Here is a 244,550-nt window from a genome sequence, read left to right on the forward strand (position 1 = left end):
GAAGGTTGTGGGTTCGATTCCCAGGCTCCTGGTGCCACATGTCGAAGTATCCTTGAGCAAGATACTGAACCCTGAATTGCTCCCGATGCTGTGCATCGGTGTGTGAATGTGTATGAATGTTAGTTTTTGTTCGATGGACTTTGCCATCACTGAGTGACTGTGTGTGAAAGGGTGAATGTGAATGTGGTACGTAGTGTAAAAGCGCTTTGAGTGGTCGGAAGACTAGAAAAAAATAAGTCCATTTATCAAATTTTTATGTAATCCAATGGATTAAGTTATTAATTATCATGATTGCCATGTAATTGTATTGTATTAAGTAGCTGAGCAACCCAGACCACGATGGGAGGCAGAAGATGGATCCAACCTTCATTCAGGTGTATCTGAGGTAGAGCAGCTCTCACACAGAACTCATCAAACTGATCAAACTAATCAGGCTCTTTATTATAAACACGAGTTATTTCAGTATTATTTGAGTCTGCAATCCCTCATGATGAAGTCTAACTTCTATTATACATCCTATTCAATAGTTTTCATTGATTGTTTTTATGTCCTTGCTGCCACCTCGTTGCCTGAGACACTGCAGGAGAGTTTATCTTGTGTTATCTTGTTTTATCCGATCTGTTGGCCCACAGTTTCGCCCTCAGTGACTCACAGTGAGCACAACAAGACAGTAAACTTCCAGATCAGACGCTGCCGGCAGGACGCAGGTCACAGCTCAGCGGTGCAGACTTTACAGAACAAACAGTGAAAGAAAATCCTGCTGTTCGAAGCTCTGAAGATGTGCTGCACGTAAATGCATTTTAATGTATTTTAATGAGTTCTCTTCTCTGCATTCACTCAGCAAGCATTCACTGACCGGCTGGAAAATGTCATGACCTTGTTCACTGCTGAGCCGCTCTTTAGCCTGAATGAAGGACAGCTTGTACCTGTGGAGAGGCAGTCAGTGTTTGTGGGAGAATAATTTTTAGCACCGAAGACACAAAGAGAGAGCTCACTGGATGTTTGCAGGTTTTTTATTTAAATGTTCACCTTTAATCAGGTAAGACAATTGAAAACCAATTTTCATTTAAAATGACGACCTTTCAGCCTGTTTCTCCATCTGACACCAGGACCAGTAATATACAACCGTTTGTGAGCATGTGCTGTCCTTTATTGTCAGGAAAAAACAGAAGTGAGAACCTGAAGTGAGAGGACCACAAAATCATCCTCATTGCGTGACGACTCCGTCTTGTATTGTGAATTTTACACAAATGGAATAAAACTCATCAGACTTTTAATTTAACGGAATAAACAGGATGCAAATGATTAACCACAATCACCAATGTAAATCTGAACATTAAGAACAGACTGGATGAGTGTAGATGTGACCGTCTGCAAAGACTTGACACCTAAAGTTCACTGCAGGTGGTGTAAACAGTTCTGGACCAACATGGGAGCAGAAATGAAGAAGGAGCTTTTTTCTGTTCTGCTTTGTGTCCATTAAAACTGCTGTGAAACGTCACAGCAGCAGTTTATCCAACAGTTGAGCTTCAAACCAAATACACACCATGGTTTACGAGTGAGGGGTTAAAATAAATAATAATTAAAGTTACAAAAATTGTTAATTTCAACGATTTATGGTCATTTTAATCAATATCCAGGTGTTTCCATGACTGGAAAACTAGTTTCCAGGTTTAGCTGATTTTTGAGGACGTGTGAGAATCCTGATATTTTTAATAAAAACTGAAGGAATTTGCTTGGAATTTGTTTGGTTGTATATGATCACAGATTCAATATTTTTTGCACTTTTGTCAAATAAAACAAGATGTTAGATGATGTTTTGTAGGTCAAACGACTTTAAAAAGTAGCTTTAAAACTATAACTTTAAAAGTAGTAGAAATACAACTGGGATGTAAATATTGGAACCACGTTCAATAAGGAAAATCTGAAAATCACTTTTAACTTGAGATAACGTAGATAAAAACTCTTATGGGATAAAAAGTTGATGGACTTGATCTGATAATTTTGACTTATTTTATTGTCAAGCCTAAGTGTTCATGTTTTTTTGTCTTTGTGTATCTGTATATTGTCATTGTTAGCATTCTTGCTCTGTGTCCATCAAATAAACAAATAAAATAAAGAAATAAATTAATAGTATCTTCAAATGAGCTTTGATCTTTTATTTCTGAACCTGCTTTAAAGGCCTTATTGACATCTTCTTGAACTCATTCAACTCCTTTAATTGTAGTTTTTGTTGCCTTCCTGAAGCTCTTCGATAAAACAGTAACTAGGTTTTATTGATCACATGATTATACAACAAACAAAACTCTCAGAAAAGCTTCAGCGACATTTCGTTCATAACAACCTGCTGAGCACGGCTCATTAAACACATTTATTGTTAATAATGAATCCGAGCTGCTGCGGCTGCTTCACTGACCTCACAATATCACAGATTCATTAAAATCACATTTATTCACCTCGACGCCTCCTTTAATGCTACAGGAAATATACGGACACAGACTGCAGTGATGATGATGATGATGATTTTATGTTGCTATCGGAGACCACAGCGCTGCTTTTGGCTCGTCGTAACAAACTGAGATAATTTTAATAGAATAATTTGTAGAAAATGGCTGACGACGCTCAGGATTTAGAAAAAGCCACAAAAGCTGTTTTATAAAAACGCGGTCAGAGGTATTAATGACGGGAGGATGTTCGTCTTTCTGCCTTATCTGACAGGAGCGCCAGCATTTCCCAGAATTCTGTCTTTCCCCTGTTCCATGCAGGAGAAAAGCAGGTGGAAACAATGAAGGACAAAATCAATTATTATTCCTGGAGAGAGGAAAGAGAAAACTTTATATATTTCCTACATATGCTACTGTTTAATAGTATTTTAATTTTTTTAAACTGTTGTTTTGCACTTACTGAACTTTGTTTATTTTTCTTCTGTCCCAAAATGATTTCAGAGCTAAGGAAGCCCATTTCTGCCATTAAATTAAAAATAAAATGAAAACTTAACCTTCATAACAAAAAAAATTCCACAGTAAGATTATCAAGGCTCAGTTTTATCTTGTTTTTTTATTTTACTGGCAGAAATGGGCTTCCATACCGACGTCTCAATCACTGCCCACACTGTATGGAAGATTAAAAATGATACAGACTAAAACTTTAAATCCTAAAAACAACGAAACACTTGTCAACCAAAGTGTTTTCTGTAGGAATATTTTGTTCATCCAGCAGGTAAAAAGTGATTATGGTAGCTAACACTGCTAGCTACTAAATGCTAAGTGAATAAACAAAAACCTTTAATTCTTTCTATCGACCTCCGTAAATTACATTTCTTTCTTGTACAATTACACGTGGAGGTCAAAGTTCACGTGAGGTCAGCCTGCTTTTATTTCCACAGTTATAAAATATGAGCAACGAGGACGCGGCGGTCCAGAAAGGTTGAATGAGACGACTTCCTCTTCGCCTGCTCGAGGCGAGAACACAGCGGAGCAGAGCTGCTCTCTTCATTAAGCTCGAGGGCTCGAAAACACATTCAGATATTCCAGGAAACATCCCACACAGGAACGCTTTTAACATGTATGCCTCCCACACACACACCTGGATGAACATGAGCTCAGTTACAACGCTTTAATCGCCTCAGGTAGAACTAACTCTACTCTTCAACACAGGAAACAGGGTGCAGATTTTGATTATGTCCTGAAATGATTCAAGATATATGGAAGCTCATTACTGCCAGTAAAATAAAACAATAAGATGAAAACGTAAAAAATATCCCCATGATAAGAAAAAAAAGTTAAAAATTATGATAAAAAATCTAAATTATGGGGCTCCTGGATAGTTCACCTGGTGGAGCTGGCGCCCCAGGTGTTAGCAGATAAAAAGTAAAAAATATGAGATAAAAAACAAAACTGTGTAAAACTGTAAAACAAGCTTAATTATTATTATTTATGGGGGTCTTATATGCCAAACTGTTTCTTGGGCTGAGTCACATTGATCGTACTGTGAACAATGTACACGCACACGCACACACACACACACAGCAGAGTAATGAGGTAAAGAATAACTTCATCTCACCTTTGAGAACGATGGATGTTGGATAAAATACAACGAAGGATCAAAGGTATGGGCCATTCCTGTCTCCATAACACCACCTCATCATCATCATCCTCATCTCCATCGACGCCGTCAGTCAGTTCGACCTTCATCAAGACGGAGCGACGTCTCAGCTGACCATCAGTGCCGCTGTGTTCAGGGTGTCAGTGGACAAATGGGAACATTCCTCAGCGTTATCCAGCCGCCAGGCTCAGATATTAAAGTCTGAGGATGTCTGCGAGGACGAGGACGCACGCTGAGGTCGGGATGAAGAGTCGGCTGTCAGGAGATGTCCAGAGTCTAGACTGAAGCGCAGATGGGGGAGGTCAAAGGTCGCACCCCAGCGGCAGAGCAGAGGAGGACTTGAGGATGACTCAGCTTCTACGCCAAGAAAATAGTTTAGAACAGAAGCTTGAGCTGGTTAGATTAGCATAAAGTGTGGAAACAGAGGGACACAGCGAGCCTGGCTTCGTCCAACGGTAATAAAATCTACACGTTACATCTCGTTGGTTTGATCTCTGCCAAAACTGTGTGACAATTTCTGTTGTTACACTATTTTTCTATCTATCTATGAGTCTATGGAGCCAATTACTGCCAGTAAATTAAAAAAATAAGAAAAAAAATTAGTGAAAACATCCCCATGCTTGGTTAGTGTGTAACAACAGTTTTCGGCTTTGTGGGTTCTTATGTGTCAAACTGTTTCTTGGTCAGAGTCATGTGATCCATACGGTGAACTGTCATTCTTATACTTTATGTTTTGTAATAAAAAAGGAGGAAAAAAAACTTCCCACATACTGTAAACTACATTTATCTGGTGTATTAGTATCTAAAAAACTGTTAAAGTTAAATGGTGGTACGTCATAATTATGTGATAAAAAGTAAATTTTGAGAAAAAAAGTCAAAATTACAAGATAAAAAGTTACTGGATGAGTCTGTGAATAATCTATAATATTCATAATCTGTAAAAAAAAAAAAAAAAAAAAAAAAAAAGTTTCTCATTTATGCTTGGAAGAGGAGGGTGGGAGCGAGGGAGTTGAGATCTGCAACTACACCATTGGGTGGCGCTAAATCCTCCATGCTGGATTTTTAATGAAGGTGGGGGAACATCAACTTTTTTACAATTTGCAGATAAAATATTTGTAAAATGAACGATTTGATTGTCATGTGATGGCGTCAAACTTCAAGGAACAATATTAATTATTGTTTGTTTTTTAAAAGGTTCTTTGAACCTCTGCAGTCGAGACGAGATTTTTTTTAGATTTTTAGCTTTTAGCAAACAGACGTATGATTGCCATTGACACCAGGTAACCATGGTTATATTTCTAATATTAAATAACTTTAATAACAATAATTTCGACCGTCAGACGCATAAATCCAAAGAAATTAAGGTAAAAAAAACAAACAAACTTTTGTTGTGGATTATTTTTATTTTAGCATTCGTCTTTTCAGCAGCATCAGAGACGTCTCAGCCAATGACAGAAGAGGACAGTAAATATCAACCAATAAGCAACAGAGGGGCTCTATCAGCCAATCGCAGCAGGGAGTCAACAAACAGCGTCATCAAAGCTCGGTCACACAAAACAGGATGTGATGTCACAGGCCTGACGCAGGTAAACAGGAAGTATGATGATATGATATTCTTAAAGAGACGGAGCGGGTATCTGTAACCCGAGGGATTGTGGGTAAAGAGAAGCAGAACGTGTGCGAGAACGCCGCATTTACGTCACGTGGGAACATTTTCAAGGTGAGTTTATTGGACATGAATGCAGCATAAATGCAAAGTGATGGTTATATGACCCAAAACACACAAAAAAACACAACTAAAACTCAGAATTTGAGATGTTTTTGTGTTTAAGAGTCGAGCTGGACGAGCCCCCAAATCGTCTGGTTTCATTTAAAGTGCATTTTTAGACTGAGACGCTTTACAAGCTTACAATTCAGTGTTAATAATAATAACAATAATAATTACAGTGAGTAAGACTTTGTACAGTTTATCACATAAATAAGAGTTAGGGCGGCGGCGAGGTAAAACACTGCAGTTATTGCACACAAATTAAATTCAACAAAATCGGGAGGAAATGGCAGGATGTCTGTCAACATAAAATACCTGTCCTTCAAGTTTTCAAAATAAAAGTATTTCCCCAGACAACACACAGAGTGTACAGTACAGGAACGCAGCAGAGTGGATACACTGTAGAGACATTATTGTGATTATTCAAGGTTGTTCAGATACAACAGGAGATATTAAACGTCCATTTAAATATGCGTAAATACAGAGATTGAAATATTATCGACAACAAAGCAGCTTATTGTGGAAAACCTGCAAAACATCAAACTGTGCATTCTCAAATTGTTTATTTACCTCAAGTTTTGAATATCTTTTATCAAATTGTAGTGTTTTAATTTAAGTAATAACATACATTTCCACAGCTAATTAAGGGTTTCTGCTCTGTTCTCCAAATGATCACACAGAATAATATTTAAAGCCTTTTTCACTCATACTGGTCCAATAATGACGGAGAACCAGGAGGGACAAAAAGGTCTACAATTATTATTAAATACACAAATACATTTATTGATGTTTATCTTTTTGTATACATTTTTGTTCACTAATTATTCCAAAGTCTCTTCTACTTTCCTCGTTGTTAAGCTACTGTCAGTGGGTCTCAACACTTCCTGCACTTCCACATTAAAAGTATTCTGACAGCTTAAAGAGATGATTTCTCCTCGCCTCGGCTTTTAATGTGAAATATCTCCAAAAAAAGGAGACGTGTTTTGGGATTAATTTCATTTTTTTGTTAAAAGAGAAACTTATGTTCAGTGGAAATGTATATTACTATGAATTTAACCCAAAGCAGCGACTCCAGTATTTGTTTGCTGAATATTTGAGGTTTGATCAAAACAAATGAGAATTTACAATATTTGATCTTTTTCTGAGCAAAACTGAAACTTATTAAAGGCCATTTCAGTGACATTTATGACTCCTAAACATGGTGAAACCTGATGATTGGATTAGACAGAAAAACACACACAGGGTTGTCAGTAATGGACACAACAATCAACAGAAACAGCAGCAGCGCGCCAACGTGTCTGCAGCTCAACTTTACTGCAGATTCCAACAAATTACTTTTTATTTAATGTTTCATCGTTTGTGACGTTCAGTTCAAATATGAATTCTTCCGTTGTTTCCAGTGTGTGTGACAGTTCATGTGGATGTGACTGAACAACAACAACTACAACAACAATTCATCCGGTTCTGTTACAGAGGTTTGATTTGTTCATCTAGGATGAAGTTATCTGAATAACTGTGCTCTTATTTTGAAATACAGGCGAAATTAAAGTAAAAAGCAGCTCTTTAATGATTGGTTTGCATGTGGTATCGTTGTTTTAATGCTGATAAATTAACTTAAACATGCTCTGAACATTAAATAAAACTTCTCATGAAGCAGATTAAAGTACAATCTGAGTTCAGTAATCAGTCCTGTAAATTATAAAAATGATTATTTTAATCCAACTGGGGACTTATGTTTACCTTTTAGTGTCTAAATGAAATTTCCGTCAATTTCTTTTTCTTTAAATCTTTTTTTTATTATTGATTAATCTGCCAATTACCTGCTGGAATAATTGTTTAGTTAAAATGTTAAAATAGTGAAATATGCCTGTTATTATTTCCCAGAACTGAAGGGGACGGAAAAAAAACCAGCAAATATTCACATTTGCTCCATAAAATGTCAGAAAATTATGAAAAGTGTTGATCATCGTTTTTCAAGGTGATGTTCTCAAATGTTTTGTTTTGTCCAAAACTCAAAGACACAGTTTATTGGCGGAGAGGTTGAAAGAAACCAGAAAATATTCACATCTGAGAAGCTGAAATCAGAGTTTGGACCCATTAACGAGTTGTTTTCTATCATTTACAACCTTTTTACGGTTTAGAAACACCCCACAGAAACATGAAGGTCGGAGTGAAACCTTGAGACCGAACTGATAATGGGTTTTATTTTGTGCCTGTGTGAGTCTTTCTGTGAAATGATGGAAATGAAATGATTTAACTGTGTTTGCAGCTGAGCAACAACTTGCTAGAATGTATTAAAGGGGGTAGGGAAGGAAACCAGGAGACATAATGAGGAGGTAGGGAAGGTAACCAGGAGACATAACGAGGAGGTAGGGAAGAAGAATTTGTGTTTCCTCTTTTTTACGTTTGTGTTAAATTGTTGCAGCTATAAACCGTCTACAGTGTGTGTGTGAGACGCAGTGATTTTCGGATCTGAAGACACCCCGCTGGGTTTTTTGACACTTGCATGAATTAACAGAGCTCCGATTGCCTCAGCTGGAGGCCAAAGAGCAGGTCAGTAGTAGAAGAACGGCGCCGTGACTCAACATGAAGAGAAAATATCATAACAGCTGTCTGATATGTGATTGATCGATTTCAATGGGACATTCGAGAGCTAATGTACATAGTGTAACTGACACACAATGTTACAAAATATGGTAATTTACTAGCTAATCATCATTTTCTCAAATCTAAACTTGAAATTTTACCCAGATGTGTTTGCAGAAATCGGTGCCCTCTGGGGGACAACGTCAGTAACAATCACTTTATTAGGTACACCTAAATAGCAATAAATAACGTGTCTTTGCTGACTGAACTCATCCTGAGTTTGAAACCGACAACTTTCCCTGCTATGGATGTAAGCGGCTGCTTCCAGCTGTTCTGTCAGAGGAGGATTTTAATTGGCCGGCGGGCTGCTGGGAGGCAGATTAACTGTTATTTCTCTTTAAGATGAAGTGACCTTCAGGTTTAAGCATCGGCCTGTCTTCAGAGTCTGTTCTGGGGTGAGAACGTTCAGCAGGTAAATCCAGTTTAAGCTCCAGTTGAGAAACTGTTAATCTGCTCTTGTTTCACCCCCAAATCCTCCCAGTTCGCTCCCAGTCGGAGGCCGCTGATAACACACAGCTCTGATTAACAGCACGGAAAACTGACGGTGGAGGAGGCTAGGAAAGAAGTGAGAGGGGGAAGTATGAAGGACAGTAAGATAAGGAGATAAAAGACGAGAAGGGTAAAGAAAGGAGGCTGTTGAGAATCCATGGAGAGGGTAGGAAAGGAAAGAAGGAAGTGAAGGAAGGTGAAGGAAGGTAAAAGAGGTGGTGTGAATAGAAGAGGGAAATTAAGGGAATAAGAACATAGGAAAAGTAAAGTAAAGTTATTAGTTTATATGTCTGTGAAAGCTAATTAAGAATAATTAATAAAGCTGCTAATTTCACTTTAAAATCTTTAAAAAGTGTTCATCCAATCAGGTGCTGACGCCTGATTGGAGGAATCATCTCGCAGAACCTTGATCATTTTCATTATCGATGTCGGATTATTTTATGGATCATTTAAGTAACTAAACCCCAAACCACCTTTTTCTGCTGAAACTCTCTGCATGACCGCTGTATCAGGGTGTTTACGAGTGTTGTTGGTTGATTCAGATACAAATCTGGACATTTTAGTGCAAAGTATTTAAATTGTACATCTTCTGACCTAAAAATGCACAGCGACCTCTACTGGTTGAAACCAGCTACTGCAATTTAATTTTGCTATTGGATGATCTAGAGGCAGGTGACATCACCAACCAACCCCTGCTGATATAAAACCAACCACTCTAGCCTGACACCGGAGAGTTAGCCTCTCTGAGCTGCTAGCTTAGCTAACGTTACAACACAGGTAGCTCACAGAAACTTTTACAAACAACATGAATGTGTTTCTAGTGACTGTAAAAGCTCCAGCGAACTCTCTGTGTTTCCAGCGTGTAGTCTGGCAGCTGCTGCTCGTGGCTGGTTAGCTTTTTCCACCTGATTTTCGGGGTTTAGTTACACTTGCTGTTGCTGCTGTTGTTGTTGTTGTTGTTGTTGTTGGTGCTGTTGTTGTTTTAGATTTCATCAGTAATATTTCAAGCGTCCCGAGGTTGCAGCGATCTCTGTGTGTTCCTCGTTACCAGCATGTGTCATTTCTGTCAGATGACCAAGAACATTTCTAGGATTGTCTGTAGGACCACAAACCATCTGCGGCTGCAGGAAAAACTTAGCTAAGTTTGCATATATTTTCATCGCCACCCTCCACTGTTGCTCGAGGGCACGGGGGTGGGACAGAGTGTCAGCTATTGGGGTTAAACCTACAGTATGATGTTGCATATTTTATTGCATATACTGTTAATATCAAAGCAAGCAGTGTTGGATGAAGAGCACTGCAGAGTCACTGATGTAAATGAGATAATATTGTACTCGTTGTGTAGGTAGAGAGTAAATGTCAACGGGCTCCTTTTACCGTCTCACCAGGTGTTTTCTCTGACAAAATGTTAATGTGAGGACGGACCCTGCATATTTCAGTCTAAAATGTGATGTAAGATGTTATAAACTGACAGAAGAGAGTTTTCAGTCTTTAGAAAACTGCTCCTTGTCTGTTGAATGTTGAGACTGAAATAAATGTTCTTCCAGTTGTCACCACAGTTAGTTTAAGGCCTCAGTATGGTTCAAACCAACAGTCCAATGTGCATCCCTCATCTCTCTCCAACAAGTCTCTGGACAGTAGTTTCCAACCTTTTTCCAGTCCATTGGGTTGCAATGTATCAATATCTGTACTTGTAAATAAACTTTTTATTAAGAAAACTAGTTATCTTACTCTTCAAAAACAGTCATCAAAAACCTTGCTCTCAAGCTCAATTCTGAGTCTGTTCCCTTCGTAGTTTTCTAATAAATATAGCAGATGCTTAAAGGTCCAGTGTGTAACATTGAGGAGGATCTATTTTCAGAAATAAAATATAATACTCATTGGTATGTTTTCTTTAGTGTATAATCACCTGAAAAAAAGAACTGTTGTGTTTTCTTACCTTAGAATAAGACGTTTTTAATCAACACACGCCATGTTTCTACAGTAGTTCTATTTAGGGACCGTAGTTTCTCCTTAATGCTTGGAACAGGAGATTGAAGTGAGGGGGTTGTAAACTGCAGCTGCACCACTAGATGCCACTAATTCCTACACACTGGTCCCTCAAGTATCTCAAAACTGTACTTGCAGACAAGCGCTATGTTTGAAGCATACTGAGACCTTTAACCTCCTGCAGTCTTTAGCCAACCTTGAGGGCTTCTGTGAGACTGGTTAAAAACCTTGCTCCTCCAACATGTTGACTCTTCAGATAACAAGAAAAAACACCTTGTTTTTACAACTCAAGTTCTCTCTCAACAAGAACAAGGACGGTCAAGTTTTCTCATCTCACGCAGGAGCAAAGGAATCATTTGTCTTTCTAGGTGGACTCAAAAAGGAATCATCGTTCTCTGGACTCACAAGGATACGACTACAAGTAAAGACAAGAAAGAACAAACAGGTGTGGACAGTTAGAGGATGAAAACTACAACAGAGGTTTCTGACCTTGGAGACGTGTTGTTTTGCAGAGCAGCAGGTTCTTAAATGAACAGACGAACAGACGGACAGATGGATGGGTCGGGGGTCATTGGGATACAAGTCATTGTGTTTGGGCGCCTCCCCAGCGAGGAAGACTTGGTTTCTTTGTTCGCAGAGGTTCTGGTGAAAGGGTGGGGGAGCAGCTAGGTTCGACGAGTTTCTTCCAGTCCGAAGTCAGACAGGAAGTCAGTCAGTCAGGCACACAAACAGTAAAACTGCCTCCTAACACGCGTGGAGTAAGAGCTGGAATATTTAGATGTGATCTGCTGAGGAACAGAGGAACCAACAAGCTTCCAGTATTGTCTTTTAAATTTGTTCTGCACTTCAGTTTTTATGTCTTTTATTGGTTTTCTCCAGGAAATAAATAAACACGTAATGTATAAGAATCATTTTAAAGGTTTCTGGCAGCGCTTTATTTTACCGGTCCCAAAGTTTCTCTAAAAAAATATCGTCTATAGAGAAAATAGAGTTATTTTAGTTTAGTTGGTAGATAATTTAACTTGAAGTAATTGCTCCAGTTAAAGTACTTTATGTAATAATAATAATTTATTATTGAAAACTTTATTTTTCATATGGACAAATTTGAGTTTTTAGCAGCTGACCTGCTGTGCACTCGCTAACAGACTCTTAATTAACTGGAATTAATTATTGGGAAGTGACAGACAGGCGTCATGGAGAAAGCAACAACAGAAGACTCATTTGTGCTCTCGCTTTTATATATATATATATATATATGTATATATATTTACCTCTATTGTGGAACATTCACTCAGCTGGAAGTTTGAATAAGAGTTTTTATGAACTATATGACATCTGCAGTATCAGAGTTTTAAAAAGTTATATTACTAAGGTCATCCCAATATCGCTGCCCAAGATTAAGTAAATCTGATCAAACTGTCAAACTAGAAAAATGCTAAATATCAATGAAGATATTACTTGATTTACCGTTTAGCTGTAATATGTAAAAGCAGCAGACTGAAAACCAAGCACCGCCGACTCGCAGTTTCGTAGACTGTATGCAAACATTTACGACGGCATTACTGACATTTGCCTAAGAACTAAATCGAGTTAATGAGCTATCGTGTCTCTGAAGCCAAGACACAAACCGAACTGTAGACTTTGTGTATCATTACACCTCTACCAAGAACATTCCTGTGGATTTAATGTTATATATTGGGGTCTTTAAAGGAAATCATTAGGAGACTATAGGACCTGTAAAATAAAGTGTCACCAAGTTTTGAAACCTTTATCAGTCAGACTGCTCAAAATATTAACAATAAATAAGTTAACTGTATATATATTTCATCTCATTTACAACTTAAATAATTTAGTGATGCTTTCAGCGTCTCGATCACATCGTCCGCGGACTATAATAATCAGAAATTAGGAATACAGGAAGTCTAGTTTTCTAGCAGCAGCCACAGGTTGGCATTCAGGATCAATCATTACTGATAAACACAAGCAGAATGACTCGTCAGGGCCGTCGGTGGTCTGTTGGCTCACATCATTGCGTGTTAAGGAGGTGGTTTAAGAGGCAGACACCTCAGTGGCTCTTCGGCTTGGGGAGGCGGGAGGAGCTGGAGGTGAAGGCCGCCATTTTGATCTTAACCCCAGGAGTGCTCTCTGGGTCATGAGGCGGCTGCCTGACCGCCCCCATCCTCGGCGGCATGGTGGCGGCAGAGCCGGAGCTGGGGGTCTGAGACAGGAAAAGGCGGAGTTTGGAGGGCTGTGGGAGCTGCAGGGATCTGGTGTAGGTTCTTCTCCTCTCTTTCGTCTCTCCTTTATCCTCCTGTTTCCTGGTTTGTTTCAAATAATCCGTTTCTCCCTCGGTTAGGGGGTCGTCGGTGGCGTTGTCAGCAGGGATGTTGGGTCTGGTGGAACAGGGGTCAGCTGGAGGCAGAGCTTGGGTTGGCGGTGGAGCTGGGCGTTGGTCCGTTAGTGGTTCCTGGTCTTCCTGGCTGGAGGGGTGAAGTATCTGTGACTGAAAACAAAAGAGAAAAGTCAGAAAACAGCAACAAGGATTCAAATTTTATAGATGTTAGACTGCTGATGTATGACAGGGCTGTAAGGAAATATCGTATTGCGATATTTTGTTTCGTCATTGTATAAATTCTTAAAAACATGATGTTGGCAATTACAACAACTGTAATAAATATAAATTCAAAGACAGATTCTTGCCAGTATACAGCCCTAATGTTTGAACACATACACAACACAGATCAGGAATCTTTGAACACATATGCGATTTTGTATAATTTGTCACATTGTGATATGTAACTTTAAACTTATCAACAGATATCTGTGCTGCGTTGAAGGCTGTTTAAAGAAAAACAGACGGACAAAGAAACAGAGAGACACGAAATCTCCTTTGTTAAATTATGTATCACTTGTTGGAAGTGGGAAGAAAGAAAGGGATTGAGAGAGAATACGAGAAAGAAATTCTTTCAGATGACTGGTCATTTTAGACATCAGTGCTTTGATCTGTTTGTACTGCTTTGATGTAGGTGTGTTCATGAGTGTGTGCTCTCCGAATCAGTAAAAAAAAACATTGTACATTATGCGTTTATTACAAAAAAAGGTCCAATTTTAATATCCATGCTGTAACTTTGGTGATGAAAGTGTTGAAACGCTGGACGAACAGAAACAAACAGCTCAAAATAAACCTGTTTTCTCACATTCTGAAAAGGTTTCAACATGATAACATTTCTTTTTTGTTTGTTTTTATCTCTCTCCACAGAACATGTTTTATTTATCTATTTTTATTCATTACAGCTGATTTCCAGTGTGTGTTATCATGTAAATAAAAGTTAAAGGTTTCATAAGCAGTCAAAAGGTTGGCAGTGAGTCATCGCCAGAGGCAAACCCGGACGTTAGAATCGCTCTGGTTCTTTCAACAAAAAGATGACAGGATTTTTCAATCTGATTTTGGATTATTGCAGAAATCTGTGGCAAACAAAGGTTTATGATACAGATTTTGTTCAGTAAGATCAAGCTGTAAAGTTCGAATGTCTTGACTTTCCAAAAGGTCCTCACTTTTAAAAGACGTTCTCACTTCAGACAAACAACAATCACACTCTTGAACATCTTCAATTTCCAAAAGTGTCCTCACATTGCTACTTTTAAAAAAACATTCCCAAGACTCTTCTCTGTCCAAAATGTGTTGACCTTTTTGACTTTTCAAAGAGGTCTTCACTTTCCAAAAAACGAATTCCTTTCAAAGAATATCCCCGATTGCAAAAAGTCCCCCAACTTTCCCGAGTCTCTTCTCTTTCCAAATATGCCATCATCTTACAGAGAAGTCCTGACTTTTTAAGAACATCCAAATTTTTCCACAACAAACAATTTCAAAAATTAAAGTAAAAAAGAAAACTGAGCAGTGAAATCCATCATGTGTTACAATCTCAGCTTATTGATCCTGGAAAACTCTTGTAAAGTAACAACTAATCTGCTGCTACCACTCTGCCAATATTCACTTATTTTACAGTCTTCACTCATATCGTTCTAATTTATTTATGCCTGTTATAGTCAGGCAATCCTAAATAAATGAACATGCTGTGATTTAACATATATTAATAATACGATGGTGCTTTGGGGGATACCTCACAGTTCTTTCAGACCTGAACTTATACCAGGTTTTGGATTTGGAGGCCAAACAGCGCTTGAGTTAGGGAGAGTTTTATTATATATTATTATTCTGTCAATTATTTTTAAACTTGCAGACCTGCAGACTCTTCGAGGAGATATATTGACATAGATACACATAAATAAAAAAACTTTGGACAAATACAAAACAAAGATTGGTCAACACTCTTATTTACTTATTATTATTTACTCGAGACAGACGACCACCCACCCAGAGCCGGAGGATCTGTCCTAGGTTTCTGCCTTTTAACAGGCAGTTTTTCCTTGCCCTTGTCGCCAAGTGCTTGCTCATGGTGGTACTGTTGGGTCTCTGTAATTAATGTTTTAAAGAGTTCGGTCTAGACCTGCTCTATTTGAAAAGTGTCCTGAGATAACTTCTGTTATGAATTGGCGCTATACAAATAAAATTTAATTGAATTGAATTGAATTTAACCAAAATAATAAAATAATGCAAAATGATACTGTTAAAAATAAAGCAAACTGTAGAAACATTATGGCTACCACACTGAAATTCTCATACACAATATCGTATCTTAAACAGTCATCATGAAGCAATCGATTCTTTCTTTCATTCAACTTTTAACGGCTCAGAAAATATATTACCACCGATGTGACCAATGTTGAAATACAGCAGCGAAGGTCAACCCTGTTCAGAAAGGCAGGTTTATTCCTAATAAAAGATTATTGACTGATTGAATCCTGAACAAAACCAGTTCAAGAACCAGAGCTAATTTGGTGATAGTTCCCATTTGGAGCCACAGTTACAGTGTTTTTGAACCATTCATCTGACCTCCGCCCGGTAACTTATGACCACAGTTTAGCTCCATGCCAATCATGGATGTATGAGTGCGCTGATACTGACACTAAATATTACATTTCAGCACACTTATAGTATAATTTTGTAGTATTTTGATAGTATTATATTTACAACTTATACTTGTACCAAAGTTTGAGAACCTTGAATTTGTTGATCAAGTGTTTATTATTAATATAAAAGGTCTGATTTTAAAGTTTTTAGGGTAAACAACTGGGTGACAGTATGAGGACATTACAATCAACAGTGCTCGTTACATTCTCCCTCCCAATCCCACCAATACTCAGCAGGTAAACACAAACACTGTAAAAACTGTAAAAAAAAAAGAACAACACGACATTCACAGAAAAACAAACTACAAGTAGCAGCTAAATGACAGGTTTTGGATTGAAATCAGGGAAACACTGTTGGCCTTCGTTCTCTGAGCGTTCAACCTGAGCAGACTGAGGACGTCTAACAGGAGTTCAGTCCGTCCATATTGATCTTCTGTTAAAACTCTGACTGCTGCTGTGTTTGTTGTGTGCTGCTCACAGTCATGTAACACAAAATCACAGCTGCCAGTCAAAAGCCTGTTACTCTAAAGACAAAACACAGGAATCTGTGTATCATTCAGTGATTGAACTCTGTATTTTTTGAGTAATTTCATATTGACACCATGGCCGCACTGGAACCATATGCTGATTTAATTAAAGACTTATTTCATGTCGTCTTCCTTGACAGTCACCCGTTTAGTTCCTCTGAAGAAGATGAAACTCTCCATGATTGATCCTCAGTTTTGAAGGCTAACGTTAGTTAAACTGAAGAAGTGAATCAAGCTAACGAGACAATAACTTCCGGTTCACACAAAGCGAAAAAATAAAATATCAAAATCAAAATCGATCCGTGGCCCATTATTTCACTTCCTATTTTTGATCTGAGCAATAAATCGAAAGTACAAAAAATTAACCGTTATTTGTTTTTTGGTATCAGATTCATAAACGAATAAGGAAATAACAAACCGTTTTTTCATTTTCCGATTTTGGAACCTCAATTGAATATGAAAAGAACGAATGATACACGGATTCACAGGGACTGATGCCGTTTCCTTCTGTTTAACTCACTGCCTTTATAACGTGACAGTGTGTCTAGATTTCTATTGACCTCGGCACACAACAGACTCTACAGTGAAGAGTCTCCACGGCTACTTCCCGTCTGCAGGTTTAAAATTATAAACAGCCCGTTTTCATATTGCTGAATTACCTATTATTATTATTATTATTATTATTATTATTATTTACAATAACTGTTAGTTGCAGTTTTAAGCACTGTTTACTGTTTTTATACAGTAAGATTTTAGTTCACGCTTAATTTGACCCTACCAAGGGTCGCCAAAGCATCATAAGGGGGGGTTGCAAGAACTTCTTGATTTAGAAAACTTTTTTTTAAAAATACACACAGTAGGCCTATATCTCAGCATCTAATTCACTTCTGTGACAAAAAGTAAAGGTAAATCAAACTGTATAATGGAACAATGACCAAACATCAGGGACATACAAATCACTTAAATACGTTACTTAACTCTGTATGATTGTTAAAAATGATAAAAAATACATAATAGAGACAGAGAATTGTATAAAAAGTTCCCTAAACAGGAAATTATCTGCTCAAAAATTAATCAGAATCTCTTGTTTTACACAAACTTCCTGCAGTTTTTAATATAATATTAAATATCCATAAAATATTTAGGATTACAGCCGCTCAAGTTGCAAAAAAAGACATTATAAGAGATGGAAATAATAATAAGAACATGGAAATATGTGCATTATATTACAGTATATAACAGTGGTATGGGTCCTACTGCAGACACAGTTTGTTTGGGGACTATTTCCAGCGGCAGATTAATCCACATTTGGTGCTGTAGTAAGTGTTTAGGCCGGGTCCTGTGTAACGAAGTAACACTGCTGAGTCTGTAAAGATACAGACTTTAACACACACAGTAAATGTTAGAAGATCAATTTACTGCTGGTTGGAGTCTGAACGTGAGATCTGTCGACAGGAAGAAAACACTTTAAGTGTTTGTGATGCTCCTTTCAAAGAGGAAGCAGGAATATCTGCTGGTGAACAGTGACACCTGGTGGTGGACGGTGGTACTGCAGCCTGCCCACCTCCTGCAGGGGACCCCTTTCCAATGTCTGAGAGTGTGTCCATCCCTCATTAATAATGCATGACAGGATGGAGGGATTAAAGAGACAGAGAGGACGAAATAAAGAAAAGAGAGGACGTGATGCAGAAACAAAGGAGAGTAAGGGAGGAGGAGGAGGAGGACACAGTAAAGAAGAGTGTCCTCGACCACATGCAGGTGTCCTCAAGGAGGATTCACTCTGTGTGAGAGTTGGACAGAAGAAATCAGTCCACTGCCAAATATTCTGCTTCCCTGATTTATAGGACGTCCCCACAGTCTCACACACACATACACACACACACGCACACACTTTTTGGCGTACAAAGTGCTGATCCTCCCTCCCTCCCTACCTCCCCCTCAACCTCCCCCCCTCCCCCTCAACCTCCCCCTACTCTCTCTGCCGTCCTCTCATTGGCCCCCGGAGGCTCATTAGATGAATAATATCACTTCACACTGAATCATGAATTAGCTCAATTATTAAACTTAGAACTACGATGCATAAACATGAGGGAGAGTACTCGGTTACTCTGAGTGGTAATTAGCACAACGGTGGAATATTAAGAGACTTAATCTGGTCCAGTGGTTCCAAAATGGGGACCAAGAAACATCAGACAGTAACGACGTTAAAGAGCTAAGACTTCTCTGATTATTTATTTATTTTTTGGCCTTTTATTGCCTTTATTGATAGCGACAGCCGAAGATAAACAGGAAAGGGGGGCAGAGAGAGAGGGGATGACACGCAGCAAAGGTCGGATTCGAACCTGTGCCGCTGCAGCAACTCTGTACATGGGTCGCCAGCTCTACCGACTGAGCTAACCAGGCGCCCTCTCTGGTGATTTATATTCTCTTTCCTACTCAAATACTGGATATTTTTATCTCTTCGTTCAGTTCTGACTCTTTGGTTCTCACGCTGAGGTCGTAACCCGCCACGAAGTAACTGTTGGACGATATGTTAAAATATTCCAACTGTCAGTCCAACAAGCAGCGATAAATTTGTGTGCTCCTGTAGCTTTAACAAAATAAACTCACAAAATGTCAAACAGGAAACACTAAAAACACATAAAACACTGATTTTAGTGATTAAACCTGCAAAATATGTAATTTCTGCCACTAGGGGGAGATAACAGGTCCCAGGTTATGATATCACGCTAACAGACTGAGGCTATAGCTAACAGACTGATGAAGTAACTGAGTTCCTGCTCAGGTGTTTTCTCATCTGGAGCCTCGAGATCCAAAAGTTCAACAACATCAGCACGTTAACCACTAATCAAAACTCCCACAATCCTTGGCTCTGTGCGGACCTGATTTCCCCAGAGACGTTGCGTTGCCATGTTGAGGAAGAGGAGGGTCATCCTGAGCGGTCTAATTTCCAGTGGATGACTGCTTCAAGCGACTGAACAAGCTGAAGTGAAGTGCACCTCATCTAATACAACATTTAAGAGCCATTTAGAAAGATAATTTTAGCTCTGTTCTGCCTCCTTACGAGCCTCTGGACTGGGCTTTACTGGAATCATTTCAGTGTGAAGGAGAAGGTGTGACCTGTCCTCCAGGGAGCAATGAATCACGGGTAAAACAGTCTAGAGAGCCGGTCTGGGGCACAAGGAGTTAGTTATCAGTTTTACTTATGAGCACTTTAATTTGCATGTCAGCAAGTTCTATTCATCTGGTTCATCTACCTGACTACCAGACCAGCAGACAGCAGGTCCAACTTTCAAACACAGTCAATACTTCATCATTAGGAATGTAATGATATATCACGACACAAATATGTGGAGATTCAAATCGGTAAAACGTAGGTCAGCTCCCGACGGCCTTCCTACTGGACTGCAATCTTTCTAACAGCCAGCAGGGGGCGGCTGCAAAATGAGAGAGATGTCGATTTATGAGCTCTGTAAACAGTTTCCTGATGGGTTTATGGTCTCAGTCTGTAGTTACAGTCTACTTCCATACAGCATGATGTTCATTTAGTAACTGATGGTCCCATTTAGAGTAAAACAGACCATAAAGCAGGATATGCTTTAGGGCAGGGCTACCTTGTGATTGACAGCTCATTTACAGAGTCCATCCAGCTCAACGCAATGAAAAATACATGGAAAATACATTACAAAATCTAATATATTATATATACTATACATGAAGATGAAAAATGCACAAGAGACACGTGAAAACCGCACACAAAACACACAAAAAATACACAAAAATTGTACAAAAATATACTAAAAACACATGAAAATGCAGTGTTGGACAGTGCTGATCAGATATGTATCAATATTCTGTTACTGTGTTTACTATTTATCTCTTCATAATCTGTTCACAAACATATTTTACTGTTTATCTGGAATCCCAGATTGTGTGTGACCAGGCGAGCCGCCATTGTTTCCAAACCAAGAGCAGCCAGTGAGAGCAGATCAACTTGCAGTACGTCACCCCTGTCATGGCGACGACCATAACGCCAAACTGGAGGCTTCAGAGCGGTTCTCCACCAACCGATGGGTGACGTAACACGAGAGGTTACTAACAGAGAGTTTAGCAAACAGATCGGACATTCTGGGACTTTACTGGTGCAACAACAGAGGCGGTGATATGGTGAAGACTCCAAAAACCAACTGAAACAACTTTAACGGTGGACAAGATGATGGACAGACGACACAAACTATCTTATGGGATGGGGAAGGGAGGGAGGAGGAGGAGGAGATGACGGAAGATAATAAAGATGCTACCGTACCACGCTGTGTCACTGAAGTAAAGCACTAGTGTTTCCACTCCTGGGCGAGGGCAGAGAGGAGAGACACACAGAGGACAGAGGGAGGACAGTTAGAGGACCAAATACACTCAGAAACAGTTTCAGGCAGACACACTGAAGGTCTGTCCAGACAGACAGCGGGAGGAAGGATGGAGGATGAAAGAGCTGAAAACTAATCAGGAGAGTTTAGTTAAAGTTTGGAACACGTTGATTTATTATTAAAGTTGGAGTGAAGTGACCAGCAGATTAAACTTGTGTCTGAACTGATTTTCCCTCTGAAGTCGCAGCTCTAATGTTCAATCATGAATAAGTTAAAATAACCTTCAATGTCGCACAGAAACTTTTAATTTGGAGCATTTGATTCAGTGCAGCTGAGTCTTGGATGAGCAGGATTTCGACTATAATATTTATTTTGTGCTGGAAGTCAATCTGACCTTTGACCCTTCACCTGCTAACTTCTGACTACATATGAATGGGCAAACTTGGGTCATTGGTGGCCATTTTGTATTCTGTATTTGCAATGGAAACTAGATTAATCCAATCAATTTTTAAGACCTATCAAAATCATTTTTTAGACACTTTTAAGATCTAAAATTGAGAATATTGAGTTTAAGACCCTGCAGACACCATGTATGCATATGCTCCAGCTCTGTTTGGTCAGTCTGGGTTTCCACAAGGCTCAGCTTTATGATGAGGGGATAAAAAAAACAGATTATTTCCATGATATTTGGTCATTTGAATTAACGTGTGTGGTCCGATATGCTGATGACTCTCTGTTCTATCACAGCGATAGTCTACAAAGACAGAACTACTGTGCAGTCTGATTTCAGCACAATGCAGAGGTGGTGCTGCAGAAATTATCAGTAATCCAACATAAAGTTAAAAAAATTACTATTTCTGTTCACAGTTTTAAAGATTGTTAAATTAAAAGATTCTTTTATTTAAAGCAGCAATAAGGAACCTTGATTTTGTGTTAATCCTGGCGCCCCCTGTGGACAAAAGCAGTAGTGTTTCTATCCCCTACCACATTGCTTTTAAGTGGAGTCCGACCCGGTGGCAGACATTAATAATAACTACAACCCTATTTCCAATGAAGTTGGGACATTGTGTAAAACGTAAATAAAAACAGAATACAATCCTTTTCAACCTATATTCAATTGAATACACTACAAAGACAAGATATTTAATGTTCAAACTGATGAACTTTGTTGTTTTTTTGCAAATATTCACTCATTTTGAATTTGATGCCTGCAACATGTTCCAAAAAAGCTGGGACGGGGGCAACAAAAGACTGGGAAAGCTGAGGAATGCTCAAAAAACACCTGTTTGGAACATTCCACAGGTGAACAGGTTAATTGGAAACAGGTGAGTGTCATGATTGGGTATAAAAAGGAGCATCCCCGAAAGGCTCAGTCATTCACAAGCAAGGATGGGGCGAGGTTCACCACTTTGTGAACAACTGCGTGAGCAAATAGCCCAACAGTTTAAGAACAACGTTTCTCAACGTACAATTGCAAGGAATCTAGGGATTTCATCATCTACGGTCCATAATATCATCAAAAGATTCAGAGAATCTGGAGAAATCTCTGCACATAAGTGGCAAGGCCGAAAACCAACATTGAATGCCCGTGACCTTTGATCCCTCAGGCGGCACTGCATTAAAAACCGACATCAATGTGTAAAGGATATTACCACATGGGCTCAGGAACATTTCAGAAAACCATTGTCAGTTGACACAGTCCGTCGCTACATCTACAAGTGCAAGTTAAAACTCTACCATGCAAAGTGAAAGCCATATATCAACAACACCCAGAAACGCCGCCGGCTTCTCTGGGCCCGAGCTCATCTGAGATGGACTGACGCGAAGTGGAAAAGTGTGCTGTGGTCTGACGAGTCCACATTTCAGATTGTTTTTGGAATTTATGGACGTCGTATCCTCCGGGCCAAAGAGGAAAAGGACCATCCTGATTGTTATCAGCGCAAAGTTCAAAAGCCAGCATCTGTGATGGTATGGGGGTGCGTTAGTGCCCATGGCATGGGTAACTTGCACATCTGTGAAGGCACCATTAATGCTGAAAGGTACATACAGGTTTTCGAGCAACATATGCTGCCATCCAAGCAACGTCATTTTCAGGGACGTCCCTGCTTATTTCAGCAAGACAATGCCATGCCACATTCTGCACGTGTTACAACAGCGTGGCTTCGTAGTAAAAGAGTGCGGGTACTAGACTGGCCTGCCTGCAGTCCAGACCTGTCTCCCATTGAAAATGTGTGGCGCAATATGAAGCACAAAATACGACAACGGAGACCCCGGACTGTTGAGCAACTGAAGTTGTACATCAAGCAAGAATGGGAAGGAATTCCACCTACAAAGCTTCAACAATTAGTGTCCTCAGTTCCCAAACGCTTATTGAGTGTTGTTAAAAGGAAAGGTGATGTAACACAGTGGTAAACATGCCCCTGTCCCAGCTTTTTTGGAACATGTTGCCGGCATCAAATTCAAAGTGAGTGAATATTTGCAAAAAAACAATAAAGTATATCAGTTTGAACATTAAATATCTTGTCTTTGTAGTGTATTCAATTGAATATAGGTTGAAAAGGATTTGCAAATCATTGTATTCTGTTTTTATTTACGTTTTACACAACGTCCCAACTTCATTGGAATTGGGGTTGTATATAGAAATATCTTCTCTGATGGTCTGATTGTTCATGTAGCTTATATGGAGGCAGCAGTGTAACTGAGACTGTTTCATAACCAGTTAAAACTTCCTTGCAGTACATTCAGCGACTGACAACCAACAATTAACGTCATTTGTGTCCTTTTGTCAGATTTCAGTGTTCATTTTTAAGTCCTTATGAAATGAAAAACAGAGTGCTGTTAAATGTTTCCTGTAAAAACAAATGAACCTGGATCAAACACAATCTCAGACACCGAGAGTAAATCCAACAAAATTCTTGCCTGGTTTGGCTCCTGGCGTCTCAGGGCTGAGTTAGGTTAGCTAACAACAGTTAGCGGTTGGCTACTGATCTGAATCTGTCAATCAGAAACTCTGTAAATGACCTCGGTACTGTAACGTTATTCCCTGTCGGTCTCGGAGGCGGTGTTCGATCCCGGTCCAGCTGCTGAGCCCGGTTCAGTCGCCCGCTAACAGCAGACACAGTAAGCAGCAGCTAATTAGCAGACACATTCTACTTTTTACTGTAAATTCTTTTAATTAAGTAATTTTAATTGAACACAATCTGGTGAAACTGCAGCCGATATATTCAGATTTTCATTTCATGAATTAATCATTTGGTTAATTTTTTCCTTTTTTATTCATATTTGAAATTCATGAAGAAAAGTTAGTTTAATATTTTAAATAATGTTAATAATTTTCAGTCCTAAAGGCAGGATCTACCAGGGACAGATGATCATGATGATGAGGTGGAGGAAGATAAGGAAGGGTCAGCAGTGTGGACTGGGTAATGGGAGTTCTGGTTCTGGTTAGGGGGTTATAAGACTCACTTTTTCTAGCGAGGTGGGAGGGGATGCAGGGCTTCGGCCTCCCCCTGTAAGGCCTGGAGCGCTGATACTGCCAGGGCGGAGAGAGGAAAGGAACAGGAGGTAAAGCCTGAGGAGAGACAGAGTGGAGGGAGACAGAGAGGAGGACAGGAAGCTGAGTCATAACATCACGAGGAAAAAGAAGAGGAGGAGGAGGAAGACAGGATGAAAGGAAGGGAGTAATAATGATATTTACAGCACCAGAAACCTCCTCAGGTACAAGCATCTCAGAACAGCGAGAGACAACTGTTTGTATTTCAAGGACTACATTACCCACAAACCCTTGCAGGTGACTTCAGTAAAGCAACCTGTCTTTGAGCAAACACGGCTTGTTGGTAGTTTTCTGATAAATATTGTTCTGTTTTGTGAAGCATTCTGGGCTGCACCTCTGCACGAAACCTGATAAATAATCAATAAATCAAACATTGTGTGTGTGTGTGTGTGTGTGTGTGTGTGTGTGCGTGCGTGTGTGTGTGTGTGTGTGTGCGTGCGCTCACAGCGTGCTCTCTCCAGGGTGTCTGCGAGGCCACACTCTCTCTCTCCGTCGCACTTGTCTGCGTGTGGCGGTCCACCCTTCCCGTCATCTCCTGGCAGCGACACCTGGTGGTCGTCACGGGAACAGTCTGCTAAAGAGCACACGAGGACGCTCGTTAGCACTTAGCATGTGGAGAGTAAACATGCTAAAGAGAGAGAGAGAGAGAGAGGGGGCAGAGAGACATTGACACAGACCAGCTGCAGGGTGAGTTGTGCGATGGTTCGGTCTCGGCTCCTCAGCTCCTCTCTGAGCTGCTGCACCTCCTGCAGGAGAACCTGCACCTGAACACACATATTGGATTAATATTGGAAGGAGCAGGTGAGGCTGGTTGCAGGAAAGAAGTTTGAGTAACGTTTGAAACATGCTGACCTGTGAGTCGGAGCCGTGGGAGGAGTCGTTGGCTTCAGGACTCAGAGTGTCTGTGGTCAGAGTATCATCGTCTACCTCCTCCTCCTGAACGACATTTCATTAAAGATTATTAGAGAACGAACAGAACATCGTTTCTGTTTGGAAACTGTCCTGTAGAACAACATTAGAACCTTTAATGCAGCATCATCTTAAGGTAAATCAAACTAGGAGTCGAGGCAAAGATGCAAATTGTCCTGGACGTCCTAACCCAAAATGCAAAAAGCTGCATTTATGTTCAAATGTATGACCCTGACTTCATAAACAGCCGAAAAAGAGGGATAGAAAGCCAAACTGACGCCTAGAACAACACAGAGTCCAAAGATCAGGCTTGTGTAATATATTGTCTTATTGTGGTTTTAGTTGGCTAACGTTAGCCTGCTTCGATTTAGCTTGCTAATGTGGAACATTGCTAGCCAGACTCCTGAGGCTGATTTGGTTGGCTTTCCGTTTGTAGTTACTTTGCAGGCTAATGTTAGTTTGCTTGCACAGAAACATTGTCGTTAGAAAATTGCTATCTGAGTGGATATGTTGGTTGGGTAACATTACCTTGCTTGCTATCTCAGTGGCTACTCACCTGAAGCAGCAACCTCTGCAGGTACTCCAGCTGTGATCTGACAGCAGAACAGTCTTCAGCCAGTTCCTCCACATCCAGACCCAAACCAGGACTACCAGGAGACAGGAAGGGAGACCTGAGGGGGGGGCAGAGCTCACATTACTCCACTGAATCAACTCAATAAAGGTAACAGAGATTAATATTAGACTGTCAGACAGCTACCAGGAAATAATGACTATTAATGTGGTGAACTGGGAGCTCTGGTTGCACTGGTGATACTGGAGAAGGTTTGAGTCACCTCGGAGGACAGAGGTCCAGAATGAGGTCGCTGTCGGTCCTCTTGTTCCCAGGATCCTCAGTTAGCTTGTAGCACTGGAAGTCACTAAAGGGGCGACAGCATGATGCATTATGGTCATTTTCTACCACAGCTACCAGTGTTTGTCTCAGTTTAGTTGTTATTGGGTTTTTAAAATTATAAAATGTGTACTGATACGGGTAAAAAAAGAATATATTCGTTTACAGGTTTTTCCTGTTTATTTTAGAGATAATTATTATTTTCAGGGATTTTATTTTACTTTTTTAATTTCACAATATTGTTTCTGTTAGCTTAGTTTATTTGGAAAGTCTAGTTTATATTTCCCTTTCAGTTTTATTTCAGCTCACAATAACAACCTCAGCTCTGACCCAGTACAGTGAACTCTGAGCGGTCAATAAATAAAGCCAAAAGGTTCATAAGGTCACATTTAACACTTTATAGAGTTGGTTTTATAAAGTCCCCGAATTATCAGGATTGAAAGAGGAGCAGTAAAGATGTTCAGCTCAGAGCTGTTTTAATAAAAAGCTATTTCTTATTAAGATTTAGCTCAAAGCTACGATTGATTATTCCCTCCTCTACAGGGCAGAGGTCACAACTTCTCCTCATTCACTTGTTTGTCTGTGACCAGAATATCTCACAAAACATCTACACGCTGACAATCAAAACATATTGATTTCAGTGACCCTGCGACCTTCACATAGCCCACACACACACACACACACACACAATATTTCTCTAATAAGCTGACTTTATAATAACACAGAAATGCACAGTCATACTCCCAATAAAGAGGAAGAAACTTGTTCATGTGGTGCATTTATGACCCTAAAACCACCATCAGGACAAACTTTTCAACTTTGAAATTACCCTCTCTGACCTCCCCTCTCACCACTGCGAGGTTAAACTTTGGCAGCGTTGCAACGGTATAATTGGGAGGACGGGAAGGTCTCCATGTGAAGTGTTTTCTGGTAATCAGTCTGAATATTTCTACAGACATTCACACTTTGTAAACTTGCAATCTCTGCAAACTTTTGCAAGTTTTCCTCAATAAGCTAATATTATACCTGAATCAGCTGTTTTAGATGCTAAACTGAACTGTTAGCTAACTTGAATCAACTGATTAGCTGCAACGGTATAATTGGGAGGACGGGAAGGTCTCCATGTTAAGTGTTTTCTACTCATCAGTCTGAACATTTCTACAGACATTCACACTTTGTAAACATTTCCTCACAGAAAGCCCCGACGTGAATGTGACCACCAGCCTGCAGGTTAATCCAGGACACATTAACAGTATCTTCCCTCACCTTTCATTGTCATTGTGGACGTCCTGCGTCCCCCAGCAGAGCTGTCTCATCCTCCACTGAGCCATGTGGGAGATCCCGTCTCCATCTGCAGGGTTCAGACCAGCAGCACAGGGGTGAAAAGGGGTTATTACGAATGAAAATGAGTTTATCTGGAGTATAAAAAGCTAATTAAGACTGGATTTGTAATCACTAAATCATCCAGACATCTTAAAGTTGTCTGTATTAAAGTCTTGATAGAGGTGGGCAGGTATACGTTAAACAGCACAGAGGTCCGAGACTGCATTCAATTCCTAACAATAATGAGTTTTCTACTGGGAAGGAACTTTTCAAAGATTAAACCAAGAGCTAGACAGTTTTAGCTCCTAACCCTGAAGCATTAGCTAACCTGCAACTGTTTTAGCTCCTAAAGATAAAGAAAGAACAATTAGCTGACTTGAACAAAGGTATTTCAGCTGCTTAACTGAACCCTTAGCTAACAGGCATCAATGGTTTAAGATGCTAAAATGAACTGCTAGCTAACTTAACAGGGGAGTTAAAGCTAAAGATTAGACTTTGTAGCACCCTACATCGTATCAAACATTCAGCCGTTTAAATCGGCTCGCTTTCAGGTTCTACATCACTTTTGGATGAATTTAGTAACTATTGTGTGTTCTGAATCTGCTGCTAGCGTGGATCATTTAGCCTAATAAACCTTTACAGGAAAATGAGTCAGATCGTGTCACACATCACAGGTCTTATGTGACCTCGGTGGGATCCATCATTTCACATAACGAGTTTATACAAACGCACCGCTGTGCAGTGAGGCATCTTCAAGGACGTCTGCGTCCAGCATGAGGTCATCATCATCCAGATCGCAGTCCAGGTTGTTCAAGATGTCCTGAAAGACACAGAAAGAAAGTCTGACACCATCTTGGACACCACCACTGGTTTTTATACTGGGTTTTTTTACATTGAGGTTTGTTCCACATTCTCAGGTAATTACAAGTTTATGACTTTTTCAATGTTGAAAGGCATTCTGGGAGACGCAGGAACACCATCATTACAAAATATCAAACATCACAGATCAATGACAAAACTACTATTGTAAAATTGGACGGTTAGCTAATCAACCAGTTTTATCAGATAAGCTGAACTGTTAGCTAACCTGAACAAAGTTATTTGACTTTATAACTGTTTCAGCTGCTAAAGTAGACTGTTGGCTAACCTGCAACTGTTTTAGCTGATAAAAACTATGGACAGCTGATAAAACTACAACGGGAGAGAGCAGATGATGGTTTGTACTAGCCTGTGGGTACATGAAGGACAGTGCAATCATTACATATGTCAGAGGACAATAAAGTAGGAAATATAGTACATTAAAATAATTCTCTTTTTGATTTCCAATTTTCTGCAAGGTGAGACAGACACAGAGCTTTTCTATCCCGCACAACATAAAATCCCAGAGCGGACACACAAAAGAACAAAAATCAAAATCCAATCTATTTCCTTCACTGGTGAAATTGCAGCTACAGTACGAAGGACGGCGTAAACTTCAACCAGAGGCTGATAAAAGACTAAAAGACCTTCTGTCATTGTGAGGAGAAGGTTTTTTGAGCCTGTTGATCAATGGCAGCTGAGGGAGTTTCTGCACAATGTAGAAGAGAGGACTCGATTCAGACGTATTTTAAAACTTTAAGAGCATTAAAAACAAAACTTTCCACTTTAGCATCATTATTGTGATCTGTGGTCCTTATCATAATCATTATCTCAGCTTTAAATGAGATTACAGGCTTTTTAAAATTGCCTACCCACATTTATCTTCACAGTTTTCTTTATCTAAAATGTCTGGTTCAAAATGCAAAAAAACACCTGACAGTGAAGAAGATGCTGGTTTTATATGAAAGCTAGCTAGTCAGGAAGGGGGCTAAATATTGCTTCAGACTTGATGGAAAAACTGCTTTATTTGGCTTGCTCGCTAATGTTATCGCTAACAAAATACTGACTATAGTTGGCTAACGTTAACGTTAACTTGCCAAATTACTTCCCCAGCTAATGCGATCCATGATAGTAACTCACGTATTCTGACAAACTGTGTTGTATTTAGCCAACAATAAATTATAACTGTACAAAGCAAATGAGTATAGCTAACGACTTTGCCACATTAGCTAGTTAGCACTCTGTCCACGTTAGCACACAAGCTAACATTAGCCACCTAAAACCACAATATCACAATATATTTCACTTTGACTGTATCGGTTGTTTGTAGATGTTAGCAAACTCCATTGTAACAGCAAGACAAGTTTCTTCTTTATTCTCTCGTTTACTCTCGACTTTGTTCACGTTGTTTTTCTGCCACCACTATTAACCCCTACCCTAACCCCTACCCTAACCCCTACCCTAACCCTAACCCCTACCCTATAAACAGCATCAAAACAGGAAGGAAGCGGTGAAATAGTAAAGCCGAACTCTTGGTGACATTGTGTGACATTCACGAGTGGCTGCGCTAAAAAATGTGAAGTACTTTAACTTTTAAGTGCATCGACAAACCCCTACAAAACAGGCAGGCGAAGTATAAACCAGTACAAACTCTACACATTAACTGGTTTCTCACAGACTCACAAATCAAAATGCAAACTTGCAGAAACAAAGAGAAGTTTTGGGAACAGACAGAAGAAGAATTTGTTTCCTGCCTGGAGAAGCTTAGTCACAGCACAGTAACCTGAGAGCAAACGTTCACCCTGAATAACTGCTGCAACCTGCAGCCTGTCCCTGCAGGCTGAGACCACTCATCCACAGCAACACATTACCTCCTAATCTCCTCCTCCTGGCTTATCTCTTCTCCTTCTTTCTGTCATATTCTCTCCTTTCATCCTCTCATTTCTCAGCCTTTTCTCCTCCTCTTATCTTCTCTTTTCCTTTGCTTTCCTGTTAAATCCTTTCTCCTTCATCTTCGATCTTTTCCTCCTCCCCTCCCTCATCCCTTCTCCTCTTTATATCTCCTAACCTCTCCTCCTTTCTTCCTTTCTCCTTATTCTCTCCTCCATCCCTGATTTTGATTTAGTTTTACTGCCTCATTTTGAGCCAGAAAATCTCTTTTTATTTAGTTCTAGTCTTGTTTTCGTCTCAGTTTTCATTGACAACATTAACACGGTCTCCTGAGTCCTCTCTTCCTCCTCCTCTTCGCTCTGACCTCTGGAGTTATCGATGATTTAGTCTTGTACACAAACACAGACTTCCTCCACTTGATCAGGCAGCGCTGCACTGACAAACAAACCACAAAAAGCAGCTTTTTTCTGTGCTGAAAAAATTAGAAACATCATCTTTCTGCTGATTTCAGGTTGTTTGACCTTCCGGCACAGAACACAGCCCATCCTTAGACCAACACTGACCTCTGCTGCTCATTTCAAACATTATTAAATAACTATTTGTGTCAACGCCAGCACAATAAAGACAAAAACCAGTCCGGTATAGATATGTAAAAAACAAAAAACAAAAGGGAACTCGTTAACGTTCTGAGATCATTAAGCCCCAGAGCTCATTAGGGTCAATCGCTCTTTAAGCTCGTTAACACACGGGGCACATTGAGAGAGAGAGAGAGCTCATTAACACCCACTCAACATTATTCAGGAAGTATATTAACTGCAGTGAACACAAGGTTGGAGACGATTGATTGACTGACCCACCTGACGATCCTCTCTTCAATTAACTATATCGCTGGTCCACAACCTTTTTCTTTAAAGGAGCTCTATTCTATTATTGAATAAACTGACTATATTTTATGAGTATTTCATTATATTTCATAAATAACATTAACAGCAGAGGACATCTGATAAACTGCACAACGAACCCAAACAGTAAACTCAATAACTGCAGGAAGTTTGTGTAAAACCAGAGATTTGGGTGCATTTTGAGAAGATTTTTTCCTGTAATTATTGATCAGAGATGAGTTTTCCTACAATTCTCAGTCTGTTTAACAATCATACAACAATAGGCTTCTCTTTTGACAAATTATTTTTATGATAATACAATTTATACATTTAAAATTAACTTGAGACACACCTGTGAAATCTAAAAAATGTTTTAGTTTAAATCACTTGAAGTGTTAAAATATTATGAATAATCTCAGTCAGCTGCCTCACCTTCAACATGTGAAATGAAATAAAATTTAATATTAATAATATCATTATTGTTATTATATTATTCAAATATACATTACTGACCTCTGACCTGTATCTACAGCACTGAACTATGCCCTACAACAACACACAGCAGTGAAAGTGTCACTGGTTGGCAGCCGCAGCTGTACTTCATTCAGCGGACACAAGAGGGAGGCAGAGGATCTCATTCAGACTTCAGTCCTCATGAGGAGACCTGAAGATCAAGAAGTTTTCTCCTTAAGTATGACACTTGAGGGTTAATTTATCCTTAAAAGGTTTCCTTACTAAAGGTAAAGTATGGATTATGTAAAGATAATATGTAATATGTAAAGATTTTTACAGCAGTAAAACTACAGTTTCCATGGAGACTGTTTGTTTGCACACTCGCTTATTATATCTGGTGAAAAGGTAAAAAAATACAACACCTAAAAACAAGTAAAGGAATGTAAATATATATCACAAGGCTGTTAAATCGTGATACATATGTTAAAATAATAATGATACTCATTTTAAAACAGCAGACGGGGCTATCTTCTTACAAAGAAAAGGAAATATGTTTATACCATAACTAGACATTAAAAAATGTATTCTTTAATTAATTTAATTTGATAAATCAAATAGGGAAAAGACATTTTGTCTGAGAATAAAGAACAAAAATATTTTTCGTTATATTTGTTAAAAGAATCATGAGTTGAGTGTATCGTTGAATCCCGACAAAGGAGTCCAACACAACTGGTTAAAATAAAGTCTTAAACACTTAAGTGCTGTACTCAGGTGTCATTATACTGCAGAGTTAGTTATTGAAGCAGCAACTCTGAGATTTACAGCTTTAAGTTCAGACCTCGAGTTCAGACTCGCTCCAAAAATGTGCAACAAGTGCCAACGGCAAAGAGCAGCACCATTCTGACATTTAACTTCATCTGTTTCTGCCTGTCTGATGTTTGGTTTGTTCTCAGGCGACGCAGGATGACCTTGTTTTAACTGCTGGTTTCTGAAGCCAAGAACTGGCCCCAAGTGGGACAGAGAGGCAGGACGGAGCCGACACTGTTGGAATATTAAACAGCTCCTCACTTTGTCTCTTTTCTATTTAATCAGCTGCTCACACTGTGGCATTAGCAACAGTTAATTTAATAATTTTCAGACAAATAATCACAGGATGAGTTTAGTAAAGTCAAATGATGTCTTTTTTTTGACGAAAGACAGGTTAAATCACATTTTACTGCACTGGTTAGAACGCAAAATTCTCTTTTAAGGTATTAGAAAAGATTTAATTATTAATTCCTTATAATAAAGCCTTCTGTGAAGTGGATCAAATTGCACACATTTTACAGTATAGAGATCTTTGTCTTTAAGTTGAAGACAAACTTTGATGTGTGAGTGTGTTAATTAAAAAACACTGACACTCTCTTGACATAATAGGAAAATAACAAATCTATCCTTGTTTGACTTCCTAGACAAGCAGACCTCTGACCTGTATCTATAGCACTATTACTCAACTATTATCTGTGTTTCTGTGGAAATATTTTTATACACATTTTGAATTATCGGATTAGAAGGATGATCAAAACAGCAAAATTCTAAAAAATGTTCTCAAACAAAACCTACTCAAAGATAAACAGCTCCATAGTGCTACTAAAGAAAACCTTTAACTGTCTTCAGCTTCAACTACAGATTTGTACATTAATCTATAATTTGTTTCCTGCACTCATCTGTACATAAAACTAATTAAACTTATTATAAATATCTGCAGTAAACTGGTGTTTATCTACTTTAACTGGTTAATCAGTGTCAGTTCAGGCCTTACGATGCTGTTGAGGTCGGAGTCGAAGCTCCCGATGTGATGGGTGGTGTTGCTGTTGGTGTTGATTGAGACGGTCGTGGCGGCACCCCCTAGTGGCTCCAGGCCCTCCTCGTCCCACATGTAGGTTCCCCCTGAGCCACAGCTGTCCGACGGGGACAGGTCCAGGGACGAACCGCCCTACGAAACGACAGAGAAAGATGTGAAGTGAATTGCATTTTTATTAGACTGAACATGCTTTTCGGATCGTGAGTCCAATCTAAAGACCATCACGATGAAAAGCACATGATGAATTTTGACATTTCGCCATGAAACACATCAACATGCCAGTATTCAGTCTCAGGGCCACCTACTGGAAGCAAGAACTAAGTCTTGTATTACAATCATCATCTGATTAACATGAAATTTCCACAGTGTGGTCTTCACACAAATGACAATCATCACTGCTTGCATCTTTAATCTAATTTTATCAATTTTCACCTTTCATTTAAATTCTTTTTAATTAATTTTTTCGTCTTTCATATCTCCAAGCGACCGCAGCATGTATACGTTTGGACTGCGAGGGTCCGTTCATCGCTGCTTGCAGCTTTAATTTAGATTATTTTTCATAATACTAGCAGTAGTATTTCTGCTGCTGTCAGAGCAGGAATCTTTCCTTCTGACTGTCTGCTGTCTTTTTCTTCCTATTTTCAAACAGAACAAGGCTCCTTTGACTCCTAACAGAGCCGAGAGGTTGCTCTGATCAGCATCTCAGCAGCAACTGATAAAATATGTCTGTCTGAAGCAGCTTCTTTTAATGGACTCACAGCAGAAACCACAACCGGTGCTTCACTCCAGCTTCTGTTTGGTGCTGCTGAATAATTGAGAAGCTGGTTGGGTGACGCAGCAGCTGACAGGAGGTTAGAAACTGCTTTTACACCCTGTGAACAATAAGGCTGATGTGTCACACTATTCGGTCTGAAGGTCTACTGCACCTATAAACTGTGAGTCAAGTATCATGACACTACATGTATTGACACACAATATTTTATTATATTATATGAAGCCAGACAGAGGCCATGTTCAGACCAGATCAGGCGGTTTTGACGTTTTTAAAGAGTAATGTTACAGTATTCTTTCCACCGCTACCTGGTCATGGTACTCCGGCTGACTGGACCTTCTCCGATGGGGGAGTCGGGTCAGCCGATGCTCCCCTTGCTCACCTGGAGAGAAAGAGATTTTTTGATAAGATTTGTTCAACTAATGTTTCCCAATCTTTACGTCCATCCCATTAAACTCACCACTGAGCCTCATGCCGGTCCAGTCTATACCGTCATCCAGAAAACACAGTCCTGCCGCCTTGCCGTTGACTGCCACCTTGTTTTCATCAAACCTGGCACATGACTGGTCAAGCCCTGAGTCGTCTTCGTCGTCTTTAGAGGGAAGAAGCAGAATGCCCACCCCTCCGTTTCCTGCAAACACAACATAAGATGCTGCTGGTTTCCACGTGTACAGACCCTCAGTACAAATCTCAAAATGTAGAATCCTTTCTTACCGAGGTTGTCAAAGTCGTCCATGTACTCCTGACTGGTGTCATTTCTATCCAGAGACGAGTTAGAGGACAGGGACATGTCCTCAAGCGTCTCCCCCACAATCGACACCTCTGCCAGGGATGCCGGCTCTGTCATCAGCCCCTCTGTCTCTGGAGCCTCTGGGGTACTTTCTGATGGTGAGGACATCGAACGAAAAGTGGAAGCAAAAACAATGAAAATATGACATTTGATGAGATATGAAGTGAGAAGAAAAGAAGATGAGAGCTATCACTGATTAAAAAGAATGGAAATGAAAAGATATGATGGATGAAATATGAGATTTTATGAAATATGAGATGATAAAATGAGACATGATGATATTGTGATCAGAAAGTCAAACCTGGGCTGTTCTCTGTAGTCGAGAGCGTTTCTACGGAGTTCCTCCGTGCTGTCGGTCCTTCAGGGTCTCCTTCCGCCTCATTGGCTGGGGTCACTCGCAGGGGGCGGGACTGCTTGTTGAGTGACGGGCGTGACAGCTTATAGCTGATGCCACTGGGCTTAGAGGCGGAGCCAATGCTGGGTAGGAGGGGCTTCTTTAAGGCAGAGGGGAGCAGGAGGGATGGGATGCTGGCACCTGATCTTCCTGAACTTTGAACTTTGACCCCTCCACCTTTGCCCCCTCCCTCAGGAGTCTGACTAACAGGAGATTTTGCCATTTTGGGCGTAGCCTGAGCAGAGGAAGCTCGCCCACCGGCCCTGTTGATGCCATAGGAGCGGGAGGTGGCAGGGTTGCGAGAGAGGGAGGAGGAGGAGGCTGAAGAAGGGGAGAGGTTGGGGGAGGGCTGCCCTCTCACCTGGGTGAGGCTGCGTGACCGAAAACGATCACTTTCAGTCAGCGGGACAGACGGAGCGGACCCGAGGCTGTCGGTGGAGTGGGAGCGGCTGGCTTGCGTTTTCTTTTGTAGAGGGGAACCAGATCGAGAACCAGGACCAGAACCGGGCCTGGAAGAAACAAAGCTCTGAGGCGGTCTCAGAGAACCACTGATTCGTGGTTTAGATCCAGAAAGACCATTCAGGGCCAGTTTTGCTCCGTTGATTAACCCGGATGCAGTTTGGCTCGAGCCTTGAGATCCACTCTTAGAGACAGGAAGTGCTCTGGGGCTGGACTGTGGCGACGGCGATGATGACGATGTCACAGGATGGCCAAAACCACGCCCCTTTCCTGCAGAAGTAGGTGCTGGCTTCTTGGTGTCGCGCTGTGATGGCACTGGTGATGCCTGCTGCCGTTGGGAATTATACTGACTGTTACCAGAGCAATTCCCGCCCTTCCCGTCCTCCAACGTCTCACTTTCTTTCCTCCATTTCATGGAAAACGAAGTTGGCACTCTGATGAATCCGTTCTGCTTGACAGCAGTTGGAGATGCGGTTAAAGTACCATTGACCCCTGCGGGGCCGGGGTGGTGGTAGAACCCGTTGGTGAGGCGGGTGCTGGTGGCGGCGGCGGTGCTGGTGAAGGCGGCGGTGCTTGGGGTGGCAGCCGGTCCCGTCTGAGCTCCATTGGAATTTGCGGCGGATTTAGGCCGCGAGCCGAACTTGGGCAGCCTAGAAACCATGGTGGGCATGGTGGGAAGGTTGTAAAGAGGAGGGGCTGACATCAGACCCCGCCCACTTCACCATGGAGACACTGAGCAAGAGGAGCTGGAGAGGAAGGAGACAACAGAGACTGATGTTAGAACCATCTTGTTTTTGTCTTTTTTAGGGAATATCTGGTTCGTTACTGCAGCTACAAAATTATTAACTTCAGCCACAGCTTGGCTGGTTGTTTACTATGGATGTCAGGATATTTTAAACATTACTGGCTAACAGAAAAGTCCCCAGTAGGCCTCCAAAATGAAGAGATTTCTAACACACCTACAAAAGCGTCTGTAGAAAATAATTTACAGTGCTGAGTCAGCGGAAAAACCCTCCGACACAAACTGTGATTACACCTGGACTGAAATGCAGCTTCAACACTGCAGGGTGAGTTCAGACATGTGTGTGTGTGTGTGTAACCATCTCACACACACACACACACACACACACACACACACACACCACGCCCCTATTAAAAACAATCAGCTGTCTCTGCACTGCCAACAGAAAACCACAGATAACGATCACACTAATGTTACAGGACACACCCGTCACATCCTGCAACACACACACACACACACACACACACACGCAGGTGAGACAGAAATAAAAACAAGGCAAGCCTGTTTTAGGTCTACAGTGTCTTTTAGCATGATGAGGTTGATGATAAACATCAAACTGCTGCATGTAACCAATGATTATTTTCATCACTGATCAATCTCCTGATCAATGGTTTTGTCTTTCTGAGTGGCAATTGGTGACTCAGCCTTTGGATCACTGATTAAAGTACTGCAATACTCTTATATATAATATATTATATATATAAGAAATAATAAGACTAGGACTCTACAGGCTGTACGGCGGTGAGCTAAATGCTAATGTCAGCATGCTAACATGCAATTGTATATGCGGCACAATAACAGTTTCAACATTGTTTGAAACATGTTTAGCAAGTTTAATATTTACTATGTTCCCCAATCTCATCTTTAGCATGTTAGCATGCTAACATACAGCTGATAATAATAATGAATGAGATTTTAAGCCTCTTTCACGTAGCCTCAGGACACTTTAAATACAGAAAACAACAACAACAACAACAACAATCCCTGTCTTAACTCACAGTGCTGGAAACAACATCAGCCTCCTCAGTCATTTGTCCGCCCAAGGCCACCGTATTCTGAGCTGAACTGAGCGTCACAAGCTCTTCTTGGCACTGAAATTAAAACAGCTGATGTGTTTATCTCAAACACGAGAAAGCGCGACGGCACAGCTGAAAAACTTGTGATTTCAATGTGAGAGAAACTGAAAGGTCAAAGCGTCACCGCTGGATATTATAAAACCATCATCTGTGCGTGCCGAAGGGCTTCACACATTACATATATTACATGAAACCTCCAGAACTGAACGCAGATGATCCCGAGGTTCAGATTATTACAGAAGCATTAACCTTTAACATTCATCATGTACTGACTTTAAAGAGGAAGATAAAGTAATAAAAGGATGCTGCATTGAGCTGACTCACAACTTCCCCACTGCTGTGTCACCATCTCAGGCCGAAAGCAGCCAGTGACTACAGACACAACTCACAGTAAGACCTCGTCTGTAGACCACCAGACCCGACTGTTAGGAAGGGATGTTACAAGAACCGATACTTCAGGACTAAAATTCAGAAAATGTGACAGTTCTCTTTTTCTACAGTACTGGAGATACCCAGAATGCAATTCTTCCGGGACCTGACGGGGCATCATACACGCCTACAAAAACTCCAGTCTGCCGTTAAATTCCACAAGAAGAGGAAGAGCATGTAGAGGACGGCGAATAACAACCACAAACTGCAAATAAGAGTAATTTAATCATGAAATCGGCGCAAAAGAAATACAGACGAGGAAAAGTTAACATTAAACTGAATTCAGGTAACTCAGGTAAAAGAGTTTGTACTTTATTAGTTATTTAGTGTTAAATATATATAACAGGTGATATTAATATGAATATATTATGTATAAAAACATTCAGGAACAGCTTGGTTGCAGAGAACACAGAGATATTAACCTTCACTGGGACATTTTTATAGTGATATCGAACTGGTATAGAGAACTGTGGAGTTTCACTGGTATTGGTCATGACATCCCTACTGTTAAGTTACAGTTAACTAACCTGTCCTCTCCAGGGTGTTGTCGTTACCTGACAATTAAAGTACAATTAGCTGTTAACAGTTAACTGACAGTAACTGACAGACCTGCTTTTTGTAAATGTTGCATCAATAAATCTACAGTCACGATGCCGTCGACTGTGTGTGCAGCTGTACTGCAGCAGAATCACTGCTGTGATATCAAGGACACACAGGAGGAACGAAGACTGATGAACGAGGTCACCACAGACTCATAATGAGACTCTCTGTCTGTCTCTACCTGTCTCTCTCTCAGCCTGTCTCTCTCTGACCCTGTCTCCTGTGTTTTCTGGATCACCAAAATAAACCACACCCAGTGATCTCTGAGAGGTTTAAACTCTGGGATTTTTACTTATTGTGATGTTATGTCTTAGATTATCTTCTAATTCTTCAGATCAGTGAAAACAAATATTATTTTATATTACATTATATATTAGGGTTGGGCGATTGGACAGATATGTCAGGTATCAGCTGGCTAATTTAATGGTCTTCCTCTGAGGAATGAGAACGAGTGAGAAGGAAAACAGATGTAGAGAGTATCTCCACATCTAACTGCAGTGAATTAAGACTTCATTTGAATAGTTTCACTCTCAGAGGCTCCAACCCAGACTCTGACTGCAGGGAAGGCCTGTATGTGGTTAGAAAACTAGATAATAAATAATTATGAACGATGTTCAGATGTTCTGTTTGTTCTTAAACAAAAACATAAACTACAGAACAGCCAGAAACGTCTGAGCAAGAACACGTTAGATAAGTGTTTGAGGGGAAAGGTCACTGGGCAAACGCGGCGTTTATTGAACCTGTGAGCTGGAGGATGCGGGGTTAAAGTGTCACCACTGAGAGAGCATTCAAACAAGGTACAAAAACTGTAGTCATTTCCTTCCAACTGCAGGGGAACTGTTTGTTTCATTACTACATCGTACTGAGGTGTATTTTCATTGAATGTTTCTGCCTCGTTTCCAGATTTCCCCCACAGGGATCTTCTTTTACTGCCAGGTAGAAAACACAGTCAGCTGAATCTGAATGTGGGTCACTTCCTGTCTCACCAGGAACACCAACACACCAACAGAGTCCATTAAATTGAATGACTGACAACCAGGTGTAAACTCTGTCTGTGTAATGGAAAAGCAAAATGCTGTGCTGTGATTACTGTCTGTGACCAATAAACCAGACTGTATCTAACAACTATTGTGTGTATGAAAGCCTGATGTTCTTCCTCTGCCACTGCTTTTAAAAACACATCAATCACCAATAAAATGCATTGATTTAAAATGCGATGCTTTGCCTGTCTGTCTGTAGTATCGCTCAATTCGAAACAGGTCATTACACTAACCATGTTTGAACAAACTTTCAAATTTGAATCAAGAAGTGACAGCCCTAATCAGTAGCAGGAAACAGTAAAATCTGTTTGTGAACAGATCTGAGGAGAGAAATAGTCAACGCAGTAACAGAATCTGGATCCATATCTGATCAGCACTGCCTAGTTTGACAGTTTGATTCGGACTCACTGAGAATGAGCTGTCAATCACAAGGTACCTAGTTATTAGCTAGTAGGTAGTTATTATTAGAGCACTTTCAAGTTATATAAAATCATTTTCAACTAGAAAAAACAAGAAAAACATTTAAGAAATAAAAGAAACAAACTCAGAAACTGAGAAATGTCTTTAAATCAACAGTCTGGCTCTTGATACGTACAAGTACAGAAGCTCCAGTGTTCTCGACCTTGACAGCCGAGTTATTGACTGAACCGTATCAATAAAAGGAATCCGTGATGAGCTCAGACTGACTGTATCGTGCTTACAAGTCACTTCCACTAATGGACAGAGCTGCACAGTCACAGTCGCTCAGTCTGCAGCAGTCGATCAACACCAAAGTTTCAGCTGCTGGTTTTATTCTCCAACCAGTCAGACTATTAAAAAAAATCTGTGTAAGCAATCGAAGAACATTTAGAGTTATTTATCAGCTGTGGTTGATTGATTGATGACCGGCAGCTCTAGAGGGAGACATAGAAGCATGTTTGGCTGCCTGCCAGCAGCTTTATTTAACTCTGTAACTTCAGCAGAGAGACAGAACTGGACTTGATCCAAACTTTACAGGAAACTACTGTAAAACATGTAAACACACCATGAGTCTGATATAAAAATAATCAGACCTCCTAACTCTGGTTATAGGTTAAAGATTATAATCAATAGTCTATAACCAGAGTTAGAAGGTGCTTCACAAAAAACAACACAATATGTGCAAAGATAGCACATCAAACACAAAATGACCAATAAAATAAAATACAAATTTAATTAAACAATCAAATGTAGAGATAAAATATAATAGAACAATAAAAAAACAATCAAATACGACCAACTAATTCATATTTTACTCATTCTTTAATCTGTACTTTGTCCTTTCTGCCTGCAGACAGTATTCAGTGAACATTAGCAGCTGCTGTCACGTTCACTGGTTGAACTGACAAACATTACTGGTTCAGGGTTTTCCCCAGGAAACTGTTCATCTGCAGTCGTCTGCACTCATATCCGGATTCATCTGGTGATAAAGACCTAAACAGCCAAACTCAGAGGAATCTGTAATCTGTGCGTTTCACTGTATACATTCATATCCCCTCTGTGGCTGCGTCAGCGCTGTGGTTGTCTGCCAGAAGCTGTCACACATCGACTGTTTACCATCCACTCTTTAGATCTTGGTGCTTTTTAACTCTAGATTTGAACCGGATGAAGGATTTTAGTCATCGGACGTCTGGATCTTAAGTTATCAGAGAAACAAGCTGAGCTAACGTTAGCATCATATCATAACCTGAGACCTGTTAGCTTTAGCCTTTGTCTGTTAGCTGTTATCCAGTCACCACTAATGACGGTGGTGAAGACAAGAACTCCCATGATCCCACGCTGCTCATCAAACTTCCTCTTTTGTTGTTTTAATGTGAGAGCAGCAGAAATGATGTACTGTACATTTGGTTGTTCAATTGATAATGAAAATAATTGTTAGTTTTCCTGTTTCAGAGTTTGAGGAATAAAACTTCTATGAATGTTTCTGACTGATAGAAACTGGATCAGATCATATGTTAAATGTTGAATCAGAAATGTTCACAGGACTGAAGAACAGAAGGAGATGAACCTTACTGGATGTTTTTCTGTGAGAGCAGCCAGCTGATCAGGTTACTATTGATTCATTTATCATTGAGCGATAATGGAAGGTGATCCTGCTGCAGAACTTTGGCCTGTGAGCGTTTTTAAGAGCTCATCTTACACACGAGGACCAGGACAGTGTGTGTGTGTGAGTGACCTCAGTTTGGGGAAAGATTTATGGTGTCCAGTGTGAGGCTCACAGTGGGCTCAGTCCAGACCATCTGTCGTGTCTCTGGTCCATCTGTGAGCTCTGGAAGGTTTTTGGGCCTTTTTTCTCAGTCTGAGAGTGTGAATGAAACTCCACAGACTCCCCTGAGAGCCTGAAGCATCTGCCAGGTGACAATGAGACTGTCAACACTCAACATAAACCTGGAGTCTCACTGTGATGTTGTCCTCATTACGTGGACAAAATCATCTGCTGCAGTGGTGTTTAACAACTACTGCACGCCAGAATAAAGTCTAAAGAGTCAAAATGTAAAAAGTTTTAACTAAATGCACGTTATAATGATATTGTCACATTATTAAAACATACAGCTTCATTTATCACCTGATAAAGAGAAACTTGTTACAACAATATACAGTTTATCTACAGCAAGGTAACACTGTTATAAAGACACATTTAACAATATTAGGGGTGTAAGAAAGTATTGAAATATATTGTATTGTAATATTTTGTATTCTGTCTTTGTGTTAAATAACAGATCCAACTTTTTGCATTAAAAAGTAAAACTTTTTACTCAGATTTCATGCATGTGGTGGTGTGTTCATTTGTGTTTGCCCAATTTTTACCAATACACAGCCCTAGACAATATAAGTCACGTTATAACTACATAAATAATACTTTTGTGTTCTAACAATGTAAGTTAACATGTTATAACATAAAACTGATCATGTTCTAACAAGATAAATACTTTAGTTTATTATAAAGTGCCAAGAACGTCGTAATAACATGAAAACATCTAGTTATAACATTACTGATGGTTTTTATCTTCTTATGGCAGCAATATGCTTCCATAAATAAGAAATCTGGTAACAATAATACATTCACAAAGCTGTTTATATCATTTTACATGTTATATAATTAAATCCTCCCTTTACACCTGTATTGACTCATGTAAAGTGTTCTTTAACGTCACTGAAAGGATGAAATGTAATTTAAAAAGTACACATTATGCAAGTGTGCATTAATGCGATGTAAGTATTTAAGGAAATAAAATGACATGTGAAAAGTGAAATACGAGGACTCAGATGGATGCAGTTGACCTCGATTCCTCTCAGCTCAGTGAGCGGAGAACTAGAGCATGAGGACATCGATAACCCGGTGTTTGACCGCAGGGATGTACAGTGGAGGAGGAAGAGGAGGAGGAGGAGGAAGATGTAGGAATAATAACAGGCTAATGGACAGAAGAGGAGGAGGAGGGGGTTGGGAGGAAGAAGACTGGGGGTCAGACGGAGGAGGAGGAGGTCAGGGATGGAAAGGATATGTTCAGGGTTACAGAGGGTTGTGGTTTCAATCTGAATAAAAGTTCTGTCTCCGTGGTGATTGTTTGACATTTATTTTTATTTATACATTTTTGTTGCTGTTGTTTTACATTTTATTGTTTTTCTTGTATTCATTTTTAAGCCTGGCCCAACTTTATTAATGGTTGTTCGCCCTGTTTATCCGTGCTGTCAGTTTGCTGTGTGAAGCGCTTTGTCTGATAAAGTTGAGTTGAACCTCTCCGTCTCGCTGTCTGTTATGTAAGACGCGGTGACGTTCTCTCACAGATAAAGTCAACTCTGCTGCTGTGGACAGTTTAAAGGCCAGATGTGATGTAACGTCTGCGTTATCAGGCATACGGCGCGTTTATCTGAACGGATGGCGACAAATATCGGCAGCAGGAAACCCTGAAAGAGACTCTTCAAAGGCGACCTGCCCCAGACAGCGAGGGATTATGGGTAGGAGGAGATGAACTCGTCTGCTGTTAGCTGCTCCTGTCCCTCCTCTTCCTCCATCCGTCTCTCCATCACATCCTTGTTTGCCTCCTCTGAGCCTTTTGTGGTTTCAGTCTCTCTACATGCTGATCTCCAGAGGACAGAGATATTCCTGGCAGAGGGCAGAGTAACATAACCTGCTCCTCTCCTTTCTCATTCCCTCACTCCCTCCGCCACCAGGGTTGGGCGATATGTTAAAACTGCTGATATATCCACACGTAATCTCTCTCAGCTTTAATAAACAGAATCAACTCAAAGAAAGGAAATATTCTAACACTGATTGTCCTCATTAAACAGAGAAATGCAACCACACACCTGCTGAATTCAACCTTTTACCAAACTAATACCACCTTAACTAAACTAAACTAACAATATCCAGTTATATATTCTTGCTCTATACGCTAGCACTGCACCATTAATCCAATATTAATCCAAATTTTGGCTTCCCACAATTCAATGAACGTAATCGATCCTCGATATCGACGTTCATCTGGTGCCCCGGTCATTCGGTATCACGTTGGTTTTGATCGTTTTGATTGTCATCGAGTCTCTTCCACACGAGGATCACCTCAATTTATGTTTAGTTTAATTAATAAAAAGTCAAAGCAAACTGCTCCAGTAAGAATAAACTCTCTAGTAGTTGAACTTCCTGAAGACGATCATCAGACAGTCGAGGACACGGCCTGTTCTCTGACTCACATTCAGCCGTGTGTGTTTTTATTATTCGCAGCAGCTGGTTGGATGCTGACGCTGTTTTCGGGCGTCTGGCAGACTGAGAGCGCCATCGGGCCGCGGAGGATATTTGATCTGTGGAGCGTGAGCGAGAGGTTTTCCTCTGGCCTGAAATCCAGACACTCACAGTTAACCTACATAAGCAGTCAGACAGAGAAGGAAACAGCCAGGAGACAGTGAGACCGTCACTTTAACACCGTTAGCCGCATTATTTATAACACTAATAACTAAATATAGAGATATATGGTATAAACCAAATGTCCCATAAAGAACAGAGGTTAGTTCCTTATGTGAATCCCTTTGTGTTCAGTTGTGTTCAGCCAATGAGAGCAGCTCAACTCTCAGTGCGTCACCTTCGCGGGCTCCGACCAACCGTCATGGCGACAACTATAACTGGAAGCTTCAAAGTGGTTCGAACCGACGGGTGGGAATACTGTCGTTTTTGTGCCGAACTCGAGATAAAAGGAAGAATATTATAATACCAATAATATATAATCTGTCAATTTGTAATGAAATGAAATGTTTGATCGCTGCAGGTGTAGTTCTGATAGTCGGACACACTTAATCAATCAATCAATCAATCAATCAATCAATCAATCAATCAATCGATCATATGTCCTCTATTGTCTAACTCTGGTTGTGGATTTGACACACGCAGCATGAATGTTGAGTCTTGCTGGGCTTTAAACCAACAAACACACACCCTATGTGTACCCTACGAGCCTCGCCCACAGACAGGCAGACACAGACAGGCAGACAGACGGGCTGAGGAGTCGCTGTCTCACCTCCAGCACAAACTGCTGATGGTTTGGTACTTTGCATTTTCTGTGGGCCTGTTGCGCTCCCACAGATAAACTGGTCCAACTGGTTGAAAGTGTTTGAAGTGTTGTTTAATGTGAGTGGATCTTTAAACCGCTCAGTGGACATACGGAAGCGTCTGCATTCAATGTTTCTGCCCTTCAACATGTTGAATAAAGTTCACTGTGAACTCGACCACATGAGCTCAGGAGTTTCAGTTGAAGGCACCACGTGTCGCCCTGGAGCCTTTCAGAGCCCTTCAGTGCTGGTCCCCTCCCCCCGTCTACCCCTCTGGTTTCATAGCAACTTGGCATGGACAACATCCCTGTTGTGCTGGGAGCTGTAGGACCTCCACTCGCTCCCCCACCATCATCATTAATCTGCCACAAAGCAGCTCTTTCTCTCTCTGCTGCCCTGCACTCAGACTCCTGATAATCCAAACCCGGCCGGGAAGCCTGCGTCTGGGAATCCAGCAGCTAATCGGCGTCGTGTTTGACCGCCTGACGGCCAACGAGGATTTTTTAGAACAGAATTAAACATGAAGGCTGGTTCGATACGGCCGAGGAAACACTACGTATTCCCCCACCGTTGTGCCCATGAGCAGGAACTGAACCTCAGTGCTTCTTGATTAATATCTGTGCCACTGACTTTCAATCACTTTATTAATATTATTATTATTACTAACATTATTTGATTAAATATCTCCTGATTTGAAGCGGTTCTGCCTGTTATTCCCGTATATTTTATACTTTATATTCAAGGTAGAGCTGGGTACTGTTATTAAAGTTCCTTTGGACAGTTAATTGTATTTTATAATAGGTTTCTTAATTGTCCAGGTCTTTGAACAGCAGAGTGGAGTATGATACAGCGATCTGTAATCTCATTTTCTTTGTTCAAATTCATTTTATGAAAGTATCATTGAGGAACCTGAGTCAGCGTCAAGGTGTAGCTAGAATAATTCTCCTTGTTCATGAAAGTGGTCAGAAAATGCCACAATATTAAACAGTACATTAAAGTCTCGTGGCGGTCTTCCTGGAAGCCGCTCTCACCACTAAGTGACCCGACAACAACAACAACAACAACAACAACAACAACACGAGCAGCTCTGATGATCTGATCAGAGAGAGGAAACGCTGCGGACGGCAACCGCCCAGTCCGAGATTCACAGATTCACCAAACATTTCCCGACACACATCAGAGCATCAATTATCTATCAGAGATCGAACAAACCCACAGAGAGAGGAAGAGACTGAACCAGAGAAACTAAAGAAGAGAGGAAGACGAGAGGGAAAGAAAGAACAACGAACAACTTAAGACGTTCATTCATTTTACGACATTCTGGACATTTCCTCTCTTTATTGACAGCAAATAAATGAAGCTCCATCAGTGTAACAGAGAGAGAGAGACATAAAGAGGAGGAGGAGGGAGAGACAGTGAATCAGCAACAAAGAGAGAGAGAGAGAGAGAGAGCTGCTGTCATTAAAGCAAAGAGTCAGCAGCAGAACAGCAGAGATTGTTAGCCAGGAAGCTAACTGATGATGAGGCTCATTAAGAGCTTCTGGCTAATGAACCACAGACAATAACGTCTGAGTCCGGTTCAAAGAACGCTGCTCACATGATCTGGACTTCATCAATATGTTTACATCCTGATTCACTCAGATAATGTAGAATAGATATTATGGGTTAGCATCAAGCTAATGGAGTAAGTGCTAGTTATTTCTATATATAAAACAAAAGAAGCAATTCTACAGGTTCTGGATCTACGCACTGAAGATCAGAAAACCATCTTACTGCCTGAGCTGGTTCTGTGTCGTAGAACAGATTCTTCCTCCCAGCAGGAACCCGAGCAGCCAGACTGTAACTGACACAGTGTCAGCGGGTTCCCTCTGGACTGACACCAGATCTGTTCTTCTACTGTCAGAGAACACACTGCAGGAGGAACCACAGAGGACAGAACCTGCAGAACCAACCAACCAGAGGACAGAACCTGCAGAACTACAGGACTGAAACAGTACCTTTTTAAGAATTAAAGAGGAGGATGAATGGACCCAAATGGATCTAAAGGGTTCTCCAGAGGACAGAACCTGCACTGACTGTTGGAGCTTTATAAAGAACCAGTAGAACCGAATGGAACTGAAGAATGTGAATAATGAGGTTAAATATGTTCAGTCTGGAGAACTCTGTTACAAACATCTGTTAACACCTTATCAATGATCGGCTGATCAATCAGGGTTCCCGCTCTCTGTAAGTCCGTTTCCAGTAGGGCAGATTAATCAATTCATTAAAAGATAAACAGTCACATCATCCTGATTATATTTGTTTGTTTTCAGTGAAAATTTAAGATTTCCAGGTCATTGCAGGACTGGAGATGGTTTTCCAGGTTTTCCAGGTTTTCCAGGGCACCTTGTTAACGTCACATTCATATTATTATATATCATTCCAATAATTAGATATATAATAACAATAACGTTGGTTGGGCTTTATGTTAATAAATAAACATTTAAAGAGTCTGAACTGTTTGTTTGTTTGTTTGTTTGTTGTGAGAAACTGAATCCGAAATTTAAATAATACTCACAATACGAGTTCAATTCAATCAAAAAACTGTAATTAATTACAATTACAGAAAACCCTGTAATCAGATTACATTTTAATAGTAACCGCTCCAACTACATGAACTATAACTGAATATTCTGCACACAATATTCAATTTGAATATTACAAATGCAAAAAATTCAGATTAATTTGTGTTGATGCTAAAATAACTTTTACTTTTCACATGTTTTTAATATGTGATTATTAAGTAATTACTAACTGTGTATATGTGGTTTGTACAATACAGTAATTAATTAGTATAATTGTTAATGATTCCTCTGTTTTATAGTATAAAATCAGGATTTTATGAGTATTTCCATATTTATCAACATAGCAGGTGAAGTATATAATATTATAATAGATTTATAAGATACCACAGAATATTATAAAGGCCTTATTACTGATTATCAGGAACATATAACACATCTTCCTTAATTTTACTACTCACGGGTGAATTTTCATTTTGTTTTTGGAGGAATCATAAAGGGAACTTATATCTAAATGTCATTCTACAACGTTGTTTCAATGACTAATAAATGTGTACTGTGGTCTCCTGGTACAGAACTCCATTAACAAAACGCTCAATTTTCATTCACTTGCTGTTAGCCGGCTGTTATGTGTGTTTGTCAGTGTTTTACCGGTTGTATAAGTGCAGGATAACGTATGTAATGTTGAATGTGAGCTATAACTCAGAGTGGATGTGTTACAGACGCATTTAATGGAGGTAGTTTGCGGCTTATGTCCGGAGGGAGGCTGAAACTCACCTGCCGGGTAGACGGAGCATCAGACGTCAAAAAATGCGGAAATGTCGAAGTTGAGACGGTTGAATGAAAGCAGCTGGGTGTCAGAGAGGATGAGTCCGGATTAAATCCAACCGGAGAGAGTCCAAGAAAACACAACAGGCGATACAAGTCCCGGTAAATACAAATAAACGGATAAAATCCACAGGGAGACGTGAGAAGGACAAAAACAGCCGTTTTTCTCTGCGGACTTCGGCTGCTGCTCTCCGGCCTGCTCCGACTACACAACACTACGGGGTCTCCCACACATACACATCACCTGCACGGGTTCGCCGTCTGTCAGATGTCAAAATAAAAGTCCGTTTTTGTTTTTCCGTTGGAATCCGCACGTGTGCTGCAGAGGTCGAGTCGCTGCGACTGACTGCTGCTGCACGAGCTGCTGAATCATCCACACACACACACACACACACGTGCGTGCACGCGGACAGCGCTTGCGTGAGGCACAGCTGACACTGACGTCATCTGTAAACATAACCCTTTCGTCACCAGACTCCATTCTATAAACAGCGATTTCTACCGAAAACACGCCATCGTGAACATTTAAAAGGTTTTTAATGAGAATTTAATTTATTAGGGAATTATTTTTAGTAAGTAGATAAAAACGTCTCTTTCTAAAGTATCAAAAACACCATAATTCTTATTTTCAGGTGATTAAACACTAATTAAAACATACCTGTAAATATTATATTACATTTCTGACAATAGATCCTCCTTAATGTTAAACACTAGAACCTTAATAGAGATATAGTTTGTTTATTTGTATGAAGCATAAACAAATCTCACACACCACAACATTTATAGCCTGAGCTAATTTGCAATGCCCCTCCCTAGATGGGCATTTAGAATATAAAAGTCATTAATGACACATTAATGTGCTGCAGTTGGTAATACAGAGATACTTTAACTACTTTATATTGTTTCTCAAGGCTCTGAGAAATTAACATTTTCCTCCTTTTGGAAAAATACACCCAGAATTGGAAAATAACAGACGTAGAGAAACTATTTACTCGGGGAAACCAGTGGAACCTGAACACAACTCACAACTATTGCTGTTATTATCTTTATATAAATGGTAAATCTGTAAATAATTGATCATATTTTGCTATTACAAGATAGTTATATGGGAATTTGATGCTACATGTTTTGTTTTAACGCTATAATTTCTTTATGCTTTGGCAACATTATCTTTGTTACACTCATGAAGCAAACTGAACTGACCTGAAATTGAATTACTGTTTGTTAGCTGGTGAATTTTATCTTTACCTCTAACAATTCAATATTATACATTTTATTATTTATTTATTTATGTGAATGTACAATATGTCATTTCTGCCACTGGGGGGTGTCTCACATCACAGCAAAGACAAAGAGAAGAAGAAATATATTTATAATATTTATTGTTTAGCAATAATATTACAGTGTTATTTATTCATACTATAAAATTATTGATCTATTCTGTAATATTAATCAAATAACAGTTTTACTGTGTAGAACTTACAGTGTCAGTCAGGATGCAAATGATCCTGTTACGTACCAACAACCACTCGTTTCTGTTGACAAACACTGTTTGTTGTGATGCAGCTGATAGTTCGGGGACAGTTGCAACGTTGCCCCGAGTTATCAGCCACTACAAAGCGCTGCAGGCCGCCTCGGGGCAGGAGACCCAGTGTTAGGGGCTTTTGGGTCAGAGGCTCAATGGACCCACTGGATGCTGGAGGCAGTTTTTATGGGATTTGGACCTGAAGGTTTTAACAGGACAAATGTTGTTTCTACAGACTTTAAAATCCCAAAGTGATCCTGTGATAACTGAAACCTGCTGCTGTTGGTGTGTTGTTACTGTTCGTCCACTAGAGGGCAGAATTCACTTTTCTTTCAGTCTGCAGCTCTGAACACATTGTCAATAATAACTGAGTAATCTGTCAATAATGTGTTATTAATGTGTTATTATGACCAGATGGAAAAAGAAAACCTTTATCAGATATTACACATTGTTAACATTAAACTGTACCTTCACTGTGTCAGTCTCTGTATCCTCATATTTATAGACTATATTTCCTTTAAATTACACTTATTCCGTATTGTTTTTGTCCTGTGAAACTATATTATGGATCAATTAAAATAAATATGATTATTTTTAATATAATATAATGATCTGTGTAATGTTCCATCAAACATAAAAGATTTTATGTTGGAAAACTGCCAAAACAGTAAAAGACAGTAAACTATGAATAGGTTTAAAACAGTTAACAGTAAAACACTGTGATATCTTATGTAAACCTTTATTTATACGGCATATAATGTAATGTTTTTAAATATTACAGCCTGTAAATTCCACAGAAAACCACTGTCATATCAATTATGTGGTATTTTTATGTTCTTTTGATGGTAAAAACTTGTATTTATCCAATAAAACATGGAATAAAACTGTGCAATCAACAGTTCTAATATCCTTTAACGTAATAGTTCTGCTGTATTTATTAGGAGCCAACCACAGCTGACAGTGTTTTACAGTGTGGAAAGTTTCTCTGAGCTCATTGAAAATCAGGTTTTTAAGGGGCGGGGCCTACGAGCATGATTTGTGACATCACAAATAGTTCAGAGGTCAGTCCTGGTCCAGCAGCTTGTACAGAGATCCCAGACACTGAGGCTGAAGGAGGAGACAACCTGTGCCAGAAAACATTTACATATTCATAGATTCTGATTTATAATGCGGTTTAGAAGGAGGAGAAGAGTTTTTAAGGATTTTAAAGTGCAAATTCTACTTTTATTTAGCAGAAAAAACATTGTTGTTCCAAGCATATTTGTTTTTATATCTTTATATTCTCCTTCTTCCTCTCCATTCATTTAATCAGCACTTGCAGCTTTATTTATAGACATTAAAATGTATTTTAAAGCTGATTGTGTTGCATTTTCCAACTATCTGGATTGTTAATCTGCGGATCTGAGGGGAACAATGAAGGAACAGAGTCAGTGCGGCTGTGAGATCGATATGTTGTAGCGTGAGGATGAATATGTTAAGGCTGGAGAGGGTAAACGCAGCCTCAGTCACTCAGCAGCCGCCGGTTGGTTCCTGTCGCACAGAGTTTGGAGAGGACGGATTCACGGGGACAGACGGACATGGCACCCTAACATCCATGGAGAGATTTCACAATGAGAGCCACAACCACGACCAGGATCCCCGCGTGGTCACGGCGGGAGCGGACAGCCCCGCGCCGGGTGGAGGTGTCAGTCTCCGCGCGCTGACCGGCTGCGTCCTGTGCGTCCTGATCGTCTCCACCCTGCTGGGGAACACCCTGGTGTGCGCCGCCGTCATCAAGTTCCGCCACCTGCGCTCCAAAGTCACCAACGCGTTCGTGATCTCTCTGGCGGTGTCCGACCTGTTCGTGGCCGTGCTGGTGATGCCCTGGAGGGCGGTGTCCGAGGTGGCCGGGATCTGGCTCTTCGGCCGCTTCTGCGACACCTGGGTGGCCTTCGACATCATGTGCTCCACCGCGTCCATCCTCAACCTGTGCATCATCAGCATGGACCGCTACTGGGCCATCTCCAGCCCCTTCAAGTACGAGCGCAAGATGACGCGCAGGTTCGCCTTCCTGATGATCGCCGTGGCGTGGACCCTCTCCATCCTCATCTCCTTCATCCCCGTGCAGCTCAACTGGCACCGCGCGCACAACTCCACGGCGGGCAACCCGGACGACTGCAACGCGAGCCTGAACCGGACCTACGCCATCTCCTCGTCCCTCATAAGCTTCTACATCCCCGTGGTGATCATGGTGGGCACGTACACGCGCATTTTCCGCATCGCGCAGACACAAATCCGACGCATCTCGTCTTTGGAGAGGGCGGCGGGGCCCCGTGCGCAAAACCACCGCCACCGCGCGTCGACGCACGACGAAAGCTCGCTGAAGACCTCGTTCAAGAGGGAGACTAAAGTTTTAAAGACTCTGTCCATCATCATGGGGGTGTTTGTGTTCTGCTGGCTGCCGTTCTTCGTCCTGAACTGCGTGGTTCCGTTCTGCGACCTGGACCAACTCGGAGCGCCGCCGTGCGTCAGCGACACCACCTTCAGCATCTTCGTGTGGTTCGGCTGGGCCAACTCGTCCCTGAACCCGGTCATCTACGCCTTCAACGCCGACTTCAGGAAGGCCTTCTCCACCATCCTGGGCTGTAATAAGTACTGCTCCACGTCCGCGGTGGAGGCGGTGGACTTCAGCAACGAGCTGGTGTCCTACCACCACGACACCACCCTGCAGAAGGAGGCCTGCGCCGTGCCGGGTCCCGGGGCGGCGCAGAGGCTCCCGCCGCAGACCGGAGGGAACCTGGAGCAGAACTTCGACAAAGTTTCAGTGATTTCGGATGATTCCCGCCCCCGCAGCAACCTGCTGCTTCCCGCCATCCTGCAGTACGAGTGCGAGGCGGAGATCTCTTTGGACATGATGCCCTTCAGCTCCTCCGGACCCGCCGACTGTTACGTGATTCCGGGTCAAATCCAGGACCTGTGAGCAGCCCTGCGTCAGTTTAAGTGGGTGACCTTTGACCCCCTGCTGACGATGACGCCATAAAGGTGTTTGAGTTAATTCAACAAACTGCTTTTCTATCAGAGAGTAAACTGATCAATGAACCTGTGAATATTGATCAGAGTTTTTATGATATTTTTATAAAAATAATGTGTAATATAATATTAATATTCTTTTCTGTCAGATTCCCTGTTTTCTTCTCCCTGATACTGGATGTCATTGTTCTCATACAGTTTGTGTTCAACTCATCAGAGTTTAGATATTAAATAATAAACTGTTAATAATAAATCAGTTATTTTAAATCAGAAAATTTAAAGCATTGCTTGAGTTAAATGTATTTATTTGGTGTAATATAAACTTTAAAAATAACGGTTTGATTTTGTTTTCTTGATAAAAGGTTGAGATATAAACCGACTGTGTGTTGTGTTAAGTTTTATTTTACCCCCGTGACTCCCTGTGAAGGTTTGGCGACCGCTGGTGGGGGCCCCGACCCCGAGGTTGGGAACCAGTGACTTAAACCGATTAAATTTATTAACTCCAACAATTTAAGCTCACTCCAAAAAGTAATTCAGTTGACCCACTTAAATAAATGGTTGCAAGATAAAACGTATCATTTATAACGTAGATGGTTTTAAAGTTGAAACCATTATTTTGATGAGTTGGAACAAGTTAATTTTTCTGAGAAACGAAATCAACTTAAAAACTTGTGTTTATGCTACTAATTATTAAATAAGTGGTGATTAAAAATACATTTAATTGAAGAGAAGCTAATTCACCCGAACTCAATGTACATTATAAAACTACATAAGTTAATTTAATTAAAACTTAAACATTATTTGGTAGTTTTAAGTGACAATGACTTCAGTTTGTGACATGTTTGATGTATTTATATCACATTACAGTTTGGTACATTTGTTAAAGATAATTTCATGAAGTTGTCATAAATCAAAAAGATTGATGCAGAATGTGTGTTAATGTTAATATTTGTTGTTAAGCTTAAACATTTGTGTTTATGAATTATTATATATATTCATTATACACTGTGTTCCAAATTATTATGCAAATATGATTTCAATTAAAAAAACATGAGATTTTTTGTTTTTCAATGAAAGTTTTCAATTGTGCTGCTTCCCATGTCTGTTTAGATCACTGACATCAATCTCAGACAGGTCTGTCTTTATGACAGGTGAGCCTAATTAATGGGAAACTACTTAAGGATGTTGTTCACAGTCACAGGTTTCATGCAATATGGGGGAAAAAAAATATCTTTCTGCAGATGAAAAGCGTGAAATAGTGCAGTATCTTTCAATATTTCAACCACTGGATATCTTATGAAATATTACGAGAGATCATCGTCCAATGAAAAGATTTGTGTCTGATTCAGGGCACAGACGGGTTCGTTCAGATAAAGGCGTGTTAAGTAAAGTTTCTGTAAGGCTAATTCATCGTATTCAGAGAGCAGCTGTGAAAAAGCCACTGATGAGTATCAAACAGGTATTTGAAGCTGGTGGTGTCTCTGGAGTCCCAAGAACCTCTCGATGCAGGATCCTCCAGAGGCTTGCTGATGTGCATAAAGCTGTATTTCAGCCGCCCTTAAACAATGCCCACAAGGAGACATGATTGCAGTGGGCTCAGAAATACATGAAGACTAATTGTCTAACAGTTTTATTCACTGATGTATGCCGTGCTACACTGGATGGTCCAGATGGATGGAGTTCTACACTGGATGGTCCAGATGGATGGAGTTCTGGATGGCCACCATGTCCCAACAAGGCTGCGATGTCAGCAAGGAGGTGGTGGAGGATGTTTTGGGCTGGAATCATGGGAAGTGAGTTGGTAGGCCCCTTTAAGGTGCCTGAAGGTGTCAAAATGACCTCTGCAAAATATGTGGAGTTCCTAACTGCCCATTTCCTGCCATGGTATAAAAAGAAGAACCGTGCCCTCCGGAGTAAAATCATTTTCATGTAAGACAACACACCATCCCATGCTGCAACAAATACCATTGAGGCCTAGGCTGCTATGGGCATTAAGGGAGAAAGAATCACAGTGTGGCCACCATCATCTTCTGACCTCAACCCTACTGAGAACCTGTGGAGCATCCTTAAAAGGAAGCTCTATGAGGGTGGGTGGCAGTTTACCTCAAAACAGCATCTCTGGGAGGAAACTCTGGTATCCTCAAAGGAAATCCAGGCAGAAACTGTACATGGAGAAACAAGTTCAATGGTTGAGAGCGTTGTTAATGTGATATCAAAGAAGGACTCCTATGTTAATATGTAACTCGATCTTTAAAGATGTTTTTGATTTAAATAGCTTTGATTTGAGAAAAATTATCCTCTAATGCAAAAAATACAACAGATTTCGGTTTTCAATCTTTTAGAAACTATTGAGTGTTTTGAAACTCTGTTTTACATAATAATTTGGAAAACTGCATTTCTAGTTATTTTGCGAATAATGCCATTATCATCATTGGTAATTGTGTTTAATAAAATCCAGATTACGTTAAGGAATTTTTTATTGTTAAGGAATAAAAAATCCTATTGACTGCAAATGATATCGACTATTTAGTAAGAAAAAGAACAAAAACAGTATATGCATAATAATTTGGAACACAGTGTATATCATGAAGTACAAACAACAGATTTATTGTAAAAGATAAATTAAGATAATCGTGCTTAAAACTAGTAATTAACACTCATGTGCAGCATTTCTCCAAACTAATGTCTGAACATTTATAAAATTTTTAATTTATCTCAATGACTTAAATGCTTTTTTATATGTCTGTTGTATATGTCTTTAATGTAACCATTTATTTTCTTTAAGTTGACTTTGTATATTATTTAAAAAATCCCCAAAATTAATTAGCTGCCATTTTGATTAATTGTAAATTGTTTTTATCATTCGTCAGCTGGTTTGACAGGTAAGAAAACTGAGTAAATTCAACTTAAGTGGTTAAATTTGTATAAAGAAGATGCAGTTAAGTGACTTTATTATAGATAAATATAATAGATAAATTCTGTGAACACATTTTGGAGTTTGGAGAAATGCTGCATAAGACTGTAATTTACTTATTAGATTTTAGTTCAATTTACTGAATTAAATTGGCAAAACTACGTTAATTTACCTGAGTTAATTTACCTGAGTTATATATATATATATATATATATATATATATATATATATATATATATATATATATACACACTTTTTGAAAGTAATTTTTTTGGCCTTTTATTGCTTTTATTTGATAGATACAGCTGAAGATAGACAGGAAAGGGGAGTAGAGAGAGGGGATGACAGCAGCAAAGGGCTGCAGGTTGGATTCGAACCCTGGGCCGCTGCACCAAGGACACAGCCTCGGTACGTGGGTCGCCAGCTCCAACAATAAATACTTGAGTTACTTGAACTCAAATAAAATATTTCTTCATGCTGAAACTGTTTTTGTTAATGAACAGTTGAACTAACTCATCAAGTTTTAAAGTAAAGGTCCAAACCACAAATCTGCTGTTACATTTATTTTGCTCTTGTATTGCGATTATTTGACACATATATTAATGGGAAATATCATTTTTGCATCACAAACAAACTATTTGTGCAGTTTTTAAAATTTGCAGTAAAATCAGATGTTTTTGGTCCCAATAATTCCCCCAAAAAACGTCTGTAAAATCCTGGAGGGATTACCAAGCTGCCGCCGCAGTTTTGTGTCAAATTTAACTAATTAATTACACTTAAATTTAAACAATAATATGTGAAAAACAAACTAATTTATTGACATTAGACTCAGTGATGATCAGTTTATGTTCAATGAAAAAATACATGAAAAATGAATTTGGAAATATAAATTATTTTGGAAATGTTCTTTAGATATTTCTTTTCAATGCTTTACTGATGTGCCACAATAACCTGTTTAAGTTCATTTGAACTTTTCTAAGCAAATATTACATGTCTGGAAACAACGCTCCAAAGTTAGGCTAACTTTTGGTGATTCAAAAACTTGGACTTCTAACCTCGAGATACCTGAGTGAAAGTTGATTCTATAACCTACTGTTCTATGTCAACATGGCTGCTGTAACAAATGTCTCTAAAGCCTCAGTTGCTCAGAAAAACCACCAACCTCAGTGAGGATAATTTGCCTTAAATTGAACCTTTTTTTAATGGAGATTGGTTTGATGTCGGTTTGTTGGAGGTTCGTTCTTTCCCTCGAGTGTGAGACCAACAATCGCACAGTTGCAAAAAACATATCTAAAAACATTGCGACATGCATCACATGAAACACTGCTGTGAAATCAGGTATTTTAGGGCTGCAACAATCCCCAAAAAAGACTGACAGATCATTAAAGGTCCAATGTGTAAATAATGCTCCAAACTGAAGCTTACTTTGGTGATAGAAAAACTGGCGATCTGATGAGTCTCCCCTTTACAGACACTTTATGCTAACCCTGTGCAGTTTTTTGCATGTGGTATAAATGTATTATTTAAATACTTGGGGTCCATGAACTGTGTTAGAATTACATAAATTTAGAAACTAAAGCAGAAACAGGAAGATGGACAAGTTTGAGGGCAAGCTTTCCGAGCAAGTGCGCCGCTACAGGCATCTGTACGATCCTTCAATGAAGGAACACAGAGATGCTCAGAGGTGCCAGAATTCATGGCGAGAAATGTTGGAAAAGAGGAAGCCATATGCCGGAAAATTAAATAGTTAGTAATAAATAGTTACAGCGCTACCGTGACGTCACATTATCGCGCTACAGGTCGGGAATGGCAAGTATATAAGAGCCTTAAGACACCAGACTCCATTGACAAAAACAGTCATTTTACCTTGCATATGCTCAGTCAGTCTTTCCACCAATCATCAATGCTGGTTTGGTCAGAATAAACCCTTAATTCAATAAAAGTAAAAGTGAATGAAAAATACAAAACTCTGCTAATGACTTTAAATCCAGTTGTTTTAATTGATGCAGCGAGTGACATTTTAAACCAACGTTGTTTGATGTGAGTGCTCACTCGCTCGCTAAAACCTGCCTTTGATATGTTAAAGAAGGCTAATACGAAGAGCAGGGATAATTAATATCAATTACATCATTAGTTTCAGGGTTTAATTGCCCCTTCAGGTAATTGCAGGTTTCTGTCAGAGGTCCTGCTCCTGTTGAGATGAGGCATTCGAGTGTTTGTGTCCTTTCACACTGAATTGTGTTGTAAAGGTCCAACATGTTTAAACTGAAGGTTGAATTATTTTAGACGGCCTTTCTCAGGGGCTCTCGGCTAGCGGCGCTCAATAAATGCCAAACTGGTTGAAGCTTCAGCTGTTGCTTGGAAACCGCTGGGGACGGGCGGCCATGTTGGAGGTCCACTAATTAAACGTTATCAGATGGATTTGGTTCCAGTACCATTTCGACTGAACACTGGTCTCTTTAATGACTCATCCAGCTTGTTTGTTTGCTAAAACCACAATTTTAAAATCTTCAGTTCACTAAAAGATAGAATTTATAGCCACTTTGGCTTCATGGAAAAACTGAAATATCTCAATAGCTATTGGACAGATTAGTTTGTGCAGATTATCATAGTTCTGACGATGAAGCCTACCGACTTTGATGAAAATAAGGGTTAGGGTTATATTGAAGGTGCAAGCAGCTTTAATCAGGTCCTTGCACCGTGAACATTTCACCTAAATAAGAAGCGATTAAGTTCATAAAAAGACAAATTGCTAAAAGGACCACTAAATTCACAATCGCTGACTTCATGTTGGGTTTGGGGTATTGGAGGCTTTTTTCTTTGTCTGGTCAGTGCCTCTGAGGTGCTTTCAAGCCATTTAGCTACACTCATGTATGAGACCCATATAATCTGTACACCACTGTTGAATTTTGTGCTGCGTCTCATGAGTTTGAGCACGTAAATTATAAGCTTATACTGCAAACAAAAATATACTGATTGTTGGTGATACTTACTTTACATTACTTCAGGATGATGTTTCTAGCCTATCCAAACAATCTCAAACTGTCTTGGGGACACAGCTGGTATCTCAGAAGGGCCACTTCAAATGCAAGAAAGTGCAATATTCTGAAAATATAACAATTTTGAGTGTGTTTTAGCACTTTTACTGTAGTTTAGAAGCTGAGTTTTCAAAGCCAGTTTGAAGGGTTGCAGCGAGGCATCTGATCTTTCAGGCCAAGGACACTTTGTGAACAGGTGGAGTGCAGTGATTTTGACTCTATTCCAGATGGAGAGGTTGGAGCCGATTAACATTCAGCTTCCTGCCAGACAAAGGATGAAGGATAAATGATGTCTTTGCATGAGAAGTGTTGGTTCGGCACTGATCTGTGTGTTCCCAAAGGGGAGTTCTGCAATCTGACAGCAGTTTGTGTAAGATGAATGAGGGAACAGCTGAATGTTAGCAGCAGCTTTCCAGAGATTCTATCCATAATATTTTAATTTGTAGGCTCAAATCATGGAATTTGTGTAAGATTTAGTGGCATCTAGTGATTCACCCTCCAGTTCAAAACATTTAGGAACAATGATCTGCGAAACATCCCAATTCAGAGCCACCGTTTGGTTTGTTTGAAAAGAGTCCAGTTTCACAAAAGGACCATTTAGGCCATAAGGTGAACTCTGTTATGGTGTCATCCCGCTCCGCAGTCTGGCATCTACACAATCTTTAGTTCATAAAAAAGAACGAGTCATGCTAAGCTACCAAAAAAAAGTTTGTCGCTGAAATTCCAGTCGATTCTGGATGCGTCTATGTTTTATACAGAACTTCAGAGCGTAATACAATTTTGGTCAATGAGGCAAATATACGATAATGTTATGTTTATGTTAAGTCATTTAGATCAAGTTAGATCAAGTTTGAAATACCTGGGAGTACACCTTACTGACGATCTAACATGGACTGTTCACACCCAGCACACACTGAAGAAATCAAAGCAAAGACTGTACTTCCTACGTCAGCTGAGGAAGTTCAAAGTATCAGCACCCATCTTGAAGGCCTTTTACTCCTCAGCTGTGGAGAGTGTCCTGACAGCATCATCACTTAGTATGGGAACCGTACAGCCTGTGACTGCAGCGCCTTACAGAGAGTGGTGCGATCTGCCAAACGCACCATCAGAGCACCTCTCCCTACTCTGCAGGAGACCTACAAGAGAAGACTATGTACCAGGGCCCAAAGTATTGTAAAGGACTCCTCACATCCTGACCATGGATTTTTCAAAACACTGAGGTCAGGCAAACGTCTCTGCTGCTACAAGACAAACAGAGACTGAGGAGGAGCTTCTTTCCTGAAGCATTCCCTATCCTGAACACACACAATGACTATATAAACTGCAATTACACTTTTTTTACACACTTGCACATGGACTGTACACACACTGCACTTTATACTCTCTTGCTATTTATTAAAAATATTTCTTGCTCTCTTTCTTCACACGATAGTTATCGGGCCGATAACAGGAAATGATTACGTCATTTGGATAAGTCCGATATCATGACGAACAGCCCGATAACATATCATTTTGTCAGCAGGGCAGTGCCCCACTCTCACTATGAGACCTGAATGGCCTGCAGTGAATGCTGCGTTCAAGTGACGTTGGCATAATCAGAAAAACTCTTTCTGACTGGGAAAATTCAAGAATACCCCCTCATGTCTGAAAAACACTCGTTAACCCGGTCATAATTTTGGTAGTTGCTTACTTGAATTGATATCCACAGTATTTTTCCACGTTACACATAAACAACAGAAACATGAACTTAAAAAGGCCAAAAGAACGACTAGCAAATGTAGGGACAGGGAATTTCCGTCACACCATGAATACAGCACAGCGTGCTTACGTTTGATAACATGGCGTCGATTGTATCGGACTTTTTCAAAGTTTCTGAAGAAGACAGGTCGCTTGTTATTTGTAACAAATGTTCCAAGCAAGTTCCACAAGGAGGTAAAATTAGCACGAGCTTCAATACATCCAACCTAAGTCACCTGAAACATAGCCATCGCTTCGCCCAGTCTCTCTCTCTCTCAATTCAAATCAGCTTTATTGGCATGAATGTAAAACAATATTGCCAAAGCTACAAATAAATTACATAAGAACAATTTCATACATTTCATTAAATAAGTAAATAAAACTGTCTCTAAGACAACTGAACCTTGTTTACTTTAGTGAAAAGGTATTCATTTGAATGGAACCATAAGCCAAAATCATTCAAACTTAAGTTGTTACTATGGATACACTTTTTCAGTCTAAATTGTGTCAGTGCATTATGCACATTTTATTTATTGTTATTGAGGAATGCACTGTCAGATTGTGTTTACATAGAAATGTTTGAATCTAACTTGTGTCAGTGCAATTTTCTACATTTATTTTTTTGAACTTCTGGAATACACTTTCAGTTTGTAATCCTGATGCATGTATTTGCATCAGTTCAAGGGGCCTTTATTTTTTTGAGAGGCTTGCCAATAGTTTTACATTGGAAAAAATAAATACCTCCATTTAAAGAGTCAAACGTGTTTGTTTATAGTATTAATGTCATGATCATACATGTGTTATTGGTATCGGTTTAAAAAGTTAACGTGCATCCCTATAATTTTCCCTATACCTAAGAACGATCATGTGTCGAACTGTGCCACCACTCGTGACCAAAAAAAAAAAAAAAAAAAACGCATTACGCTCTGAAGAAACTAGTTCTGCATAAAATAGACTCATTGAGAATTGACTGGAATTTCAATGGCAAACTTTGGTAGCTTAGCATGACTTGTTCTTTTATGAACTAAAGTTTGTGTAGATGCCAGACGACTTATTTTTTATGAAGATGAGATGCCAAGCCTCAAGATTTTGAGACATGTTAGGTCTCAGTTCAGTAAAGCTCTTTAAAAGCAGCACTTTATTTTGAAATTTGTGTTTTAGTTTGAAATGTTCAATTTCAGCTCAGTGAAGCACTCTTTATACAAGTGTGCTTCAAATAAAGACAAGCATTTCTCTACACCTTATTGTAAGTTAGTATGGAGCCCTGAAATGTACTGTATGCAATTTCTGCCATCAGGACAGTCAGGCACTGCTGGATCATGAGTTTTCTAAAACCACAAGATGGTCAACTTAAGGCATAAATGAAGCATCAATTCTGTAAGAAACAATACAGTTTCCATAGTCAGATTTTTATTACCACTTGTTCAAACATGTAAACAGTTCCAGGACAGTTTAAGTTCACCCTACAAAACAAGGACAAAGGTTAGTTGTGATGAAACACTATAGAATATTTCAGATTTCAGTTTGCCTTTTTACCTCATTAGACCTTCCTTCCGTCCTTCACTGGTGGATTCTTGCCCGGTGCTTTGGCAGCCTCCCAGGGAAAGGCTGGTGGGTCATAGTAGTCTAGGGAGTACTTGGTGTGGGAAAGGTCTTCTCTTGCTCGCTGGTAGCCATTCCAGGACTGGATGACGATGGCTGGAGGCGGCACATCAGACGGATCCTTCCCGCTCTGCTGCATCTCCTGGTTATCCGTTTCCCAGACGCTGAAGTCTGGAAAACCACGGGATGGCATCCAGTTGCTCGGGTCGTAGAATGACGAGTCGGCTCCGCCAGCAACACCTGGAACAGCAGGGTTTACGTAGGCGTAAGGATCAGGTCTTTAAGAGGGGTAGCTTGCAGGAGCGGCAGCGTAAGGACCAGGTCCAGCACCCAAGCTAGAGGATGCAGCCATGGTCCCAGCAGTTTCCGCAGGGTATGCAAATGAAGCACTATAGACAGGGCTGGATACCACCACATTAGTGTTTCCACCGGGGCCAGGTGCAGGCCGGTGCTGCACAGGAAAGCTAGGAGCCCTGGAGGGTTTGTTAGAGCTGGAATCATAGGTCACAATAAATCTGTTTGGCTCATAACTTTGTGAGGAACCTGCAGCCCCAACAGCAGCTCCCAGGCTGGATGGGAACTGGTTTCCAGTGCCAGCCTGATAAGGGGCTGCTTGCGGTTGCAGGGGAAGACGTGAGTGTTCAGACAGAGGTTTGGATCTGGGGTCAGGGCCACCACTGGAGCCCCATGTAGCTGTGTATGGATATCTATAGTCTGGACAGATTTCAGAGTCAAGTTGTGAATATGTTTAGGAAGCCTTCTGGAGACAATACATGCTTAAACCTCAAGTTCCTAGTTCTTCGTAAGACTGAGTGTAAGACTTATAGCAGCCATTAACATGAAATGGGATAAAGAGGTGTGACCAATGACACCATAAAGTTGCAATTTAATTGATACACGGTGGTGCTATTGTGCCTGTTGGCTCATGTTAAAGGCTCTGACACATCTCATACATCATTCGAAACACCTGTGTTCACCCTACCATCATGTCAGAGCTCCTCAGTTTCCTTTGCTGAAGGCTATGAACTTAAGACATTACATCATAACATGTTCATGCCATTTGTGCCATATTGAAGCTTATGGGAGATGCACATTTAAACCCAACATTTACATCATATGACATTTGCATGATTGTTCATATGAAACCTGTTGACTGTTTATCCTAACAGTCAAGGACACTTAACTTCCATTATGAAAACCAACTTGCCTTCATGAGGCTGAAATGATCTTGAGAAAAGCAGATAAATACAGAAGGTACATACTTTTTCAAAGGTCATGACATGTTGGGTTTTAGTTTGGTTCTCCCCGAGGCTTCAGACCTCTCAGATGTCATTGACTTTGATTTAATGAATTAAAAACAAATACAAAAAGGAAAAGGGAGGCTCTAAAAGCCAAGTGTTAGATTGTTAATTTTAAGAAGTTTTAGGAAAAACTTAGGAAGTTTAATTTTAACCTAAATAAATGTTACACCTTCACAAGATAAGGAGGAAACTCACCTCCTTTTGTTGCAGGAAAACAAGCACCACTGCTCACTAACAGACAGATCCAAGAAACCCTGTAAGAGAAATTCACACAGAAAAAGTTATTTCCCCTAAAAGCTTAAATTAGTCACAACTTGAGCAGTTCTTAATCCTGGGAAACAAACTCACCTTAACGCAAGTCCAAGTGCCATGTTTGACTCAAAGAGCAGCAGTTTCAGCCTCAGCAGCCCAGTGGAAGTTGTAGAAAGAAGCTTTGTGCTACTCTTATATTGGTGCTCTGCACTAATTAAATTCATTAATGACACCTGGAGCCCAATCAGACCCTGCAGAGGCAAAGCCCGTCTCCAGTGGTGGAAAATGGGATCGTCATATTTTATCAAATTATAATCTAAAAAGTGGCTTGTGACTATAAAGTGAGATAAATGTAGTAAAAAGTACAATATTTAATAGTAAAACATAAAGAGTAGAAGTAGAAAGTGGTGACATCCCAAAATGCTTCACAATTAAACTTTAAATTCAGACACAAATTGTCTCTGCTGCCCCCCCAAGTGGACAAAAATCTGTGATTGCAGATTACTGTGCAGAGGTGCAGCTGAACAATAAACTGGACTAGACGGACCACACTGAGGCTCAGGTCCTTCAATGTGTACACTCGGCTACTATGGATGTTCTACCAGTCTGTGGACAATACGTCTCTCAATTTACAATAACATCGAGTAACAGTTTAAAATGACTAAAAGTATAGAAAATATTAAAAACTAAAAATGACAAATTAATTTATTAATTAAAACATAATAAAAGATAAAAGACAACAGTTCATACAAGATAAAAGTGCAAACAGGTTTAATCATTTTGAATCATGGATTTAAATTCAATAAACAGTACAAGAGTATTCAAACTAAAAGCAGATGTTTCAAGTTCGGTACCAACTGGAGGAACTTCAGTGAAAGATGGTAATTGGACTAATAAATGTGCCATTAAATGCAACAAAATATTAATAATTGATCGGGCCCCTCGCACTCTGTGCGTGTCTGTGTGTGCTGCGGCTGCGTCATGTGCCAGCGTATCACGTGTGGACCATGACATAAAAAAGATTGGACCATGTACGCTGAAGTTGACAACTTGACAACTTCCTGTTTCCTGGAGAATCATCAAAATCCGACGCAATGCCATTTAACGTACAGTCACAAATAAAACTACTTTTTATTGGTTAGATTTCATTGACCAAGTTTGAAGTAGATCTAATAAATTCCCTTTTTTGTTTGTTCAAATACAACAAAAATAATAGAAAATTACCATTATGAAAAAGTGTAATTTCCTGTATCCAGTAGGGGGCGCTATGACTATATCTAAATATAGCCATGTAGACGTGGTCAGGGTGGGACTCTTATCAAATATATTTATATATATATATATATTTGTTTCATGGACATTGGACCATGTGCACTGAAGTTATGACAACTTCCTGTTTCATGGCGAATCATATAAATCGCAATCCGACACACAGAACGCTCCCAGAAAATGATCACAAAATTCAAACTTGCAGACTTCCTGTTGGGTTTGGCGTATGGGTCCAAGATGTTTTTTTGCTTGTCTGGTCATCACACACACACAATCCACAACACTGGGTCGCAGCACTCCTTCTCCCCATCTGTATGTCTGTTAGGAGATCGCCACTGAAATATGAGCAACCCCCTCTGATTGCCTTAACAATTACTAAATTCCTTAAACTGGAAAGACAGAAATAAACATTGGTAAATGGTAAATGGACCTGTACTTGTATAGCGCCTTTCTAGTCTTCCGAACACTCAAAGCGCTTTTACACTACAGCCACATTCACCCTTTCAGACACATTCACTCAGTAATGGCAAAGCCCATCGAACAGAAACTAACGCATTCATACACATTCACTCACTCACCGATGCACAGCATTGGGAGCAATTCGGGGTTCAGTATCTTGCTCAAGGATACTTGGACATGTGGCGGGAGGAGCCGGGGATCGAACCAACAACTTTCCGGTTAGGGGACGACCTGCTCTGCCTCTGAGCCCCTGTTTTTCAACACATCAGTAGCACATCCTACTGTCCAATCACATCTTAATAGAAAGATAAATACCATTAAAAAAAACAATCAAATCAACTCATTTCACATCTGCTGGACCCGTTTCTGACTAATACCCAACAATTTTTCCATACATTCATGATCACATCATCTCCCCCTACTGCTGGTGGTCCCAGTGTTACTATTAGAATTATTAATGTAATAATGATATTGCTATTAATATTAGCAGTGTCATTATTACCATTACAGTTGTTGTATAACACAGCCATTGTTAATATTATTATTTATTATATAATACTGATATTATTATTACCTTAAAAAAATAGAATTACTATTCCACACTCACAATACATGTCATATTTTGTATTTTTTCTTTGTTTGTTTACTTTTTGCATTGTATTCCTGTTTCTCAGACTTGCACAATAAAAATACAAATGGAAGTAAATGGGAGTGATATATGCAGACTTTTTCACTGACCCCTAACCCTGACCCTCAGGCCAGAAGGAGAGGAAGCACATGGTGTACATGTCTCCTCTGATACGTCACCTCAACCAGAGGGGCCAGGAGTTGTTTGGTGAGGTGGAGGAGGTTCCTCCGACCTCCTGTTCCTACTGGGCTCAAGCGCATTGGTTTGGAGTTTCTGTTTGCCAAGTCGTCTGAATCTTTCAGGGCTACTGAACATTACACTCAGACCAGAGAGACACTTCAAGCAGCCGAGGATGAAACAATGATGTGGCTGCTGACGCAGAAGAATCCCTGGAGGGTGATGTGGGCTACAACACTGACAGCGAGAGTGACAACCCGACTCCGCTGAGGAAGAATCTGAATCTCACTGACCAGGTTGTGGCTCCTGAGCTCGATCCCTGTGTAGAGGATGTGTGCGGTCCAAATCATCTCCCTGGCTACCAGCACATGGAGGAGCTCAGTAGCCTTCTTATTGAGATTGCCCTGGAGGAGGGAAAGCTTGCGCTCAGTGACTCTACAAGACAGAGAGTCATCAGCGCCTGGAATAACCTTGCTTTGCGGTCCCTTTGCTCACAGGAGCTTCCCTGAATTTCTTAAATAAAGCTTCCCAGCTCCCCTAATCATGGGTGCCTCCCAGCTGAACAGGATCCCTGGCCGGCACCGGCAACAGAGCTTCCAGATGAGAGACCACATACCAGTTGTCTTCAGGTGCAGTATGAGGTCACTCCATCTTTGGCAGGGACCAGACAACTAAAACAGAGACTCAACCTCTTCGCTGGTGCACCCTGCCCCCCCACCCATTATTCAAACATAATTTGTGGAACTGTCAGAGTGCTCCTATATGGCCAATTTTCCCTAAAATTATTTAGGTGCAGAGTTTTAGGTGCTGCTCTGCTGAAGAGTACATAAGATAAAATGAGCTCCTTGACCCTTAGTACTATCATTAAATACATACATATCAAGACAACATTCTAATGTTAATGCTCTTTACTTTGTGATTTTACAGTTTAAGTAATAGTAGTAAGACATAAAAGTGAAAAATCTGGCTGTGCTTATTATGAGGCATTATCTTGATGTTGATTCCCCCAAACTGTCATGGCTGACATACAATTGTTTGAGACTGTGACCCCACTGAGTTTTCACAAGGGATGATGTTTTTTCCACCACTGTGGGGTTGAGAGACAAATTTCTCAGTTTGTAATGGGTGTTTGAGTTTCCACAAGCTAGGAGGAGGGTGCACCTTATTGAGTGCACACTACATACTACCCATGTAATGTGTAGTATGTTGTGTGTATACTACATACTACCCACGTATGTTAGATGAAGTCTCCAGTCAATGCCCTTGAATTCAGTGGCCTGAAGATTGGTTGGTTCAATCAAATCTATAGCAGCCAAGGTTCTTCTTTTTTTTCCTACAACATACAAAGCAGAGAAGAGGACAAACACAATCTCTAACTCAAGATTCCCACATTTGGGGAAATAACAGGAGTCAGCACATTCGTTCACTATTCTGCGGCTGCTTTGCTGTTTGTTTCATCCGAGACAGAGACAGACACCTTGCTGAGTGATGGGATGTGTCTGGGAATATTTCTTACACAGAGGAAAGGACAATTTTCGGAGAGAAGAACAAGCAATTCATTCAGTCCCATCAAAAAGGCCACTCCCACATGTTGCTGCCATGGGGAACATGGGAAATTCAGATGACTCAACATTCAGCTTGACAGCCTACACTGGACCCGGCTGCACAGCAACACTGCCACTTTCTGGACAAACTGCCAAAGTGATCACATTCACATAAATGCGCTGGCTTGGAAGTTGCTATAGTCAATTCAATAGCAGCCAAGGGCTGTTTTGTTTTTTCTTCAAATATAAAAGTCAGGGGAGAGCACAAACGTTATCCCCCACTACCAGAAGCCAGTGTTCACCTCATGTTACTCGAGGACTCCACAATACAAATTTATTAACAATATCCAGGACATTCAAAGCACAACTTTATTCAGTGATTGGTGAAACTGAAGCAGATTCCATATTTTATGGTTTTCCCTCTGATGTCCTCAGCTTCAACTGTGGTTTACAATTTTCTGGTGGACTACGAAGGCATTTCCCCATCTTTATTCAAGAACGTGGTCTTTTAGTTTGAGAATGTGATTGATTTCAAATGCAGCTCTTTAATGCTTGTCACAGTAACCTTCCATCGGTGTGCTAGATAGGAAAACAGCACTTTGATGGTTCAGGACCAAGTGAAGCGGGTAGCTGGCCAACGTCAAGGACCTCCAGTTTTGGTGGTACAGAAGCATACTGAATTCACTTGAACTGGCTCTGATGTGAACTGGTGTGAGGAACCCAAGTTAGGAGCACAAGTAACATCATGTAAATTCAGTTGCCATTAAAGCAAAGAAAGAGTCAAAGGAGGGTGAACCTTTTACTAGCAGAGTGATGCTAAGGAGTTGGGACCTGTTATTTTAAAGGCAACCATTAACTGCACTTTAGAAATCCTTAAGGAGGAGTCCTCCTGCCAGCATGAGCCCTGGAGGGTTTGTTAGGGCTCGAATCATAAGTCACAATAAATCTGTTTGGCTCATAACTTGGCGAGGAGCCTGCAGCCCCAACAGCAGCTCCCAGGCTGGATGGGAACTGGTTTCCAGTGCCAGCCTGATAAGGGGCTGCTTGAGGTTGCAGGGGAGGACGTGAGCATTCAGACAGAGGTTCTGATCTGGGATCAGGTCTACCACTGGAGCCCCATGTAGCTGTGTATGGATATCTTTAGTCTGGACAGAGATTTCAGAGTCAAGTTGTGACCAAGTTCAGAAAACCTTCTGGAGACAATACATGCTTATAACTCAAGTTCCTAGTTCTTTTTCAGAGTTAGTGTAAGACTCTTAAATTGGGTAAAGCAGTGTTACTAACACCACCTGTTGATTTTGTTAATTTATCCTAAACATTTTCAAGGGTCACTTAACTTGCACAACGAAAACTGTAACCTGACTCACCATGAGTCTACAGTTATCTTTGCAGACCAACAGCAAATGAATAGAAAGTGTTCTCGCATTTGGTACAGGAAAATCTTCAAAGGGTCATATGACATGGGTTTCAGTTTTCATCTTCTAAAGGCTTCAGACCTCTCACAGCTACCATTGAAATGAATTTAAAAAGAATATATTTGGTTTGTTCCTTCAATTGTAGATAGTTAGACTTGAACATTAAGTGTCACAGCTTCACCAGATAAAGAAACTCACCTCCTTTTGCTGCAGGAAAACAAGCACCACTGCTCAATAACAGACAGATCCAAGAAACCCTGTAAGATAAATTCATACTAACACAATTATTTCCATGAATGCTTAAATTAGTCAGAACTTGACCACAAACTCACCTTAAAGCAAGTCCAAGTGCTATTTTTGACTCAAAGAGCAGCAGTTTCAACCTGAACAGCCCAGTGGAAGCTGTAGACAGAAGCTTTGTGCTGCTCTTATATTGGTGCTCCACAGGCTCTATGCACTAATTAAACTCATTAAAATCAGTCCCTGCAGAAGCAAAGCCCCTCTCCAGTGGTGGAAAATGGGATCGTCATATTTTATAAAATTATCTAAAAAGTGGCTTTTGACTATAAAGTGAGATAAATGTAGTAAAAAGTACAATATTTAACACTATATGTAGTATGCAGTAAGAAATATGGTGTGCAAAAATATTTTAAACAGTGTATAACTAAACTGTACATGTGCAATTATTGCAAGTTTGTGCAAAGCAGGTCAAAGTTAAGTTAAGTTAGTTGTGAAGGTGGGAGGTACTGGGAGCTGTGGTTGAGGAGGTAGAGGTACTGGGTGTTGTGGTTGGGGAGGTGGAGGTACTGGGAGCTGTGGTTGAGGAGGTGGGAGGTACTGGGAGCTGTGGTTGAGGAGGTGGAGGTACTGGGAGCTGTGGTTGAGGAGGTGGGAGGTACTGGGTGTTGGGCTTGAGGAGGTGGCGGTACTGGGAGCTGTGGTTGAGGAGGTGGAGGTACTGGGAGCTGTGGTTGAGGAGGTGGGAGGTACTGGGTGTTGGGCTTGAGGGTGGAGGTACTGGGAGCTGGGTGAGGAGGTGGAGGTACTGGGAGCTGTGGTTGAGGAGGTGGGAGGTACTGGGTGTTGGGCTTGAGGAGGTGGAGGTACTGGGAGCTGTGGTTGAGGAGGTGGAGGTACTAGGAGTACAGAGTGGTTAGTGCATTAACTGGGTGGTTTCAGAGAGTTACAAGGGTCTGTAAATGGAATGAAAACAATTGGCTACAGCAATTTACTTTTGAATACTTCAGTACAAAGGATGTATTGAATAATTGAAGTGATATATGTGTAAACATACAAATCATAAGTCAAAACAGTGCTAAATTTGGAACAATTATAAAAAGGGTGATAAAATGAAGAGCCTTTTGGGAGCCGAAAGAGCTGGCTCTTCTTGGTGAGCTGAGCCAAATGATCTGGCTCACTAAAAAGAACCAGAATTCCCATCACTACTGGGTGCTGTGGTGTTGTGGAGTCTGATGGCTGATGGTACACATGAGCCTCCACTACAGACTGGTAGAACATCCATAGTAGCCGAGTGTACACATTGAAGGACCTGAGCCTCAGTGTGGTCCGTCTAGTCCAGTTTATTGTTCAGCTGCACCTCTGCACAGTAATCTGCAATCACAAATATTTGTCCACTTGGGGGCAGCAGAGACAATTTGTGTCTGAATTTAACTTTCAATTGTGAAGTACTTTGGGATGTCAGCACTTTCTACTTCTACTCTTTATGTTTTACTATTAAATATTGTACTTTTGATTACATTTATCTCACTTTATAGTCACAAGCCACTTTTTAGATTATAATTTGATAAAATATGACGATCCCATTTTCCACCACTGGAGACGGGCTTTGCCTCTGCAGGGTCTGATTGGGCTCCAGGTGTCATTAATGAGTTTAATTAGTGCAGAGAGCCTGTGGAGCACCAATATAGGAGCAGCACAAAGCTTCTTTCTACAACTTCCACAACTTCCACTGGGCTGCTGAGGCTGAAACTACTGCTCTTTTGAGTCAACCATGGCACTTGGACTTGCTTTAAGGTGAGTTTGTTTTCTGCTGAAGTTGTGACTAATTTAAGCTTTCAGGGGAATTGATTTCTCTTCTCTTCTCTTACAGGGTTTCCTGGATCTGTCTGTTATTGAGCAGTGGTGCTTGTTTTCCTGCAACAAAAGGAGGTGAGTTTCCTTATCTGGTGAAGCTGTGACCTTTCTTTATGTTAAAGGTGGTACTGCTGGGTCTCTGTAAATGTTATCAGGAGTTTGGTCTAGACCTACTCTACTTGAAAAGTGTCCTGAGATAACTTATGTTATGAATTGGTGCTATAAAATTGAATTTAAAAGAATGTATATAATATTAATTCAGTTCAATGGTAGCTGTGAAAGGTCTGAAACCTTTGGAAGATGCAAACTGAAACCCGACACATCATATGACCCTTGGAAGATTTTTCTCTACTAAATGCAAGAACACTATATTTGCTGTTGGTCTCCAAAGATAACTGTAGGCTCATAGTGAGTCAGGTTAGTTTTCATTGTAGTTAAGTGCCCCTTGAATGTTGAGGATAAAACAAAATCAACAAGTGGTGTTTGTTAGTAACACTGCTTTACCAAATTTAAGAGTCTTGCACTAACTCCTTTTTAAAAAGAACTAGGAACTTGAGGTTTACGCATGTATTGTCTCAGAAGGTTTCCTGAACTCGGTCCTAACTTAACTCTGAAATCTCTGTCCAGACTACAGATATCCGTACACACCTACATGGGGATCCAGTGGTAGACCTGATCCCAGATCCAAACCTCTGTCGGAACGCTCACGTCTTCCCCTGCAACCGCAAGCAGCCCCTTATCAGGCTGGCACCGGAAACCAGTTCCCATCCAGCCTGGGAGCTGCTGTTGGGGCTGCAGGTTCCTCACAAAGTTATGAGCCAAACAGATTTATTGTGACCTATGATTCCAGCTCTAACAAACCCTCCAGGGCTCCTAGCTTTTCTGTGCAGCACCGGCCTGCAGCTGGCCCCGGTGGAAACACTAATGTGGCGGCATCCAGCCCTGTCTATAGTGCTTCATTTGCATACCCTGCGGAAACTGCTGGGACCATGGCTGCATCCTCCAGCTTGGGTGCTGGACCTGGTCCTTACGCTGCCGCTCCTGCAACCTACCCCTCTTACAGACCTGATCCATACGCCTACGTAAACCCTGCTGTTCCAGGTGTTGCTGGCGGAGCCGACTCGTCATTCTACGACCCGAGCAAATGGATGCCGTCCAGTGGTTTTCCAGACTTCAGCGTCTGGGAAACGGATAACCAGGAGATGCCGCAGAGCGTGAGTGATCCGTTTGATGTGCCGCCTCCACCCATCATCCAGTCCTGGAATGGCTACCAGCGAGCAAGAGAAGACCTTTCCCACACCAAGTACTCCCTAGACTACTATGACCCACCAGCCTTTCCCTTGGAGGCTGCCAAAGCACCGAGCAAGAATCCACCAGTGAAGGACGGAAGGAAGGTCTAATGAGGTAAGAAGGCAAACTGAAGTCTAAACTGCATAATAACTGGCTTCTGGACTGACCCCCACCCCGATGAACTGCAGAGCATCAGCCCTCTTGAAACCCTGAACCTTGTGGATGATTTCAGTCTAATAAATGTCTATAAAGTGTCTTTGGTCATTGTTTTTATTTAACTCTTAAGGGGTGCAGTTAATGGTTGCCTTTTTTAAAGAGGTCCCAACTCTAAAAACACTTGGCTTTTGTTGCTTCAGTTCTGAAAACTTACCTAACCATAGCCTCAAAAAAAAGGCTCTGCTAGTAGGGTGTCTGCCCTCAATTTGAACATATTGCTTAACTTAATTGGCAATTGATAATTACTAGTGTTAAAGTTAGGCTGATCCTGCTGGCTGGAAGCTGGATACAGGATGTGTGTTAGGCTAACACAGAGCCAGACTTGGTGAACTGAATACACTTCGGTCCCACAATCCAAAAACCATAGGTCCCCAATGTTCAGCAATCACTACACTCTCTGAAAGTGACGTTTTCCTGTCTAACACACCAATGGGATGCTGCTGTGCTCTAAGGCTATTATGCAGTCTATAGTTAAGGTAGCAAAAACTACAGGTGCTGTAAATCCCTTTTTTATTCAAAAATTAATGTAAAGCAAGAGAAGTACACATAATGAAGCAATGGAGGGCAGTAGTGTATGAACTCCTAGTAACTGCCCATACTAGACGCTTCAAGAACATGCCTGCAATGAGGCTGGCTTCCTGTTTGGGGGATTTGCACAGGGTCATTCCAAAAATTCAAGACCAGAAAATCTGCAAGTTGCAAAATGTCTGCACAAACACAGTAAATCTGAGCACAAGCAGGGGCTGTTTGAGTGTGAGGGCAGGGGTGTTCTCAAACTGAAAGACCACTCTAAAGATAGGAACTACCCTTGTGGTTCATAAGGAAACTCTGTAAATCAGAGTTGAAGCTCAACATTGGAGTGAAAATATAAAATCTGATACAGTTTGACTGAATAGAGGTAGAAAGTTTTTACAGTAATCACTGAGGCCACTGTGTTTCAGCACTGTCTTCACAACTCATAATTATAACCACAGGCAGCAGCAGATTTTATTGATCTGGGGCCATATTACAAAATGTCCTAACTTCCAGATCTTAACTGTTTGGTAACCATGGTGATTAGAGTCAAAAGCCATTGCAGAAGAACACTTCCTAATGTTTCTATCCTAACTTACAATAAAAGCATCCAAACTTCCCAAAATATTAAACTCTCCTAACTTTTAGATGACCTCAGGTTTCCCACACGTCCTGGAAGACCCTGAAATTTAGACTATTTTTCCAGTCATCTGCTGCTGCTGCCTGTGGTAATAATTATTAATCACTAGGAGTTGTGAAGACTTTGTGCTCAAACAGACACAGGGAAATTAACTCCCACAGATCTTCAGTAGGGACTTTCTCTTGGTGTCTCTCACCGTTTGAAGCTTTTGTTCCACTCGTCGAAGCGTGGCTGCAGCCGCATCAGCAGCCCCGGTGGAGGGTCGAGGGTCCAAGGTCAGGGAGCAAATCAGACAACAAACACAACGGGCCTTAAGAGCTGTTCCTAACTCCACTTTCATCTCCAGGAGAAGAAGGCCGGGATTGTATTGCAGCCTGTTTTCATTCGCTCTCTGAAGTCATTCAGCTCAGTGCGACTGCCATCACACAGAAACGGCCGATCAATAGAGACTGAAGATGAACACAGTATTTATCCTCAAGCTGCATTCATTTCACCTCACTAATGATGGGAGATAAATCAAGTGTAAATCCATAATGGTACGTTTGATTAGTATATATAAAACCAGACTTACGTGTTTTACACTGATTTTAAAGTGGACATGAAACAGTATTTTTTTAAAATATTTTTGGGATAAATGGACATAAAATGAATACACATTAAGTTATGATAGATTTATGTTGTGTACTAATGTATGTCTTTGCACTGGCTTGCTGCCATATTGCCATTGTGTCACCGACTCCCCTGTAAAAAAGAAATCATATTCCAGCAGCTGGGGAGGCAAAAACAAATTAGAACAAAATAACTAAAGTTATTTTTCTAATTACTTTTTATACATGTAAAAACAATGACACCTTTAAATACAGGTGAACACTGCTATAATACAAATAACCAGGCTTAAATTGAGAGAAGAGTGCTGTTATTTGATTTATTGTAATCTGAATAGTTTTAGAAGTGTAGTCATCTGTGAAATTAGTATGCTTATTTCTTTGTGGAAACTTTCATAATTAATGTCAATTAACAAATCCATGTAAAATTTGAGAAAATACTTGTCATTGCAAAAGTTGATTGGCACATTTTATGAAAAGGGAAGTTCTTTGAATAGGTAGTCATTTAGATTTTACATTAGGTATTCAAATTCACAGGAAATGGTATTTAACAAAGAATTAAATTTATTGGCCAATGAAACTGACACCAGAGCAGAATGTTTGAGGGCCAATGCGTTAGACATCTATGACTTCACTGATTACTGAACAAAGACCTACTTTATAGCTTTAGTCATTATGGAAAACTTCTGGTTCTCCCTTATGTCCTCTAACTGCTCAGGGTCAACTGGCAACAGAACTGGGCTCAAACAGCCTCTGAGATAGGGAACAATGTTAGGTCATTTAGAGTTTCCTGATGAAAGATTGAAAAGTAGGCAACTGTGTTTTCTCAGCTGCTGTGCAGCTAACCTGCCCCTCTTTTAGTTGCCAACAGCAACTTCCCAGATGGCCCTTTAACAAATCTGGTAGTAATTTCCTTCAAGCTAAGTTTAGTACAAGTTTAAGTCAATGGCCATTAACATGAATATATTCAAAATTGAGGGAAACCTTAACTAGCAGAGCAATGCTAGTGATTTTAAAGACAACTTCACCCCTTATTTTAAGGGAATCATTGACTACACTTGAGAAATCTTTGAGTTAGAAGACATTGACAGGAAAATACGTGTTATAGTTTTATTAAATGACTGAAAGCATCCACAAGGGTCAAGGTTTCATCAGTTCACCTGCAGGGGAAAAAAAAAAGTCAGTCCAGAAGCCTGTTAAGTAGTTTAGACTTCAGTTTACTTTATAACCTCATTAGACCTTTCTTCTCTCACTGGTCTTGCTCGGTGCTTTGGCAGCCTCCCAGGGAAAGGCTGGTGGGTCATAGTAGTCTAGGGAGTACTTTGTGTGGGAAAGGTCTTCTCTTGCTCGCTGGTAGCCATTCCAGGACTGGATGATGATGGCTGGAGGCGGCACATCAGACTGATCCTTCCCGCTCTGCGCCATCTCCTGGTTATCCGTTTCCCAGACGCTGAAGTCTGGAAAACCACGGGATGGCATCCAGTTGCTTGGGTTGTAGAATGAGGAGTCTGCTCCTCCAGGAACACCTGCAACAGCCGGGTTTCCGTAAGGCACAGGTCTGTAACCTAAGCCGCCGGCTGCAGGAGCAGCGGCATAAGGAAGAGATCCACTAAGCCCACTGGTGGCAGCTGCATTAGGATTTGTCTGACCTGAAACCAGAGACAGAAAAAAAATTATTTGTCAAAGACAGCTTTAAGAGTCAAGTCAAAGTCAACTTGAACAAGTAAAATAAAGTGGGGAGTAGCAGATTGTCATGTTGTCTGTAGACCAATACACCTTTATGTTGGTGGCTTACTGATCTAGAACAGAGAACCACTTCAGTGAGGGGCTGTGGGATACCTTACGGCCAGCTACGAATTTCTAGGGCTGCCCTAGAATCGTCAACTTTTAATTGCCAAGAAAAGTCTTGGTTGATACTCTGAATTAGTTGGATAGTCACAGAACAGAAACTGTACTAGCTGCTATTAGCTACGGTGCGGAAGTGCAAAACAAATTTACAAACTCAAACAAATTACAAACTCGAAACAAGTTTACAAAGTCAAAATGACGGAAGGGAATGTACTAAATGCCGGATCGACCGAAGTGATTAGGAGCGGTTTGTTGGGAAAGAGTGTGAGGTTTATAGGAGTTTCAAGATGTTTGCCCGTTTGTGGAAACCATTTGGGGCAGGTATTAAGGTTTTGTGATTCGTGTGACGGTCTCTGGAGTTTTTAAAGGCTGCGGGCAGACGGAAGGACCAGACATGCTGCAACATCTGAAACTCCATATAAACCGCACAACTCTTTCCACAACAAACCGCTCACCAATCACTCCGGGTCAGATCCGGCGTTTAGTACATTCCCTTCCGTACGATTTTGACTTGAAATTTGTTTCAGAGTTTGTTAATTTGTTTCAGAGTTTGTTAATTTGTTTCAGAGTTTGTTAATTTGTTTCAGAGTTTGTAAATTTGTTTCAGAGTTTGTAAATTTGTTTCAGAGTTTGTAAATTTGTTTTGCACTACCAGCCACCGTGATTAGCTAATAAGCAGTCCCATTAGCCATCTACCTGGAAGTTTGAGTTATTCAGGGTTTCAAATGAGACCTTTTGTGAGGTTATACTTTGAAATAAAATTTAGTGTTCAGTTGTTCTGACACATTCAGAGGCATTACAGCTTTCTGTTAGAATTTAAGAGGCTGCTGTTCAAAGGTTTAATGTCCAATATAAGTGTGCAACAACTAGTCAACAAGGGAAATCTTTAGTTGAACATGCCTTAACTATGCTTGTTGAGGTAATGTTAGTGGATCAAAAACTAGTAGCCTAGCCAGCTGGCAAGAGTAGCTAACAGAGACTTATATAGTTACATGGCTCAACAAGTCTGAACCAGAAACAGCATTAACAAGGTGAGCTAAAAACAGTGAGACTTACCGCCTTTAACCGCAGGGTAACAAGCACCACTGTTGAAGAGCAGGAAACAAATCCCAGAAACCCTGTAAACATTTTATGACATTCAGGTTTTTCTCCATGAAAAAGAAAAAGTTAAGACATTAAGTTGAACACTTGAGCATCAAACTCACCTCAGAACCAGTCCAAGCATCATTTTGAAACTCCAAACACTAAAGCAGCACAAACAGTTAAACTCCAGCAGGTTGAACTCAGTACTGTGTCTGTCCTGAAGCTGGTCTGCTCTTATATTGCTCTGCTCCAATTCAACTGATCAACAACACCTGGTGTCCAATCACTCACTCACATCAGGTGTCGGTGCTGCAGGTGAACAAGTGAAAGTGTTCAAGAGAGCATGTTTGCTCCCAAGAATGTTTAACATCCAGGTAAAATTAAAAATGTATTTTAACCCCCCATTGTTTCCCTATTCAACAATTTATGCAAAAACATTTACAGAAAATCTTTTTATTAATTTTCTCTTCCCATCTGTCTCTTATTTCCGGACTCATTAGTGAACATCAGGAAAGTCTCTTCTGTTTTGACCCCTCAGGCCTCGGCTCCGTGGCTCAGTGCTTTGCTACGGATGAATCTCGGAGGATTTAAGTTTTAATTGGTTTTACCATAAACTTTCTGAGGCGTTTGATAATGAAAATGTGTTTGACAATTACTGGAGATCTGATAGTGTAAGTCTGTCTGCAGGTTTAAAGAGGACTAAATCACTGTGGTCCTCTGAAATCAACTGTAACCTGCTGGGAAAATAAAAAGTTAATGTAAAATTAAAACTAAAAACAGTATTTTAATTACAGAAAATTACTGTATTTTTATGAGTCTGTTATTTTCTGATATTTTACTGTATTTCTTTGGCGCTCCAGCTGGTGGAATATTACAGATAAAGTATATCGCCCCCTGGTGGCTGACTGCAGTATAGCTCATAAAGCCTCAATGTTACCAGACGGGACAAACTAAAAAAATCAAATACATTTTTACCAAAGATGGTTTCTGTCATTTTAAGTTGTTCTTATCACACTGTTTGTGTCAGTGTTCATGCTTATCATCAGTTTGGTTTTAATTAGTTATTTAAAGATATAAAAATGGAGTGATGATGGCAGATTACAGCTTTAATGTCATTGAAGATTTCAATATGTCACAGCTTAACACAGTTCTTCCTCTGTATCTGAAATCCAACAAGACTGTTTTAATGTCAGACTTAATGCTTTTGCCAGAATTATCTATACCAAGGGACCCCAAATAGTATTAGCTTACAGTCGGCACCCCCTTTCCCAAGATGTCTTTAAAGACACACTGACAGCAACGTGAACTCAGAAATTATGAAACCAAAGTTTTCTGTTAGAAATGTTCAGTCTCAGTCATATGTTGGACAACTAGCATAAATAGCATTAATAATATATGTTTCAGCAGCTGCTTGGCCTGATCTGGACAATATAGGAGTGGTTCTGGGGGTTATTGAGGATGCTGAATCTATTTCTGACATTTTCAAAATACAAAATGGTCGTTTGAAGTGGTCATATTTCAACTGTGGGCTGAAACTGTAGCCATCAAACCTGAAATACAGGGTTCAACAGATGAAGGATTGAATATTGTAGTATGTATCTTTGTTCCTTTTTTGCATGTTGCAAATGGAGCTGGTGTGATGCAAGAAAAATATCTGACAATAAAGTATCATTATAAGCCACCAATGTTTATTTTAGAGGTTCGTAGGTAGACTTAAGTTTAATATTTCACATTTGTTTACTAGATGCAAAAGTTTCGTTCCCTCCTCACATCCTGCCTCCACGTCTTTGACTGACAACATCTATTTATTATACATCATGATTGAATGTTTTTCCTGTTAATGACCATTTTCAACACATACAGTGTGAGTTTGCTTCCAAAATGCCACAACCAATGAACTCTTAAACAGCACCATTATTATCTATCAGTTCATAGAGTCGGTGAGATGTTTACTCTCCGTCTCACATTCAGCTGCTGTTTTCCTCCCAGTCAGACAGCACCGCAGTACCATGCATCAGGGCAGGAAACGTCCCCATTAGTGCCCATTAACTTCACATTACAGACGACAGCAGAACAGTCAGAGCACATTTACATACACAACATTCACAATTTGTTGTCCCTCTGAACGTTTTTACAGTCCGACTCAAGAAACCCACCGAGGTCTGAGTTACTGTATGTATGTGAGCTTTAACGTATCACTCAGACGTCATTAGAACTGTGAACCACGTGAGCTTCGTCACTAATGTAATGTAATGTGAAACAGTCACAGTTTGGTTATGTTCAGGCACAAAAACAACTTTGTTACGATTAGGAATAAAGTTACGTAACTTAATTACATGAATAAATGTAACTTAGAAGAAATTGTTTAAGTTACGAACTGCAGGGTTAAAGTCCTGTGTTTGATTGAGCCATCCATCCACCTCCTTATACTCCATCACCTGACTGTGATGGTGGGGCGCGTCCAGAAATGACACCAGATACCTAAAACATCATATTTTGAAGTGGAAGGGCCATCGACTGAGCTGCAGTATCTGGTGACTTGGGAGTGGTTGGACCGGAGCCACACTGGGTCGGCCTGGACGTTTGTGCATTTGTACTCATTCAAAAGAGGCTGAAGCTGTCGATAAACATGTTTTTTTTCCTCATATTGTGTCAATGGCTGATCACCACCGTACAGCCCAATCAGACTTTTCATTCAGAAAACACTGCCTCAAATACCCAGAAAGAGATATTTAATTTTACATTATAAACTCTAATAAACTGACATGCTTGTACAAAAAATAAGTATACACAACATCTTCATAAATTAATTGAATACTTCACCTCGTTAGGATGTTGCCAGGCAACACGTAGAGCTGCTTTTTAGAAATGTTAGTGAGGAGAGACTCTTCAGATGGGATGAGTCATTTTCAGAAACATCAGTGTGTCTCCTGCTGAACAGCAACATTAGTGTTCATTTCTTATGTTGTTTGGAGCCATTAAACAACATTAACTGCAGTTCTGATCATTTTCATGTAACTTCAGTTTAAAAATCACAAGTTGCTGAGTGGATGAAGACATTTCGGCCATCTTTGACTTTATACATTACTTTAAAAGCACATTTGGTGAACTTGGTTGTTTTGTTTTTGAAAACGGGCCTTTTTTTAACCCTTCCTAAGTCCCGCCCCTTTTTGCTCTGTGCTCCTATTGAAGTAGATTAACTAATTAACTGGTTAGCTAGCATTTTGCTAACATTAGTAGGATGTGTCTATGTATGTGTCGCTTTTATCTTTTAACCTTTTGAAAATGTGGATATCTTTTCAACTTGGATTAGCCTAGCACATAGCATAGTACAGGAAAGGAGAACAAGGATTCACATTTTAAGTTAGCTGTGTTTGGAGCACGGAGCAAAAAGTGGGCGGGGCTTAGGAAGGAAAAGTACTGAGGCATCCAACTGGCAGTCGAGCGTGATCAGAAGCTTTGATGATGGCGTCATTCGTCTAACGGGGACACCGATGTGATGAAACTGACACATCCTGTCAGAAAGGGCTGTACCCTGAATCACTGGACGATACTGTTAGTGACAAAAAGAACAAAATCAACAGTCACATCACATCATGACACCAGCTGTGGTTAATAAAGTGCATAAAACAAACAAGGAATCTGGTAAAAATGTTTTATACATTGTATAAATAAAGGTTATTTTGTGCATGCAGTTATTAACGCTCAACTGATCAGATGAGCGCTCTTCATCTTCTTTAGTTATTTGTCTCCACTTCCTTCGTCGTCCTCATCCGTCTGCAAACTCGTCAGGTTTCATGATCTGGTACGTGATCAGATATTCTGGATAGGCCTGTGGGCAGCAGAGAGGCATTCACTGACACTCTGGAACAACAGACACTCAAGGCCACAACCAGTTACCATAACTCTGCTGACTTGGTTCGGACTTTAGACGCTGTAGAAGCACCGGACTGCAATCTTTACCTTGATCCCTCACTGACAGCTCCCCCAAAGACACACACACATACCGGGGAGTTAGCCTCTCTGAGCTCAGCTACAACACAGGTATCACAAAGAAAGGTTTACAAACGATAGTGAATGTGCTTCTAGTGACAGTAAAAGCTCCAGTAATTACACTTTAATAATAAAAAACAATAAATACATTTAAAAACAACATATTGAGTACAAAAAGGGATTAAACATATGTCCCAGTCGGTTTAACTATTGCTTTCAGTCCTGTGATTTTGTATCAGAGCTAATCAAACTGTGACTCACTGTCACTCATTGTCTCACATTATCTTACAGAGTCACTTTAAGGGTTTGAAACAGCATCAGATTGAAAATGTGATAATATGAGAAGGTTCAGGGATGAACAGCTCTGCTATAATGGTCCCAGTTCCTCTTCATCTCCTCGGTCCCGCTGCCATCAGCCTTACAGCCGACCACCACATGTAATTTCACACACTAATAGCACCGCTGATTGCTCGAGTGGACATCTATTCATGCTCGATTTCTGAAGTGCCACTTCTGAACAGCTATTGGTTTTGGCAGAAGACATTATGTGTCCAATCGTCTGTGCTCCCCACTTATACAGTGACTATCTGCTGTGCTCTCTTTTATGTAGGAGACCACTCTGCCCTTCAAAGCTAACCTGACTGCGCTACAGGAACCAAAGGTCGGGTCGCAGAGTGCCAATCAACATAAATTACACCACAATATATTTTTATTTTAGTATCAGAGTTCAGAAGATTAATAACACAAATAAATGAGAAAAACAACCGATAAATTAAAACATTTAAAACAACAAATGGCAGATAAGCACAATAGACATGTATAAAATGTATTCAACCTGCTCTCCTCTGTAGATGACGTACTCAGCCAGAGCGAGGCCGTTAACACTCGGTCTGCCGGTAACAGAGTGGTGACCCGGCGGGGAGTGAGCCATCTTCATGGCACTGAACTGCAAGAAGGATTTCCCCAGAGTCACCCTGCAGAACAACAGGTGCCTGAGAGGAACAAAAAACACTAAAAGTAAAACGGTAGCGTAGAAATAGAACAACGCAAAAAAAATACACTACATAACGTATTCATAACTCAAGATGTCGGTTTGCCGGATTGTTAGCTGGACAGGAATGCATTAGGTGTTCAGTCAGTTTGGATATTCGAGTACCTGTTGCAGACGTAGCAAGAGCGGTCTTTGTGCAGCGGGCAGCCGGTCCCTCCTCCGATCCCGTAAACGTACTGATTGCTCTTCGAAGAGTTCTCGGCGAAGTAGATCCCGGCACCGAACATCCCACCGATGTAGGCGTGGCGCTCGTCAAAACCTTTATGGATGATGGCGTTGACGAACGGAGAGCCTGGGAAGAGATAAGTGCTATACTATAAGGGCTGTTCCAGCTGCTACTACTTCATTTACTGGTGCATTCATCCATACTTCAACTGCTACATGCGACCACTACAAGCAGTACTATTACAACAATCAGTACTACTGCTACTTCTGGTAGGACTGTTCATATTCTGACCGTGGAAGAGCATGCGTTCATTGGAGTGGTTGTGGTTTTCCTCTGAAACTTCCTTCCTGCGGTGGGTGTACCGCTCCCACAGCTTCTTGTTACAGACCTTCTGGATCTGAAACACAAGAGGTCGGACAGAGGTCAGATAGAGGTCGGACAGAGGTCATATAGAGGTCAGACAGAGGTCATATAGAGGTCGGACAGAGGTCAGATAGAGGTCAGACAGAGGTCAGATAGAGGTGAGGACAGTGACCAGGACTTGACAGCAGTAACAGAGGATTACTAACTGGTTTCTTTCCGCCACTTTGATCCAAAACAAAATATGTCATCAACTACTGGATCGTTACCTTGACCAGCGAGTATCTGTTGAAGACTCCTCCAGCATGGCCGCCGTCTCTGTGCCCTCTGATCGTACTCTGCATCTGTTCAACACAAACAAGGTTTTCATTGGTTGAATCTGAAGGTCAAGTGAGAAACAACAAGAACGCATAACGACCCCTCCAAGATGATATCAACCATTTTTTAGTACTGCTTCTATTTGAACCCAACAACTAACTAGTTAATCAGCATCAGTCGTTTGTTAGATAATTAGCTAGTGTTTTGTTAACACATACTGACTGTCCGGGTCCCTCAGTTTCACATTCTTATCCTGAACACACAGGATTATTATCTTTTGCTTATTGGGGATGTTTATGTTTGCTTGATGTAGAAAATGTAGCACAAGGCACTATTACAGTTTCAATCAAAAGGGGGCTGCGGTCACTCTCATCTAACAACACATCTTTAACCCCGTACCTCCTCCTCTACTGACTGGAACTCTTTGTCATCAGCTGCGAGGTCGATCAATATCGTCCCACTATTGGCTGTATTCAGCGTTAGATAGGGGTTCAGACCTGGCACACGCACACACACACACACACCCACACACACAGAGATCAAGATTATACATCATATTGTTTCACAAATCTTTTCTTGCATTTGATGCAAACGCGAAGTGATTAATATGTAGTGTTTAAGTGTGTGCGTGTGTGTGTGTGTGTGTGTGTGTGTGTGTGTGTGTGTGTGTGTGTGTGTGGCGCGTCCTCACTCTGCGGCCCGCTGATGAGCCTCTCCACTCCTTTGATGATCTTGTGTCTGTGTCCGTAGGCGTTGATGCCGATCTCCTTCAGCTCGCGGTGACCCATCTCCACCAGCACATCCACAGTGATCTGCACACACACACACACACACACACACACACACACACACACACACACACACACACACACACACACTGTTTACAGACTGCTCTGCTGCCCCCAAGTGGCCAGAATATGAATAACGTCAGCTTTAACATCTGAACACAAACATCAGTGAATCTGAATCACCGGCAGTAGATAATTTACTCTGCTTTGACTAAAGCTCTGCAGTGTCTTTGCAACAGTTTGCAATCTGCTTTTATATGCAGTCATTTTCCTACATTTACAACCTCTTTCCTTCAGGGAGAATTCAACAAATACAGAACAGCTGATAAACTGTGCAATGAACACGAACAGTGAACACAATAACTGCAGGAATGTCGTCTAAATGAACAATTTGGAGAGTTTTTCTGATAGTTTTAGGAACAATCTTCCAGCTGTTTTTTTCTCCCTGATGATGCCATTGTTCTCAAAACCAACATTTGTTATTTATATTCATATTCTGAGTAAATGTTGCATCTTGATGAGCTCACCTGCTCTCTGTCAAAGATCTCCAGAAGATGCTCCAGTCCGAGGTTCTTCAGGAACTGACAAATACTGTGCTCAGCTCCTGGAACTACAATAACAATAAATGAGATTAGCTAGCAGTCAGAGGTGGAAGTAGCTAATTACAATTACTCATTTTACTGTAATCGAGTCGTCATTTTTTGTGTACTTTAGCACATTTTCCTGCAATAAAAGCGCCACCTAGTGGTCGATTCGCGCTATGTTTTGCACACAGCCTCAGTGGGGATTTGCCTAATAGTTGGTCAGGTTGTCAGGAAGTTGTTCTTTTACAACTTGTGCATTTTTTTAACTTATCAAAATTCTTGGCCCAGAGATTCTCTGTGCAGTTTGGAGTCATCGCATCGTAAAACAAGTAAGGTTTTATTTAAGGCAATTTGTTGAAGTTGGCAAGACCTGTAATACGATATTCAGCTGAATTCAGGGAACACGTGGATATAAGAATGTACGAGATTGGCTTCAAAAACATGTTAGTCAAAGGCATTTTGACCCATTTCACAACTTTACCATAATGTGATGTTTAAAAGTGTGTTTACATTGATTATAGCGCCACCTGCTTATGGTTTGTGTAGGGGTCTGTATCTGCCTGTGTCTAGAAATCACATATCTAATTAATTTCTAACTTTCTCACCTTCCTCTTTCTTCTTGACCACCGACAGCAGCGCCGACATCTCAGGAAACGCAGAGGACGATGAAGATGGCAGTGGTGGTGACAAATTTGAAGCACTGGACGCAGCGTTGCTGTTACTGTTGGTCGTAGCTGCTGTTGTGGCATCAAGACTAGAGGAGGAGGAGGGAGAGGAGGAGGAGAGGAGTGGTGGGACCACGGCGACAGGTGGAGAAACAGAAGTTGGCGCTGCCACGCTGATGACCTGAGGTTTGTAACAGCCGGGGAGAGTGGAGGGAGGCATGGCTGCTGTTAGCAAAGCCCGAACATCATCAGCCTGCAGGAGGAGGAAGAGGAGAAGGTGAAAAAGAGAAAGGAAAGACAGCACAATAAGTTTTAATTCCGGACTGTCCTTTTAAATCAGCGTGGGACAGACCGTGACCAAGTCCAGCGGCGACTGTCCCTCCTGGTTTCGGAGGGTGGGGTCCGCTCCGTGAGCCAGAAGGAGGGCGCACAGCTGTGTCCGGCCCTTCTGAGAGGCCTCGTGCAGCGGAGTGAACGCCCACTTATCGGTGGCATTGACGCAGGCGTCAAACTTTATGAGCAGAGCGGCCACGTCTACGTGCTGGAAGATCAAAACGAGACAATGACTCCATGTATCAGTTCCATATTAAAGTTATTAAAGTCATTAACAGATACTAACTAATAGATTCTAAAAAACTGTGTTGATTTTAGTCAGAAATAAATGATGTAGCGGCGCAAAGCTAACAGTAGCTTTCTACTAGCCAAGAGCGATGTGGCTAACTGTAGCTAAGCTAAGTTGGTCCGTCTGGCTGTGTCTTGACTGCGCATTGTGGGTCTGGTGTTGGTTGCTTCGTAGTGTTGGCTGATGGGCGATTTGTAATCGGCGAGCTAGTTAGTAGCATGGAGTTAATGGTCCAAATAAAACATAGGAACATTGCAGATAGTAACGTTACTCTAAATATGATTGTGTAGCCCACAGACTGTATATGAAGATGGACACTTTTTCCACCAGCCAAACTGCGGCTGCAAGAGCGAATGTTAAAGAAAGGACGACGAAATAAGAGAGATAAAGAGAGGTCTAGAGGTGGAGGAGAGAGCAAGGGATGAATAGAGAATGATGGTTGAGTCTGTTTTAATCAACTGATCTGACTGGACGAGAGGCCTGAGGAGCACACTCACATCTGTCATTTCCTTCCTCATCACTGGTGTGTGTTTGTGTCCACTTTCGGTCTCTGCAATCAGTCGCTCATCAATCAGAGGACTGAGTTAAAGCAGTCAGTTCAAGGATTCAACCACAATGGAAACTATAATGTGTTTTTACGCAATTTTCACAGATTTTTTCAGAAACTCTAGCTAACATTTATAAATGTTACGTAGTGTCTTTAAACGACCGACACCACAACAAAAGTTATTTCAGCCTCATTTTGATCAGTTTATTGACATTAAATGACAGTAAAATCTGTGTGTGTGTGTGTGTGTGTGTGTGTGTGTGTGTTATTCCCCTCCTCACCCCGTAGGAGGCAGCGTTGTGCAGAGGAATCAGTCCTCCTTTATCTTGAGAGTTGACCTCCGCTCCGTGCTGCAGCAGGTACTCAGCCACCTCCAGGTTATTATAGCCCGCTGTGACACACACACACACACTGAAGGTTAACAAAGGCTGTGGCTCAGAGGTAGAGCTGTTCGTTCACTAATTGGAAGGTTGGTGGTTCGATCTCCGGCTTCTCTTGCTGCAAGACGAAGTGTCCTTGAGCAAGATGCTGAACCCCAAATTGCTCCCGATGTAAGAACAGACCATTTAATATTTTAATTTCTTTCTGTACTGCTTAACAACACAAGTATAACATTCAAATCATAAGTATAAGATTATGAACATTAATATAACAACTTTTCTATATATATTGTTATATTCGTGTTAGATATAGTGTCACATGGTGTCTCACTCCCTCTACCTGTGTTGTATCGCAGCCTCTCTGTGGTTTGTTTCCATAGCCGGTCTGCTCCGACTGAAACTGCTGTTTTTATCATCTACGCTGGTGAATTAAGGATTTATTTCCACCAAACCAGAGTTGGTGATTGTTGGAAACACTAACAGAGACACTTTTAATGAGTTTTATTTTTTATTAAAAACGTATTTTATTACTTTTAATAAAATAGGACATGTGCTCCTCGTCTACTACACAACACACTGCAGAGGTAAACTTCATAATTTTACATAATTACATTAATATTCTAACATCAGTATGTATTGTTAAGGTAACTGTGATGTTTAAAGTGTATTTCTGTACCTGCCAGGTGTAGCGGTGTCGAGTGTCTCCCCTGTGTGTCTCTACAGTTGACGTTATCACGTGTGCAGAGTTTCTTAACCCGGGCCAGGCAGCCTTTCTTGGCGGCGTCCAGCAGGGCGGCGTCGCCCCGCAGCAGGTCCTGGATGTCGGTATCGGCGTCCTTCACCAGATCCAGAGGGGTGTTTCCATCCCGGTTCTTCCTAGTCGGGTCTGCGCCGTGCTGGAGATGACACGAAAACAATGACACATTAACAAACCCACTTGTGTCCAGGTTTACCTCTCACTCGCCGTGTTACTGTATGCGTACCTGCAGCAGGAGTTTACAGATGTCGTATTTGCCTTTGGCAGCAGCTTCATGCAGCGGTGTGAACTTCCAGAGGTCGGCCACGTTGACCACAGCACCGTGAATTACCAACAGCTCAGCAACCTCGTAGTGACCATACGAGCAGGCGTTATGGAGAGGAACCAGACCTCTGAGGGACAGAGAGACACTTTGTTTGAGCTTGCTGGAGCTTTTAAAGTCACTAGAAGCACATTCACTGTGTGACAGTAACATGCTCTGGATACTGGGCAGAGGTCAGTAAGGTTTCTTTCACAGCAGTTTGAGCTTGAGGACATTCTCACTCAACATAAGAACGCAGATAAAAGGAATAAAGAACTCAATCTGCATGCATTATTAACCCTCACCCTTTATCCTTGGCGTGTACATCGGCTCCGTGCTGCAGCAGGAACTGGACGACGGCCAGCCGGTTGTATCCGGCAGCGAAGTGCAGCGGCGTCGACTGTCGACCCTCCACATCCGTGCAGTTCACGTTCTGCATCGTACAGAGTTTCTACACAGAAAGAGAGAAAGTAATGAACAAACTTTATCATCCTCAATTTTGCTGAGTGACGCTACAGGCGAAAGGCGTGGTTCAGTTCAGTCATTTTCATCTTTAAATGAAAAAATAAATCAGGTCCATTAAGTAATGAAGCAGAAATTAACACATTTGAGTGATTTAAAACTGTTTCTGTCCCTGTTGCTAAGCAGACCAGACCTCCAGTATGGCTGCCAGAAAAGAAAGCTACCTTAGAGTGTTTCTACCTTGACAGTTTCCACATCTCCTGTTTTTGAGGCTTCTAGCAGCTGTCGGTCGACTTCAGAGTTCCTGATCAGAACTCCTTCTGCTGAGACACACAAAATAATCACAGCTCAGTGAAACCAGGCAATATTTCTTATTATATTCAACCAATAAACAATGAACCCAAACAGTGAACACAACAACTGCAGGAAGTTTGTGTAAAATGAGACATTCAGATGAATTCTGAGCAGATTATTTCCTGTGAATATTGATCAGAACTTTTTATACAATCCTGTTTGCAAAAAACTCACCTGTTACATAAGCACTTTATCCTGTCATGTTTTTTTGCTGTGTGGATAGTTTTTATTGTTATTACTGTTCTAACTTTCCAATGTTTGTACCTTGTAACTGATTTTGAAAGTCACTTTAAAAATAAAGGTGATTATTATTATTTTCTCACTCCTTAAAATCAAGAAGGTCTTGCGACCCTCTGTGAAGCCTTACGACCCCTAGTGGAGGTCCCGACCCCCAGGTTGGGAGCCACAGTTTAATGCAATGTAGAGTGCTGAGAGAAACTCTGTCTACTGTATGTAATTGTTAATGATACTTAATGCTAAATGCATGACACTCATGGTGTTTGCATTAATTTTAACAGCAAGGACAATTTGTACATTTTACACTCTTTTTATAACTTTTTAGCAGATAAAACTGATAAACATGTTAAAACCTCTTTCCTGCCTCAAATATCAGTGTACACCCCATCCCAGAAAGTTTAAACATTTTTATGAACTAAGACCCCTTCAACCTCCGGGTTGAAATGCTTTTATCCTGATAGGAATGAAATCCCCTCCCCAGCACACCCTGCAGTATCTCCTGCACGCTCTCGTTGCCCAGCTCTGAAGGTGACAGTCCCTGCAGCGAAGTGAGCAGCGGATCGCAGCCGGCGTTCAGCAGCAGTCTGCAGGTCTGCAGGTGTCCACAGCGAGCGGCTCGGTGCAGCGGCGTCTGGCCGAGGTGATCCACTGCGTTCACCTGGAAGGAGGTTGTCTGTTGAGTTTCAGAGGTCACTCTTGAAAGATCAATCAACATCCAGGACAAACAGCCACAGGTTAAAGGTTACCTTGGCTTCATGTTTGACCAACACCTCGATAACGTCGTTGTGGCCTTTCTCTGCTGCCAGGTGGAGAGGGGTCATCATGCTGAGGGAGCACAGTGACATCACATCAGAAACACTGTGACATCACAATAAAATGGTGGTTCTTGTGGTTCTAAAAGCTTTTTGAAGCCATTTTCTTTCTCTGTTTTGTTAATCTGTGAAACCAAAATAAAAGCGTCAGACTCACTCTTTCGTCCTGTCGTTGACGTCGGCTCCCTTCCTCAGCAGAAGCTCACACACTTGTTTCCTCTTCAGGTACGGAGAGACAGACGCACAATGCTAAGGTAGAGATATTTACTACCTTAGTTTTATTACTTGACGACAGAGAGCTGTTGTAAATCTTTACATGTTTAAATTTTAATCTCTTCCAGTACGCTAATTTACTGAATGTCAGTATATAAAAAGAAACAGTAAATGAAAAGTCTCACCAGCGCAGCCTCTTGAGTCTGTAGGTGTTTGAAGGTGATGGTCTCCAGGCTCAGGTGCTTCTTGACCCACACCACCTCGGCCTCCCTGGCCGCCTGCAGCAGGCTGTGACCTCTGAACTCATCTGTCAAACATCCACGAGGACAACTGCGTCAAACACCAGGATTAGATACACCAACACCTGGTCTCACAGGTAAACATCAGGTAAACATTTATCCTGATACCAACATTGTACAGAGTAGGTTACACTGTTGTTTGTAGTCAGTTGACCCTTCATAAGCCCCGCCCCATTTTTGCTCTGTGCTCCAATAACATTTGAGCAAACCTTGGTCAACTTTCTCCTTTATTAGCAGGTAGCACAAACAGGAAAATAGGAGGTACCAAAAAGGGGCAGGGCTTAGGAATGGTCACCTGGGTGACAGGTGGAGGGAGGGGAAGAGGGAGTGCGTATTACTGCAATAAATGTCTGTTTTTCTGTTCAGAGCGCGTTGTTTTCATCCGAACACTGTATTTACGACTCGGACGTACAGGCCAGCCGTTCTTTGAGCTGCGCTGAGGGAGCGAGGTCGATGGAGCTTTTATTGTGACAGTTGAGAAAGGAGGGGTCGGCGCCGTAGCTCAGCAGGAGGGAACACACCTGCACACAAACACAGGTATAGACAATAAGTTTCTGCAACGCCAAGAATGACGAAAAGGGAGATCACCGTCATGGCTGATTGGATAAACTGACTATAATTAAGTAACTTTTAAAAACAGCTAATTAACAACAAACTACAATAAAAAAGAGGCAGTAAGATATTATTTAGTACGAATAAAACATTTTCTTCTGGACTTCCTGCAGTCAAACCCTGGGCAGAGGTCAGTTCCTGTTGCTGTCGTTATGATAATTAGTGGAGGAAATAAATCGTGAATTAGGAAGTGTTGTACCTCAGCTCGGTTCTTGGAAGCAGCTTCATGAAGAGGAGTGAACTGCCACAGGTCCATGGCGTTAACGCCGGCTCCGTGCTGAACACACACAGGAAACACAAAGTATTGACAAGCGGTGGCGTTTAATGTGCATAAGACAAATATTAATATTACACAATAAAATGTAAACAAAGAAGAGAAAACTGACCTTCAGCAGCAGCTCAGTAACCTCGTAGTGACCGTACGAACAGGCGTTATGAAGAGGAACCAGATCCCTGAGACACACAGTGAAACCAGTTATTAGACTTCTGTATTCAGTTTTTATTATTTCAATTTATTTTAAAATTTTGTTTTTGATTCAGTTTAGTTTCAGTGGGTTTGTTTGTTTCAGTTTTTATCTTTTTTTTTTGGCATTTTGGCTAAAAGCAAGTGTACTGTCTGTTCTTATCATTTTAATTTGTTCTCTATAAGGTAGCAACATAAACATATTTTTAGCATTGGGAGCTGAAACACGGGCTGCATTGACCAGGTGTTGCAGTGAACGCTGCACCTCCTCCTAACTTGTGGAAAATCACACACCTTTTACAAACTGAGAACCCTTTGGTTCACTGGTGTCCCTTGTGGAAACTCAGTGGGATCACAGTCTCAAACCATTGTATGTCAGCCATGACAGTTTGGGGGAATCAGAAGCAAGTTAATGCCTCAAAATAGATGCAGCCCTTCGTAGCCTGTGTCTCACAGCCGGGCCTTTAGTTTCTCCGCAACCAGACTGAAAAGAAGCTGTGATAATGTCGGAATGGCTTGGGGAATGGTTGTGGCCTGGAATCTTGGTAGGCAATAAGCCCAAGGGAGACCAACCATGAGTGGAGTGGCTGGGTTGTCACCAGACTTCGGCAGTTCTTAATGCACAAGTCTTTGGTTGCATTTTGTGAGTTTGTGAAGATAAAGAAATCAGAAATAATTGATGACTGATGATGTTATGCTTTTTATGTCAGATTTAGAAAATATTCTTCAGACTTGTGTGGTTTTATTCAAAGAATAATTCATGTTCTTTCGACACACCTAAGGCAATTACAATATTACAGTCCTGAAACCTGCAAAGGTACGATGTAACTAGTTACATTGTTATGGACAGTTTCCATAACCTTTACATTTACATTTTGTTATATTTACACAGATTATACACAATGTCTGGTAAATGTGGGCTAGAAAGACTTTTGCAGAAACTTTGGATTTGAGCTCTTTGGCTCTATAGAAACACACTGACCCCGTCCTGCTAATACAAAATGTCCGCCTAGTGTCGGTGTGTATTGATATCGATTGTCCCCTTGATACACAAAAACCAACACACACACACACTGTCTTACCCCTTGTCTTTGGCGTGCACATCTGCGCCGTGCTGCAGTAACAGCTGGACGGTATTGACGCGGTTGTACCCGGCTGCCAGGTGTAACGGTGTCGACTGAAACAACAACCCAACAGACGGTGGGTAACCACGGCAACCTCGATTCACTGACACAAAACTGGTCTGCGAACGAAACTGTGGCTGTACCTTTCGTCCGTCGCTGGCGTGACAGTTGACATTGAGCGGTGTCAGCAGAGCCATCAGCTTCTCCTCGTTTCCGCTCCTGATGGGACATCGGCGCCGTTTAATATCTCAGACTGCAACTAATGATTACTTTTCTACATTTAATCTGTAGTTGTGTTGTTTATAGATGGAAGTATGAATGCATTTTTGTTTAAAAAATTATTAAAATACTTAATTTTCTGTCGATGTACTCTATGGATTAATTACACTGCTGTACCTTGCACTTTCCAGAAGCTCATCTTTTCTGTATTCACCTGAAAAACAGTCAAAACAATCAACATAAATACCAAATATGTATTGATTAAGATCGTTATATTTCATGGTGAAGTTAGAAGGTAGTTTTGATGAAGGTTTTACATGATGTATCTTCACATTGCAATCGGAAATATATAAAAAAGATACATATAATAACATGATGTGTTATACAGGTAGTTTTCATGCATATTAATGCATGTAAGGATGTAAACGGCAACGATCGGCGCACTGGCCCCCAAATCAGATCATCAATGAGCGCACCTGTCAGCACTGCTTTGGCGGACGGTTCTGCCAGATCCAGAGCGGTTCGACCGTCTATGTTCCTGATGGTCGACTCGGCACCGTGCTGCAGCAACACTGCGCACACACACACACACACACACACACACACACACACACACACACACACACAGAAAACATGCATTACATACTGTTTCCTCGGTTGAGATGTCACTGGTTCCCAAGTGAATATGAGTGTGTTTGTACCTATACACACGTCAATCTTGCCCTTGATGGCCGCCTCGTGCAGTGGAGTGTAGTTCCAGTTGTCTCTGGCGTTTGCGTCCGCCCCGTGGTGAAGCAACATGCTCACCACCTACATAAAAACAACAGGTTTAAACCACTGACAGTATATATAATGGACAGAGCTATCAGGTCTGTGAAGTGTCTTAAACCTGCATTCTATGTAAAGGCCAGCAGGGGGAGCTCCATTTGCAATACAAACTGATACCATAATGAGTCGACTTCTCAGTTGATTGATGAGCTCAGTAAACAGTTTCCTGATGAGTTTATGGTCTCAGTCTCTAGTTTCAGTCTTCTTTCATACAGCATGATGTTCATTTAGTAAATGATGGTCCCATTTAGAGTAAAATAGACTAAATACACACAAAAAATATGAAAAATACAATGAAAATAAATTAAAAACACATCAAAATACACAAAAAAATGATGAAAATGAACCAAACTCAGATCAAACTGTGAAACAGTGCTGATCAGATATGGATCCAGATTCCGTTGTTGACTATTTCTCACCTCAAATCTGTTCACAAACACATTTTACTGTTTATCTGGAATACCAGATCCTGTGTGACGAGACGAGCCGCCATTGTTTTCAAACCAAGAGCAGCCAATGAGAGCAGCTCAACTCACAGTATGTCACCTGAACTGGCTCAGACTAACCACCATGTCCACGACCATAACGCCAAACTGGAGGCTTCAAAACGGTTCTCCACAAACCGATGGGAGATGATAGGTTGACAGTTGGTTTAAACATGAAGCTCTCTGGAGGTTGAAGGAAAACAAGGTTGGAGGTTGGAGGTGCTATACCTCAGCGTGGCCAAAGGAACAGGCGTTGTGGAGGGAAATCAGCCCTCCGTCGTCTCTGGCGTGGACGTTGGCTCCGTTCTGGAGGAGGAAGTCCACGACGTCTTTACGGCCGAAACCTGAAGGGACAGAGAGAGGACTGTCTAGGTTGTCTATTATTCACATGCTGTCTGAGCCCTCAGACGTCTTTGTGTCTGGTTTTGTTCCATCACAGTTAATAATTCAGTGAAGGAGAGCACTGTAGAAGCTGTAGAAGCTGACAGATATCTGGCATGCTTTAACGTTAATAGTAAGGATGAAACTAACATATGACAACCTGGCCACCGTGATCTCTATCACGATAACTTTACTCACTGATTTTAGTCAGACTAGCAATATGGGAAAAATAAATGTGATGAATTAACTGTTCAGACCACTAATAAGATAAGAATTGGGTTGGAAGAACAACAGCAGGGTTTTCTGGGGCCTCAGTGGTTACTGTACAAACACACACAACATAACTCTCAGTGAGTCCGTCCAGCTCGACGCAACAAAAAATACACGAAGAACAAAAACAAATATACAGCACAAATAAACACTATAAACACACAGAAGAAGAATTCTCATCAGATTCTCATCTGAAAATGAAACAGATTTAGTGACAGAACATCACCGGCCTGCAGCGAAGTGTAGCGGCGTGGACTTCCTCCCCGCCGTGTCCCGGCTGTTCACGTTCTCGGCCGACACCAACTTACGGACTCTCTCCAGGTCTCCGCTCCGACAGGCCTCGAACAGCTTCCTGCTGGCCTCGCCGGCCCCCAACACCACGCCGGGCTCCACCACCACCTCTGCCACCACGGGCCCCGGGGACACGGCTCCGCCCCCGAGGCCGGACACACCCGAACATCTCCGGCCGGACAACATGGACGGCGGCGAACAGCCTCGTCCCAGTTTTAGTCTGCCACCTCTGGAGAGTTTGGAGTGCGAGCAGCAGGCGGCGGAACCCCAGAACCCCGCAGAGACTGAGGCCATGCAGGAGGACGAACGCCGGTAGCCTGCAGGGAGAAAGGAATTATGGGAGTCCTGAAACAAATATTATACATAAGTCAAAGCATAGGAGGCTAAAGCTAACAAAATGTCACAAAATAAAGATTTAATATACAGATATTATAATATACAGATATTATAATATTATTATATATATTCTTATTTTCAGGTGATTATACGTTAATGAAAACATAATATTATATTACAGTAATGTTAAACACTGGAGCTTTAAAGAAAGATGGACTCAACTACAGATTAAATACATGAGTTTGTATAAATGTTGAAGCATTAAATATAAATACTGAAGGAAAGTACACTTCCACTGATTACATTATTCATAAAGAGAAATACCACAATAACATCATACAGGTTGTGTAATAACACACTAGGTAGGCTAAAATGAGTAGTATGAGATATATATTAACACAATACATGATAGGATAATTAATGGAATATTATATTGATTGATTGATTGATTGATTGATTGATAGGAGATAAATAAATCATGAATTAAGGAGGTCAAATTCAGGATATATAATAAAGAAAATATGACCATAAAGATAATAAAAAGGCCTGATGATAACAAAAGGCCCTGAGTGAACTCACCGTGGAGCCCCGCAGAGGTATGATGGGAATATTCTGGCTGTTTAGTGGCCGCCTGCATTAAACCATCCCCGGCTGGCAGGCGCTCACACACCGGTCCTCCGCCATCCTCCGCCGCCGCCGCTCGGAGCAGGTCGCCGGGGCAGGGCTGCAGGTTTATCCGGTCGCAGGGAGAGACAGAAGGAGAGGTGTGATCCAGGTAAAAGACGGATGAGGGGAGACGGAGGGAGGAGCACAGAACAGCCCCCAAAAAACCGAGTAGAAAGGAGCGCTTCATTCGTCCCCCTGGCTCCGCCCGAGCGGGGTGGAGCTAGACCTGATATATTTCTATCAGCTCGATATTTAATATAATAATAATAATAATAATAATAATAATAATAATAATAATCATCATAATCATAATAATAATAATAATAATAATGATCAAAACGTTTTGTATTTCTAACTGATGATGTCTTTACAGAAAATGTCAAATGACTTCTATTTGTGGTCCAAATAAAACCTGGTTACAGTTAACATATGATAAATATATTTATTATATATATATAAATATGATATGATATTTATAGTATAACTCATAGTATACATATTATATGAAATATGTATATACAACAAATACATATTTATTGTATAAATATTCATATATATTATTTATATACACTGTGCCATACATTTTATTTCTCTTCATCCACCTTTTTAAGGCAGCATTTTCCACATATATAATATATTTATTATAATGCTACACACTGTGTTTCCAATAGTCTTTTCATTTATCTTTATATAAAAAGGTGTATAGACTGTACATATGTACTGATCCTCCATGTCCGATACCGTCTTTACTCTACTATAAACTTAATTATTACTAACTAAACTGTTAATAATACATTTGTATGGATGCACTTTGTCTAAAGCTCTAATATGTAACACTGAACCATTAAAAAAGGTCTCTAAACACTCATTTTATAATAGATTTCTGTCTCTACTTCACTACACACACAGATATTTACACATAAACTGCGGGGTAGTTTCTTTTTTAACAGAACATCATATTTTATTTATTTTTAACTCTTCATATGTTTGTGTGTAAAAATCTTACCAATGTAGTGAAGAAGAGACAAAAGACTCTTACAGTACTGAGACACTTATTAATGATCAGAGCTGTTATACAGATTCACATGTCTAATGTAAAATAACAAAAACTGGCTTATTTAAAGAAAATTAGCTTTTTTTAATTAAAAGGTTTAAATACATTTTGCAAATCTATCTTTTTTTGCAGTTTTTTACTATTTAGATTAAACAGTTAACTTTACGTTTAATACTGTTAATACATTTATAAAATTATGTAAAATCAGTGACATTAACAGTAAAAAGTATTAGTTGTGTAATTTTAATGGATTAGTTAGTTAACTGACAGATATCCTGGAAGTTTAATAAATTCAGATTAAAATAATAAATATCACCTGTATTTATAGATCATTGTTTTACAGTGTAAATATCTTTAAACATTAAAAAGACAAAACACTACACAGGATTTGTATTTGTTGTTTGTTTTTTGGGATATTTTATTTTTTTTATTTTTTCCGCAATAAATATTCACAAACATGATTATATGTAGTAATAAAGATATCCAAACATGATTATAAAAAAATACAAACATATAATGTAGTAATAAAGATATTCAAACATGATTACATGCGTAATAAAGATATTCAAACATGATTATATGCGTAATAAAGATATTCAAACATGATTATATGTAGTAATAAAGATATTCAAACATGATTATATGTAGTAATAAAGATATTCAAACATGATTATATGTAGTAATAAAGATATTCAAACATGATTATATGTAGTAATAAAGATATTCAAACATGATTATATGTAGTAATAAAGATGATTAATTGTGTGATATGTGTTTTTAGTAATCTTAATGAATGGTAAACCTGAACACCACTCTACTCAGAGGTTTAACTGATCATAATGATAATATGGCAGAACTCAAGGATAAAGCTCAGGGAGTTGCTCACTTCTTTCAGTTTGTACAGCATTAACAATGGCTGACCTGAAGACTCAGAATCTGTCGGCTGTATAGACGGTGATCAGTTCACATCATGAGTTTCCATGTTTACAGAGGCAGAAGCACTGAGCTGTTGTCTCCCCAAAGACCGAAGGCTGGGCAGACAGGCTCAGAGAACATGGTACCGGTACTGAAGCTGTAAATGTGATCCAGTTTGTCAGATGAGACATCGTAGAAAGACAGAGTGCCAGCAGGCCAGTCCAGATACACTCCCAGTCGGGAGTAGCCAGTCGGAGGAAGATTTAAATTCACCGTATTGCTGTTATGCATTGAATAGAGAGTAGGTGGACTCCGGTTATACACTAAACACCAGGAAATGTCATTGAATCCAAGCCTGCAGTTGTTAGCTTTTCCTTTCCGAAGCATTTCTTTGTAGCACACACCAAAAATAATATACTCTGGACGGCCAGTACTCCACTCCACTTCCCAGTAACAGCGCCCAGTCAGACCCTCTCTGCACAGAACCTGAGGAAACTGATCAAATCTCTGTGGGAGGTCAGGGTACGACTGTGCTGCTCCAACTGTCACCTTCTTGTTTCCATCGGACAGAGTGAGGCTGTTGTTTGCTGTGTCTGGATCCAGAGTGAGATCACAGGCGTCTGATGGAGAGAACGAGATCAGGATTATATTTCAGACTCCATTTAAAGAATCTGTCCAGGTTCACAGATTACATCTGTTGATTATTATTAGCATATTTTAAAGGATATGATGGGTTCATATTATTTAACATTCACTCACATTCTCATATGTACATTGACCGGTGGACAGTAACTATTTACTGAAGATACTTTACTTGAGTATCTCCATTTCATACTTCTGCTCTACTACACTACTACAGATTAAGAGTTTACATAAAAAACAACATACAAGATTAGATACAGGTTAAACCAGTGGGTCCAACCAGTAGTCCTGTAACCTCTCCTCGTCTCCTCATCACAGTTCAGATGTGTCTGAATTGTTATAAATTCCACCAGAGACCTTCCCCTTCTCAAAGCATCTTACATTGTTTAATTTTAATAACTGTTCAAATGATCCAATATTTCACTAACAATCAGAATACAGAAAGTCCAAACACTAATTAAACTAAAGCTAACTGCATATAGAGTAGTAAAATGCTGCTCTAACACTGATGCTGATGTAATAATCTAATAATGTCACTAGTGCCTCCTAACAGTTGATTTAACCGTCAGTCTGTTCAGAGTCTCAGTCGACACACAAAAAACCAAACCAAAATTAAACTGCTTCAGGAGCTGCTCCTCGTCTCCGGGACCGAAGTACCAGAGGATTGTTTCAACACGGACCTTTTCTCTTGTAACACAGGAAGTCTCTTACCGCTGCACTGCTGCGTATGCTAACTGTACTAGCTGCTGTTAGCTAGTCAGCGCTGGGGAGCGGGGCCCGAATGAGCCACAGAACCAGAGCGGGGCCCGAATGAGCCACAGAACCAGAGCGGGGCCCGAATGAGCCACAGAACCAGAGCGGGGCCCGATTGTGAGTAACACAAGGTGTGGCCGATCAGGTTTCTGAAGGAGAGTAAACTGTTATTATTTATGAAACAGTGAAATTAAGTACTTACACCAGATTAAATCTCTTCTGTCTGTGACAGCCTTCACATTAGTGATGTCAGGCTTTGAGAAATCCTCATTGACCAGTATGCCGTCTTTGTAATGGTAGATTGAAGCTCCTTTGTATTTCTCATTGGCAAAGGCTGCAACCAGGAAGCGGAATCTGCTGTTTTTTGTCAAGACTTTGGCAATATCATGGAAAGCTTTGGCTTTTTCTCTCATGTTGGTTAAAACTTCATCTGAGTAGTACCACGGGACTTCATTGGTACTTACTAACAGAAGTGTATCCACATAGTTGCCCATCTCATCCAGGACGGGGTCAGCAGTCTCCAGGGAGGTGAAAACGAAGCACAGAGCATCCTCTACACCTGAAGCAAGAACCTCTCTGTCCAGCTCTGACTGATTCGGGATGATCTTTGTTCCCTGCATTATTTCTACACAGGACCTGATGACGTTGATTTCTCTCTCTTTATGATCCAGCCAGTTGCTTAGTTTCTCACGACTGAATGGTGACTTGTCTCTGTCTTCAAAGAATGTTCCTAATTTGCTCTCATTTTCTTTACCTTCACGGATGAGAGGAAGTTCCTCCGCCATGGTCTGCTGGAGGCTAGCTGCATACTGATTACACAATACTTTGAAAGTGGTTAGATGCTTGTGAATCTGTGGAAAATCCTCTCCAACACTGTCGGCCAGAGAATCGTTGCATCTCATTACTAGCTCCCTTAAATCCTCTAGAGCATTCTCCGCCTTCCTCAATACTCCAACACTGACGCTCATAAACCCAGCAGCATTGGTATCCAAACTCTTCAACGGCATCAGCCAGACCATCAGTGGAACACCATTCCCTTCCTGTTGCAGCAGCTTTGGAAGTTCTGCATAGGCATTCACTGCCTCTACAAATGTTCCAGGGTTGCTTTCAAGAATGAAGTCTCCGTAGAATTTGCAGGAGAATTTGTTGGTCAGAGCTTTTTCTTCATCAGTCAGCTTGATGTCAACTTTTCCCTCAATATCTAATGCAGGGATTTTCTTTATCACAGCTTCCATGCCGCCCTGGATGTCCTGAACGCTGCTGGCTTCTAACTTCTCACTGTCAAACACAAAGAAAGCATTTGCCCCATAAAGGATGCCTGTGACTACGTGTGTTGCAGAGCCCATCTTAATAAGATCTTTCTGTTGGGGGTCCATGGTTTGAAGGTCAATCATTGACAACTGCTTGAAGGTGGTGTTGGCGTTGTACTGAAAAGTCACTCTGCTCTGATTCTTGTATTTCTTTGTGTCATTCAGATATTCAGCAGATCCTTCAACTTTAATCAGTCCAGCCAGGAAACTGGCCTTCAGAGAAGCGTTAATATCCAGCAGAGAGGACTTGGATTCAATGGAGTCAGATGCAGAAATTTGAAATGAACTGCCGGGCTGAGAGCTTTCAACTGATTTCTCTTGTAGAGTTTTTTGATCCCACAGAGTCAAACCTATAGAAATCATGAAATATCAGTTATCTGATAAAGCAGGAAAACCATTGTGTTAATATAAAGTCACATAAATCTATATCATATTTGGATTTCTTCACCTGTAGCTGCCAGCAGTTCCTTAAACAGCTTCGATATTTATTTCTTTGACATGATACTAATTATAGAGTTTAAGGCTGTATCAATAATAAACTTCCTGTATGTGCCTGTAGATTAAATAGGAACTATTTGAAAATGTTTATACAGTTATAGTGTTATATATATGTTAGTATGCAAGAGTATTTTGACAATCAACATTATATTCTCTCCAATGTTGCCTTTTTTAAGTATGCGGCTAGAAAAGTGAATTAAATTTGAATTAAAAGGCATTGAAAAGAAAAACTGAGGGCGCCCGGTTAGCGACCCATGTACGGAGTTACTGCAGCGGCCAGGGTTCGATGTGTCATCCCCTCTCTCTCTGCTCCCCTTTCCTGTCTATCTACGGCTGTCACTAGGCAATAAAAAGGCCAAAAAAAAGAAAAACTGAACAGAAAAAGTAAACGTTGGCATTGAAACACTGAAAAAGTTCTATATTGTATGTCATTAAAGAATAATACAATAATTTATAATATTTTATATTATATTTAATAAATCAATATTATAACAGATCAAATCATTCCATTTAATTTATATTAACTATATTCTGATCCTAATCTTCTGTTTTTTTTCTTTTTTGTCTGTTTTCATCAACTTTTTGTTTTTTCCAGTGGCACGTTCAGTTTCAACTTTTTGTCACCATTTTGGTGTTGAGAGGAGGGGTTTGAGGGGAGGGGCAAGGAGGGAGTGATTTACATATCTGCATGCTAATGAGACTTTAGTCCAGAGAGCAGCTGCTCTGTAGCCTCTGATCAAACACACAGTTAGCATCCAGCAATGGCTTCAAGGAGTTCACATGAAACTCCCAAAACCTCAAGTTTTGTTAAGTTTATTTCTCGCTGTTGTTGGTTTTTAAACATAGAACTGGGCTGGATTAAAGTTAACTTTTAACATTATGCTGGTTTGTGTGTTTCAATGGCAATGTTTACTTTTTTTTTCATTTCAGGTTTTGTTTTTAATGCCAGATTGTATTTTCAATGCCAAAATTATAAAGCAGATATTTCACTGTGTGTGTGTTTGGTCTTGCAAACAAGGCATTGAGCATGAGAGCACAATCAAAAATTACAACAAAACCTTCCATATTAGTTTTCCACTAATGGAGCGAAGCCTTCGAGTTAGTTCAGGCAGGTCAACTCGAGTCGCATTGATTACACACATGACATGCCTTATTCCATAATTACTAACCCTTCCAATCTGGCGGTCTATTTAAACTGCACAATTTCCCAGCTCTCCCTCTGCTCTGTCAATGCCGCCGTTGCCCTGCATCTGTATTGCTGCCTGCTGCTCTGTAAGCCCCACCACCACCCCAGCATCCACCTGTAGGCTCCGACTGGGGGTTAAGGTATTTGTGCATCACTCCCCAATATCTCTATATAAACATATCTGTAGGGAGTGATGAGGTCGGAGCCTAGATGCCAAAATCTAAATATGCTATACTGCTTAATAAACATTCCAAACATGAGTTGGCTGACTGAAATCTCACGCCCTTATTTCTTCAGCACCAAAGTCACATTGTACCAATTTTAGAGTCATCACAGTCAGGGCTGAAATTCTGCTAAAATCAGTGCTTATAATCAGAGCTCTTTTAAAAATAATATTTAATATGTCACGACTTACCTGGGATCACTTCATCTTTCCGAGCATCATAGAGCATTCCTAGGGTGAAAGGTCGACCCAGGGCAGCAATCTTCATTTTATCTGAGGCCATTTCTCAAACCTGTTAAGAAAAAAAGAAAAAATAGAAAGCTTACAAACGCCACAGTTGAAATACAAAATAACAGCAACTCAGGGAGAGACATATGGATAAAAAGGGAACAGCCACCCATACAAAAAACATAAAAAAGGTAAAGTATGCATTAGTGACAAACAAGAATGGTTGTAGATGTGCTGATGTTACTTCACAGAGTTGAGCAGACAAATAGCAGAAGATATGAAAGAACATTTATATCTGTGAGTTGTGGCTGCTGGTTGTCTGAACCAGAGGGCAGTAGATTAAATGCAGGGGGTGGGAATATTCAGACGTGATTGATTCTGTCTTCTTTAGCACAAGGTAGTTTAGGTTGAGAGAAGCATACCAGCAAATACATGAAAAAATAAAATGATTTTACACATATATTATACTGTAAGTAGAGAAAGTTGTTTTAAGGCAAGTTTAGAAGAAATAAAATCAGCCCCAACATTATATTAATTAATATTATAAATTGTATGAATTAAATCAAATTAATGCTGGAACCAAGATGCTCCAGACCAAACCAAATATTCAACCCAACAGTTAACTCACATTAATAAGACAACAAATAAACTTAAAATGATTTACAGTGACTCTCAGACTGGAGTTCAGTAAAAGTCTAAACATTTCTGTCCCCCCCTGTCTCTGTCGGCCCAGTTTGTCCTCACCTGGTGAAGTTGTGTAGATCAGCGGAGTTGAGTGCGAGTCTTCTTGACTTCCAACTCTAGCTGCTAGGCTGATGACCTGCAAGGCTGTGATATTATTTATATCCTGTCAGATACTCACTGACTCCTCCCCTGACACACCTACAGGCATGAAACAACAATCTGTAACAGGTGTGTAGTCGTCAAATTCCGTTTTTTTTTTTTTTGTGTGTTAAGAACACGGAACACGGAACAAGGAAATATTGAGAAATGCAACAGGTAAAACACCGCATTATGTAATAACTCGAAAACATTGAGCAATCTTAAACTGCAGATGAAAATTACCCTCTATTGCTGAATGTGGCACATTTACATGATGGACAGTGCTCATTTTAATTATTAATTAATATGTATTGTCTCTCCTTAAATAAATAATAAAAACTTAATAATGCCCGCATTTTGTAACATAGGTTATTGGAGTCTAATTTAATATTTAGTATATTTAATTTAGGTTCATTGTTAAAATGTGTACAGATGAAGACATCCATGTTGGCTGTTTATTACAAAATAACCACCACAATATGTAATTAAAGCTGCAAGCAGCGTTGGGCGGGACCTCACACTCCACGCAACTCGGGGTGTCACATGCCGTCGTAACACGTGCGGACCACGACATGAAAATCTCAGGTAAATCAGCTCGGGCGCCACGCTACATCACCCCATGCCCAAGAATTCATCACCGGAAGCTGAGGGAGACCGCTCTTGTCACACGTTTTCAGACACTGCAAAAGACTTAGAGACTCTTCAGTGTTAAAGGTGGAAATTAAGCACCACACCACGGACACACAGTTTGACGCACAGTAAATATTTGATTCATTTATGATCACCAATGCATCTAGATTGCAGTGATCGAATTTGAAAATCACTGCAAACTGCTGGAAATGGCATAACAGTTTGACATTCGATTGATCCTGGCTAACTTTGATGTCACGCTACAGACACGCCCTTCAACGTACAGTCACAAATTGCACAAATTTTAATGAACAACATTTTTGGACTGTACTGACCAATTTTGAAACAGATCTGATACGTTCCCTATGAGGTGTTTGTTCAAATACAAGGCAAAAATTCCCCGAGAATGACCACAGAATTCAAAATGGCCAACTTTGGCCGCACGCCATGCCACAGACACGCCCTTCAACGTACAGTCACAAATTGCACAACTCTTAATCAGCAACATATGTTGACTGTACTGACTAATTTTGAAGCAGATCTTATAAATTCCCTAGGAGTTTGTTCGTTCAAATACAAGACCACGGAATTCAAAACGGCCAACTTTGATGGCAGGCCATGGACACGCCCTTCAATGTACAGTCACAAAAAGAACAGCTTTCACTCAGCAACATTTTTTGACTGTACTGACCAATGTTGAAGTAGATCCCAGAAATTCCCTAGGAGGTGTTCGTTCAAATACAAGCCCAAAAAGTGAAAATGACCACAAAATGGTGAAAATTAAAATCGAAATTGCAGACTTCCTGTGGGTTTTGGGGCATGGGTCCAAGAGGCTTTTTTGTACGTCTCTGCACGTCACACATGTCCACCAAGTTTCATAGATATCGGCAAAACGTGGTGCCGGGGCTGCTTTTTAAAATCCTGTAGGGGGGCGCTACAACCACAACAAACACGATTTTTGGTATGTGAGCTACAGGAACCAGTCTAAACGTGTGAATTTCATATTCATAACTATTATGGTCTCCGCACAGCTAATTATCTTCCACCAGAGCGCCAACCGGTGGCGTGATTTTTTTTCCTTTTTAGGGGAGCTTCAGGGAGCCATGGGCAATCATCTTTCCAAGTTTTGTTTTAATCCCACTTGCCGACACAGAGATATATACGTTTGACTTTGAAAGAGCGCCACCTTGTGGCGGTGCCCTCAAATTGTTCAAGATTGTGCATGATGCCTAATGAAGACATGGGGAACTATGGACCCAAGCTTGGTGTCAATCGGACATACCAATGTGGAGAAATGGTGTAGGCGGAATTGGGCGTGGCCTACATAGGGAGATTCAGCTCCATTCACCAAATGCGTAGATATAAGGTTTTTGAATGTGAGACAAACGATGCGGGAGTTATTAGCCTATCGAAATTTGCCTAAAAGTAGCGCCACCTAGTGGCCTTCCTAGTGGCTAACCTGAATGTGACGCATAGAATATCCGATATTGCACCAGGCCCGACAAATCTGCCAAATAAAATTCACGCAAAGTTTACGTTCAGGGAGTCAAAAATACAGTCAAAAGGGCTATGAAGAAGAATAATAATAATAAACGGACCAAAAACAATAGGGACCTTCCAGCGGTCGCTGGCTCGGTCCCTAATAATTCATTACAAGATGAAGGTATTACATATTGTGCTCATGCTGTTTATTTCTAGATGACGCAGACTGCGTAGACAGTGTTTTGTAAAGCTCTTCCGGTTGCTAATTTTCATTAAGGTTGAACATCAGCTTAAATTCACCACACTGAAACATAAGTTACATTTTTTGCTGTCTGAATACTGTAGTAAGTGTAAGACTAGTGAGGGTTCATGTCCTAAAGACAACCATCTGATTGTTGTAAGGAAGGTATCTGTTTTTAAAAAACTCTCATGATGGGAAGGCAAGATCACTGTGAGAGAATGTCTTCCTGGTGCATTTTTAAGTTGATTGACATTGGGACCTGAAGCAAAACTTTACCTTCCTACCTGGCCACACAGTCAAACTTGACACTACAGTGCTCCCTCCTTCACCCATCAGTGACTAACAACTATATTAATAAGGCATTTGTTTTGTCTTGTAATCGCGACTTGCAGCTCGAGAGTAACATCACATCCTTGTTGGAAAACGAATAACCGCGGGTTTTTGCGTTCTGTTCGGCTCACAACACGACCAGTCGGAGACGCCTCCAGGAAAGTCACTATAGTATAGTGATTATCTGGTTTACGGTGCACCCACTGTGGATTTCACATGTTCATTACATATTACACAATCACATCAATCAGTTCTGTCCGGCTGCTCTGGTTCTGGGGGGTCTGCAGAAGGGGGGAGGAATTGCTCCTGCGGCTCCGGCGCTGCGCTGCCTTCCAGGGGAGCGCGGGTCCCAGGCGCAGCGGCCGGCTCCACCTGTCTTGCTTGTCAGTTCTGTCCAACATCCGGTTGTGGCTTGCCGTCATGGGTTCAAGGGTCCAGGGTTCGGTTCGGCACGTCAGGCCGGCCAGTCTTCCTCCGCAGTTGGCCTGTTTCCCTCTTCGCTGTCTGCAGGTAGAGCGCATGGTCCCACAGGTGCAGCGCTGGACGATGACGTCACAGCAGCTTGTTTTGACGGCGTCACATTCCCGCCGAGGATGCTGGGAAGTGCAGTCCCAATCACCTTAGGGAAGAATGTGCTGCCTCTCAAAAAGGGGGCATTAACTAAGGCATAAATAGTTTAAATCCTCTGGCACTTTTTCCTTATGTTATGCTATAATCTACAATGCCATCAGTTGATTAAAGAAGCATGTAGAGGCGCATGGCTAGCCAAGGCAGATGTCACAGATGCATTTAAGTCATACATTACACCTTCACATTGGCATCTGTTCGGTTTAAATGAAGAGAAATTTACTCTCAGTTAGGCTCACCTTTGGTTGTTACAGCAGCCCCACATATTTGACACTTGTCAGAGGCTCTCTGCTGGATTCTTTTAATAACTGCAACTGCTTTCGTGCTCCATCTCGTAGACGATTTTCTGTTAGTTGACTATCAATTCAAGAAATCAGACCATGCATTTTTGCTCTTAAATATACCTTTAAAACATTAGGTCTTCTGCTATCCAAGGAGAAACATCAGGCCCTGTAAGGCTAGAGTTCTAGGCTTCACTCTAGATAGTGTACTGATGCAAAATCACATCAGAGAGGTAATGAAAGCAGCAGGCAGTAGTGATTTCCAAAAGAGAACTGCTCTCCTTGCTTAGACATCTTAAATTGGCATGTGTGATATAAGGGAAGTTCCCTTATATCCAGGCTGGACCTCTCCGATTTATAGAGAAGTCCATGATATGGTGAGCTTGGATGAGGGCTGCAGATCCGAGCCCCAGTCCTGATCTCTTCTGTGTGATAATGGTATGGCATCTCCTTCTTTTACAATGAGCAGCTAGAATCATCATTTGCCATTAATTATAAAAAGAAGCAGCATATTGAGTACATATAAATGAATCGAACACTGTGTGCCAGTTCACCCTTTATGTCAACAGCAAGGTCTAATGGTGTGACTGCTATGATCTACTAGATCACTAATGAACAGCTTTGCTGAGCTTAGAAGACAGAGAGCAGACATGAGGGGCAATTTAGGGAAGAGCAATGGATCCACAAGTTTTCGGTGTTGTGTACAGAAATAATGGAGATATAATTAATTCAAGCATACAGTAGAAGTGGCATGATTGACCTGTATGATAACCGCCCTTCCGTAGGTTTTGGGGGGGTATTTTAATAATCAGTGGTTCACAGACATATGGCTAAAATACTGTCGTCCTTGCAGCTAATGCCTCTTCTACCTTTTTAATGAATGTACAATTGTTGTTTCATGTTTCTGTGGGGAAAAGACTGGTCAAGGAAACAATCATGTTTTTGTGACAATGAGGCAACTGCCAACATCATTTACAAGGGCGTTCTTCAGTTCCATTCATTAATAGATTTGTAAGGCGCCTCACTTGGTTATCTATGTTGGGTAAATTCATTATTCGAGCATCTCATATTCCATGCTTGGATAACAATTGCTGATTTTGTCCCGGTTTGAATTGCAGAATTTCGCCAGCTGTGCCCGGAGGCAGCGTCATCCAGCCTGACTTGCCCCCCATTTTCTCAAACCGTGTTAGACTAAACACAATCATGCAATCCTACAGGCTATCTACTGCTCAGTATATGCGATCTGGCTTAGCTAATCTACATTAAATAACTCCTCATTCAATTCGCATAGGAGCAGCAACAAATGCAGCATCCGTAGCTCCTGTCTCGACGCTAAGGCTATGGGTAAATGTTCATTATCTGCTTACGAACGATACCTCCGGCCTGAGGCCAAGCAATTCTTGATGCTCAGAAAGCAATGAGTGCCCTGTAATTTCCGGCTTAAATTCATTAATGTATAGCAAATTTCTGGGGATATCTCTAGTATACTTAGCCATGTACTTCAACTAGTGTCTGCTTAGACGTATTGGTTTATAGTCCTGCTGGCTCCTCTTACTGGCACTTCCATGTAGCTCATGGAAGGGAGGTTGCCTGGTGTGGTTCTTTGGGGGTCTCTGCTGCTGCTCTCCTTGTCTTAAACTTTTCCGTGAATGCACATGGAAGGGCAGGGAGATGTGCTCTCCCTGCCTTAAGGTTTTCCACGTAGGCATGTGGAAGGACAAGGAGGTCCCATACAGAGCCGCACCACCAAATATAACACTCTGTTCGGGAAATATGTTTTTGCTGGCTTAATTTAAATATTCTTCTAGCATAACTTCTTAGGGATCTCTTTATTAATCCTCAGCCAAGTTACTTTAACTAGTATCTGCATAAATTATTGGCTTTATTACTGTTATTTATTTCTTACAAAAAATTGCGCTGCTGGCTCCTCTTACCCGCACTTCCATGTAGCTCATGGAAGGGAGGTTGCCTGGTGTGGTTCTTTGGGGGTCTCTGTTGCCGCTCTCCTTGTCTTAAACTTTTCCATGTAGGCACATGGAAGGGCAGGGAGGTGTGCTCTCCCTGCCTTAAGGTTTTCCATGTAGGCACGCGGAAGGACAAGGAGGTCCCAGAACAGAGCCATACTGCCAAATGTAAATTCTGCTTGGAATATAAGATATTTTGACGAAAGTGGTCCTGACTGAAATACTGTTATAGCGATGTTGTACACCCCCAGTTGGTCGGTGATGCTTATGCTCCGCTCCTCAGAGTGGTAGATATCAAGGGGTCTTACGGTAGTATGATCACAGAGCGCTTCAACCCTGCTTATTATTTACCGGTGTCCAGACAACACATCGAAAACATTCAGATTGAGCTAAAAACGGATCAAAACAAGCCGATAAGATTGATGTATGGGAAGACTATCGTGACGCTTCACTTTAGACCAAAAACTTAAAAAGGCAGTGTCTACAAGTATATCATTCAGTATTGTCCGAGCAGCGTTGGTAAGCATGAGAGAGGATCCTCACCGTTTAAATTATTATGAGAGTCAAGTAGGCGGGGCTTTACCCGGACTTTATGGGGCACCTATTATGTACGGATGTGGCTTAGGGTCTCTATTCTCCAAATTGTTTCGCTTTGTGGCCCCTCTGGTAAAGAGAGGTTTTTCTATAGCTCCACATTTTTTAATAAATTATCTTCTAGCAATACCCTTTAAAAGACTTCTTATCATAGGTACAACGACTGCCAGGAGAGGTAAAATGAAACCACCGGACTTGCTTCTTTAGAGTTTGGCGTTTGCTTGTTAAACTGGCATTCTTATTAGCCAGGAGTCTGATGGCTTTTTTTCTGCCTTTTCAGTTTTTTTAACTGAGATGGAGACAAGGGGATGTTACCTTTCAAAAGATTTAGAGCAATCTCACAAAACGTCTGAATAAAGTCAGGAGAACCGTGGCTAAGAATGTCTTTACGTTTCTTGGGTGTAGCGTGATACAAAGCCGTGAGTAAGGGAGCATTTCTTTTTATACGCGCTGACATGATGGTCTAGGCTGATGACTCGGGCACATACACTGTTGACTGCTGATGAGGAAGTACACCCGTCCTCAGTCTGTACTGTTCTGGACAGGTGGGCGTGAGATCTACTATTAAATACCCATGAGGCTCTGTGGTAGCATCTTCAAAACTCTCGCCTCTATGCCTTTTGGGATGGAAAGATTTGATGCGCTAATATATTCATTTGTAATTTATCCCGGGGATTTTTAAACATCACCAAATAATTGCTGTTCAAACTAATGGTGCGACTGTGTTTGCCCTGATGAAAAACATTTTGTGTCAACATCATGACGCTCATGTTTCTGTGATGTCTGTACTGTGTAAAAATCTTGACCACTTCAGGATGGTTGGAGGCTTGAAAAAGAACATCGTCCAAAATAATCAGATGTGTTTGATCGGGAGGGAACAGGTTTTCATCTTCAAAAGAATCAGGTAGTCCTTGAACAAATTTTATCTTTTTATTCATCCTTTGCAATTCACTGTACATAGTTTGAAAGCAGGTATAAATCCATACAATATTTTCAGGTACAACATTCATCACACGTTCACCTTGTCTTGAATTTTGGATGTACCCCTCCACCAGTTCTCTGACGCTGTCAAAGTTTACCTACTCACAACACTCCTGAGTTTATGTAATGCCCTTTGTGCGCATAACTACCTTTCTCTTGGATCTAGTTTGGTAGGCGTAACTCTTGGGACCTGCAGCTACAAACTCCTGAATACTGTCACCATCCAATTCATCGGTCAAATCACCCAGATAGTTACCCACTTCTAGAGGCGTCTCACCCTCCTTCACTACATAGATTAAGTTGTCAATGTAGAGAACTCTCTCTTGCAACTTTTCCAAACATTCGTACAGTTTGAGGCGTGCATGTGCTGTGGTGAATGCTGCAACAAATATGTTACTCTGCTTACTGGGGGGATGTACACAGCTATCGCAGTATCTCCATCGCATTAAAGCCTTCTTGTCGGCAAGCACATTAAAGTAGTCAACTTCATATAAACCTGAAAACAAGAAGCTGAAAAATTCTTCAGGATCAGAGATGATGCTGGTACGATACAAATTGTCTCTCTGTGCAAACTTTCCCCAAAGACAGTTGAGGCATAGTTTGGCAACCTGTCTCTTGACGGGGTTAGACTCAATCTTACACACATCTTGCAGAAAACCCTGATGGATCTGGTAATCTCTGATGTACTTTTCCCTGCTCCCCTGATCTGTCGCTTCAGAGGGGTAGCCGGAAGCCTCCTGCTTACCCTTTAAAAAAGCATGTATGTAGTCTGCAAACACAGAGTCACTACTTTTGTCAAAGAGCCTTTGTAATTTTACCCACTCTGTACCCTACCTCCAGGGCCTTGTTAAACAGTGACCCACACACCCATCAATGATCTCTCCTCATCACAGTGTGTACAGGTACCACTCTGATTGTTGGTTTCTGCACAGGTGCGACAGAGAGGAAAGGTTCATTTACCTCCTAAACTTTTGTGGCCTTGATTAACCCAAAGTAGTCTGTGGGGTCCCCAAAATCTCTGTAGATGATGGTGGGGTGACCTAGGGGGTAAGAACATGTGCTAATTACATAGGGGTACAGAGAAGTGAAGTCCACATAGTGCACCGTTTCACAGGGCCCCGCAGTGTCTCTCAACTTCAAAGCGCTCGTTCTACCGCCATAAAGAGCTTTGCGTGGGCTGAGAGGCTCTGGGAGCTCAAAATCATCCAAATTCTTTTTTACTGCGTCTTTTGATTTTTTTCATCTCCACCCAATCATGCTTTCTCATGACGGTAGGATGAACGTACTCGGCCTCTAGTGTCTGCAGTCTCTGCTCACTATCAGTGTGCAGCTCCCCAAAGGTGACGCCTCTCAGAGGACATGTTCCTGTAGGACTAAAACACTGAGGACAACTGTGATAAAAACAACCGTGAAATTCCCAGACATGTTTTACACCATCAATCTCAGCGTACCCATCTACCGTGTAAGGGCCAATCTGTTTCTCCCCCCTGTTTAGAGCATGCTGTATGAAGATTTTTTGTGTGTACATTACCCACTCTAACCACTGAATCGATGCTGTGGAGAATCTTTTACACTGCTGCATGTAGTTGTTAGGGCATGGCACAGTGAGGGTTTCAGGAGGCAGGTAGTTGGTGAGAAACACCTTCATGCAGGCTGAAGCTATGGTGATGGAGTTGAAAGGGTCCACCCCTGCCTCACTCAGAAAATGGTCTCTGAATTTAACACAACCCTTGGAGAGAATGTCAACATAATTTTTACAGTAGTGCAGAGCTTCCTCCCTAAAGTTAAAGGTACCCTGACAGGCTTCTGTGTACCACCTGTGAAACTCTTCCAACTCACGCACCCCCATGCATTCCACACCATAGGCAGAGGGGGGCGAGTAGGGCCCAACATACCTAAGCTGTGTCTCTGAGCTGAATTTGTGCAGGAAATACCCGTTGGACTGGTCAGTAAAGCCTAAGGCTTTGGGCATAGCGCTAAGACGCATAGGCAGGAAAGAGAGGGAGTCTATGAATTTAAGTTGATAATCAGGCTCCTCAAAACTGAGAATTTTACTCCCTGTCATGAGAATCTGCTGCGGTGCTACACCCTCTTTCAGCATACCCTGTAGGATCAGGTAGCTGTCAAAGCCTCTAGAATTATGCACTATAAAAACATTTCCCCTGTATTGATTGCTCCTGAAATGCAAGAGAAAACGTTTAACACACTCAGCCCCGTAAAACACTTTCTCCACACCCGCCAATGTCTTTGCACACACTAGAAAGGGTACATGCTCACCTTTCTTACCCACAAAGGTTTTCAAAGTCATAAAAGATCAGATCAGGATGCTCTGTCTCCTTGAGAAGGGGTTGAATATAGCACAAATGTGTTTTAGTGTCAGTCAGTAATTTACCCCCACAGATTTTTCACTTTGGGGTGACACAACGATGCACCTTCTTACTGTTGGTCATGTTGATGTAGTAACACAGCTGGCACTTGACATTTTTTCACCTGATCACATAGGCTAAACGGCCGCGTGTTCATAGCGCTCATTTTTACCTCTTTATGTCTGGCGAAACAGGAAAGCGAATGGCACTTTCTGTGACAATCTGAACATTCCACAGGTTTAGGCGGCTGCGTGGGGCAGATGGGGTCGTTGCAGACCTGGCAGTAACCTTTACAACTGTGCACGTAGGAGCAGTTAAATCCTTTTGTAACAATGATTGCAGAAAAATCCAGTGCCCAGAAATGCTTTCAGATATTTTATCCCATAGTAATGATTCTGCAGTAAAAATAAGAACAGAGGTCTAGAACGATCTGCAAAAGTTGTCTCAAAGTGTGAGAGAGGCTTGCCGTGGGTTGTTCTGTAAAACACAACAATTTTGCGTCCCAGAATCTCTTCAAATTTACCCACATCACTAAAAGTAACAGGTGTCTGATCATCCAAACCAACCTGATGCTGCAAATACCTACCCATTTTCACACACTGGCTGTCTGTAAAAGTGGGTTCGAGTGTGTGAGCTTGGCTGGTGGCAAAGCAGGGACGATCACCCCTGTTGTCTACAACATACAGGTGTCGTCTTTTCTTGTCAACACTGTGAAGATACGTCTAAATCTATGCGTGTTAAAGCGGCAGTGCAAGGTATCTCCCATTCCTCCGTCTTCTCTAGACACACCCCTCTCTTCAACAGAACGACCCGCCTCCTTCAGACCCCCACCCTGTTGCAGAGCAGGTAGAATCTGTAAGTCTGAATCTGCAAATGACTCATCCTGGGTGGATCATTTTGATTAGAAAAAGATGGCGACAGATTTTGGTTTAAAAGCAGGAGTGCATTGTCAATGGTTTCAATAGGGTCATAACATTGTTGTCCAGATTGGTCTACAGAAACATCTGTTTCTGTAGGAACCTGGTTTAAAGCCCTGAGAGCATTGTTTAAGCCTTCGAAAGGGTCATTTTCAACAGGAATTTGATTTATATGAGCGATTGCCAAAGCCAGTTCTTCATTCATTTTTATTTTATTTATTTTTTCAATTAAAATAATACCTTGCCTTTACATTTTTTCACATACGGCAACGACTGAGGAAATAAAAGTCTGCATGACTTGACAGAGTAACACTATGGTGTTCATGTGTTGATTGTCAGAGGTTGTTGTTGGTCCACTCCCCGGCTGTACTCCTCCTACAGCAGTTTCTGTAAAAACAAAGATGATAAGAAAACTTTAACTTCTAAACTTTTATGCACACCAATGTAGTCTATGTGTGTGTGTATATATATATACTTCAACTTCAAATAGTCTTCTGGCTGCGTTACTGCTTTGAGGTTTACACAGTGATCTTCCTCAGACACTAGGGTGTCTCGGGAACCACGAGAGGTGTGCGGGATGCTGGTGACACAGACCGGCTTGGAAGAGTCTGAGGTCTCAGGGTTGCTAACAGGTAGTGGGGTGGAGGTACTGCATTGACCTCAGCCTCTGTTGTGACAGCTCGGGGGCCTGTTGAGGTATTTCATAACAAACATGTTTTATTAACCTGTTTCTACGCAGGCCTGTGTGAGTACGCTGTGTATGCAACCCATACGAATATGAGACGTCATCACGGCGGATGACGCTACAGACACGGTAACGTAATGATTGATTAATATGAACGCTGGAGCGGCAAGGTTCAACAACCACCCCTTAGATGACTTAAAGCTAAAAAAACACACAAAAACGCTTCAAATAGTAAAACATTAAAAGTTCTCACCCGGCACGTCTGGTGATCCGTCGGCTTCAGGATCCGGGGTCCGCTGTTGGTTTTGCTGTCTCTCGCTCGATCTGCAAGGCTTGATTTTCGGCTTCTTGAATGGACTCTAAGGCATTTCCATCCCAACTGTCCTCCAGACCGTCACCCAAATCTGTAAGTAGATTTTCACCATTCATATTAGTGTGTTTTTTGTTTGTTTGTTTGTTTGTTTTAAATAGAATGTAAAAAAAATAAATTTAAATAAAACAAAATGTACCTAACACAGTCTGTGTGGGTACGTAACCCGCATCTGCTACTATTTAAAAAGACAAACCAGTTAATAAAAACCATGTTAAAAGTTTAAGATAATAAAACAAATATAGGTTACTTACCAGTACAGGGTGCATATCGGGAATCCTCCTGGTTAAAGTTATCTTCAAAAATACACAAGTTGTATTTAATATATTAAGCAAAGATTAAATATTACAATGAAAATTCAACGGAGAAAAAGTTTTTACCGCAAGACATGTCGTCAGTCTGGTTTGGTCCGCAACAGATAAACTCTCTTTAAGCAGGGGATACTTATAACAGTTGCAACCATATAGATACTATTGAGGCAATTATGTTAAAAAGTTTGCCATCTGAAGGGAGGGGTGGATGACATCTTGAAGTGTCAGATTTTGATTGATCGATTTGACCTTTTTGACCGGGCATAATGGGTAAGCGGGGGAAAGGGGCATGGAAAGGGGCTGGAAAGGGGCGTGGTACCTGTCACTTTATAGTTTGACAAGAAGTGCTTAGATCCCTCTCTCTGACACAGTTGAATTTCTTTTAAAAACTACAAAAAATCTAAAGTTTAACATTTCCGCATTTTGAATTGTGTACTTCAATTCCCAAATGTTCATACTCAGAGAAATCTTTCATTTTATTCAGGTAACGCTGCGTTTCACTGGTCGCCTGTCGATGGCGTCATAACCATCTGTTTGTGGCTGCACCATTCATTCCATCAAATAAATATATTAGATCTATCTTGATATCTTAGATATCTTGTGGGGAGATGGCGAGGTCCCACCCAACTCTGCTTGCAGCTTTCATTATTATTATTACTACAGTTACTATTATTACCATTATCACTGCTCATTGTCCCCCATCGTTGTTGTCATCGTCTTCATGTTCCTCATCATCAGTCACTACTATTAGTGTAGTTGTTGCTACTGTTGTTGCTGTGCGTGTCTCTCTCTCTCTCTCTCTCTCTCTCTCTCTCTCTCTCTCTCTTCACCAACTGGTCAAGGCAGACGACCACCCACCTAGAGCCGAAGGGTCTGTCCGAGGTTTCTGCCTCTTAAAAAGGCAGTTTTTCCTTGGCCCCTTCGCCAAGTGCTTGCTCATGGTGGAACTGTTGGAACTCGGTAAATAATGTTATAAGGAGTTCAGTCTAGACCTGCTCTGTTTTAAAAGTGTCCTGAGATAACTTCTGTTATGAATTGGCGCTATACAAATAAAATTGAAATTGAATGTAAAGTCCACATAATGAGTTTGAGGTCTCTCACACAAATGGTCCTGTGATCTGTCCCTGTGACTGTGAACAGATGCTTACCAGTCACCCCCTACCATAAAAACACAACCCCCTAACCAAAACGTATACATTTACTACCCCTCCTAAAACATTCATCTACCACAAGATACTCACTGACTCCTTCCCTGACACACCTACAGGCATGATAACAACAATTTGTAACAGGTGGGAAAATCTTGTGTTAAGAACAAGGAACAAGGAAATATTGAGAAATGCAACTCTCATGATGGGAAGGCAAGCTCACTGTGAGAGAATGTCTTCCTGGTGCATTTTTTTTAGTTATTGACATTGGGACCCGAAGCAAAACTTTACCTTCCTACCTGACCAAAGGCCACACAGTCAAACTTGACACTACAGTGCTCCCTCCTTCACCCATCAGTGACTAACAACTATATTTAGTATGTTAAGGAAAATCTACATTGAAAATCTGCTGTGGAAACTGTCAAGACACAAAGCTCCTTATGACAAAACCAAAATATATCATATCAACATTTATTCACCCTGAAAAATCATATATTACTCTGCATTATATGACCTCCTCTTCCTGTCAGCTGCTGTTTTGCTGGTTGGAGTTAAACCTGTGACTTATTAGTTCAAACCAATTCTTTAATTCAAACCAGTTGAGTGTATTGACAGTGTGTTAATGTAGAATAAAGTGACAGTGCAGAGAGACCAGAGAGTTAACAGGTAATAGAAATCAAAAACAAAATTAGATCAGAAATATATGCATTTTGTTCCCTCACAATGAAAAACTATGGTTTACATATAAAATTGTGCAACAAAAATGGAGCTTTATAGTGAAAAGGCTTCATTGGTCCTGACTATAAATGTCTTATTGTAATTAGTACTGTACGCACAATATTTACATAATAATAATACTATTATTAAAACTAACATTATTATTTGACAATAATACCTAAGTTATAGAGGTCAGGATGTAGCTACAGGGCAGAAGTCAGTAATGTAGATAGAGGGGATAGGTAGCTCTGTAGATACAGGGCATAGGTTAGTGCTATAGGCAGAGGTCAGTGTGGTAGATACAGGACAGAAGTCAAGGCTGTAGATTCAGGGCAGAGGTGTATAGTGTAGTATTATAAGATAAAGATAAAGCTAGCTAGCTGCATCAAAACAGTAGTAGTACTTTGCAACGCTGCTCGGCTCTTAATGGTATGAATTATGATGATTTTCTATTTTTAATTGAGTTTGTATTTTGTGTGTAGATAGTTGAAATAATAAACGTTATTGTTGGTACTTCACAAATATAAGTGATTTTAGTGAACTAAACCAAATTTTTATTTAATCATGTAGTGCCAAAATTACAGAGACAGAAATGCGTAGTTGAAGTCACGCCAAACCTTGAAAGCTGGGTAAACAGGCTCAGAGAACTTGGTGCGGATGGTATGGATGTGACTCAGTGTGTCAGATGAGGCATTATAGTAAGACAGAGTGCCAGCAGGCCAGTCCAGATACACTCCCAGTCGAGTGCAGCCAGTAGCAGGAACAGGGAAATTGAGTTGGGAACAATTAATATCTGCATAGAGAGTTGGATCTGGTGGGGACCATCTGTGGCCTAAAGCCCAGGACATTGGATTCCCTCCAATCCAGCAGTCGTCGCCTTTTCCTTTCCTTCCCAGCCTTATGTAGGTAACACCTACAGCTACATCTTCACTATAGCCAGTACTCCACTCCACCTCCCAGTAACAGCGCCCAGTCAGACCCTCTCTGCACAGGACCTCAGGATAATAATCAAATCTGTGTGGGAGGTCAGGGTACGACTGTACTGCTCCATGTGTCACCTTCTTGTTTCCATCGGACAGAGTGAGGCTGTTGTGTGCTGTGTCTGGATCCAGAGTGAGATCACAGGCGTCTGATGGAGAGAACGAGATCAGGATTATATTTCAGACTCCATTTACAGCATCTGTCTGGGTTTCTGGCCAAAATTAATTTGTTGATTATTGTGAACATATTTTAAAGGACATCATAGGTTCATATTATTTAATGATTTATTATTAATATGTACAGGTGGAGAGTAACTATTTACTGAAGAACTTTACCTCGGTACAGTTTTGAGACACTTTACTTGAGTATCTCCATTTTATACTACCTACATTTCAGATGGAAATACTGGTATGTTTTTACTACATTTATAATTACATTACTTTATATTACTGTAGCTGTAGTTACTAGTTACCTTACGTTTTACATGAAAAATTACATACAATGACCTTATAAAATAAACACATTGTTACAGATTAAACCAGTGGGTCCAACCAGTAGTCTTGTGTCCCCTCCTCGTCTCCTTTTCACATTTTAGATGTGTCTGACCTGTTTATGAAGTCCACCAAAGAGACCTTCCTCCTCTAAAAGCATTTCACATTGTTTAATTTCGATAACTTTTCAAATAATCCAAAATTTGACTAAAAAGAAAAGATTTTTACTGAACTTCTTTTTCTTCTTTCCTTTCCCATTAAATCATCCTACGACCCCTTCAGATGTATCTGGTGACCCTTTGGAGGGCCACAGCCCCTAGGTTGGGAACCACTGGACTAAACTAGCTAACTGTATATAAAGTAGTTCAAACTAGTTCCACCTGGAGCAGCACCAACAGCAAAATGCTGCTCTAACAATGATGCTGATGTATTAACAACTTAATAATGTTGCATAGTCAGATAACAGTCATGGGAGGAACAAGTACTTTAAGTACATTTTGCTGATAATACTAATACTAACCAGTACCTTCAACCCCGCAGACTAAGACTGGTTTAAACTCCAACCTACAACGCACAAACTTTTTGCAATATTTATATTTAATTTCCACATGTACAGTTTAGTTTTAGTCAAGCTGCTCATATATTTGCACACCATTCATACTTGAATATTGCATAGTGTATATACTTTCATTTACAGTCTTATATGTCTTATATCTAATATTATATTCTGTAATATTTTATTTGTGATATTTTTTGCACTACTTTGCCCTATGCTGCTGTGTCAATTTTGAATTTCTCCTAAGGGGGACCAATAAAGGAAGATCTTATTTTATCTTAAGTACTTTCACTAAAGTAAAGGACATGAGTACTTCCTGTACCACTGTGCATTGATAATACTGTTGGTGGTTTTACTCAAGATGCCTTTCTAAAACAATATCAATGTAAGTGATGACAAAATCCACAGAATTGTTCTAAGAAAATCTCAAAATGTAGTCTGTGAGTAATACAAGGTGTGGCCAAACAAATAAAGCCTAAAAAATAATTTATAAAAAAGTGAAAATAAAGTACTTACACCAGATTAAATCTCTTCTGTCTGTGACAGCCTCCACATTAGTGATGTCAGGCTTTGAGAAATTCTCAGTGACCAGTTTGCCGTCCCTGTAATGGTAGATTGAAGCTCCTTTGTATTTCTCATTGGCAAAGGCTGCAATCAGGAAGCGGAATCTGCTGTTTTTTGTCAAGACTTTGGCAATATCATGGAAAGCTTTGGCTTTTTCTCTCATGTTGGTTAAAACTTCATCTGAGTAGTACCACTGGGCTTCATTGATACTTCCTGCCTCAAGTAGATCCAAGTAGCTGCCCATCTGCAGGGAGGTGAAAACAAAGCATAGAGTATCCTCTACACCTGAAGCAAGAACCTCTCTGTCCAGCTCTGACTGATTTGGGATGATCTTTGTTCCCTGCATTATTTCTACACAGGACCTGATGACGTTGATTTCTCTCTCTTTATGATCCAGCCAGTTGCTTAGTTTCTCATGACTGAATGGTGACATGTCTCTGCCTTCAAAGACTTTTTGTATTTTGCTCCCATTTGTTTCACCTTTACGGATGAGGAGAAGTTCCTTCGCCATGGTCTGCTGGAGGCTAGCTGCATACTGATTACACAATTCTTGGAAAGTGGTTAGATGCTTGTGAATCTGTGGAAAATCCACCACAACTCTGTCATCCAGAGAATCATTGCATCTCATTTCTATTTCCTTTAAATCTTCAAGAGCTTCTTCCACCTTCCTCACTAGCCCAATGCTGATCCCACTCATCACCTCAGCAGCTTTGGAATCCAAATTCTGCAACGGCATCAGCCAGACCTTCAGAGGAACACCATTCTCTCCCTCTTCTCCCAGTAGCTTTGGAAGTTCTGCATAGGTCTTCACTGCTTGTTCAAATGTTCCAGGGTTGCTGTCAAGAATGAAGTCTCCGTAGAATTTGCAGGAGAATTTGTTGGTCAGAGCTTTTTCTTCATCAGTCAGCTTGATGTCAACTTTCCCCTCAACATTAAATGCAGGGATTTTCTTTATCACAGCTTCCATGCTACGCTGAATGTCCTGAACGCTGCTGGCTTCTAACTTCTCACTGTCAAACACAAAGAGAGCATTCGACCCATAAAGGATGCCTGTGACTACATGTGTTGCAAATCCCTTTTTAATAAGATCTTTCTGTTTCCCCCAGTCAGAGTTGGCCGATGTGGCCAGGGAAAGAGAAGTTTGGGGTCCTCTGCTGTACTTGCTACCCCCGCGACCCGATCCCGGGCAATCGGATGAAGATGAGATGAGATGAGAGCTGAGATGTTGGGTGTCAAAGGTTTCAAGGTCAATCATTAACAACTGTTTAAACTTGGTGGTGGCTTTGTACTGAAACGTCACCCTGCTCTGATTTCTGAATTTCTTTGTATCATTCAGATATTTGGCAGATCCTCCAACTTCAATCAGTCCACCCAGGAAACTGGCCTTCAGAGAAGTGTTAATATCCAGCAGAGAGGACTTGGATTCAATGGAGTCTGATACAGAAATCTTTATTGAACTGCTGGGCTGAGTGCTTTCAACTGTGTTCTCTTGTAGAGTTGTATGATCCCACAGAGTCAAACCTAAAGAAATCATGAAATACCAGTCATCTGATAAAGCAGGGAAACCATTGTGTTAATATATAGTCACATCGAGCTATATCATATTCAGATTTCTTCACCTGTAGCTTCTTATCCCGCCAGCAGTTCCTCAAACAGCTTCTATATTTATGTATTTGACATGAACCTAATTAATAAAGGAATTACAGGTTTGGAATTTAGCCTTGTGAGTATGATTTACAGAAAGTTACATGCAAAGATGCAAAAGAGAACATAGGTGAAGACAATGTCTTGGGGGCAGTTCCCTGGTTTCCAAAGGTTGCTAGTTCCTGGTTTTCTTTTGGTTCTGGTGGAATCAGTGTTAACTGTTTGACAGCATTTTCCACTTTGTTTGAGCATGACATGCCTCCAGATGGACAGGCATATGGTGTATGGTGCATGTGAGGATAAGTTACAGGAAGTACCAGTTTGCCGTCCCTGTAATGGTAGATTGAAGCTCCTTTGTATTACTCATTGGCAAAGGCTGCAATCAGGAAGCGGAATCTGCTGTTTTTTGTCAAGACTTTGGCAATATCATGGAAAGCTTTGGCTTTTTCTCTCATGTTGGTTAAAACTTCATCTGAGTACTCTTACCTTGGATCAGTTCATCTTTCCGAGCATCATAGAGCATCCCTAGGATGAAAGGTCGACCCAGGGCAGCAACCATCAAGTGATCTGAGGCCATTTTTCCAACCTGTTGAGAAATGTTAAGTAAGTTAGTTTAGTTTTTTAATTTTTTAGTTTTAGTCAAGTTTAATTTTCTGCTCATATTTTGCACTCCATGTCCTAGAAACCAGAGGGTTCATTAGTCACATAACATAATTTAACACGACCCCACATTTTCATACTCGGTATGGTCGCTGGGTAGGTACCCTCTCAGGTGATATAACCTTCGTGATCACTGATATACATCCAATAAAACACTTGATTAATGTTGTAATGGTATTTAAATAACTTATTTGAAATGAAAGTACTAATTTATTATTTATTCATTATTCAAGAAAACAGACATGTCTCCTCCATCAGCATAAATGCTGACTCCATAAAATACATCTTGTTATATTTTTTTATTACTGCATAGTCATGGCGGTAGCCATTTTGTTTTATAAAGTTGCTAAGGGTTCCAAGCAGCAACATCACTGGAACACTATTTGTTGTGGTTCTTTCATTTTTCCGCTAAAAGACCTTACTTTAGAGACCTAAATACACTTAGATTGGCCTAAGGGTTGCAAATTCCACCCACTACTAAGACGGGTAAAATGATTGACCTCAAGGTGTGGCTACAATGATCAAGTTTATGTTTTTGTAATTATCTCAAATAGCTTGGCTTACAGTAAAGATTCTTTCATCATTTTAATCGTCTGCATATTTTCTGTATTAGACTCAGTTTTCTCAAAAAACAATTTTTGACATCTCCTCCTAAACTGAATGGCCTGAAACTGAGTCAGAATCATCTACTTTGCTGGCCTTCATTTTTTTTAAAGAAATTTCAATAATCAGTGGTATCAGTCTGTGTTTTTTTTATCAAAATAGAAGAGCAAGGGGTTACAAAAAAAACTCTATCGGGACATCCCTAAATTTAATATATGAATGATGGTTTAAATTGATATAAAACAACTACAAAAAATAATAAAGGTACTCTTATCAGGGTTTCACCGATTGCTGGATCTATTTTAAGCTTTATGTTTATATCATAGCCTTATTTATTGAACCATTAAAAACATTGCATATTAAGTATTAAAATTAATTACTTACTTTACTTAATTATGACTTGAACAGTTTATATATTGGCAGGCAACATGTGCAACATATATATCCCCTCAGTCTCTTAGGCTACGGTCACACTGCAGGTCTTAATGCTCAATTCCGATTTTTTTGCTGAGATCTGATTTTTTTGTGTGGTTGCCCATTATAATTTAAATGGGACCGACGTCAGACTCCAGTGTGAACAGTCTATGGCCCCGAAGTGACCCACATGTGCAGAAGAAGATGTGACGTCACAGGCAGCATGCTGTGTTTACCAGTGATGCCGATAACTCCAATCTGACCACTTCTTTCAGTAACGAGTAATCTAACGCGTTACTATTTCCAAACCGGTAAACAGATTAAAGTTACTTATCCAAGTCACTGTGCGTTACTATGTTTGTCATTTTCCTTAATAAAAATATATTTGCTTTCTTCTTGCGTCTCTGGGAGTGAAGTCACGTAGCCTATGCGACAAGTCACGTTTTCAGCATGAAGACAGTTCACGTGTAGGCTACGCAGACACAAACATTAACAACAATGGAGGGAGGAGAGAGATGCGCGTTTGCTAGCTGGAAATACAGTCACTATTTTGAGTTTGTGTCAGCTATAGTGATGGGAATTCCGGCTCTTTTTAGAGAACCGGCTCCTTTGGCTCGGCTCACTAAAAAGAGCCGGCTCTTTCGGCTCCCAGGTGGCTCCTCATATTTTTTTTTGCTTAAATTAATTTATTACCAAATTATGTGTAAAATGAATATCTAATGTAAATACATGCATTATATCAAATGTTTAGTATTTATATGGATTAATTAATATACTCAACATGGAACAGAGTGCTACAAAAATAAATTTTAAAACACAAAAACAAAGACCCATCTTAATTAGACAAAAAGCTGCTTGATATGAAATGTTTAACTTTGCACAGTCTACACTCTGCCTTTGAACTATCACATTAAAATGTGTCCAAACTTTACTACGTTTGCTGTCACTCATTTTCCTCGCCCTTTCCAGTGTGTAGTCTCTGTCTATGTAGCGCCAAGGTCTCTCGCTCTCACATCTCCCTCCCACCGGTTCACGTGCTCACTGTGCCGTGTGTGTCTGTAACCCCTCCCTTCCCCTCCTGCTCAGTGTAGATACACAGATGCCGCCACACATCTTGACCAATCACGCGGCTTTAACAGGAAAAAACGGGAAAATCTGGAAAAAGAATCCGGATCTGGCTCCCAATCAGGAGCCGGCTCCCGTTGTTCACTTCAAAGAGCAGGCTCTTAGAGCCGGATCGTTCGCGACCGACCCATCACTAGTCAGCTAAAGATGGCAATATTAAGGTTTGTTGTACACTCTGTGCTGGTGGCGACAAAAAGCTATCTAGCTACAAAAACACTACGTCAAATTTGAAGAAACATTTGGAGTCGCAGCACTGCACAGTCAAACTTACAGAGCAAGTCCCACCAGGTGGTACGAAGCAGAGAGCAGGAGGTCCCCCACCACCCAAATAACAAAAGCTGGACTTCGTGCAAAACCAGTAAGTGGGGGAGAGTTGAAGAAGTTGGTCGGGCAGTATGTTCTAGAGGAAATGCTACGTGTGGTGTTATACACTTGTCTTGTTTTGTAAAACCACTCCTTGCTGCTCTAATGCTGTGAACAACAGGTACAATGTTCATAAAACATGTTAAAAAGAATTTAATAGTTACATTTATAAACAATGTAGATTATAAATAGTAAGTTTTGCCATTACAATGTTAACAGTTAAATATGTCAGGTCAAGAAAGACTGTCTTTATTTTATATTTTAGAAAAACAAGTAGGCTATTTATGTTAAGTGAATTCAAGAAAAAGAGACTGTCTTTATTTTATTTTTATAAAAACATGTATTTTTTTCAGGAAATAGTTTTAAGTTCAGCTTAAAATGTCAGGAGATACATTGTTGACGTTACTGTTAAAAATGTCTTTCCAATAAAGTGAGTGCTGGCAAAACCGGTTGTCATTTTTATGTTGAGGTGGCGGGGGTGTTGTCGGCAGCTGCTGAACGTAACTAATAAAGTAACTTGTAGTCTAACTTAGCTACTTTTAAAATCAAGTAATCTGTAAAGTAACTAAGTTACTTTTTGAAGCCGTAATCAGTAATCAGATTACTTTTTCAAAGTAACTGTGTAATATGGATTCTACACATGTCAGCGTGTGTGTATCAATTTTGAAGTTGTTGTGCAATCGGAGCCGACAGAATTACGATGATGATTATGATATTGCTGCGTCCCACCTCCTTCGGCATCTAATTGTGACGTCTGTCTCACTTCAATGACATAAAAGTCGGATGAAATGCGACATGGCCGTTCCGATTGAGGTCGCTTTGAAAAACATCAGCTAGGTATCTGATTTAGGACCACATATGAAAGTGGATCGGATTTGAAAAAAATCGGATTTGTGCTGTTCGGACTATCATCAAACAATCAGATATAGGTCACATATGGGCAAAAAAGTCGGATTTCTGAGCGTCATTGTTTGCAACAGACTTAAATGTGGTGGGTACATTTTTATTTCTAAACGTAATTTCTTATTACACTATTTGTAGTCTACTTAATTCTCAACCTTATTTTTGTGTGTTAGTTTTGACTCTCAAAATACTTTGTGCCTCCCTCTGCTTCTCTCTCCATATACAGACTGTCTGTGTTGGTCATTGGTAGGTTTTATAAAGTCACCTAAGAAAGACAACTCATGTTTTGAAGGTTTTCACCTGCAATGCAGCAGTTTACTTAATGCATTGAGCAAGTCTAATGTTGGAATTTTCATTAACAATAAATAATTTCTTCCTCTTAGCCATATTGAAGGTTGACCTATGACATGATGCAGCTCTATCACTCATGGTTGTAGGCAGAAGATGTTGCCAATAGCAATATAGAATATCTAATTTAATTATCTAAACGCATGAAATTAGTGTGAAAATGAATTTACCCCTCTATAGAGGTACATTTTACCCGCTGGCATTTATAGGTATAAATGCCCATTATTTATTTAACAATGAGGAATGCTATATAAAACACTTTTAGTAAAAGTCAAAGACTGAAAAAATTGAATATTTTATTTGAACAAAGCGGGTACATTTTACCTATTGGCAGTGACTTCGCCTATTGAAAACCAAACTGTTGATTTACCTGCTCTGTGCTTGTTAAACATCCTTCAGATAACGTCTCTCTGCCTGTTTCTCTACAAAATGCTAAAATGAGTTCCTGGCCATTAATATACGGTCAGCCACAGCCTGTCCAAGTAAATCTGTGTGTGTCAGAGACTGAATAACCTTCCTGTGGAATAAAATAATTGCATCAGCTGATCGAACCTTCACAAATACGTATCAAGACGTCTCCGTAATGTTTATTTATATATTCTTTTGGAACCAGTAGTTTCTACATCATTTTCCATATTCAAAGTGAGCACTATGGGGAATGACAATGTTGACAATGTTCAACAGTCAATGTATGTGACTGTTGAAAACAATGCAAATGTCAATCAAATAAAATGTTATCGGTCTTATATATCATGGTCATTTTTAATGTGTTTGTTATTACGTCCAGCTTATAAATGATACAGTCTGAGGTAATGGGTGACACCCAGCTCGAAGTAGTGTGGAGTTAGTTGTGACAGAACGCAGTGCGCCAACATACAACATCTGTATTTACCATCAGTCATGTTTAATATTAAAATGTAGACATTTATGTCACACATTATCATACAGATATTCTACACAGTTCGGTAGTTTAATTCATTTCAATTTTATTTGTATAGCACCAATTCATGACAAAAGTTATCTAAGTGGACTTTTCAAATAGAGTACGTAAGTCTGACATGCCACAATTTAGTGGATTTTTGAGTAAATCGGACAAAGATTTATAATGTTGTGACAGTCACATTGGTAAATTCTGCACAACAATAAAACGTGAATGCATGTAAAATGTGATAGAAAGGAGTTGTCATATATTGTGACAATACAATATAAAGCATCACAATACATGTATTTCCTACCTTTCATTATTTCAAACTTTAATACGCAAAGTTATCAATGGTAGACAGATGTTGTATCCCAAGTTAATCTGGGCATATCATGCTCCTCTTCAACATGGTTATACTATATAACACAACAATTCTGTCACATATTACATGTATTCAGGTTTTATTTATTTATATTTTCACTTTATATTCATTCCAGTTTACTAAAAAATCCCACAAAGTTGTGACATGTGAATCAGATTTATATAGTGCAGACCCTTTACTGATTACATTTATTTTTTTATACAATTATCCAATTTCTGTTCCTATTTGCAAATGAGATTTGACAGATGTCTGTACAGTATCATGGCTCGTGAGTAAAATAAACATAATCAATGGTAAGCTGTCACCAGTTATTCGAAATCTTTGCATTTTGAATTTAATCCCTAGGCCTAACACTAGCCAGCTAGCTTGCCATGATATGTCACTGACCGCCAGTTGAATAGTGTAAAGGCAGCATTAACCCCGCCCACCCTATGGTCATTTGAACTTTTATTATGTGATGGTCTCTCTGTCCATTTGTCTGTTTATTTAATTAATTTCAATATTGTCATAAATAATAAGATCTTTTAAACTAGGGATAATACTCCCATACAGTATATTGTACACTTAAAGTACATTAAAGTTAGTAAAATCAATCCAGTGTATATTCTTGACAAATAAATAGCTCTGTATTGCATTAAGAAACAAGATGCCTGCATCAGAGCCTTTTCTTTTCCACTGTAAAGTATAAAATCTGATCTGGTCACTGTCTGAGTTTCTCTCCAGTGTTTGGTGCTTCAGTGCAGCCTTTACCTGATCCACTGAATGAACTGTCTGTATTCTGCTGACGTCTCTACATCTTTTGCACAGATGTCATTAACTAATCACTCGTATTGGTGTTTTGTTCGCAGGAATTTAGTTGCACTTGCAATGGTGTGTTGAGTGTGGTTGTGTCTGCTCTTTACCGTCTCTCCTCCAAGCACAGGAAGCCCCGTCTGCTCTGCTCTCTCACACACAGAGCTCAGAGTGGAGGATACAACAGTGATGGCTGACGGAAAACAAAAGATTGGATTGGATCAATAAAGATCAATATAGCCAATACCGATCAGAACATCTGATCCAGAAAACCCCTACTTGCAACTAACTCACATTTTTTTCCTGATTATGCTGGGTGTGGTAGCTTCATATGTAGTTGGCACAGGCACATCGACACAGTCATCTACTTTACCAAAGCCTCTTAAATCAAACTCCAGGTTTCTGTCACTTCAGTTTGCCCTCACCTGGTGGAGTTGTGCATATCAGCTGAGTTGTGTGTCTTCTTGACTTCTGACTAGCCTAGTCATATGATCTTCATGGCTCATTGAAGAGGAACTGCTCTTCAACTGTAAAGTGGGCGGGATAAAGCGTCAACAGCAGGAGGAAGTGAGAGAGAGGCATTCTGTTCCTGTTACATCATCTGTAAGCTGCCTGTAGTTCACTCTGTGTGTGAGAGCAGAAGCAGCCACATGTATCTTCCTGTGCTTGGAGGGGAGAGACAGTAAAGAGCAGACACAACCACACTCAACACACACTGCAAGTACGACTAAAGTCCAGCAAACAAAAAGGCCAATCCGAGTAATTCATTAAAGGAGTCATATTATGCCCCTTTTCAGGTTCATTATTGTATTTAGTGGCTCTCCTATAATAGGTTTAGATGCTTTAATGTTAAAAAAACACATTATTTTCCTCATTCTGCCTATAACTGAGCACCTCTCCTCAGCCTCTGTGTGAATCGATCGGTTTTAGCTCCTGTCTCTTTAAGCCCCCCTCCAGAAAAGCCCAGTCAGCATTATAAACGCTGATGACGCTCCGGCCCCTCCCACTTCCCCCTCAGTGTTGCTGTTGTTATGGCAGGTAGCTCCTCACTGTTACTGAGTTTATCTGCATTTCTACCATCAATATTAATTCAATAACTGCTTCTAAAGCAAAAACCTCACCAGCGGACATGTTAGAGCGGGAGTCTGACCTGAAATCACATAGAAATGAACAACATCAACAATCAGGATTACAGCTTTCTGTGACGTTTTCCTCAGGTAAATATATATATATATATATATATAATTAACCTCTATCCATCACATATTATTAGTGTTTATACCTTAACTATGAGAACCAACACTGTGTTTTATGTCTTTCCAGGTACAGCAGTGAGCAGTGACCTACAGTCTACACAGCCCAGTGAAGTTAAACATATTATATATTCCATAATATTAACAACATTAGTCAAGCAGTTGTTTCTAGTGAAGAAACAGCCAGTAAATGTACCAAAGTAATCAGAGTAATAGTATAATGATTACTGTAACCTCCCATCTGTTATATTCTTTATACACATTAGTTTACTGAGACCATGGAAACAGAAACCTGGAATACTTTATCCTGTACAACATGTCAACATAACTGAAGGAATCACTCATCTAATAAAGTCAATTGTTTATGGGGTTGAAAAACTGCCAAGTAACCAACTTGATAAGTTAACCTTCAGATATTTGTAAAAGCTGCAATTATGTTTGAACCCCTTTCAATATATATATATATATATATATATATTAATATTGTATTATTTATATTATATATTATGATGTCATTTATCTTCCAACATAATAAAGTTTGAATGTGAGACAGTAATGTATTGTGTTGCTTACAGTCATTAATACAGGTTTAAATTCCACATTTTCATATTGATAGATGTTACACGAACCAGGTTTTCAAAACTCTTCTTAAAAGTAAAACACTTTATTTATGTTTCATTCAAATTCCAGTTACACATGTTGCAAGTAACAAAGCTCAAACTTTTATGTAAACTGTGCAGATCGTGTCCTTCAGACTGTCCTGATGCTGCAGCTGTCTCTGTCCTCTGATGGGTCCAGGAACACCTGAGCTTCATCAGCTCACCTGTAAAACATGGAAGATTCAGTTTTACTTGTAAGACAGCATATAATATACAGTGTAATATAATACAGTGTAATATAATACAGTATAATATAATATACAGTATAATATAATACAGTATAATATACAGTATAATATAATATAGTATAGTGTACCGCGCTCCTGGACCGTACTCTGATTTTATATCTGAATTCTCAGAGTTTTTATCAAGTTCAGTCCTTAAATCAGATAAAGTAATTATTGTAGGTGATTTTAATATTCATGTGGATGTTAACAATGACAGCCTTAGTAACGCATTTATATCATTAATAGACTCAATTGGCTTCTGTCAGAGTGTAAATAAACCAACTCATTGTTTTAATCACACTCCTGACCTTGTTCTATCATATGGCATTGATATTGAACATTTAATAGTCTTCCCACATAATCCTTTCCTATCTGACCATTATTTAATAACTTTTGAATTCATACTATTAGATTATAAGCCATTAGGCAAAACTTCCTACAGCAGATGTCTATCTGACAGTGCTGTAGCTAAATTTAAGGAGGAGATTCCTTCAGTGTTTAATTCAATGCCATGTCTGAATTTAACAGAGTCCTATAACGACTTTAATCCCTCCGAAATTGATAACCTTGTTGATAGTGCTACAGGCTCACTACGATCAACATTAGACTCTATCGCTCCTATAAAAAGGAAATTATTAAAACATAGGAGACTAGCACCTTGGTATAACCACCACACCCACCAAGCAAAAAACAAGGAAGTCGGAAAGGAAATGGCGCTCTTCCAAATGATCAGAATATCGCTCAAATTGGCAAGATAATCTTAAAATTTATAGAAAGGCCCTCCGTAATGCCAGAGGAGCCTATTACTCAGCACTAATAGAAGAAAATAAGAACAACCCTAGGTTCCTCTTCAGCACTGTAGCCAGGCTGACAGAGAGAAAACTTTTATTCGTCGGTTTGACTCCACATAAAGCCTAGTGAGCAACCCCAGCTGCTGGGTGCTAATCAAAGTTACAGAATATTACTAAACTAATGAATCCCTGCAGTTTGACTATTTCTCTCTCACTGTAGCTCTATTGTTTAACTCTGGTGCACGTAGATCAAGTTAATTTACACACCGTAACACACACACACACACACACACACACACACACACGGTGTCTTCTTCTGATCACAGCTGTATTGATCCACACGGTGAACAGATACTGAGCTACCCAGCAGATAATAAGTTACCAGGTTAAAGACAATTAAACCTAACTGACGTTATCTTCCCGGTTCTATGCAGCTCAGCGAGCTAACAGCTGATGAGCAGCTACAGTTTGTTCACTCGGAGGTTTTCTGCTCTTTCTAACAGCGACACAAACATATTACTGACTGAGCACGTTTAACAAAATACAGACCAACATAAAACAATTACCTCCGGACACAAAACCCACAACAGTTACGGAGTTACAGAGGTTACCGATGTTGTGAAAACAGTCCGACACGAAGGTTCAGACACGAACTAAGTCATTTTTTTTCACACTTTGCCTGCTGATAGGCCCTCCAGAGTCCCAAATGTACATAATCAAATGATTAGAAAGTTGGGTTTGCATGTCCCCTTTAATAAAGATCTTTTCTACCAGTGCTGATCACTGGTAGATTTAAGATTTAAGAGTAGCAAAAAAGTGTCCATATGCATTTCTCTTTTATTTAGATGATGATGTTTTATATTTTATTTATCTTGGTTAAATTTATTCCAAGACATTAAAATACATTCATTTTGAATGTATTTTTTAAAACTTTTTTTTAAACATTTAAATAAAAATGATGTTTTGAACATCAGCTCTAGAAGAACATCATGAACAACTTTATGTAACTATCTTATAAACAAAGATAAATTACTGAAAACACCTCAAACCATGTTTATATTTAGTGTGTGAGGGGAAGGGGTTCTCATGCAGTGCCTATGTCTCATTATAATTGTTGATCTTGAAGAAGGCCTGAAGGCTGAAATGTCATCGTCTGAATAAAAGAGAAATGCATATGCAGCAACACTCTTTTCCTACTCTCAAGGATCATCTGGCATTACTGTCTTTTGAAGGCATTAACGTCTACAAACATCAGCATATTGTCAAACTGGTCCAATGTGCAGGGAAAGTGTGTGACAAAAAAACATGGATGAGCTGATGTAGTTGATGATCTGTCCACTAGATGGTGCACATCATCCATCACCATGTACAGTGAGCCCAGTGAGGACCATTCACAAGTAAAGTGTGTAGAACAAACACTTCAACTTAACACTTAACTTTGATTCAATCATTGGTTACGCCTGCAGGAGTTTATAATTGGTGTTTAAAGCTCAGGGCCCATAACCACATGGTCTAGTTGAGCTGGGTCAATATCTGATTTGTTTTTTAGATGTTTAACAATTATGACCTCTCTTCCTTCTTACTATTAATGATTCAAAGTGTTGGTAGTTCAGGGGATAGACAACAGGGCCTCAGTTTATAAACTCTCTGCTTGGTCATGGTTTGAATCATTGAATTATTTAAGAAAGTTTTGTCAAACTCTCTGAGCTAGTTTGACACATATGTAGGTCTTCAGTCAGCCTCATCATTGATTCTGTTGTGTTCAGTAGTGTTTCTCCACACACCCTGTGGGAACTGCAGAGACAGTGGTTCAACTCCTGATGGCTCTGCATTGTGGAGCTTTTGTACTGAGATATTTCAGGCAATTCATGTCTGCAATTTCAGTAACTCTTTGAAAATAACTTTAGCTCACCCTGCATTTTCACCAGGAAATGCATTTCCCACTTGTTTTTCTTCTTCCAAATGTACTTTGGACAATTGCAGATAGACTCATAATTCAAATGTTCACATATAAAGCCTTTTGTATTGAACTGTAACAAAAGGTTGCTTCACTGCAAACTATGGTCTCTTCAAAAGTCTGTCAGTTTTTCAAAATGTGCAAAATCAACTAACATCTATATCTCCACAAGTCTTGATTCAAATGCTATCAAAATCCACACAGACATTCTTTCACTGTCTCGAATGCCGTTCAGTTCAAATGATGATGACAATATTTACATAATAATAATAATAATATTAATAATAACATTATTATTTGACAATAATACCTAAGTTATAGAGGTCAAGATGTAGATACAGGGCAGAAGTCAGTAATATAGATAGAGGGGATAGGTAGCTCTGTAGATACAGGGCATAGGTTAGTGCTATAGGCAGAGGTCAGTGTGGTAGATATAGATCAAGGCTGTAGATTCGGGGCAGAGGTGTATAGTGTAGTATTATAAGATAAAGATAAAGTCTTTTTATTGTCATTTTCACAGGATATACAGAATTTAACATACATGAAATGAAACTTTTCCCTCTGCATTTGACCCATCCTATATACATTACTATATACATTAGGAGCAGTGGGCAGCTGTAGGCGCCCAGGGAGCAGTTAGGGGTTAGGTGCCTTGCTCAAGGGCACCTCAGCAGTGCACAGGAGGTGAAACTGGCACCTCTCCAGCTACCAGTCCACACTCCATACTGGACTTGAACCAGCAACCCTCCAGTTCCAAGGCCAAGTCCCTACACACTGAGCTACTGCTGTCACATATTAGCTTTTTGATACAGTATTCGTCCAAATGTGGGTGGTATCTTCAGATGTGAATCACAAACACTTCTGGCTGGGACTCTTTCAGAAGCTGTGTCTGTGAGCAGCAATAGCGGTGGCAGAAGCAGATGCAGCAGTGACACGCATTTTCTTCAGGAAACGCAAATATTCTAACTTTGGTTCAAATTTGACATTCAGGATTATGAGGACGATTGAGCCTAAAAATGCTTTTTGTTGGTGTGGTGTGCTCATTCCTTGGTTATTTTCTCTGTGAATCTGCCCTTGCTTAACCCTCTGAAACTCTGCTGAAACAGAACTTAGTAGTTGGAGTAGGGATCCTAAAGTTTTCAAAGATACCAAATATTTCAGGATGAAAAAAGAAGGTTTTGCTCTGTGTATGTTCAAACAACTGCAGTCTTAAGGCTGGAAAATCATCTGATTCCATCCTGACAAATTTTGTATTTTTGGAAAGCTTGGGATCTTAAAGTTCTCAGGGTTTAAACAAAGCTTATCTGACCATACTGTTACATCTGTTAGACAATGTTCACCAAAGAACACCACAGGAGGTATTTTCTACCAGTGGTGATTTATTAAAGGACTGTACTTGTATAAACCGTTGGGTAGTTTCATTTATAACATCTTATTCTATAAACTCTATATATGTTTGTGTGAAAAAGTCTTTATTTGTTATGTGTCAGATCAATGTAGTAGAGACAAAAATGTCTTGCAGTATTGTCACATTTTATTAATACTCAGAGCATAGTACACAAGACAAAGGTTAGTTCATAATGTGCACACTGAAGACAAGTTGTTCACAACTTTAATACCTTTGCAGCAATCTCATCTTATTTATTTCATCCTGGTAATATTCCCTTCGACCAAAGCCGGTCTTATCTGGTCTGTTCTTATCTTAAGGCACTGTGGCAATTTACTACCCTCTTACAAACTATCTGGCCTGGCCTTTCTGAGGATTATTTGTGTGATATGTGTAATTTCCCCCACAATCACCATGATTAGATGTGCAGTAAAGATATTCAAACATGATTACATGTGCAATTAAGATATTCAAACTTGATTAAGATAACAATATAGCAAAATGAACACCAGGAATTAGGAAAATCCACTCAACTCAGTGGAATTCATTCACCCGCTCACTTCTGTCAATTTGAAGTTCATCGGGGAAAAACAGCTGGTGCACCTGTGGAGTAGGGCTGTGTATGTATGTGCTATAACTGGGTAATCAAATATGATTATCAGAAAACATTTATTCAAGCAGGCGTCGAGCTCTAGAAGAGTAAACTCTAGTTTCATTTGAAGGTGGAGGATAATTAAGGGTTACTTATCTTCACACCCACCACACCCCTGCTCCGTAGTTCTCTTACAGTCAGAGCTAACTTGCTAACTGCATCAAAACAGGAAGGAAGAGGTAGTAGTACTTTGCAACACTTGCTGCTTGGCCCCTAATAATATGATAGGGTTGGCTTGAGTTTCGATTTGTATTGGAGTTGTATTTTGTGTGTAGATAGTTTGCATATGAAAAGGAAAGCGATATGATTTATCACATTGTTACGTGTGACTGACATTTGAATTGAATCATGTTGAGCCAAGTTTACAGAGACAGAAATGCGTAGTTAAAGTCACGCCAAACCATGAAAGCTGGGTAAACAGGCTCAGAGAACTTGGTGCGGATGGTATGGATGTGACTCAGTGTGTCAGATGAGGCATTATAGTAAGACAGAGTGCCAGCAGGCCAGTCCAGATACACTCCCAGTCGAGTGCAGCCAGTAGCAGGAACAGGGAATCGGAGTTGGGAACAATTAATATCTGCATAGAGAGTTGGATCTGGTGGGGACCATCTGTGGCCTAAAGCCCAGGACATTGGATTCCCTCCAATCCAGCAGTCGTTGCCTTTTCCTTTCCTTCCCAGCCTTATGTAGGTAACACCTACAGCTACATCTTCACTATAGCCAGTACTCCACTCCACCTCCCAGTAACAGCGCCAAGTCAGACCCTCTCTGCACAGGACCTCAGGATAATGATCAAATCTCTGTGGGAGGTAAGGGTACGACTGTACTGCTCCATGTGTCACCTTCTTGTTTCCATCGGACAGAGTGAGGCTGTTGTGTGCTGTGTCTGGATCCAGAGTGAGATCACAGGCGTCTGATGGAGAGAACGAGATCAGGATTATATTTCAGACTCCATTTACAGCATCTGTCTGGGTTTCTGGCCAAAATTAATTTGTTGATTATTGTGAACATATTTTAAAGGACATCATAGGTTCATATTATTTAATGATTTATTATTAATATGTACAGGTGGAGAGTAACTATTTACTGAAGAACTTTACCTCGGTACAGTTTTGAGACACTTTACTTGAGTATCTCCATTTTATACTACCTACATTTCAGATGGAAATACTGGTACGTTTTTACTACATTTATAATTACATTACTTTATATTACTGTAGCTGTAGTTACTAGTTACCTTATGTTTTACATGAAAAATGACATACAATAACCTTATAAGATAGACACATTGTTACAGATTAAACCAGTGGGTCCAACCAGTAGTCTTGTGTCCTCTCCTCGTCTCCTTTTCACATTTTAGATGTGTCTGACCTGTTATGAAGTCCACCAAAGAGACCTTCCTCCTCTAAAAGCATCTCACATTGTTTAATTTTAATAACTTTTCAAATAATCCAAAATTTGACTAAAAAGAAAAGATTAAAGCTTTTTACAAAACTTTTTCTTTTCCTACGACCCCTTCAGATGTATCTGGTGACCCTTTGGAGACCACAGCCCCTAGGTTGGGAACCACTGGATTAAACTAGCTAACTGTATATAAAGTAGTTCAAACTAGTTCCACCTGGAGCAGCACCAACAGTAAAATGCTGCTCTAACAATGATGCTGATGTATTAACAACTTAATGTCACAGAAACAAATACTTTGATACTTAAAGTACATTTTGCTGATAATACTGATACTATAAGTATTTTCACTAAAGTAAAGCACATGAGTACTTCCTGTACCACTGTGCATTGATAGTACTGTTTACTCAAGATGCCTTTCTAAAACAATTTCAATGTAAGCAATGAGAAAACCAACAGAATTGTTCTAAGAAAACCTAAAAATGGAGTCTGTGAGTAATACAAGGTGTGTCCAATCAAATAATGCCTATAATAATTGAAAAAAAATATTATTTTCACTGTTCTATAAATAATAACAAAGTACTTACACCAGATTAAGTCTCTTCTGTCTGTGACAGCCTCCACATTAGTGATGTCAGGCTTTGAGAAATCCTCATTGACCAGTATGCCGTCTTTGTAATGGTAGATTGAAGCTCCTTTGTATTTCTCATTGGCAAAGGCTGCAATCAGGAAGCGCAATCTGCTGTTTTTTCTCAAGACTTTGGCAATATCATGGAAAGCTTTGGCTTTTTCTCTCATGTTGGTTAAAACTTCATCTGAGTAGTACCACGGGACTTCATTGGTACTTACTAACAGAAGTGTATCCACATAGTTGCCCATCTCATCCAGGACGGGGTCAGCAGTCTCCAGGGAGGTGAAAACGAAGCACAGAGCATCCTCTACACCTGAAGCAAGAACCTCTCTGTCCAGCTCTGACTGATTCGGGATGATCTTTGTTCCCTGCATTATTTCTACACAGGACCTGATGACGTTGATTTCTCTCTCCTTATGATCCAGCCAGTTGCTTAGTTTCTCATGACTGAATGGTGACTTGTCTCTATCTTCAAAGACTTTTTTTAATTTGCTCTCATTTTCTTTACCTTCACGGATGAGAGGAAGTTCCTCCGCCATGGTCTGCTGGAGGCTAGCTGCATACTGATTACACAATACTTTGAAAGTGGTTAGATGCTTGTGAATCTGTGGAAAATCCTCTCCAACACTGTCGGCCAGAGAATCGTTGCATCTCATTACTAGCTCCCTTAAATCCTCTAGAGCATTCTCCGCCTTCCTCACTACTCCAACACTGACGCTCTTAAACTCAGCAGCTTTGGCTTCCAAACTCTTCAACGGCATCAGCCAGACCATCAGTGGAACACCTTTCTCTCCCTTTTCTTCCTGTTGCAGCAGTTTTGGAAGTTCTGCATAGGTCTTCACTGCCTCTTCAAATGTTCCAGGGTTGCTTTCAAGAATGAAGTCTCCGTAGAATTTGCAGGAGAATTTCTTGGTCAGAGCTTTTTCTTCATCAGTCAGCTTGATGTCAACTTTCCCCTGAATATCAAACGAGGGGATCTTCTTTATCACAGCTTCCATGCCGCCCTGGATGTCCTGAACGCTGCTGGCTTCTAACTTCTCACTGTCAAACACAAAGAAAGCATCTGCACCATAAAGGATGCCTGTGACTACGTGTGTTGCGAAGCCCTTCTCAATAAGATCTATCTGTTCGGGGTCCATGGTTTGAAGGTCAATCATTGACAACTGTTTGAAGTTGGTAGTGGCTTTGTATTGAAACGTCACTCTGCTCTGATTCTTGAATTTCTTCGTATCATTGAGATATGCGGCAGATCCTCCAACTTCAATCAGTCCACCCATGAAACTGGCCTTCAGAGAAGCGTTAATATCCAGCAGAGAGGACTTGGATTCAGTGGAGTCAGATGCAGAAATTTTAAATGAACTGCTGTGCTGAGAGCTTTCAACTGTTTTCTCTTGTAGAGTTTTATGATCCCACAGAGTCAAACCTATAGAAATCATCAAACATCAGTCATCTGATAAAGCAGGAAAACCATTGTGTTAATATAAAGTCACACAAAACTATATTGTAATATTTAGAATTCTGTAGCTTCTTATCCTGCCAGCTAATTAACAAAGGAATTACAGGGTTGAGGCTGTATCAATAATAAACTTCATGTATGCCTGTAGACTTCAAATCAAGAGGTTAGTATTTGAAAACATTTTTTAAAAACATTTGACAATCAGCATTGTATTCTTTCCATTGGTTAGAAAAACTAATTCAATTAAAACGAAAAGTGGAGCAAATTCTTGCATTGGAAAGAAAAACCGAACGGAAAAAGTAAACTCAACATATGGTTTGGGAGCTCTCTGATTCAGAGGTGGACTGACGTTTAATTAGCATGCAGATATGTAAATCACTCCCTCCCCTCAAACCCCTCCTCTCAACACCAAAATGGTGACAAAAAGTTGAAACTAAAAATCTGCGCCAATGGAAAAAAAGTCTAGAAAAAAACAAAAGAAAAAATATAGTAAATAAAAGTAAAATGTAATTATTTGATTTATTGTCTGTTTTATTCTTCAGTGAACACAAGCGTTTCATACCAATATTTACATTTTTTTAGTTCAGGTTTTCTTTTCAATGCCAGATTTTCTTTTCAATGCCAAGATTATAAAGCAACTATTTCGCTGTGTGTGTGTTTGGTCTTGCAAACAAGGCATTGAGCATGAGAGCACAATCAAAAATTACAATAAAACTTTCCAAATTAGTTTTCCACTAATCTCACTCCTTCATTTCTTCAGCAACAAAATCACATTGTACCAATTTTAGTCATCACAGTCAGGGCTGAAACAACGACAGTTCAATTTCTGTATTTAATGCAGGATAATAAATTGACCACCAGTATTTAATCCACCCCTAAAATCAGAGCTGCAACAGGTTCACTTTTTTTAAAATAATATTTGTCTAATATGTTACAACTTACCTGGGATCAGTTCATCTTTCCGAGCATCATAGAGCATTCCTAGGGTGAAAGGTCGACCTAGGGCAGCAACCACCATGTGATCTGAGGCCATTTCTCCAACCTGTTGAGAAATGTCAAGTAAGTGACCACACAGTCACAGTTGGGGTGGCTGTGGCTCAAAGGTAGTGCGGGTTGTCAAATAATCAGAAGGTTCTGGTTCGATCCCCAGCTCCTCATACTACATGTCAAAGTATCCTCGAGCAAGATACTGAATCCTCATGCTGTGTCATTAGAATGAATGTGGCATGTAATGTAGTGTAAAAATGCTTTGAGTGATCGGAAAGACTAAAAAAAAGTACAGTACTTCAATACTTCATAAGGTATAATGAATGAAACTTGAATTTCCTTTGGGATAAATAAAGTATCTATCTATCTATCCATCTATGAGCAGTGGCTTCACTTCTGAGTGCAGGGGGTGGGAACTGTCAGACTTGACGGATACTGCTTTCTTGAGCATAAATTTGTTGTACAGTTCAGGTTATTGATAATGACTTTTTCTGTTTGTGGTCGGGAAAAGCTTACCAGCAAATACATGAAAACATAAAAACTGAATAAATTGTGTTTTGGGGCAAGTCTGACAGAGTTGATAAAAATCTATGACATAACATTAACAGACCAACATTTTCTTTAAAAAATATGTATTTAAACATATAACAGGTTTTTTGGTGCAACAAAATCCTCAAGACTAGATCATTATATGAGTCCTTTGACTTGAAATGATGAGTTGAATGAATGTATAGTACAGAGGTTATTCAACTCATTAAGTTTCTAAAGAAACATGATCTGCATATTAGCAGACCTCCCAGCATGCATTATTTAAGAGTTAAAACTCTTAAAACTGACCCTTCTTCTTTTTATAGTCTGAAGAAAACATATATGATGGAAACTTTCTCTGACTCTAATACAGTTAAGTCAGATAAGGTTATTTCTTTTCGCAATAATGAAAACATTGCGTATCTCTACCCTCTTCCGCTTAAAATGTAATAAATTCACCAGGAGCAGTTTTACATACTGTCATTGAATAGACGCTGGAACAAAGATGCTCAAGACCAAACCAAATATTCAACCTCAACAGTTAACTCACAATAATAAGCAACAAATAAACTTACATTTTATTTTGGAATTTCTTAGTGTGAGATGAAGAACTGACTGTTACTACTAGGAGTCAACTCTCAGACTGGAGTTCAGTAAACGTTTAAACGTTTCTGTCACCCTCTGTCTCTTTCTGCTCAGTTTGTCCTCACCTGGTGAAGTTGTGTAGATCAGCTGAGTTGTATTTGAGTCTTCTTGACTACCGACTGAAGATGCTAGTCTGATGACCTGCAAGGATGCAATACTATTTATATACTCACTGACTCCTCCCCTGACACACGTCAAGTATATTACATAACTATTATGTAACTATTTGATACAGGTGTGAAGTAGGTAAATTATTAACTCTTTGTAAAGAACAAGGAACAAGGAACAAGGAACAAAGACAAAACTTTTTATTGAGACAGGCAAAAGGTAAAACACCTTGTGGAAATGACCGGAAGGTCTTTTGTGCTAGAAATAAAAGTGTGACTGAGTTTTATCTGGTTAGCATTTGACATGAAGTCCTTGAGTTTGTCTGTATTTGTGAGATTATAATAAACTGGTCTTGTTTCTGCTTTGTGGTTTGGACTAAGATCAAGAGTCAAGTAAGGCCATGGAGTGCACCACAGGGGTCCATGCTAGTATAATTTATGTGCAGTTGTTGACGTTGTATAATGAAACATCCCGTTTTTGGGGGTCATAGCTGTGGGAAGTAGGGATGAGGGGTTGAGAGGTGCAAACCAGCCTGTGGGTCCATCTGCAGAGCAGATATGAGCCCTTGCCACTGCCAAAGGGTTCTTGACTGTACACAGTAGCCAGCACCACTGGAGGCACTGTGGCTTATTTTTCTTGACCTCCAGCCACTCTGAGGCAATTTGGATGCACACTAGTAGAGTTTTAAAAGCTCACAGCCTGTCTGCTTTCTTTGTACCTCGCTGTTTTTCCAAACTACAAAAATGTAAAAAAAAAAAAAAAGTCCAGAGAGCAGTTTTTTCTGGTTATTTCATTAATGGCAGGACACACATCGCTTGCAGACTTGTACCCTCATTTGTTGTTGTGTGGGTTGATTATGTGGCAGGTTATATGGCTGTGTGGCTATATGAGCAGCCAGCATATGTAAAATACTGAATGCCGCTAGTTCGGTTGAGCGCACTTGCTCTGATTGTTGTGAAAACAAAACTGAAACAGCACACCTCACAGGTTGTATAAGAGCCCACTACAGGTCCTCACCCCCTCTACAAGGAACAATTGTCTCTGCCGTCTTTTAATTTACTGGATGATTAGAAAAGATAGTTGATGTACAAATTTATTCTTCATCATCTTGTTTTGGTCATATCACGTCTGTCTTCTTCAAAATAAATAAAAGTTGCTAAGTGTTTCAGTTGACTTACATAACACTACTTTAATGTTTTGTGACCATACTATAGACAATGACAAAGTAAATACATTTTTAACCAGAACAGGGAAATAATGGTAGGCAATAGTTTCTTAGTGACTTAGTCAAAGTCAAAGTCAGCTTTAAAGGAGTCATATTATACCCTATTTCTACAAGTTAATCTAGTTCCCTGGTGTCCTAATGTAATGTCTGTGACATGCTTTGGTCAAAATACCATAAGGATGAAGCACAATAGCAGTTCAATCACCCCACCAAAACAGCCATGTTCAGAGCGCTCGGTTTTGAGTGCCTGTCTCTTTAAATGCAAATGAGACACAGGTAATCCACCCACGTCTTCCGGGAGGTGTGCCGACGCCGCCACACTCACGCTACCATGACAACAATTGAACGTGAACCCTGGGAGAAACATGGCTGCTGGAGGAAACTTTGTGGTCCAACCTTATATGTTTGAACCAGAGTCAGACCCTGAACAAGAAGGAGCTAGGGAAGAAGTTGTTCTATGTAGACTACAACAGGACGTTTCTGAATGGTGAGTTATGAGCTTTATTTTACTTTTTCTTTTAAAATGTGTATGTTTGTACGTCGGGTAAATACGGTCACTGACCAAATACATTCTGTTTGTGTAACTTACTGCTTATAAAAATCTAGATTTTTTTTAGACGAGTGGGAATATAGCACTCGTTTTTTTATTCTCAGCTACACCGTAATACATCATTATTCTGTCCGACATCTTACGTTAGTATCCACAGCCATACTGTAGCCACTTTTCACGCCTGTGTGCTAATTTTACAACCTATGTGTGAAACGGGGGATGTAGTGGGGGTTGGGGCGACTGCCTGCCAGCGCCGTATACCCCACAGTAATGTCTGTTTACCCCTTATTTCTGCGTTTCAACAAAATCCAATAATTACAATTAATAGTTATATCGTTGCATAAGCTGACCTGTCGTTATTGCTAACAACATATTCAAATAAAAAACTATAACTGATATCTTTTCCCCTTTTTTGCCTCTGGTTTAGGTGTACTTGTGAGAATTGCACAACAATGCCAACAATGACACACAGGGCACACCTGAAACAGCTCCATTAGGCAGTTCTCATACACAATGTAAGTTGGAGTCTTATGGACAGGGGTAGATTCTGCAATAAAAACAAAACATTGACAGAAAATGAGTCAAAGATCGTCCTAGTAGAGCTACAATAAGTAGAGAATGTAACACAAATGATTAGTAAAATGTTTAGGTAACTCACGTCACATCTGCTGACTCGGTCAAGGTTGTGGCAGAGTCTGCAGGGTCATAAGTTGAATCACGTGGCTCCTCGATGTCAACAGAACTGCCTTCTAAAGGGTTCTCCTTTTCCTCTTCCTCTTCCTCTTCCTCCACTTCCTCCTCCAGTTCCAAGCGACGTCTCTTACTTGGTCTCTTTATTGGTGTTGATGTAAGAAACGGCAGAAGAGCTGAGGTGCCAACACCAACATCAGTGCAGGAAACAGTTTTCTGTGTGCCTTAAAAACAGACAGATGATCTTATTGTTTATGCAAAATTCTAAAATGATAAGCAATCATATTGTTACTCATTAACAGAACACAAACAGAAGAAATCACTTCAACGAATGAAGTAACTTTTGGTCAACTAACCTGTACTTTTGAAATGAGGTTGGAGAGTCTTCATTGAAAGCTGAGTTCCAATTGTGCGTGTTGTTGGTGCCACATGATGTACCCTATCCAGCAGTCCAGATGTGCTTGCCTAAACACAAAGTGATATTTATATTTATAATACTCAAAAAATGCAGTAAAAGCAAATAACTGTCTGTTGATTGATCTATTTGTTTGTTGTGATTTTATCCGCAGATTAACAATGACTGTCAGCCACTAGCTAACTAGCTTTTCACATTGAAGCAATAACGTCTTGTTATTGTGCTAGTTCAGTTTATAACACACACACTGTACTGTAGCGTTTTAATTCTATTTCTGCTCGAAATCATCACAAACTTACTGTCGTTTTCTCTGCTCTGTGTCTTTTACGCCACTGGCCCTTTTCTCTCTCCAAAGTGCGTTGTGCGACAGTAATCGTCAACCGTGATAAACACAGTGTGCCGTATATGACGTTAGTTCTAGCCTTGATGCAGGCTCTTAATACTCGAGTAACAGGTGGAATTGTTTCAGTCTTACTGAAGATATCACATTATAGTGCCCGCTATTCTGAATTAGCTCGGACCTTGTTGATATTAGGGTTTTGATATGTTTTTGTGTCGGGGGCGGGTGTCGATATACATCCTTACCAAGCTACATCCTAACGTAACGTAGTTACTTACTTAACTATCTTCCCTGTCTAACATGCTAGTGCGGCTCAACAAGCGGAGCAGCTGGTGAGGCGTGCCGCTGGATCCGACATTACTTTTTGCATGCTACAGTTTGTTATCTCAGAGGTTACGTCTCTGCTCATTCTAGCGGCGACACACACAAACATAATACTTACTGAAAAGCACGCACGTTTACCAAAATACAGACGAACATAAAGCTAGTTGTAGCTTAAACCACGAAACTCACAACAGTTACTTCGCCCCGCTGCACGAAGCTAATGGCGGCGGGGGGTTGCTGGTGATTCACGGCATACACTTCGTGTTAATCTCTTTAAAAAAGAGCAGCAGGGAAGAATATGGAGACATATGCACCAACTGGCTTAAATTATCATCACCATATAAGTTTCATGTTCATCTTGCACACATTTAACAAACAATAACTACGTTAGCGTCACTGTGGCCCCGGCAGCTAAAAGCTGTTAGCATTAACTAGTGTTATACCAACAATGAAAAACAAAGCATAAATTCTTAAAAATACTTACAGTTTCTTCGTCTGTCGTCTTGCAACGGAAAGTTGGTACTGCCCCCTCTATCAGCAGCAGTCTTTTGGCCAGGCCCTTACTGTACTCACCGAGGTTCTTAATGAGGCACTCTCTCGCTCCTGGGGACAATGGCAGAGCACCGCTAGACAAGGCTGAGTAAGCTGAGGTGGGTGGCAACATGCAGGTGAAAGGGTGGAATATGCTAATGAGCCCCCTGAAATGATGTCAAAAAAGGTGAAAATCTGAAATTGAGTGATTTATCTCCTGTATTCTGACTGAGGCAGCCCACAAAAACATGACTGAGTCTTTTTTTTTTCACACTTTGCCTGCTGATAGGCCCTCCAGATTCCCAAATGTATATAATCAAATGATTAAAAAGTTGGTTTTGCACAATATGTCCCCTTTAATGTCAATTTCTTCACATGCACCAGACCAGACCAGTTTCTCACTCTCCCACGGTGAAACAGATAAAGTGCACAGGCACAACAGACAAGACATTTACTAATGCTAAAAAGATAAAAAGATAGAAAATAAAATATAAAATATACAATAATATAAAATATAAAATACTCATGGTAGTGCAAAAAGGCAGTTGGTAATGGCAGCAAAAAAATTATTAAAAATTCTGTAAGATATATTTGAACATTAACAGTGCAAACAGAACAGTAGGGAAAACCTGGTCTGATTAGGAGAGACGGCATCCATCCCACTTTGGATGGAGCGGCTCTCTTATCTAGAAATATGGCGAAGTTTATTTCTAAAACCTGACAGTCCAGAGTTAGGACCAGGAAGCAGAGCTGCTGTCTTACACACTTCTCTGCTATTCCATTAGAACAGTCACCCACCCAAAACCCCATAGAGACTGTGTCTGTCCCCCGACCACCTAAATTATTTAAAGAAATAAAAACAAGAGGAGTTCAACATAAAAATCTAATAAAAATTAAAACTAACTCCTCAGTAGCACAAAATAAGAGAATGAAATGTGGACTGTTAAATATCAGGTCTCTGTCCTCTAAAGCTGTTTTAGTGAATGAATTAATATCAGATTATGATATTGATTAACTTTGTCTTACTGAGACCTGGTTGTCCCACGAGGAGTATGTTAGCCTAAATGAATCCACCCCCCCAGTCATATTAATACTCACATTCCTCGAGGCACTGGCCGAGGAGGTGGAGTGGCAGCCATATATGATTCGAGCATTTTAATGGACCCTAAACCTAAACTAAATTATAATTCATTTGAAAGCCTTGTTCTTAGTCTTTCTCACCCAAACTGGAAAACACTGCAGCCAGTTCTATTTGTTATAGTGTACCGCGCTCCTGGACCGTACTCTGATTTTATATCTGAATTCTCAGAGTTTTTATCAAGTTTAGTGCTTAAATCAGATAAAGTAATTATTGTAGGTGATTTTAATATTCATGTGGATGTTGCTGTCCTATAACAACTTTAATCCCTCTGAAATTGATAACCTTGTTGATAGTGCTGCAGGCTCACTACGATCAACATTAGACTCTATCGCTCATATTAAAAGGAAATTATTAAATCATAGGAAACTAGCACCGTGGTACAACCACCAAACCCGCCAGTTAAAGCAAAAAACAAGGAAGTCGGAAAGGAAATGGCACTCTTCTAAATTATTAGAATATCGCTCAATTTGGCATGATTATCTTAAAACGTATAGAAAGGCCCTCTGTAATGCCAGAGGAGCCTATTATTCAGCACTAATAGAAGAAAATAAGAATAACCCTAGGTTCCTCTTCAGCACTGTAGCCAGGCTGACGGAGAGTCACAGCCAACTATAGACCGATTTCTAACCTCCCCTTCCTCTCTAAGATTCTGGAGAAAGTAGTCGCCAAAGAGTTGTGTGACTTTCTACATAACAATAGTTTATTTGAGGATTTTCAGTTTGGATTTAGAGTTCATCACAGCACAGAGACAGCTCTAGTTAAAGTTAATAATGACCTTCTGATTGCTTCTGATAATGGACTTGTCTCTGTACTTGTATTATTAGATCTTAGTGCTGCACTTGACACCACTGACCATAATATTCTTTTACAGAGACTTGAGCATCAAATTGACATTAAAGGAATTGTTTGGCATTAAATATAATATATGTTAACGTTGAATCTTCCTTAAATACCACAGTTAGTCATGGAGTTCACAAGGTTCTATACTTGGACCAATACTATTTACTTTATATATGCTCCCTTTAGGCAACATTATTAGGAATCACTCCATTAACTTTCATTGCTATGCAGATGATACGCAGTTATATCTATCGATCAAGCCCGATGAAATTAATCAATTACCTATATTACAAACATGTCTTAAGGACATAAAATCCTGGATGAGCTGCAATTTTCTGATGTTAAACTCAGAAAAAAACAAAATTCTTGGACCCAAAAACCTGATGTATAGTGTGCTTCCTTCCCTGAATTCTACCAGAGCTTATTATACACATGTATGTGTGTTTTAACTGCACTTTGGCTGCATTCTTTATGCATACATACAACTTACAATAACTACATTCAACCAGGTGGGTAAAACCAGGGGTGAAAGTCGATTTAAGTTCTTGCTTGTTCCTAAACCTTTAACACTTCAAGTTCTCCTCTTGCCCCCAGCATATACTGTATTACTGTACTCAAGTAGTTTTTTCAACTACTTCTGGAGGACCGAAATGTCATCATCAGAATAAAAGAGAAATGTATATGGAGCAATGCTCTTTTCGTACTCTCAAGGATCATACGACATTACTGTCTTTTGAAGGCATTAAAGTCCAAACTGGTCCAATGTGCAGGGAACCAAGTGTGTGACTAAAAAACCACAGATGAGCTGATGTAATTGATGGTGTGTCCACTAGATGGTGCACATCATCCATCACCAGCGACAGTGAGCCCAGTGAGGACCATTTATGACCAAATTTGTAGAAAAAACACTTGGAGTGTTATCTTTAGTCTTTGTTTTGCTTATTAGTGTGAATGACAAGATAAGAAAACCTTTATTTGTCCCGTAAGGGCAGAATAAGAGATAACAAGAGCAAAGAGTAGCTTATAAAAGATAAATAATGAAATAAAGTAGCATTGCACAGACTGGTGTCAAACTGGTGTTTTGAAGTTTTTACACCTTGTGGTGTAATACTATTGCATATATTAAGAGTGTTCGTTATGGAGTCTAATAGCAGCAGGAAGGAAAGACCTTCTCTATCTTTCCTTCACACATGCTTCAGCATTACAGTGAGAATACTACAGTACATTCAATTATTTTTGCTTGCTTTCAGCCACGGAAACCATTCAAATGACAAAATGTTCAGCACTTCAAGGACAAGCATGCTTTCCATTCAACTTTCCTGCCTCTTATAGTTTTTATAAAATATTAGTTTTATTCAACATTTACTGGTTATAATTTCCTGTATATGAAATTTGCATATACCGCTATACTGGTGCACAGCTGAAACATCTGCTCTAACTAATTTGTTTCTTGTCCAATAGAATATTTGATATCTCTTTTGAATACTTGAGTTTAGAGTTTATAGTGTTCATACAATTATTTTAAAATATTTTGTTTAACTTCTGTTTTTATGACGTTGCAGATTGCACAATATAAATTGTTTTAGATTCTATAAATGTTTCATTCATTCTGATTCCTTCATATCTGCAACCCTATAGTAACCACAACATTTAGTACATGATGACTGTTTTAATATTTTATGTGCTCCTGACAGTTTAAACCCATGTAAAGGCCCAGTCATGCAAAAAACTGTATAGAGATACAAGTGTTTTGCCCAGCACCAGTCCAACCACATGTATAACTGAGTCCACATTTAATACATGGTCATAATGAAAATGTATTGATGTATTAACACTGATTGCAAAAAAAAACAAAGCTTTAACACATCAACAAACAAATAAATTCACCCACAAAAAATATATCACAAAAATGAAGACAATTCTAACAGGATTAGACACTTTTTCTTAGCGTTGCTTGATCCAGAAGAGCTTATTACATGGCCTCACTCTCTCTGTCGGCCCTCATTGATTTCAGTTCCTGCTGGGTGGTCGACTGACTTCCTGACGAGGACGCTGCATTCTCGCCATCACCTGTGTCCTGCCTGCAGCACAGGGCGCGGGGCAGTGAGCTGAAAAGGGCCTTCCTGAACATGGAGCTGGAGAAGACGTAGACGATGGGGTCCAGGGCCGAGTTCAGGAAGTTCAGCCCCAAAGACACAATGGTGAGCTGGGTAAAAGTGTAGAAGGAGGTGCAGTCCCACGGGCGGTACGAGCGGATGACCCACACCCCAATAGTTGTCACCGTGGTGGGTAAGAAGCAAACCATGAACACTGCAACGATGACGGCACACACTCGCATTGCCTTTCGCACCTTGTCTGGTTTTCCCATCTGTCGCTCCTTCAGGAAGCTGGAAATCCGGATAGAGCAGAACAGCAGCATGGCCATTGGGATGATGAACTCCAGCACCGTCAGGATCCGGTGCATGCCAACCAGGATGATTATCGCCCGCGATGCCTCTTTGTAAGAAGTAAAGAAGAAGCACTGGGTGGTGTTGCCGCTGTTCTTGATGTGGTTGTAAGCAAGCATGGGAACCCGGGGGCTGATCACCAGGAGCCAGACAAACACAGACACGAACGCAGCCTGCCGCTTGGTCATACGGTTGAACCGGTGGTGAGGGTGGACCACCTGAAGCAACAGTGATATCATATATCATATACATTTTATATTCTTTATAACAAAAATGTGTCAAACAGCTGGTGTTACACTGTCATTTCCTGGAGGCCACCTGTTTTTAAATCACACACTACAGCTTCTGTTCCACCGCTAGATGCCACTAAATCCTACACACTGGACCTTTGGTCTCCAAGTGAAACATATGAGATTTTGTGCACTCTCATGGCAAAACCTGATGTTTATTAAAATCAGGATCACACCAATTTGTAATGAAATTTAATGAGTTGTATTACCCCTGTTAAAACTACAGGAAAGCCAATTGATGGACATCGCTTAGAGTTTTGATATTATACTGCATAGGCTATATGGATAGCCTACTGAAGGGTAACAAACATATGACGATGATGTTCAAATAATTTTCAAATTCATAAGCTTAAGTGTGGACACAGTCAAATTGAGCAAACCATAATAATACAACGCACTAATTTCCTCACCTTAAAGTAGCGGTAAATTGCCACCACAGTCATGAGTGCAATGCTGGCTGAGCGGTTGGAAAACATCAGGAAGAGGTTGATCCGGCACAAACCATCTCCAAACACCCAGTGGCCCCTGAGCAAGGCATCAATCCTCAGCGGCAGACTCACCAGAGCCAAGAAGTCGGCAATAACCAGATTGAAGAGGAATAGGTTGTTGGGGTTCCAGGCCTTCAGTTTAAAGCAGAAGATCCACAGGGCAACTATGTTTCCCAGCAGCCCCAGTATGACATCAATGGTGAGGACTGGGGGCAGGATCACACCCTCCAGTTGAATACCAACTGGTGGGCAGCCGCCGCCTCTACCACCACCAGGGATCGGGGTTGTAAAGTTTAAAGTTGGGGTGGTCAAGTTTACATTTTGCTCTGACAGCATTTTGGCAAATTAAATTTAAATATCTTTATAATTTTTATTTAACCAAAATATATGAATCAGCGTGGTGACAGATTTTGGGAAGACAGTAAAAATAATGTTCTATTAAAAACAGTTGTGGGTTTGATGGTTAAATAAGCTGTATGACCACACCAAGGAAAGTTTTGAGATTCAAATTTGCCCCTTCCCCTTTTCACCTTCTTCCTTTTTTCTGTAGAATGAAATCTGTGTTAAAAAACAGAGTACTTCTTTTTACATGAGCCAGTTCCACTTCTTCACAGATCATAATTATAATAACAATAATAATAATAATAATACAATTTTATTAAAAAACATGTAGAGTAACACATAAGTCTAATGCACCAATATACACTGATCAGCCATAACATTTAGACCACTGACAGCTGAAGTGAATAACACTGATTATCTGGTTATCAGGGCTGCTGTGGGGGGAATATGTCAGGCAGCAAGTGAACATTTTGTCCTCAAAGTTGTCAGAACACACAGTGCAGAGCAGTCTGTTGGTCTGGGACCAGTCAGGGAGTCCAGGTGGTCATAATATTATAGCTAATCAGTATATTATGTAAAATTGATCTATTTTCAGTTTAAAGTGCAGTTACTCTACAATTGCACATAAACATTTGTCTCTAATTCAGTCTCTAATCACATTAACTTACCAAATTCAAAACTCGAATTAACTCTAAACATTGAAATTACGAAAAATGTGAAAACGTCATAAAACATGTAAACACATAAATAAAATGTAACATTCTTCAAAATTTCCATAGTTAACAACATTAGAAAACACTATTTAACTACACCAACCAAACTAATGCTATTAAAATAAGTGTCTTACACCCATAGGTTAACATAAAGGTTAAATAAGATTATGTGCATTGACACTCTTGACACGATGAATATGAGTAATATCAAGGACTCACCCGTCTGCTGTATGAAAGGATTTAATTCATAAACTGTTGGAGGAAGTAGTGGAGGGATGTATGAGCTCTGTCTGTGCCTTTATGTCTCTTACAAGAGGATGTTGTGTGTCATCAAGCAGTTACCTCACTAGTACAAGTACAATCAGTACAAAAACAAAAGTGACGTGTAGGACCTAATTTCAGAAATCCTGTTTGAAGCCTATTTCTCAACACATTTTGCAAGGGGTGTAGTATTGTGCTTCTTAAAAAGGTAGAATTCAAATGAACTCAGGTGTATATAGTATAATTATGAATAAATTATCTCCAGATAAAGTCCAGAAAAGCCGTAGCCTACTCTCTGATTCAGACCAGCAGTAGTCCAACATTAGCTGCTAACTTTAGCTATCATAAAGATTATTATTCAGCTAAAATTTACAATATCAGTAGCATTATCTGATTCATTATTATCATCATGAAGATAAACCTTTAGCTACAATGTAACACTAGCTACCTGCTAACATCAACCATCATTAAGATCAACACTAATGTAGCCTTCGGATATCAGTAAAAGTAGGGTTAATGAACAAAGATGAGCTGCTAACTATAACCATCAGTTAGTGTTACTTTAGCAACTAGTAAAACTTTCTGTACATCAGGAAACTGTGTAAACTCTGTACTCTGTAAGGACATCAGAGAGAAAACCACAGAACATTTTATACATTAAGACGTTAGCAACATTGCCTGTTAACCTGTTAACTTGTCAACTGATACAAAGGCTAAAGTTTAGAAAGGTTTTAAATATTAACAAACAGGGCCTGGCTGCTAACCACAGCCCCTTAAACCTATCAGCGTATGTACATGGCAACCATTCGGGTTACGTAAAACAATAGCTGGACCTTTACATCCAGTAAGAATCAGAGATATTCAGCATAATAATATTAGTTCATATTTGATATTAAAAGTAAGAGTTTCATAATTTCCTATGTTATTCAGATTTCAACCAACAGGACCAAATAAAAACATTGTGTTTGTTAGTTTGTGTTTTTATGGGTCAAAGGCAGATGACATTTCCGGTACTTTTCCCGCCCGCCGTCGTGGTTGATGTTTGAGGTCAAACGGTGACACACATTTAGAAATGGGTTTTCCTCTCGATGAACAAATCGCTGAGGAAGTTTCGAAATCACAAGATTACCGTTGTTGCTCTCGTGTGTGACACATCAGCATATTGTCACTTTCCAGAGCTGATGTTGTAGAAGTCCCTGAATTACTTTATATATATATAAACTTAATATTATTCTGTTTTTGTCTTCTCTGGTTTCCTCTGACACATAATCTGATGGATGTTAGTCAAATTTAAATGTACAGGAACTCTCAATACTAAACTAATTCTAATGAATAAAATAAATGAATTTCTAATAATTTTTGTTTCCCATTTTAACTATATCAAATGTAATTTCTTTGAATTCTCAGTGACATGATTTTTTTATATAAATATTAAAGGATTGTATTGGAATATTTTTTTTTTACGTACCAGTTGCCTGGTAGCATGTTTCATTAGTTGGAGAAACTAACTAACTGTAATAAAAACAGATAAACTGATAAATAGGTTGCAAAACTCGCAAAAATAGAATAGTATCTAGCTCCAGTGTTTGGTTTGGCCCTTCTGAGCTACTATAGAAACATGGTGGTTCAACATGCTAACTTCCATGAAAGACCTGCTCCCTCAATTATTTCTGTACAAACACACAACTTTATCAGTGATTCGGGTGAAACTGGATCATATTTTATGGAGAGAATAGTTTTCCCTCTGACATCCTCCGGCTAACTGCTAATGTAGCTGCCGTTAGTGTTAGAAAGCGAACGGGGCTCAGCAGCCTCCCAGTGAAGACAACCTCAGAGACAGAGGATAGTTTGACAACAGCGCTATCGAGGTGGTTTATGGATCCTGATAGACTTGTTCCTAGGGTGGCCATTTCCTTCACATCAAAAAGGAGGACACTTTACATACACGGGGACACACAAGCAGATATTTGTTTGGTATGATCCGGTTTTAAATGTTAATGTTTTTCCACCAGATTACATAAAGGTGCATACACATACCACATAGCTAATAATAAATATACAAGATACAGCTCATGACAACGTGCCCTTCCAATTCAGATTACATAGGTCTAATAAATATCATACAGAAACTGTTCTTAATGTTTTTATCTGGCTCGATAAAGGGTAAAACAAATACAGCACCTTCTGTTTCAGATGTATAGACTTTACCTATCTACATATGAGTATGAGCATTTTCAGAATTTCAGTCCAACAACCGACGTTAGCTCACGTTACGTTCTCTGTCTGAGAGTTTGATTGACAGCCTGGTGATCAAATTAACACATGGCTCATTTGAATATTAAAATGAGCCACATGAAAATGTAACCAATGAAATTATTTATTCTGACACACATTTTTAGCCAATAAGTATTAAACTAACGAGGTAATGTGTCAAAAGGCCACATTTTTAGTTATTTTCTCAAAAGGAGGACAAACGAGTGTCTTGTTCTACTTGTCCCTAACTGCCACCAACATGTTAGCTACTTAGCTCGTGCAGCTAAGATGAACTGATTTAGCCCCGGGGTGCCAGGAGCCAAACCCTGCACAAAAAAACACCTCGGTACTTTATTCCCTGACGTCAAACTGGCCTCTGTCGGCATCAGATGCCACTTTCGGTCCCAGCTCGCAGCAGAGTCTGCTAATCGGTCCACTATAGCTGTCTGACGGGGGGACACATTCGGACCTATTGGCTATCGCAACAAGTTCCTCTCTAGCTGCTGCTGCTCGCTGCTTCCTGTTTCATGTGGACTTTCAGATCAGGTCAAGACATCTCCGACTACCAAAACTGAAGCAGCTCTCACATTCTCCCCCTTCTTCTTTCCCTTCTTTCCTCCCATCTGTCTTTTTAATCCCACAAACGTTTTGCAGTGATGATTCATACTCCATTGTGCTCTCAGTCAGATTGAAATTTGAATTTCAATCTGCTGAATTCAGCTCGCCTGCCACAGATTCTTCATTCAGTGTAATGTTTACAGGTAATTTATCTCTCCAAATGCTTCCCCGAGACTCCAAAGAGGCAACATTTTAAGATTTAAGCTCCTTCCAGTGTTTTTAACTATAATGCTCTTTAATCTTTAAGCTGAAGAAAGAAAATGTTGTCTTTCCGAGTGCACATGGGCTTCTGTTGTGTGCGTGTGTTTGCATGTGCTTATGTTGTGTGTGACGGACGGGTATCAGGATGGATTAGTGAGTAAAGGTAAGCGTGTGTCTCTCCCTGTCTAGGCGGATTTCCATCCCTCTCCTCTTCTCTCCGGTCACACACACCGACCCCGTTTGAACCGCCGGCGCCGTCTCATCTCATCCCTCCTCCGATACCACCCGTCTCATGGCGGTGTAACACTTTGAATGCTTGTGTTTGTGTGTGAGTGCGTGTGATTGGTTGGGTTTTTTTGCCTCGGACTGTCGTGCGATGCCATTACTCCCTCAGGACGCGGAGCGATTCGATGGGCTGTCTCTACTCTACTGGTAAGCTAATTCCCCCTGCGCTCCCCCTCCCTTCCCTCCTACCTTCCTTCCCTCCTTCCTTCCTTCCTTCCTTTCCTTCCTTTTTTAAAACTTGGCTCCTTAAGGTGGTTTATGGCGTTTGTTTTTGTGCGTCGTCCTCAATCTTCGGCTGCTGCAGTTGTTCATGTGGGTCACAGACTTCAGAGGTGAACTAGGTTTACAAGCTGTTTACCAGCAGATGCTTCTGACTTTAAGTCCACATGCATGTGCCCACTTCTGGGTCATGTAAGAGCTGTTTTAAAGGAAGGTGCCAACATTTTTTAATAACAGCAGCACATTCAGTATTTGTATTTTTGAGACTTTCTGCTTTCCTTCCAGGAGATTTCAGAGGGACATTTTGTACACTGACAGCTGGAGTTTGTTGTTTGTTTTCTATAATGAGACAAACGTGGCTGTTGTCAGGTAAAACTGTTGTATCTCCAACATTTTAACTCTTCAGGAACAATGTCTCAACTCCACACAAGAACTTTTAGTCATTAAAGATTTTTTCCTGCAAAACAATTAGTTGATTTATAAAGTAATCAGTCTACACTCGTAAAAACTGATCAATTGTTTCACTTACGAATTTAATTCTTTATATAATATAAAGCGGTGAGTTGAGTCATGAACAGGGAAATTAGCTCTAGATTAAAAGGCTGTAAACATGTTTATTTCTGCTGTAAAGTTTTAAGATGGGGCCTTATGGGGACTCACTGCTGGAGCCAGCCTCTAGTGGCTGTTAGAGGAACTGCAGGTTTTGTTACTTTGGTGATTCATTTGCAGCCACAGACGTTGCCGTTTGAATAAAATTTGAAGACACTGAATGTTGAAAATAATTGTTAGTTGCAGTCCTACTGCTGAGTAGCAAATAATGACCAAAGGTAGACGCACCAGGTTTTCACATGAGATAAAACAGCAATGAAAAAATCTTTTATTTGTTAGTCTTAAAATATACTTACTAAAAATAAAAGTGCTCATTAAAGCTAAGCATCCACCAATAGATCTTGGTGCTTTTTATCTCTAGATTGGAACCGGATGAAGGATTTTAGTCATCTGACGTCTGGATCTTAAATTATCAGAGAAACAAGCTGAGCTAACGTTAGCAGCAGCTCGGCTCGCAGCCCCTCCGGGACGTCCTTTGTCTGTCCAACAGCGTGGGAGAAGCAGTGATTGTTAAGGTGGAACTGCTTTATTCAGTGTGTTTAGTGGTTTTAATCAGCGGGTCTGTTTGTGTTGGAGAGGAGGAGACCTCTGTGGATCATTGGGCTCCCGGTAGAAACCTCCTGAACCATGAACACTGAAGGAATACTAACCGGGAGAAGCTGACTGCAATGACACCAATGGTGGTGAAGACAACAACTCCCATGATCCCACGCTGCTTCACCACCTCTTCAAACTTTCTATATAAATATCTATATCTAGAACAATATATTGTCATTTACTAGTTGTTTATAAAAAAGCTGTCAAAACGTGGAGTAAGAAGAATTATATTTCCCTCTGAAGTATAAAGTACCTCAGAATTGTACCAGTATTTGAGTAAATGCACTTACTACTACTTATGGAAACCAATGGAGTAAGTATAGGAAGTGTAAACTAGAAAGTAAAGCGGCTTTAGCTGTAAGATAACTCCTGAATCAGCTCACTGACGATTGATCTTTTCTCATCCGATCACTCAGTGATCCCGTTTGAACCGACACTGCAGCAGCTTCTGTTTACCAGACGACATCCTGTGCTCATGATCTGTCAGCGAATGGATCCGTCGGCGTCACTCTTCTCTATTAAAACATCTGCTGTGCTTTACTGCAGGGACTCCTCTTGTTCTTATTTGACATTACAGGGAGGAGATTAAATATTTAAGCAGTTCTCTTTAGAGGTGGCGCTGCTTCACAACTCCTTGACAAAATTGTTCATTGCAAGTATTTTTTCTGCCGTGCTGTAGAAACCTTCAGCTCCTCATCATTTTTGTTATTTTCATATTGGGTTTGTCTGTTTGAGTCTGATGAAACTTCTTTAAAACCTTCCAAAACCACATTAAAGAAGCTGTATGTAAGAACTGGCCACCTGTCAAATTCAAACACATTGGGGGCAGCACATTACCAACATAGACTGTATAACATAATAACAGTCTGTAGTCTCAGTGACGTCACCCGTAGGTCTCTGAAGAGTCGTTGTGAAGCTAAGTGCGGTCGGAGGAGGCGGAGCTGAATGAAGCCTGGTTACTGCAAACAGCTGCCAGATTTCAGCTATCGTGCTATCAAGCTTTCATCAGTCCCTCCAGGTTTTCAGAAATTGCAACACGTTCCAATTTTTTTAGCCATTTCTTAGAAATTAAATCTTTAAAATTAAAATGTGGGAGAAATTGTGTAAAACGAGTGATTTGGATGAATTTTGAGCAGATTATTTCCTGTTTCTGGAACTTTTTATACAATTCTCTGTTTGTATTATGTATTTTTATAATGTTTAACAATCATACAGACTCAATAGGCTTCTTTTTTGACAGATTCTGTGTTTTCTTCTCCCTGATGATTGGTCATTAGACAATATACTGTACATTCACTTTTCTTTACAGAAATGAACCAAATGCTGAGATATCGGCCTATTGTGTGTATTTTTAAAGTTTTCTAGCACACCTTAAAATCAAGAAGGCCTCGCGACCCCCCATGAAGCTCTGGCGACCCCTAGTGGGGATTCCAACCCCCAGGTTGGGAACTACTGGCTTGAAATATAACATTGTTATTGTTTACATAAATTCAACCCATAAAATGAGCCCTCCTCTTCCTCTGCAGTGTAGATCTGAACACAGAAACTGGTGAGTGTTGGTTCATACTGGCCTGCTGGCTCTGCAGTGGTGTTCCTGTGTGTGATGTTAATCACTTGCGGCAGGTAATGCAGATTATCAGGTATTAAGTGATCAGTTTAATTGCCCCCTCGTGTCCCAGCAGATCGCTTGGCTGCACGTTGTCGGCTGTCTGTGGGGCTCAGAGAGGTCGGGTTGTTCATGTGAAAACCAACATTTGTTTTGCAAGAAGAAACTCATGAGGAACTGGATTGAAGTTAAAGCAAGTTATTAATTCCACCGGTCTGCTCACTTACAGCCATTGATAGTATATATTTAGTGGACAGAGCTTCCAGGTCCGTGAAGTGTCTTAAACCTGGAGAAACAAGCCTTTTCTTATCTCAGTAAACAGTTTCCTGATGAGTTTCTGGTCTCAGTCTCTAGTTTCAGTCTTCTTCCATACAGCATGATGTTCATTTAGTAACTGATGGTCCCATTTAGAGTAAAACAGACCATAAAGCAGGGTATGCTTTAGGGCGGGGCTACCTTATGATTGACAGCTCATTCTCAGTGAGTCCGTCCAGCTCAACGCACCAAACTCAGATCAAACTGTCAAACAGTGCTGATCAGATATGGATCCAGATTCTGTTGTTGACTCTTTCTCTCCTCAAATCTGTTCACAAACACATTTTACTGTTTATCTGGAATATCAGATCTTGTAACACTGCATCATGTGACTTACGTAATGTAACATACTTATTTTAACACAAAGTGAGATCTTTAACAAAACTTAACCAAGTAGTTTTGGTCTACACCAAACTGCTTTTGAGATGATTAACGGGAGAGGAAACACAAAAAAACAAGGTTCTGATGCACAAATCTGTTTTTGGTTTTTCTGAGTTTGTTAATCTTTAGGTTTTGGAAATTTGTAAGGTTTAACCTCTTTGAGCCTCAATCAGTTATAAGTTTAGAGAAGAAATGTTCTTTATTTGAACAATAACCTAAATTATCTGAAAAGTAGCTGTTAAATAAATGTAGTGGAGTGAAAAATACAATATTTCAGTAATTATAGAGCGAAATATCAAACTGTTTATTTCAAACATTGCAAATGCTTTAGATTCATTCAGTTATTCAGTTTACACACATTTGTATGTCAAACAATTGCTTTAGAAGAAAGTAGAAAGGAAAATAAAAAGCAAACACTTTCTCTCTCCAGAGATCACTGTGACCTCCACTTCACCTGGAGTCTTTACTCATCCACTTATTACACTTACATTATCCCTTATGTAACACACAGTATGTGACCTGGTCCTGATAGCAGCAGAGCTCTGAACACACCTCCCTGTCCACTGTACTTCAGTCTCAGGATGTTACAATACCAAGTTAGTAGTAGATAACAATAACAGTTAAATTCCATGATTCTCGATACTGATTCAATACAATGGTAAAACCTTTTTTTGCCCCTATCCCCTTATTAAATATTTATTATCTTCTGATACTTGTATCTTCCTATGCTTCCCTGTCAGGTCCGGAAGAATTGCATCCTCTGTACCTTTGGTACCTCCGCTACGGCAGAAAAATGAGTGCCGTACTTGGTACCGAAGTATCGGCTCTTGTGACCTCCCTACTTCAGTCTACTTAAATAGTTGCTTTGCTGCTGTACTTTTAATCTTGTGCCTTGTTACTTGATCCCTAACTGGATGAGTCTGCCTTCTCTTTCTGTTTTCTGTTTGACCTCTGCCTGGTCTCTAAACTGTGCTTTTGGGTCCAAACCTTGTTATACCGAACCATCACAGGATTGTTTCCTATTACACTGATGCATGTGATGTTTACTTTAAGGTCCAGTGTGTAGGATTTAGTGGCATCCAGCGGTGTAGTTGCAGATTATTGCAACTAACTTGCTTCCCGCTCCCTTTCCAAACTGGAAACAGCCCAATGTACAGTGCATGAATTGGGCCTGTACTTACCAGTAATGTGTACCAGTATTTACAGTTTTTGGCCAGAATTTTTTCCAAGGGGTGTACAGTAAATGTTGTGTAATAATTGTCTAAAAATAACTAGTTTGATGTTTTGATACCCCATAACCCCCCAGTAAGGTTACATTTTTGGACTTTGGTATTTCTATAACACAGCATACAGCAGTGCTAAACTCATAGCTAGACTAATGCTAAGAAAACAGCACAGAAAATTTACTTTTTAAAAAGGCAAAAAAATGCCAAAATAATGGTGTTCAGGGTTGTGCTGAATTAGGGTACTGGCACCTATTTTGGTCCAATTCCGGCACTGCCTATCTAGTGCCAGTGTTTGTTTGTCCACTCAATGTTACACACTGGACTGGTTTTAAACAAAGCAGCTGGTCCCATTTGAAACCTGCAGTGTGCTGGTCAGGTTCTCGTTACTAACGATGTATGAATGTTTGCTGACAATATTGTGCTTTATGTTCCTAAAAAGGTTCCTGTATGCTGGGGGATACAGTCATTTTAGAGGCTGTGGGGAGGTCATGAAGTGATTGTTTCAGACAATATTGTTTGTTATGGATGATATTATATACATTTGTTTAAAAATAATGAATAACATTTTCACAACTTTGATAATCAGACATTAAATGTTTGTATCCTGGAGGATACATTGTTCATATAAGGATATAAGATGGATAATAATACACAGATTTACACTGTGTATGTGCCAATACTTATATAAAGGTGTGAAATATTGATTACTTTAAATTATTAGTCTAAAATGTGTGTTATTGATTAAGTCACCAGTGTTTACATGCTCTCTCTCTCTCACTCTCACTCTCACTCACACACACAGTGATTCGGCTGAAATTACATAGTTACATAAAGGGGCATCAAAAAAACTAATAAGTGTATTTTAACTTTTTAAGATATTTTTATACAAACATTAAAAAGAAGTTGCTTTTTAATTAAAAACACGTCTTAAAAGGGATAGAGTCTATAAACTATAAACTATAAATAAACGAGAATAAAGGTCATATTTTGAAGAAAATAAAACACTTATTTTAGCGTAGATACATTACAAGATAAAAAAAACTATTAATTCATTCACATTCATGTGTGAACCAAAATATGTTATACATATAACTTTTGCATATAACTGTTTTGCTCGGGGGTAATGTTAGGGTCCATAAAACTCTTGTGGCCGGTCCTGTGAAGTCAGTTCGTCCTCGACAATAGATGTCTCTACACAAACATTTTGACACACATACACACACCAAAGCATCTCAAACGCACTCGTCTCACTCCGACTCTGCTCTGACGGTGAGCTGAGCCCCGGGACGGGACCAGCAGACAGCAGGATCATGTTAACAACGTCTGAGGAATCTCTTCAGCTTTAATCTGAACCTTCTCACCCACAAATCTCTCTACACACACACACGCACTCGGAGGCTGTTGAGGGTATAAAAACTGCTTTGTAATGTTCCTTTGATTTTCTCTAATCACTGTTTGTGTCTGTTGGGGCTTCCTCACATCCAGGTCAGCAGTTGTGCCGTTTAGGAGGCGACAGATTTTACTGGTTAGGATGTGGCCGGGTGGAGGAGGGAGGAAGGGAGTGAAGAGAAAATGACAAAATCCTGTGATGATTTGATTATTTTGTGCAGCAGAGCACTGAAGAGAGAGAGAGAGGGGGGCTTTGGATGAGGCAGGATGTTGATATGTTTGTGAATCCATTGCGTTTTTGCTTGTTGCCAGGATGATCATGGGCCCGCATGGCATCAACCGAGCCGTACAGAGGCTGGAGTTCTGCGACTGCAAAAAGGGACTCGGTGAGCATCTTCCTCCTGACCTGTCTGACCCCTGAATCATTATTATACTCTCATTTGTCTCTAAACTGCTGCTAACCTGTGTGTGTGCACAGGTGTAAAGATAATTGGAGGTTACCGAGAGCTGACAGGGGAAGAGTTCGGCATCTATATCAAGCGGGTGGTATGCGGAGGGTTGGCAGCTCAGGACGGTAGGTAGTCTTTTGGTATTTTGTCTTGTGTGGAAAGAAACACAGTTATTGTTATTTTTATTATTATTATTAATATCAACATCCTCCCTTGCCAGATCTGTCTGTCTGATTTTCACTTTCTGTTCCAGGTCGGCTTAAGTCAGGTGACCTGATTTTGGATGTCAATAACATCAGTCTGATAGGAGTGACCAATGAGAGGTGAGTTTGACGTCTGCTGTGTCTGTAGTTTATCAGTGGGTGTGTGTGTGTTGTGGGTGTGTGTGTGTGTGTGTGTGTGTGTGTGTGTGTGTGTGTGTTTGAAGAGGTATTTTAAGGTAAGAGGTATTTTGAGGTTTTAGCCATGCTAGCAAACTATGGCCGGTTGGCATAAAAACTTGAGCTAAGATTTTCTTTAAAGTTAAATATCTTAAAATAAAATCACCTGCACCAAACACCATTAAGTCTTTTCCTTAAGAAGTATTTAAAGTTTTCTCCTTATATTGGTCTTATTCTTAAGGAATCCCTTAAGTTAATTAAAGTCCCCATGAAACAGGAAGCAGAGAGCTGTTTTGATGGAGACTCATAGCACAAGAAAGCCAGCAACCAGGACATAAACTCTGACTGTATATGAACCTAGCTAAGGAAAGAAAATGTACATTATGTATAGAATTAATCAATAATCTTTCAATAAATTATAAACTTTTATACCATATAAGGTTACAGTGCAAAACGGCAGACCTGGTGTCATTAAGCCTGCTTCTTTAGCTATTCAGGCTATAACATAGTTTAACTGCTGTGAAATCTCTTTCAATGGAGTCAATTCCTTCATATTTTTCTTTAAGGAAACTTTTTAAGGGATTCTTTTCCAAAACCCTTAATGATGTCCCTCAAGCAATAAGAAATTATGCCTTAAGTGTAATACTTTAGGTGTTTTGTGCAACTGGTCCCACAAAAAATAGATTAGATGTATAGGTTTGATAGTTTCCCACTAGAGAGTGCCGCAGTGATGATGTATTTTTGTAGTTGAATCAGGAAGTTATCTTCGTAGGACAAAAAGGTATTTTTCTGTTGTATTTTGGATTATTGCAGAAAATAAACTCTGTGGTGAACAGTAGTTTATGATCATCTGCACAAAGTGATTGCACTTTTATAATGTTTTTAAGTGTAAATGCGACAACCAGAAGTGAAAAGCTAATGTATAAACACAACAAGGCTGTAGAAACGGATCATACACCAACAACCTCTGCAGTCTCATTTAGACACTTGTTAGCAACCGCTAACAGACACGTAAAAGCTTCAACATTCACAGGTGGAGTATTTACTGTTGGATTTTATGTCATATAACAAAATGTGAAAATCCCAAAACACAGACCTTATTTCAGGCATCTTAACAAAAACCTGTTGACTTTGAGGAGCGGGAACCAGAGGAGCTAAAATGCTAACACATTACTGGTACGATCTGGTGTTCCAGATAAACAATGTTTGTGAACAGATTTGAGGAGAGAAATAGTCAATGCAGTAACAGAATCTGGATTCATTGTGTTGGCTTTACTTCACAGACCCGGATTATATTTACTGTCAGTGGTTTTAGGACTTATCAGAACATCAGAGGTTTCATGTGGGTTTGGTGATTTAATTTAATGTGACCAAATACCTGCAAAAGTAATAACATTCCCATCTGCCTCAGTTGAATTTTGTATTTAGTGCTAATTAGCAAATGTTTTATTAAAGGGAACATGGCCCACACACTCATTAATCCATTCATTAAGTACTATCTGCATTTGTTATTTTTCTGAATGTTGATCTGCACACCTGCTGTTTCCTGACAGGGCGGTGGAGATCTTGAGGACAGCCTCGCTCTCTAATCACATGTCCCTGCTGGTCGCCAGAGACGACGAATCCAGGTAACAACTGTGATGTAATGACCTGTACTCTGAGTTTCCTTACCCCGGCAGGTAGTCTAGTCCTAAGATTAACCAGCACACCTTGTGATCAAGATCTGCTCCCCCACAGGAGTGCTGATGTGATTTGATTTTGATTTATCTAAAATTAGTCCTAGTACAGTAAGAACATTATGGTCCTTAAGTTCACCTTCAGAGTCAGCGTTCCAGTCGAAGGTCCTTAAATACCATTAGTGCCTTCAGTGGTCCAAGAACAACCGGTATTCCCTTGGTTGTTTTATTTGGGCAGAGAAGCGACTGCTATCGTAACTGAAGGAATTATTATTTTTCTGCCAAAAGAATCGCAGTTTTGTAGGCTGAAAATGTGTCAAAAGAGCAGCCTCAGTGCGAGGATTTCACCTACATGGATGAAAATTGGTAGGCACATGTATTATATCCAGACACAGCCTCAAACCCAACAATGATTAATACATTTTGACACCATTTGTACCATTTCCATGTATTGTATTTTAACAAACTCCTCCTAAAGAGTTGATTAGATCTACTTCACATTCGATCAGTACTCTGTCATTTAGGATGAAAACTTTTGGTTTCATCAAACTGCATATCCGTGGTTTGGAAAATCACATTTGCAACTACAACATTTCAAGAAAGCAGCCCTGGCGTCCAGTTTCACCCAGACATACAAAAATGATTAGGCACTTGTATCATGTCCAGACAGACAATAAAGCCTCTTGGACCCATACCCCAAACCCAATTGGAAGTCGCCCATTTTGAATTTAATAATACATTTTGGCGGCATTTTGCCATTTCCAGGCTTTATATTTTAACAAACTCCTCTGAAGTAATTCATCAGATCGACTTCAAATTTGGTCAGCACCCACTAAAGATGTTCCCGATGAAAATATATCAAAAGCTTGAGTTTTCATCAAACAGCCTGTACATGGCGCGGCGTCTTGTATCAAGGTTTCGCTATTAAACAGGAAGATGTTGTAACTTGAAACATTCTTCAATCTTCCCAAAACTTCACATTTGATAAAAGTCCCATCTACATGGAAAAATTCAGCCAAAGTCATAGTCCCAACTACTGGAAGCAGGAAGTCAGCCATTTTTCACTTCATTCACTTTTTTGTGGACTTGAATAGGTCGTTATTTCTTATTTTCCAACCAACTGGGTTATCAGAATCAGGGTGATTGGTGACTGGCTCCATCGTCGGTTGATGGATAAATTATCCAACATCCGTATAAATATATAAAACTGTTACAAAGCTAAGATAAGCGGTTCCTCATAAAGATGTTCTCCAAGGAATCGTCATGGATCCCCAATGTGATGATTCTGCGACACCCCCAACCTATAGAAATGAACCGCGTGAGTATTTCGATCCGTCCTTGGTTCAGACTGTGAGAGGAACCTGTGTGGCTGACAGGCAGCATCCTGCGGTTCACCAGCAGGAGGTAAACTGACCTGGCACTCTGCTGTCCCCGGTGCTTTTCCACGTCAGCCTGCCATGTCAAGACAAACTCACAGTGACACAATAAGGACGCTCTGCTGTCTGTCCGTGGGGTTCTACACAGGAAAAAAGAGTCTAGCTGATCAGAGATGCAAAGCAACACAAAGATCAGCAGAAACAAGAAAGCAGGCTCATTTCCGGGTTGCACTTTTTGCAGGACACAGTCGTTTTCTGTGTGGCCACCGTAGCTTCTACCATTTATAAATAGGGGAACAAAAAGCAGAGAACAGGTTGTTTTTCGTTTGTATTTTCAAGACAAAAATGCTGGTTTTGTCAAATTGCGTATCCATGGTGTGGAAAATCATATTTGGACATAGACATACAGAAATTATTAGGCACTTGTATGATATCCAGATAGACAAAAAAGCCTCTAGTACCAAATAAGGAATTTTTATTTTCAAACAAAAAACGCAAAATGAGTTTTTTTCATTTTCTGTTTTTATTTTCAAGACACAAAAAATAGTAAATTTCTATATTTTGTTCCTCTGTTTGAATGGTGGTCCGGAAATGAGCCATTTTGGTTTTCTCATTTACAACAAAAATCAGTTGACCACTGACCATAAATGTTGACGAGATCGTTTGGAGGAAAATGGAGGAAATGAGCAGATGTGATTCAGTGCGGAACAGAAGGTGATTTGAGGTGCGACCTGCTGAAAAAGTTTGCAGCCTGCAGCGGTTGATAGGAGCCAACTGTGTTGTTGTGACTGCAGAAGAAAGGTCGTCCCACCTCTGGCAGAGAGAGGAGTCCTTTCATTTTCATCCTTATTACGAAACCAAAGCAGCAGTGAAATATGTGTGTGTGTGTGTGTGTGTGTGTGTGTGTGTGTGTGTGTGTGTGTGTGTGAGCGGCTTTGTGCCGACACGTCAGGTATTCACCTCAAAGCGGCGATTTGTTTTACACTTAAATTATGATTGCATGCAGCTGCCTCTGAGCAGGTCATGGCGAGGACACCGCGATGAAATCATGCAGTGGGGATTTGGTCCCGGTGTCCTCACAGGTTCACTGGATAAAAACAGAAAAACAAACGTAGAGTCTATAAGCTCATTGATGGAGTTTTGTGAGTTCAGGATGCTGAAGCGGATCGAGACTTGGATTTCTGGAGGTTTATGTCATTTTTAAGCTGCTGTACAGACAGAAACAGTCGAGGAGTTCTCAGGTTATAAATACGTCATTTTTTTGGAGCCTGTTTTATGTCTTAATTTCATCAAAATGACAAAAACTATTAACTGGCTTCAGTTTAACCACTTTAGTCCTTCTAGAAACAATCCAAATATTCTTAAATATAATCAAATCTTCTTGTATGGAGCAAAACAAATTTGCCATTAAAACAGTTTAGCTTGGTTAAAATTCTTAAAACATAAAAATCTATCCACTGAAAGACTGTAAAAGGCCTTAAAACTAGAAAAATGACAAAAATGTAAGTTGTGTTTATTACAAGCAATGAAAACTCATTATTCATTACTCATTACAGTTATTTTAGATTCTTAAAATAAGAATTTTGCTCACTTTATTGAGCTGAATTTAAGAATGTGTACCTAATCTGAGATTAATAATTAGCAATAAAAATCTTGTAAAACAAGGTTCAAGCAGTTGAAATACAATACTGACAGAAATGTAGAATTATTTTATATATTATATTGAGAGTGTTACGAATCTCTGTATTCCATTGGGTATTGATTAGGCAAAGTCCTGAGCATTTTCTTACTTTTAGACTAGTTAACTAGTCTAAATTTAAATTTCAGTTCAATTGAATAAATCTATATTATGGATCTGGATGGAGTCACAAACATACAGGTGCTCTGTTGTTCGTACATTTGTGGGTCTGCTGTGGTGAAACTAAAATGGCATGTTGCTTTAAATGTTGCTGCAGCAAGTAAAAGGTAAAGGAAGCTCCAGTGTATACTCTTCTACAGCTCTCATCATTTCACTCAGTCAGGAACCTTCCTGAGCAACAAACACTATTGGAACGCAGCCTGTGTGCTGACAGGTGACCAGTGTCTGTGACCTCTGACCTCTGAATGCTTTGTCTCAGTGAGTGGTGCATTCACATCCACATCAGACAGTGATGTGCGAGCGAGCAATACGTCCATGTGAGGGAGACAAACACTCACAGATCTGCCTGCTGTCAGCACAAAAAACCCAGACGCTGTCAGAATAATACATCACACACACGTTCTGCAACCAGACAGTGAGCAGAGGTCAGTTTCACAGCTGGAAACCCTGCTGTGTCACTCTGTGGATTTCAATGTTTTCAGATCAGTTGGTGGAGGACAGAAAGGAAACAAGATGCAGATTAATGCAATATGTCATGACTCTTATTTTGAAGTAAAATATGGTTCTCCAAAGTGACCATCAGATGACCTGTACCAGAGGTCTTATAAGTCCATATTACTACCAGTACCTTTTATTTTATTGTTTTGGTGCTCTTGCACTTTGAGCCTCTGTGGTACATGTTTTTAATAGTACCTGAAGTACACTGCCCTCTACAGGCTAACTGCAGTAACTACACTAACAATGAATTGATTGTTGGTTGGATTAATTACTGGCAGTTTTACATCTTTTTCTTTCTAAGATAGAGCGAGACTGAACTTAGACAATGTGTCACAAGATAAAAAAGACATTTAAAAGTTCATTTTCAGTCAGAACAGTTTGCATTTGTAGGGAAGTATAAGGGAGTCCAGAATAGGGTTGGGTATCAGTTGGGTTTTATCCGATACTGATGCCTACTCGGTATTTTTTAAACGGTTCCGGTGCTGAAACGGTTCTCGAACTGGTACTTAAAAAAACGAAACCACACACACTTTGTCAAAAAACAATACCCTTTTATTTCCAGGGCCAATTTGAACACAATATTAAGTTAACGACATGGCACACGTTGTCACTCACGCTGTTGAATGGCAACAGTGTTTGCTAGCCTACTTGACATGCATGATTGGCATTAAATTACTAGATTTACCTGAAGAGGAAAGGCTGATGTCATCATCATCATCATCTGTGATGTCCACCACCACACTGGCAGGGTTTGGAGTCTCTTCAATTTGTCCGGCGAGGTGAAAAAAAAAAGTCAGGCACCGAAATGTTCGTTCTTATTCGGTCTGGTTACTACCGTTTACATCAGAACCGGTGTCCTATTGGTACTGCGTTTCGGTACCCAACCCTAGTCCAGAATGATGCTTCTATTAACATTAATATTTTCTTTTCTGTTTATTGTTGTTAGAGATCCACAATATGGATTTATTTTTAGCAGATATGATAATCGATAATTTCACATTTTTATATTTTAAAAAGAAGTAGTTGTACTTACTTACTTGATGTTTGAATACTGTTTTCAAAAATTATAAAATGTTCTTGTCAAATTTAAATTTAATCAAAATAATGATATCTGTGTGTGTATGTGTGTGTGTGTGTTTGTGTGTGTCCTTCAGGAGGGAGTTTGCGGAGCTGATGGAAAAGTACGGCTCCAATAATATCACAGCTTCAGGACGAATCTCCCCGACTCAGGTCTCCACAGGTAAAACACCCACAGACAGACAGACAGACAGGCAGGCAGGCAGGCAGGCAGGCAGGCAGGCAGGCAGGCAGACAGACAGACAGACAGACAGACAGACAGACAGACAGACAGACAGACAGACAGGCAGGCAGGCAGACAGACAGGTAAGTTATTTATAAGCAGTTACGGCTGCAGCTTTAAGGAAAGTGAGGACTTTCCTAAAAATGTTCTTAGCTTCCAAAACTATGACTGCTTTCTCATTGCTTTCCAATCTTTTTGACTTTAAAAAACTGTCACAGCAATGTCCCCACTTTTTAAGTATATCCTCCAAAAAATGCTCTCATAGCCTCGTTTTCCAATTTGTTTACTTTAAGAAATGTCCCAATTTTCAGAAAATGTCCATACTTAAAAGTCCTGTTTCCTCGCACTTTAAAAATAGTCTCACTTTCCAATGTCCTCTTTTTTGAAAGACTTCTTGACTTCCTGAAATGTTCTCGCTCTCAAGGTTTAAAAGTGAGACAGAAATAAGTTTGATGCTACAGTGAGACGTCTGATTACTGATATTATAAAAGTAATTGAACCTGTGTTGTCTTTGTCTTCCTTCATCCCCCACTCTCCCACCTCATCTTCTCTTGTCTCTGTTCAGGGAAGCTGACAGAAACGGCCTCTTCCTCCTCCTCTTCCAGATCAGAGAGCCCCCAGCTCCTCAGTCCTAAAGAGGGGGTCACCGCCTACACCCATGCCCCCCCGTACACCGCCAACCCCGCCTACACCATGCACGCGCCCACACACGCCTTCAGGTAGCACATTTCAGCCTTTGTACAGATAACTTAAACCCTAAAATGATGGATCATATATGGAGCCAGTGCAGTTTCTCAGTGTTTGATTATTGTTTATTATTTTTAATTAATTAGCTGGAAATGCATTTAAATTAATTAAAGTTAAATTAGAAGTTTAAAACGAAGTCGCAAAATGAATCCGATTTTAATTTGAACTTTCTCTGATTCTATTTACAGTTTGTAAACAGTTTGTACAATTCATTTGTTTTATCATTTGAATTTACCTGTTCTAAGCCCCGCCCCTTTTTGCTCTGTGGTCCAATATAAGTTGAGCAAGCCTCGGTCACCTTCCTCCTTTCCTGTACTGAGATATGCTGTGTGCTAGACATTGATGTAAGTTATACATTTTGTGGAGAGCTCAGAGAAGCGTTGGTACATTTCTTTTTGCCAACATACGAAACGGCTTTATTACTGGTCATATCCACCTCTACATTACATTACTTAATGTATTGTTTGGATTCACGGATTTGACAGGAATCTCCGTTCACAGTTCTATTTCTTTGTCTTTTTGGAAGGTGGTTACATAAAGTGTTAAACTGTATTTCTGCAGCAATTGGAACACCAGCAATGGCTAAAAATAGTGAAAAGCATCTTCAGCAATTTCACAGAGAAGTGTGGGAAGACCAGAGAGAGAGCGATAGAGAGAGGAAGAGGAGGAGGAGGAGGAGGAGGAGAGATTATGTCATGGTGGGATTGAATGTGAACTTGGCTTTGTGGATTTTAATCATGCTTAGTGTCATCCTGACTCTCTCTGTGTTTCTCTCCCCAGTGACAGTGTCATTCAGTTGATATGCGTTGCCAAGGGAACAGGCCTGGGGCTCGTCATCAAGGGCGGAGCTAACCGTGCAGAAGGACCAATGGTGTTCATTCAGGAAATAGTGCCTGGAGGAGACTGCCAGAAGGTCAGCGTTGTGGTATTTAATGAAAACAAAACATTAAATGAATGCTGCAAACAGCGATGAACAGGTGCTCGCAGTCCATGAGTGTCGGGGCGCGTTGCGGTCGTCACATCATGCAAATTTCAAATAAATTAGATGATGATTACCAAACAATCCTTACTTCCTGTTTTCCAGTAGTTGAGTATAACCAAATATTGCCATGCAGAAATGTTCAGGGCGGGACTCTTAGAGATTTTTGATTGCACTGACCAAATCCGATCCACTTAATTCTTTAGGAGGAAATACAACACCTGGAAATGTTGAAAAATGCGCTAAAAGTGCACATACACTTAAAAAATAGTCGACTTCCTGTTGGGTTTGGGGTATAGGTCCAAGTGGCTCTTTTGTACGTCTAGACATGATACATGTACCTACTGATTTTACGCCAGACCTGTGAAACAGAACGCCGGGGCTGTAAAATTGTGTAGGGGCGCTGTTGAGCCAATTTACCACAAATATGTACAAAACCCATATCATGTGTTCAGTTTCATAAGTTTTTATGGTTGCATAAAATGCTGTTTATCTCAAAAAGTGTTATCTTCGTACAAGCTCTCCCCACTGGTGTTCCCCTAGGCTCAATTCTGGGACCAAATCGTAATTCGTCGTTACGCAGATGACACCTAGATTTATGTTAGGACTCAACCATGCATCTTTTAAAGCAATTTGTTTCTAAGATGTGAAGATCTGAAACTCCTTTTTCAGCTTCACAAAAATACATTCAAATTAGTTTTATTCATCCAAAATTGTTTTGTTTGTTAATTTGTTGTATCACACCAAATTTCATCGCGACACCACAGAATAATCTCAGATTTTTGATTTTCATCCCTTTAGGAGTGTTATAATTCTATGTATTTTAAAGCTAAATCCAAACCTATACCTTCACCTTATGCAAAATGCAGATTCTACACTTTTACTAAATAAGCCATAATAAGAAACCAAACTGTTGTGATCTAACCAACACAAAGTGTTGAACTAAAAAGTCACCTAAAAACATTTACTATGTTCCTTTGTCCCAGTGGGTCAGTTGCTCCACTGAGCACAAGGATCTGAACATTTCTGTATATTCATGCTGTTTCAGGATAGCAGGCTGCAGGTCGGGGACCAGCTGGTGTCCATCAACAAAGAGTCCCTAATCGGAGTGACGTACGAGGAGGCCAGGAGTATCCTGACACGCACCAAACTCAGGTCCAACACACCTGGAGACTGTTTCAAAGGCATAAATTATTCAAGATAAGAAACAAAAAGAGAGGAGTTTGGCTCTAAAATAAGACTAGAACAAAATCTAGTAATTTCTCAACATACAAACTTAAAATCTGGGTGAAATAAAAAATGGAATGTTAACCCTCTATGATTGCATCCTCGGGTATATTGATCCATTATAAAAAAAACCCAAAAAACTCAAACTCCAATCATTTTGTCTTTCTGTAAAACAAAATGTGTTTGTGGTTAAACTAAAGGTCTATCTCTGTAGGGATCATAAAACCATAATGCTGTCAGACACTGACAATAACAACCTGAGTTTGTCAATAGCAGAAACAACTACTGTTAGTGGACGGACTTTGACGATGCATATAAGGATAATATGCAGCATGTTATGCGGGTCCTATTATTATATTATTATTAAGATTGAAAAATACCAAAGTAACCCTTTAATTCAAAGGAAACTAAACCTATCAATACTCATATTCTCAGAAGATATTTCAGGTAATATAAAGATTGTAACTGTTTCAAAACATTGTGCCCTTTGTGTTTTAGACCAGACCCCACTGTGGAAATTGCCTTCATCCGGCGGAGGTCGTCTTCCAGCTCCAGCAGCGGGCCTCACAGCCCCATCTCCCTCCAGGGGTCCAGCTGTGGAGGCGGTCCCCATACAAGGCCCTCGGGGCAGGGCGCCACGCCACCTCAGCCTGCCGTGGTCACCAGGATCACTTCCAGTCGAAACCCTGCCAGCGAGACTCTGCCGGCAGTCAACGTCAGCCAGGTGTTCACTTGAATAAACTCCTCAGAAAATGTTATTGATTCATTTATTTGAAGTGACTTCTTTATGTCACACATGCACCTTCTGCAGCGAACAGAGGGATCATTACATCAGACATCAGATCATGACACATTAACACGCTCTTATCAAACCATTATTAATATGTTGTGTTAATATTTGCAGGTGCGAGTGTCTCCAGCCAGAACAGAGCAGACACATGTCTCCTCCCCACCAAAGAGCGAAAGCATCACTGACTCTAACCCCGGTATGTTCCTGTAATCCTCGGAGGAAACTCAAAAGAAAATGTAGAAAATGTATTTACAGTGATAATAATAAATAAATCAGCTGACAGATTTACAATCACATTTTACAGTTCAATCTGAAACTTTAACTATATTAATTCATATCTAACTGCATCAAGCTCATCTGACTTCTCAAATCTTAAAAAGAAACTTTCCTTTTGTGTTGATTCTGGCGGCCCCTGTGGACAAAAATGGTAGTAATTCTACTGCCATTGATTTCAAGGGGAATCCAACTGGTGACATGTACAGTCAAAATAGGTCCACACTGTCACTTTTAAACCAATTTCCACTGGTGACAATAGTTGTCTTTTGAACGTCTTTTGCCGGGTGAAGAGCACAGGAACTACACAGGAAGTGCCTTTATATAATACATTCTAACAATAATAGGACAACAGGGTTTTGAACATGTGCAGACACGCGTAAGTGCAGACGAGCTGCTTGTAGACTGCGAGGTGTAAATCTGGTCTGCTGGAGACAGACGAGGTAGGATGCAGCGTGAGGGACAGATGGCGTGCGGTTGGCTGCCTGTCGGAGGAGGAAGTGAGGCAGGCGGGAGGTCTGGCCTACGATTGGCTGAGGAGGTGTGAAGCGGCGTCACATCTCTATGTGAGCGAGGGATCCTGAGGACTTTCTCCATATGTGCAAGTTGTGGAGTTTGGCATCTGACGTCACGCCTGCAGGCTGGGTCGATCACATGTTCAGAATAAAAGGGAACTTCCAACATTCGCTCCAGTTGAACCAACACCAGTTAACCAACGGTCCCCTGGGCATGTTAAAGCCCCCCACCCGTCCTGTAATGGAGAAAGTCATTATTTTGTCTCTTTGTATTGACTTTGTGTCTTTGTAGCCCTGTTGTGTTGTGTCTGTTGTAGCTTTGTGTATCTTTTTTGACAATCTGGATTGGATTTTGAGTCTCTTTATCTTCGTTTTGTGTCTCTTTGTAGTGATTTTTTTGTCTCTTTGTGGTCTCTTAGCATCTCTTTGCAGCCATTTCTTGTCTCTGTGGTCAATTTGTGTCTCTTTGTGGTTATTTTATGTGTCTTTGTGGTCATGTTGCATGTCTCTGTTGTAGCTTTGTGTGTCTTTTTTGACAATTTTTCAGCATCTCTTTAGTCATTTTGTGTCTCTTTGGAAGGAGTTTTGTGTCTTTGTAGCAATTTTGTGTCTCTGTGGTCATTTTGACATCACAATCTGCAATACTAGTGATTCCTGTGAAAGAGTGTTTGGAAGATGTATCACTTAGTAGTTAAAAATCTGCGCTCCCTACATACAGCTGACACATCAGATACCATTTTGTTTTTAGGTGTATAATATGACAGATATGCCTGTCTGCACGCTTTGCCGACACATGCACGCTCTTTAGTGCTCTCATTATCTGACAACGTGCACTGGATCCAATATCTGTTGTAAAGCAATGAAGCTGAAAATAATTGTCGACACCCCTTCCTACACGTTTCTGCACATGTCGTCGGGAGTATAGTCCAAGAGGAATATATCAGCATGTGAAAGTGTGATACGTGTTATATATGTCACGCTATGATTAAAACTGGGCCAGATTTTGGTTGATTTCCTCTCTGCCTTTAAAGCTCTAATATGAAACCTTTCCTCGTTCTTTCAAAACCCTGACCCTGTTAGCCTCAGTCTGTTAGCATAATATTATAACCTGGGACCTGATAGCTCTAGCTGTTAGCTGTTATCCAGTTTGAAGCCACATGTTTACCATCCACTGTTTAGATCTTGGTGGTTTTTAACTTTTGAGGTAGACCCAGAACAGAGACATTATATATCTCCTCTGGGCTGGGAACCCATCGGGCTCCCCCAGGAGGAGATGGAAAACGTTGCTTGGAAGAGGGACGTTTCGCCTTCTGTCACTGGATAGGAGGCGGGAAAGGGACGGATGGATGTAGACGGTCGAACGCTGTTAATTGAGTTTAATTTTAAGAATCTAATCTCTGTGTGTACAGAAGCTGCCAGCAGTCAGTCTCAGCAGAGGAAATGTTCCCTGAGCACCAGCTGTCGCCTCAAACTGGAGAGGTTGGAGCAGGTGTGTATTGATGTGTGTGTGTGAGATTTATTTTTAATATTAATAATTGATTAGTTTATTAACAGAAAATTCATTAAAACATTTTTGATATTTGATTAATAGTAGGATAAGGAACTTTATCCTGTTACAGATCTACACAAAATTAATGACAAAATGAAAACAATGTTTAAGTTTTTTGAAAATTAAATTGTTTAATTTAATTTTAAGTTTTAACTGAACAAAAAGATTTGAATCTTCTAACAAAGATAAAATAATATATCATTCAACAACTGTGTCTATAATGTTAACTCCAGCCAGCTTGTAGGTCAGGATCTGCCTGGGCCACAGTCGGGCCTCAGCCAGGGACACAGTTGGGCCTCTGAGTCCAGTGATTGTTATTGTTGTCAGAGAAGAAGAATGAATCGCTCATAAAACAAGTTTTCATGTTTCATCTCGATCGTCTCAAACTGCTGAAAGTGCAGATTCAGGGTTTTCACCGGGCAGTGACAGTATCCTGGCTGTTCGTCAGTATCAGGGGCGTCACCACTGTGATCAGAGTGTGTATTGATCCCTGTGTATTGATCCCTGTGTGTGTGTGTGTGTGTGTGTGTGTGTGTGTGTGTGTGTGTGTGTGTGTGTGTGTGTGTGTGTGCAGGCTCTGGATCTGCTCGGTCTGAAGCCCTCAGAGGCTCAGTGGCAGGCGATCAGGTCCAGACTACGAGCTGATCCGGCTGGGACGGTGGCCTTCGCAGGTAAGTGAGCAAATCACTGAATCCTGTATTCCCTCTGCTTACCCTGAAATAAACCGACAGAATCTTTTACTCACATTTATTATTGATCTTTGCCTCTTCACCCTGAAGCAGCCCTTCATGTCGTACATTGTTATTCTGGATGATTGAACTGCTGAGAATTAGCTGCTTTATCGTTTGCAGTCTTTTACTGAAGTGAAAGTAAACTGTTTAATATTTGACTGTATATTTACAGTAAATTACTGGCTACTAGTTGCATTACTTTCACAGCTAGTTACGTAATTCATTGTTAATCATTTGGAAATGACAGCTGTATACTGTGACCTCATAGCAGTTATGCCACCATATTACTGTAATTTAGCAGTATACTCCTGTAGAAATACTGTATTTAACTGTAACTTTACAGTTTCTTAGCTAACCAAGTCAATGTGTTTATTGCACATTATTAAACACACAGTTTAGAGATTTTCATGTTTTGTTCTTCGACATAAAAGACGTCAGTAAATACCCAACCTGTGCCAGTAGACTCGTTGTGTTTATACTCTTGTACAACTTGTAGATTTTACAAGATTTAATTACAAATTGGAAGTTTAGTCGTGGTGACGGTGGTGTTCGTTTATAGCCTTTTTACTTTTGGTGATCACCAACAAAACGTGTTAATAGTTCCTAAAGGAAGGAAGGAACCAGGGCGACGCTAACTTTTGGGTTGGACTACAAAATGCGTCATCTCTGCAGCGCTCTATAGTCCTTGTCCTCAAATAGACCTGTGACTTTTATCACTTGTAGTTCAAGTCAACTTTATCCTTCATTTTTTCTGGAAGTTAATTTGACCTTTATTTTCCTTCAAACTGTGTTAGAAACCAGCACAAACAGCCAGAGAAAGCTATCAAATATAACTGATTATGTATTTGTGTGTACAGAGTTTGAGAGTCTGATCAGGGAGCTGTTTAAGCCTCAGCTGGAGGAGTTGGCCGGCACCCAGCCGGGGTCGAGGTTCACATCTGATGACCTGTCCAGTTTGTTGGAGTCACCTGTCAACCCACAGGTAGGAGCTCACTGCAGCACTGACCATCAGAAAGTCCCAAACAATCAATCAAACGTAGCACCTTTCATACAGGTTAGTTCAAAGTGTTTCACAGATGACTAAGACCTCGAAATAGAAACTAATAAAACTGCATAAATTAAACTTTAAAATACAGTACAAAAAATTACTTGATGAGAATAAACAAATAAAAATATATATTTTTTTACAACTAAATATGATAAAATAAGTGAATTAAATTAAGTTAAAATCTTAGTTTAAACCCAGGTTGAAGAGACTTTACAGATAAACATTAACACTTCCAGCTGCTTTATAAAACAAGTCCAAAACAGGTCCCAAACAAGTCTCGAACAAGTCCTACAAACATGACGAAAAGCAAAAATTCTAAAATCCACAGCTCAGTTTGTTTTCAGTCTGTAGCAAGTCTCTATGCTACTGTGGGTTCCCTCAGCACACAATCTGACAACACTGGTCCATTGTACAACACAACTTTTATTAAGTCGTAGCTGTCACCACAGACAACATACAACAACTTCATAAATCTCTCTCACTCGTCTGTCCACCACCCAGGTCCAGCACACAACTGCAATATGAGGAGAGAGTGATTACACAATGAGTACCACCTGTGATCATCAACTCACCTGGCGCTGCTCTCACAAGCCTTCCCCACACCTCTCTCTCTCCTGCAGCTGAGTGTAAACCACACCCACCTCCACACAGTCCAAAAGGGGGAATAAAGAAATCAGAAGATTTTTGTTCTAGCAGGAATTTAAAAGCGGACTCGATAAACTGGTGGAAGATTTGTGCTGTGCTCGTTTTATTAAAGTGAAAGATCACAATATAGAAAATCACAATATAATGTTGATTCTTATCTTCTGAAGAGGAGACATTTTTCTCCTGAATTGAAAGACATGCTCTTTCCGACAGGGAACTGAAGTCGTTATGTGGCTCCCAAATCTACCAGACTCCTTTTGATAAAAACAGTAATTTTACCTCTCAGAACAGACCTCCTCTACCGCTGCCTCCATTAGTTTGTGTTATTGTGGGACTTTGGTGATCCAAACTTACATGGTAAAACACCAAAGTGGCTTTGAAGAGAGCATAGATGGATGTAACAGCTTAAGTTCCCCGCAAGGAAGTCTGACGAAAATGTAAAGTGGTGAATATAGCAAACACTTAAACCAATACCGATAAAATAGGCTGCTGCATCGTTCACATAAGTACTCACAAGCCTTATTTTCTGGTATTTTTCTTGCCAATTTTTTGCATGTTTTCTCGACTGTTTCCTACCTTCCATCTGCAGTTCGTGCTGCAGGAACACAACAAGAGTGTGATTTGTGTTAAACTTTACAAACGTTGGCATGTGGTCAATAAGAAACCATAAACATAAACCATAAATTCCTGAGATAACTTGTGTTATGAATTGGCGCTGATAAAAAAAAAAAAATTAATTGAATTAAACATCATCCAACTTGTTTATGGCCTGATAGATACTACAGTAGAAATACTCATTATTTTACATTTTAAATCAAAAAAGTCATTCTTTAAAAATATATAAATGTTCAGATACAGGATTCAGTGATAATTAGATTTAATGAACATGTGAATAAATAACAGTATAAAGGTATATAAGGTAAATGACCCCATCCCATCAGGTCTCTATCATGGTCATGTTGGGTCATTATCTGGTGTGACGTGTTGGTTTGTTGGTCCAAACCACTCGATGTGGGCGCTCCGACATTGATCTGTTGGCGTGATAACCGTCAGCAGGGTGTAAAGATTTTCTATGCTGCCGGTGTCAAACAGTATCGGAGCAATAATCAATCACAGCCTGAAGGAAAAACAACTGTACATACTGTTTGACTCCAGCCACAAACACCGTCCTGCTGCCCCGAATACTCACCCGAGCACCAAATGTGGATTAATCCGCAGTTGGAAGTAGTCCCCATATAGAAACTATATATTTGTGAGGTGTTTTAGCTTTTGCTTTGAACATTGAGGGTTAATATCAGGAGGTTTTAGGGGTCATATGCTGATTGATGGCGGCTCAAAGGGATATTTTGCGTGTACAACCCTTACGTTGGTGTTAATGAATGTAAATGTGAGTGTGTATCTGTGTGCAGCCGTCACTGTCAGACTCAGAGGACCTGGAGGAGATGGAGAGGCTGAGGAAGGAGCACATCGAGGCTCTGAGGGAGATCAAGAGGCTGCAGGTAAAACAATCAATCGATCGATCAATATCAGCTTTTACGGTTAAAGTCACCCCATGTCGCTGACTGTGTGTGTACTTCCTGTTGACTTCCTGGTGACTCTGCCGTTCAGGAGCAGCTGGTCGAGTCTCAGAGAGTTCACCTTCAGACGGAGGAGGAGCTCAGCAAAGTCAAACAGGTGAGTCACACCTGCTGCAGGTACAATCAATCTTAATCAATCTGCTCCAGTTATTGTGTTACTGTTAATCATGTGGTCACATCTGAACATGAGAATTACAATTTCAAGGTACGTCTACCTGATTTGAATATTTTCACTTGATGTTGTAACAATTAAGATTTAACCTACAAACTACAGTAACTAAACAATATCTAATAGAAGCTCCACTTCTTCCATCATTACAATACATCAGTAAAAATAAGAAGAAGAAGAAGCACAATAAGCACTGTGGGTAATTCTGCATGATTGAGCCTTCTTAAGCCCCGCCCCTTTTTCTTCTGCACTCCAATCACAGTTGAGCCAGCCTCGGTCAACTTCCTCCTTTCCTGTGCTTATGCTATATGCTAAGCTAATATTTGTTGAAAGACAACCACATTTTAAAGATGGTTAAAAGATTGAGGAGCACATCTATAGGTACAGTCTCATCTTAAGTTAGCTGATGTTTGCATAATGATGGCTAACTAACTATCAAATCTGCATCAGTCGTTAGCTGCTCAATGTCTGACATCAGCCTGGTCTCTGTATATTAATAAAGTATTTCAGATAAATTACTGGGATAAAAGGCCTCTTTGATCTTTATGGGGATTAAATGAGAACAGAACAGATGCATTCTGGTCCTAGAAGCACTGAACTCCCTCAGATGAGAATGGATCTCTTTCATAGAGAAGATCATTGGGGTAAACTGCAGGATTCTGACGGTATCGGAACACCCTCGCCCTCCGCAGTGACTCTGTCGTCTGACTCTGCAACCCCTCACCTTCTTCCTCATGAGCTGGCCTTAACCCGTAACCACGAAGGTAACCCGCTCACAGCAGCTCAAACATGGAGAGTAAATCACAATGACGGTTTACACCTGACGTCACCTGGATGAAACTGACCCTCTGGATCTCAGGAGGAACAAACCTTTACAACAACAACAATATTCATCAAGTGTAATCTGTGCTGAGAGTTTGTTGAGTTTCTATACCGGGACGGTGTGTGTGGGCTCTTGAAGGGCTGCTTCTTTTAAAATAAATCAGCAGGTGAAGCTCGACACACACTTTACCCTGCAGTTATCTGTGTGTGTGTGGGGGAGGCTGAGGCGGACTCACACAGCTTACAGCGGGAGGAGTGTGAGGCCACCATTGAGGCTTTTTTTCAAGCTCTAAAATAGCTCCTCCTTGTGTTTGTTTGTTGTGATTCATAGCTGGAGGGTCTCGGCCTCTCTGACTCCCACTCTCCTGCCTCAACTTTCATCCTGTTGCATAAACCGATCGATATCTACATTTAGACGCGGCGAACATAAGTACAGCAACAACAAAAGCCTCGGCCGGGACATTTCCTATCTGTGTTCTGAGGATTTACTTCATGTTCAGGCTTTTATTTTGCTGTCAGGCACTTCCTGTTTTATATCCTGCAAGTTGCAGCCATAAAAAACTCCTGATCTCCTGCATTTTGCTTTCTACAATATCTGCACACGGCTGCTAGGTTGAGGTTCAGGTTGGAGAAAGAACGTGGTCACAGTTAATAAAATAGAAGGTGTGTGACAGGACGACGACGTGTTCAAGCTGTTTTAGACAACGTTTATGATTCTACCAGAAACATCCTCAGCACTAGTCTGATGAGCATTAACCACTAAATGTAGAAGTTTACTTCAAAACGTATTTTATTCACAGCTTTTATACGCAGTGAAGAGACGATGCTGCTGAAATATGACTCATGATATACAACCACAGAATCAGAATAGATATAAACAGGAAAACCATGTAAACGTACACATTGTTTACACTGTATAAAGACCAAAGATTGGAAAGAACCGTAAATCTCACACACTGTCAGTGACTTCATTCCATATAAATAAAGTGAGTGACCAACAGTGAGTTTTTGGTCATTACAAAAGAAAAGTCTTCAGAATCACTCAGAATTAAGTAGCTGAGGCTCCTGAATAACCTAAAGTGAATTTAATACTCTTTCCTCTGAGGGTGGCGTTTTGACAGCGCTGTTTCAGCTTTCAGTGCAATCAGCAGCTCAGACTGAGATTTGACTTTGGTATTACATAACAATCAAACAAAGCCAGAAACTGCAGTGAATGCCAACCTCAGACTGTCGGGTTCGGGATGGAAACTGGACCAGCCGCTGCTCTTTTGTCCTGCCTCTCGCTGCCAGGTTGTGCAGCTTGTGCACAGCCGGGGGGTTTTTCTTCCATTATGTTGCCTGTTCTGGGGAGCTGGAGGGTGAGCGGCAGAGGGGAGGCAGAGGGGAGGCAGTTGACATGCTCCCTCATTAGAGCTGGAGGTCAGGCTTCAAGATAGGAAGGGGGCCCCCCCTTCTAGACCCCTGAGGCCACAGCTGGAGGGAAGACAGCTCATGCTGGGATCCATTAGTTACCCAACCAGTCGAGCCCGACCACACACACACACACACACTCTCCAGCTGCATTTAAAATCCTATATAAAGACTAATTTTAACACTGTGACCTGATGCTGACAGTGACATCAACGTACTGTACCATTACTAACTCTAATAGTGCATCATACAAGACAGGCAGCAATCAAACAAAGAGAGAAAGAGTCAGAATCTGCTTCCACTGGTAGAAAATGAAGCAAAGAGCAGTCCCGTTCTGCAGACTGAAAACTGCATATAAATTTAGACGATGATCGCCTCGTAACGCTTACTTCCTGTTTCCAGTAGGTGGCGCTGTGAGTATGACTGAATATTGGCATCTAGACGTGTTCAGGAGTCTTATCAGACATGAGAAGTTGGTTGAGATTGGACAAAGTACACTGAAGTTACGACAACTTCCTGTTTCATGGCGATACGTCACAAATAGCACAACTTCTGATTGTGATGTTCTTTAGATTGCACTGAACAAATATGAAGTCCATATGATCAGTTCCCTAGAAAGAGTTTGTTCAAGTACGACATCTGGGAATGGCAAAAAAAGGTGCCAAAATTGGACATTCATTTCAAAATGGCTGACTTCCTGTTGGGTTTAGAACATGGCTCTGAGAGGCTTTTTGTACCTCTGTTCATGATACATGTGTGGACTGGTTTTCCTAAATCTGTGTCCAATTTTGCCACACCCTTTTCACAAAACCAATATCACATGTAAAATTGAGTCAGATGAAGAAGATTGAGAAGTTTTATTGGAGCATGTTTGGCCTCCCAAACCGTTTTCAGTTTGTGCGTACAAAACCCTGAATGTGAACGCCTGAAATTAAAAGAAAAATGTATGTAAAATGTAATATTGCAGCTCTTATTGTGGGACAATCATCTTTTTTTTAAAGTCTCCAGAAGTGTCCAGTTCTGACTGCTCTGGGCTTCCATAGATTATCTCTCTCTATCTGTGTTTTTGCTCTTTTTGTCTCTTTCTTGGAACAGTGATAATCAGAAAAGTGAAGGTAACAGATGGACTGCTCTCACTGTGTGTGTGTGTGTGTGTGTGTGTGTGTGTGTGTGTGTGTGTGTGTGTGTGTGTGTGTGTGTGTGTGTGTGTGTGTGTGTGTGTGCGTGTGTGTGTGTGTGTGTGTGTGTGTGTGTGTGTGTGCGTGTGTGTGTGTGTGTGTGTGTGTGTGTGTGTGTGTGTGTGTGTGTGCGTGTGTGTGTATGTGTGTCTGTGTGCGTGTGTGTGTGTGTATGTGTGTGTGTGTGTGTGTGTTCTGTGTGCGTGTGTGTGTGTGTGTGTGTGTGTGTGTGTGCGTGTGTGTGTGTGTGTGTGCGTGTGTGTGTGTGTGTATGTGTGCGTGTGTGTGTGTGTGCGTGTGTGTGCGTGTGTGTGTGTGTGTGCGTGTGTGTGTGTGTGTGTGTGTGTGTGTGTATGTGTGCGCGTGTGTGCGTGTCCACAGCGTGTCATTTCCGTGTGTTGTTCAGAAATAAACACATCTTGCGTGTTCTTCATGTGTGTCCCGTTAGCTCTCAGTGCATATGACAGCACCGCAGGAGGAGAGACGAAGCTGCCAAGATCACTCCTGTCTGAGTGTGTGTGTGTGTTGATATACAATAATAGAAAACACTCGGGGAGTTCACACCTCCGCCAGAGCTGCACAATCCCCTAAATTTGCTGTTTTAACAAGAGATTTAGAAACTAGGCCTCATGCAGCAACATTTCATTAAAGCCGGTCGACGAACATTAAACAGCAGCAAACATTCAGACATCGTTTAATTTTATTTTATAAATTTAACTAAAATAAGAACCTCATTGTACAAAAGTTTGATCAGCCTCAGACCTTCATCAGCTGGTTGGGTCTGATCAATAGTTCATCAGCTGCTGCCAGTTTGAACCTTTACAAACACCCAGCCACCGTAGGTTTCCCTCAGCAGCTGTACGGCTCATAATGAACCTTACTGACGTCCACAGCAGGAGAACACTGCAAGACGATTCCTCAGAGGAAAATGTGATTAAGAGACGGAGGTTTAAGGGAACTGTGGAGGTCCAGATGAGATCTTGAACCTCTGAGAGAGAACTGCCCTACACTACATGGAGGTTCTGGAGTCCACATCATAAAGTCCAAAGTCAGCACATCTACAGAACATCTACAGAAGCCTGATTGGAAACAAGAGTTTGGAGAAAAAAGGAGCTGCATCTCATATAAAGAACTCCTCCCAAACTGTTATACATGGTGGATCCATCAGGCTTTGAGGTCATGTTGCAGCCAGAGGCACAGGAAACACTGCACGGGTGGAGGGAAGAGTGGATTCAATACAACAAATTCTGGATAATGATCCTAATTGTACTTTGAAATCCACCACGGACGACCTCCAGAGACCCAGCGGCCTAAAACGAGCTGTGAATGCAAGACACAGAATTTAGAATTCAATTTATTGCAACTAAAGGAGTCAAAGTAGGAAGAACATATGTGGAGTAAAAACAGCACTGATACTCTCACTTTCTGCAGAGTCATTCTCCTTCACGGGTTTAAAACTCACGACTCGTACAGCCTCGTTATCTTTTACTACCACTGAGGATCACTTTACTGTCTGCTCTCCAGTGTTTGTGTCAGTGCTGCACGGTTAGAGTTACTGGTTGCCAGGGTTAATACAGCACTGGGAGTGGTTGCTTCCCAGTCGCAGTGTCTAATTGTTGCGGGTGTCTGTTTCACCGCCCTGTGAGTTATGTAACTTCCACTCTAAAGGCTGGTTTTCCCTCCTGGCCTCACACACTGTAGATTAACTGGAGCTCTGTGGAAACCAGTTGGTCAGAGTCGCTGTAAAGGCTCCAACGAGTTTATAGTCAGTAAAATCACCAAAATTTGAAATTACATATTACCTATAGCAGATGAAAAGCACTGGATAATATGAAAGCTTCTATATGTTACTGTCATTAAACTGATGTTATCAGTGCCACCACACCGCGCAGCCAAGACACAGCCGCTACATCATTTATTGTTGGCTTAAATCCATACCGTTTTTTAGAATACATAAGTTGGTATCATGGCTCACATGAGCAGCTGCTGTAAACTGAATATTTTGGCGCTCCGAGGACGCGACCTTGAACTCGAATAATCGATTAATTGTCGTTTTCATCAGGATGAATCACACTGCTGTATTTTGTCTGCAGGAACTAAACACATCGGTCACTCCTGCTTTGGTTTCTTCCCGAATGTTGCTGACCTTATCAGAGCTACAGATAGGCTGAGAGTTGACAGGTCTGAGCGAGTTCCCGCTGGGACACGACCGCACAGCCTGCTGATCCAGTGAAACCTCCCTCAGGCCGAAGCAGAGAGCTTCATCACACTAACTCGCCCTGACGCCAAGAATTCAAAATCACCACTGCAGCACATTCAAGATTTATGAAATTTATAAAAAGCTTTGAGCGGGTCCCTGAACACACCACAGAGGCCCGGCTGAGTAATCTGTTCACTTGTTGCCTGTGATGATGACTCTCTCCTCTTCCACTTTCTTCTGCGGCAGGAAGTGAAACTCGGCGTGGAGGAGAGCCGGGCTCTGAGGACTCGGATCCAGCTGGCCGAGGCGGCTCAGAAGCAGGCGAGGGGCATGGAGATGGACTACGAGGAGGTGATCCACCTGCTGGAGGCCGAGATCGCCGAGCTGAAGACCCAGAGAGTGGAGCAACCGGCGCAGACCAATAAGGTGAATCTTTGTCTTCAGTTTAAAGGTTCCACATGTACAGTGCCACACTAGCTACGTTAGCTTATACACGCTGTCTGCTAACCAAAGTCCAAATTCAAAGCTAACATTACTGCAAAGCTTCTGGAATATATTGTCATATCGGCTAAAATGTGCTTGTTTGCTAATGCAAACAGATTGCTACCTAGCTACCGTACTGTTTCACCCAGACTCCTGGGATGTCATTATGTTGGCGGGCTGGTTAATCTTAGCTTGCTCACCCGCTAACGTTATCACTAGCAAAATACTTTCTGAGTGGATATGTAACTTGGCTAACGTTAGCTTCCCCAGCTAACGTGATCCATAATACTGACTTGTGTATTCTTTAGCCAACAATAACTGGCGTAACGATACAAAGCTAACAGTGGTTTTCGTCCCAGGAGGACACGGAGGAGCTGAAGAAGAGAGTTGCCGTCCTGGAGTGTCAACTACGGAAGAGCGAAGCGGCCAAAAAGGGTTTTGAGATGTCAACAGGAAAACTGCTGAGTTTTGTGGAGGTAAAACCAGCGGATCAGTGAACGTATCTACTAACAAGAGTTTATCAAAGACTAACATTACGATCTGTCTTTAAACCACGGACAGCAAACAGACCAACAAAACCACATTATACACAAATACTGACGACACAAATTCTGATAATTGAGATGATAAAATATATGTGAGGAATGTCGGGAGGACGTTGAAACAACTTGTGTCGCTGAGACACGTGACCTCCTCTCCACCTGTAAGAGGACAGATTGTAGATAGATAGATAGATACTTTATTGTCCTTCACAGGAAATTTGTCACCGCAGTCTGTACATAGCTTTCAGACATACATACATAGATACGAGATACATATGGACACCACGACATAACAACAAGAATAAACACTTAATGCAGCACATTTAGCACATTTACCCCTCCCTGTCCTGTGCTTAGCACTCACTCACGGCTGTTACCACCTCGTTTAGAGATGCTATGGCAGAAGGTACAAACTCCTGCCATAGTGAGCACGTTTACAGGCCAGAGTCCTGTATCTGCGTCAGGATGGTAGCAGTGCGAATAATGAGTTGAGGGGGGGCTGGGGCGTGTGCTATACTGAGTGCTCTGTGTGTAATGGCTGTATTGTTGAGGTCTGAGAGGTTGGGGGTGGGCAGTTAACATGTTGTAGAAGCAGGTTGAACAGTAGAGGATGACGGGTTGGACTATACTTTTATAGAGTAATAAGAGAAGTTGGGGGGCAACAGAAAGTACTTTGAGTTTGTGGATGGCAGAGAGTCTTTGTTGGCAGCGTTTGTGGATGTCACTGGTAAAAGTTCAGTTTATTGTCCAGGGTTAGTCCGAGGTATTTGATGGACTCTACAATCTCCACAGATTCACTGTTGATCATTGTGGATGAGGTTGTGTGCTGAGCTGTGGATGCTGGAGGTGTTGATGATCAGTTCTTTTGTTTTCTTAACATTGAGTTCTAGATGACTGTTTGTGTACCATTGTGTGAAGTGGGAGATGGAGTCCTGGTAGCTTAAAACAGAATTATTGTCGTTGAGGAGTGCAAGTATGGCAGTGTCATCAGAGTATTTGATATATGTGGTGACAGGTGAGGGGCTGGTGCAGTCATTGGTGTACAGGGTGAACAGAAACGGGCTCAGGACACAACCTTGTGAGGCTCCTGTGTTGGTGATGATGGTGGAGGATGTAGCAGTGCCCACTCTGGAGGGATGCTGAGGTGGTGGAGTTTCCTGATCATCTGATGACGCTGGATGGTGTTAAAAGCAGAACTGAAATTGATGAAGAGGATTGTGGGGGAGTTGCTGGGTGATTCTAGGTGCTGTAGGAGGGAGTGAAGGAGGAACGCCACAGCATCCTCAGTCCCCCTTTGGCCTTGTAGGCAAACTGACACAGGTCCAGATGTGGTTCAACAAACGGGTGGATGATGTTAAGTGTCAGTTTTTCGATGATGGAAGTGCAACGGGCCGGTAGTGATTAAGAAGATTAAAGATGACAGCAGGACGCTGAGCGTCTTTAGATTCAAGTCAAAGTCAGTTTGAAGAGATATTTTCTTCCTGCAGGATCACAGTTAATGTAAGAACACCTAGAATTTCATTCATCTTTTGTTTTTGTTTGTTTGTTTGCAGAACGTTCAAGAGTTCCTGCTGGAAAACCACGGACCCACGAAGAGCTACAGGTAGTGTGTGTGTGTGTGTGTGTGTGTGTGTGTGTGTGTGTGTGTGTTGAGTGGCTAATCGACAGCCCGCTGTTTGTTAGCGACACGGCGGCTATGCTAATGAGTCAGATTTGATAAGTGTGAGCTGCTAAACTGGTTGCTAACGGCAACCAGCGCCTCTGTGTCTTGTGTGTGTTTCAGGATGTTTATATCTGTGTGTGTGTGTGTGTGTGTGTGTGTGGCATTACATGAGTATATGAGGGTGTTTGTTGTTGTTGTTGTTGTTGTTGTGTTTGTGCTCACTGATTTGTGGACAATAACATGGCTGATAGTTTGTGTTTGTCAGATTAGATTTACTGTTTGTCGACCGTACGCAGTGTTATTGATTTTCAATCTCGCTAGCATAGCGTTAGCTCTCTGGCTCGCAGGTATATCTGTGTGTGTGTGTGTGTGTGTGTGTGTGTGTGTGTGTGTGTGTGTCACATAATGAGAGATCCTGCAGAGAGCAGAGCCCATTAGCCCAGTTAACACACACACACACACACACTGAGTGGTCCAGCTTGGCCCACTTCAGCCCAGGTAGGACAGCAGTTAGCTCCTGTTAATGGCCGCCCGCAGCGAGCAGCGGCGTTATGAAACGTCTCGACCTGCAGTGAGAGTGTGAGGTCACTGCGAGTCTTTAACACGTCGTCCTGCTTCAGTTTCCTTCCTCTTTCAGTCCATTGTTTCCTTGTTTCTTCCAACCTTTCTTCCCCTCCTTTCCCCAATTCTTCACTTTTCTCTTCCTTCATTCATTCATTGGTTCCTTAAACATTTTTCTTTCTTATGTTTCCTTCTTTTCTTTCTCTTTCTACCCTTCATGTCTTTCTGTCCTTTAGTTTTTCTTTCCTTCTTTCACTTCCTTCCTCTCTATCCTTCTTCCATTCCTTATATGATGTCTTTCTGTCTATCTCCTTGATTCTTTACCTTTTCTTTCTGTCTGTCTGTCTGTCTGTGCCTTCCTCCTTTTCGTTCTGAAGTTCAGAGACAGAACTTGAGCTCGAGTTATCGGCTCCTTCTGGTCGGTTGTGTAAGTGTGATTCTGTAAATTGGGTCAGTGGGTCATGTTATTAAGTCACCTTCAGCGTCCTCCCGCTGGTTTCCTTTCATTTCAGTCCAGGTCAGTGGGACACCTCGACTCTCCTTTCATAACCCCCTGCTCGTGGTTTTCTTTTGATTCACCTGTCCGTCTGTTTCTAGGCCACACGTAAGAGCCTCACGGACACTAAAATAAGTAACGATAATTAATGTGCAGGAGCAGTTCGATCACTTCCTGTTTATTATAGCTGCTGATTATCATCAAATGAATAGTTAAAGTAAAAGTATATTGAACGTCTGATTAACTGATTATTGTAATTGCAGTTAGTGTACGTAACAATTTAAGCTTCTTTAATCCTGATCATATCGTTTTAAATGTAGTAATTCAATTTACTGTTTCCTGTAAAAACTGGGACTTGTTGCTGATATTGATTAGTGTTTACAGCAGCTAGCGCTATGAGCTAGCGTCAGCGTCTACCTTCCAGTGAACGCAGTCGAGAACACGATCTTTGAGACCGACAGGGAATCCAGCACCGAGGTGGTTTTCCTGCCGGGTTTGGCTTCTGGCATCCCGGGGCGGCGTCAGTTAGCTTCGCTGCCAACGGCTGACCGAGCTAACAGCAGCGGTTGGCTACTGATCAATCTGTCCGTCAGGAACTCTGTAAACGACCTCGGTGCTGTATTCACCTGAACTGTAAAACCAGAGAAGTAAATTTGAAAACTAAAAAATGTAACTTTCTTACTAACTAACTTCATTTTGTAGATTTTATTTGTACTGTGAAAACCAAATAGCTAGTAAAAAGTATTTTTCTTAACTTACAACATTTAGTTTGTTGAGTTGAAATAACTAATCATATTACATTGATGTCGTGAAACCAAAACCTCCTTTTTATGGATGAAATATGACGTCAGCTTCAGTCCAGTTTGTTATTTCAACCCTTAAATAAAGGCTCATCCTACAGAGGACCTGTAGGCTGCCGGTTCACTGAGGGCGGCGTTCATGAGCTGCTGCTCCACTTTGTTGTAATAAATGACTCTGATCTGCCCATTCACTCCCAGGTAATTAGTTTTTTGATAACTGAATATTACTCCCATTAAACCCATTAGTCATCCTGACTCCAGCGCTGTAATAAAGAACAAGGTTGGGAGAAAATAAAATATCCCTCAGGAGAGAAAATTTCATAAGTTTCGGAGCCGAGAGATAATAAAGTACAAACTCCCGTCGGCCATGAAAGCTGCGTTCATCCTGTGTGTGAACGAGCTTCTGAATAACAGCTGCAACCATGGCGACGTGGTCACTTCAGCCGCTCCACAAAGTGTTTTTAGCTCCCTCCATCCTTCAAACAGCTGGTGTGAGTTTATTCATCAGGATGTGACAAACGGACATCAACAAGCAGCTTCATGAGTGATATATAAAGCTTTCAGTGCAGAGAGAAGTGTCGGGTCGCTCCTCCAAACCTCTAAAGCATCACGAGAGGCTCTTGTGAACAGGTGGTGGGTTTTTTTCTTTTTAATTATCTCTGTTTCTGCGTTCCTGGAAGCTCATCAGCTCAACACACAACAGCCAAAAGATCTTACAGCAGTGTTTAATAATCTCAAACACAAATGTTCAGGCGGTCAGATATTGAGTAATGATCATCAGGATTTGCTCCTAAACTTTTGCAAATGTTTAAATAAACAATCTGATAGTATTTCCTATCTTTGAGAGTGTTGTACAAAAGGAATTAAAGGCCTTTTCAAAATAAAAGCCGGTTGAGTTCAGTGACTGAAGCAAATAATTAAATAGTTTTATGGCCCTAAAGAAATCTTCAGCCATGCAACCGGCTTATACACCAAACAGTTATATAGTTTAACTTTGACCTGTTGCAGGAACTAATTAGCCTGTTTGCATAATCAACTATATGGACAATATTTCAGCACATTTCGACTGCTGGTGGGCCAAAATCAATATCATCTGATAATCTATAACAAAATACTACACAGCAACTTCGCTAACTGCTAAAAGAAGATAATGGTCGCCAACAGTAATGTTAGATGCCGTTAGCTCGTGCAGCTAACATTAGCCAACTTAGCAGGAGCACAGATTTGGCTTCGGTGACAGGTCCCTCCCTAACTGCCTGTTAGGGAAATACGTAAATATGAGGAAGCAAACAGCTCTCTGATTCCTGTTTCAACTGGACTTTAAATGATTAATTTTTAGTTTGTGAGCAGAATAAGAAGACGATTGTGGATCCACACTGAGGTGATGTGTTAGATGGAAGGAAGAAGGCAGCTCAGACAGGACGTCAGGGCTCTGAATTTGGCAAAACCTTGCAACAAATAAAAACTGTGAAACGCTCATGGCCACGTCTCTTTTTCACTGCCGTCCTTTCTCTCTTTTTGCAGCTCCGGAGACGTTAAGGTCGGAGCGTCATCTCAAGGCCTCCCTCCTCGCTACAAGAAGAGTCCCTGGACTTCGGCTACGCTCGCCCAAGAGGCCAAGGAGCTCACAAGGACTGTCAGAGCCATCCTGGAGGTGGACTGTAAGTGATCTCCGCTATCTCTGCTTGCCTCCACGCATGGCAGGTCTGCATGTCCTACTCCTCCTCTCCGTCTCTGTGCTACCCTGCATGCGACTCTCACCGGATGAAACTGATCCTGCCAACCTGCTGTTGTGAGTAACTGTCCTCCCCATTTCAGTGCTGACCTTCTAGAGGACCCGACTGTAGGAGAACAAAGTCAGCAAGGCTCTGAGACGTCGGCAGGAAATCAACAGCCAACCGTGAACCCGAACACTTTCTTCCCTGACATCTCCTCAGTACCTGCTAGCAATGGACTCTTATCTCTGCATGAAACACTGTTTTGTTTCTGTCAATCAGCACATATCACTGCACAGTTTCTGAATAGTCAGTACAAACTAAACAGTGGTTTTATTCCAGCAGTTTAACCTGAATAATGTGGAAAACAAACTCATTGTACAAGTTAACAGTTTTTAATGGATGCTCGTTTCTCAAACTGCAGTTTTATATGAAAACATTGCTTGAAACAATCAGTTCCTGTTTTACAGTATGGAGGAGACCATTGTAAAGTTAATGGACTACATGAACGTTTAAGCAGTTTGTCCATTGGTCACTTTATAAATTAAGTGATGAGAGTAAAAACTGTCAGGTGACAGGATGTTGATAAATTTCTTCCGTTGACCGATTGCAAACTGTCTTGAGTCCAAACGGAGGAAGCTGCTGTAGCTGAACTGTTAGTAGACAGGATCCAGTGGTCCATCTTGTCAATAAACTGTAACAAGTTCCAGTACAAGAAATCAGAAGCTCAATCCAGGTTAGCCATTAGCCATTGTTAGCAATACCGGTTGATACCAACGCATTACGCTGTGTTTTATACATAAACAGAAGATGGACAGTAATGAGACACAATAGAGCTAATAAACAGAATTCAGCTTTCACTCAGTTTTCAAGTCAAGGTTGGTGAGGTTCTTCGGACTTTGATCTTGGAAATTCCGACTTTGGAGTTAAAATGGATGCACCATTATTGTCCCATGGGCTAACGAGGTAACTAGCTAACCAGCTAGTTCAGGACAAGGGCTGTGGAACCAGTAGGGCCCAAACATCAAACATGTAAAACATTTAATTGCTCTGTAGCCTTTTACATACAGTCTATGGTAGCCACATATACCATAGTGTGTGCCTATGATGAAGCAATAAATTCTGCTATCCAAAATGCTAATTGTGTCACATATATCAAACCTTTCCCATTCAAATGCTAGCGGCCTGACACTGCCCTACTCCACCACTTCGTTAGCTTTAAAGTTTTAAATGATAATCAAGGAGTGTAAAGATTTACTGATATGAGTCGGTTGTAGATGCGACTACATCGGTAAGCGGACCCCTGGTTGGATCTAAATGTACCAAGAAACGGTCGATGGTCTGATTCTAAAGTTATGAATCTGTTGACTGAAGCTTTGCTGCTAACAGCGTCTCCACTCTCATGAAAGGTAAAAGGTCAACACCAGGGTCTCGCAATGAGACAAAGTCCTGTGGATGCTAACACAGCTAGCACAAGCAAGAACTTGCAATATATTAAACACTTTTCAGCCACGACTGAGCCCCAACAGGGCGAGGTCGAAGGTAATCACTGCAGGAAGTCGTAGGATTCGCTGGTATTTTATAAAATGTATATATTTGAAGGTAAACACTGTCACTTTTATAGAATTGGCTTATTTTTAATTTAGAATGTAAAATAAATGTGTACATTAAATAAATGTTAAGAACTGTATCAGATTGCATTATATCGAATTGTTCCATATTAAAATGCATTGTACATTAATTTTATCGTAGCTCATGTATCTGGATACGTCTTACATGGGAGAGAATCACAGTCCTAGCAAAGAGCTTTTTCTACAAAAGTTCAGCTTTACACAGTCAACTTCCCAGCTATCTAAACTAAACACTGGCTCTAGATAGGAGCACGCTGGACCTTTTAAGCTAAAAGTGTTTAATATAGTGCCAAAACACTTCAGATCATGGGTAAAGTGAGCAATGGACAAAACTCCCAAAACGTTGGTGTAGTTCCTTTAAACTGTACCCAACCTCCGTCTCTTTAGCAATAAAAAACATTTAACAAGCAATACGAAACACAATGAAACTGTACCGTCACAATATCATATGATTGCCATTTACCGTAGCCAACAGTTAACACAGGTCGACCGTAGCTTTCTGTCTGTCTCACTGTTATCTAATCAATGTTAAGCTTTGTGTTTGAGTGGCTGAATGCTCGTGTTTGTGCAGTAGATTAGCCAGCAAAACAAAGCCTAGAAGCATCATCAAACAATACGGGAGGAGAAACCCTGAAAACCTCACTCACCTCCGAACGCGAGGTCAGGAAGGAGGAGGCTAACGGAGCCATCGCGGTCTGATACCAGGACAGTTCCAGCCTGATTGGACGCTTTATCATGTTTGGAGTTATTTGCTGTTTGTCCTTCATCTTTTTCTGAGTAAATATTCTGAAACAAACTATCTTCATATCAAGAGTTGTTCTTCGTGACGAGCACCAGACGTTTGAAGCTCTGTGTAAAGTCTCGTTATGATTTCTGGATCAATGAGGCTGTGATTGATTTAATGGAGTCAAAACAGTTAAGAATTGAATTTCAGTTGTTAATACGACTACTTTAATAACTGCTAAACAGAGTTTGTTTGAGAAGACTTCGTTAATCTGGGCAACCAATAGTGTTAAAGGTTGGTTCAGAGTTCTGTATACTGTAAAACATCATTTACATTTTAGCCTGTAACCTTTAAACCGTAAATCTCAGAAACAAATTTAGATTTTTGGGCCATTCTGAATTTTGACTTTCTGAGTTATTGTCACCAAATTTGGTTCAGATGACCTGTAGAAATAATCACTGTTTCAGATTTTTGATATTCTGGACAGTTTTGCTTTAGCTCACCCTAAAATATCTCATATCTCCTGAACACTGTTGGGACCACATTTGGTTGGATTGTAGATATCTGTGAATACGACAGGTTTGGTACCATTTGGCTAATATGTGGAACAGAGCGACTGACACGTTAATAATTTGTGCTGGTAAAATAAAATCGATTATATTTACGGCCTGGGCAGCAAACGTATTGAAGAACTATTGAAGTGAAAGGTTGGCCAAAAGAATAAAACATTTTGGCGGCTGCAAAATCCTCGAAAACTCCTGAAACAGGGCACAAAATTTCGGGTTCTTTGGTTCTCGCACATGGGTGTGGTGAAATGGCTCAAGAGCATCTTTGTCGTTCGTTTGGCGTGTCGCGGGAATTTAATGTTCGCCATAAACAGGAATTTCTTCACTCAGTGTACTTGTCAGTCTAACCAAACTTCACATATCGGTTAAGGGTCCCACCCTGAACACATCTTCATGCAAATATTCAGTCATAAAAGCGAAAGGGAAGCCGCGATCAACATCATTACAACATTTTCATGGTGTCGCCTCGACGTGCACAGACTGCGAGGCCCTGTTCATCGCTGCTTGCAGCTTGAATTTTTAAGTGAACTTGAAGGCAACACAATTTGTCTTCTGCAGGCAGGATGTGGGATTTTGACACAGTCACCTAATTTCCCTCCGTCAGTGGGAGGACGTGGGCACAGTTACATAATTAACAGCCGTGATTCAAGATCAGGCGTCCTCCATCCCTCACACCGTCCTGTTAGAGGTAATGATGAAGAAGGAACAAAAGCCAGCGCAGAGAAAGTAGGTCAGACTAATCCAGGTCTCACATTTTGTGTACATCTGGAGTGAGTGTGTGTGTGTGTGTGTGTGTGTGTGTTTTACAATCACCTGTAGCTCGTCTTCATCGCAGCCCTCTCGTTGCCTGGATACGTGTTTTGCTTTTAAGCTTGTAACTGCAGGAACCTTTGTCTTCTTCATTCACTGCCAGTTAATCTGATCAGGAGCACATCCACCCGCCCACACACACACTCGCAGACACACAGACACACACAAACACACAGACACACACAAATACACACACACACACACTGGCAGACAGATTGCCTGATAAACAATCAACAGAAAGGCTTCAGACTGAGCAGTTTCAGACTTAGTTCATCGATTCGTCGTTCGCGAGCAGCATCTTGGACACCGTTACCATGGCGACCGTGTCTCTTCCCAGGACTTCAATTCAAACACAACTAGTGTGCACTCACCAAAATATGTTCCAGGGGTAATGGATTCTGTCTGGGTTTTTTCTTCATCGAACACGTTCGCCGCCAACGTGTTTCTTCAACCTGAGGCTGGTTAATGCTGCACAGTAAAAGCAACTGAAGTCGCACTTATTGTGAATGACTCATCACTCATAACATTTAGAAATAAGTGGGTAACAACCTGCCGATTCTGAACTTTAAAGGTTCTTTAGAGTCTTTAGAAACAGAGCTTAATGTTGTGTAAAAACTTGTAAACTGGCACCAAACTGCAGAGTCCGCAGAGCTTCAACCGAAATGATGAAAGTAGAGCAGCACAGAAATCAGCAAAACATTTGGTTGAAAAACGTTACATTTAGTTTACTTCAATCACTTTGTAATAGTGTTTTATTGGAATAAAAGCGCCACCTAGTAAGAGATTTTGTACAGCTCCTCAGCAGTGGGTCATAGGAAGATATTTAAACTTTTGCGTGTTTAAAAATGCTAAAAAACGAGAGGAGCAGAAAGGAAATAAATAGTTTTGCAGGCGGCATGTTTCTAGCTGTGTGTGATTGGCCAATAAACGGATCAATGGAAATTGTTTCACGCTGACTGCAGTTCACTGAAGGGCCACTGGTGGCACTGTTACTACAGTTTAATCAGAGAGAGTTACATATAGAAGCTTTAATACGTCAGATAAAACATACCATTAAATTAATAAAACTAGTAAAGGAAATCAGATATTAGGTTTTTCTGTAGCTCTGCTCAATAATAAAAATGATAATAATAATAATAATTAGTGTTCTTCCACATATTCAATGACCATGATGATTATTGTTTGATATCCAGGTCCCAGACGCTGATTTCTTAAACTGTGTTTTGCCTTCGCTCGGCTGATATCATCTTAATCAGTCGCCTCTGAATCTGTTCAATATTCTGCATTATTAATGTTCAGAGTTCAGCAGGTTCGTGCAGTTTACAGCCACCGAGTTCACACCGACACACTCACTAACACATACAGTGTATACAGTCACGCATACTGAGGGCATTTCCACAAGACTGGGTCTGTGTTATCAGGATCAAACTTTCATTATAAGAAACATTTAAATGCTGATTTTCACACTCAGCTCAGTCTGTGATTTTATGTTCACAGTGTGGGTTATAAACTGATAGTGTACTGTGTGTGTCTTCAGACAAAATTAAATTATTCTAGCATCTTTGTGAACTGGTGACATATAATCGTACCTCACACTGGAGCAGCGGCCTCCTGACACTTTATACTACTATTTTAATTACTAACATCATGCTTTAATGTAGTTTCTGTACTTTTTATGTCATTATATAGCAGCCAAACAAACAAAGGCTCTCGTGCTCTCTGCACACATTTGCAGGAACGTTTGCTGTTATTTTGCACCAAACTTAATCCAATGTTTTAAAACTGTGTTTTTATGGTAATTGTATGAGAAGGGTTAGATTGAGGCTGTTTCAGCCCTCCAAACCAACTCAGACCCCTCTGAAACGAACCTGTCTAACATTTTAGATTTGTGTTGAGTTTATATAGTGACTAAACCTTACTGTTGCTGCTCTTGAAACAATATTTAGTTATATTTAATATATAAATCATTTTTAGGACATTTTTCTTGCTAATGTCTGAGAGTAATGTGAGATACTACAACCTTTATTATTTCTTTTTAAATAAATACTGTTGTGATAATAACCTAAAATGATGTGCATTTTGTAGCTTTTAGTCTAATAACATCAACATTACCACAGCCCCAGAGCCATATGGACCATTTATGGTTGTAATAATGATATTAAACTATTAAACGTCACATTAAGATTTCAAAGTCATTGTAAGGGCTGATATTTTATTGATGTCGTCTATTACGTAAGGTTTATTGGTTGGGTCTTACGCACGTGTTGAGCCTGTAATTTAGCTGTAAGTTCCTTTAAATCTATGGTCTTTATAGCAAATTTAACTTTTTTACAGGTAAGGTGGGAGGAGTCGGGCACCCTTTGGGCACCACCAAATATGTGAAAATGCATAGTTTTTAGTCAAATGACATCACAATTGTTTGTATGAATGAATGACTGAAAGAGCAGAGGGACTACAGTGTGAACAGATTGTATGAAATAAAAAATGTTAGATTTAGATTAGCCTGAGGGAAGGGGTGTAGTTTAAAGTCCCTGCACTCACTGTTAAAAGCACACAGGTGTATGAAGGTGCAGCATAAAGAAGGTCTGCGTATGGAGGAGAACGCTGTTTGACTCCCGTGTAGAAACCAAAACTTAAGTGAGTAACCTAACTTCAGATTTCTTTCCTCAAACTAACCAAACTGTGACTTCAGCAAACTTTATTTTGAAAAAATAAAAGTTATTCTACATTGAACTCTCTCGCTGTCGTTATAGTTGTTGTGTGGATGATTGTTATGTGAATATATTTATAGTTATTGTTATTTGTGTGCCCCTTAAAGCTCCAGTGATCCAGATTGTAAATATATTTGGATTTTAAACATTTGAAGATCTGAAGCCTTTAAAAAATATGAATTTATGATAATAAAGACACAAAAAGTTGCAAATAGTGACAAAAACCCTCCAAAAACTACATCCAGTCTGATCGAGGTTACTTTCCCCTTCTGCAGTTTGGTCCTCCAGAGCGAAGGCTGTTCACAGACGGTGTCAGGGACGTCTGTGCAGCCGGTATCTTTGTGTTTCTTGTTGCCATGACAACTGCACCAGCATATATTAGTGAGATGGACCCACAGTTTCTGTCAGCATCATTAAAACCGAGAGCAGAGCTCCTCATCAATGAGCCACACTGTAGTTTATCTGTACGCCAGCCTGCTGCATCAAATGTGGATTCATCCGCCACTGGAAATAGTCCCCAACAAGTAAACCACTTCCTCCTGTTTGTTTGTTTGTTTGTTTGTTTGTTGTTTTTATTTGGGTCACAAATTAATTTGTAGAGTTTCTTCCTCCTGCTAAATGCTCTAATTTAATCTAATTTATGAAGAGAAAAAAAACGAGAGCTTTAACTTTCCCTAAACGCACACGTGTGTTTGTTTTACTGAGATAAAAAACCTTCATTTAGTCTCATTTATAAATAATTTATCGTGTGTAACACATAAAATACAGCTGTTATTTATTAAACATATTGTAACCCGCTCAGGGATTGAAAATTAGCGTGAACTGCAGTGCTGAGTGAAGTGCATCATCCCTGGTAAATAAATAATAAAATAATAAAAATATCCGTCTGCAGGAACATTTTCACGCTGAAGAATCATCTGGATCTCATGTTGAAGTTAAATTATTAATCGTTACAGTGTTTATGTAGAGCTCCAGTGTGTTACAGCCTAACACTCAGAGTTCAGTGAGGTTTTATTAATACATTTATTTATTGTTATTTCACATTAATAAGGCTGTAAACCTACACAACAAGCATCCAAAACATCTTAATTACTAGACACATGAATCAACCGCTGATGTCTCTACTGTTTGAAGCTGAGGGAAGAAACACTGCCAATAAAATGGAGAAATTAAAGAGATTTTAGTAACATTTTTAAAATACTATAATTTGCCCTAATCTTAATTGAACAAATGTGTTTTTTGTAACTTAAGATCTCAAGTGTTCTGCAGGAGTCGGCGAGAACCAAGTGATTTATATTTTGTGCAACCACGAGGACTCTGCAGACGTGTCTTGTCTGTTTTCATCTGCAGTTCAATAAAGACACTTCAGTTTTAATAACAGTCTCTGTGGGTGTAAAAGTGTTTCCCTGGAGACGCTTTCTGCTGCGTTCCCGTGGCCGTGGCCTTTGTGCCGCAGCGACGGTTTCAATCAGTCACGTGGTCACTGACCTCAACAACAACTAGCCCTCTGGGAACGGCACCGGCAGCTCAAAAACACCAGAATAAAATATAAAAGCAAAACTCAAACTCAGACATACGGTCGCCGACAAGGGCAAACGTGCCGCAAACAGCAAAACGCTGCAAACATAGGAATGATGCAAATCCAAAAACACACAAACACATAAAACAAATGCAACAGAAAACCGCAGCAACAGAAAAATGCTGCACACAAAACCCCAAAACAACTGCAAGATATAAACGCTGCAAATTCACTCGACAAAACGGAAGTGCGCCAGGCCACTAGGAGGACCCGACCTGAGGGATGGACCAGTCCTCTAGGACCAGACCCGAAAGACATGAAGAAGAAGAAGAAGAAGAAGAAGAAGAAGAAGAAGAAGAAGAAGAAGAAGAGGAAGAAAGTTGGCTAAGTTTTGGAGAGGAGAGTAAAAAGGTACGTTTTCCATTATGTCTTTTTTAAACACTTGGCCGTAATCTTTTATAATATTATAATATTAAATCATATTAACTAGTATTAAATATGATTTAATATTATAATATAGTATTTTTTATAATATAATAATATATATTTTTTTATAATCCTATAATAATTATATTTTTATAATAATATATCATAGAAGAATATTATAATAATTATTAAATCGTATTAAATAGTATTAATATTATTTAATATTATAGAAGAATATTATAATTATTATAATATTATTATAATATAATATAATATAGTATAATATAATATAATATAAAAGATTACGGCCAAGTGTTTAAAAAAGACATAATGGAAAACGTACCTTTTTACTCTCCTCTCCAAAACTTAGCCAACTTTCTTCCTCTTCTTCTTCTTCTTCTTCTTCATGTCTTTCGGGTCTGGTCCTAGAGGACTGGTCCATCCCTCAGGTCGGGTCCCCCTAGTGGCCTGGCGACTTCCGTTTTGTCGAGTGAATTTGCAGCGTTTACACTAGTCACAAAAAGTTAGGGATATTCGGCTTTCGGATGAAATTTCAGAATGTACATAAGATGCACTATAACCTTTCCAGGTGATCTTAATTTGAACTTCTCTACTTAAATGCCCTACTTTCATGATATAATATCACTGTAGCATCAACTTTTTACATTTTTATTAAATTTCACCTGAAGTGGAATATCCCTAACTTTTTGTGAGTAGTGTATATCTGGCAGTTGTTTTGTGGGTTTATAAGTTTGTGCTTCTGCTTCGTTTCTGTGATTGAAGCATTTTTCTGTTGCTGCGTTTTTCTGTTGGATTTGTTTTATGTGTTTGTGTGTTTTGGGATTTGCATCATTCCCGTGTTTGAAGCATTTTGCCGTTTGAAGCGTTTGCCCTTGTCGGCCACCGTACAGACATGCAAAATATTATGTTAATCTAAAGAAACGCAGATGTGTCAAAAATGACTGGATAAGATTATCAAACCATCTGACATTAAACATACTTCATATACGCAATAAAAAGACAGAAAATCAAGATAAAAGTGTTTGATTATCCAGATTATTTGCTTTGTTATTCGCCTCAGTTTATGCCATTCAGAAAATTAATATAACAGAATATGTAATTGTTATGTAAAGACTGAGTAGAGCAACTGAAACTGCTGTTTTTACGTCTACGTCGGTGAATTCATTATTTATTTTGGAGGCCTCACATTAGCCAACAGATGTATCTAGCTATCTGAGGATTTATTTAGACTTGCTAGAGTATTGTAGACAGTTACTAACTTAGGATATGACTTCATGTCGGTTATATATTTTAATACATTTGTGCGTTACATTATCGCCTGTTTCGCATTTATTTTCTGATCTAACTCTGTGACGTAAGTGTTTATTTCATCAGTTAGGGTTAGTTAGCCTTAACATTAGCTAACTTAATATATATATATATATATGTCGTTTTTAACTTTTAACCAGCATGTAGCATATCTAAGCACAGGAAAGAAGGAAGTTGACTAAGGTTTACTCAACTGTTATTGGAGCAATAAGAAGCGAGATTCAAAGGGAAAAATGACGTCTGAATCAAATTACATCCAAAAGTTGAAGAAATATATAACATATATCCATTGTTTGACAAGAAGACACAAACATGAGAACTGTGTGACAGAATCTATGTATTCACAAACAAGTAAGAAGGCCTATCTGAGGTACATATCACGGATAGACTTTCAGGTTTTCCAGGAACCTTGGGAGTCCAGTAAGTGACCTGGTCTTTACTCTGTGGTTCAGTCCTCTTTGACAGACATGTTTTGAACCACCTGACACCTGCTTCTTGTCCCTCGACCCTACTGTCAACGCTTAGACCCACTGACGGGATGAAACCTGGTCTGTGAAATGTACCACAGAGCTTAACAGTTCGTATTCACGGTGACACAAAGCAGTTTCCCGCCTCGGATCTGGTGTCTTTGTTCCATCAGTGAGAACCAGATTGTGGTCTCTGTGTATGTACATGGAGATTACAGTGATTGTGGGAGGGTTTACTAACAGTGAAAGACTCTAGAGAGCAATAATACTGAACATATTCTGCCAGACTAGAACATAAATGTTTTATATGTAACTTTAATGTTTACTTTAAAAACACTACAATTGTGGCTTCAAACAGGAAGTACTGGGAAGAGCAGTGTGGACGAGGAGGACTTCTTTTCCACATGATTAGCTGATGTTCTTGAACCGGTTCCGGTTCCCGTTTGAAGCCCAGTTGCAGTGTTATCGAACCTTGCATCTGACCTCCGCCCAGTATCTAACCTTCACATTTTAGCTTCTAACCAATGAGCGATACTGAAACAAAATATTACAGGAAATGCAAAACATAAATTACATTTTAGCATTATTTGTTTTGAAAGGAATTTATTTCATTTTAAAAAAAAGGTTACATAACAGCAAACTGTATGTGATAACTTGACTGTAGGACGTGTTGAAAACGAGACCCTTCGTCGATGGATGTTATTACACGCTGTTGGCGCGATACAGAGATCGTGTTTGGTGGGAAGCTTCTCATAGTGTTTATAATGTGTGTAAAAAAGAGTCCGTATCAGCAGCTCTGTGCCCTGTACCTCTGAATATCACTCTGGATCCAGTATTCAGGCCTTTCCAACCCATAAACAGCACTTTAATCCCTCTTTTCTCCCAACGTGTGAAATGTTTGGTTTTAGTTTACGAGCTGATGTCCACAGGGCAACATTTGAGACTTTGCCCCCTTTTGTTCGTTGAAAAGGGGTTAAGAGACGATCAGCTCTCAGGCCGACGGGGTTCAGGGAAAACTGGAGCTGGATGGAAAAGAGATATTTGTGAGGAGTATTTGGTGATCAGCTGGCCTCATTATGTGTCTCTAACCGGGACAGAAGTGGGAAAGTGAAGTAAGCTGGACTCACTATAAACATCCACTCAGTGACGGTTTGTTTTACCCCCCTGCAGGTCTCCCTTACGGCTGGGAGGAGGCCTACACTGCAGACGGACTGAAATACTACATCAAGTAAGAGGAATCAGACACTTTCAAACATCATTGTCAGATCTTCTTTCAGAATCAGAATCACTTTTATTGACCAGGTATGAGGACACGTACTTTCGCTCACAGAATAAACACAAATAAACAAGACAACAAACTCAACTAAGTAGACTTTAACTTCTATGTACATACGTTGGTATTTGACAATCAGGCTGATGGTACAGAAGAAAGAAGAAAGTAGAAAATGTAGTAATTTGAAGGCACAAATGATTAATTAGAGGCAATTAATTATTGCATGTTACAAATAAAAGAACGATGTCGACTGAGGACAGTTTGATGACAGGGAATAAAGAACTGAGGTGGTTTTAGGCTCCTGCCGTCACACTAATGCAGCTACATTAGCAGTTAGTGATGTCAGAGGGAAAACCAGACAATATTGAAGCTGTGAAAGCTACATAAAGGTGACTTCTGGTCTGGAAGGAGTTTAGTAAACTGTACATAAAGCACAGCACGCCACCCACAACGCCATTAACACACGCTGGAGAGGAAAAACAGAAACATTTGAGCTGGCAGAGAAACGCCTGAGTAAGCAGCGTAGGGGTCAAGAAGCTTTGCGTTTGCCGATCAATAACTCAGCCAACGTCTTGTGCTTTTCTTCTGACCTGTGACAGTCACATGACCCAGACGACATCATGGAGCCTCCCCGTGACCAGCGGCGGCGGTGCTCCTGGGGCTCCTCCCCCTCTGGAGACCTCGGAGCTGGAGGCGGAGCGCGACGTGGAGGCGACCGACCGAAGGCCCAGCCCGTCCATAGAGACGGAGATGTAAAGACCTGCAGCAGATCCTCATTAGTGTTACCATAGCAACAGACGGCTCACCTGTAGTAACCGGTGCTGTTTGGTTCATTCAAACCTACAGAACTTTATTTAACGTCCCAAGAGTTAAATATTCAGATTGATCCCACTTTCTCGTCTGTACAGAGCACAAGAGTTAGCTGATAATTAGCCTGATCAGTAATCAATACTCACATTATTAAAGCATTAATCAACCTGGTCAGCCTTCAGCAGTTAGCTAGTGTTTCTGTAGTGGAGACTGAACGTTAACAATGATCCATATTAGCAGTTTGAATCCAACCAAAAGCTCCCTGCACCAAACTCCCTTTAAGAATATCACATTTTAACAATTCCAATTTGAATGAAGTTATCTGAAGGTAAAATGAGTGTTTTTGTCTCTGGAGTCTGGTGGAGAGTGAAAGTGTTTCTGGTTAAATTAAAGGTCTATCTCTGTAGGGCTTTTGTGTATATATATAACCTTTAAAGCACTAAAAGTAAAACGTTATTAGGTTATAATTATTGATTAATTAATATGTTTATTGTCTTTGTCCATATAGGTAGAGCTTATTTTAATGACTTGATATACTGGCGGGTAGCTTAATCTATAGTAATGATATGAAAAAAAAAACAAAAAAACAAAGAAGTTGAGTTTTTGTTGATTTTTTTGCATCCATTGTTAAATAGGGGAACAATATAACTGAGGAAGTGATCTTAAAGGGTTAAAATGACATTATCTTTAATTATTCTTCTTGAAATAATTTTTCTTATCTGCTGCACTTTTTCATGGTGGTTTTCAAAGATGGTATACAAATAAAGTTATAATCATTGTTATATAGTAAATTGTATTATTATTAAGTACCTCAAAACTGCACTTAAGTACATCACTTGAGTAAATGTACTTCCGTCCCACTGACACTGAATTATTGGACGTTACAGAACCACTTTATCAAATACAGTTTCATGCAATAAAAAGAAGAAGGCATATTGAAAACTCTTTTTAAGGAGTTTTTGTTGTATTCAGGCTCTTTTTTTTCCTCCACTTCAGCCAGTCTGACCTTTCTTTCACTACTCTTTTATTCCAGCCTTCACTCACGCTGTCGACAACCTCAGTGTGTTTTTATTCCCACTGACAGGAAGACTTTCTCAGTCATGAAGCTATTCTGAGTCGGTCTACATTCCTGCCTCTGAATTGTTGTTCGGGGCCACAGTGGAGCCTGAAGTTTGCTGCCACAAGCTTGTCAAAACTAACAAGGTGTGTTTTTCCTCTGTGCAGTGGCTCATGGGTAAGAACTGAGAGTAAACACAAGATAAGACAAAGATTAGAGGTTCTCTGTTGCTTTAAATAGTTCATTTTCAACCTTAAACAGCAGCAGAAAGTTTAAAGTTGAACAAAAACGACTTAATCTTAATGAACAGTAAAAAGATACAGGAGGTAAATATTTGATCAGTAATCAATATGAAGTGCCCATCTTCAATATATCATATAAAATCATTAATAAACATAATATATAGCATTCACATGGTATATATGTGTGGAGCCGCTACAGGTAAAATGTAAAATCTTATATTTTCATTTATGTTTACAGACATGGCAGCAATGTGTGCTCATTGATTTTAAATCGTAACTTTATTATTATTTATTCATTACGTTTAATACTTCATGCTTTTGTTTGAGTTTGAGTTCTGGTTCACCTGGAAATGTCCCTGAAAGAGACACAAATCATTTTTTTATAAAAAATATTCAGTTCTTTCCACCAAACTTCACTCAGATATAGTAAGTTTTTATTGAATTTCTTCTTTACTTAAAAGAAGAAACTCTTGGCCTACCAACACTAAAAACTGCCACCTCCTGTGGGATCAGAACCTCTACTTGTCCAATCAACACTCATCAGATCAATATCCTGCTTCTTCCATCATGGCTGCCGCTGTGTTTCTGAGGAGACTGTTGGGATGCATGTGGTAACTGTCTTGATCAGGAAATGAAGCTTGTGTAGCTTAGGATGAGGGTGCAAACTACAGGGAGGCAGGGGGGGCTGGGCTCTTCTTAATAAGACACGAAAACTTCCCGAGAATATGATTTGTGAAATTTTGGGAGGTCTGGCTGATTTCACGACAGCCTTTCTAGAAAATTGTGATGCATGTTGTTTGATGATGTTTTTAGGTATTTTTTGCAATGAAAGTGTGGGAGAAAGTGAAAACAGTTAGATAGATAGATAGATAGATAGATAGATAGATAGATAGATAGATAGATAGATAGATAGATAGATAGATAGAAAGATAGATAGATAGATAGATACTTTATTAATCCCCAAGGGGAAGTTCACAGTTTCCAGCAGTATCCACAAACTGATAATAATAATAATAATAATAATAATAATAATAATAATAATAATAATAATAATAACAACAAGAGGAGGTCAATTTAGAAGAACTAATAGAATAAAGTAGAATAAATAGCTAAATAACGAGCATGGGGCTAGTGTCATAAGGTGCATGGTCAAATCAAATAATCAAATAAGCATGCATCTTTTTTGTATAATTCATTAAATATCATGAGATTGAGAATAAAATCGACTGTTTGGAGGGTCAATGTGAGACAACAATTGGTTGAATTTGCGCTCGATTGCAGCTTCCTCTTTCTCCAATCCATTTATATGTTTCTACGTCTTCATCATCATGAACTATATGTAAACTAAAGGCTACTATTGATGATGATTTGCACGTAAGTCATCACTTAATCACAGGCGACACCACTATTCTTGCCATTGAAGTGTGGCAGCACAATCAGAAAACAGAAAAAGTGAGCTCCCCGAAAGCCATGGAATAGTGTGCACACTGCTCAGCGTTTCATGAGTGTGTCCTCAGGAGTCGTACTATACCACGTATTGGTGTTATTATTAGACTGAAACATGTTATGTCATAGAGGTAGATCAATATAGAGATCAACTCTTTTGCAATCTTTCCATTTGTTGTGGGATTTTAAACCAATTCTTCCTTGTTTGGTTCCTTTGCTGACGTAGGTAACAAAATGAAAGCCTGTAATAATGAGATTATTCTACTGTTTAGCTCCAGGTGAGGAGGCCATTGGGGGAATCATTTATTAAGCGCTGGTGTTTCTTTTTGGCGCTTTTGGAGTGTGTGAATGTGTGTGCTGCTGTGTGATGTGAATGGTAGTATTTATAGTGTGTGTGCGAGGGCTGGAAGTGGAAGGGACGAGCCAATATTCTTCCTGCCTGGGGCTCCGGGTATTGATTTCCCTTCTCGCTGGCAAGCGCAGCTATAAATATCTGCCGTGCATGGAAACACTAATGACATGACACACTCATAAACACCTAAACACAAACCTGAATGCATGACCACATCCACTGGTGTGTTTGAGACATTTCTGACTACATATCGACCTTTTGTTCACTTTAGTAGTAGAAAAAGAACAAAATCTATCTAGATAAATGTCAGATGGACAATTTTAATAAATTTGTTTCTTGTCATCATTCCTTAAATTAATAAATCAGCTCAACCTTAAGCAGTTTATTTCCTGATTATTATATTTTAAAAGTCTGGCGGGGTCTTTGATGATAACACATTTATATATTTACAGCAGATATTGTCTTAGAATTACACTTTTACTGGTTCATGTGTTACAAGTTGAGATTGTTAGGTTGTTTGTCACCTTAACGTTGTTATCTAGCTACAATAAATCTGCTTTTTAACCATGTGAGCTATCAGGACTATTTGAGCTACATCGGCTCTCACTTAAAAATAATTAATAGGTAAAGAGTAGACACTCACACAGAAAATAAATACTGACTTTGAATTAGATAAAAGATAAAAGATACCGTATACACAGGGGTTCCCAAATCTTTTGATGTCAAGGACCCCCACAGTAGATCCATATTAGACCGTGGACCCTCAAATTAAGAAAGTTTAGTTTTAAGGAACCCCTCTAGTTTTTTTAGTTATTCAGTAAAAACAGTCAACCCTATTTCTCTCCATGTTGTTCCAGCTTCTGCAAATATGATAAACACTAATATATTCTTTTCCTCCTTAACTTCCTTAACTAGTAACCTCCTACAACTCAAAGACCTCTGTTGGTCCCCAGACCCCAATTTAAAAACCACTGCAGTATAGAGTTCACATTAGAGTTACAGTAATTTGAAATTTGAGGGCAAAACACAATAATTTCTCCAGATTGTCCCCCTGATGTGCTTGTGTCTCAACAGTTTACAACAAATCAGTAGAAAAGTTACACAACCTGCAAAGCCTCCTTTCCTTGATTCAACCTGGAGAATTCAAAGGTCACAGACTGCATCAACCACCGTGTCAGGATTGGATGAGAAAGCTCAACCCAAACAGATAGTTAGTAAGCGATAGGCCCGCGTCACTGATAATGAGTTTGACAGAAATCACTTCAGTTATATGTCTTTTCTTTAAGTTCTTTGTGACGAGAGAGCTTATTAACCGAGTTGTTTTTTACAGCTGAAAATAGGTCTTGGCTCAGCCACGTAGAGTCTTAAGAGGTACCAGGAGGTCAGCGCTCTGACTGAGCTCATTCAGGCCAGCTTTGGTTATGTAAATCATAATTTCAACCGTGTAATGGTAAAAGACCATTGCATGCACAACGCTCGCACTGGGATTACATGAGCATATTGTTGTTTACAATGTGCTGTAAAAGAAACTGACCCCAAAAGTAACAAGAGCTTCTGTATAACTGAGGTACTCTGACCTTCTCAGAATCAGACTGGAGACAGTCCCGTCGTTTGAGGAGGAAAATCCAATCTGCTCTTTTGGAAATGATTTGTGGGCCAAATGATAACAGAATAAAAAGAAAAAGCTAATTATTAATTCTAACATATATTCTGTATATTCTTCTAAGTGCATGACAAACATTCATAACAAAGACAAATATTCTTTCTTTGCAGACAATAAAAGAGACTAATTAGGTTTTGGTTCTGTTTTTAGCCACACCAGCGTAGTGGTTGTCTGTTGGTCAATCCAACATTTCCAAAGTAAATCCAGAAATATTTCAACAAATCTTCCATTCCCAACCATATTCAACATATATCTGCTCAAGGACATGTGAGGGGGCAGAGGCAAAGAAAAAAAACAGAGTCCTAGATGCCCTTTAAGATACCCTTCCTCCACTGGAAGAGCACCTTAGAGGGCATGTTATTGTGTTCTCTCCACTAGAAAGGGACCCTATTATTATTATAATTATTATTATTATTATTATTATTTACACATTCGGCAGACACAAAGTGACTCTCCTTTTACTTCTGGTTTGTGGCTCAGTTTGGGGAGGTTGATCGCGTCCACCAATCAGAAGGTTGCGGTTCGATTCCCGGCTCCTCCTGCTGCATGTTGAAGTGTCCTTGAGCAAGATACTGAACCCCAAACTGCTCCCAGTGCTGTGCTTCAGTGTGTGAATGTGTGTGTGAGGCATGTAGTGCAAGGTGCTGTGAGTGGTGGGATTATTAGACTGTATATAAGTAGTCCATTTACCTCTTTAACCACTAAATGCTCCACTTTCTTCACCAGTTGTCTCTAACTGATGAGACTTTCACATTACACTGAATCCATCATTAATGTGAAAATATGGATTAGAGCAGCGTTAATATGTACAGTTACCCCAACAATCAGCCGCAGTGTTGCAGCAGGTGTTATTATTAATGTACAGGGGCAGGTACTGACAGGTAATGCCCCGGGAGCTTTACAGATTTAAAGGGATGAGTCACCGCTGTGTTTGGCCCAGTCACCGTCCTCAAGTCCTGTCCTACTTTCCTCTCTCGCAGAGGTCGTCACAACATCGCCGTGCTTTAGCAACCGCTGTTGCTATGGAAGTTTTAATGAGAGCGAGGCTGATAAGGATTTACCGAGGACTCACTGCAGCATATAGCTGCTGTATGTCTGCCTGGAGGTCAGGGGTCACAAACTAAAGTGTGTGTATGTTTCTACCATCAGTACAAATACTTTTATTTGTGCAGTTTACAGAGTTTATTCCACAATAAAGGAATATTTTTATGGGGCCTCTCCTCTCTTGTTTTCTGTTTCCTTTCCTTATATTGTCATTTCCTTTCCTGTTTCCTACCTCATTCCTCTCCTGCTTTTTCCTCCATTTCCTCCCTTGTTTCTTCCTCTCCCCTCTTCATCTTGTGTCTCCTCCTCTCCTCTCTCCTCTCTTGTTTCCTCTCCTCCTCCCCTTTATTGTTCTCTCCTCTGGAGCACATGAGGTTCAATGTGTCCAGGCTGCAGGGGGGAGCAGGGGGAGGAGAGCAGGAGACAGAGGCCTCTCATTGGATGAAAGTAGGTCAATTCGGCCCACTCATGTGACCCAGCATTCCTCTGTGTGTGTGTGTGTGTGTGTGTGTGTGTGTGTGAATAATCACATAAAATAAACGAACAAATGTTAAAATATCATAAAACTTGTTATTATTTATTTTGATGAGTTCAGTGAGGTCAGAGTTCATTCTGAATGAATGCTAACATTAAATCATCAGTGATCCTTTATTTACCTCAGAATCTATATCATATTTTATATTAATATATAAATATTATTTTATTTGCTGATGGAGACGTTTGCAACATTTTTACCTCACAATTTGTATTTTATATTAATTTAATATTTTCTCTATTCTATACATTTTTAATTTTATATTTTTATGCTAAAAAACATCTGAGGGACTCTTCATTGGACAGCTTTGTGTCTGTGTGTGTGTGTGTGTGTGTGTGTGTGTGTGTGTGAGAGAGAGAGAGAGAGAGAGAGAGAGAGAGACAGAGACAGAGAGAGACAGACAGAGAGAGAGAGAGAGACAGAGAGAGAGACAGAGAGATAGAGAGACAGACAGAGAGAGAGAGAGCGAGACAGAGAGACAGAGAGAGAGAGAGAGAGAGAGAGAGAGAGAGAGAGACAGAGAGAGAGAGAGAGAGAGAGAGAGAGAGAGAGAGAGAGAGAGAGAGAGAGAGAGAGAGAGAGAGAGAGAGAGAGAGAGAGAGAGAGAGAGAGAGAGAGAGAGAGGCGGGTGCTTGGCTCGCAGTTTGACGTCAGTAGTCCTCACACATGGGCTCGGTGATCAGTGATCAGTGATCAGTAATCAGTAATCGGTGATCGGTGATCGGTCCGTCCTCCTCCAGCTGTCCGGTCATTCAGCTTTTTATTCTGGAGCCCATGTAGGATCCCCCAGAGGACCTCAGCGCATTCTCTCTTTCTCTCAGTATTTTTGCTTTCGTTTGTTTGTTTGTTTGTTTGTTTGTTGTTTTCCTGCTCGGTCGGACCCGCCAATGCAGGGAGGAGTGATGGAGAAAATGTCCCGACATCCCGTCCCGCTCAACCCAAGTTTTCTCCCCCCGGCGACGCACGGAGTCCTGAAGTCTCTGCTGGAGAACCCGATGAAGCTGCCGCTGCATCATGAAGGTGAACTTCCAGTTCTGTGTCCTGATGGAGGCTCGGGACCGGATTCATGAGTCCTGCTGCCTCTGAGCCACTTAATGGAGCCCGCAGCTCACCTGTCCGCTCCTCCGGAGACTGTGTGTTCATTTAATGTGCTGTTAGAGGACCCAAATATCTACATATATCGATATATATCGATATAATATAGACACTTACTGGTTAGTGCCAGCTGGATAAATGAGCAGAAACATTATAATATGAATATGAAATAATTTCCTTGTACACACGGCAGTAAAATGTGTTAAATACAGTAAAACAGTAAATAATCTTTATTTAGCTACAGGTTTCATATGGTAATTTAGTTTTTGTTAGATGTTAAAACTCCAACTTTAACTGTAAAATCTAACAGCAAAGTCCTGCTAAATAAAGCTTTTTGTATCTAGAACAATATTTTATAATATATATAACAGTATTTTACTGTATTTGGTCTATTTTTGCTGTAGGCCTATTTTATTATATTGTACTGTAATATATCAGTTATTTTAATATTGATATATTACTTGTAAATATAAAAATTACTAATAGTTATATTTATTACTGTTATTTCTCATAATATTTATATCATAATTATATATCTATATAATCTTCAGTTACTAATATTGCAATATTACTATACTTCAGAATAACATTATAAATTCAATTTAATTAAATCCAAACAATGTTCTTAAAGTTGATCAGGACAATCAGGACTGCAGGATTTTAGAAATACTGAGGTCAAAAGTGCAAATCCCGTCCCACCTGAGACATTCCTGACTAACCAAACTAATTTAACATTTACTTCGCCTATATTTTTAGTGCGACCTGAATAAGTGAAAACAGTGAAAAGTGTCACCATTTCTCAGAGCTTTCGATATTTAACATGTTATATATAAATATTCAGCTGGCGTCAGAGCTATAAAATTATTTAAATGCTTATAAATTAACTTAATTAATCAGCTTCAGCTCTGAAATGTTGTTGTGTTCACATTTAGATAAAAATACTGGTATCAATCTTTTTTAGTTCAGTCTATAAATCAGTCTATAAATCATTTATCTCAAACGTTGAGAATTATCGTGTTTTGAAATCAGTCCTCTGTGACCCTGTTAAATGAAGGATCGATCACCTCAGTGGGGATCAGTTTCACCAAAACAAAGACTTTAACTTTTCAGGATGTTTCATTCTCTCAATATTTAAAAGTAACCAATATTTCACAAGAAAAACAGCAACAATTATTAATTTGTTTTTATTCTTTTAACATAAACATGCAATATGTATTTCTGCCACTAGGGGGCCGCTCACATCCAAACAATAACAAATTATGAAGTTTGATGAGGTGGTGCAGCAGCGTGGGATCATGGGCGTTGTTGTCTTCACCACCCTTGCCGTCATTGCAGCTTCCCCCGATTAGGATTCCTTCAGTGTTCATAGTTCAGGAGGTTTTCACAAAAAACAGTCAAATAATAACTGATGTGAAACCTATTGATCGCTGTGGGAGAGGATCCATCTGTTCATGGTGCGGTCAGAGGTCAGTGTTTGGAGCTGATAGAGGCCCAGAGTTGTGGTCAGGGACACTTTCCTGGAAACAAGGACCCATGAAGGTTCTGTTGTGATTATAGTCTGACATTGTCTTTGTACACGTAAGGCGGAGGTCACACCTATTAGCATATTCTAGTGTGAATCATTGTTGACACGTTTAAAGTTCTTTGTTTAAGCATCAGGAAAACAAAAGTAAATCAGTCAGTTTTGATGAATTGTCATCCTGTGAGGTAAAAGATATATATTTGTCTCTTTATACCCATAATCTCTCTTGTTTAGAGTTTTCACTGCTAATGTAGAGCACCTCAGTCCTGCTGGAAGACAACACTGTACTTTGGTCGCCATTGAGCTCAAAATTCATTCTTTTCACCTGATATGAAAAGAATCTTATTTAACTTTTGTTATTCAAATTACAAACCCGGCGAAATAATAGTTAAAAAATGATCAACATTTTCAAACCAATCTTTTAACATATTTAATAACTTAGTTATTTCAATGTTTGTTACCTAGCAGTCTTAATCTTTAATGCTAAAGCATTATTATGTTCCTCTAAGTGGAATTTAGATGCAACCAAACAGGGACCTGCTCAAAACTACCATTCTTCAAGCACTGACTTACTAACATTGAACTTGATAATTAAATGTCCAATATCCATACCCAGTATTTAAAAATGTTTTTGGTTGTACTGACAGATTTATTCTCCCTGTCCTCTTCTGCAGCTTTCAACAAGGAGCAGGAGAAGGAGAAGAACCTGGAGGAGGAGCGCAGCGTCCCCCAGTCAGCCTTTCTGGGCCCCACGCTGTGGGACAAGACCCTGCCCTACGATGGCGACACCTTCCAGCTGGAGTACATGGACCTGGAAGAGTTCCTGTCGGAGAACGGCATTCCCTCCAGCCCCTCTCACCACCACCACCAACACCACCAACACCACCACAACCAGCACCATCCACACGCTCCACAACGCCAGCCACCAATCATGCCTCAAGCCCCGCCCACGCCTGCGCCCTCGGTGATGGACCTCAGCAACCACGCCTCAACCTCCGTACACACAAGCGTCGTCTCTCCAGACTGCCTCCACAGCAGCCCAGCAAGAGCAGGTAACACAAAATGATACACAATTCCACACATTACTGATGTTTTCATTTAAGCCTGAAATGAAAACTGCGATATGTTTTACATTTATTTACGTATGTTTTGCTTCGCCGTGGGGGCAAACAATTATTTTACTCTGACTTGGTCTCCTTCAGCTGGAGAAAGTTACCAAACATTCTTAGAAAAGTCCATTAGAGTCTTACAATTAGCCTGGATATTTGGTTTTAAGTGCAGATAAAGCAGAGTGTCATCTGCATGGCAGTAAAAGCAAATTTGTAGGGAGAAAATAACAGGGTCAAGGATGGATCGTTGAGGAACCGCACAAGAAATACTGGGTATGAAGGATGACAATGATTGGATGAATCATCTGTCTATCACTGTCTAACACAAGAAAACTTCAACCATTGAGATCAATGAACCATGTAACACTGTCAAACTCTTACTAAAGTCAGGCAGGAAAAGAAACAAAAGATATTTTCCGTCAAGAAAAACCTTCAGTTCTATGTTCTTCTTGAAGAACCTCTAGCTAACCTTTTTAGCAGCCGTAGCTGTCAGTAGTTCTTCAAAGGATGCTGATTGGTCCGAACCACTTTGGTTGGGCACTAGTGTGTAGACTAAAGCCTGGCAAGGTGGATTCTTGTGTGATCTCAGGATCTTGCGAGTCTAGCTACCTTGCAAGGTTAGTCGAAACCCTGAGATAGTAGTAGTATCACAAGAGTCTTGGAAAACTGCATTTTTCTTGTATTTCAACAAATCAACAAATTGATTAAGTGACTAATCATTTCAGCTCTAGTTCAAGAGACTGGTAATAAACGTTCAGACCACACAAAAAATGAATGGAAATCAATAGATGTCAGGACCTTGAGGAGAAATATCCATGAATCTAAAACTCTACAACATCTTATTAACAATGAAAAGCAAACATGCTTTACCCACGTGTGTTCCTTTCAATGATCACCTGCTCTTTTCTTCACCTGCTGGTTTCTTACTCTTCAGTTAAAGAAGAGCTGCTACAGAGCATTACTTTGAGCAACTAGTTTTCCTCTTTGCTACCACTCGTCTCACTGTGAAAACAAAAGGAAAGTCATTCATCTCTTTCATCGTGAGTTGTAGCTGCTGTGGGAGGACAAGTTTTTCAGTGTTTTGTCTTGTTGAGTGATTAGCAGTGATGGATGAATGATGGATAAACAGGCTTCAGACAGTCAAGCAGGAGATGTTCACGGCTGCAGAGGGGGTTTGGTCTTTGTTTAGAAAAATTCAGTAATGTTGAAAACTCTCACTCGACGACCTGTTTGCAACCGAGGAGGAGGAATCAGTTAAAATTAGTTTGTTGGTTCCCCTGAATGGAAACTGTTAGAAAAGTAACTTTGAGCCATAGCTGAAAATCTGGACTCTCAGCCGCGCTGTAGTTAAATACTACTGAGGTCACGTAGACTGTATTTTTGGGAGGGTTTAGCCAGTGCCTGAAATGGGCTGGAACCATGAGTAGCAGCACTTCTGATTTTTGTCCACATGAGTACCCTTACTACTTATTGAATACTACCACCTCTGGTGAGCATGGCTGTACCCACTACAGGAAAATTCAAAATAGAAACAGAAGTTTGGTCGAAGGGTTAGCACTATTGAATATCAGCTGACACACTCTGGACTGACTAATCACAGTTTAAACCTGTTCAATATAACCACACAGTTGCACCACTGTCAAGTACTGAAAGCTGAAATTGAACGTCTAGTTCGGGTCTTCTTGTCTTCTTGAAATTCACGAGCAATAAAGCACACCAATACACTCAGCCTGGTATGACCAGTAACTTATGGTGGCTAGTTTAGCATAGTTTAGGTATTGCTGTGAAATAAACATTACTGAGTTAGCTATTTCTGACTTTGACTTAAACTCAATTCTGTAAAAAAAAGTTTATACATTTCAAAATAAGATATCAAAAAAGTACAGTTTGGTGGTGGCACTAAAAACTAAAGTATCGTGTTGACAAAAAAGCAAAAGTGAAGTTGGCATTGAATGTCTGGTCGGATTTTTAATCTTTTTTACGTATTGTTAGATCAGATAGTTTCTGATTTAAATCACTTTACAATTTATGCTTGTAAAGTGCTTCGACTTTGGCCAGTTTAGATTGCTTAAGGTTTTTGTATTGGTACTGAAACTTTGGTTCAGAATAATTAAACTGTGTGTAGGGGGACTGATGACCTGGTCCTGGCTCCGGCCCTGGTTGCGAGGAGACTGAATGATCAATAAATCTTTTGATCCCTGGCTGCTGCTGCCAATAACACTAACAGCAGTACAGCTTCTGTGGTCACATCTAACATTTCACCATAGTTTTTAAAGTTGTCTTTGCACTTGATTCTCCATCCTGCCTGCTAATCTTCTGTTTGTGAAGACAACATCAGAGAAAGTTAAAATCTGTAACTGACAACGGTGCAAAGGTGAGATGAGCTCAGGTGCTGTCAGATCCGCTCTCAGAGGGGGGAGGTAGTAACACTCGCTCTGCTCTGCACCGCGAGGAAAACGCGTCCGCCACAGACGCCAAGAGTGAGAGAAGTGTCTCATTCAACACCTCGACAGATGTCCTGGCCTCAGCAAGGGTGTGTGTGAGGGCGAGAACTTCCGCTTTAATTCTTCTACTCGGCCCGTGTTCCTCATGTGTAGAAGAAGAAAACAAGCCGTCCTCTCACAGCGTGTAGAGACAAGTGACTTGCTGCTGTGTGTGTGTGTGTGTGTGTGTGTGTGTGTGTGTGCCTGTGTGAGACTGGTGTTTTAAGAACATAGTGTTCTCTCCAGAAGTAGGCCAGTGGGCGGCAACCCTCACATCAACACACACAAGTTTCCATCTCTGTGTTTACATTCACATCAACTAATAATCCACATGCACACACACACACACACACACACACACACACACACACACAGTATGTGAGTCATGCTGGGATAATCTTCCTGCCTCAGAGTTCACGTATTGAAGACAACAGTCTCTGTATTGGAGATTATTGGAGGAGGTTTGAGACTCATTCTATCCAGATGTTGAAATGACACAAACTCCTCCCAGAGTGCAATGACATCAGTAACTGATCTGTGGAAGTAGCCTCTACAAACTCTGTCAGCCATTTCTGCACATACGATCAATACAAGGAGCCTCAAGCTGCTGTAACTGCTGAGTGTGAACCTATCGTGTTACGTCTCCCATCGGTTTGTGGAGAACGGTTTTGAAGTCTTGAGTTTGCCGTTATGGTCGCTGCCATGACAGTTTGGAGCCAGTGGAGGAGCTGGTACACATTAAAACAAACACACAGCGATGTAAAGCTGGCCCTAAACTGTGATTACAAATTATTTTCCAGGCAAACACAAAATTTACCGCCATTTGGCTCTTGGCAGGTGTTAATTTTGTACCCTGACTGAGTGTAAATGAGTCTTCAATCTCATCTGGATTTCATCCAGTTTTGACACTTGAAAATACAAGTGAAAATGGGCTGTTGATGCATTAACACGTTAACTCTGGATATATTAGCACATTTTACTTAAGTAAAGCTGATATTCTTTCACTGACTCTGACTTCACTAAAATATTTAAACACGTCCTCGGTCGCTGGTGGTGGCTCTCGCCCCGCAGTAATCTGCTGCTCTCATGTCTAAATATAGCAGAGTAATCTGTGGCATAATCTGGCATATTTGTATTCCCACATGGCCCTGTGACAGTCCAGCAGATAAGGAGGCCGGCAGGAACAACAGGGGTTACCCAGCGTTCACCAGATAATGAAAAACAAACAGACAGACAAACAGACGGAGAGACATGGTGGGGCGGCTACAAAAGCACAAACATCCTCATCCTCTCTGAAGAAAATTTCCTCACTTTAATCAGAGTGAAAATCCCTTCTGACCTGCGAGAACTGTATTTCATATTTCGCTGAAAGGTGGAGAGTTGTTTTTTCACTTATCTCCGCTCAGCATGTAGCGGCATCCGCCAGCGCCGAGCTCTTCTGAGGCTGTGAACAGGGTTATAGAGGAAGCAGAAGGAGCTGAAGAGTCTTAGTGTGTTTGTATGAATGCATTTTTTCAAAATAATTTTTAATGTAAAACCATCTCGTTGCATGAACTTGATGTTTTATGTCTCTTCTTTAAGTGTGGAGGCTTTAGTGGGACCTAGCAGTGTAGTTTGTGTAATATTGTTTGATATTAATTGATTTGTAGAAAGTTACACTGGAAGCCCCAAAACATCGGCCGTTGCCCCCAGAGTCTAAATCGTTGTCAGCCGATGGTTCAGAGGTATATAACACAACACAAAGAGTCCGCTGGAACTTTTACAGTCACTAGAAGCACATTCATGTTGTTTGTAATGTTAGCTAAGCTAGCAGCTCAGAGAGGCTAACTCTCTGGTTTCAGTGGGGGAAGCGCCAGGCTACCGCTATGGGCTGTAGGGGGGCGGGAAAGAGGGGGTGTTGGTTGGTGACGGAAGCTACAACCACCTCCATCACCTGCCTCCAGGGTGCAGGTTTCAACCAGCAGAGGGAGGTTAGATATTTATAACACAATATGTAGAACAGCACTATTAAATACCCATTCTTTAGGTTTTTCAGTCTCATCCAGCAAACAGCATGTTGTGATCTCTTACACAGGAAAGATGAGAGACCAGCTGAGCTCTGTGGGAAACATCAGGAACTACGACTGAGCGGCTCACGCTGATGAAATGTGCTTACACACACACACACACACACACACACACACACTCGTGCACGTGTCAGGATGTGTGCTGGTGACACGTGTGAGGCAGTGAGGTACACCGTGTGCTTCTGTTCGGCTGCACCTCCGCAGCAAACACAGACACTGCATTAAAGTCACAAGTCGAAAAATCGAGCGCTGGTCGTTGCGATTACCTGTTACACCTCCTCCATCCAGGTCCGACTGTGCAGGTTCAGCCCAAAATAAACCGAAACTTTAATCCTAAAACCAGGTCTGAACCTTACACACACACCTGCACCCGACCTCTGCAGGACCAGCTGGAGAGGAAAAACAAATAGTCTCTTCCAAGAACTGCTGCTGGGGCTCGTAGAGGGGGGACAGGGGCTGGTCTCAGTCATCTTTACTTGAGATCTCATTGTCAGGTCGTACGATGGTGAGCGTTTGTTTCCTTCAGCAGATCTTCAGATCTTGTGGTTTATTGTGTTTGTTGTAAAAGCAGTTCTGAGGGGAAAGAAGAAATCTTGAGTTCACAGCAGGGCAGTTTCCAGGCCTCTGACTTGTGCAGGGTGGTACGAAGTTTGTGTCTCAGCTTTCCATTCATTCCCACTTTATGCGATTCTAACACTGTCCATGGCCCCCAGTCTGCAGAAATATTCAAATACACTACAATAATACATTTATACCACATGCATTTGGGATCATTGCAGCCCTAAAATACCAGATTTCACAGCAGCTTTTCTAAAGAACTGTGATGCATGTTTCAATGTTTTCAGATTATTGATTGAATCAGCTACATATAGAACATAGCTCTAGAGTTTATACACTGTTTAATGAGGACATATTATATTATATATTAAAATAGAAACCAGTTTGAGGTGCCTTTCTTGTTCTTCTGTGTTAATTAAGACACCCACAGTTAGTGTTACATAACGCTCTGTCTTGACAGATGAAGGAAAAAACTGAATCGCAGTCGAGATTTTCTGGGAATTATGACTTCATTTCAGGTTATTGATTGTTATAAATGTTAATATAGCTCAGTTTCCTGCAGAAAGAGAGAAACGCCCTAAACGACTGCTTTTCATCCTCGACGTATCTGCAGCTCCTCATCACAGAGACATGAATGGAAATATAGTCACAGTTTTTATGTTTTCACAAGGTTAATCTGCCCACGTTTTCCATCTCCTCTGATCACCTCATCACAGCCCACTCACAGCACACAGCCGAGAGGAGACAGAGTCCATTAGCGGGTCAGGGCTGAACTCTCAATGAGGGAATTAAAGCCTGCGAGCGGCCTGTGTCCAACAGGAAATGGGTTTTATTTCCATGCTTTAATAGTTGCTGTTTATCACCTGAACCTACTCATAGTCTCCTTGTTGTCACAAACACAAAAATATATACACACTTATTAATGGTTTAACTTCAAATATGTCGCCCTCTGCTGGCTGCAGCTCGTCACTGCAGCATCTGAGGGACATTTAAATAAAATATGAACAAATTATTGATAGTTTAAAAATCCATATAAGTAGTAAAATGTATTATTTAATACTAATACTGAATAACAGTTCATACTTAAAATTATGAAGGTACTGTGTCTCTATTTGTTTACAACAAATAATTCATTCATTAATATTTTTATTTAATTTCTTTGTATTTACTCTTCTATTTTCTTGTGTTGCTGATTATTTATTGACTTCCTTTTCTTTGCCAAACTGCTTCTCCTAATTTTCCTCTTACTGTGATAACATCATAACTATTATTATTTAATTTAGATGTGAGTATTTGGTTGAATCTGTTAAAAGAAATAAATTAATAAAGAGAGAAACAAAATGAGAACAGAATGAAAAGACTTGGATATCAGCGGGTTTTGGATATGAACAAACAGTCTAAAGCCAACCGTTTGAAGAAAGATGGAGGATTGAACAAGTCCGCTGCCAGTGGTTGAAATAACTAAAAAAGTAACTAACTGTTACTGTTGTATTCCTCCAGGCCTCCCAAACTCCAGAAACACTCCCAGCCCCATCGACCCAGACTCCATCCAGGTTCCTGTCGGATACGAGCCCGACCCAGCCGACCTGGCTCTGTCCAGCGTTCCAGGTCAGGAGATGTTCGACCCGCGCAAACGCAAGTTCTCGGCCGAGGAGCTGAAACCACAGCCCATGATCAAGAAAGCTCGCAAGGTCTTCATCCCGGAAGACCTGAAGGTAATTTGGAGTTGGTTCTGACAAGATGAAAGTGGTTAATGAGGCTGGATGTCTTTTTTATTCTCTTCTAAACGATGACAGTAAGACTGTAAACTATAAATAGGTTAAATACAGTTTCCGTAACTGTAAAACGCTGTCATATTTTATGGCAAAACACTTTGTTTTTTATATGACAGACTGTAAAACATATTGAGAGGGAATATCTGGATGTAAGAACTCTTAAAACTTTAGATAAACTCTCAGAAACAGACAGGCAGGTTGAACCATTAGCGCTGATTATAATCGACTTAAACCTGCACGCCATGCTGGGATAGAACGACCCAGTGGAGAGGTGCCTGTCCTTCTGCTCTCCTATTGGTCAGGTCTCAGTTTGGGGAGGTTGGATGGGGGGGGGGGGGGGTGTCCTTCTGGTTAAGAGGCTTATATGAGGCCGAATGTTCGTGATCCTCTGTCTCCTCAGCTGGGAGGTCAGGCTGAGAGGATTTGGCTTTTAATTTGTTCAAATAAAAAGTGGATCTGTGTGTGGCTGTGGTCCAGTGACGGACGGCTGAAGCTGATTGTGAAAGCGGCTCTGTGGAGACTTCAGGGCGGCTGTCATCGTTCGCTAATGGCTGCAGGCAGAGGTGTGGAAATTTGATGACTTCAGAGCTGACTCGACAAAATCGAGCCCAAAGATTAAATAGTCATTTAAAAGTTTGCAACTAATAATTTTATATTTATAAGTAGGCGAGTAAAGAGCCGTTTAAAACCAAAACTATAACAACAACGACAATATGTTTGTGATCACTTTCAGTGTATAAGTCTTTTGAAGTTTACTTTGTTGGCGCAGGATAACGTTTAGTCAACAATAAATGATGTTGCGGTACAGTTAATGATTGCTAGCTAATGCGAGGCAGCGGCGTCCTTCGCGGCATTCAGCGTTCATTTCAGCGTGTCCGTTCCTGCCACCAGTTAGGCTCCGCCCACATAAAGGTCAATAATAAAGTCATAATAAAAGTCTCCATCTTCTGTCCTGTTTTTATGTTTGACTTTCTTTGAAGAATTCCCCTTTTTTTTCACGTCTCCTCTCTCTTCCCTTGTGTCCTTCGAGCAGGATGACAAATACTGGGCCAGGCGCAGGAAGAACAACTTGGCGGCCAAGCGGTCCCGGGATGCAAGGCGGCTCAAAGAGAACCAGATCGCCATCCGAGCCGGCTTCCTGGAGAAGGAGAACTCAGCTCTGCGGCAGGAGGTGGGCGAACTAAGGAAAGAGCTGGGACGCACCAAGAACGTCCTGGCCAAGTACGAAGCACAGCACGGACCGCTGTGAGGAACCACACACTCTCTGAGAAGGATGACCCCGCCTCCTCCTGATCCAGCAGCGACCCTCCTTTCACTTCTCCGCCACTCGCAGTACTGATGGCTCGATTTGCGGCAGGTGAACATATACTTTCAAACACGGAAAAAAACTTAAAGGACCAGTCTGCTGTTATTCTCTATTTTTCTTATTGTCAACAAATCTCACGTTCAGACTGAAACCAACAGCAGTCCGTCTCTCAATACTGTCTGACTTCCTGCCTGCTCATTGGTTCCTACTCACAAATATAAAGTTTAATGTTTAAAAATGTCCTATTTTTATCAAACAAACAGGAGGGAACAGGGCATTTGTTGGGAACTATTTTCAGCGGCGGATGAATCCACATTTGGTGCAGCAGGACGGTGTATAGATAAACAAGAAGGAAGATGTCACCTGGTGCAACTTTAGACGTGTTTCCATCAAAATGTGTCGCAAATTTGAACCCAGTTTCGAGTAAATCAGCAAAAGAAAATATGAATGCTCGTCTCCATCCACCGTTATTATTAGGAGATGGTTCATCGAGATGAGCAGTAGGTGGCGAGAGGAGGAAGAGGCATTGAATTTTGTTGTTTCCAATCAACCTTTTTTAATGCGATGCACATAAACATTTGCTGATAGAAGCGCCAGCGTGGCTCACTGGTGTGTTTCTCTGTGGCAGAGGAAGAGGAAGAGGAAGAGGAAGGCTGTGATACACACTCACTACCTGCTGGTTTGGGATTTGTTGGCAATAACAGAAATCTTGAATATTAACGCACGTTTTATTAGCTTTTATTTTTGGCCCTTCTTTCCGAGCCAGGAGTATTATCAACACGTCTGTGCAGTATTCCTCCCAGCTAACGTTTCCGTGGCAACCAGCAGCCGTGTAAAGACGGGCAGTTTGCTCCTGCCATCAGTCGAGCTCATTATTCAGGATCATTCGATACACACACACACACACACCTGTGATCCCCCCTCACGGACTCCTCTTTGACTCAAACTGCCGCCCTCATTGACCCACCTGACGTCTGACCTCCGACCCCTCCTCTCCCAGTGGCATGGTACCAGCACTTTAGAACTACCGACGCCTCGCTCTCTATAAGTTGTTTTTTTTATACGCGCAAAATTTGTTAGCACCCAAATTTGTTAACAGTCCCTAAAATGTGTTAAAATCTTCAAGTCTGCTGTAACAACATCAGAGAGTGTATCTTTAAATACTTCAGTTATGACAAAGACAGTTAAGAGAGGAACCCAAAGAGAGTCTGTTTGTTTATGGGGCCACAACCGACCAGCAACACATTTTACTGTCAGTGTCTGAATTGAGACTGCAGCTCATGTGATTGTTAATGTGATATTTCCCCTTTAGTTCGGTGTCTTCAGTGTCTGTATAATGATTGTGTATCCTCCTCTTCTGCTGTATCTACTTGTAAATTTGTCTGATGATCGTCTCTGTGTGTTTGAGATAATCTTTTTGAATCTTGCCATCGGACACACGCTAACTTGCGGTGATGTTCAGTCTGAAAAGCTGCTGCCTGCTGGGACATAAAAACAGAGACAAACTGTAGAAATCTCAGCACTGCTGGAAGTTACAATAATGTAGAGCTTTGCTTTTTACACACTGATTTGTTTTTAGTTTACAGCGGTTAATTGTAAGTTAGTATGAAACCAGTTGCATTATAGAGCCTCCAAACCATCATCCATTCTTAGTTTGCTCAATCTCACATAACTTTTTAGAAAACACAAAGAACAGTTGATACTCCAAACTAAATAATATTTGGAATCTTTTCGATGCTATCTTGTGCAAACAGGATACAAAAGTGTTTGCCTTGTAAGATCTTCACAGGCTTCCTTCCTGCTGACTGCAGTATATCATAAAGCAGTGGTTCCCAACCTGGGGATCACGTGGCCTTCTTGATTTTAAGGTGTGCTAGAAATCAGTTTGAGACCCCTGCTTTAATGGATGGTGGCTGTCGCTTCCTCTGAGTATGAATACAGGTTGAGGAAGGCATTTGCAGGGATTTCTACAGTTATGAACCAGTTGGCACAAACTGAACTGTGACCTGACATGTCGGGTGGCATCACAGCTCGCGTTATACAACCTTATGCTGCCCATATGTCAGCGTTACAACAGCGGCGTGTTTGAACTGTCACTGCCTCGTTCTCTCTGAACTGTTTTTGTGGATTTTCCTTCTTTACACACTTTAATCTACTTTGTGTGTTGTGTTGAGGACAAAATGTCAGAAATGTGCTGCTGTTTTTTTTTTTGTCCCTGCAGGCTCATTAAACAGTCAGTACTGCAGTCCGCCATTACACAGGAAAGAAACAAATACTTTTTAACAACCTGGTTCTTGTTTCATACGTGGGCTTTTATTTAAAAAAGAACAAACTTAAGACCCAGATTGTCAAAAAAACTTAGTTAAAGAGTAACTAAACCCCCAAAACTTTCTGCGGAAAACCTCTAAATGGATATTTACTTGGACATATTAGTGCAAAGTATTTGAATTCTACATATTGTGCTATAAATATTCATATTAGCTTGGATAGTGTTACAACACAGGCAGCACACAGAAACTTGAATGTGCTTCTAGTGACTGTAAAAGCCGCGACCAGAAGGGGAGTGAGCGGATTTGAGGGGTTTAGTTACATTTTAACAAGCTAATACGTGCTGTTGCTGTTTGTTGATCACTCTCTTCAAACTGGCCAAGAGAAGGTGTTTAAAGATTGAACAGGGTTTTCCTTTTAATTCACTATAGAAACCAAACTGTTTCCCTTCAGTGCAATAGATGGTTCTTTATGGCTTTGGCATGAACTTTTATTTTTATTTGAACTCTGTCGTATTTTCCGAGGTGCGCCCCCCGGTGGCCGAGTGAGACATGAATGTATATTTGAAACAGTGCGTTGGGTGAGTGGTGTTGTCTTATACTGTGGAATCACTTTAATACTCTTTACTACAGACCAAAAGAATACAGTATATAAAGGATATATTGATATATTAAAGGTTTTAATGTTTATACAGAGATATTCTTCTTGTTTTTTGTACAGTCTGTTTTCCTACATAGATATTTCCTGTGTATTTTGGAAAGGTTACATGAATATAAGCAGTATATAACACATATATTCAGAAATATTAACAAAACTGCGTGCCCGACCAGTGTGGGCGATGCATGGGCATTACAGAAATCCTCCACGGTTTGTCTGATCCTTTCCTCCCTGCGTAGTTGAAATACCTCAAACCCCCCTGACTTTCTTACCCTCCGTCACAGCTGTGCACAGGTGCAGCTGATTCAACTCTTGGGTAGTTTTTTGCACCAGGTGATCTGCTCCTCGCCTTTCATTTGTCAGCGAGGACACAGTCGCCTCCACACAGATGCTAACGTACGTATAGTTTCATGGCTATATTGGGCCTAGAGGAATGTATCTACCCGACCCGAAGCACTTATTTTTAATTTTATTCCTTTTGTCCGCTGTGATTAATCTCTCTCCTGCATCCTGCTGTTCACTTCTCTCTGCTTCTTCAGAGCCTCTGCAGCTCTGTTTGAATCTGTGTTCAAAGATATTTTTCCTATATTTGTCCTTGATTATGTTTCTCATGATCAAAATAAGAATAAATAAATAAAAGTTAAAACCTGTGTCTGTTATTCATTCGTGGATCACTGAGTTGTCCAGATCATATTCATGTATCATGTTTTAGTTTCAATCAATACTTTTCCAATCTGAGGTACATCTTCTGCCCTCTGGTGGATTATCTGTGCACTGCAGGCAGTAACAGCCAAATCCAAAAGGGCTGCTGTGAAATGATTTGCAAGAGAAACTTTAGCTAATTTTTAAAAGTTAAAGTGAGAATAACATTTATATTGTTACTAATAATTACTGTAATCAACTTGTAGTCAGTTAATATTTCCTCCATTATTTTAATAAATGATAGATATATATAGATAGATATGCCTACCATAATGCAATTTACACAGTTTGATTATTCAGTTTAATTATTTGAAGATTTAAACATCATCTCAAAGTGTAAATTGAGATATTTAAGTTCTCTATGAATGCAACCTGCTTTCATGATAATCACATGTTGCGATGGCTCGCTTGCTAATAATTGTCTTTTTATCATCGATTTTCACTAAAACAGGTCTTTGGTTATCGTTATCTTTATGTTATATTGATCAAACTGTTTCTTTGCCACAAAAAGTTTCCTGTTTGGAAAAACAATTAACCAAACCAATTAAAAAAAACTTGTTGTTGTTTCTAAAATAAACATCACTGATCAATAAAATGCCATAAATGTCTGATGTATTAAATATTGTACAGAAAAATATCATGAATATGAATATGATATATAATCAGTAGAAGCTCATCGCCGATAGGCTTTTGCGACAACACGTCACATGAATTTAATTAATTTAAAACAGCTCGCTAGTTGACAGAGACCACAACAGCTTAGAGTCAGAACACATCAGCAGATCAGATATGCAACGTGAAACCGCAGAGGACACACAAAACGTGACAAAGTCAGCACAGATGACAGGATTAAAATACAATATATATATATTATAATACAATTTAAACTCACCACTGACGTTTTTAAGCAGCACAATCTGCTGTTTTAAAAAGTTATCCAACACCTGACGTCTAAAAACAAATAATTTACTCATTTTAAACTGCAAAGAATAATGGGAACGGTGAGCTCAGCAGTGACCTGTGACAGAGAAGCTTCCCCACTGATCTCAGGACAGTTTCAGTCTAATTAGCCTACGTTGAATATCAATGTGAAGGTACTGAATGGCAGATCTGCTGCTGAACTCAGGTCAGTGTGATACTGACAGCATTATAACTGAGGTAGCTGGTGAAGTGACTTCTTTCTTTCAGTGAGCCTCTTAATATGAACGCAGCATTAGATTTATGTTGATATAATTATGGTTTTAGATGAGAACATGCAGGTTGTCGAGAATTCACAATGATCTCTTTTATTACAATTAATTATTTACAGTACTACACAATGGGTACATTTAACCATCAGTTACTCATAGGAAGTAACAAGAGCTGTTGCTGACAGTAAAAACAAAAGTGGAGCCATTAAAATAATCTTTAAATAAAAATAAGGGGCCAGTTACAAGTTTATAGTTTATGTCTCCGGTTTATTATTTGAAGGATGCTGGAAATTGTCCAACTGACTTGTGTCTCCTCCTCCTCCTTCTCCTCCTCCTCCTCTTCCTCATCCTCCTGCTGCAGCCGTCTGATCTGATCCACAATCAGCACTCAGTCTGGTGTTGCTCAAAAGCTGACCACCAGGGGGCATCAACCCCCCTCCTACTGTGAATCACAGGACCACCATGAACATAGAGAGAAAAACTGTTTGAAGTCATTTATTTAAAGTAGAGCTCACTGGAAGAAAAAGATCCTCCGCTGACCAAAAATGACACATTTGAGTAAAGTTAGAAATATCATCCTCTCCGTGTCCTGCTGTCAGTCCTCGTCTGTCCATCAGATGTCCTCAGAGTTTCTTTGTCAGTGTTTCTCTCTGCACACCTGAACCTTCAGTCTTCTCCTCTCTGCAACGTTAGACTGCACTGACGTTTCTACCTTGTGCTTGTTCACTCCATTCAAAAGTTTAAAGCATTTAAAGATGACAACCACACAACTTAATTTACAGTGATGGAAAGTACATTTTACTTCCATTTTATGCTGTTACTCTACTTCTACTTCTCAGAGGGAAATATTCTACTTTTTACTTTTTACTTTATTGTTTATTTAATAACTTTAGTTACTTTCAGATTCAGATGATGCAAACTATAAAAAGCCTAATAATGATGATACATTATTACAGATTAAGCTACCCAGCCATATATACATTGATTAAAATAAGATCTAGCTTTATCAACAGCAACATTGAAGTTAGAAACTACTTTTCCTGTCGTGGAAACACCTGGAAGTTGATCTGTGTTGTCCTGGAAAACCTGAATTATATTTGAACCAGTGGTGTGAATTAATTAATGTTACAGTTAGAGGAAAACTGCTGTCGGTTTATTAAGTCGAAGGAATGTCCTGTAAACGATGTCCAACGTTTGTGAGTGCAGCCCTTTAATGTTAAGAAAAACTCCTGGAAAAAGATTTCTTAAAAAAGTGGGAAGTTCTCAAACTTACTCCTCTGATTTTTATTCAAGGTCAGAGTCCAGAACGATTGGTGATAAGAAAATAACATTTAAAGGTTCAGTGTGTAACATTGAGGAGGATCAGAAATGTAATATAATATCCATAGGTATGTTTTAATTAGTGTTTAATCAGCAGATAATAAGAATCATTGTGTTTTCATTACCTTAGAATGAGACATTTTTTACCTACAGAGGGAGCGGGTCCTCTTCTGGCCGCCATGTTTAACTGCCATCTTTTATTGTGAAATTATCATTTTGTGTGTGTTTCCTGTTTTATTTGTTACTTGTACTTTGTATTTGGCCTTGTGTGTTTTCTGCTGTTAGTTATTGTTTGCCCCGCCCTAATCACCTGCACCTGTGTCTGATTACGCACACACCTGTAGAGAATATAGTCACTGTGGTTTCTCCCTTCAGTTCCAGTTCATCTTCGTATTTCTAGTCTTCCAGGATTCCCTTGTGATTTTATGTGTCTTGGTTATTTGATTTCCGCCTTTTGCCTTTTGTTGATTCGGATGTTTGCTTGATCGTTGGGTTTTCTGTGTGCTGCACTTTTGAAAGTAAAAGGGAACTGTTTATTTAGCTCAATCCTGGTGTCTTCAGTTGTGCGTTTGAGTTTCTGGCCTGTAGAAACATGGCGGACTCAGTAAAACAAGGAACCACTTTCTCTGTATATAAAACCATCTATTTCTAAGGTAACAAAAACTACAGTTATATTCAGGTACTTATACACTAATGAAAACATACGTATGAATATCCTATTCCGTTTATGACAATGGATCCTCCTTAATGTGACACACTGGACCTTTTATATAAAATATCTGAATCCTGTTTCCACCACTGAGAACTGTGTATCCATCTCATCCAGTATATTAAAAAATATCCTGTAAAAATAAAACAGATCCTTTGCACTTCCACCTCTTTTTGAGCATGTGATATGAATTAATAAGCAAATGAGGTAAAAAGAACATGTCCCTGTCCAGATATCTGACCGTCCTGCCAGTTTAACCAGATTAAATCCCAATGAGTACATGTAGGCAACAACATGTACAGCTCTTTTGATTCATTTGGTCTCATATTTTAGCCTCTTTAGCACCCCACTAAGTTGGAATTGTTTTTATGTAATACCATTTTCTCAAAGTGAAAGGGAGCAGATCAGGATATTCTGCTAATCCCACGAGTTCAGACCATCACACGGTGACAGCAGAGGAGTTTTTAGTGCTGGTTTAAAATCTGGAGAAGTCCATGAAATGCTCTGTGTTGTATGAAAATACAGTATGACTGCATTTGGGCAGTCTTAAAGCACCACCCCACCCTACAGGCTGTCAGTTTGTGCAGAAAATAACATCTGTTGGTCACATAAGCCTAAAAAGGTTGCACTTTTTGTTTTTAGGACAGCTCACATCTGTTTAAACCTTTGAGTGTTGAAGCTGTTAGAAGAATCTGTCCTTGTATTTACGTCCAAACATCTAATAAGCACTAAATCATTCCAGCTCTGTGTTTGTGGAGTTACTGGATGAGAGTAGCCCTCTGATTTTATTTCTTCTATTCTTCTATTGCAATTAGAAAAATGATTTCATGTATCATAGCAGTGTTATGTACCTTACTCCCCTATAAAACGGATCTGAGATCCATTTTGGGTTGCGACCATACGTTTGGGAAACCCTGGGCTACAGTATAGCAGCAGCAATAAACTGTAGTCTCAAACTACACCAGCACTAACATTATGAGCACTGGACTCCCTGACTGGTCCCAGACCAACAGATTGTTCTGCACTGTGTGTTCTGACCCCTTTCTATCAGAACCAGCATTAACTGTTTCAGTAGTTTGAGCTACAGTAGCTCGTCTGTTGGATCGGACCACACGGGGCAGCCTTCACTCCCCACCCACTGACAGGAGCCCTGATAAACCAGATAATCAGTGTTATTCGGTGTCAGTGCTCACAGTGTTAGGGCTGATCGGTGTTTATCTCAGCCCAGATCATACAGTTGGTTATTAACAGGTGCATTATTTACAGACTAGAGGATGTAGGTGTTCCCGTGAAATTGTTGAATGGTTAGGTTTAAGATAACCCATTGGTCAGGAGATAGGACCTAGACGTGTCTCCAAGGAGAACATGTTTGAAGCCCTGCTTTTGACCCAAACACAATAGGGAGGTTTATGTTTGATAACAGAATAATAAACTGAGGGACATAGAGTCCTGGGAACATAGGACTGGGAATTTAGGATCCCAGGAGCTTTGGACCCTGGGAACATGATACCCTGGGAACATAGGACCCAAACTCTGGTCCCGCCACGTTTTGATGGCTGCCATTATCAGCTTCAAAATGTAGAGTTAAATCTCCTTTTCAAGGAAGCTAAAATAACAAGACACAAGTCTGTATTTGACTTATGTAGTATATAGACATATACAGTGTATCACCACAACAATACATTCAAATTTTACAGCTTTTATGCAGTTTGTGTTCGGTGTTGAAGAGGACATTAGGTCTCAGATGTTCTTCAAATTTCAAATGTTGCTCTGTTTGCTGCACTTTCACAGGAAAACTGAAAGGTTAGAACCTTTATAGAAAGACTACTATCAGAAGCCATTGGTAGATTGATTGCATGGGTTTCTTCTTAGGTTCCTATTCAAGCTCGTCATTTCTTTCACACTGGTTTAATTGTCTGAATACACTAAGTCGTAATGGAAGACTTGACGGATGCTTCTATCAAAAGCACCATACAGCACCATCATGGAGTCCCTGATGGTACCACTCTTCCCCCAGGAGTCTGGATTACATCTGATGTCACAGACAGACAAACAGATGGGTTTGTTTGTCCAGTTTTTTGTCAGATCTTTTCAGCGTTGCGTGCTGCGATCTCTGAGCCCCATGTAGGCATCAGATGAGCCGTCAGGTCAGGCCTGAACACGCCGAAATCTCAGCCTGTTGACAACCTGAAGCTTACATAACCCTCCCTACGGACAAAAAACTGCACAGGGGAAAAACAAATACATAATACATGCTCCTAATACTCTGCGGCGGTCACCATATAATCCACAAACATGGAATATGGAGGGGAGTGGATAATTGTGCAATTCATATCATGGATGGGATGCAGCCATTGGTGGGTTGCTCAACTGGCTGTGTGCTGTTTTTTCATGTAAGAGGATTTGTGAGGGCCTCTGTGGCACGAGTCCTCTAAAGACTCTGGGTTGGATCATCTGTCTGATGGTGCCAGAGCCAATGAGCAGAGGGGATGGCCTGACGTGGGAGGCGAGAGGCTTTTTGGTCATGGAGGATTTTGTCATTTCAGGAAGGAAGAGAGATTAAGCCAGTTTGCCACAGTGCAAATGTGCACAATAACAATTACTTACAATTACTGACATTTAGAAACATAGAATATTCATCTGCCCTGTGCAGCGCCATTCTGACATCAAAAATATACATAAAACAACGTACTATTGCTTGAAGAGATGCTCACTGATTTTGCAATGGTGTTCCCAAATCCCTATTTCGGGACTGTTGTGGTAAAGAGGGAGCAGAAGGCAAAGCTTTCGATTTACCAGTCAATCTATGTTCCAGCTCATTGGAACTGAGCTTTGGGTAGTGACTGAGGGGGGACAAGCCTCAGAGATAGGCTGAGGAGCTTGGATATCCAAAGGGACCTCGGAGTAGAGCTACTGTGTCAAAAGTGGCTAACTGAAGTGGTTCAGATCTGATCAGACCTGGGCACCTTTCTTTTTTTTCTGGGCATAACCAACTGGGAGGAGACCCCGGGGAACTTGCTGGAGGGACATATCTCACATTAGGCTTGGGAACTCCTCGGGATCACCCAGGAGTAGCTGGAAGGCGAGAGGGATTTTCTGGAGTGCCCTGTTCGAACTTTTGCCACCATAACCGGACCCCAGATAAGTGGATGATAATGGATAGATTGATGGAATATAGCATCCACAAATCTATTAATTTTCCCTTGACTGTAGACGAATGAACCTGTTACAGTATCTGCTCCCAGACATGCATTTATTCAGGAATGAAAACTAAATTTATACAGGTGAAAAAAAAGTTTTGATGGGCCAATTTATGAGAAAATGAAAAAGTCCCTGACAAATTCCTAAAAACCAAACAACACAAGTTGAACATTGGGGCTTTTGGGGCCCCTGGGGGTCTGCTGCCCTCTCGCAGTTGCCAACTCTTTAATAATTCAAATTATGACACAAATGAATAGACATTTTAATCTTGTTAAATAGTTGCTGAGGGCCCTGATCAGCTTTTTAGTTCCCTTCCCGCTCCAGCTGTCAAGGAGTAAAACTGCTACAGACAATAATAAACTGCTCATTTTACTGGAGGATTTATGTACATATATGTAAAAAGGTCATGTTTTTTTTAAACTGAACTGAGAGGTTCTGATGTCGTCCTTTTTCCCAAAAAAACAATTATATTACATCATTAAAAAGATTACCCGATTAATTAGAGATTATACATATACATCACTTGATACATTTGGGAATTATTTAAATTTAATTAAATTTTTCATGAATAGTTTTTTTACATCCTATAGAAAAGCAACATTGCGTCAATTTTACAACTGAGGTGAAACCTTAGAAATCACTATAGATTGGATGAAAAGTGTTTTTTCACAGTGATAAGCTGTTAGCCTGTAAAAAGTGATGTGAACAGCAGCATTATGGTGTTTTTACAAAGAAACATTTTTAAAAAAACAGCCACAACGAGGAAAACTGGGGACAGAACAGCCACAGGGGTCGAGGAAAATCTCTTTACACTGAATGATAATCATACTTGGCTATTTTAACTGTTTTTACCTTTACAAAGGCTGACTGTTGTCTCCACTCAGGTCTTAATGTTAAACAGTCCCTCCAGGAAATCACGATGTTGTGATAGCGATTCTCAATCAATCGTTGAGAATGACCAACCATTGTAGTTTTCTGCGAGTTTCACAAATCATAGCAGTCCTCACCACTGATTTTTTTAAGAAAAGCTGCTGTAAAATCAGGCATTTTAGGCCGCAATAATCCCCCCTAAAAAGCCCACAAAATCCTGAAGAGACTGGTTATTAGTTACACCTGTTTCTAACAAGCCAAAATGAGAAAAGCTTATTTGAGTTTTTGTCCTGAAAAGAACAGAAAGATCTGTTGTAATGTATCATCTATTCCACATTGTAGCAGAGCGGCAGTTGGTTATTGGTTCACTGCAGAGTAATATACTGGATACTGAGGTCAAATGGAGCTACCTTTATGATGGTGCCAGCTGTGGTTACTGACCATAACGTCCTTCTTTCTGTAATCAAGCTACGTAACTGTTCCATGACTGTCCAGCAGAATGGACACCAACTGGCAGTGCCTCAGTTAGAGTTCGCCTTCAGCTCAAGTCTCAGAGCTCGATGTAGTGACGGATCACAGCTCCTGCACTGTAACTCTGTGTGTCACTGAAGAAGCAGGTCCTGATGAGGCAAAGTAAACATTTCTCCAATGTCCCAGAAGATAGTTACACCTCGACATCAGATCTTCACCAACCTCTGGTGAGTTCAAGTCCTTCCAAGAGTTCAGGCTGGCAGGCAGGATGGAGGCCGATGGCGGGAATTTAAGGGTTTTCTGGAATATTTTTCAGCAGGTGTGGCCAAGACCCTGGAAAAAACATGGAAAAACAACTTCAAGGACAATGTAAGTGTGGCCAACTCCTGTAAAATGTGAGGCAAAGACGATCTATCAGTATACGTTAAAACCTTAATTAGTATTATTGGCAACACCTGTGTTTAACCTACTGTACAAAAATGTCAAAATGGTTGCTGTGAAAAAGGTCTATACCAAATGTGAACCTACCCATTGGTTTGTGGGTACAGGTTTTGAAGCTGCGAGTTTGGTGTTACGGTTGTAACCATGACATTTTTTCATGTTGGCTTCACGTCACAGACCCGGAAGCTCTGTCCATTATTTATACTGTCAATGAGCTACACTTTGTTTTATAACCAAATACCTGTTAACTAATACTAATTCCTACATTCCCATCAACCTCAGCTGTACTTTGTGGTCACGACTTATTTACAAATGTTAGCATGCAAGATGGTAAACATTATACCTGCTAATCATCAGCATGTTAGAATTGTCATTATGAGCATGTTAGCAGGATGTTGTTAGCATGGCTGTAGACTCTTTACTGTAAATGGGAAACACTAAAATAAGCCTTTGAATCAAATCAATAGCCTATTTGGAAAATAGTATGCCTGTTTGTTGTAATATGTACTACATTACCTATACAGACATCTGAAACAAACCTCAGTGTGACATCATTCGCCCATTAATAAAATATCTATCTGTATGAGGTAAAAAGATGTTGTTTCCTCAGTGCTGTGGTTTCTCAGTCAGAGGATTTCCCTCCAAACAAACATCAGCTGAGGTTCTCAATCTGCCTCTTTTATCACCATCCAACAAATCTGCTGCATGCCACATGTGTAAACCCTTTCTCAGAGGCCACCAAAGGGTTAGTCCTACTGTCCAGCAGCATACGTCAAAGGGATGAGTGACGCACACACATCCGTCCATCCATTCATTATTTCCCTGTCCAGTGGGGGTTTATGTTGTCAGCTAAATTCATTTCAGTGATGCTTGGAGGAGGGTAGGGGTCAGGCAGGGGATTTGCAGACTGGTTCAGAGCTTCAGCAGGACGAAGAGCTTAGAGTCTGGGACCTCAGGGTCCAGAGTTTGGGGGGAAGGGAGCCAACAGACTCACAGTCTGTTCTGCTGATGTTCTCCATCCAACAGCTAGTGGAAGTTCCGACTAGAGACCAATCAATAAAGTGTTTTCTTTTACCCACAGCTGACAGCATTTCTCTAGGGATGTTGGGCGGTCCATCACTTTGGTTCAGGATATAATTATTGGATGGAGTAAGAAATAATTTGGTTCACCTCAGAATTAATTGTAATTAAAACAACATTGCTGCACACAGTTCAGGACTTACCACCGGTGACGTGGAGTTCACATCTGTCTTGTGTGATATCAACAAAAGCACATGTTTTATGAACTTCCCAAAGACATTCCCATCAGCCTCAGCTACACTTTGTGTTAACTCCTAATTAGGAAATCTCTCTTAGACTTCTGTGTCTCATAATTATGAATTAGCATTTCATGATTATGAGAAAACAATGTAATATTAAAACGTTTTTTCCGTTCAAAAGGCTCTGAATGCTTCAAAACTAGTTGCCAGAACCAGAATGAAACCGGTTCCCTGTTTGTGGAAAAGGCCTCTATGAGGTCTTCTAGTCACCAGTACTGGCTTGACATATCACAGTGACAAATGACAAATGATAGTCGTTCTCATGAGAAAATCCCCTCAGAATAACTAGATCTGGAAGACATGATCATCAGGACATTTTCAGTGCTTCAGTTTTTCATTTGTTTCCATGGCTTCTTCAGTAAACAGCACAAAGCTAAACTTCATAATTACCTCCTGTGTTTTGTTTTACTGGGCTTAAAACTGATATTACAAAACCTGAAAGGTTTTCCTGGGTTGTAGTCTAATTAACTGAGAGGATTTCTTCCACCCTTTTGTAAGAGTGAGAGTTTCTCATCTATACCATCAGATTAAAGCATCCACTGTGTGCTAGCGGGCGGGGCATCGACCTAAAGCTGCGTGTAGACAGCTTTACATAAATGTTCTGCAGAGGTTTAAAATGATTGACAGTAGAAACATCATGAATAAAATATGAATGTTTCTTGTAAAAGTAATTATCCTCTTGCCAACTCAGTATGGACAGAACAGAAGCAGATGTGTTTAGGGCAATGAAAGCATACTTTGAAAATGTTGGAAATTAAATAATTATATCAGCCAACTCTGAACAGAAGTTGTACCAATTAAAAAAATTAAAAAAAAGCCTTGTGCCTGAACTGATACTTAAAAAACAAAAAAAGCATAAAATGTTGGTTAAAGACATTAAAGAACTGTATTTTTATTGCTAAGGTAGGGTTGCCATTTAAAGTTAACAGTGCTACAAATTCCTCCTTCAGACCTCTGCGATTCTTTTGCAGAAGTATTATCATTAAATACAGATTTTTTGGGGGCCAAATAAAGCTCTAAGCCAGAACCATGTAGAAGAGAGTTGCCGTAATGTTAACTAGCGATGCCTCTGTTTCCTTTAATGTCTGCAACAGAGGGAAGCTATTTCGGCTCTGGTACTGAAAGGAGGCACCGACATCTGCTTTCTGTTTCGGTACCTAAACCCTAATTATCAGAACAAAAAGCAAGGAAATCCCTACATTCAAACATTTCACTGCTGTTGACAGAACGAAAAAGCGACTGCAGCCTGAAACTAATTAATCAGATTGTGATTTGCTGTTAATGTGATTGTAACCAATCGGCTGCGTGTGATGACGGCCTCGATCCGTGCCACAGACACATATCAGTAATAATTAATTTCCATGCATTCGCTAATGCATCATGGATTACGGTTGGAACATACAGAGCACTGGCACGACACAGTCTGTGAGCAAATGCCCTCGACACATAACAAAATATCTGAACACACACAGATGTTCAGATGCAGGATGATTTAACAGATGTGGTTTATTTTAGAGAAATAAAAATGTTTGTGGTGTTAAGTTCTCATATACTTTGACTTTGAGCAACCTTTACGCTCTCAGGAGATGCTGAAACCAGACTGATACACACAAGTGTTTTGTTGTTGAAACAATATTCTGGCAAACAGCTGCGTCAGTTGAACCCAAAGCCCGAGATCACCCACCCACTGCTCTTGCTTACCCTGTTGGGACTTTCCTCTAACTTACTTCATTCTCTGGACTCTGACAATAAGCTTAACAAATTCTACTCTTCACGCCATCAATAAGACTAAACCATCAAATAAACCTTTTAAGTTTATTATCGGTCCCCAGAACGCAGGAGTCCCCACAATGTGAGTCTACTTTCAGGTGTGAGTCCCCACATTGTCGGCTTGAGTCCCCGAAGTGTAAGTGTGTTGTCAGATTTGGGATATAAGTTAATTAACTGAAATTAAAAGACAATTTTAATAACTGATTTATGAATATTGCTGATTTCTGTTTCTCCAAAGTAAGGATTTTGTCTTTTTTTTTTTTAACATACTTTTGTAATTGTCATAAAAAGTTAATATCTTTGCCCAGCTCCTTTAAGGGGTTAAACACACAGATTTTGTCATGTTTGACCATTATGAGTTTGATCAGTGATATCTCTTCTTCAGTGATATCTCGTCTTTGGTCATTGGTTGTGTATTGTGTACATTGTGGTGCACAATACACAAAAGATTGCTAAACACATATTTTGTGTTATTTTATGTTACAGATTGTTAATGTTTATCACATTTTTTGGAAGCCGGAACAATGAGGGAAGAATCAGGGTTGCCCGTTTTTATTGATTATAATTTATAGTGATCCCAGTTTGATCGTTGATTGACTTTATAATCTTCAAACCAAATTAAATAATCACTCAGGAGATTCTTTAAGACAAAATCCTCTCTCTAATGTCGGAGTTGTTGACATAGAAAAGTTTGGGAACTCCTGGTTTAGTTTTTATCAACTTCATTTTCAATTGTCTTAAGTTCTTTTTAATCTCTGCCGCACATGTTTGCATTTAGTGGCTGTTCGGGTTCAAGTTGATTCTAAAATATTTTTTCGGGCCCCTAAAGTTTAATGTTGGCCCTGCTGGCTGCTTACCTTCTGCTGAGTACAGCAGCTCATCGACACCATCCAGGGATGTTAAAAAGTAAAAATAAGATCCCAGGACTTAAAACTCTGTACAAAGTGATACAACAGCACTTCATGGTTGTCCCTCCTCCACTTTCTCCTCCTCTTCCTCACACCAGAGTACTCCTCTTCTCCCTCTCCCTTTCCCGCTCCCTTTCTCCTCTGTCCCGGCTCAGGTCTGGCGTCGGCAGCTCGCCGTGGCCGACCGTGTTGTTGGGCTCGTAGCGGGACGAGGCGGGCGAGTTCTGCATGACCACCAGGCGTATCGGCGACTGGCTGGGCGGCGCCGGCGCGTTGTCGGGGGCGTACTCCTTGGTGGGGTCTTTGCCCCGGCAGTCGTACAGGATGCAGGAGATGAGGAAGACCAGGAGCAGGATGACATAGCTGGCGACCAGGATGATGAGGTTGAGGGTGACGGGGTCAATCTCCAGGTAGAATTCCATGAAACCCATGGTGCCGCTTCATATCTCGCCCCGATCCAGAGGAAGAAGAGATGATGGGAAAATCAACCAAAAAAATAAATAAGCGAAATATGGGGCGAAAGAGAAGAACAGAAGGCAGAAAAAAGGCTGCGATGATGGACGAGGGATGGACAGCTGGCTGGAAAGAGAGAAAGAGCAAAAGGCAGCAGAGGAGAGATGAAATGAGGGATCAGCTGAGAGAGAGAGAGAGAGGGGCAGTGACAGCAGGCCGGGTGGATATGAAGCTTTCTGCTTTAAAGGACATTAATCCTTGCTGCTCTTCCAACCTTGAGTTTCAGCAGCCAATGATTAAAGCTGCTCAGTTTTAATAACTTAAGCCTCCATTTTGATTTTGCCAACTACACGTACAGCACAGTGACAAAATCATACTCAGCAAAATGGAGGACGGGACCGCACACACCTGTCAGCCTGCCACGGCCGTCACTTTGGGGGATTTTGGGACTCGTGTATTAAACAACTACTTTATTATGTCACTCTGAGTGATTATTTTTACATTTGAAATCATCTAGATTAAAAGCATATAAGGTCACAGAACCAGCTGCGGTTTTGCCTAAAACATGTGATGATTTTAAGAGCATTGCTGTTAGCATGTTAGCACATCCTGGTAATGACAGATAGAGGACCCCCCAGATTTCAGACTTACAGGCAGAGCTTCATCTCAGTGACTACAAATCCATCCTCTAACTTGATATTTAATACTTATTTGCAATAATTGAACGGTAAAGCTACAAATTAATTCAATTATTCAGCTTTGGTAACCCCTAGTGGTATTGTACTAGCCGATATGTACATTTATAACAACTACAACAGTAATAACATCTAACATAACAGGAAAAGGAGCCAGTTTGTAGCCTGTTAATTAGTCAGTAACTGATAAATCTGGCAGACTTATTGATGATAACGTTGTTTCAGTGAAGTTGGAGGTTATTTATTCCGTGTGTTGAACAAGCAGACTGTGTGATGTTACATTGTGTTGGAATAAATGAACTAAATGTTCAGTCTCCTTGCTGCTTGTTCTGACACATTCACAATCATCACAGGCCGCTGTTCACATATCATAAATGTGTGATGACTAGTCGACTAGGAAAATCTTAAGTCGGCGACCTTAGTAAATGTAAATCTGTCAGATAAATGTAGAGAGTAGTAAAGTTCCTCAAACATGTAACTGTACTAAAATAAATGTACTTGTTATAAATCAGACACATGGGTCACAACAATCTGCACTAAAAAACACATTATTACTGGAATCAATAAATCTGTACAGAGGAGACGACCTTCAGTCTTATTTTCTTTCTGCTGATGTGTGTTGAGCTCCTGTAGGTGGCGCTCTTTTCTCTGTCTTTTCTGCCACGGTGGCTGTCACTGCTCATGCTCGCTGCCATGCTCTTCAGCTTATGACAGAGTCCGAGGACCGATGGGCTCACAGCACTGAACGTGTTTGGGACAGACTGCATATATGGATATGGATATGATGTCACGTGACCCATCACCCACATAGCAGCACAAGGCTCCACATGAAAGTCATACAAACTGGTTTTCTGCTCTGAAAATGCTTCATGTTGTTTGGATTCATCTGTTCTGCATTATGCGCCAGTGCCGCAGCCTCCACGAGCTCCTCGTGTGTCTCTCTGAAAGATAAACCCTAAGCACAAAAACAAAATCCAAAATGCAGAAACAGTTCAACAAGTTCACAGTAAGAACTCTGTGTTGTATCTCAGAAAGTGTTCAGATCCAGTTTGAATGTCTGCAGACCTCCCAGTGCTCCTCCTGTCTAAATAAAACGCAGAAAAATGAAAAGAGGATATCCAGTCGCTTCAAAAAATGTTGTAAAATAACAGAATCAGGAAATACCTTTCAAACCAGGGACACCTAACTACTGTCCTCGACAGCAGATGGTGAGCGTTCAGGGGGGAAAAAGGCGGGGTAAAAATAACAGAGCAGGAAAAATATAGCAAAGCGGATATTAGACTTTAGATAGAGGACACCCAAACAAGCTGAATGACCTGCTAATGGTATAAGATCAGCCTGACCCACTAAACAGTAAGACAGGCTGTCCAACCCTTTATGAACGAGGAAACAAGGAAACAGAAAGAAGTGTGCAGAGACTGTAAACCGTCACAGGTTTGTGGATTCTCTCTAGTTTTTGATCGTGAAACAGAAAAGTTGTTGAAGAGTTGGAGAAAACGTCAGCACCTCATTTTATAAATACATATGGGATATCTAAATAAAATATCTTAATTTAAAAATGTGATACTTTGGCTCTGTGTCTGTGGTCACCACTCAGTGACTCGCCCACAACACGTTATCCACATCTGGAGCCGCTGGAGATATTTTGCCTTCTGATTTTGAAGTTTTCCACCGGTGGCAGACGCAGCCTCCTTCTTTAATTTTGTTCAACCATTTTAAAAAGGTCAGCATTGTGATATTTGCACACGTCCAAAAAACCTGTTGATATCCAAGTCTTTCATAATGTTTAACTGTCGGGCGTGTTTCTTCTTCCAACCAGGAATAAGTGGCTTTTCTCTTGTTGTTGCAAACTGTTGGCTGGTTGGTTTGTTTACAACAGAGCTGACTGTAAACAGGCAAACAAATGAATGCGCTGTATACACGTCCAGACAATGCTCCCAAAACCTGAACAATATCAACATAACCCACACGTCTGAATCTGAAAATCAGAATAAAACCTAATAGGAATAACCAAGCAGAAAATAAACTCTTCCACTCTGTTTGTAGTGAAAATACAAGTACTAACTCATGCATTGGTACCATCATGTCATGATACCAAGTCAGGAAGGAAGGAAGCTAAATAAAACTGCAAATTTAGGCTTTTTGGCGATGGAGAAACTGACATGGCCCTTTTCAAAGGGATCCTGTGACCTCTGACCTCAAGATATCTGAATGAAAATGGGTCCTATGGGTTCCCATAAGTCTCCTCTCTGCAGACAATTTAAGCTAATCCCATGCAGTATTTTGCTTTATGTACAAATGTTATTTTAGTATTTTGGAATAGTAGGGGGTCCATAAACAGTGTTGGAATTACATCATTTGGGAATAACTGAGACACAGACTTCATGCCACTGATGCATAAGTCAGTGTCCAAGTCTAAAAAGTCTAAAAAGTCTACAAAACGCTCCTGGCTGGACGTTTATGGTGTGCTGCACAATCGTCCAATATGAGTGTAATTCCTGAGGCAACTGGGTCCTCTCAGATATGATGTCTTTAACCAAACACAGAGCTGGTAATAGAGAACAAATGTGATATTAAATATGGGACAGCCATGTGTGTGTGTGTGTGTGTGTGTGCAGATGTGGAGGATAAAGTCCTCTCAGGAATCAGGCTAATTCCTTGCACAGTCGTTGCTGTTCTCCATCTGTTTTTTTTTTCTGCCAGTGAATGAAGGAAAAACAGACGACAGATGGATCAAAAAGCTGAATTAAAAAGAAAAAAACGTCGGATTGTCTGAGGAGGTGAAACTGGGACACAAAGTTAAAAATCTACTCAGGTTTTAAGAAGCCTTAAAACGGACCGTGTTGTTGTTTCTTTCATCTTTTAGAGAGTTGAAACCTGGAATAAATGTCTGTGAGCTTCACACACTGACGCTAGCCTCTGACTGTTCAGATGAATTTCCTTCCTTCCCAAGAGCCAAATCTTAACCTACGAAAGGTACATAACTGACCTTTTCTTAATCTTAACAAATAGTTCTTTGCCTAAATCTAACCACACAAGCTTTATTTTGAAACTGCAACCGGATGTTACATATTTATTCTTGCTAACTTTAACATGGGGTCTTGTGCATCCAGACTCTGTGATCTGGGAATGTGTTGGTATTTCGTAACTGCGAACACCTCACCATCCCTCCATGCTGAGGCTGCAGGGTGAACAGTTCAGGTCCAGCACTCCTGATGCAGAGCATTGTGTTGTTTGAAGGAAGTGGAGGCACCTCTGTGCATTGAGGCTTTTCGTGAACAGTCTTCTTATCACAACCGCGACTGGCAGAACGACAGCGGGCCGCAGTGGCAATCAAAATGGGGCTGCCATTCTTTCGAAACACAATGTGCACTTCCTGCGTTGAGGCGGCTCCCGTCGGTCACAGCACCCACCGCAAACTGAGAGCTACGAGCACGCCCTATTATTTCAATAAACCTTTAAATCAATCAGCACGCCAACGAATGAAAGAAACAGATGCACAGAAAAAAGTTTGAGGGGAAAAAGTGGATTTTTGACGGATGAAAGGAAGTGCCTCTCCCTGGTTAATGGGGCCTTTCGGGGCCTCTGTGCCATTGTTGGCCCTGCTGGTCGGTCTCCTTCAGAGGCTGAAACCAGCTTATATCACAGGATCTTTCCCACCACAGTCCAACTGGAGCCACACTGAACCACATCCTACATCCACTACTTGTTCTACAGTCCCTGTTTCTCCTTTAGGGTGTGCTGCATTTAAAGACCAGATGAACTGACAAATGCATTTTTAAGAATGAAGAAAGAAATCTTTAAGATCACATCCTGTCTTATTGTTTCCCATATTTAGCAATGTATGAAAAAAATTATTGTTTTTTTGTATTTTTATATTCCTGTAAAACAAATTCACCTGTCAATCAATCTTCAACCTTTAGCGACACAGAGCGGAGATTCATTGTATCGCTTGTAACAAAAACAAAACTTTATCAGTGATTTGTATGAAACTGTATTATATTTTATGGAGAGAATATTGTCTGGTTTTCCCTCTGACGTCGCCCGGCTGCTCTGCCTGAACTCTGCTAACTGCTAATGTAGCAGCTGTCAGTGTTAGCAATGGAACAGGGCTCAGCAGCCTCCCAGTGATCACAACCTCTGAGACAGACAGAGGACAGTTTGACGACAGCGCTACCGAGGTGATTTATGGAGTTTCCTGATGGACTTCCACGAATGGCAATGTTGGCCACACCTCAGTACTTTATTCCCTGCCGTCTAAGTGTCCAATGTTGACATTGGATGCTTAATTTAATGATTTCAAGTCCTGTAAATTAAAGGCAAAATACTCAAGTTGCTTCCCACATTTACCTCACTGCAATCAGTGAAGAGAAAACAAATCAAAAATAATTCCTTTCAATGGCAAAAACATCCGTCTGAATGAAGCTTGTGTCTCAGCAGACAGATTTACTGGACTGAGTGGAAGAGAAAATCTATAAACAACAGTCTTATAGATTGTCCAAAATCTCTGTCCTATAAACAGACTTCCTCCCGAGTCAGTTTGGGAGGAAGGAGTGTATATTGCCTTCCAGCCAAAAGAAGGATATGAAGATTTAACCTCTGCAGCCTCGTAACCTCCACAGTTCAGAAACATTTCCAGCCCCCACAGCTTCCCCACAGAGCAGTCAGATGCTTACTGAAACTTAACTCAATACAATAAATGCTTTTCAATCCAACTTCACATTTTAATTTGTTCATAAGGAATAAAAGTTAACAAAAGATTTGATGAAAATAGTAACCTTCCTCACATTAATACATCAAACAGAAATGTCTGATTTCCATCATGTTCTCCATCGCTTGAGCTGACTGGAGCTCTTTTAATGACTTTGCCATTGATTAAAATATCTCTAGTCTGCTGACGTTGCTTCTCCTCCACCTTCCTGCTCAACTAATGAGGTTACATAACATCACACTGCTGTAAAGTGACATTGCTGTAGTTTTATGATTACAAGCACAAGTACATTAGGTTACTTTATTTATACCCGTAGGTCAGTCAGGTTTGCCAAACAGTGGCTCTAGATAGGGCCGTGAGAGAAAGTGAAGCAAGTTAGTTTCAATCTGCAACTACACACCTAGATTCTGGACCTTTAAATGCAGTCGACACTAAGCTGTATGCAGCCGAATCCATGGTGGCGTAATCAATATGCAAATTAGCATAAAAAATCATCTGGAGAGATGGACAGAGCGATGGTAAGAGATATCTACCTTAATTAGCAACAGGGTTCTGAAGTGATGCTAAAACTTCACCTCTCACAGCTTTAATTTCATTATTATTTCAGTCCGAGCTCAGAAGGTTTCCATCAGATTCCAGTTTTAGAAGCGACTCTGGAAACAGGAAGGTTTGGATGTGAGCCTATAATGAGCTGATCTCACTGACAGCGCCATCGACATCCAGCCTCGTTACCGATCCGCCGACCTGTCAGCGGCTGCTGCAGTCTGTCAGCTGACAGGTAATTAAAGCTCACCTCTGCAGATACTAGGACACTCTCCGCTCGCTCTGCAACTAATGAGCTCACTCTTATTGTGTGTTTGCAGTAGAAACCATTATAACTCCTCTGGTTTCATCATCATTAAAACTGAAACAGTGTGCAGTGGGTGTTACAGTGGACGGCAGTAAACGCTCAGTGCCGCCATGATGGCTTTCAAAAGAGGAAGTTAATGAGAACAACCTTTGACCACACAGGATGGTCCCCTACAGAGACTTCTGTTGATACTACCTGATAACATGTTGGCAGCCATCTTGAACCAGAGGCTCCTAATGAAGTCCCACTGTACACCTTGCTGAAAACA

General features: G+C 40.4%; 10 protein-coding genes and 1 long non-coding RNA gene across 32 annotated transcripts; 5 read left to right on the plus strand and 6 right to left on the minus strand.

The window, feature by feature from the left end:
- Positions 1 to 5,487: 5,487 nt before the first annotated feature.
- LOC127372968 (serine-rich coiled-coil domain-containing protein 2) lies at positions 5,488 to 49,196 on the minus strand. 7 transcript variants are annotated; one of them, XM_051416958.1, is made up of 16 exons: positions 48,777 to 49,196; positions 35,381 to 36,678; positions 35,004 to 35,171; positions 34,750 to 34,920; positions 34,598 to 34,671; positions 33,476 to 33,649; positions 28,325 to 28,412; positions 27,536 to 27,620; positions 26,214 to 26,297; positions 25,937 to 26,051; positions 25,324 to 25,407; positions 25,149 to 25,235; positions 24,917 to 25,045; positions 24,384 to 24,489; positions 20,861 to 20,900; positions 13,301 to 13,499 (listed from the first exon to the last, which is right to left on the minus strand). In XM_051416958.1, the coding sequence occupies exons 2-16, from the start codon at positions 36,633 to 36,635 to the stop codon at positions 13,454 to 13,456; spliced, it is 2,706 nt and encodes a 901-aa protein (XP_051272918.1). In that variant the 5' UTR covers positions 36,636 to 36,678; positions 48,777 to 49,196; the 3' UTR covers positions 13,301 to 13,453. The 7 variants fall into 7 exon arrangements, with proteins under 7 accessions (XP_051272916.1, XP_051272915.1, XP_051272914.1 ...); XM_051416957.1 differs by lacking the exon at positions 20,861 to 20,900 and having other exon boundaries at positions 13,259 to 13,499; XM_051416956.1 differs by lacking the exons at positions 20,861 to 20,900; positions 24,384 to 24,489 and having other exon boundaries at positions 5,488 to 13,499; positions 24,917 to 25,042; positions 25,149 to 25,229.
- A 2,547-nt stretch (positions 49,197 to 51,743) lies between these two features.
- On the plus strand, positions 51,744 to 53,520 carry drd6b (dopamine receptor D6b). The gene has a single exon (XM_051417029.1). The coding sequence runs from the start codon at positions 51,818 to 51,820 to the stop codon at positions 53,309 to 53,311; it is 1,494 nt and encodes a 497-aa protein (XP_051272989.1). The 5' UTR covers positions 51,744 to 51,817; the 3' UTR covers positions 53,312 to 53,520.
- Positions 53,521 to 71,659: 18,139 nt separating this feature from the next.
- LOC127373011 (uncharacterized) lies at positions 71,660 to 73,337 on the plus strand. Its single transcript, XM_051417072.1, has 3 exons — positions 71,660 to 71,731; positions 71,808 to 71,866; positions 72,419 to 73,337. The coding sequence occupies exons 1-3, from the start codon at positions 71,709 to 71,711 to the stop codon at positions 73,189 to 73,191; spliced, it is 855 nt and encodes a 284-aa protein (XP_051273032.1). The 5' UTR covers positions 71,660 to 71,708; the 3' UTR covers positions 73,192 to 73,337.
- Positions 73,338 to 79,652: 6,315 nt separating this feature from the next.
- Positions 79,653 to 96,751, minus strand: LOC127372965 (poly [ADP-ribose] polymerase tankyrase-2-like). 3 transcript variants are annotated; one of them, XM_051416946.1, is made up of 31 exons: positions 96,484 to 96,751; positions 95,508 to 95,885; positions 94,855 to 94,970; positions 94,015 to 94,123; positions 93,790 to 93,885; positions 93,491 to 93,527; positions 93,238 to 93,313; positions 93,053 to 93,147; positions 91,894 to 91,960; positions 91,707 to 91,784; positions 91,308 to 91,416; positions 90,782 to 90,903; positions 90,541 to 90,602; positions 90,318 to 90,396; positions 90,058 to 90,229; positions 89,221 to 89,303; positions 88,824 to 88,969; positions 88,444 to 88,609; positions 88,137 to 88,356; positions 87,362 to 87,471; positions 86,264 to 86,452; positions 85,852 to 86,164; positions 85,190 to 85,272; positions 84,566 to 84,686; positions 84,274 to 84,371; positions 83,826 to 83,900; positions 83,488 to 83,593; positions 83,136 to 83,322; positions 82,815 to 82,971; positions 81,697 to 81,818; positions 79,653 to 81,539 (listed from the first exon to the last, which is right to left on the minus strand). In XM_051416946.1, the coding sequence occupies exons 1-30, from the start codon at positions 96,539 to 96,541 to the stop codon at positions 81,756 to 81,758; spliced, it is 3,771 nt and encodes a 1,256-aa protein (XP_051272906.1). In that variant the 5' UTR covers positions 96,542 to 96,751; the 3' UTR covers positions 79,653 to 81,539; positions 81,697 to 81,755. The 3 variants fall into 3 exon arrangements, with proteins under 3 accessions (XP_051272906.1, XP_051272905.1, XP_051272904.1); XM_051416945.1 differs by having other exon boundaries at positions 89,221 to 89,300; positions 90,541 to 90,632; positions 96,484 to 96,746; XM_051416944.1 differs by having other exon boundaries at positions 90,541 to 90,632; positions 96,484 to 96,746.
- A 1,429-nt stretch (positions 96,752 to 98,180) lies between these two features.
- LOC127372975 (stonustoxin subunit beta-like) lies at positions 98,181 to 129,146 on the minus strand. 8 transcript variants are annotated; one of them, XR_007886810.1, is made up of 9 exons: positions 129,019 to 129,146; positions 128,704 to 128,786; positions 122,568 to 122,667; positions 120,390 to 121,958; positions 118,463 to 118,974; positions 115,924 to 115,965; positions 115,553 to 115,703; positions 115,090 to 115,302; positions 114,805 to 115,001 (listed from the first exon to the last, which is right to left on the minus strand). XR_007886810.1 is itself a non-coding variant. In XM_051416978.1 (8 exons), exons 3-7 carry the CDS (start codon positions 122,656 to 122,658, stop codon positions 115,809 to 115,811), a joined length of 2,250 nt encoding a protein of 749 aa, XP_051272938.1. In that variant the 5' UTR covers positions 122,659 to 122,667; positions 128,704 to 128,786; positions 129,019 to 129,146; the 3' UTR covers positions 115,555 to 115,703. The 8 variants fall into 8 exon arrangements, 7 of the variants coding, with proteins under 7 accessions (XP_051272941.1, XP_051272940.1, XP_051272938.1 ...); XM_051416978.1 differs by lacking the exons at positions 114,805 to 115,001; positions 115,090 to 115,302 and adding an exon at positions 115,809 to 115,844 and having other exon boundaries at positions 115,555 to 115,703; XM_051416979.1 differs by lacking the exons at positions 114,805 to 115,001; positions 115,090 to 115,302 and adding an exon at positions 115,809 to 115,847 and having other exon boundaries at positions 115,598 to 115,703.
- On the minus strand, positions 117,586 to 141,308 carry LOC127372977 (stonustoxin subunit beta-like). 3 transcript variants are annotated; one of them, XM_051416986.1, is made up of 5 exons: positions 141,233 to 141,308; positions 139,950 to 140,049; positions 137,508 to 138,974; positions 135,921 to 136,432; positions 117,586 to 118,462 (listed from the first exon to the last, which is right to left on the minus strand). In XM_051416986.1, exons 2-5 carry the CDS (start codon positions 140,038 to 140,040, stop codon positions 118,424 to 118,426), a joined length of 2,109 nt encoding a protein of 702 aa, XP_051272946.1. In that variant the 5' UTR covers positions 140,041 to 140,049; positions 141,233 to 141,308; the 3' UTR covers positions 117,586 to 118,423. The 3 variants fall into 3 exon arrangements, with proteins under 3 accessions (XP_051272946.1, XP_051272948.1, XP_051272947.1); XM_051416988.1 differs by lacking the exon at positions 117,586 to 118,462 and adding an exon at positions 130,490 to 130,669; XM_051416987.1 differs by lacking the exon at positions 117,586 to 118,462 and having other exon boundaries at positions 133,949 to 136,432.
- On the plus strand, positions 129,549 to 130,402 carry LOC127373034 (uncharacterized). The gene is made up of 2 exons (XR_007886858.1): positions 129,549 to 129,810; positions 129,917 to 130,402. It is a non-coding gene; the product is annotated as an uncharacterized LOC127373034 (long non-coding RNA).
- A 7,672-nt stretch (positions 141,309 to 148,980) lies between the features above and the next one.
- LOC127373004 (hydroxycarboxylic acid receptor 2-like) lies at positions 148,981 to 151,964 on the minus strand. 2 transcript variants are annotated; one of them, XM_051417054.1, is made up of 3 exons: positions 151,831 to 151,964; positions 150,479 to 151,100; positions 148,981 to 149,996 (listed from the first exon to the last, which is right to left on the minus strand). In XM_051417054.1, the coding sequence occupies exons 2-3, from the start codon at positions 150,890 to 150,892 to the stop codon at positions 149,304 to 149,306; spliced, it is 1,107 nt and encodes a 368-aa protein (XP_051273014.1). In that variant the 5' UTR covers positions 150,893 to 151,100; positions 151,831 to 151,964; the 3' UTR covers positions 148,981 to 149,303. The 2 variants fall into 2 exon arrangements, with proteins under 2 accessions (XP_051273014.1, XP_051273013.1); XM_051417053.1 differs by having other exon boundaries at positions 150,479 to 151,114; positions 151,831 to 151,943.
- Positions 151,965 to 154,803: 2,839 nt separating this feature from the next.
- Positions 154,804 to 204,276, plus strand: stxbp4 (syntaxin binding protein 4). Of its 3 annotated transcripts, XM_051416971.1 has the most exons (23): positions 154,804 to 154,886; positions 155,134 to 155,376; positions 161,884 to 161,957; positions 162,050 to 162,145; positions 162,274 to 162,343; positions 163,954 to 164,028; positions 168,963 to 169,048; positions 169,674 to 169,827; positions 170,636 to 170,768; positions 171,883 to 171,989; positions 172,560 to 172,785; positions 172,966 to 173,047; positions 175,049 to 175,128; positions 175,763 to 175,859; positions 176,777 to 176,901; positions 179,022 to 179,111; positions 179,221 to 179,286; positions 185,215 to 185,394; positions 185,811 to 185,927; positions 187,547 to 187,596; positions 191,038 to 191,174; positions 202,582 to 202,639; positions 203,284 to 204,276. In XM_051416971.1, the coding sequence occupies exons 2-23, from the start codon at positions 155,321 to 155,323 to the stop codon at positions 203,438 to 203,440; spliced, it is 2,316 nt and encodes a 771-aa protein (XP_051272931.1). In that variant the 5' UTR covers positions 154,804 to 154,886; positions 155,134 to 155,320; the 3' UTR covers positions 203,441 to 204,276. The 3 variants fall into 3 exon arrangements, with proteins under 3 accessions (XP_051272931.1, XP_051272933.1, XP_051272932.1); XM_051416973.1 differs by lacking the exons at positions 202,582 to 202,639; positions 203,284 to 204,276 and adding an exon at positions 193,431 to 193,705; XM_051416972.1 differs by lacking the exons at positions 202,582 to 202,639; positions 203,284 to 204,276 and adding an exon at positions 191,332 to 192,918.
- A 6,002-nt stretch (positions 204,277 to 210,278) lies between these two features.
- hlfb (HLF transcription factor, PAR bZIP family member b) lies at positions 210,279 to 225,322 on the plus strand. Of its 2 annotated transcripts, none has more exons than XM_051417067.1 (4): positions 210,279 to 210,853; positions 213,125 to 213,502; positions 220,167 to 220,381; positions 221,472 to 225,322. In XM_051417067.1, the coding sequence occupies exons 1-4, from the start codon at positions 210,721 to 210,723 to the stop codon at positions 221,688 to 221,690; spliced, it is 945 nt and encodes a 314-aa protein (XP_051273027.1). In that variant the 5' UTR covers positions 210,279 to 210,720; the 3' UTR covers positions 221,691 to 225,322. The 2 variants fall into 2 exon arrangements, with proteins under 2 accessions (XP_051273027.1, XP_051273028.1); XM_051417068.1 differs by having other exon boundaries at positions 210,280 to 210,853; positions 221,475 to 225,322.
- Positions 225,323 to 229,449: 4,127 nt separating this feature from the next.
- si:ch73-256g18.2 (small integral membrane protein 36) lies at positions 229,450 to 238,826 on the minus strand. The gene is made up of 2 exons (XM_051417088.1): positions 237,523 to 238,826; positions 229,450 to 233,468 (listed from the first exon to the last, which is right to left on the minus strand). The coding sequence occupies exon 1, from the start codon at positions 238,002 to 238,004 to the stop codon at positions 237,663 to 237,665; it is 342 nt and encodes a 113-aa protein (XP_051273048.1). The 5' UTR covers positions 238,005 to 238,826; the 3' UTR covers positions 229,450 to 233,468; positions 237,523 to 237,662.
- Positions 238,827 to 244,550: the final 5,724 nt, after the last annotated feature.

The sequence above is a fragment of the Dicentrarchus labrax genome, unplaced genomic scaffold (assembly GCF_905237075.1).
Source record: "Dicentrarchus labrax unplaced genomic scaffold, dlabrax2021, whole genome shotgun sequence".
In the NCBI taxonomy this organism is placed as follows: domain Eukaryota; kingdom Metazoa; phylum Chordata; class Actinopteri; family Moronidae; genus Dicentrarchus; species Dicentrarchus labrax.

Excerpts from the sequence above, each read along its gene's own strand:
- LOC127372968 (XM_051416952.1), bottom strand. The coding sequence starts at position 36,635 with ATGTCAGCCCCTCCTCTTTACAACCTTCCCACCATGCCCACCATGGTT. Across the intron at positions 26,052-26,213 it reads CTGGACCTCTGTCCTCCGAG|GTCTCCCTTCCTGTCTCCTG; the intron begins GTGACTCAAACC and ends CCCCCCCCTCAG. Across the intron at positions 25,046-25,148 it reads CACAACTCACCCTGCAGCTG|CAGACTGTTCCCGTGACGAC; the intron begins GTCTGTGTCAAT and ends TGTGCTCTTTAG.
- drd6b (XM_051417029.1), top strand. The coding sequence starts at position 51,818 with ATGAATATGTTAAGGCTGGAGAGGGTAAACGCAGCCTCAGTCACTCAG.
- LOC127373011 (XM_051417072.1), top strand. The coding sequence starts at position 71,709 with ATGGCACTTGGACTTGCTTTAAG. Across the intron at positions 71,732-71,807 it reads GCACTTGGACTTGCTTTAAG|GGTTTCCTGGATCTGTCTGT; the intron begins GTGAGTTTGTTT and ends CTTCTCTTACAG. Across the intron at positions 71,867-72,418 it reads TTTTCCTGCAACAAAAGGAG|ACTACAGATATCCGTACACA; the intron begins GTGAGTTTCCTT and ends ATCTCTGTCCAG.
- LOC127372965 (XM_051416944.1), bottom strand. The coding sequence starts at position 96,541 with ATGCAGGCGGCCACTAAACAGCCAGAATATTCCCATCATACCTCTGCG. Across the intron at positions 94,971-95,507 it reads GCCGCTACACTTCGCTGCAG|GTTTCGGCCGTAAAGACGTC; the intron begins GCCGGTGATGTT and ends CTGTCCCTTCAG. Across the intron at positions 90,397-90,540 it reads GTCAACGACAGGACGAAAGA|CATGATGACCCCTCTCCACC; the intron begins GTGAGTCTGACG and ends GTGCTCCCTCAG.
- LOC127372975 (XM_051416975.1), bottom strand. The coding sequence starts at position 122,658 with ATGGCCTCAGATCACTTGATGGTTGCTGCCCTGGGTCGACCTTTCATC. Across the intron at positions 118,975-120,389 it reads CAGAAGAGATTTAATCTGGT|ACGCCTGTGATCTCACTCTG; the intron begins GTAAGTACTTTA and ends TCTCTCCATCAG. Across the intron at positions 115,966-118,462 it reads CTGTTTACCCAGCTTTCAAG|ATAACTTTAACCAGGAGGAT; the intron begins GTTTGGCGTGAC and ends GTATTTTTGAAG.
- LOC127372977 (XM_051416986.1), bottom strand. The coding sequence starts at position 140,040 with ATGGCCTCAGATCACATGGTGGTTGCTGCCCTAGGTCGACCTTTCACC. Across the intron at positions 136,433-137,507 it reads CAGAAGAGACTTAATCTGGT|ACGCCTGTGATCTCACTCTG; the intron begins GTAAGTACTTTG and ends TCTCTCCATCAG. Across the intron at positions 118,463-135,920 it reads CTGTTTACCCAGCTTTCATG|GTTTGGCGTGACTTCAACTA; the intron begins GTTTGGCGTGAC and ends CCAGCTTTCAAG.
- LOC127373004 (XM_051417054.1), bottom strand. The coding sequence starts at position 150,892 with ATGCTGTCAGAGCAAAATGTAAACTTGACCACCCCAACTTTAAACTTT. Across the intron at positions 149,997-150,478 it reads CAATTTACCGCTACTTTAAG|GTGGTCCACCCTCACCACCG; the intron begins GTGAGGAAATTA and ends CTGTTGCTTCAG.
- stxbp4 (XM_051416971.1), top strand. The coding sequence starts at position 155,321 with ATGCCATTACTCCCTCAGGACGCGGAGCGATTCGATGGGCTGTCTCTA. Across the intron at positions 169,049-169,673 it reads CCCGACTCAGGTCTCCACAG|GGAAGCTGACAGAAACGGCC; the intron begins GTAAAACACCCA and ends GTCTCTGTTCAG. Across the intron at positions 179,112-179,220 it reads GGGAGATCAAGAGGCTGCAG|GAGCAGCTGGTCGAGTCTCA; the intron begins GTAAAACAATCA and ends TCTGCCGTTCAG.
- hlfb (XM_051417067.1), top strand. The coding sequence starts at position 210,721 with ATGCAGGGAGGAGTGATGGAGAAAATGTCCCGACATCCCGTCCCGCTC. Across the intron at positions 210,854-213,124 it reads GCTGCCGCTGCATCATGAAG|CTTTCAACAAGGAGCAGGAG; the intron begins GTGAACTTCCAG and ends CCTCTTCTGCAG. Across the intron at positions 220,382-221,471 it reads TCATCCCGGAAGACCTGAAG|CAGGATGACAAATACTGGGC; the intron begins GTAATTTGGAGT and ends GTGTCCTTCGAG.
- si:ch73-256g18.2 (XM_051417088.1), bottom strand. The coding sequence starts at position 238,004 with ATGGGTTTCATGGAATTCTACCTGGAGATTGACCCCGTCACCCTCAAC.